The sequence below is a fragment of the Urocitellus parryii genome, chromosome 3, assembly GCF_045843805.1.
Source record: "Urocitellus parryii isolate mUroPar1 chromosome 3, mUroPar1.hap1, whole genome shotgun sequence".
In the NCBI taxonomy this organism is placed as follows: domain Eukaryota; kingdom Metazoa; phylum Chordata; class Mammalia; order Rodentia; family Sciuridae; genus Urocitellus; species Urocitellus parryii.
The window spans coordinates 137,991,344-138,236,120 of record NC_135533.1 but is presented as its reverse complement, the minus strand read 5'-3'; the positions used below and the strand labels follow the sequence as shown (position 1 = coordinate 138,236,120).

The window sequence follows — 244,777 nt, the reverse complement described above, 5'->3', positions numbered from 1 at the left end:
ATGAATCCATCAAAATTGCTTTGTCAAGTGCAAACAGAAATGTGCCTGATCAATATTTATTAAAACCTTCAAAATGGGAGAAGGAGTTGAGCAGACTTCTTAATGAACTGAATAATTATTCATATAAATGGGCTTTGACCAAAGGCAGTGCCAGACCAAAGAGACACAGTTTTAATTGTACTGAATTTAAAATGCAGATATTCCTCCAGCCCTGTTGTAGAAAACTTTTTTTACAAGTTTTGTTTTCATTTCTTTTTTTAAAATTTTTATTATTGGTTGTTCAAAACATTACAAAGCTCTTGTCATATCATATTTCATACATTTGATTCAAGTGGGTTATGAACTCCCATTTTTACCCCGTATACAGATTGCAGAATCACATTGGTTACACATCCACTGTTTTACATATTGCCATACTAGTGTCTGTTGTATTCTGCTATCTTTCCTATCCTCTACTATCCCCCCTCCCCTCCCCTCCCCTCCCATCTTCTCTCTCTACCCCATCTACTGTAATTCATTTCTCCCCCTTGTTTTTTCCCTTTCCCCTCACTTCCTCTTATATGTAATTTTGTATAACAATGAGGGTCTCCTTCCATTTCCATGCAATTTCCCTTCTCCCTCCCTTTCCCTCCCACCTCTCCTCCCTGTTTACTGTTAATCTTCTTCTCATGGTCTTCCTCCCTGCTCTGTTCTTAGTTGTTCTCTTTATATCAAAAAAGACATTTGGCATTTGTTTTTTAGGGATTGACTAGCTTCACTTAGCATAATCTGCTCTAATGCCATCCATTTCCCTGCAAATTCCACGATTTTGTCATTTTTTAGTGCAGAGTAATACTCCATTGTGTATAAATACCACATTTTTTTTATCCATTCATATATTGAAGGGCATCTAGGTTGGTTCCACAGTCTAGCTATTGTGAATTGTGCTGCTATGAACATTGATGTAGCAGTATCCCTGTAGTATGCTCTTTTAAGGTCTTTAGGGAATAGTCCGAGAAGAGGAATAGCTGGGTCAAATGGTGGTTCCATTCCCAGCTTTCCCAGGAATCTCCATACTGCTTTCCATATTGGCCGCACCAATTTGCAGTCCCACCAGCAATGTACAAGTGTACCCTTTTCCCCACATCCTTGCCAGCACTTGTTGTTGTTTGACTTCATAATGGCTGCCAATCTTACTGGAGTGAGATGGTATCTTAGGGTGGTTTTGATTTGCATTTCTCTGACTGCTAGAGATGGTGAGCATTTTTTCATGTACTTGTTGATTGATTGTATGTCCTCCTCTGAGAAGTCTCTGTTCAGGTCCTTGGCCCATTTGTTGCTTATTTTGTTTTGTTTCTGATTTTATTGGAATATAATTATTCACAAAGAAAGTATAAAAATCTTTAACACATATCATTACAATCTGCCCATTTAAAGTGTCCCCTAAGGAAAATAATAAATGTTTAGACCCTAAGCAACTTAACAAGGCCTTAAGCAAATTAGCAAGAAACTCTCTAGAAATAAAACATAAAAAGAGGGACTGTAGATGTGGCTCAGTGGTTAAGCGCCCCTGAGTTCAATCTCTGGTACCTAAAAAGGAAGAAAGATTTTTAGTATAGTCAGAGCTGTGCAACTATTACAACAATCCAATTCTAGAATTTTTTTTCATCCACAGAGGAAACTCCAAGGTCACTCTTTATTCTCCCTGTCTCTACACCCTTTATCTGCATCCCCAGACTCTAGCCAGCCATCCACTTTCTGTCTCCATGGAGTTTCCTATTTTAGACATTTTAGGTGAATTGAGTCATACAATATGTAGATTTTTGTGTCTGTCTTCTTTCACTTGTCATGATGTTTTCAGATTTCTTTTGCACAGGTGTCCCTAGGAACCCCTAAGGGGTTAGTTCCAGGATCCCACGCAAATACTGAAAGATGCTCAAATTCCTAATATAAAATGGCACAGTATTTGCATATAACATATGCACATCTATACTCTAAATAATATGTAGATGATTTAAAATGCCTAATGCAATGTAAGTTGCTGTATAAATAGTTATTGAACTACATTTTTAGGGAATTATGATAAGAACATGATAAAGACATGCATATGTCCTGTAGATACTGTGTGTATGTGCATGTATATTGCTGGGAATTAAAAACAGGGGTACTTTACTCCACTAAGCTATCATAGTCTTTTTTTTTTTTTTTTTTTTTTGGTGCTAGGGATTGAAACCAGAGCCTTGTGCATGTGAGGCAAGCACTTTACCTACTGAACAATTTCCATAGCCCTTCCCTGTATTTTATTTATTTAATTATTTCTCGATTTATTTATTTATTTATTTGGGAGACAGGGTCTTGCTAAATTGTCAAGAATTCCTTGAACTCCTGCCTCAGCCTTCTGAGTAGCTGGGCTTACGGGTATGTATCACCAAACATAGCTCAGACACCGATTTTTATTATTTTTTTTAATTGTAGTTGGTTGAATTCATGAATGTGAAACCCACAGATACAGGGGCTGACTGTACTTCATTTCTTTTTACAATTGAACAAGATTTTATTATGTAGTTACATTACATTTTTTAAACATTTTTTGCTGTTGTCAATGGACCTTTACTTATGTATTTTTTATGTGGTTCTGAGGATTGAACCCAGTACCTCACACATGCTAGGCAAGCACTCTACCACTGAGCCGCAACCCCAGCCCATGAGCCACAACCCCAGTCCCCAAATTCTTATGTTGAAGTCCTTCTATGATTGAATAGGCAGCCCAAAGTGCATACATTAGAAACTTAATCCCAGTGCAGCAGTGTTGAGAGATGGGATTTTCAAGAGGTGATTACATCGTGGGGACTCTACCCTCAGAAATGGATTAATGTCATTTGTCTTTCTTTGTCTCAAACACTTTCTGTCTCTCTCCCTTTTTGCCTGTGCCGAGGGATTACTAAACAAGAAGTTCCTCACCAAAGGCAAGACCCTCAACCTTGGACTCCCTGGCCTCCAGAAGACTAAGAAATAAATTTCTGGGGCTGGGGTTGTGTCCCAGTGGTAGAACACTTGTCTGGCATGTGTGAGGCACAGGGTTACATCCTCAGCACCACATAAAAATAAATAAAGATATTGTATCCATCTACAACTAACACATATATACATATACATATTAAAAAGAAAGAAAGAAATTTATTTTCTTTATGAATTACTCATTCTTGGCTGAGGGTATAGCTCAGTGGTAGTGGATTTGACTAGCATGCACAAAATCCTGGTTTGAGCACCAACATCAAAGATAAAAATAAATTAATCAGTCTTTGTATTACTACATTCTGTTACAGTAATACAAAATGGACCAAGACCAGTTCTCATCCCCAAGACCTCAGAATGTAACTAGATTCAGAGATAGAGTCTTTAAAAAAATTGTATTTGTAGATGGACAGCATGCCTTTATTTTATTTGCTTATTTTTGTATGTGGTGCTAAGGATTGAACCCAGTGTCTCACCATGCTAGGCAAGCGCTCTGCTTCTGAGCCACAACCACAGCCCAGATTTTTAAGAGTTATCTTTAAAGAGTTAATTAAATTGCTGGTGAGGTGGTACTTGCCTTGTAATCCCAACCACTTCAGAGGCTAAGACAGGAGGACTGTAAGTTCAAGGCCAGCCTCAGCAATTTATCAAGATCCTAAGCAATTTAGCAAGACCACATCTCAAAATAAAAAATAAGGGCTGAGATTGTGGGCTCAGTGGTAGAACACTCACCCAGCACATACAAAACTCTGGGTTCAATCTTCAGCACTACATAAAAATAAATAAAATAAAGGTATTGTGTCCAACAACAACTAAAAAATAATAATAATAAAATCACCATGCGCACATCTCACAAGTGAGCATTTGTTGAAAAACAAAATTAAAATAATAATAAATAAAAAAAGATCGGGGGATGTGGCTCAGTGGTTGAACACCCCTGGTTTCAATCCTCAATGTCAAAAAATAAAATTAAAAAATAGAGGTAGTTAATTAAATAAGGTCATGAGGATAGGTCTTAATTGAATATAACCGGTGTCCTTAATATAAACACACAGAGAGGGAAAGATGCTGGAAGACACATGGAGAAAGTTATTTTTTTTTTTACAAGCCACACAGAAAGACCTTAGGAGAAACCAACCATGCCAACATCTTGAGCTTGGACTTCCAGCCTCCAGTATGTGAGAAAATAAAATCTGTGGTACTTTTTTAAAATTTTTTGGTACCAGGTATTGAACCCAGGGGCACTCAGTTACTGAGCCACATCCCCAGCCTTTTATTTCTTATTTTGAGACAGGGTCTCGCTGAGTTACTGAGATTGGCTTTGAACTTGCAATCCTCCTGCCTCAGCCTCCCAAGTTGCTGGGATTACAGGCATGTGCCACTGCATCCAGCTAAACCCGTGGTACTTTGTTGGGACATTTCTAGCAACATAATACAGGGTTGCTTTCACCTTTTGGCTATTTTGAATAATTCTATTCTGAACAATTGTTTATAATTTTGTTTTCTTTTCAGAGACACAGACAAAGATTCATGTAGGAAAGCAGAGACACATGCAGGGAAGAACACAGGTATCTCAAGAAAGAAGCTTTGGAAGTAAAGCAAGGAGTATACAAGGAAAAATAAAGGCCTTCTCCAGAGGCAGGAACAGCCTGTGTATAAATAAGCTTTTGTGTGAACTCATGTTTTTATTTCTCTAGGAGAAGTTTCACCCACTGGTAAAAATTTTTAATGAGACTTTTAGTTATCTTTCTTTTTATTTGGGGTTGGGAGGTGATACTGGGGGTGGAACCGGGGCCCCGTGCTTGCTAGGCAAGTGTCCTACCCCTGAGCTACACTCCTGGTGCTAGCCTTTTCATTTCTTTCTGCAAGCTTTGGGGTTTCATTTTCTTCTCCCACATACCCCATGAGGATAACTCAGGTGCACATTCTAGGCAGCCAGATGTTTACCCAGAAGGGTTTACACAATTGACAAGCTGAGAAGGGGAAATAGGGCCTCTACAGGGAGTGAGGGGAGGTGGTGTTCAGGAGACATCCATGATGTCTGGGTGTCTGCACACACCACAGCCCTTATCTTCTGCAGGGCAGGCTGTAAACCCCCATTGTGTTTGAGTTTTTGTTTGTTCATTTAGCTTTTGCACATAGTCACAGATATATTCTTCTGTTACTTGTAAAGCCACTGCCAAAAGCTAATTTGAGTTTCCAGGTCCTGAAACATTCTGTGGGTATGTCCTCATGCCCCCAAATGAAATGTTCACATTATTTTTTTTTCAGGGCATGAGATTTTGCCAGCTACTGTGGGGAAGAGAAAGGCCGAGGAGTATGAGTGTGAGTGTGTGTGTGTGTGTGTGTGTGAGTGTGTGTGTGTGTGTGTGTGTGTGTGTGTGGTGTTTGAGCAGAAAGGAGGGATTCAGCTGACATCTGGGGACTCCTACATATGCACTAGGAGGATGGAGCTTGGACCAGAGTCCTCAGAGCATGCTGGGACACTTTGCCTGGTAACTAGGCCGAGTTCCCAGGAGGTGCTGCTCATTCAATCCCTGTCCTTGGCAGCTTCAGCCCTCAGCTGCTTGGGTAGAACTTTCCAGTGTCTATAGCAGGAGACTTCTTCTTTTTTTTAAAAAAGATATTTTTTAGTCATTGATAGACCTTTTATTTATTTGTCTGGGGTGCTGAGAATTGAACCCAGTGCCTCATGCATGCTATGTAAGCAGGCTACCACTGAGCCACAACCCCAGGCCCCCTCCTCACTGAAAGGAAAGTGACCACAACACTCGGAGTGACCAAAAGATCTTTATTGCAGCAGTGCAACAAAGAGAAAAGAAGGAAGGAAAGAGAGAGAGAGAGAAAGAGAGAGAGAGAGAGAGAGAAGAGAAGAGATGAACAGGGAGAGAGCAAGAGCAAGAGAGAGACAGAGAGTGCACACAAGAAAGATAAAGAGCAAGAGAGAGAAAGAGCAAGAGAAAGAGAGCAAGAGAGAGGGGGGCCTGGCAGGAGGGAGTTTTTATAGCCCAAATCTAATGGGGCCTCTGGGTCTGCAAGCTGCCTTGTTGGCCCAAGGGGGGTTGAGTGCTCAGCCTTGAGCGGGACTTGACACAAACAGGTGATAAAGGACCAGATAGAGGGGGGTTTGAGTGCATGGGCTATCTTGCAGACAACACAGTTCAGCCTGCTCTGCACCCAACACCCACCTCCCTTTTTCGTATTGAGGATTGAACCCAGGATCACTTTACTACTGAGCTACATTTCCAGTCCTTTTTAATTTTTATTTTGAGATGGGGTCTCACTAAGTATTGGTAAAGATGGCGCCCAGAGCGCTTCTCTTCCAGGAGCTCAGGTCCATGACGCAGTGAAGGGCTTGTGAACCATCACCTCCAATCCCTGTGAATGGCGCACACTTTGAATGGCGCACCTCCGATCCCTGAAGTGGCAAGAACTCTCGGCCAATAAAGAAGCAATGGCCGGGCTGGGGGGCTGGGATCGTGGCTCAGCGGTAGAGCGCCCGCCTAGCACAGGCGGGACCGGCTGGATCCTCAGCACCATATAAAAATAAAACCATTGTGTTGTGCCCATCTACACCTAAAAAATAAATATTAAAACCAAAAAAAGAGAGAAGTAACAGCCCACTCGCCCCTGCTCCTCCTCGTCCCGCATTGAGCCCATGAATATCAAACCCTGTTCGCGCTCTCCCTCTCTCTTCTCTCTCTCTAAACCCGGGCCGGGGATCCCCGTCGCTCAAGGAGGAACCCCGTTCCCAAACTCCGAGCCCAAAGGTTCCTGTGAGAGTCCACTCCTCTGATCGCCTGCCTGACATCCACCACGGGCCTGAGGATTGGTGAGTCCCCCTCCCAGGAGCGCCTGAACCCTAACTCACCAGAACGAGGGAATTGAGTGTCCGTCAATCCCTCCGGGTGATTTTTTGGGGGAAGGCACCCCATCCAGACCCATCAGGGTCGCAGTAGACCCCGAGCTCTGCTAGGACACCCCTGGGAATCGACTGCCTGGGACGTAGGCTTAATTCTCTCTTTCTGACTCCTGTCTCCCCTGGCTCTCGGCTCCGTGGACGGGTTAGCGCAGTTGCTGCAGTCCGTCTCACACAAGTTCTGCCTCCATTCCTCCCGGAAGGGAGAACAACAGTCTCCTTCTGACTTGAAAAACTCCTGACGTCAGGTTGCCCAGGGCCCTGGCCCTATTTGGGTCTCACAGATGGCACTCCCTTGGTGATGACTGGGCAATGCCCTCTGTCTATTTCCCTGCGGCGGTTGGCCATTTTGGGGATGCCCACTTGACCCTCCATCCGATCCGGAGCTTCAGGAAGCTCTTTCCGGCCGGGGTTTTCTCTCTCTCTACCTCTCTCTCTCTCTCTCTCTCTCTGACTCCTATCTTGCCCTTCCAGCATGGAAATCCCTCCCAGCCAATTCTCCCTTGCGGTGCCTCTTAGATAATTTTTTTTAAATTTTTTTTTTTTAAAGAGAGAGTGATAGAGGGAGAGAGAGAGAGAATTTTTTTAATATTTATTTTCTTTAGTTATCAGCAGACACAACATCTTTGTTTATATGTGGTGCTGAGGATTGAACCTGGGCCGCACGCATGCCAAGTGAGCGAGCTACCACTTGAGCCACATCCCCAGCCCCCTCTTAGATAATTTGAAAACTCTGGGCCTAGCCCATGATATTAAACTGAAAAGGCTCATAAAATTCTGTACCCAGGACTGGCCTACACACCCCTTGGACAACCAAAACGTTTGGCCCACATATGGGTCTCTGGATCCCAATTTACTCCGGGAGCTTTTTAATTGTGATTGTGAGCAATCAAAGAAGTAGAAGGAGATTCCCTATGTGGAGGCTTTTTCCTTGCTACGATCTCACCCAAATCTCTGCACCCAATGCAAGCCTCAACAGCTACTTCTTGCTCTCAAGCCTCCTTCCTACTCTTCTCCACTCTCTGCCTCCAAGCCTTCTGCCCCTTCTTCCTCTTCTCTGCTCTCCACCTCCACTTTCCACCTGGCTGATGAACCCCTCCATACTGCTCTCCCCCGCCCTCAGCCCTACTTTCCCCACTTTCACCCCCTCCCACTTCCCCATCTTCCATATCTGTGGCTTCTTCTTCGGACACTCCTCCTCCTCTTCCTCCCGACACTTCCCCACAACCTCCTCCCTCTTCCATTCCTTCCGCCCTGGTCCCTCCATCTCAGTTTAGTCCACCCACCCGCCACCTTTTCAGCCACCCGTTCACACGCTAATACAGCACCTAACCCACAAGTCGCCACATATCATCATCCGACTCAAATTTCACACATTGTGGCCCCCCTTCAAGAGGTTGCTGGGCCAAATGGGATTTTAAGGGTTTATGTTCCTTTTTCTATGCTTGACCTTTCTCAAGTAGAAAAAAAATTGGGATCTTACACTGTAAACTCTCTTATATTAAAGAGTTTCAATATTTAACTCAAGCCTACAGCCTCACCTTTCATGATCTCTATATGATTCTGTCCAATAATCTTCTCCCTGAGGAAAGGAGAAGGGTCTGGGACCAGGCTAGGGCCTTTGCAGACCAGGTTCATCAGACTGATGCCCACCATCCCCTAGGGGCCCAGGCGGTTCCAGACCAAGACCCCCATTGGGATTATAATGACCCCCAAGACCTGGGACGCAGGGACCACCTTATTACCTGTCTGATGGCTGGCCTAAAGGTGGCAGCGCAAAAGGCTATTAACTTTGATAAACTCCAGGAAGTCATCCAGGAGAAGAATGAAAACCCCTCTGCCTTCCTAGACCGGCTAACAAAGGCTCTCCTTCAGGACACTGATTTGGACCCTGAATCCCTGGATGGGAGGCTACTTCTTTTGACCTATTTTTTTTCTCAAAAAGCTACCCTGACATTCGGGCAAAGCTAAAAAAAACTAGAGAGGGGATCCTTGACTCCTCAGTCTGAGGTGTTGGCCACAGCCTTCAAAGTCTACCACAACAGAGATGAAAGAGCAAAACGCCAAAAATGCCAGATGTTGGCCCAGGTGTTACAGGGCTCCTCCCAACCTATGGAAAACGGGAGGCAACAACCCCCACAATGAGGACCCTCTGGGCCCTGCTTTAAGTGTGGTGATGAAGAACATTGGGCTAGGGCACCACCCAGATCATGCCCCGGATGCTGACATCCTGGCCACTGGGGATCAGACTGCCCCAATTCCCAGAGGGGAGCTGAGGCCAGTCACCCCACCAGTGACTTGCTGGGCCTAGCAGCCAAGGATTGATAGGGCCCTGGGTCTTCTATCCCAACCCATTCAATCACCAAGCAGGAACCCAGGGTGGTTATCCAAATGGATGGGCATCCCATAAACTTTTTGGTAGACACCGGGGCCACATCCTTGGTTCTGAGAGAGTTTTGGGGAACTACCTATCCCTCTGAATCTCCTATTGTCAGGGTAGGAGGTCAAACCATCATCCCGTGCAGAACTCCTCCTCTCACCTGCTCCTTATCTGAGTTCTCCTTTTCACACCATTTTTTGGTTATGCCTCAGTGTCCGGTCCTCTTGCTGGGAAGGGATATATTGTCGGAGACCAGCTCCAACAGGGGGTCTCAGGAGACGAACGGATGGTGAGGAGTCGGCGAAAGAGGGGGTGGAGAAACAACACAGACACCAAAGTGAAGGTGTTGATTCCAATCTTTACTTGTGAACTTGATCATATATACTTTTCATTTTGGCAGGCTCACAGTACTTTTTTTTTTTTCAAAGAAACTCTGTCTTTATTTTTTTTTCAAAGAGAGAGTGAGAGAGGAGAGAGAGAGAGAATTTTTAATATTTATTTTTTAGTTCTCGGCAGACACAACATCTTTGTTGGTATGTGGTGCTGAGGATCGAACCCGGGCCGCACGCATGCCAGGCGAGCACACTACGGCTTGAGCCACATCCCCAGCCCAAGGCTCACAGTGCTTTGTGGTTAAAAAACAGGAATCATTATTCAAAGAAACAAAATATTATGTAGCTACAATTAGAATAAAAGAATGTATCTTGGCTTATGCATAAGCAAGCATTTGTACTTTCAGTTCGCGTTTTGCTTTGAGCTGTTTCTGCTTAGTTAACTTTTAATAATAGTTAGAAATGTCCCAAACTATTGGCCTATACCTTGACTATTCTTTCTTGATTTACTGACTGGAACCGGTGCCATGGTTACGGCAAGTGGTTGACTTTTATTAATTTTAATCAAACAAGAGTAAGAGCACAAACCATTGTGCACAGGAACAAGAACAAGTTGCCCAGTACTAAGCACTAATCTGTCTTCTTAACATTAATTTTTCTTCTCTAGATTTTAATTTAATTTCTCAAAAACTTCCTTGACAGGAATACAGGGAGTTTTTCATTAGACATTAACAATTTACACTCCACAGCTGAATCATTGCATTTAGAGCAAACAGATCTATGCTTTAGAAGTAGTTGCATTAATTGGGAAAGTCATGTTTTTTCCTTCATACTTAATGGTCATATGAGAAATCGCAACTATACTTATTAAAGGAATACAAAAACAAACCAGCCCATTCCCAGAAAAATACTGCGCTCCTTCAGAGGATGGACGCCTTGCACCATCCACCTCAGTAGGGCCTTGCCATTGCCTGAGTCAGGGGAGGGGCGCAGCAATATATTATCCATCTTGAAGGCCTCCATACCTTACCCTTATTGTCCTCCCCTACTCATATCTTCATCATGGCTTTACTTCCCAACAAAGAAGAGACTTTACCCCTTTGTATCTGGTGTGGAGACCCCAACGACCACCAGAACACACATTTTCCCCTCCCCTGTAAAATAGTAGATCCAATTGTATGGGACACTGGAACCCCATCCTCTGCAAATTGTTCTCCCGTGGAAGTGCATCTTAAAGACCCTAACTACTTCCCAAACAAAGCCCAATACCCACTGCTGACGGCCAGTCTTAAGGGCCTAAAGCCAATCATTCAGAGCTTACTAAGAAAGGGGTTCCTCCGTCCCACACACTCTCCATTCAATTTTAGCAGTAAAAAAGCCTAAAAGAACATACCATTTGGTGCAGGACTTAAGGTTAATAAATTCTTCAACCAGGCCCATACATCCCCTGGTTCCAAACCCTTTATACTACCCTTTCCTCCATTCCTGCAAACTCCACCTGTTTTTCAGTTATTGATCTTAAAGATGCCTTCTTTTTGATTCCACTATCTGTCTCTTCCCAAGACATATTTGCCTTCACCTGGACTGATCCAGAATCTAGACATTCCCGACAGTTAACCTGGACTGTGCTGCCCCAGGGGTTTCGAGACAGCCCACATATTTTTGGACAATTCCTCTCTGGAGATCTCGAGGATGTTTTCCCTCTATGCTCCGACTCAACCCTCCTACAATATGTTCATGACCTCCTCCTCTGTAGTCCCTCATTAGAAACCTCAAAGTCTGACACAGCCACCCTCCTGAATTTCCTTGCTCACCAAGGATATAGGGTTTCTCTGCAAAAGGTGCAGCTCTCTCTCTCTGAGGTTGTTTACTGAGGTTCCACATTTCCCCAGGGAAGAAAACTATCACAACTGATAGAAAAGACCTTATTGAAAGCCTTCCAGTACCAAAAACTAAGGAGGAGATTTACTCATTCCTGGGTCTGGCAGGCTATTTTAGGGCATGAGTACCAAATTACTCATTACTGGCCAGACCATTATATGATCTAGCAAAGGGGAACAAGCATGAACCCCTATTACTTTCAGCTGCACCACACTTCAGAATCCTCCAGAAGGTCCTCTTACAAGCACCAGCTTTACACCTGCCAGATGTTAATAGGCCTTTTACTCTCTATGTCCATGAAAACAAAGGGCAAGGCTTAGGGGTGCTGGGACAAATGTATGAGCCCACCTTCGCTCTGGTGGCATACCTCTCAAAACAGTTAGATCCAACTGTTTGGGGATGGGCTCCTTGTCTCCATGCCTTAGTGGCCTCCTATGTTTTATTAAAAGAATCACAAAAGCTTACCTTTGGAGCTCAAATCACTGTCACCTCCCCTCATCACCTCAAGGACTTGCTAAGGTACAACGGACTGCAAACCCTCCCTCCCTGTCGAATTTTCTCTCTCTTGGTCTCTTTCCTCTATGACTCCTCCGTGTCCTTCCAAACCTGTGCCCCTCTCAACTCGGCAACTCTGGTACCCACTCAGACTCAAGGTCAAACACAATCCCCAATACATAAATGCAGGGAACTTCTAGAAAACTTATTCCCATGCCCAACTAATATCACTGAGGGACCTCTAGACCAACCTGATTACACCTGGTTCACTGATGGCAGCTCCTTTAGGCATGAGGGGATCAGAAAAGCTGGATATGCCATAGTGTCCCTATCACAAGTAATAGAAGCTAATCCCCTGCCTGCAAATACCACCAACCAACAGGCTGAGCTGGTAGCTGCAATGCGAGCCTGTAAATTGGCAGTGGGGAAAAATCTTACCCTTTATACTGATTCCAAATATGTTTTCCACATTCTCTTATCTCATGCAGCAATTTGGAAGGAGAGAGGTCTCCTGAACTCAAAGGGCATCTCTATAACCAGTTCCACATACATCACCCAGCTACTACAAGCCTTCCAGCTTCCTAAAAAACTTGGAGTTGTCCATTGCAGATCACACCAAAATGACTCCTCCCCTGTCACACAGGGGAATTCAAAAGCAGATCAGGCAGCCAGGTCAGCCGCCCTTTCAGACCCCACCGGATCTCTCATTGCCATGTGCTCTCCAACATTAACCAATAACGGAGAGCCACCAAAACAATGCCCTCTTTACTTACCTCCACTCCATTTTCCACTCCAGTCTGTAGACTCTCAAAGCCTCTCTCCACTCTTTCTTTACTCTGACGCCCCAGGATAAAGAAGTGATACATCAAATCACAGCCTCCTGCCAGATATGCAAAAGAGTGAATCCCAATTCATCTTTAAAACCCGGAACCTTCCCTTCTCATCAGGCTAGGGGCCAAATTCCCGGGGCAGATTGGCAAATCGACTTCACCAACATGCCCAGAGTAAAAAACTTCAAATACATACTAGTTTTAATAGACACATTCTCGGGTTGGGTAGAGGCTTTCCCCACCTCAAATAAGCAGGCTACCGCGGTGGCTAACATCCTCCTAACCTAAGTAATCCCTTGGTTTGGGATGCCTGCTTCAATCCAATCTGACAATGGGCCTGAGATTGTCTCTCAAGTAACTCAGAATGTGGCAAAGACATTGTCCATCCCATGGCACTTTCATTGTCCCTATCACCCCCAAGCCTCAGGTAAGGTTGAAAGACATCATAAGGAAGCTGTCTTTAGAGACTCGTTTAGATTGGGTTAAACTCCTCCCTCTTGCCCTACTATGCCTGAGGGCTTTACCAAAAAATCCATCCCTTGCCTCCCACCTTGAGATAATGTATGGTTGTCCTCTTCTTCACCCCCACCTCCCAGGAATCTCACCAGAGCCTTGGCCCCTCCCCGACCAATATGCTCTTCCCCTCCTCTTCCTTATACACTCCGAGCTATGGAAGCAACAAGACTTGTTGCCTCTGGATCCAGAGAACTCAGCTGCTTCCTTTTGTAAAGAACGGTGGAAAAGCTCTGTAAACTCAACAAGCCAAAACAACAGTTTACCTGTCTGAGATTTTATTAGCAGGACCATAGCAGCCAGTCGCAAAGAGAAGGGGGTCGAGAAAGAGAGAGAGAGAGAGAGAGAGAGAGAGAGAGAAGAAAGGAGAGGGGGAAGAGAGAGAGAGAAGAGAGGGGGAGCGTGAGGAAGAGAGGGGGAGAGTAAGAAAGGGAGAGAGTAAGAGAGAGGGGGAGAATAAGAGAGTAAGAGAGTGAGCACGAACAGGGTGTTGATACTTATGGGCTTAACACAGGATGAGGAGAAGCAAGGCGAGTGGGCTGTTACTTCTTTTTTTTTTTTTTTAAAGAGAGAGTGAGAGAGGAGAGAGAGAGAATTTTTAACATTTATTTTTTTTTTAGTTCTCGGCGGACACAACATCTTTGTTGGTATGTGGTGCTGAGGATCGAACCCGGGCCGCACGCATGCCAGGCGAGCGCGCTACCGCTTGAGCCACATCCCCAGCCCGGGCTGTTACTTCTTCATTGGCCAAGAGTTTGCACCACTCCAGGGATTGGAGGTGCACCATTCAAAGTTCACTCCATTCACAAGGATTGGAGGTGACGGTTCACGAGCCATTTGGTGCGTCATGGACCTGAGCTCCAGGAAGAGAAGCACTCCGGGCACCATCTTTACCAACACCTTTCCCCTCAAACCAAGAGAATGAGCCTACTTTTCTTCCCCAGGGGAAAGATCCCCCCCAGCCCCAAAATGGGAAGGGCCATTACAGGTAGTCCTGTGTACACCCAATGCTGCAAAACTCCAACAGGAAGGAACGAAACTAACCCCCTGGGTTCATATTTCTAGGTAAAAACTGGCCGCATGCCCTCCAGAGGACAATCCCACCACAGCTCCCAACCTTGCAGGACCCCCACAATCGTCCAGATTTACCTTTCCTCCTCAGGGATTTCCAGCTACTTGCCAACGAGCTAGACAACACTCACGTCCAGTCATCCCAAGAAACCTCCAACAAGTGCTGAAAGATAAAGATAACAAATGACAACTCCACCAAAGGGCCATCTCTACCCCACCATTCCAAAGAAATAAGCCCTTGGTTTTCAGCTTTATACGTTCTAACCTGCCTTCTCCTGGGCATAGGCCTTTCCCTAGCAGCCCTACAGACTGGACGACATGCCAGAAATTAATGCTGTTTCTTTTCATAGTTGCAGGGCATGTTCATGGACTTCTCCCCAGAGGAAATCCATGCCTTCAGTGCATGGATATGGGGCCTCCTGGCCCTCCTCCTCCAAACAACTAACCTCCCTCCCTCCCTCTGAACGATGCCCCTACTCAGCAGGAAGTAGCCAGATAGAGTACGACACCCCCAAACCAAAACAAAAAAGGGAGGAATATTGGTAAAGATGGCGCCTGGAGTGCTTCTCTTCCGGGAGCTCAGGTCCATGACGCACTGAATGGTGCGTGAACCATCACCTCCAATCCCTGTGAGTGGCGCGAACTTTAATGGCACACCTTCAATCCCTGAAGTGGTGGAACTCTTGGCCAATAAAGAAGTAACAGCCCACTCACCTTGCTCCTCCTCACCTCACGTTGAGCCCATAAATATCAACACCCTGTTCGAGTTCTCCCTCTCTCTCCCCCATCTCTCCTTTCTCCTCTCTCTCTCTCTCTCTCTCTCTCTCTCTCTCTCTCTCTCTCTCTCTCTCCTCTCCTTCCCCTCTCTCCCTTCTCTCTCTTCTCTCTCCCCCCCTCTCTCTCCCCCCTTCTCTTCTGCGACTGTCTGCTACAGTCTCACTAATAAAATCTTGAACAGGTAAACGGTTGTTTCGGCTTGTTGAATTTATGGAGCTTTTTCCGCCATTCCTACACTAAGTTGCTGAGAGTCTCCTAAATTGCTGAGGCTAGGCCTTGAATTTACAATCCCCCTGCCTCAGCCTCTTGAGTCTCTGTGCCACCACACCCAGTAAAAAGAGACTTCTTCTTTTTTTTGGAGGGGAGGTAACCAGGGATTAAACACGGGGCCAGTCAACTACTGAGCCATATCCCCAGCCCTATTTTGTATTTTATTTAGAGACAGGGTCTCACTGAGTTGCTTAGCATCTCGCTTTTGTTGAGGCTGGCTTTGAACTTGTGATCCTCCTGCTTTAGCCTCCCTGAGATTACAGGCATGTGCCACCACACCCAGCTGGGAGAGACTTCTTAACATCGCTTACACCTTAGTCTGATTTTCCAGGAAAACCCCTCAGTTTTCCTCTCCCTACACTACCTAAGAAAGTACTTCCCAATTTTTCAGGGAAAGACCCTTCATGATAAATTAGTCTTTCTCAGAGGGTGGTTTGGCAGGATTAGCAGCATGGGTGGAGGAAGGGTAAAAGCTGGTTAAAAATGCAGATTTTTTCACTCTTTCTGCAGAGGCCAGGTAAAGACTGAGGGCCTCACTAACTTACTGAGACTGTCCTTAAACTTGTGATCTTCCTGTCTCAGCCAGATAAGTCACTGGGATTGCATGCCCTTTTTATTTTTTTATTTTTAGACAGGATCTCACAAAAACTGTACTGCTTAGGGCCTTGCTTAATTGCTGAGGCTGGCCTCAAATTTTCCTTAGCTTCCTGAGTCACTAGGATTGTGTGCGTGCTCCATAGCTTTATTTACGCTTTATTCTAAAAAAAATAAAATAAACCTAACCACACAGTAGAACTACCACCCCATGCTTACTTTATCTCAAATAAAAGGACCATCTTCTTTACATTCAACAGCCAACATTCAGCTGACCAGGTTCTCTCTGAGAGGCTCAGAAAACAGACTCCAGCCAGTTCTGGATTCCTTTGTTAAGGCCCTCATCTTTGACTTGCTCTTCAGTGGAGCCTGTAAGACATTCCATGATTAGAAAGAAATGCATGTGGAAATTTAGTATGTGATAAAGACAGCATTGTGTACATTGTGGAAAAAAATTGGATTATTCAATAGGTAAGGTTTGTTGCAACTGGAAAAAAAAATTAAAACTTGAGTTCTATTTCATTATTCATGTGGAAATAAATTCCAAATGGATCAGAATTTACATATTTTAAATGAAGCTGTGAAATAGTCGGAGAATAAATACATTTTAAAATGATATTGGATTAGGGAAAGGCTAAAAAAAACCTAAACTTTTTCCAGGCACAATGGTGCATGCCTGTAATCCCAGCAACTCTACAAAGAGGATCCTCTGCAGGAGGATCCCAAATTTCAGGCCAAGCTGGGAAATTTAGTGAGACCCTTTCTCAAAATTTAAAAAATAAAAAGAATAACTGGGTGGGGTGGCCCATTCCTGTAATCCAAGAACTCAAGAGTCTGAAGTAGGGGGATTGCAAATTCAAGGTCAGCCTCAGCAATTTAGAGAGACATTCAGCAATTGAGTGAAACTCCACCTGAACCACACCCCCAGCCCTATTTAGTATTTTATTTAGAGATAGGGTCTCACTGAGTTGCTTAGTGCCTCACCATTGCTGAGGCTGGCTTTGAACTTGTGATCCTTCTATCTCAGCCTCTCAGTCACTGGGATTACAGGTGTGCGCCACTGCATCTGGTAAGACTAACTTTTAACATGCTGCTGGTGAGAGTGCCAATTGGTACAACTTTTGCAAAGTGCAGTTAAGAAATATTTATCCAAGTGATAGGTGGAAAAAAATTTACAAAGGCATGTGCATAGATTGAGAACATTTGTGAAAATTTTATTTGCTTTTGGCTGCCCTGGAGACTTGCCCTCCCCACCCCACCCCCCAGCCTTCCCCAGCAGCAGAATGCTGGCTGGTCCCATCCACGCTGCCAAGACCCAGAGGTTTAAGAGGTAGGATGAAGGTAGGGGCAGTGGGAATGGGAAGGGGAGCTTTTGACCATCTTTCAAATAAAATTGTCTAAATTTATCTATTTAGGGGTACTGGAGATGGAATCCAGGGGTGCTTTGCCACTGAGCTACATTTCCAGCCCTCTTTTAATTTTAATTTTGAGACAGAATCTCAGTCTCACTAAATCACCCAGGCTGATCTTCAACTAGCAGTCCTCTTGCCTCCATTTCCCAATTATCTGGGATTACAGATGACCAGCCTAATATTTTAAGAAGGCGAATTTTACGGTATATAAATTGTACCTCTATACTCTACTGTCATGTATATCTAAGAAGAAAAATTTAAAAAGTGACAAGAAAATAAAAAATTGTACTCCAATAAATTTGAGTGTAAAAATTATAAAAATGTGCCAGACAAAACCTGAATTTGCTGTTTTATTCAGCAATGATAATGCAACATCCTTTACCCCAAAACTGCCTGGATAATGTGCCACCTGGTGGACACAATTGGATATGCTGGGGAGAGCCACTGCTGAACAGAAGAGATGGAGCTAGAAAGAGGGTTTGGTTCCCATTCTCTCCTTTTCTGCTGGAGAATATTTACACCTTGAACTATTGGCCAAACCAAGACCATATGCAGTTTATCAATACTCTTGGTTCCAGGTTCTGTGTACCTTTAATCTGTGTCTATTTTGTACTTTGTGTTCTAGGTATTATGGGAGATCCCCTTTTTCCTTATTAATACACTTATTCCTCATACCAGTTCTGTGAGATAGGTCCATTTATTATTATAATTTTCCAAATAAAGAAGCTGAGGCACAAAGATGTCCAGTTACTTGTTTAGGATCACACAGTTGATAAATGTCAGACCCTGGATTCAGAGCCAAATCTGTTTGATTTCAGAGCCAGAGTTGCTATTTATTCTACTGCCAAAAGTGCAGGAAACCAACCAGAAAAACTGTGAAATATGTCCCAGTTCTGTTTATTCTGTAAGGATTAGGATTAGATAGTAGAACACATCCATCAAGACAGAAGAGGAAAACAAAGATAACAGAAAAGACACAAGAACCACCACGTCCAAATCACAAGGTCCACCTTTCTGGGTTCCTTGCTGGTCAGGCACAAGGCACCCACATATCTCACTGTCCTCTAGGAAGAGAGTTTCTCACAAGAATAAACCTGCTACCAAATGAAGGGTGTGTTCCCTTGTGTCTAAATTGAGCAAATGGAAGCTACCACTTAATTTTCCCTACTGTCATCCTAAGATTTTCAAGTTCTGGGGGCTGGGGATGTAGCTCAGTTGGCAGAGTGCTTGCCTCACATGCACAAGGCCCTGGGTTCAATCCCCAGCACCACCAAAAAAAAAAATATATATATATATATATTTTTTTTCCAAGTTCCGAATTGTATAGCAAGGATGGGCTTTGGCTTCCTTTGGTCATCTCATTTGTTACTTGAAATGACTTAGGCCTGCTAAAGAGTGTGGAAGCTGTCTCCCAGGGAGCAGGTAACAACTGGCCCACAGCTGGGACATTGCTTTACTCTTAGCCCTGAGGACAAGGGATAGGCATGGTGTTACTGGCAGCCTACGCAGGGGCACTGTCTTGATCCCAGCTGGCTGAATTCAGAGTGCACTCACATAAGAAATAGACAAAAGATGGAGAAAGGAAGTTATTGCAATTTGATCAAACTGGGGAGAAGCAATCTAATCCCCACCAGCCTCACCGTTGGCCAGCCTGTGTTGCAGGCCTAAGTGGACAATCTCCATTCCCATTTTCTTTGGCGCCTGTCAAGGTGGGGAGTCACAGCCTGGGGAAGCCTGAGGAAGCTCTTCCCAATTTCATATGGGAGGGCCCCAAATTCAGTCTGTTTCAATGGGGAGAGAGAAAGACCTATTCATCTTACTTGGATGCTTAACAGGCTCTCAGGATAAAAGGAAATCTATCCCACTGAAGCAGTGACCTGAGGTTCTAGAAGCTTCTGTGAGGAGGTCCACAGCACTCCCTGGCCTTGCTAAGCTTGAAGATGGATGCCAAGCCTGTCAGGGTTCCTTTAAGGCCATGACACAAAGGTAACTTAAGAACATAGTTTAGTAGGCACAGCCCCAGCCGGGAGCTTTCCCGGACCTCCCTTGACTGTGTTGTATTTTTCCATTCTGGGAAATTCTTGAAACTCAAGTGACTCACCCACCTCCTTTACCTGCACCAAAGGTGAACCCCAGATCTTTTCCCTCTTTCCCTCATCCAAGCCTAACTTCAGGCAGGTCATATCTGGTAATAACATCTCAGGGTGATCCTAGACTCAGACCACCTGAGGTTCCAGTCCTTCATTTTTTGGGGGGCAGGGTACCAAGGGTTGAACTCAGGGACACTCAGCCACTGAGCCCCATGCCCAGCCCTATTTTGTATTTTATTTAGAGACAGGGTCTCACTGAGTCGCTTAGTGCCTTGCTTTTGCTGAGGCTGGCTTTGAACTCGCGATCCTCCTGCCTTTGAACACATGAGCTTCCTGAGCTGCTGGGATTATAGTATGTGCCACCACACCTGGCCAGTCCTTCATTTTTGTTAGTTTTGGATGCATAGAGTTGCCCCTGGGGTAGGATTGTCAGATTTAGCAAACGGAAATACAGGACACCCAGTTAAATTTGAATTTCAGGTAAACAATAATATATGAATATATAAAATAATATATATAAATATTGTGTTGTATTTTGCCTGGCCACTTCATTCTGGGAGTTAAAGCCTTCCATTAACGCAGAGCAGGGGCTGGCAAAATTTTTCTGTAACTGACCAGATAGTAAATAATTTAGGCTGTAAACCATATAGTATCTGTTGCAACTTCTAAGCTCTATTGTTGTAGCAGGAATGTAAGCCATATCCTGGTGCTGTGGCACTTGCCTGTAATTCCAGTGACTCAGGTGGTGGAGGCAGGAAGATGATCACAAGCTAGAGGCCAGCCTCAGCAACTCAGTGAGGCACTAAGTAACTTAGGGAGATCCTGGCCAGGCACAGTGGTGCTTGCCTGAAATCCCAGTTACGGGGGTCTTTTCATTAAGATAACATAGAACGGATGGCACCATGTCCAGGGAAAAGGATCAATGGAAAGGGCATCATTAACATTCATTTGTTTAGACACGTGGGTTAAATCATGGGTAATGAAAAGCACCCCGTTAATGAAAGACCCCCGTTTCCCTGTCCAAGGAGAATCACACGGAACACTGGCTGCAAAAGCACGAGGTGGTTTATTGGGACACAGGGGCCTGCGGGTGTCCAGCAGAACCTCAGCCGGAGCCTTGGTGAACTGGCACACCGGGCTTGGGGATACAGAGATTTTTATAGGATTTGGGACAGGTTTTGCGCGCGCGGGAAGCAACAGGTTTCTTATTGGTTTGTTTAAATCTAGCATATAGGCCACCTAGGGGGTACAGGTCTGCATTCCAAAAACCACAGGTCTGCATTCTATTCTTTCTGTTCCTGCTTATCTGTTCCGGTTTATTCATTCATGCCTCAGGATGCGGGTGCTCTGTTCTTCAACCGGTTGTCCGGAAAGCATGCCTGGCGCCTGAACCTGTTTGTGGCCTGCCTGATATCTTGGTTTCATATCTTGGCCTTAGGTAACTGGGCTAACTGGGCTAGGGTCTTTCAGGTAATATTGTGTTCATTATCAGATATATAAGCACAGTATTCTGTCCCCAAGAATGCACGTACTCTGCCTTGCACAGTCATAAGCATATTGAATGCCATCCTATTTTGTGTAGTTTCTTATCTGTGTAGTTTCCTCCATTAACAAGGTTGTGGCATGTTTTGGCTAAGGAAGAGCTTAAGCCGTGCGGGGGTGGGGGGAGGGGGGCTAAACAGAGACCTGAGTTTCCACATCATCACTGCAGCTTGTGGGAAAAGCGGAGCTAATGGATGGAACCACAGGTGGCCTGGCACCTTCATGCTTTCCCAGTTACTAGGTATATGTGGCCGAAGAGGCAGAACTTGGGCTGGGATCTAAGGCCATCCCCAAGTACATCATCCTGTCCTTGACATATAAGGCAGGGAAGGCCGTCCCCAGGGTCCACACATCCACAGTGCACTCCACAGCAGCGGGGGAAACCCATGAGTGAGGTGGTGAGAGACTGAGGAGATCTGTGGCGTTGATGGTGTTCTCACCCAGAGGGTCAGACAGAAAGCCCACTTCCTTGTTATCATGACCATGCTGGTGACACAAAAGAAAGCCCTCTCAGGCACTTCCGAGGTATGTGATGTCTTTCTAATCAAAGCAAAAACCTTTTGTTTAGTGTAAGCCTATGAGGGCCATTTTGGTTAGTGACTATTTTCAGTCCAGCTTTGTGTCAGTAAGTCCCTTCCACCTCTTTTGCAGGTTGGGGAAGTTTTTGTGCTTCAGTCACAGGGTGTTCTGAGATGATCCAACAGTTGGTCTGGTTGGCATGATGTGCAACTTATGTTCCAGTCTAGAATAGGTTACTTGTCGCTGACCCTGTGGAGAATATGACAAATATTTAATAGGCACTAAAAATGGTGAAACAGCTCTGGGAGGCAGCATCCAGGCTTCTGTACCATCTTGTGTTGGTAAAGGAGCCTGCACAGTAGCTTCTCCTGGGTAAGTGTTCCATCCTAACATCTGTTTGTACTTCAAGGGTATAGAAGGAATAAGACACCTCTGGAATATATAATTATCGGGGCTGGGGATGTGGCTCAAGCGGTAGCGCGCCATGCCTGGCATGCGTGCGGCCCGGGTTCGATCCTCAGCACCACATACCAACAAAGATGTTGTGTCCGCCGAGAACTAAAAAATAAATATTAGAAATTCTCTCTCTCTCTCTCTCTCTCTCTCTCTCTCTCTCTCTCTCTCTCTTCCCTCTCTCACTCTCTCTTAAAAAAAAAAAGGAATATATAATTATCTTGGGCTAATGCAAACTGTTCCCTGTCATCACCTGTACCTATGAGGGCCATGTTCCCAACACAGAGGCTTTACTTGTCAGCTTAGGTATTCTCCCGCTCTGCAAGGAGTCAGTAGGGCAAAACACTGGGGGCTAACCTATACAGTTCATGGCTATCTAATACTTCTTTTTTCCTATATAATGTCTTGAGGACCCTACAACAGTAAGTTATTCCTTGTGCCCCACACTAGTTTAAGAAAATCAGTGGAGGTATTCTTTATCTGTGACCTCCACTGTGGCGGTCCTGGGTGAGATAACATAGAAATGGCTGCAGACTGCTGAGGTCTGGGTTTTTTATTTAGTGTCCTGAGAGCCTCAGGTAGGCAGGCAGCCCAACCCTGCAGAGAGCTGCCCTAAGTCCTGAGGCTTGGGCCAGCAGGGCATTTAATCCAGCTCCTGTTGGATTGTATGGCAGCTGCAAAATTCATGGGAAGTCCTGGTCTTGGACCCACTTTGATGAGTCATGGCCTGTGAAATGATTTCCTTGGTCACTCTCAATCACCTGTGATGAGCCATACATGGCACTCGGCTGATCAGTTCCTTAATAGTTGTCTTTTGGTGGAATCTTTTGCTGGGGAAGGCTTGCATCAAGCCATAACAGTGTCCACACAATGCATATTTGGCCCCTTCTGAAAATGGGAGAGGGCCAATGTAGTGTGTCTATCATTGCTGAAGAGGGATGCCACCTCTTTTTTTGGAGGGACAGTACCAGGGATTGAACTCAGGGCACTCGACTACTAAGCCACATCCTCAGCCCTATTTTATTTAGAGACCGGCTCTCTAAAAGAGTTGCTTAGTGCCACGCTTTTGCTGAGGCTGGCTTTGAACTCAAGATCCTCCTGCCTCAGCCTCCTGATCCGCTGGGATTATAGACACAGGCCACCAAGCCCAGCAGATGCCACCTCTTGATATGACCTTGGTGGCATCCGGTCACTGTAGGTAGCGCTGAGAGCAGGCAAAACAGTCTGGCATGCAACAGCAACATCAGCAATATTTATGGGCAGTCCCCAGCCTGTCACAGCTGCCCACAGTCTTTCATCCTGCATATTTTAACCTGTAATGTAGCCAAGTGGCAATTTCGTCTGTTGGGGCCTCCTCCAGTCAACTTATCTCCACCAATAATACCTCACCCAGTGCTCCTCTGGTGATGGGCTCCAGGGCAAGAAGAGCAGTATGAATGGCACACAGCATATCTTTCTAACATGCTATAACATTTTTTATGCCCCCTTCTATAAGGGGGCACTAAAACTGAGCCACATCTAGTGGGGGTCTTATGTCTCTTAATTCGCTGCCACAACCTCATCCAAAGCTGTCTGGAGTGACATGGATGGTAAGTTCAGCAGGTTTCAATGTGCCTAGCATCCCGAGGGCTCGTGTCTGTTGTACTGTTTATGTGGCCTGATGAAAAGCCTCCATATGCCAGACAGTCTATTCCCTTACTGTACCCCTTCTACCAAATGATAAAGGGGTTGTAATGAATGAGTCAAATGAGGGGGGAAAGCACTCCCACACCCAGTAGCTCCACAAATTATTGCATTTGCTTTAGTATGTTGGGAAGTGGAAACACCTGAAACCTCGACTCACAGCCTGAGGTGCAACCTTTGTCTTACCGGACCAATACCCAAGAATTTCACCCATGAGTGAGGCATGGTGGCACACGCTTGTAATCCCCGTAACTAGGGAGCCAGATGCAAAAGAATGGCAAGTTCAAGGCCAGTCCCAGCAACTTAATGAGGCCCTGTCTCAAAAAAAAAAAAAAAGAAAAATTAAAAGGTTGGGGATGAAGGTCAGTGGTACAGCATCCCTGAGTTCAAACCCTGGGACCAAAAAAAAAAAAAAAAACAATTCCATCCATAAGTCAGGGCCCCCACACTTTGTCAGGGTTCACAGTTCATCCTTTCCTTTGCAAGTGAGTCAAAAGCATGGGGGTAGCCTTGGTGAGCACTGAAAGAGAATCAGATATGATCATTATATAAACATTTTACCAGCAGAGGGGACCAGGTTTGCTACCATACCACAATACAAAGTGGGGTAATTGGAGATGTCCTTGAGGCAACACCAACAAACCTCCAGTGTTGGTCTTCCCATATGAAGGATAGGTCTTGACTCCAAGGCTATATCTATGATAAAGAAGACATTAGTAAGCCAGGTGCAGTGGTGCATTCCTGTAATCCCAGTGACTCAGGAGACTGATGCAGGAGGATCATGAATTCAAAGCCAGCCTCAGCAATTTATTTTTTTATTTTTATTTTTTTTATTTTTTTTTTTTAAATATTTATTTATTGTTTTTTAGTTTTCGGCAGACACAACATCTTTGTTTGTATGTGGTGTTGAGGATCGAACCCGGGTCGCACGCATGCCAGGTGAGCGCGCTACCGCTTGAGCCACATCCCCAGCCCAAGCCTCAGCAATTTAATGAGGCCCTAAGCAGCAATTTAGTGAGACCCTGTTTCAAAACATAAAAAGGGCTAGGGATGTGGCTCAGTGGTTAAGTAGCCCTGGTACCAAAAAAAAAAAAAAAAAAAAAAAGAAAGAAAGAAAGAAAGAAAATAAAAAGAAAGAAAGAAAAAAGAAAAGAAAAGAAGCCATATTCCCAGTTGAATACTTAGCTCTTCTAGAATAGTGGCTATGTTGAGAACTGCTCTGCATAGAGTGGCGAGATCACCTTATTTAATTCTCTGTAATCCACTCCCATGCATCAAGTTCCATTCTGCTTTCTAACCAGTCGCATGGGGGAGTTAAAAGAGCTGTGGATTGGGCAAATTATGTTCACTTTAGCCAATTCATGTATGGTCTCCATTATCTCTTGATGGCCACTGGGAAGCCCATATTGTTTGGTAGCAACAATCAGTAGGGTGTAGGCAAAACAATAGGGGTGTATTCAGCATGCCCCCATAATACTGGCTTTACAGCTGACACGTTTAATCCCTAACAATGCAAATGGAACTCCCTTGAGGTAATTTTTAGGTATTTACCCCACAAGATATCAATATTTACAATGTATTGGCAACAGTCATCCAAGCTGCATTCAACATTATGGCTTGGACTCTCACTGTTTTTCCCCAGATCCATTGATAACAGCTCACCTCCCTGAGAATTTGTCAGGATTACCCTATATCAATGGACACCCAGCTTTCTTGTCCACTAATGCTGTTAGCTCTGAATATCGTTTGAAGACCAATCATTGCCAATTCTATATATGGCCCCTGGTCTAGAGACAGGGCTCCATCAGTGAATCTTGACCTTCCACCTAGTCAGCTCACAACCAAAGTCTCAAAGACAACTCACGGTGAGCTGTGAGCTCTGTTTTTATTACATCTCTTAACAGGAGAAGCTTGTCTTTCTCTTTTTGGAGTAGGAGTCCATTTTACCTTTAGGACTCTCTCATTTTTCTTTTCCTTATTGAGAGGTGATGACTAAAATCTTTTGTCCTTTGGTAATCGTTTCCATAACTGTACCAGGTTGGCATTAGGTTGTTCACCTGTTTTCTTTTTACCCACTCCTGCTGCTATTAAGTTCACCCACACCTGTTTATGGGAGTATCAAAGTGGTCCTTCTGGGTTTGGCTGAGTTTTACAGACTCTTTTTTTTTTTTTTCCTGCAATCTGTCTCCCGCTAGGTCTGCTATCAGTTGCACTGCTTGCTGGAGGCACTGACCTACTAATGGGGATAATAGTGACAGGGCAGCATGTTATACATGGCATCCCTCATTCCATCAGTGAAAGTCATACTGTCCAGTCCTGGGAAAGGCTGCACATAAATAGTGTTTCATCCCCAGCTCCTGCAAATAGCTCTGTAGTTCTTCCACAGAGCCCCAGGGGCCTCTGGGTGTAGGAGTATCTCCTGAATATGGCCATATATTGCAGGTGACAAGAAGCAGTCATGTTAGTAATGGACCCACACTTTCAAAAGTGGCATTGACCTGAAGCCATTTTAGAGAATTCTAAATCATTCAATGTTATCCCATCTGCTCCAGTGTCCTACAAGTAGAGCAGCCATGAAGGCACACCTTCATTTTCTTTTTTTAAATATATAATATATATATTTAGTTGTAGGTGAACATAATACCTTTATTTTTTTTATGTGGTGCTGAGGATCAAACCCAGTGCCTAACACATGCTAGGCAAGTGCTCCACCATTGCGCCACAGCCATAGGCCAGGCACACTTTCATCTTCTGCCTGAACTTGGATCCCAATTCCACCAGCTCCATGGTGAGAATCTGGTCTAAGGATGATATGTAAGTATCTTTGGACTGACAAGCAAATCTGCATCTGCCCCTTAAGGTAGCTCCTGCCAGGTCTTTAATTTTTGGACCATTGCTTGTCTAGCTTCTATTATATCTTTACCCTTCATCTCACTTTCTGAGTCACTGGAACTAGTGAACTCCCTGAGTGGACCCCATATTTGCAGGTCCCAGTTTTCCCTAGTCACCATCTTCCTAATACAGTTTCTGGGCTTATGATGTCCCCTTAATTTAGAACAATAGCATGTCATGACCTGACCTGCAGATGCTTCCCTGCAAGTTTTTTTTTTTTTTTTTGATACCAGAGATTGAACCTAGGGGTGTTAATTGCTGAGCCACATTCACAGTGTCCCCCCACTTTTTTTTTTTAATTGAGAGAGGGTATTGCGAAGTTGCTTAGGGCCTCTCTAAGTTGCTGAGGCTAGGCCTTGAATTTGCCATCCTCCTGCCTCAGCCTCCCATGTTTCTGGATTACAGCTGTGCACCACCACAACCGGTGCTTCTCAGCAAGTTCTAAGTGCTATGATAGCACATTCTTGTCACCCTGTGCTAAATGGGTCTCTTTCTGGTTTTAATTCTTCCTGTACTCTATGGAGTTGAGCCTGAGTAGCTTCTTCCTGGTCCGTGGCCAACTCTAATGGACACAGCAGGGGCCATGCCACTTATATCACAACATAACTTTCTTTCCTTTCACTCTCCTATTAGTACTTTGGATGTTATTTCCTTTCACTGACATTTTCAGTGTGCCCCTGTACTCATGTGGTGGTCCCCATCGATGCCACTTCCAACCACATCAAGGCTTGTGGCCAGTTCAGGATTTCCCCCATAGACCCCATGTCCTTTCCTAGCTCTGGAATCAACTCAACATGTCCCCCTTTTTGAACTCTGCCAATTGTTTAGCCCCAAGGCAGTGAATCCCCCAGCTTACTATTTACTGATCCCAAAGAAAGACTCAACAGAGAAGGTTTGCACATTTTATTACTTACATACTCCTTGGTGATGGCAGGCCAGGATACAATGGAGGCTCTATGAGCACGGCTGGTGAAGGGGAATATACAGGATATGTTGCATGCCCATTGTGTAGGTGAATTTTTCAGCTGTTTTATGAGTGCAGGCTTTTATTTTATCATTATTTTTTTGGGTACCAGGGATTGAACCCAGGGATGCTTAACCACTAAGCCACATCTCAGGCCTTTTTATATTTTATTTAGAGTCAGGGTCTCACTAAGTTGCTTAGGGCCTCGCTAAATTGCTAAGGCTGGCTTTCAACTCATAATCCTCCTGCCTCAGACTCCCGAGCTGCTGGGATTACAGGCATGAGCACTGCACCCTGTGCATACTTTTATTTTACAACAAAGGTCACTCTGCTTTGATTCTCACCTAAAGTTTGGAGGTAAGGAAAGTGGACACTCCCCTCTCAATTTCCTTCATCATCACATTTTTTAATAGAGTCTTTCCTATCCCACTGCAAGCTTTCCTAGGCAGTGATTAGGATTATCAACAGACTAATAATATTTTGTTCAGCAGTGTGACCTCTAAAATTAATGATTTTTAAAATTTACTAAAAAGCTAATGAAGCACAACTCTAGAAAGCAGTATGGAGATTCCTCAGAAAACTTTGAATGGAAGCACCATTTGACCCAGTTATCCCACTCCTCCGAATACACCCAAAGGACTTGAAATCAGTATACTACAGTGACACTGCCAAATCAATGTTCATAATAGCTCAATTCACAATAGCTAAGCTATGGAGCCAACCTAGGTGCCCTTCAATAGATGAATGAATAAAGAAAATGTGGTTATATATACACAATGGAATATTACTCAGCCATAAAGAAGAATGAAATTATGGCATTTTAAATAGATGAAACTGGAGGCTATCATGCTAAGTGAAATAAGCCAATCCCAAAAAAACAAAGGTCAAATATTCTCTCTGATATGCAAATGCTAACTCACAATGGTGGAGAGGGGAAGTTCACCAGATTGGACAGAGGGGGAATGGGGAAGGGTGGGAGGATGGGAAAGGAAAAGACAGAAGAATGAATTGGTCATAACTTTCCTATGTTCATATATGAATATACAATAGTGTAACTCCATATCATGTACAACCACAAAAAAAGGAAGCTATACTCCATGTATGTGTGATATGTCAAAATACAGTCTACTGTCATGTATAACTAAAAAGAATAAATAAAATACTTGGGGAAAAAATAAAGCTACAGGGTTTTTTAGGTTTTTTCTTTGATTACAATTGCACACCAGCATGCTTAAGTAACTCAATATCCGTTGATTCCATTGATCTATGTTTTGTTCCCCCTCAGTATATGTGCATTTAAGGTTTTGTCTGTTTGTTTTTGGTTTGTGTTGTTCTGGGATAGAATCCAGGGTCTCATGATTGCTAAGCAAGAGCTCTATCTCTGAGCTCCAACCTCAGCCCCAATTATTTATTTATATTGGGGATTGAATCTAGGGGCACTGAGCTACATTCCTAGTCATTTTTAATTTTTGAGACAGGGTCTCAATAAATTGCTAAATTGTTGAGGCTGGTCTCAAATTTGTGATCCTCCTGCCTCAGCCTACCAAGTTGCTGGGATTACAGGTGTGCACCACTGTGCTGGACCAGCCCTAAAATTTTAATTGCAATTGAAAGCTAGCTTTTCTGTTGGATTCTGAAGACTTTTGAATTAGATCACTTAATTAGTATTTCTCAAAAAAATGATCTCTGGAGTAATTGAATTAGAATCTCTGGGGATATAACTCTAGGAAACTCATGTTTCTGATGTCACCTAAAGCTGGAATATCATTTTGGGGGGCAGTTAAAGGGCCAGAAAAGAGAAGACATAACATCAGTAGAATGAATTGATCCTGGCTCATTAAGGCTGATAACTGCTGGGTCTATGATAAAGCAGGGAGGGGGTGGACTGTCGCAGAAAGACATAGGTTTGATTCACAGTGAAGAGGACTGACGTGGTCGTAGCTCACGACTTCATGGAGCTTTGCACACCAACCAGGCTCCCTCTTCCACTTCCGGTTAACTCTTTGTTGGCTATCATTTTCTCAGCTGGGCTTTCCCTGTCCATGCACCAACAACCCTTGCTTCATTTTTTTCACAGCAGCACCTTATCATCCTCTAATATAGCATTTTACTTATTGTCTTCCCACTACAAATACAGTTCCATGAACACTGAAAGACCATGTCAAAAGATACTCAATAATCTATAAATTGTATAATAATAATTCTACCTTTATGAATATTAAATGAACTTAAAGAGCTTGCAACAGTGTCTAGGCAAATGCTAATTACTATTCATCTAGGATCCTTCCGGGGAGAGAGTTAGAGAGTTCTTGAAGAATTTTTGGTAGATTTTTACTGTTGATCAGTCGTCTTTCCCGCACTTTTCTCCTCTCCTCGTGGGTCGCTGTTGCCGAGGAATTCGCGGCTCCTCAACAATCAAATCCAAGTCTGATTCTTCAGAGGGTTAACAGGACAAACAGGAGCAGACCAGCCCTAACTTTGGGAGCTTTCTTCCCTTCCTCTCTTCACTCCCCAAAGCCAGCTCTTCTCGCCACATTATTCTACCAACGAAACAAAACAGGGAGGACAGCGCCTAGGAAAGAAGCGGGTATGTGTGTGTGTATGAGGGGGGGGGGGGTGTAAACGCTTCATTCTCCGCGCAGGCGCGTTCCGTCGCAGGACCTCGACTATCGCGATAGAGGAGCGAGATCGACGCGGGCCCTTTAACAGCCCCTTCCCGGCGGCCTGCCCCGCGCGTGCGCCCTGCGGTTCTGCGCTTGTCATCATGGCGACGCGGGGCCATGTGCAGGACCCTAACGACAGGCGTCTCCGGCCCATTTACGGTGAGTGCCTGGGGCCAGCCTGGGCGCCAAACCAGCAAGCCGAGGGCGCCCGAGGGTTGGGGGAAGACTCAGGAGGGGCGCGGAGGGACCGCGCGGGGCGGACGGGCGCGGGGGGCGGCCGCGCGGGCCACTAGGCCGCAGCCGCGGGCCTCGCGTAGTCGCCGGCCCAGCCTTCCTGAGCCTTACGATAGAAGCGGCGTGCTCCGGGTAGCGGCTGGTCAGCAGAGCCGGTCTGACAGGCAGGCCCGGTAGGAAGAATCCTGCGTAGAGAACAGAGTTGCTCTCCGGCTGCGTTATTACGGTCTCTCGGAGAGAGACCCGAAAGTCTCCTTGCAAGTGGAAACCGGCTCCAGCATGAGGGTGGTAGAGCCCCACCCCCCCCCACCGGGGATAATACCCCTCCAGTTTGTTTGTTTATTTAATTTAAGGGAATTGGACCTACGGGGTTGTTGGACTAGGTGGGTTTCAGTGCACGTGGACAAAAACTGAGGGCCAGGGAAGGGCAGGGACTGAGGCAAGGTCACCCAGATCCAGGCCCAGGCCCAATATCCCAGACTCCCAGTCCAGAGCTGTTTGGTAGAGAAACAGCTGCTCTGGGCACACGTGGGAGGCGGGGGAAGGGGGTCTTGGGGCCTAAAATAGCAGCGAAGAGACAGCAATGGTTGGTGTCAGAGGGGCCCGCCGGGCTGCTGGCGTGCTTTTCCTTTCTGTATCTGCCTGTGGTTTTCTCTGTATCTTGCCTTCCGCGTTTTATGTGATTCTGACTTCACAACGCTTACCTCAACCCGCAGGCTCTAAGGTAGACGTCGATGTCCTCTTACTACCCTGATATTGGAAAAATCAAAGAATTGAGAAACAGTATCTGAGATGTTCTCTCATTGGACAGTTGTTCCTTTTGCATTTCCTTTCCTCTTAGATGTTGTATGGTCCTGGTCTATCTCAGTTAATGGTGAGGAAGCTTCAAGGTCAGTGGTTTTTGCGAAAGTAGTCTTCCTGGTTATAGTGGGATTTTTAATCAAATAGAGGCTTCTCTGCATGGCTTAGGTCATTTAGGTTTTTGTTTTGTTTTTTTGGGGGGGCAGTTAACTATGTTTCTGGCACAATTGCTTCTGCTTTTATTGCATAATTTGTAAAATCACATCTCATCTGATTCTATCAACAACTACCCTGTGAGATGGGTAATTATTATAGCTAAAGTGTATACACCACTAATAATATCGATCATTGTCCTTGGTCTTTTATGTGGTATATCTCATTTAATCTCAGCACATTCTCTTTAAAAAAATTGTTTTTTAAAAAACAGATGAGAAAACTGAAGCTTTCTTGATGTTGTGTAATTTGATATAGTCTCTCAGCTAGTATTTCTTGGAGCTAGGATTTGAACGCCAGAAATTCCCTCATTCTGAATTGAAGACAGATTTGCCTAAGGTCACATAGGTGGGGAAAGGCTGGGATGCGTCTCTGATTTACATTTCCCCATTACAGCATATTCACACATGCTCTTACTCTTGTAGAATATATTTTAGAGGGCAGAGCTGATACATACAGGGTGGGGTCATGATTTGATTCATTACATCTTTGTGAAACAGCTGCCTGCCACTGTGTGTGTGTGTGTGTGTGTGTGTGTGTGTGTGTGTGTGTGTGTGTTCGGGGGAGCCATGGATTGAACCCATGGGACCTTTGCTATTGAGCCACATCTGCAGCCCTTTTGTTTTTAATTTTGAAACAGGGTCTTGTTAAGTTGCTTAGGGCCTTGCTTAGTTGCAGAGGCTGTCTTTGAAGTTGTGATCCTCTTGCTTCAGCCTCCTCAGCTGCTGGGAATACAGGCATGTGCCACTACCCCTGACCCCCCCTTTTTTTTTAAACTATAAAAACCTAATACTTGGTCTGGGGCTGTAGCTCAGTGGTAGACCTCTTGTCTAGCACATGTGAGGCACTGGATTCAATCCTCAGCACCACATAAAAGAGACTGAGGCAGGAGGATTCCAAAGTTTGTGTCCGTCTACAATTTAAAAAAAAACAATACTTTTCACAATAATTGGATTTTTAAAAATGTTCTTGAGGACAAAGAGAAGGACTTTGATCCCTTATTTATTTGGAATTAATAGCGTTTTTGAACTGTCCCATAAAACAAAACAGACAAAAAAAAAAAACAACCCACCAATTCATGTTGTTAAACACCAGGATATGCTAACCAGAAGTGACATGTCATATTCTCAAAACTGAAGTCAGAATTATATAGCTTTGTTATAGCTGAATGGAAAGAGGACTAGAAGAGACTTTCTTTAGGAACTCTAAGGTGATTGATACAAATTGGCAGGTATAGGAAAAGAGAGAGTACAGCCTATCTTTTTTTTTTAAATATATATTTTTAGTTGTCAATAGACCTTTATTTATTTATATTCAGTGCTGAAAATCAAACCCAGAGTCTCACACATGCTAGGCAAGCACCACAACCCCAGTCCCTGTCCTTGTCTACAGCATTTTTACTTTTTGAATTCCAGACTTTTGATTAAATACATTAATACTCCTAAACAACCGTTAATCCTTGAATTCACACATTGTAGAGTCTAGCCTTGAACTCATATCCTTCTCAGTCTCTGGAGTTGCTGGAATTGCAGGTGTGCCCCATCACATCAGGCAGGACATGTTTTTTTGTTTTTTTGTAATTTATAAAATTCATTGAAAATTTTCTAAAAAACAATCTACCTTACTAGCTGGTAGCCATCATCAGTCATTTTCAGTCATGGCTCTTTGAATTTCTTTTGTGGTTATTTTGTATCTTTGTTGCTGTCCCCTCAATACAGGATCAAACTCGGGGTCTCCAAAGCATGTGTTCTACCATTGTCAATTCATATCTTATAAATGTATGCATCTCTCATTATCCTGATAGATTACCCAGTAGGTTTTTTTTTTAAGAAAGAGATTTAATTTTTTTTTAAGTTTTCGGTGGACACAACATCTTTTTTAAAAATATTTATTTATTTATTTTAAGTTTTCGGCAGACACAATATCTTTGTTTGTATGTGGTGCAGAGGATTGAACCCGGATCCCACGCATGCCTGGCGAGCGCGCTACCGCTTGAGCCACATCCCAGCCCCCTGGACACAAAATCTTTATTTTATTTTTATGAGGTGCTGAGGATCGAACCCAGGGCTCCACGCATGCCAGGCGAGCACGCTACCACTTGGGCTACATCCCCAGCCCAGTTTTTTTCTTTTTAATAGTCTTGTTCATTTTTATATTTCTTCCTTTCTTCATTCACCATATTTACCAGGGACCTGGTATATGTTAGGCACAAGAAGTGTAGGGAATGAATACCAATTAGTACAGAAATGGTTTTTGCTTTTAAGGATAGTCTCAACAAAAATTTTTTTTTTTTTTTAATTTTTTTTTTTTTAAAGGAGAGAGAGAGAGAATTTTTAATATTTATTTTTTAGTTCTCGGCGGACACAACATCTTTGTTGGTATGTGGTGCTGAGGATCGAACCCGGGCCGCACGCATGCCAGGCGAGCGCGCTACCGCTGAGCCATATCTCCAGCCCTCAACAAAATTTTTTAAATGACAGTATACAAAACCACTGCATTTGTGCTAAAGGCTTTGACATTTGTGCTGTCATAGCTTGCCATGACAGCATACGCCATGGGCTTCTGGGCTATTGGGGGCAGGTCAAGGAAAAGTTCCTGCGGGGCTAGGGATATGGCTCAGTTGTTAGAGTGCTTGCCTCGCATGTACAAGGTCCTGGATTCAATCCCCAGCACCACCAAAAAAAAAAAAAAGAAGAAAAAGAATATGTCCCTGTGGAAGTCTTGTTTTACTTTGGATCTGAAAAAAGATCAAGGATTAGAAGAAATGGATGGGGCGGCCATGATGAAGACCCTGAGAAAGGGAATTTGATCCACTTGAGGACCAAAACAGAGGCTTATACAATTGGAATGTAGAGATGTATAAGAGGAAGTGACTTAGAGCAGCAAAGGTAGGCAGGAACTCAGCTTTGTAAGCTGTTTTAAGTATGTTGAAATGTGTACAATTTGTGTTTGTGGTAAAAACAAAGCTCCTATTCTCCAACATTTAGGATTATTTGTTTATTTTCGTGATGCTGAGGATTGAACCCAGGACCTCATGCATGCCAGGCAAGCACTCTACCAATTCACATCCCAGCCCAACATTTAGGATTTTTAAGTAAAAGATGTTGTAATTTAAAGATGGAGCTATCTTGTGTTTATATTTTGCTAAGTTGATGCATTTGCCTTAGTAGTCTCTGTAGCTTTTGTAGGATGCCAGAATAATGTAGATTATTTCAGGTGCTATGGTTCATGGCAGCCACCTGAACATGCAATTTGAAACCTTTCCAGCTGTGCATAGTGGTGCATGGCTATAATCCAGCTACTCTGGAGACTGAGGCAGGAGAATTCCAAAGTTTGAGACCAACCTGGGCAATTTATCAAGACTCTGCCAAAATAAGAGGACTGAAGATGTAGCTCAGTTCTGGCACGGGGTTGGGACTTTCCTTTTTAATTTGCAAGACCATTAATACCTTTCCTATTCTCAATATCTATAAGTGTTTAGAGAAATAAACCCAGGGCTTCTCCTGTAGGGCAAGTAGGCCTGCATGCTTCAGAGGAGCTTCTGTTAGGAAATGTTACCCCCATGAGTGCAGATTGTACAATCATTCAGCAAACTCTGATAATCTGTTGCCAATGATTTAATTTGAAGTTTCCCAAATTTCTATCATTCCTTTAGCTCAATCTGAAGATTTAAAAAAAATGTTTTTTCTTAGTTGTCAATGGACCTTTATTGTATTTATTTATATGTGGTGCTAAGAATTGAATCCAGTGCCTCACAGATGCTAGGCAAGCATTCTACCACTGTGCTATAACCCCAGCCCTCATTATGAAGATTTTTAGCTATATTATAGTAAAATTTTTAAAATATTTTTTTCTAGTTGTAAATGGACACAATACTTTATTTTACTTATTATTATTTTTTAATGTACTGAGGTTCGAACCCAGTGCTTTACACATGCTAGGCAAGTGTTCTACCATTGAGCCACAATCCCAGTCCCTTATATATTATTATTTTTTAAATGTTGTTTTAGTTGTAGGTGGACACAATACACAATACCTTTATTTATTTATTTTTTAATATGGTGCTGAGGATCAAACCCAGTCCCTCCCACATGCTAGGCAAGCATTCTACCACTGAGCCACAACCCCAGCCCCTATAGTATTTATTTGTGCTGTAATTAATATTTTTCTCCTAGTTGACTTTTAAACTTAAGTTTGGTTTATAATAATATATATCATTGAGGCTGGGGTTGTGGCTCAGTGGCAGAGCACTGTACCAAAAAAAAAAAATGTTGTTAAAGTCTTACCTATATTCTGACAGTGATCAACTTTCTTGCTATGAGTGAGAAAGGACCACCTAAAAATGTTTTATTTGGAGTAATACTTACCCATGCTTTGCAAAACATCCCTTTAACCAATGCCTTTTAATGTTTTTTCTGCCTGATTTGTAGATGGCTAATTTTGGCTGGCTCTTTGTATTAAGGGAACAAACAGCAACCTCATAGCCCCAACCATAATTATTCTTGATCAGATTTTTTAAAGATTTACTAAAAAGACAACTTAGGATGTCATTTTATTAATTAATTAATTAATTAATTTATTATTTTTTGCGGGGGTGGGTACTAGACACTGAACTCAGGGGCACTTGACCACTGAGCTACATCCCCAGCCCTATTTTGTATTTTATTTAGAGACAGGATCTCACTGAGTTTCTTAGCGCCTCGCTTTTGCTGAAGCTGACTTTGAACTCATAATTCTCCTGTCTCAGCCTCCCAGACATGTGCCAACATGCCCAGCTACTTAGGATGTCATTTTTATTGGCTTATTTTCTCCAATGGCTGTATAATTTTTTCTTTTTTTTGTTTTTACTGAATTAATATTTATTTTTAAGTTGCTTTGGTTTTTAAGAAAAACTGAAGGAAAAGCTCAAAATTTTATTTACTATAAGGAAATTTTAAACAGGCATATTGGTATTTTTATTTTTTAACTACAAAACATGTTATCTTCATCTCCACCTAAAATTCTGGGTACTATGAAAAAAATGGTTCTCAGGTGCTCTTAAAACAAACAAACAAACAAAAAACTTTGAACACTTAATATGTAATCATCCACTTGACTCAATGTAACAAAAGGACATATTAACAAGATTTTTAGCATCTAAAGTTAAAGGAATAGACCTTATATTTAATACATGATTCCTTGTAACTTGATATTTCCTGGATCTAAAAATAATTAATATTTATCCCACCATTTGAATGCCTTTGTTGACCTCTAAAGAGGTATTCTTCTTTCTTTTTTAAATTCAACTCTTTCTTTTTGGCCTTTATTTATTCATTCATTCATTCTAATCAGTTATATACGACAGCAGAAAGCTCTTTGATTCATCGTACACAAATGGAGCAGAATTTTTCACTTCTTTGGTTGTACTCAACATACATGTACCTAGGGTCATGATCACCATCCCATTCCACCATCTTTCCTATCCTTATACCCCTTGCTCCCCCACTTTGCCCAATCCAAAGTTCCTCACTAAGGGCTATGTAATTTGTGCTAGAGAGTCAGTAATGTAAACTGAAAATAAACTTTCCACAATAAAGTTAGCAACCAATTAGGGCTGGGTTGTAGCTCAGTGATGGAGAGCTTGCCTCTCTTGTGAGGCACTGGGTTCGATTCTCAGTACCCCATATAAATAAATGAATAAAATAAAGGCCCATTAACAACTAAAACATAATAATTTTTTTTCTCTTCTTCTCCTAAAAAAAGAAATTTGGGGCTGGGGTTGTAGCTCAGTGGTAGAGTACTCGCATAGCACATGCGAGGCCCTGGGTTCGATCCTCAGCACCATATAACAATAAATAAAAGGATTGTGTCCAACTACAACTAAAAAATAAAAAATTTAAAAAAAATAAAAAGAGGGTTAGCAACCATTAATAATCAGTCACTTAGCCATTGAGGAAAGGAAAGTTTGACATCAGACTGAATGCAGTGAAGTTTCTTAGTTAAAATTCTTTTGGGTGCAAGTAACAAAACTGACTGATAACCAGCTCAAGTTAGGGTAGTTCCTAAAAACTTGAGGGAATCAAGAGCAGGGAGGAAGTGTGCCCCTTGTCTTTCTTGATGGAAACTAGAAAGCTGCCATGATCTAAAGCTTATTTCTCAGTTGCTCATCTCTATTTTTCTAGGCCTTGTTCTTCAGACTTGTTTTACTGCTCACTCTGTTGGCTTTGTGGCCATACCAAGCTTTGGCCAGAGGAGGAAATGTTCATTCATTATCATCCCCCAACAAGCTTCTTCAGGACTGCCCTTCCCTCCAGAGTTTTTTATTTATTAGAGACAGGGTCTCACTGAGTGGGCTAACACCTAGCTCTTGCTGATCCTGGCTTTGAATTCTAGTTCCTCCTGCCTTGGCCTCCTGAGCCACTGGGATTACAGGCATTGCCTGGTCTCTCAGAGTTTTGATAAAGATAATTGATGTTTTTTATTCCTGTATAAATGCTCTGTGAACAAAAAGTCAAGAGGAAGTCAAGAGGTAGCACTTTCGTTTGTTCCCCATAAACTAATTTGTGTCCTCTAAAGCTTCTTCAAAACAGAAATTCTGGAGCTGCCACTAGTATTCTTAGACTAAGCTAGTATTCTTAGACTAAGCCTGGGCCAAAAGTTCATCCAGTTATATGGTCTAAACATAGTCATCTAGTTGTACCCTATTAACAAGGACAATGGAAACCACTCTCAGAAAATAGGGCTAGGCACAATACAGTTATATTGGTACTGTATGTCAGAACCTTGTCAACTACAGAGGGAATAGGAAAATGTCCTTAAAGTCCTGACTTCTGGACCGATTCATTTATGGGTAAGCTCTCAGAGTTGGGTCTTATCAAATATGTCTACACTTTGAGATGTCTAGTTAGTTTTTTTTTGGGGGGGGGTTGTTTTGTACTGGGGATTTAACTCAGGGGTGCTTTACTGCTGAACTACACCCCTAGCCCTTTTCAAAGTTTTTATTTTGAGACACGGTCTCACTACATTGCTTAGGGTCTCACTAAGTTGTTGAGGCTGGCCTTTTTTTAAAATATTTATTTTTCAGTTTTTGTTGGGCACAATATCTTTATTTTATTTTTATGTGGTGCTGAGGATCAAACCCAGTGCCCCGCGTATGCCAGGCGAGCGCGATACCGCTTGAGCCACATCCCCAGCCCAAGGCTAGCCTTGAATTTCTGATCCTCTTGCCTCAGCCTCCTGAATTGCTCAGATTACAGGCATGCACCACTGTGCCTATCTAAGATGTCTATCTTTTTTTTCTTTTTTGGTACCAAGGATTAAACTCAGGGGCTCTGATCACTGAGCCACATCCCCAGGTTTATTTTCTATTTTATATAGAGACAGGGTCTCACTGAGTTTTTTGCCTGGCTTTTGCTGAGACTGGCTTTGAACTCTCAATCCTTCTGCCTCAGCCTCCTGAGCCAATGGGATTACAGGCATGCACCACCAGGCCTGGTTTAAGATGTCTACTCAAGATATATTCTGTGAACCTGAATTTTGCAGGACTGAGTCAGAAGTAACTTAGAACTTACTCAGAATAAATCAGCATCAATTGACTAGGAAGAGAAGTTTTCATTTATTGGGTTGGTTTATCTGTCCTCTATTCTATAAGGATAAATAAAGGCCTGTCAGCTGAGCTAAGGATTTAAGAAAATTGGCTTTAGTTATTTCAGTATTCAGGTCAAAATTGTATGCTTTTCAATCAATTCCTATGATTCTTTAATCCCTCTGTCTAAATGTTAGATCTTTTTATTTATTTATTTATTTTTGGTACTGGGGATTGAACTCAGCTGTACTCCACCACTGAGCCATATCCCCAGCCCTATTTTGTATTTTTAAAAAATATTTTTATTAGTTGTTGATGAAATTTTTTATTTTATTCTTTATTTGTATGTGGTGCTAAGAATCGAACCCAGTGCCTTACATATGCTAGGCAAGCGCTCTACCACTGAGCCACAATCTCAGCCCTGTTTTATATTTTATTTAGAGGCAGGGTCTCACTCAGTTGCTTAGTGTCTCACAGTTGCTGAGGCTGGCTTTGAACTCTTGAGTCTCCTGTCTCAGCCTCCCAAACCATTGGGATTACAGGTTTGTGCCACCGCACCCCGGCCAAATGTTCTTTGATCTTCCTCTCTAGATTGAATTCCCTACAGAGTAAGGTTTCTCATCTTTTTACCTTGCTTTATTGGTGCTTATCAACATTAACTTCACTCAAGAAAGATTAGAGATGAATTTCATGTATTCAGTTGGAGTCTGTTGAAAGATTTACTGAGAGTTTATTGGAGGAAAATCTAAACCATATAATAAAATGAGGGGCTGGGTTGTGGCTCAGTGGTAGAGCACTTGCCTAGCATGCGTGAGGCACTGGGTTCCATCCCCAGCACCACATTAAAAAAAAACTAAAGTAAACTAAATAAACAAAATGATAGTCTGTTTCTGTTATTTGAAACTTTGCACCACCAGGACCATATATTTTGAGTTAATGAGCAGAGAGGAACCTGAATTGGACCGACGTTGCACTGCTTCCCATTTACCACACTTCTCATTTTTCTTCTCCATAAATGAATCTGAGCTTAGACTTTCTTTTTTAATTAATAGACTTTATTTTTAGAGCAGTTTTAGGTTATAGAAAATGAGCAGAAAGTGGAGTTTAACAGTTATATGTAGACGTGTGTGTACATATATAGAGAGAGAGAGAGAGAGCGCGAGCGAGCGAGCGAGCGAGCGCGCCCCTGCATCCAGTAGTAAAGAGGTGCTGCAGTCTGGCTAGGCACAAAATCAGGAGCCACTCAAGCAGGAACAAACTTTATTTTTTGAAACTGCCGCCAATGCCCCTTACGCCCCGGGAATCCCTGATCAATCGTTGCACTGCTGCGTTCTCCTGGATCCTAAGAGGAAGTTCCTCCTCTGGAAGTCCCTCCTACCGCACTTCCCCAACCAATGAGAACTCTCCAGGAGTCCCTTAGCAGGCCGAGGCGGACAGCAGGAGTCCAATATCCATATGAATGTAAATCTTAACATAATCATATCATCTCAATCACCTTTCAACCAAAAATGCCGTGCATGGTATTACTTGGCTGTGGCTCTTAGCCAAGAGGGGGAGGAACAGGGGAGATGTAGGTCAAAGGGGACAAACTTGTAGTTACTATTATGAATCCCTGGAGCTCTAACAAACAGCATGAGGATTGTAGTTAATAATATTGTACTATACAATGAAAATTAGCTGAGCAAATGTTAGGTTGCTCTAACCACCCACAAAAATAGTAACAATATGAGGTGACGGTTATATTAATTTGCTTAATTATAGTAAGCATTTTACTATGTACTGTCCATATTTGTATGTCAAGTATGTGTATATCATGTATACCTCAAATACATTCAATAAAAAATTGTTTTTGAATAGGTATAGGTACATATGTAGCTTTGGGAAACCTAGAAGTAAATTGTTCTTCAAAGTAAGTGCTAGCTTCTGTTTTAATCAGTTTTGAAAGTGTCATTTTCCCCTACGTCCTGTCCTGCTTTGTTCCTTATATTCTAGGCTTATGAAGAAAACCTTTAATTTTCTTCTTCACTGAGTAATTAGCTATGTAACAAAGTAAATACTTAATAAATATACATATTTAATTTTGTTTTAGTTGTAGTTAGACACAATACCTTTATTTTATCTACTTTTATATGGTGTTAAGGATCGAACCCAGTGCCTCACATGTGAGAGGGAAGGTTACATCCCATCCATGTAGTCTTGAATCTTCACTAAGGATTAATATAGCCTGGTTATATTGCTTTTGGAATATAGAGTTGTATATAGAAATGTAAAGTCATTTTCTGGGCCATCCTAGCCATTTAGAATTAAAATCATCTTTTTTTTCTTTTGTTTTTGGTGCAGGGCCTTATACATATTAAGTAGACTTTACTATGATGGAATGACACCCTTGGTCCCTCCATGAATCTTTTAAATTTTCTTTTAGGTTTGTGCATGCTAGACAAGTGCATGCTCCATCCCTACTGAGCTGTATCCCAATACTCACCATGATGGTTTTAATGGCAAATTAAGATAGTTTCTGAAACAAGTGAAAGCAGCCTGTGCATTTTCATATTTGTTGTTGAAGAAATATAACAATATATAATTTCTTTTTTTTTCACAGATTATCTTGATAATGGTAATAACAAAATGGCAATTCAGCAAGCAGATAAACTGTTGAAGAAGCATAAAGATCTTCATTGCGCTAAGGTAAGTCCCTTTGCCCTTAAGTTACTTAATTTGTGGATTAGGGTTGTAATTCTTTAAATGGAAAGGACATTTCATCTTTTTTGTTTTTGTTTTTGTGGTACCAGGGATTGAACCCAGGGCCTTGTTTATACTAGTCAGGTACTCTACCATTGAGCTAAGTTCCTCGCTGTTGCTGAGGCTGGCTTTGAACTCATGATCCTCCTGTCTCAGCTTCCTGAGCTACTGGGATTATAGGTGTGTGCCACAGTGCCCAGCTCTGTACTTTTAAAAACTGATTTTTTTTCTCCTTCCTGACAGGTTTTAAAAGCAATTGGTTTACAGAGAACTGGGAAGCAAGAGGAAGCCTTCACTTTGGCACAGGAGGTGGCAGCCCTTGAACCCACAGATGACAACTCACTACAGGCACTGACTATTCTTTACCGAGAAATGCATCGACGTGAGTTTCTTTTCATTGCTTTTTAAACCTGAATTTACAGGGTTTTTTTTTGTTTAATTATTTATTTGGTTTTTTTTTAGTTATACATGGTAGAAAATATTTTGACATACATACATGGAGCATAACTTCCTATTTTTGTGGTTGTACATGATGTGGAGTTACTTTGGACATGTATTCATATAAGAACATAGGAAAGGGTCTGGGGTTGTGACTCAGTGGTAGAGTGCTTGCCTAGCACATGTGAGGCTTTGATTGTCAGCCCCACAATAAAAAAAGGGCTGTGGCTGTAGTTCAGAGACACAGAGGTAGAATGCTCCTGAGTTCAATTCCCAGTGTACCAAAAGGAGAATGAATGAATGAATGAATAAAATAAAGGTATGGTATTCATCTGCAGCTAAAATAAACATTTTAAAAAAAGAACATAGGAAAGTTATGTCCAATTCATTCTACTGTCTTTCTTGTTTCCATCCTTCCTCCCATTCCCTCATTGTCCTTTGTCTAATCTGATGAAGTTTTATTTCTCTCCCCACCCCTGTCCCCGCTTATTGTGAGTTAACATTCACATATCAGAGAGAACATTCAGCCTCTGGTTTTTTGGGATTGGCCTATTTCACTTAGCATGTTCCATCCATTTATTGGTAAATGCTATAATTTCATTCTTTATGGCTGAGTAATATTCATTGTGTGTATACATACCATGAGTTCCTGGTTTTGGATAGTTCTTTTTTTTTTTTTTTCCCTCTCCTTTGTTATACTGGGAATCAGGAGGATTCTACCTCTGTGCCTCTGAACTACATCCACAGCCCTTTTTTATTTTGAGACTAGATCTCTCAAAATTGCTCAGCCTTCTGAATAGCTGGGATTAGAGGGTTGCCACCACCATACCTAGCAGTTTTCACGTGCTTCTGATCTAGTTCTGTTCTGTTTTGTTTTGTTTGATTTGTCACTCATGATTTGCATGGTTAATAGTAAGGAGATTAATATGTAAACCATGATTTGTGAAGACTTTTATTTTGGGGGGTACTAGGGATTGAACTCAACATCCACAGCCATATTTTATATTTCTATTTGGAGACAGGGTCTCACTGAGTTGCTTAGAAACTCACTGTTGGCTGAGACTGGTTTCAAACTCACCATCCTCTAGCCTCAGCCTCCCAAGCCTCTGGGGTTATAGTTGTGTGCCACTGTGCCCAGCGATTTGTAAAGACTTCACAGACAGGATAGTTTACTTTGTATTAAGTTCCTTGAATTGAAATGATTAAAATGAATTTGTAACCTTATGGTGTGCTTAAAGAAGCCCTTGTCCTTATTTTAACTTCAGTTTTTTTAAGTTTTATTTTTTGGAGATCTTGCTGGGTGTTTTAACTTTTTAATATGGAAAATTTCAAATAAACGAAAGTAGAATAGCATAATAATCCCATTGTAACCATTATTTATCTTTATCGATTATTAATACATGGCTAATTTTATTTTGTCCATACCTTACCCCATATTATTTCAGAGCATATCTTTCATTTCATTGGTAAAGAAGTTGGATTAAATAAAGTGTTGTTGTTGGTTGTTTTTTTTTTTGCGCTATTTGTTTTTTGGGTACTGGAGATTGAGCTCAGAGGCATTTGACCCCTGAGCCACCACTGAGCCACATCCCTAGCCCTATTTTGTATTTTATTTAGACATGGTCTTACTAAGTTGCTTAGCACATCGCTTTCTACTGAGACTGGTTTTGAACTCATAATCCTACTGCTTCAGCCTCCTGAGCCACTGGGATTATAGGCATGTGCCACCACACCTGGCCTTAAATAAAGTTTTTATTGTTGATTTTTAAAATAATTTTCTATGAAATCATACATTTTTTTTCATAACATACTATGAAAGAATATATTGCACGTAAAATACTAGTAAATTTGATACATAATGAATACTCATGAACTTACCCCCCAATTTAAGAAATAAAGAACTATTGATATTAGATAGGCTTTCTGTGATGTTACTCATTAATCTCAGTTCCCCCATGAGGTACTTGATACCTTGAACCGTTTTTATTCATTTCCCACCTTGCTTTCTCCCTCTCATTCCTTCGTCCCTTCTTTTCTTTATACAAAGCAAGTGCTCTACCACTGAGCTACATCCCTAGCCCTCTTACTTTTCTTTAAATAATCACCACATTTCTTTTCCTAACTAATAATATATTATTACTTGATTTTGAACTTTATGTAAATTGTTTATACAGTATACTCTATGATTTGCATTTTTCCTCTAATATCCAAGTGGTTGTGCTCAATTCATTTTCGTTGCCAGATTTTCACTGGGGGACTCTGGGCATGTAATTGTTATGCCGTATGACGAATGTCATCATTTTCTAACGATACTGGCAGTTTGTGATTCTTTCACAACCTTTTCAACACTTGGTTTATTTTGTTTTCTTTCTTTGTTTCTTCTAGGGATTGAACCTAGGGCCTTACGCATGCATACTACCCAAGCTAATATTTGGTATTCCTTTTTTAGTGGTACTGGAAATTGAACCCAGGGGTACTACTCTGTGGTGGAGTTACATCCCCAGCACTACCCCATCCCACCCCCCAATTTTAAAAATTGTTTTTAAGTTGTAGATGGAGATAATACTTTATTTTATGTGGTGCTGAGACTTGAACTCTTAACTTTTAAACCTACTGGACATAAAATGTTATTTTATGGTTTAGTTTTGTTTTTAGTTCTTACAAAAGATAAAACTTGATATAAAAGGTAAAATAAAACATTTTTATAAAAGGTAAAAGTTGAAGTATTATATCTGATTATTTAGATGTTATATTGATTCAGGTATATTGATTCTCCTCTAGTGTTTTTAAAAAATAATTTATTATAGGCACATTGGTACACAGTAATCCCAGTAACTTGCAAATTTGAGGCCAACTCAGGAACTTAGCAAGACTCTCTGCAACTTAGTTAGAGCCTGTCTCAAAATTTAAAATAAAAGGACTGGGAATGTAGCTCAGTGACAGAGCACCCCCAGCTCAATCCTCAGTACCTAAACCAAAAAAAAAAAAATCCATTTCACAAATGTTGGTGGTGGTTTCTCTGTGCCAGGTATTGTATCAGTATGAGTCAAAAATGAAGAAAACTCTTTTCTGCCTGGATATTCCTCAAAATTCATAATGGGAAATGGATCATTAGGATGTATACCGAATTGTGTATTAATAAATGCTGTAATAGAATTATTTATAAGATTCTAAGATGGCAGAGAGATACACTGATGCAGTTGGACTGGAGAAGCAGAGACGGTGTTCAGGGAAGGTCTTGCAGAGAAGATTACATCTGAATTGGGTGTTGGATTATGCTCACTAAGTATAAAAGAAGAAAGGAGAATCTATGTGGAGGCAAGAATATGAAGGCATGGAGTTACGATACATCACAGGGAGTCTAGTGGAATTATAGTTTGATGTATCTAGATGATAAACTCCTGGGAGAAAGGGAGGAGAGAGAGAGGCCAGGTCCTGGAGGGTCTGTAAATACTGTAAATGTGATGAGGCTTGATCTAATCCACGTTTCATCCTAACAACATGTAGCAAGGGAATAGTAATGACCAGGTAAGGCAAAGCAGATATCTCTTTCTTTAATGATAAGCGATATCTCTTTTCACCAAATAAGAGACAAATTAAAATGCTTTTAGGGTTTAATTTATTGGAGTATGACTAAATCTCATTTTTTTTTTTTTTAATCTTAGCGGAGTTGGTTACAAAACTTTATGAGGCAGCTGTGAAGAAAGTCCCCAACAGTGAGGAGTATCACTCTCATCTCTTCATGGCTTATGCCAGAGTGGGTGAATACAAGAAAATGCAACAGGTAACTTATTTCCCAAACCTACTGGGCTAAGGGATTTACTATTAAAGGTAAAAGTTTCTTTCATGTGATTTAACTGCTATGAGTGAGAGTGTGTGTGTGTGTGTAATTGAATTCATATATTTGTGTGTGGAGATCAACAGTTATTATTACAAGTTCTTTAAATGTTTTATTTGGGAAAGAATTGATTTTTCTTTTGTGGCTTGATGGTATGTTTTGTTTGGTTTTGGTAAGTCTGGGTCAAAGTGTCCCACTGGTTAGATTCCTGTTGAATTTTCAGAAAATGGACAGAAATCCCAGAGCAAAAAGTGAACAGTCTACAGAAACTTTTTAAAAGTTTATATCTGGTTTGTAAATTTAATTTGTTTCTGGCCTGTGGAAATGTTTTAAACCAATAGGGGAAAATGCCTCATTTTCTGGAACAGTGTTTTTTTTGTTATTTGTCTGCCTGCGATGATATATTTACCAATTATTGTATTTTAGGTGTTCTTTGTATATATTTGAAGGAACCTCATTTGGACATGTTTGAACTAGTGTGTGTGTTGGTAAAGCTGATGTCCCAGAAAAATGAAACCTGCTCATTAAGTTAGGAAGTCAAATTAGTGTTTTTGTTTTTTTTCCCAGTACTGGGAATTGAATTCAGGGGCTCTCTACCGTTGAACTACATCCCCAACCTTTTTTTTTTTGAGACTCTCATTAAGTTGCTGAGACTGACTTTGAACCTGATATCCTCCTGCCTCATCCTCCCAAGTATCTGGAACTACAAGGCTGAGTTTCTAGAGCCAGCTTAAGCTAGTGAATATATATATATATATTTTTTTTTAATATATATATATATATATATATATATATATATATATATTTTTTTTTTTTGGTACCAGGGATTGAACTGAGGGGCACTGAATTTTCAAGAAAAAAAAATTTTGGTAGTTGTAGATGGACAGAATGACTTTATTTTGTTTGTTTTTATATGGTGCTGAGGATCAAACCCAGTACCTCACGCACACTAGGCAAGCACTCTGCTGCTGAGCTACAACCCCAGCCCCAAGCTAGTAAATTTTTAATTTATTTATTTTTGGATAGTAGGGATTGAACTCAGGGGCACTTGACCACTGAGCCACATTACCAGTTCTATTTTGTGTTTTATTTAGAGACAGAGTCTCACTGAGTTGCTTAGCTTTTGCAGAGGCTGGCTTTGAACTTGGGATCCTGTCTCAGTCTCTTGAGCTGCTGGGATTACAGGCGTGCATCACTGTGCCTGACCCCAAGCTAGTATATTTTTAAGGATTGCTTTTTTATAGCTGATCTTTGCGGTTCATGCCTATAATCCCAGTGGCTCAGGAGTCTGAGCAGGAGAATTTCAAGTTCAAAGCCAGCCTCCTCAATTTAAATAAAGTATAAAAAAGGACTGTGGAGGCTACAGTTGTAGCTCAGTGGTAGAGCGTTTGCCTAGGATATGTGAGTCACTGGATTCTTTCCTCATCACCAAATGAAATAAATAAAATAAAGGTATAAAAAAATCACATTTAATAAAATGACTCATTTAGGGGCTGGGGTTGTGGCTCAGTGGTAGAGTGCTTGCCTAGCATGCATGGGGCACCGGCTTTGATCCTCAGCACCACATAAATGTAAAATAAAAGAGATTGTGTCCACCTAAAACTAAAAAAATTAATTTTTTTTAAATGACTCATTTTAAAAAGGGGTGTGGTACTGGGGATGTGTATCTGTGGTTAAGTGCCCCTGGGTAAAATCCTTGGCCCAACAAAAAAGAATTGCTTTTTTTGTGGATACGATGCCTTCTGAAAGCAAAGCTTTTTTATTTTATCTTATTATTTACGTGAAATATCAAACTATAATGATTGCTAAAACGGATAGGGTGAAAGATACCATGTTATTGTAAATACTTACTCCTTAAAATCAATATTTACATTCCTTTATGCAGGTTTCAAATTAGAAGAATTTCTTTTTTGTCCAAATGTAATTCCTTTAAAAAATTTATCATAATTTATTGACCTTTTCAAGAAAAGTATTCAGAGATTGTCATTTTATTTTAATGTAAAATAAAAAATTGGCAATACAAACATATCTATACATATAAATTCTTTTTTTTAATATTTAGTTTTTAGTTATAGGTGGACCCAGTATCTTTATTTTTATATGGTGCTGAGGATCGAACCCAGTGCCTCACACATGCCAGGCGAGTGCTCTACCTCTGAGCCACAACCCCAGTCTGCTACATATAAATTCTTAATGACATTTCTACTTCTAGGCAGGAAAAAAGTGTGTGTGTGTGTGTGTGTGTGTGTGTGTGTGTGTGTGTGTGTATGTGTATAATATAATTTTGGTAATTTTGAGATATAACCCAGGTTACCTCTGAGCCATACCCCCCCCCCCAGCCCTTTTTATTTTTTATTGAGACAGGCTCTCATTAAATTGTTTAGGGCCCTGTCAAGTTGCTGAGGCTGATCTTAAACTTGTGATCCTCTGAGCCTCCTGAGCTGTTGCAATTATAGGTGTGCACCACCATGCCCAGCTGGAAATATGTGTGTGTGTGTGTATGTAATATTTTTTTAGTTGTGGATGGACATAATACCTTTATTTTATTTGTTTTTATTTTTGTGTGGTGCTAGGGATCGAACCCAGTGCCTCACGCATGGTAGGCAAGCACTCACTGAGTCACAACCCTGGCCTTGGAAATATATTTTAAACAAAGTTTCTTAAGAGTATGTGCCAAAATGTTACCAGGGTATAAAGCTATAGTTGCTTTCATCTTGATTTATGTTAATTTTATGATCCAATAGAATACACATGTACTGGGTATATACACACATTCATGAAAAATGATGAGTTCATACAGTAATGATATTCATGTAAATTTTGATATAAGGAAAAGAAATCCATACTGCTTTAACATAGAGCTAGGTTTCATTTTTGTATAGCTTAGCTTGACATGTTGCCAGGAGTATATACATTCTTTGTTTTTGGAGATACTGCTTTAGTGTGGTTTAACAAGTTAAGTTGTTTAATATGGTTTAACCATATATTGCTTTTGCATTATTCCATTCTGATATATTGGAAGAATGAAGTAGTCTAATTTTCTTTCTTTTCTTTTATTTATTTATTTATTTTTTGTTCTGCTTGGATAAATCCTTGTTCATGCTAGGCAAGTGCTCTATACTGAGCCAGATCCCCAGCCTGGAATGTGTAATTTTCATACTACCTTTGTTGTTTAAAAGGTAGTTTAAAATTCTTTAACACCACCCCCCACACACACACACACGTTTATTTTGAATGTAACATGTCAGTCAAAGGTAATAGGTATTTTACAAATTTAATGTCATGTTTCATGAGAGTGAAGGCTTTTGTTTGTTTTGTTCAATGCTGAATCACCATTGCCTAGAGTAGCATCAGCATAATATCTGGAGGTTGGAGGAAAGGAAGCCAGGGAATCAGAAAATTTACTCCAAATCATATGCTTGACAGGTAATATTTAAAACCACCGTAAATGAAGAGTTGTCGTTCATACATTTGTATCTTAATTAGACTTTCCTTTTCCTGTAAATGATATTCCTGTTCTGAATCACCAACTTAGAGCCATGTTTTAAAAACTTGTCTATCATCAAAATTTTCTGTATCAGCAGATCTTCTGCAAGTCTGCAAAATGACAGGATATGGACCTGAAAGTTTTGTTTTATTTTATATTAAATTTTTATATTAATTTCTGATATTCTGCAGTCTTTTTTTTTTTTTTTTTTAGGAATGTCATTATAAAAATGTTTCCTTTTCCCAGATAAGTAAAATGGACTTTCTAACACTTTCCATTCTTTACCTTCAGAGTGTGTGTACCCTGTTAGGCACCTCAAATCATCCCAGGTGCTTTATCTTATCCTGTATATTCATTCTGTCTGCACATCATCTTGATTCTGCCTCTACAGTGCTTTTAGTTTTTTTTATTTGATTTACTTCATCCTGGTTTAGCGCCTCATCCGCTCTTCTTTCCTTTCTTCCTATTTTGTCTCTTTACTGTACTGCTGACATACTCTTCCTTGAGGAATATAGTTTTGTATTTATCATTTCCCTACTCCATGGAGGCTCCTTTTTGAAATCTTTACAACAAAGGTAACTCTACCTCTCAACCCTTTCCCCTTACTCTCAGATGTCCTTTGATTTTCTTCCTATTTTCCATCCATTTTGGGGCTCTAACCCAGGGCCTCCTGCATGCTAAGCAAGTACTCTAACCATCTTGACTTACTTTCTTTAATGTTTTTTTTTTTTTTTTCAGACTAATTTTTTCCCTACTCATATTTGACATACTCACCCATTTAACTATTCAAATATACTTGAATATTTATCCTTACCCCCAATCTAGGAAAGACATTCTGTTTGACTTTCATGGTCCGTGTGGAGGAGTGCTACTTGAGAGAGGCTTTTTTTTTTTTTTTTTTTTTTTTTTAAACAGGTTTTAAAAATAGCTTCTTTGGGCTGGGGATGTGGCTCAAGTGGTAGCGCGCTCGCCTGGCATGCGTGCAGCCCGGGTTCGATCCTCAGCACCACATACCAACAAAGATGTTGTGTCCGCCGTGAACTTAAAAATAAATATCAAAAATTCTCTCTCTCTCTCTCTCTCTCTCTCTCTCCTCTCTCACTCTCTCTAAAAAAAAAAAAAATAGCTTCTTTTATTTTTTTAAAAAGTAATATGTGCATTAAAGGAAAAATAGAAACACAAGCAAAGAACAAAGTTATCCACTCATAAGCAGCTTAGTTGGATGCATCCCCACAGGTTATATGTATACATAGACAACATTCCATTTTGTGTGAATGAGATTGTAGTGTGTATCATGCTTTCCCACACATCATATTTACCAATTGAAATCCCAAACCTACATGAGTATTTTTTGATAACCAAGAATACACCACAACAGCTGGGCCCTATAGTTCACTCCTGTAATCCCAGCAGCTGGGGAGGCTGAGGCAGGAGGATTGGGGAGGTTCAAAGCCAGCCTCAGCAACAGCAAGGCACTAAGCAACTCATTGAGATCCTGTTGATAAATAAAATACAAAATAGGGCTGGGCATGTGATTCATAGTTCAGTTTCCCCTGAGTTCAATTTCCTGTACTCCCTGAAAAAGAATACACTACACCAACTCAATCTGTTAAAAAAAGTTGTATTCCTTTCTTGGGGACAACACATTTTTCCTTAAAGAAGAGGAAAGGAAATAAACCTTATATTTTCTGGAAACACCTAGCATAATGTTTTTGGTTTTTTGTTTATTTTAATTTTTTTGTAGTGGAGATTGAACCCAGGGGCTTTACCACTAATATACATTCCAAGTCTTTTTGTTGAAATTTTTATTTTGGGTCAGGATCTTGCTAAATTGCTCAGCCTGGCTTTGAACTTGTAATTCACCTGCCTCAGCCTTCCAAGTTGCTGGAATTACAGGCAAGTACCACCTTGCCCCGCTCCTAGCATAGCGTTTAGTATATGATAATTTTATAAATTTTATTTATTTTGGGGCACTGGGGATTGAACCCAGGGTGTATTGTGTGCCAACAAGCACTCTACTACTGATTTATATCTCTAGCCCTGTTTATTTTATTTTGAGACACTAAGTTGCCCAAGGCTATCTTTCAACTATCAATCTTCCTACTTCAGCTTCCCAAGTAGCTGGGATTATAGGCGTGTGACATTTATCTATCTACCTACCTATTTATTATCTTTATCTTATTTATTTATTTTTATGTGGTGCTGAGGATCGAACCCAGGGCCTCCCATGTGCTAGGTGAGCACTCTATTGCTGAGCCACAATCCCAGTCCCATGACATTTATTTTTATCACTAACTAAATTTTAGTTATTTGTATACTTTCTTCTTTTCCTAGGTTTTTTTTTTTTTTTTTTTTTTAAATGGCAGTGCTGGGAATTGAACCCAGGGCTTTGTGCATGCTAAACCTTTGGGACAGAGACTCAAATCGAGACTCAAATCTTTGTATCTTTGGCAGGGATAGTTTCTTCTGCCTTATGGGGCTCCATGTAATTTTGGAAGTAGACTGATGATTGGTGAAAGTTTAAAAGATATAAAGTAGCAACTATGATAATTAGCTGATGGAGTTCTTAGCTTCAATTACTACTTGGCTAATTATGGACAGATTTTTCAGTTATTTGAATAGATGTATTTCACTCTTTTGTGCTGTCCTTGCTATGAAGTATTAGCATATTATACATTTCAGTGTGAAAGGATTAGCTCTTAAATAGTGGTATATTGAAAGAATTTGAGTATTTTCCTAATAATTGTTTTTTAAAGTTATATCATAGTGATTTTTTTTCTGATTTTTAAGTTCAAATATACTATCTGGTGTTTATTGCTTATTTGTTTTACTATAACTGGCTAATGTGGTGTCTTCAGTAAAGACTGCTTATTGATATACCTTTATAATTCAAATTTTGTGTTTGCTTGGTTGTTACTAGAACTACACTGAATTGCATTTGGTGAAATATCACTCATGATGTAAAAATTCACCTTTGTGATTACCTCTGTTGCTGTAGCCACCAGGTTACTAGGCACTTAAACCAACTGGGATTTTAATTATGTTGCAGTTCCTTTGGGAAACTTCTTGCCACATATGTAGGTTATTAATTGGTCTCCATATGATGTTTTCTGAATTAAGTATTTATGACTCTCTGTCTTTCAGGCTGGCATGGCTCTGTATAAGATTGTTCCCAAAAACCCTTACTACTTTTGGTCTGTGATGAGCTTAATTATGCAAGTGAGTATGGCATTCAGAATGGAATTGAGGTTTGTCTTTAAAATCATCATATTAATGTGTCTTCTGAATTTCTTGGGTAATGAATTGCAGTGTGTGTATCAAACAAGGACTTTACGTCTTGTCAGTTGACTTTTTTTTTTTTTAACCCCAGTAGTGGGGATTGAACCCAGGGGTGTTCTATCACAGATCTACATCACCAGTACTTTCAGTTTACTTTTTATTTAAAGACAGGGCCTTATTAAGTTCTCAAGGCTGGACTAATTGCAATCTTCCTACCTCAGCCTCACAGGTAGCTGGGTTTACAGACATGTGCCATTGTGCTGGCCTATCAGTTGACTTTTTAAGTTGGGGATATTTGGTATTCTTCATGAGTTGGTATATTAGTTTATTTGTATGCAGCATGGTGTATTTCCTGAGGCTTTGATCCATTGCTGGGTTGTTTGATCAAGTTAACTGGAAGTGTTTGGTATTTTAATCTGATGTTTATTTTAAAGACAATACTGTATGTTAGTGAGCAGGGCAGTGAATTGGGTGGTCTTGCTTAAGCATTTCTCCTTTCTGAGCCTCAGTTTGCTCTTTTGCAGAATGGAGACAGTTATCTCCCAGAACTGCTGTAAGGATCAAAGTGAGATTTTTATGTAGGAAAGGGTAGGGAGGAAGGAGGTAAAATGTGGTGATTAAGAACAGATATTCTGGGGTCAGACATGTCTGCCTTCAGATACATGTGGCTTTTACCACATGAGCTTTTAGGGGAATGTCTTAACCTTAGTTTCTTTATAATATTTACCTTGAAAAGTTGTTTGCAAGGGGTGAGTTCTGAGCAGAATCTCCAACAATGTTAAAATTACTAATGTGTTAATTTTAATTATCAATTTAAGTTAACTAATTAATAATAAAGTGCAGGAATAAGAGGAATTGGCATTTCTCTTCTCGATATCTTAACATCTTTTTTTAATATTTATTTTTTAGTTCTATTAAAATCTGTTTTATTTTTTATGTGGTGCTGAGGATTGAACCCAGTGCCTCATATATGTTAGGCGAGTGCTCTACCTCTGAGCCACAATGTTAACATCTTTAAAAAAAAAAAAATATGTGAGGGGGCTTAAGGAAAAAAAAAAAAGATATCCATAAAGCTTTCTTTTTCAAACACCTGACGATATCCTTGATCTTTACATATTTCTAGAGAAATGTATGAAAAACCTATTTAAAAGTTATGTCATATCATGGAAGTTCTGTATTTCAAGAATGTATGGGGTAGTGATTCTTTTTTTTTTTTTTGGTAGCTTTGGGAATTGAACCCAGTGGGGGTTCTACCTCTGAGTTACATCCTCTGCCCTTTTTATTTTTTATTTTGAGACACGTTCTCACTGAATTGCCTAGGCTGGTCTCAAACTTGGAATCCTCCTGCCTCAGCTGATTGAGTAGCTGGAATTACAGGAGGGGTACACCACACCACACCTGGTAGGATGATGAATGTTTAGTAAAGAAATCTCTTGTAAAGCCAACTACTCTATAATGTATAACTTTGGCAGATTTAGATTAGGTCTAATGTATGACACAGTGGATTGATAAGTGTGTGCCAGAATCACAGTAATGGTCTTCATGATAATATTAAATAGTTCAAGCAGAGAATTAGAATTCAATATGTATCTTCCCTCTTCTAGTCTATATCAGCACAGGATGAAAACCTCTCAAAAACGATGTTTCTGCCCCTTGCTGAGAGAATGGTAGAAAAAATGGTGAAAGAGGACAAGATAGAAGCTGAGGCTGAAGTGAGTGTTTTAAGCCCAACTTTTGTACCACTATTTTGAATTGCAAAATTATGTACTGTTGTTTTGTTCCATCTGTATAGCTGGGTTTCCAGTCTTGTCATTTCTGTATACGTGAAGCTTTGGAAGCTCTCTGCTTAGGTTTAATGAACACTGAGCTGTCTCTAGCAAATATTGCAAGCTGAGATGTGTATGGATGGGGAAGACACTGTTGTCTGATTATTACTGTCTTTCACAACACACTACTAAATCAGTCAGGGTCACTCCAGGAGAACTGGGCTAACACAAATTAATGACACAGACAGAAAAATACCTTTTTCTTTGGGTTCTGTGATTGCCCCTCTGACTCAGCTCCCACAAAGGAGGCAAGGCAGGAAAGAAAGAGGGGGCATACCCAGGTTTTATTGGGGGAGGCTGTTCAAAAGAACATTCCATTCATATTAGGCAGAGGGGTAATGATACAAGGGGCAGCCCGCTTGCACTAGGTAATGCCCACTCCCAAAGCTGTGCTCTTCTGCTGAGTGGAAATGGGGATCTACTTCCCTCCCTGTCAGGGAAACCAGTCTCCATATTTTCATCACTCAAAGCTAAGGAATGCTCAGCTCCTGTGTGGCAGTTTCCAACAGCTTCATCTCATTAGAAGATAGTATCATTTTCTATTATTTTAAAAACTTTCGTATGACTATCTTTTATTGAAAAGTTTCAATGATTACACTTGTTTATTTCTTCTACAAGGTTGAGCTTTATTACATGATCCTGGAACGACTGGGAAAGTATCAGGAAGCCTTGGATGTCATTAGAGGGAAATTAGGAGGTAACTATTAAAGTTTTCCCTTTTTTTTTAATTTTTATTTTTAATTGTAGACGGACACAATACATTTATTATTATGTGGTGCTGAGGATTGAACCCAGTGCCTCACATGTGAGAGGCAAGTGCTCCACCACTGAGCTATAATCCCAGGCCCTTGTTTTCTTAGAGTATTTTTTCCTGGTAAGACAGGAAAATTGTTAATTGAATCCTCTATATGAAGAAAGTCCTTCCTCATACAGAAACAAAGATATGAAGATATAAAAAAAATCATGTATGATTGTCACCTTGTTAGATTTTGTACTAGGGATTAAATCCATGGGCACTTAACCACTGAGCTACATTCCCAGCTCTTTTTATTTTTTATTTTGAAACAAATTCTCACTGAGCGCTTAGGGCCTACCTTGGTAAGCTCTGAGATTGGTCTCCAATTTGTGATCCTCCTGCCTCAACCTCTCAATATATTGGGATTTCAGTCATGTGCCACCATGCCCAGCTAAACAACTGTCTTTTTTAGTTGTAGATGAACCCAATACCTTTATGTTATTTATTTTTATGTGGTTCTTAGGATTGAACCCAGTGCCTTATGCATGCAAAGCAAGCACTCACACTGAGCTACAATCCTAGCCCTAAATTATTTTTTGTGGGGGGGTTACCAGGGATTTAATTTAGGGGCACTTGACCACTGAGCTCAGCCCTATTTTGTATTTTATTTAGAAACAGGGTGTCACTGAGTTGTTTAGTGCCTCGCTTTTGCTGAGGCTGGCTTAGAACTCCTAATCCTCCTGCCTCAGCCTCCTGAGGTGCTTGGATATCAGGTGTGTGCACCTAAAGTACTTTTTTTGTTGGTGTGTGTGTGGTGCTGGGGATTGAACCCAGAGTCTTCTGCATGCGAGGCAAGCACTCTGCCGGCTGAACTATATCCCTGGCCCCTGAACTACTTATTTTAAAAATTTATTTATTTATTTATTTATTAATTACATTTGAATCAGATGGGATATAATTATATCCCATCTGAACTACTTTTTAATTGAAAATAATTTTTGGATTCAGAAAATTCAAGGAGTGTGGAAGGTATCCTAGATCTAAACACCTACCCCAGAGTCTCTTTCATTTACTAGTTCTTTATATCCTTCAAAAGGTACATGTTCCCCTCCATTTTATTTTTTGGTACTGGAGCTTATACCCGGAGCCCCTTTACCACTAAGTATCCCCAGCCCTTTTAATTTTTTTATTTTGAGTTAGGGTCTCATCAAGTAGCTTAGAGCTTTGCTTAGTTGCAGAGGCTGGCTTGAAACTTGCTATCCTCCTGCCTCAGCCTCCTGAGTTGCTGGAATTACATGTGTGGGGTTTTTTTTGGGTTTTGTTTTTGTTTTTTAATTAACATTTTTTCAATGGTTCATTCACAGTCAGTGAGAATAACTAACTGTATATGAGTAGCCCCATATCGTTCATTAGGTGCATTCATAAAACGACTTTGTTTAATACAGGCATATGTATCCTTTAGTAGATTATATACAGTATTGAAACTGTAATGCTATTAAATTGTATAGAATATAGAAATTATTATTTAAATTTTTTAATATTTATTTTTTAGTTGTAGTTGGACACAATACCTTTATTTTATTTATTTATTTTTATGTGGTGCTGAGGATCAAACGCAGGGCCTTGCACCTGCTAGGCAGTTGCTCTACCACTAATCACAACCCCAGCCCTATTGTTATTTTATTTTATTTTTTAATATTTATTTTTTAGTTTTCGGCGGATACAACATCTTTGTTTGTATGTGGTGCTGAGGATCGAACCCGGGCCGCACACATGCCAGGCGAGCAAGCTACCGCTTGAGCCACATCCCCAGCCCCATTTTTTCTTTTTTTCCCAGAGTGGAAAGTAGAGGCTTTATTAAAGGACAGCAGAAAAGACTTCTCCCGGAGGAAGAAGGGGACCCAAGAGATGGAATCCCCCCATTGTTATTTTTATTGTAACTTATTCTCTAACTTTAGCATTCTTACAGATGAGTAAAATTCTACCATTCTGTTTTTATTTAGCTAGATTATAAATCTATGGATAATTAAAATTTAGATTCTGTACAGGAAATTAATAATGTAATTATTATTATCCTAATTTGCTAAGTTATCCTCAAAGGACAAGGCAAATCTTATCTCGTCAGTACTCTAGTCCTATTTTTTTTTTTCCTCTTCCTAATTGTTGGGAAAAACTCAATCACTTCTCATTTTTGTCTTTTTCCATTTCACTTTGCTTATCCTATCAGCCCAACCCTCCTTAATGTTTTAAGACTATACAGATTGAATAAATTTACCAGTCTTTAGATACTATTGGGTTTTTTTTTGTTTGTTTTGAGTAACGGGGATTGAACTCAGGGGCCCTCAACCACTGAGCCACATCCCAGCCCTATTTTGTATTTTATTTAGAGTCAGGATCTCACTAAGTTGCTTAGCGCCTCGTTATTGCTGAGCCTGGCTTTGAACTCACTCTCCTCCAGTCTCAGCCTTCTGAGCTGCTGGGATTATAGGCATGCGCAACCATGCCCATTACTATTGAGTTTTATAAGCCTGTCCCACATACTCAATCCTCAGCCCAATATATTGTGGATCCTTGTGTTTTACTGAGAAAGTTATAAAAATTTAGGGTCAGAAATATACTTTTTCCTGCATATGCTATCGTGCATGCTTATAAGGCTGGGTCAGGAAGATTTTGAAGTTGAAGCCATCTTGGGTAACAGAGACTCTGTCTGAAAATAACAATAACAAAAATTCCGTAATGTATTTTTTTCTCTTTAGCAAAATAACTATTATAAATTAGTAATTTATAGCTAATAGTGGTAATATTTTCTTAGAGTGTGAATGAAAAAATGTGACATTTTTCTTGTGATTTGACTTTATTCTGGTTGTAAGTAGAAATGAAAGCAGTTCACCAACTTTTGTAACTTTTAATTGCAGAGAAGCTGACAAGTGAGATTCAGAGTCGGGAAAATAAATGCATGGCTATGTATAAGAAGCTGAGCAGGTGGCCAGAGTGTAATGCCCTTTCCAGGCGCCTCTTACTAAAAAAGTGAGTAGATGCTGCTTTTTGTGCTATGAGACTGCAGTGAGGCTTTAAGACCTCACTGTAGACACATTTTATTTGTGTATTTTGAGATTGCTGGGCATAGAATATTCTTGTAGTTATGTTCTGGATGTGTTTTCAATGAGCCTTCATCTTTTAGTAAAGAGAGATAATGGTACTTTTACCACCGTGATGCTAAATATTAGTTGAGTCTTGAGAATGAATGTTGAAAATTATTATTTGTCAAATTCAATAAAGCTTAAAATAAGGCTTCCTTCCTACCTATGCCACCTCCAGTTTGATAGTGCTATGTGGGGAGTTTTCTGTTAGGAATATTAGTTTTCTAGACCTGGTCATTTTATTGAAGTACAGAGTAGTCTGTTTCAAGTTTTTTTTTGAAAGTGACACTGGAATGCTGCCCTTTTAGGGCTGCAGAGGGAGGGGTGGATTATTCTTGGCACATACGAAACTAAAACTTAGGAAATTAAGTTAACATCATGGTTCCTAAGGCAGATTTGTCACAACTTGGGTTTAATCCTGTGTGCATCATTCAATCTGATTTTAGCTCAGATGACTGGCAGTTCTATCTGACTTATTTCGATTCTGTCTTTCGACTGATTGAAGAGGCCTGGACTCCTCCTGCTGAAGGTGAACAGTAAGTCATCTTTTTTTCCTGAATTATAGTGACTTTTTTTTTTTGGTACTGGGGATTGAACCCAGGGGCACCTAACCACTGAGCTACATCCAGATCCCTGACTCTTTCCCTTTTTTTTTTAAAATATTTTTATTAAAGAGAGAGTGAGAGAGGAGAGAGAGATATACAGAGAGAATTTTTAATATTTATTTTTTAGTTCTCGGCGGACACAACATCTTTGTTGGTATGTGGTGCTGAGGATCGAACCCGGGCCGCACACATGCCAGGCCCAATAGTGTCACTTTTTAATATGTGGTAGCTTAAGAATTTCATTGTCAGCCATTTTAACTCTCCTTTTCTGTCTTATAATATATTCCTTTGAAAGTAAGAATCATCCCCCCCCCCCCCCGCTTTTTTTTTTTTGTGTATGTGTGTGTGCAGGGTATTGAATTCAGGGGCACTTGACCACTCAGCCACATCCCCAGCCCTATTTTATATTTTAATTAGAGACAGAGTCTCACTGAGTTGCTTGGCACCTTGGTAATTTGCTAAGGCTGGCTTTGAACTCAGGATCATCCTCCTGCCTCAGCTTCCCAAGGTTACTGGGAATTAGATTTACTGGGATTACAATAAAAATTACTAACCATTTTTATTGTTTTATAATTATCAAGGTGTTGTTTCTTGTTTGAAAATTTTTTCTTAATAATTTAATTTGACTTTTAACTTGGGGAAGGATAGTAGAGACAATAACATCTTTTTTCATGTGTTTATATCTAGCTCTTTAGAAGGAGAAGTACATTATTCTGCGGAAGAGGCTGTGAAGTTTATAGAAGATCGGATAACAGAAGAATCTAAAAGTTCTCGCCATCTCCGCGGACCACATCTAGCTAAATTGGAGCTGATCAGGCGCTTACGAAGACAAGGTTGTAATGATGAATATAAACTAGGTAAGAAAATATGATATTTGGGAAACCTGGAGAAGATACAGGGATACCCTTAGTACTAGAGTGCAATATTCATTGTCTGAGGCCTATATTGAGAGAGTCATGTTGAGGAAGGAAACATCTTTATTATCTGAAAATATTTACTAATGAATGGATCACTTACAAAATTATTTCTCTGTTATTCATTCAATTTGACCTAATGTTTTCATTTTTTCCTGTTCCATCAGAGCTGTTGCTAACACAGTAAAGTTAAATCAGTTCCAATATAAATTGCCATGTTTGTAAGAGTTTTAGGATTTCGTGAAGTAGATGAAAAGTTGTCTTAAATCTATTCCAAGCACTCACAAAACTAATGACAAAGGACTACTGGACAGAATTAGAGGAGTTAGCAGCTAAAGAGAAATTTTAAATTTCTCCTTTTTTTTTTTTTTAAGTTTAAATTTATAAAGGGAGCAAAGATTGATACCAATAGTAAAGCATTAAGAGAAGCCTTTAGGAAATTTGATGAAGCCCTTAAATGTTTTATAAATTAGTTTCTTAGCATCTCATTGAATCAGAAATGTAAGATGTTATATTGTGCTAGTTCATGATTTTGTTGCCCCCCTGCCAAAAGCAGCTACTTCTCATACTGAAAATTACCTTACAGTTTCAATAATACCTGATTTTTGCTAATTTTTAATTTAATTTAATTTTTTTTTTTTTTTGGTGGAGCTGGGGATTGAACTCAGGGCCATTGTATGCTAGGCAAGCACTCTACCAACTGAGCTATATTCCCAGCCTAACTTTTGCTAAATTTAAGATAATGAACTCTCCATTGTTCAGCTTCATTTTATATATGTGTGTGTGTGTGTGTGTGTGTGTGTGTGTGTATGTGTGTATTGTAGATGGACACCGTAAATGAATTAATTTATTTGTTTACATATGGTGCTAAGGATCAAGCCCTGTGCCTCACACATGAAGGGCAAACTCTCTACTGCCAAACTACAACCCCAGCCCTCAGCTTTGTTTTTTTTTTTTTTTAGTTATACACAATATCTTTATTTATTTTTATGTGGTGCTGAGGTTTGAACCCAGGACCCCACACGTGCAAGGCAAGCACTCTGCCACTGAGCCACAATCGAAGTCCCCCTCAGCTTCGTTTTTAAGGAGAAAGCTCTGATGAAACTATTTTTCCCCATTTATTGATATCAAAGCTTTGTCCTTGTTAAAAGTTAATTAAAGGCTAGGGTTATGGCTCAGAAGTAGAGCACTCGCCTAGCATGTGTGAGGCACTGGGTTCGATCCTCAGCACCACATGAAAGTAAAATAAAGATACTGTGTCCACCTATAATTAAAAAATAAATATTTTTAAAAAACACAACAAAAAAGTTAAGAGGTTTTTTTGGGGAGCCCAGTTGTTCTGATATAATGAGCACCCCCAGTATTTGAAATCTGTTCTAGAACATCTCTGTCCTTTTTAATTATTCGATGTCCTTGGCAGAACTTTCTAAAATTAACTGTGCACTTTTCTAGCATTCCTGTTGTAGCTTATTCATAGCCAGTTTTCAATTCCATGCTGATTTCTCTTTCTTCCTCTTTTTTCCTTTTTCTTTTTTTGCAGTGGGGATTAAACCCAGTACCTTCCACATGTTAGGCAAATGCCTTGCATGAGCTTCCTCCTCAGCCTTGGCTTCTCTCTTTGGGTTTACTTCAGTAACTTCAGTCTGTCCTACTTCCAGATCTGCAAATGAAAGTGCCCATATTTTCTTTGCAAAGCTGAATTTAAAAGTGTCTGAATCTGCCTTGATACCTGCTTTATCTACCCTGGGGTCTTATCAGCCCCCATCTTGAAAATGTGAATTTGTCTAGTAGGCATAAATTTTTTTTGCCAGACCAGTGAATGATTCTTAGTTTCTTTTGAGTCACAGAGTTCTTTGAAAATCTGGTTAAAGCATGGGTATTTCTTTCTTTTTTTGTTTTTTTTTACAGAGAGAGAGAGAGAGAGAATTTTTTAATATTTATTTTTTAATTCTTGGCAGACACAACATCTTTGTTTGTATGTGGTGCTGAGGATCGAACCCGGGCCGCACACATGCCAGGCGAGAGCACTACCGCTTGAGCCACATCCCCAGCCCAGCATGGGTATTTCTTAACAAAGAATAGGAAAAGGAATTTAGACATACAATCTTACAGAAACCTTTTATTAAAAATCCTTGTTTCAGTTTTGGCGTTGTGGCTCAGTGGTAGAGCACTTGCCTAGCATCAGTGAGGCACTAGATTTGATTCTCAGCACCACATAAAAATAAATAAATAAAGCTCCATTGACAACTAAAAAATATATTTTTTAAAAAAATTCTTGTTTCTTAAATCTTATGTCAGTTTGGGAACATTTTATTTTTCTGTTTTTATTTTATTTTGCTTTTAATTGGAAGGAAATTAAAATGAACTGGTAGTTCTCTTAAATTCAGGTTTAAATTTTCTAACTGTGGAGAGAAGCTTTGTTTTTAATGTTTGCATATAATCTTATGTTTTTGTTTGGGTTTTAATGTAAATCTTTTTGCTATGTAAATTTTAACTGAATAAGATATTTTCATATTTCCTAGGTACAATAATAGGGAAGCTAAAAACTCAAATGTAAGAGTGAACTTTAAACCGATATGCATCCAGCCCTCTCTTATTTTTATTCCTTGTCATTCAAGCATTAACCAACACTCTAATTGAAATATTTCCAAATTAGACCTCTCACTTAAATTAGGAATTGCTTCAGTTAGAAATAATATAATAATGTCCCCCCTCCCTGCCCTTAGGTGACCCAGAAGAATTAATGTTCCAGTATTTTAAAAAGTTTGGGGATAAACCGTGTTGTTTTACAGACCTGAAGGTGTTTGTTGACCTCTTGCCTGCTACACAGGGTACAAAAGTAAGTATGTGTCAGAATTCAGTTAAGTGCCTCTATTTATTAAAAGTAGATAACTATTTGGGTTTCCTTCCTGTAATGTGTGGGACTGATGAATATGAGAACTATAACTGCCCTGGCAAGGTAAGTACTCCAGGTGCTATCACATTGAAAGCTCAATTTTTCTCTCTCTCTCTTTTTTTTTTTTTTTTACCTGGTACTGGGGATTGAACCCAGGAGTACTTTACCACTGAGCTACATCTGCATACCTTTTTATTTTATTTTGGGACCTAGTCTTGCTACATTGCCCAGGCTGGTCTTGAATTTGCCTCCTGCTTCAGCCTTTGGAGTAGCTGGCCTGAAGACTTGATTTCTTGTCAAACTAAGCCCTTGTGGGAATAAAGCTGGGGCAAATGACTGGATTCTTCTTTTTAAAAATATAATTTTATTTTGAGATAATTGTAAATTTACATGGATTTGAGGAAATAACAGAAAGATCCCATATAGCTTCATTCATTTTGCCCCAGTGGCAACATATTGCATAACTATAGTGTAATATAATTAGGAAATTGACTTTGATATAATCTATTGAGCTTTCTTAGATTTTTACCAGTTTTATAGGCATTTATTTGTGTGTATATATTTGCGTAATAGGAGTGATTTATCAAGTGCCAAGCCCGGCTTCGCTTGTGATCCTCCTGCCTCTGTTTACTGAGTCACTTGGATTATGTTCAGACCTATACTGCCTCTTTTAATCCATAGCCACCTACCTGTACCTTTTCTTTCCCTCTCTATCTCTAGACAACTACTAATAAATTTTTTGTCTATAATTTTGTCATTTTAAGAATGGTGTATAAATGGAATCATGCTATGTGTAATCCTTTGAGTGGCTTTTTTCCCTTAGCATTATTCTGTGGAGAATCATCCTCATTATTACGTGATTCAGTGGTTCATAGCTTTTTGTTGCTGAATAGTATTGCATGGTATGAATGCACCACAACTTCCTTAACTAATGAGCTGTTGAAAGTATTTTTAGATGCTACCTATAATAAATAATACTGCTATGAACATTTGTGTACAGGCTTTTTGTGTGAACACAAATCTTTGTTTCTATTGGAAAAATTACCCAGACATGCAGTTGCTGGATTTTAGGGTAGCTGCCTGTTTAGTTTTTCCTGAAATGGTTGAACTGGTTTTTCCTTCCTTCCTTCCCTCCTTTATTCCTTTCTTCCTCCCTCCCTCCCTCCCTCCCTCCCTCCCTCCCTCCCTCCCTCCTTCCTTCCTTCCTGCCTCCCTCCCTCCTTCCCTCCCTTCCTTCGCTGGAGATTGAACCCAGAGACTTGTGCATGTGACAACTGAGCTACATCCCCAGCCATAAACTGTTTTTCATTTTAAATTCTCACTAACAAGTGAATGATTTAGTTTCTCTGCATTCTTACCAGCATTTTGTGTTGTCACTGATTTAGTCATTGTGGTAGGTGTAAAAGGGCTGGAATATATTGCTCAGTGGTAGAGTGCTTACCTAGTATGTCCGGGTTTACCTCTAGCACCTCCAAGAAAAAGGGGGAAAAGAAAACAATAGGTGTATAATGATTGTTCCTGTATTTATTTACCATCTGACTCTCTTCAGTGAAATGTGTCTTTTGCCCATTTTCTAATTTATTTGATATTTTGTTTTCACTCATGAGTTTTAAGAGTTCTTTTTACTTTCAAGTTCTTCATTGTAGATGAAATATTTTTTTCCATACTGTAGGTTATCAGTTTATTCTCTTAACAAAGTCCTTTCCAACACAAAAATTTTTAATTTTTATGAAATGCAGTGGGCTCTTCTTTTAATGTCTTATCTCTGACATGTTAAAAAGTGCCATAGTTAATCACTGATTATTTTAAACCTTGATTTATTCTGCTGAAGCAGTCTGAAACTGAAGTGTCAGGGACTTTTTTTTTTATAACTTTATTTTAGAATGATTTTAGTTTTATAGAAATGCTGCAAAAATAGTACAGAGTAATTGAATACTCAGCTTCCTCTAAAGCTGGTGAATATTTTAATAAGTTAATACTTTAAATAATTATATTTGCCACAATTTAGAAACTGATGTTGTTATATTACTATTAAGTAGCCTCTAGATTCACTAAGGAAGGCATTATTCCAATAATGCTCTTTTTCTGTTCCAGCATTTGATGTAGGACACTACATTATATTTAGTTGTCATGCCTTGAGGGTGAAATCAGGGCTTATGCATGTATTGAGTTTTTGATGTGAATGAACCAAGGTAAATCAGTTCTATATATGGTGGAGGGCCTGTGTGTTTTGTACTCATACACAGCAATGTGTTTTGGGACAAATTGCCCACTCATTAATGGGAACTTTATATCTTGTTCCACATTAAAGAATTTTAGTGCTTAGCCTGAAGTATCCTGGGCAGTTGGAGTACTCTACCCACTGAAGAATTATGTACCTGAGGTGGAACAGAGTACCATGCAAAGAAATAATAGTATATATAAAGACAGCCAGTGACTTCTGTCTATTTTGCTTAAAAACAATTCAGCGAATGTTGTATCAAAGGTTAGAAGTCTTCCTGTCATAGGGCCATCACCATCTGTTCTCCCAGAAAATCTTCCATTGTCTCTATGGGGAATGAATGATATACATCTGGAGCATAGGTCTAGAGATGACGAGAGTATTTTTTTGTGACCCTATCTTGAGTCCTTCAGGGCTCTGTAGGTGAAACATCTTAGGCAGATGGAGTAGTGTATTCCCTAACTGGCAAGGAGTCCCAGTAGTCTCTCCATGGGGCTCTTACATGGCGGTCACCATTTATGTTTGTTTAGTAGAGCAGTTCTTGGGATACTGTGCTTAAAGGGCTCACACCAAGCGCAGGAATTTCTGGATGAATTATAATACATCCAGAGTAGAGGGTTCTGGGTTGTAGGAGGATTTGAAAGCCCCTGAGAAAGAAAAATGATTGCCTGGAAAAGAAGTTTGATCTGGTGATGACAGAGTAGTAATCTATTCACAGACTTTCCAGTTATCTCGTAGAAGAGAGAAGAAAACGGAATTCAGAGTTTGGCTCAGTGAGAAGATGATATTTTTAGTAGTCAGAATTCTTTAAAAGTACAGTATGTGAGTTTTGTGTTTCTGGAAGGATTTAAGCAGAATCTAGTTAACCATGTAGAATGGATTCATTGAGTGCTTTGTTCAAAAAATCTTAGAGCATCTCATGTGATCCCCATATGGTAAGATTTATCTACTCACAGGAATCCTGCTATAATACTAGCAGTGATAAGGATGGTCATTGTTCTGAGTCTAAGGATTTAAGCTGTTTCAATCTTATTTTGTAGTCTTATTCTGTATGAATTTTAATTTTGCTGTCACAGCTTTTTAACTTTTTAGCAGGATGATTTCAGTAGCTAAAAATTCTGACACTCAGCAAGCATGTTTGTTGGAGAATTTCAAACTACCCAATAGTATTCAAGCTGAGAACTGCTGTTGGAATGGATTGTGAACCAGGTCTTTCAAGTATGACTAGCCAGTAAGAATGAACCATCAAATCTAGTAATTCTGAAGTGGCTTATGCAGGAAGATATTTTAATATTTTGTTTTCTTTGCCTTGATGTTTTAGAATCAAACAGAATTACTCTAGTTTTTAAAGAGTTTTTTGCATAGCAAAATATTTATACACTAGGGCCTGGGGCTGTAGCTCAGTGGTAGAGCACCTGCCTCGCATGTGTGAGGCACTGGGTTCGATCTTCAGCACCACATAAAAATAAATAAAGATATTGTCTTCAAGTACAACTAAAAGTATATTTTTAAAAAATTTATAGACTAAAATGTGCATATTTATTTCATAATAAAATCTGAAAGACTCACTAAGGAAGGCATTAAGAAATAAACATACAGTAGCATGCGCCTGTAATCCCAGCTGTTCTGGAGGCTGAGACAGGAGAATTGCGAGTTCAAAGCCAGCCTCAGCAGTGGCGAGGCGCTCAGCAGCTCAATGACACACTGTCTCTAAGTAAAATATAAAATACAAAATAAGGCTGGGGATGTGGCTCAGCGGTCAAGTGCCCCTGTGTTCAATCTCTAATACCAAAAAAAGAACATAACTAAGGCTTGGGTTTTAGCTCAGTGTTAGAGTGCTTGCCTCACATGTGTAACACTGGGTTCAATTCTTAGCACCTCACAGAAATAAATGAGTAAAATAAGATCCATCAACAACTATATACATATATATTTATATATATAAAAATAAAAGCATGGATCATTTTTTTTAAAAGAATAATTACAACCAGTATATAAAATGACTTGCAAGCGGGCTGAGGATATACCTCTAATGCACAAGGCCCTGGGTTCAATTCCCAGCACCACCAAAAAAAAAAGACTTGCAAGAATTGTAGAGCTGGCAATAGTAACTATATAGCCATGTAATCAAACCAGTAATGCTAAGTGGGCACAGTGGCACTCAACCTGTAATCACAACAATCCAGAGGCTGAGGCAGGAGGATTCCAAGTTTGAGGCCAGCCTCAGCAACTTAGTGAGACCCTCTCAAAATAAAAAATAAAAAGGGCTGGGGATGTAGCTCAGTGATAGAGTGCTCCTGGGTTCAATTCCCAGAAACCTCTCCCCTCTCCAATATAAGGCAGGAGTCAGGGTTAAATGGAACCTCTTGTTATGGACCATGCTAAGAGGAGATTTACCCTATTATGGTATAACCATACTGATTGGAGTTAATGGCCTAAAAAAATATTAACCCTAAGAGAAAGAAATTGTATAAGAAAGGAGGTAATCCTTCATACATCCCACAGGAAAATATCAATTAAAAATAAACATTTACTGGCTGGGGTTGTGGCTCAGCGGTAGAGCACTCGCCTAGCATGGGCAGGACCCGGGTTCAATCCTCAGCACCACATAAAAATAAAGGCATTGTGTTGGGTCCATCTATACCTAAAAAATATATTAAAGAAAATAAACAAATCTCTACATGTTTATAATTTAGATACGGAAGTAAGCAACAGAGTTAAGAGGATGAAAGGTGGGCTGGGGATGTGGCTCAAGCGGTAGCGCTCTCACCTGGCATGCGTACCGCCCGGGTTCAATCCTCAGCACCACATACAAAGATGTTGTGTCTGCCGAAAACTAAAAATAAATATTAAAAAAATTCTCTCTCTCTCTCTCTCTCTCTTTAAAAAAAAAAAAAAAGGATGAAAGGTGTGTGCCACCACCTCTGCCTCTTAGATATACTTTCCCTGGCTTTTTTGCTACCATCTGTTAGGGGATTTATACTTCTGACTGAAGTATTCTGGGATTAGTTTAGTTTAGACGTAGGGGAGGGGATGAGGCTTTCATCATTGAATAAGCAAATTTTCACATTATCCCCTATTTTTAGCTCTGCCAGTTCTGCCCAAGTCTACAGTGTCTCTGGTTTAGCTTCTGTTCATCCTCAGGAAGTGGGTCTGTGAGCTTGGGGAGGGGACATTCTGTTTTTATCCCATGATAATACCTTAGTCTTTAGAGACACCTGGTACCCTTAATTCTTGAGTCTTGAAGGTTCTGTGGTTGAAAATTTCTTGAGTTTTCTGAGGTTCTGGAAATGGAATAAATGTACTGCTTTTTGGTGTTCTTCCCTCTGCTGAGAATTTCACCCTGCTTGGCCCTATAAATCAATTATTGCTTACCGCCTGCTTTCCTGCTTTTTGTCTTTTGAAATCTTGTTTTAATTTACTGTCATCTCTTCACATTTTTTATGTTTTTTAAATTTTTTTTATTTGTTCTTTTTAGATATACATGACAGAATATATTTTGACATATTATACATACATGGAGTATAACTTTCCATTCTTGTGGTTGCCTGTGATGTAGTTACATTTTTTTTTAAATCTTTGTGAGCTTAATCATTTTTTATTCCTTATTGTCATCTTAGTAGGATTTTAAAAGTGAGTGACAATAAGCATGTTTTTAATAAAAATATAACTGGAACTGGTGTGATTTTTGTTTTTTTAATTCTTACCAAATTTAAAGAATTATAGTTTAAGGCAGGATGCTATTGTTCGGAGAAATTGAGTGAATGCTACATGGGATTTGTTACTTCTAAACACTAAATGTTAATCTATAATTATCTAAAATTTAAAAACTTAAAAGAATGGTAACCATCCCTTTACAACCTTTCCTTTCATAATTTATTTGTAGCCAGCTGACAAAGTGCACATGTATAATACTAGCTACTTGGGAGACGGAGGAAGGATTGCCTGGGCAACTTTGCAAGACTTTGTCCCCAAACCAATCAAAGAAAAAAGGCTGGGTTGTAGCTTAATGATAGTGTGCTTATCTAGCATGTGCAAGCCCCTAGGTTTAATCCTTGTTAGCAAAAAAAAAAAAAAGTAAATCAATATAATTGTGGATTTTAGTTTTTATTTTTATGTGGAGTTGAGGATCAAACCCACGCCCCGGGCATGCCTTGCTTGAGCCACATCCCCAACCCCTAATTAAATCTTTTTAATGATATGATATATCTTGTTAATTTCTATAGTTTATAAAACATTGTTATAATCTTTTTAATATTTACTGTTTGTGGTACATGGTATTGATAATATACTTTTGTCCATCAGTGAATGATTGTGTCAGTTCTATGATTATTGTGTCCTATCACAAATCTTTTTTTTATTTTTTGGTAGATGGAAATATTATACTAAGGAATTTAAAGTTTTTTTATTGATGCCTTTTTATAGACCACATCAATTTCTGTACTACAGCCTACTGAGGTTTAGTTGAGTTTTGAGACTTGTGTCCTCTTTTCCCCCACCTCACAGTTTATTAATCAGTTACTCGGAGTTGTTCCTTTGTCAACACCAACAGAGGATAAGCTGGCACTGCCTTCTGACATCCGAGCTTTGCAACAACATTTGTGTGTGGTGCAGCTGACGAGGTTACTTGGCTTGTACCACACCATGGATAAAAATCAGAAATTGAGTGTGGTCAGGGAATTGATGCTAAGATACCAACATGGACTGGAATTCGGTAAGCAACCTTTCAGAATGTGCAGTAGTCCCCTGGTTTGCTAAGGCTTAGAAATCAGTTTTTAAAGCACCTGTTGTACCCTGTTTTAATTAGTTTTCTAAGGAGAATATTTTTTCAAGAAGGAAGACCAAGTGATAAGTGACGAAGACTTTGTTAAGCTTGGAGTTTTAAATAATTATAGGTGACTTACTGTTGTCCATATTCTCCTAATGAGCTAACTCTCTTACGTTAGGACTTATATGAATTACATAGTTACGATAATTGTCTGTTTTCTGCCTGTATGCCTTAATATTTTTAATACATATACTATGTCATTAAATCAAAGTTATATTATAAATTATAAGATAATTAAAGTAGGTGATTTTTTTAGAGTGGCCTGGACTCTGCTAGATGTGTATGATATAAATTGACTAGGAGATATTATTTCTCTAACTATATTAAAGATATTAGGCCAAGTAAGGAATATAATAGTACTTTTTTTGTACACAGCCCTTGGTTTATGCTTTTCACCGAAAACCTCTTTCCCAATCTTTTTTGTGGGTTCATCATAGATAGCTTCTCTATGCTGAAACCCTTCCTTCTGTCCCAACTGAGTGTGGTCTCACTTTCTTTTGATCCCTTTGTTTTATGGCTTGTATTTTTAATTAATTAATTAATTAATTTTGGGGGGGTACTTATCCTATTCTTATTTTCATTTCTTTTTTCCCTTCTCTCCTGTCACTTTTCTGCTATAAAAAATTCCTTTGGGGCAGAAATAGTTGAACAGATGTTTGAAAAGATGTGATTATTTTCTTTTCTTGTAGGGAAATCCTGTTTGAAAACAGAATTGCAGTTTTCAGACTATTACTGTCTCCTTGCTGTTCATGTGCTTATTGATATATGGAGAGAAACAGGTGAGTCATAGTGATTTCAGTTCAACTTTATGTTTAATTAATTAGAAGTACTGTATTCTTTCCTTAATATAATTATATAATCCATGAATTTGATTTATGCTTTTAGTTCTCCCTTTCCCTTCTCCAGGATGCTTCTAGAAGAACTCAAGTTTCCAATTTATCCTATTCCCTGTAGTCAGGATAATCTTGAATAGTGAATATCTATCCATTCTGTTTCTAAATGTTTCTGAATAATGAATAATAACTGTAAAAAATCTATAGGGCTGAGGTTGTCTCAGTGGAAGAGCACTTGTCTAGCATATGTGACTGGATTAAATTCTCAGCACCACATACAATAAAGTTACATCAACAACTAAAAAATGTTTAAAAAATTACTAGAAAGCTATAATAGTTAAAATATAATGAAACTGATTTAAAAACAATTTTTATATACAGGAAAATGTTGTGGGGTTTTTTTTTGGAATCAGTTTTGATTGGCCTTTTTGAAGAATTCAAAAAATAGAATTCATGGTAAAGGCAACATTATAAATCACTGAGGGGGGGTGGGACTGTGGCTCAGTGGTAGCGCACTTGCCTGGCATTTGTGAGACACTGGGTTTGATTCTCAGCACCGCATATAAATAAATCAAAGGTCTATCAACAACTAAAAATAAAAATAAGAATAAGTAAATATATATATATGTCACTGAGGAAGAGAAGGATTATTTTGAAGATGGTATTAGGATTGCCTTTTCTTCAGGTCGCACCCCCTGAAATTTACTCTTATTAGTCATTTTTTGGGGGGGGACATCTTTGGGTGTATATTGCATATTGTTAATGACACTAAAGTACAGAAAATAGAAAGGGCTAGGGAAGACGGTGGTGAGCAAGATGCCCCAGCCCTCATGGATCATTCCACAGGTCATTCAATTTTGCTACCATCCCCATTCCTAAAATCTTTAGAGGCAACCTGAAATGGTGAGGGTAAAAGTCAGCCAAATTCTTAGATACTCAAAATCCTGAATCTATTTGTAAAAATCTTTTTTTTTTGTTTTAATTAAAGAGAGAGAATTTCAATATTTATTTTTCAGTTTTCGTCGGGCACAACATCTTTGTTTGTATGTGGTGCTGAGGATCGAACCTGGGCCACATGCATGCCAGGCGAGCGTGCTACCGCTTCAGCCACATCCCCAGCCCCTGTAAAAATCTTTTACTGCTATCCCTGAACATCATGTTGAAGTAACTTCTTTGCCTCCTTCATCTAACTTATGCTCAAATGATGCTTCAAAAAGCCTGTCTTGATTTTTTTTTAAATATATATTTTTTAGTTGTAGTTGGACACAATACCTCTATTTTATTTATTTTTATGTGGTGCTGAGGATTGAACCCAGGGCCGCGCATGCCCTAGGCGAGCCCTCTACCGCAACCCAGCCCACCTGTCTTGATTTTTACGTCTAATATCATTGCAGATTTTATGTCTCTTCTAATATTCTGTAAGACATTATATGTACCTATATCATAATACTTGCTATACCCTGTTGTACCATGGATGAGGGGGGGATTCCTTGTCATAAGAAGACCCATTCATCGTGAAATTGCTTGGGGCTACAAAAGTCATCTTGGTGGTTTGGTTTGTTATGTTATTTGGTGCTGGAGATTGAACTCCAAAGTCACCTTAATATAAAAACCACTAATGAAGTGACATCTTAGTTATTTGGTTTATATACAAATAACCTTCCCCACTTATCCCTTCCATCCATTGCTGCTCATAGTGACTGTGGCTTTGCTAATCACTTGTATTTTGAGCAAGGTATCTGGGCATATAATAATAATAGCAGCAGCAAACTTTTGTTGATAGATACTTGAAAGTACTTTCCATGAATCAAATTTATTTATTTGTTTGGTTTTGTTGTTGTTGTTGTTGTTGTTGTTGTTTTTAAGGTGGACACAATAGCTTTATTTTATTTTTATGTGGTGCTGAGAATCAAACCCAGTGCCTCACGCATGCTATTTGAGCACGATACCACTTGACCTACATCCCCAGCCCCCATGAATCAAATTTAAACCTATAATAATATAGTTATTGTCACAATTTTGTAGACGAGGGAAATGCAAAAAAGAGAGAAAGAAGATAGTAAATTGATCAAATTTCTACAGTGCAGTGCTGGGCGTGGTGGTGCATGTCTATAATTCCTGTGGTTCATGAGGCTGAGACAGGATGATTGTGAGTTCAAAGCCAGCCTCAGCAAAAAGCAAGGCGCTAAGCAACACATTGAAACCCTGTCTCTAAATAAAAAATACGAAATAGGATTGGGGATGTGGCTCAGTGGTTGAGTGCCCCTGAGTTCCATCCCCAGTACCCACCCCGAAAAAAAATCCTGCAGTGCAAATACATTGTGAACTGTGTTAGTCAGCCTATTGTTGCTGTGATCATAATACCCAACAAGAGCAACTTAAGAGCCAGGTGTGGTGGTGCATGCCTGTAATCCCAGCAGCTTGGTAGGCTGATATGCAGAAGGATCGGGAGTTCAAAACTAGCCTCAGCATCTTAGCAAGGTTCTAAGCAACTTAGGAAGACCTTGTCTCAAAATAAAAAGTTATAGGGATGTGGTTCAGTAGTTAAGCACCCCTGGGTTCAATCACTGGCACTCCCCACCAAAAAAGAAAAAGAAAAATAAGAACAACTTAAGGAAAAGTTTATTTTGGCTCACAGTTCCAGAGGTTCAGTTCATGGTGGGCCAACTCCATTGTTTTGGGTCCAAGGGAGGCAAAACATCCTAAGGAAGGAAATTACTCTCATAGCATCTAGGAAGCATTGTGGGAGGGGCCACAGAGAACATGAATCCTTCCAGGGTATGCCTCCAGTGATGCACCTTCTCCAGCTATGCACCATAATCAGGTTACAGCTATCACAAACCAATCACCTCACCTCTGAATATTTCTGCATTCACACAGGAGCTTATTAAAACCACAACAGAAACTGCAAAATGAAATTGCAGATCTTGTAAGGATGCAGAATTTTTTTAACTCAATGAGAGGGATATTGAAGTGCTCTAATCAGGCATAATCATTATTCTTATTTTATTTACTTTTTTTTTTTTTTTTTTTTTTGCAGCCTTGGGGATTGAACCCAGGGCCTTGTGCATATCAGGCAAGCATGCTACCACTGAGCTATGCCTGAACCCCACAGATCTAGTAGAAATTAGAAGTTGTTGAATAATTAGTGAGGGTTTTGAAAGAGATTGATTTGAATGTGAAAGAATTAATAAGAATGCTTTATATTTTTGAAAAATATTTTTTTTTCTTCAGCATAGTAGTTAAGGCAGGGGATCAAAAGTTTGAGGCTAGCCTTGGATAAAAGTTATTATAGTTCAGAAGAAATACATTAAAATAAAAATGGTTGTCAAGATCATTGTACTATCATGTGTAGCTAATAAAAAAATAGTTTGGGTAGATTATAGGTAGTTTTCATAGTGTGGGTTGGATTATTATTGATATTTTTCTAAAGGCTCAATATTTTATTTCTTTGGGGGAAACAAAAGCATATAGAATAACCTTAAAAATATTTTTTAATGCATGGAGGTTTTAGTTGTTTTTACCGAGTATAAAAGTAGCTTGAACTGGGTGCAGTGGCACACACTTGTAATCCCAGCTGCTCGGGAGGCTAAAGCAGGAGGATTGTGAGTCCAAAACCAGTCTCAGCAACTTAGTGAGGCACTAAGCAACTCAGTGATACCCTGTCTCTAAGTAAAATACAAAATAGGCCTGGGGATGTGGCTCAGTGGTCGAGTGCCCCTGAGTTCAATATCTGATAATATCCCCCTCCCCCAAAAAAAGTAGCTTGTAAAATTTTGGAAAACAATTTAAAATTTCACTTCTCCAGAACCCAATATATATGAAATATATACTTTTATATATTTTCTTACTTTTTTCTGTTCATATTTTATAGGTTTGAGGTCACTGCTTCACAGTAACTTACATTTTTTTCTGTTCATATGTTTACTGAACATTATTGTACAAGCACATTATAATTAAAAACTTTGTGGCACATGGTTCTATGATGTTTCCATGTGTGGATGTTATTGTAATAATGAATATTTTTGCATACAGTTGTGTCTGTATTTCTTAGTACCTCTTTAAATAGATTCTAAAGACAAATTACTTATTTTTGTTTTATTGCCCACTTTGGTAAATTAAATTTTTTTAATTTGTTCTAATTAGTTATACATGACAATAGAATGCATTTTGAAACATCATACATAGATGGAGTATAACTTCTCATTCTTCTGCTTGTAAATGATGAAGAGTTACAGCGCTCTGTAATCATGTGCACATAGGGTAATAATATCCGATTCATTCTACTGTCATTTCTACCCCATACCCATTCCCTTTCCCTTCATTCCCCTCTGTCTAATCCAAAGTACCTTTGTTCCCCTCCCCCCCATTGTGAATTAGATTCTGAATATCAGAAAAAACATTTGGACTTTGGTTCTTTGGGATTGGCTTATTTTGTTTAGCATGATATTCTCCGGTTCGTCCATTTACTGGCAAATGCCATAATTTTATTCTTTAAGGCTGACTAATATACCGTTGTATATATACCACAGTTTCTTTATCCATTCACATTACTTAATCTAAGACTATAGATACTTTTGAAATTTGGTAGGCTAAAAAAAATGTGGCATTTTAGTTTGATTTCCCCCATGGTACTGGGTATTGAACCTGTTGGTGCTCTATCATCGAGCTACTTTTATTTGTTGATTTTTTTTATGTGGTGCCGAGGCTTGAACCCAGTGCCTCACACTTGATAGGCAAGTGCTCTACAACTAAGCCACAACCCCAACCTCTCAACCCTTTTTATTTCTATATTAAGACATGTTCTTGGCAAGTTGCTAAAGCTGGCCTCAAATTTAAATTCTTCCTGGCTCAGCCTCCCAAGTAATTGGGATTGCAGGCATGTGCCACTATACGCAGCTGATTATTAATGAGAAGTTTTTTCAAGCTTCATATAGGACAACCTTTTAAGAGAGTTACATATGAGTAAAATTGTGTCTGTGAAGAATCTCTCTCTGGATTCTTGTAGAGCAAATCCTGCAATGGGAAGGCAGGTGGACTCCTGTTCTTCAAAGTCCATCTCTTCCCAGAATCTGAAATTCTGTGTGATTCCATAACTTCCATCCACAAGAACTGGCCACTTAAACTCTGTACCATTTTTCCAGAGAGAGTGTTTAAGAACTGGCATAACTATTGAGGGACAATTTAGGGAATTCCCTATTTTGCTTATAAGTATGTATGTAAAATTTATTCTCTGCCTTCACTTATAGAATAATTAGAGGAGGTGACGATGTCAGTAGGTTTGTTTCTTTTTGAGAAGTCTTATTACTGTCAAGATCAGTGGACAATGCTCTTTTTTGATTTTAGGTGATGAGACTGCTGTGTGGCAGGCCCTGACTTTGCTGGAAGAAGGGTTAACCCATAGCCCTTCCAATGCTCAATTCAAATTGCTGCTTGTTCGAATCTACTGTATGCTGGGTGCATTTGAACCGGTGGTGGATCTTTACTCCAGTCTCGATGCAAAGCATATCCAGCACGACACCATTGGGTTGGTAGTATATACTCTGAATAATGAGTAGCCAGCTATAATAGGGTGAGGCATGGGACTCTCATTTCTAGTCTTTTGTAGTACATTCGTTTGTGATGTTAAGTAAACATCTGTTATGACCCATTGCAAACATAATGAGTTTATATATGGCTTAGTAATTTTTAAAATTGGCAGTTTTGAAATGACAAGAAGAAAGTTTTCCCCAGAGACGGCAACCAGCTATGTGCTTTTCCTTTAAAAAAAAAAAATTAATTTATTTTTTTAATTTGTATTTACTGTTCTTTCTCTTTTTTGGGGGGTGGGAGTGGGGGTGAGGTACTGGGGATTGAACTCGAGGGCAGTCAACCACTGAGCCACATCCCCGGCCCTATTTTGTATTTTATTTAGAGATAAGGTCTCAGTGAGTTGCTTAAGGCCTAGCTAAGTTGCTGAGGCTGGCTTTGAACTCACGATCCTCCTGTCTCATCCTCCCTCGCCCAGCTATCTTTTTATTTTCTTGATTTCCGTAGTTCTAGGGATTGAGCCTGGAACTTCAAACGTACTAAGCACATGTTTTATCACTGAGCCATACTTCCATCTAACCAGCTGTATATTTTGAACCTTTATTCTTAGCACACATTGTTTTGAAGTCTTTTCTTCATGTGTACTTTATTTGTTGATCTGAGACATCCTTTTGAATTTGTGTTTTGGCTATTCTTGTGATTACTTAAGGGCATTTTTTAATCTCCCCTGGTGCTGTTTTAGGAAGACTGCATTATGTGCGTTATGTGTATTATTACACCTTTTATGTTTCATTGCCAGAGTCTAAAGAAAGCATGACAAAGAACTTTTATCATCCTAAAAAACTGAATGAACTTTATTCTTTATTGATTAGGCTATTTTAAGTGGCAGGATTTTTAATTTTTCCTTATCCTTAACTATTTCTTTGGCATAGTAATTTGAGATATAGCATCTGATACTAGATGTGGGTAAGTATAACGTGTATTTTTTTCTTTTCTTCCAACCTAGTTATCTTTTGACTCGATACGCCGAATCTCTAGGTCAGTATGCTGCTGCATCCCAATCCTGTAATTTCGCACTCAGGTTTTTCCACTCCAACCAGAAAGATGTAAGTGAAAAGCCTTTTCTTTTTTTCTTTATGGTCTTGACTACAGACTGTACACGATTGAGTCACAAGTGCCCATGTTAAGGAGCACAATGCTCTACTGGCAAATGCTCTTATACTGTAGCTTACTGTTCAAGGCTCTTAGCTTGAGGTAGAGCTGTTTATGTTTATTGGAATGTGGGTGTGTTTAATAGGATCCTAGGAAAGTTGGCATTTAACACTGGGTTTTAATAGACTAAGAAGTGTTATACCTCTTAGAACTGTCTTTGGATATCTAAGAACTTTCCAAGGAAGTAAGAAATAGCCCATAAGAATTTATAGCCTGCAGTGCCATGTAAGAGTCTATGATGGGGTTAGGGATATAGCTCAGTTGGTATAGAGTACTTGCTTTGCATGCACAAGGCCCTGGGTTCAATCCCCAGCACCACAAAAACAAAACAAAACAAAACAAAAAAACCAACACTCTGCCACCTTTCTTTCTTTCTTTCTTTCTTTCTTTCTTTAACATTTATTTTTAGATGTTGATAAACCTTTATTTTATGCATTTATATGTGGTGCTGAGAAACAAACCCAGTGCCCCACACATGCTAGGCAAGTGCTGTACCACTGAGCCACAACCCTAGCTCTGCCACCTTTATTTCTGAATAAATAAATAAATTTTATTTTTATTTATTGACCAGTTGAAGAACATTTCAAGAAACTTAGGTCAATTGTATGTGTTTTTTCAGTAGCCATAAATGTGCCATAACTAAAGGATGGGATTTGCACCATATTTTTCACTGCAAACGGATTGGGGCTCCACTTGTTGAAGCAGCATTTTATGTGGAAAAACCATATGGTCACTACTCAGTTGATCAATCTTGCAAAACTACCTAAGAGAAATATGGAAAGAGAAAGTTGTTCTTAGAGTGGTCACTACTTACTTGGTTCTCACATGATTTGCAGACTCATTGCCTGGAACGTAGCTGGGCAGATACCTGCCCAGAGCTTTATTGTCATGGTCTATCAGCAACTAAGGAACCTGACAAGGAAATTATAACCTGGGTTTCTTCTTGGCAAACACTCTTAAGGATTTAAAACAAACAAATCTGTTTGGTAAATGTTAATGTATTTTCCATATAATTCTTCAAGGATATATTAAATAGGAAGCAGGACAGAATCGTGTCTGAACAATTGGAATATAGGTTTGTTGTTCTTAGCGTCTGGTAATATGTTCTGACAAGGTTATGGCATGGCCTAGAGGGCTGTAATAGCAAAGGACAGTTCTGAGAATGTGGATGGAGGGTTCTCTGCTTAGCTGTTGAACTGTACACCATATTAATTGGCTTTTTTAGCCTGTCTTCTCTGTCCTGTGATTGACATTGCTATTCAGACCTTATTTTGTGACATAGCTTCTGATCAGGAAGAGAGGGAAATGGCTTTCAGCAACTGAACACATTACTTAGAGTATGCTGGCCAGGCTTAGAGGTTGAAAGAGCATCTCTAGGGCCCTAGGCTTTTAAGTCGTCAAGTGTGAGTTTTCACTGTGTATTCACATATATCTGCTTGCTCTTCTCTGTTTTTAAGGGATTTCATTAACTCAAAATCAACTGAAATTATTTCCTCAAATTGATCATTATTGTAGCTGTAATTTATTTACCAGGAGAAGGATAAAGACACCTGATTTACTAAAGAATCCTTTTCAAAATTTTCTCAACTAGCTTTAAGGTAGTGGGAAGAAATAAGGGAATCCTTAAAGCCCAATATCTGGTTTTTCTGTTGTTTTAATCAACTATGCATTCTTGAAGAATCATTATTCATAAAGATTTGGACAATAAAGAAAGGCACACTATTTTATACTGATAGAAATTAGGCTTTAGTTTTTTCTAACCATTGTGTTTGAAGAATTGCTTCTGGGGAAAAAAACAACCCCAAAATAAAAATGTACAGTATTGTAATAAAAGGAAATAATGTTCCCAGGAACAGTTTGAGGGGTGTCTTCTCAGTGTTTTTAGTGTCTTTTTTGATGCTTGATTTTTTTTTTTTGATGGTTGTGTGTAGGAGTGTAATTGATCTGGGATTGGGACACTTTGTCTGTCAGTTTGTAATGGAGCTAATGTATCATATTCAAGTAGCAATCTTAAGGCATCCTGGAGAAAAAAGGGAAGCTCAGTACACAAGAAAAATGTGCCTCTATCTTGATGCCCCATCACCAAACAACAGAACAGTAGCGTGGAAGGTCTCCTAAAAGAATCTAAGGCTGCCTGTGATTGTAGTGTCACACTGCGTGCGTTAAACCTGCTCATTGAATTAGAAATGTTTCACTTCAGAGCCAAAGATCCATGCTCAACAGCTTTTATTCTTGATAGTTTTGGGGATTCCCAAATGCCTTTTTTGGGGGGTGACTGATGTTTTACTTCCCAACTGCTTCTTTGAAAGAACACTTATTCCTTGAATGGGAAATCCCGGGTTCTCAGGAAGGTTTTGTGCTGTGGGACTGAAAGTTGAATTTGGAAGGTCTGCACAAGGATTTTCTTTTTAGATACGTCGTTGGCTACTGTCATCTTACTTTGGAATAGATTCTTTTTACAATATGAAAATCAGTGCTAGATTTTCCTATCTCCTAACATTCTTTAAATGTTTGTACTACTTTAAAAATCTTACTTTAAAATGTCTATCTTAGGTAATGATGATTATAAGTTTCAGGTCTAATGTCCTAATTTGCTAGTTTTTACAGTGACCAGGGTTCATTTCAGGCATCCATATGGGATCTAAATATACCCATTTGCACATAAGCTAGTAGAAATAGGTACAGATGATATACACCATTCAAAAGTCTTGAAGTGCCTGTGGCCTCCAGTTTTCCCTGTTGTCTCTCAGAGGTTATTGGTTGTGCCCTGGCCCAGATCTAGCCTTGCACTGGTGCTTCACTGTGATGTTTAAGGAGGACTGTAACGGTGTCCACCTTCTTGGTTTCTTGAAGACTATTTCTTTCTCACTGCTTTTTTGAAAGTTTTTTTTCTTAAAGTGCTATTCCATGGACTACTCAGTAAGTTCTCTGCCTTAATTATAGCATATTTTAGAACTGGAATTTATAAAGTTGTTTGGAATTACCGAAGTCATATATCTATCCTGATAACTTACTAAATTATATGTTTCCATTTTTTTAAGCTGTAAGTTCCTATCGCAAGGGCTGATAGTAAACCTTGATGTGTTTTCTCAGCCAAAGTGCCATAGGATAGACATATGTGATTAGTGTCCTGGCCTCTTCTTGATGGGGCATATCACTGTCCTTAATCAAGCTAGAAGGTACACTCAAACTTTTTTGGATAGTCCTTCTTTAAACCTGCAGGATCACAAGTAATCTTTTTAATTTTCTTGTGTCCGTCCGTCTTTAATTTCTCCAGATACTGCAGGCAAACAGCTCGCCGAGGTGTCCCATGGGGGTTTAAAAGCCGCATCGAATGCAGTTGAATTAGCGCCCGTGGCGCAATCCCGCGGCCTGAAATGAACCCTGCGAGGCTGTGTATCAGAGGGTATGTTGTTGACTATTGGCCTATTTTCCTACTGGGCAAATTTCTCAGTCATAATAGAGATGGGGGCAGAGCTGACTAACTGAGACTGTGTAAAAGACTGACTTTTCTAGGAAGAATCTTTATTTGGTCACACATCAGCTTTGAGCTTAATGCTTTCCTTGACCCTAAGGTTTGATCTTCTGTTCTTCATTCCTGTTGGCATAGGCCTACACTTCTGAAATGTTCTTGCCTGAGATTTTCTTCTATTATGCCAGGATTTCCGTTTAGAATTCTTTATCTTGCCTCTGTTTTGAAAAAATTTCATCTATATATATATGCCTTAATCTACAGTTAAAACACGTACTAAATGTTTCCTTCACTTGTCTATGGAAGTTTCTAGAAGAGGTCTTAGGTAGTTCAGATGGACAAACTTGTTCTTGAAGTTGTTCTGTCCTCAGAATTGATTATAACATTAACTTTTATGAGTCTTTGGTGTCTTTTTTCTATTCTGGTGTAATACATATATGTCCTATGTGTGTGGTACATTGTGCAGAAAGAAACAAAACCAAGGAGTAACCTTTTTGTAAAAGAGTGACTTTTATTTTGGGTACATGGAGGTGGTTCCATTATTCTGGCATCTTCGGAACCTTTATATAAAACAGCTAGTCTTGGAAGCAGAAAAACATGGAGTAATATCCCTTCCAGAATGGCACTAAGCAAATTTTTGATTGATGTGGCCTCACAAAACCTCCAGTCCTATTGCATTGAGAGATATAACTGACAAGAGAAGGTCTGTGGGATGGTAGTGGCAGTTGGGTGTTGTGAATAGTAATATTAGTAAAGAACACATTTGACTCTGGTACAGAAAGGAAGAAAAGTAACATTATAAAGAACTGATATTCTGTACTTGATAATAGAAATTTTTAAAGATTGGATTCAAAGCTTTTCTTAATTTTAGCTTGAATATTTTGTTTTGGCTGGCACGGTTTGCTTACAGTGTCTGTCCTGTGAAATATTTATACCAAGATGATGTCTTTCCTTCCCAGACCTCAGAATATATTATTCAAGCTTACAAATATGGTGCATTTGAGAAGATCCCAGAGTTTATCGCTTTTAGGAACAGGCTGAATAATTCTCTTCATTTTGCACAAGTCCGTACAGAACGGATGCTATTGGACCTTCTACTTGAAGCAAATATGTAAGTATTACACAAAAGGGGGGGGGGGAAACACCTCAAATGAAGGGATTAAATCAGATTCTAAAAGCCATTAATGCACTCATGGTGTCATTACCAGGCTTAGGATAAGGAAAACACAGGGGGAATGAAAGAAAAGGGGTGGGAACAGAGAAAACAGAACTTTGGCCTGACATAAAGAATGGTAGAGCCGCAGTGGCACACAACTGTAACCCAGAAGCTTGGGAGGGTGAGGTAGAAGGATCGTGAGTTCAAAGCCAGCCTCAGCAACTTAGCAAGGCCCTGTCTCTAAATAAAATACGAAATAGGACTGAGGATGTGGCATAGTGGTTGAGTGCACCTGAGTTCAATCCCTGGCACCACCCCCACCCCCATCCCCCCACAAATAAAAAAGAATTATAGAGAATTGCCAGCACCATCTCAGATCCTCTGCAGGAGTCATTTTATACATGCTCATTCTCTTGATCCATATTATGCTTACAAGTTTCCCTTTGCACTACAAATGGGATTTCAGGAGTTAGTGCTGATTCATTACTTTGTTTGACCTTCTCTTGTCATGGAGTAATTCGGCATGATTTTTACTTGGTTGTATATCACCTTATATGAACCCTTATTTCTTAGAATAATTTTTTTCTTTTGTCTTCCTTTCTTTCTTGTAAAACAATGTTGAAAATGTTTTCATGACTATTTTCCTATTGAAATAAATTCTATATATCGCAGATCAACCAGCCTAGCAGAAAGTATAAAGTCAATGAATCTTAGGCCAGAAGAAGATGACATTCCATGGGAAGATTTGCGAGATAACAGAGATTTAAATGTTTTCTTCAGCTGGGATCCAAAAGACAGGTAACTAAAATTTAACTCCAAGCCATTTCTCTCTCTTTCTTTTTTGGTACCAGGGATTGAACTCAGGGGCACTTGACCACTGAGCCACACCCAGCCCTTTTTTATATTTTATTTAGAAACAGGGTCTCACTGAGTTGTTGAGCTACCTCAATTTTTTGCTGAGGCTGCATTTGAACTTATGATCTTTCTGACTCATCCTCCCAAGCTGATGGAATTACAGGAGTGAACCACCACTCCTGGCCAAGCCATTTATTTCTAAAGGATTAGGATGAATCCAGTTGGGTATGGTGGTGCTGGCCTGTAGCCTATAGTTATTTAGGAGGCTGAGGCAGAAGGATCGAAAGTTTAAGGTCATACTGGGCAATTTCGAGAGACCATATCTCAAAATAAAAAGGGCTGGGCATGCATCTCAGTAGTAGCGTCTTTGCCTAATATGTGTGAGGCCCTGGGTTCAATCCCTAGCACTGGATGGGTGGGAAGAATTAGATTTAATTGTTAGAAAAATTTCTTTTACAGAAATATAAAATAATATGTTTGTTGTTGGGATAAGAAAATAGAGTTAAGCCAGAAGAAGAAAATACGTCTCACCCCTTTGCTACTTCATAGCATATATGAGAATGAATTTTAAATGGATTAAAGATTATATGCCAGAACTCATTAGAAATTCTAGAAGATAGAAAATATTTTTAAGTGGGTAGGAAAAACCTTTCTTAACATATAAACAGTGGAAATGTAAACATAAAGGATTTAACTTATGTAAGTAAAAATGGCAAGCTTGTTACATTCTAAAAATTTATGGTAAATAAATTGGTAAATTTGTGTATGATGTACACTCACGTTATATATATTTATACATATACCTTTTTTTTAGTACTGAGGATGAAACCTAGAGTCTTACATGTGCTAGGCAAGTGCTGTACCACTGAGCTATGTCCTTAGGCCCTGATTTTTTCATTTATGTTAATACTCACCCCCTGCCATCCTTCTTCTTCAGTGATTGAAGAAGTAATTCTTCAGTGATTGATTGGAAGTAATTGAACTCCGGGGTATTCTACCACTGATGCATATCCACATCCTTCTTAAATTTAAAAAAAAAAAAATGACAGTTTTGCTAAATTGGTCTTGAACTTTCAATTCTTTACCTCAAGACTCCTGAGTCATTCATTAGGTTTATAGTGGTGCACCATACCTGGCTGAGGACTCTTAATAGAGCAATAGAGAAGATAACAAAGAAACAGTGTGGGTAGAGGGTGTAACAAGAAGTTCAAAGAAATGCATTTTCAGTGATTAAGATTTTATTTCTAACAAAAAGGATCGGTGGTTATGTGGAATGATGCTTGTTATTATGTATTTATGTTGTGGCACAATTTTATACAGCCTTCATGTAGGGAATTCTGGTGATACATAACAAGATTTGAAATGCCACATATGGTCTACTAAGCAGATCTGCTTCTGGGGAAGTTGAACTTTAAGGAAGTAGACAACTTGCAAGTGTGTATATATTAGATAGTTTTGCAAATACTATGACTCATAGGTTGCCAAAATCACATTGGGTGATTTGCTAGAATGATTATGGGGCTTAGGTTTATTATAGCAAAAGAATAAATGATGGGAACACCAAGGAAAGAGGAGTAGGCAGAGTATGGAGACTTCCATACACAGATTTCCACTGTGTGTTCTCTCTTTTTTAAAAATTTTTTTTAGTTATTGACAGACCTTAATTATATTTATATGTGGTCCTGAGAATCAAACCCAGCGCCTCACACATGCCAGGCAAGTGCAATACTGCTGAGCCACAGCCCCAACCACCACTGCGTTCTCTTTTATGAAGGAACACAATGAGTGCACTCTTTCTTCAGCAGGGAAAAATGCTGTAACATGTGCTGTGTTTCTATGCCTACCATTTTTATCCTCTGGTTCATGGACAAACTCTTTGTCCAGCATGTACCAAAATCCTAGATTCTCAGAGGAAACAAATTGTTCACTGTAAACTATATGGTTTCTACAGTCTGGATATAGTAAGCCATTCTTATTTTTTTTGCTTTTTATTTTTTTATAATGTTGTATTTTTCATACCTTTATTTTATTTGTTTATTTTTATGTGGTGCTAAGGATGAAACCTAGTGCCTCACACATGCTAGGCAAGTTCTCTGCCCTGGCCCACATAAATATTATTTTAAGTGCAAACATAGATAGATATTTCGATATTGTTGGGAATTAAATGCAGGGCCTTCCATGTGCTAACCACACACTCAAGATATATGTATAAATATATATAACGTGTATGTACATCACACACAAACAAATTTACCAATTTACCATAAATTTTTAGAATGTAACAAGCTTGCCATTTTTACTTACATTTCAATGCATTCTACCATTGAAATTCACTTTTGCAATACAGATATATAAAAATGTACTTCAGTTACATTTTTATACAACTGTATTGCAAAAGTCTGAATGGATATATACCAAACTTGTTAATACTCTGGGTATTTGGTTATCAGGGCACTTTTCCTTCCCAATTTTTACTTTTCTGTCATTTGAATTGGCGGGCAGGGGTGGGGCGGGCAACTGGGGATTGAACCCAGTGGTGCTTAACTGCTGAGCCACATCCCCAGCCCGTTTTATTTTTTATTTTGAGACAGGGTCTCCCTGAGTTGCTTAGGGCCTTGCTACACTGCTGAGGCTGGCCTCAAACTTGGGATCCTCTTGCCTCAGCTACCAGAGCTGTTGGGATTACAGGTGTATGCCATCACCTCCAGCTGTCAAACTTTTTGTATCATGTAGTACTTTAATTATCAGAGAAAAAGAGTCCTGAGGAAATTAAGTTAGGAAAGTTACCATGCCCATTTTATTGATAATGAAATGGGGATTCAGAAGATTTTTGGCTTTAAGATCATCCAAATACTAAGTGAAATTTGGAACCATTCAGCAGTATCTTGACTGGTAAAAGTGAATGTTGAAAGCTTTGAAGGCAACAGGTTGAATAAAATGGATGGTCTGAGGATGTTTTTGTTTAAGGGATGTTTCTGAAGAACATAAGAAACTTTCCTTGGAGGAGGAGACCATGTGGCTAAGAATCCGTTCCTTAACATTGAGGCTGATCAGTGGCCTTCCAAGTCTTAACCACCCTGTGGAGCCAAAGAACTCTGAGAAGACTGCAGAGAATGGTGTATCCTCTCCCATTGATATTCTTCGTTTGCTCCTTCAACAGCTAGAGGTGGCCGTGGAGACAGGAAAGCGATTTATTGAAAAGGAAATTCAGGTATCATATATTTAATTTGTCATTAAAGCTTCAATGATTATGATTGTCATTCAATTAGGACTTTGGGGTTGACCAAATAGTAAAGAATAGAATTTTTTCTCCCCCAATTTATGGCATCTGGAGTAAAAAGAGGAATATTATAGATGGAGAAGAAATTGCAGAGGCTTTCCCAATACCCAGGCTGGATAATGAAGAAAAGCATAATAATTTTTTGGGTGTGTGATGATAAATTTCTAATAGCTATCAACAAATTCATATGCCACTTCTATTTTTACTATAATGGTCAGAAAATACTTTGCTGATTAATGGTTTTTCATTAAATCACTGAAATGTTTGTTTGTTTATTTATTTATTTATTTATTAGTTTTAGGTGGACACAATTGTGGTGCTGAGAATTGAACCTCATGCAGACACAATTGTGGTGCTGAGAATTGAACCTCACGCATGCTAGGCAAGCTCACTACCAGTTAAGCCATATCCCCAGCCCTTGTTTTTTTTTTTTTTTTTTTTTTAATTGTGGTGCTGGGGATTGAACCCAGGGCCTTGTGCATGTGAGGCAAGTACTGTACCAACTGAGTTATATCCCTAGCCCCAAAATAAGTTTTATCCAGTAGTTAACAAAGTTTTATTTTCTTCTTTTGAATGAATTAAAGGATATTATTTTCCCTCTTTCTAGTATCCTTTCCTTGGTCCTGTACCTACCAGAATGGGTGGATTCTTTAACTCTGGCTGTTCTCAATGCCAGATAAGTTCTTTTTATCTTGTTAATGATATTTATGAGCTGGATACCAATGGTTTAGGTAAGTAAGTATTTTCTTGCATGTGAATTTCCTGGGTTTTTGTCATTGAAAACTTAGTAAATGCAATGAAACATCTATAACCTCAGATACTTAGCAATATGGAGTAGATGAAAGCTGGAAGCTGCTCTGGCAATGTCTGGTTTAGTGTTCAAGAGGGCACAATCACAGATTTCAAAGTAATGTTTTAGAATCCTGATTTTTTTTCCCCCATATTTAAAGGGACTTGTTACGTCCAACGATTATTGAATTTTAGATTTTTTGTTTTGTTTTTTTTGGATACTGGGGATTGAACCCAGAGGTGCTTAACTACTGAAACACACATCCCCAGCACCAAAAGTATTTTATTTTGATACAGGGTCTCGCTGAGTTGCTTGGGTTCTCACTATGCTGCTGAGGCTAGCTTTGAACTCAACAGTCTTCCTGCCTCAGCCTCCTGAGCCACTGGGATTACAGGCATGCACTACGGTACCTAGCTTTAGATTGAATTGGATTTAAAAATTAAGTTCCAAATTTTGTGGATAAACTCCCAAGCTTTCAACCCAATGAGAATCACAAATATTTCTCTTTTTCAAAATCATAAAGTTTATAGATCCTATCATTTACGAGAATTTTTAAGTACTCGGGCAGGTTTCAAGTCCTCAAAGAGAATTTCAGGTAGTACCTATGGTGGAAAGGTGATTAAATGCTCCCCTGTCCTTTTAAATTTGTCTATTTTAATTATGTACATATGACAGCAGAATGCATTTTGATTCTTTGTACACAATTGCAGCACAACTTTTTATTTCTCTGATTGTACAGGATGTAGCATCGCATCATATGTGCAGTCATACATGTACCTAGAGTAATAATATCCATGATATTCCACCATCTTTTCTGCCCCTATACTTCTCTGCTATCCTCTTCTCCCCGCTCCTTGCCCAATCAAAGTTACTTCATTTTTCCCATAGGCTCCCGCTTCTCTTCTTTTTTTTTTCTTTAATATTTATTTATTTATTTATTTATTTATTTATTTATTTATTTATTTATTGGGGGTGGGTGCTGGGGTTTGAACCCAGGGCTTTGTATGTGCAAGGCAAGCATTCTACCAACTGAGCTATATCACCAGCCTTAGATTTGTAAGTTCTTAAGAGGGAAAAAATAATTCTTACTGTGTGTTGTTTACAGGTATTGACTATGCTTTTTATGTTAATAAGAAAATGAAAGTTTTTAATTTTTATCTTTCAATTTCAGAAGATACAGTGGAGATACAGGAGCGGATAGAGAATAGTCTTAAGTCTTTACTAGAACAGTTAAAGGGTGAGTTTTTTTGTTTTGTTTTTTTGTTTGTTTGTTTTTTGCGATGCTGGGGACTGAATCTAGGACCTTGTGCATTTTGAGTGAGGAAGCAAAAATCATGTCCCTAGTCTGGAGGGTGAGTATTCTTACTGTAGATTTTTGTATATGGTTGTTTGGCAGTAGCTCAATTTATATATATATAAACTTGAAGTAGGATTTGAAAATAATGGTGCATATTTTTAGAATTTTTATAAACCAGTTCTTTAGTATTAAAAGTTAATTTTTTATTACAAAAGTATTAGATACCTATTATAAACTGGTACACAAGTGAGTAAGGTCTTTTTTCCTTTGCCAGACTATTGTCCAGACTTTTTAATGCTTTGGAGTCAATATTTATAGATGCCACCTACAGACATTCATATGTATGTAAAAATACATAGTAGTAATTTCTTTTAAGATATGAAAAGGTATATATAACATAGCTTCTTTCCTTTGCACACCTGCGATTCCCACCCCCCTTCCCTTTTTGGGGGGGAGGGGTTAATACTGGGGATTGAACCCAGGGACGCAGGGGTACTTCACACTCAGCCATATCCATGTCTTTTTATTTTGAGTCAGGGTCTCAATAATTTGGCTGAGGCTGCCTTTGAACTTAAGCTTCTCCTGCCTTAGCTTCCTGAGTGGCTGGGATTAAAGGATGCACCACCATACACAGATAATGTAGGCTTTTTTGATTTTATTTTTTAAATTTTCCTGGATACCTATGTAATTCTATCTATCTATCTGTTCATATGTATATATGTTCACTTTTAAAAAAAATTTTTTTTTAAAGAGAGAGAATTTTTTAATATTTATTTTAGTTTTCGGCAGACACAACATCTTTGTTTGTATGTGGTGCTGAGGATCGAACCCGGGCCGCATGCATGCCAGGCGAGCGCTTGAGCCACATCCCCAGCCCTATATGTTCACTTTTAATAATACATAATATTCTGAAATGTCAGTATAACAAATTTACTTGTGAACTCCTCTGTTTGACATATACTTGCATTATTTCTTACATTTATAATAATGTAGAAATTCATATCTTGGGACACAGTGTTTGAGTAATTATTTGGTTATTTCCTTGGGATAAAATTTCCTTGAAATGGAATTGTTGTTAAAAGGGTATGTATGTGGGCTGGGGGTGTGGCTCAGTGATAGAGCGCTCTCCTAGCATGTTCGAGGCACTGGGTTCCATCCTCAGCACCACATAAATAAGTAAAATAAAGGTATCCAACTTAAAAAGATAAAGGTATATATGCATTCTAAATCTGTAAGGGTCGGTCTTCTCAGGGACCTAAATGGTCTTTTACTTTATTGCTCATATGAAAGATGTCTGAAAATTAAAAGATGAGCAAGAGTATAAGAATAAAACATAGCCTCTGTTATGAAGATGCATTTCTGTAGTATACTTTCTTGGTCTTTCATTCCACGATACAAGTTCTTCTAAATCATTCACTCAATTTTAATTTTATTGGGACCATGCGTGACCTATTTTTGAGATATCATAGACGCTACAATTAATTAATTAATTTATGGTGGGGGTTGAATGCAGGGTTTCTGTACATGCTAGGTAAGCACTGTACATGCTGAGTTATCTCTATCCCTTTTTAAAAAAAATGTATTTTGAGACAATTTCAATAAATTGCCTAGGCTGTCCTTGAACTTGTGCTCCTTCCTGATTCAGTCTACCACGTAACTTGAGTTTACAGGTTTATCACACTATACCTGGCGAGAATGTATTATTTTGAAGTCTGTACAGCCATAGTAAATATGACTTTTAGTGGCTTAAAATAGTTATTCTCTAGTTTTTGGTTCACTGTGGTTAAAAAAGTTTCTGAACTAAGCTTTTATATATTTTCTATTAGATTATATAGATTGTGTTCCTGAAAATAGCATTGAAACAAAAGGCGAATAAAACCATAAAAATATCTTTTTGTCTTCAGATGTCTTCAGTAGATGTAAAGGTGACCTCTTAGAAGTTAAAGATGGTAACTTGAAAACACATCCTACCCGTTTAGAAAATCTTGTCTTCTTTGTTGAGGTAAGTTTTTGTTCTCTTCAACAATGAACAGGTAACAGGCACCATATTCCTGCAAATAATTAATTAATTAAATATAATTTTGAGGGGTGGAGACTGGGAAGTGAACCCAATGGTGCTTTATTTATTGAGGTATATCGCCAGCTACCCATTCCCCCAGTTTTGAGACAAGGTGTCCCTAATTTGCCTAGATAAGTCTCATACTTTAAATTTTCTGCCTCAGCTTCCTGAGTCTCTGGGATTACAGGCGCACACCACTGCACCCATCCTATACCTACAATTTAACCTCCGTAATCCTGCTTTGTTTGTTTGTTTTGGTACCCCAGATTAAACTCAGGGGCACTTAACTACTGAACTACATCCCTGCAGCCTTATTTTGAATTTTATTTAGAGACAGGGTGGTCTCACTTTGCGTTGTGCCTTGCTTTTTGCTGAGGCTGGCTTTGAACTCATGATCCTCTTGCCTCAGTTTCACAAGCTGCTGGGATTACAGGCATGTGCCACTTCCTGTAATCATGCTTTTGTTTTGTAATCCTTGTTAATTGAAAAGCCCTTTAAATCATTTTCTAAACCATCTCCTTCCAAGAATTCTACAATGATTTCATTCATAATGCTGAGGTAAAATTTATTGGAAGTTATTTTAGTGATTTCTCAGGTTACCCGGAATCATTTCAAATCTAGCTATTTTTCTCCTTTCCATTTTCTGACTCACCTTTTGTTTTTGTTTTGTTTTGGTTTGGTTTGGGTTTTTCTTTTTCTTTTTATTCCCATTGTTGTTGTTGTTTATTGGGTATTGAACCCAGGGGCGCTTAACTACTGAGCCCCACATCCCTAGCTCTTTTTTATATTTTATTTAGAGATAGGGTCTCACTGAGTTGCTTAGGGCCTTACTAAGTTGCTGAGGCTGGCTTTGAACTCTTGATCTTCCTGCCTCAGCCTCCGAAGCCACTGGGATTACAGGTGTGTGCCACCACACCCGGCCTGACTCACTCTTTTTATTTTTATTTTTTAATATTTTTTTTAGTTGTAGATGGACACCGTATCTTTATTTATTTTAATGTGCTGATGATCGAACCCAGTTACTCACATATATGAGGCAAGTACTCTACCACTGAACCACAAGCCCAGCCCATTATTTATTTATTTTTATGTGGTGCTGAGGATTGAACCCAGTGCCTCACATGTGCTAGGCAAGTGCTCTACCCCTGAGTCCTAATCCCATACCCTGACTCACTCTTTGTTCTGGAGTTTGAGTTAGTTCTTTCAGCTTCTTACATTTTTTTGTTATTGTTTACTAATTACTGAGATATTCTGCATTTTGAAGGAGTCCCGGGTTTGATATAACCAAACTCTCTGGTTAGCTAGAGGAAAAAAGGAGGATTGCATTCACTCATAATCCATTATCTTTCCTTTAATTCTGTCACAAAGTTGTTTACTTCTCCTTCCCTACTAGTCTAATTCCCCAAAAGCAATATACTCTTGTCTGGCGACTAGCATATTAGAAGTGCCAAAGAAATAAAGCAGTAACTGGATATGCACGTATATGCACACACTGCAATATAGGAGGAGATTGGTAAATAGCTAATTTAATACAATCCAGGATCTGTGCTGATCAACTTGAGGGATCTTCTCTACCACCAAACTACATTTTCAGCCCTCTTTATTTTGAGACAGGGTTTTGCTGTGTTGCTTAGGGCCTTGCTAAATTTCTGAGGCTGCCTTGGAATTTGCTGTCCACCTGTCTCAGCCTCCCAAGGGGCTGGGATTCTAGGTTTGTGCTATCATGCCCATCTCCATATATCTTCAGTCAAAATTTGCAAGTGAAATGGTATCTTACCTGTCTGGCAAAGCATGTGGAGAGAGCCATATTGTAAAGAATCTTTAGATTCAGTGCCTAGGAATTTGGACTAAGCAACAAAGATGTTAATAGATCCCTAATTATACAGAGATGTGAAAGAAACAGAATGGAGTGGAGGATGTGGAGTTAGCTGGGAGAGCCAAAAGAAATAATAAAAAGGTAGGTAGGGTATTGTAGTATTCTGAGCAGAAGAAAAAGTGACTGTAGAAATGAAAGACTGGTGCTGCATAAAAGCCTGGATTCTATCCCCAGTTTCTCCCCAGACTGCCTTGTGCCCCCAAAGGAAGAACAAATAAAGATGTGAGAGTGAAAATAAATTCAGGGGAGAAATCGAAAGGAATTGCATAGGAATGTAGCTCAGAGGTATAGCACTTACCTAACATGTATGAGCCCCTCGTTGCATCCCCAGTAACCCTCCCCCACAAAAAAAAAGGATTTGCACAGAACTTCCAGTTAGAATTTCTTTTTCAATTCATTGCTTTTAACTTCCTGATGGAATTGTAATCTTGATTGATTATTTTGCACATTTTCCACTTTCAGACTATTTCTGTTATCCTTTGGGTGTCCAGTTACTGCGAGAGTGTCTTGCGACCATACAAATTAAGTTTACAGAAGAAGAAAAAGAAGAAAAAAGAAACCAGTATCATCATGGTAATAACAGAAAAACACAAATAACAATCTAGCTACAGATTGTTTTTTCTTTTAAAAAGTTTTCTTGCATGTTTTAAGAGTCATTAGGATCTTAAAAGTTTTCATTTTCTCTTTTTTTTTTTTTTTTTTCCTTCTTTTTTAAAAGAATCTTACTAGCTGGTCACTTGCTCAGGCTGATCTTGAATTTATGGATTTAAGCAATCTTCCTGTGTCAGCTTCCCAAATTGCTGGGATTATAGACACATGTCACTGTGTATGTCTTAGACTATTTCTTGAATGAAAAGCATGAGCCACCGGGCTCTCATGTTTATATAACATATATGTGTTTGTGTGTGTGTGTGTTTATATGTTTATATGTGTTTAAAAATTGAAGTTTTCTGATATTTCTTTTGTTGCTATTATGGATTGAATCCAGGGACATTTTGCCACTGAGTAACATCCCTAGCTCTCTTTATTTTTAATTTTGAGACAGGGTTTCACTGAGTTGCTTAGGGCCTTGCTAAGTTACTGAGGCTGGCCTTGAACTTGCAATCATCGTGTCTCCACCTCTTGAGTTGCTACTACTACAGGTGTGTATCACCACACCTTGCTAGATAATATATGATCTGTTCTTCGTTCAAGTTTCCTCTTGTAGAAGTATTTTTCTTAGTGTCTATACTTCCCCACTTCCCTAATACCCGACTAGAAATTAAAGTTAGGGATGCTTTATCACTAATCTAAATCCTCCACCCTTTTTATTTTTGAGACAGGGCCTCCGATAAGTTCTCAGGCTATCCTTGAACTTGCTATCCTACTGCTATCCCACTGCTCCTGGCCTATTGATAAGTTTTGCTCTGTTGGTTTCTTAATAATGTTATTAATCCTCATTATAAATGAAGCAATTTTAAAAATTTTTTTTTAGTTTTCAATGGATCTTTATTTATATGCAGTGCTGAGAATCGAACACTGTGCCTTACACATGCTAGGCAAGTACTCTACCACTGAGCCACGACCCCAACCCAATGAAGCAATTTTTCTTAAATTGTCATTTTTTTAAGCATTTTTTTTAAACCTTTATTTTATGTATTTATTTTCGTGTGGTGCTGAGGATCAAACCCAGTGCCTTGCACATGCTAGGTGAGCGATCTACCCCTGAGCCATGACCCCTGCCCTCATCTGTTTTTTGTTGTTTTTTTTTTTTTAAAGAGAGAATTTTTTTTAATATTTATTTTTTCAGTTTTCAGTGGACACAACATCTTTATTTATATGTGGTGCTAAGGATGGAACCCAGCACCCCGTGCATGCCAGGCATCCGAGTTACCACTTACCCAGCCCCCTCATCTGTTTTTTTTTTTATTATTATTTATTTATTTTTAAATATTTATTTCTTAGATTTAGGTGGACACAATATCTTCATTTTACATTTATGTGGTGCTGAGGATCGAACCCAGTGCCTTGTGCATGCCAGGCGAGTGCTCTACCACTGAGCCACAACTTTAGCCCCCTCATCTGTTTTTTTTTGTTTTTTTTTTTTTAATTTTTTTTTTCTTTTAAAGAGAGAGAGAGAGAGATTTTTAATATTTATTTTTTAGTTCTCGGCAGACACAACATCTTTGTTGGTATGTGGTGCTGGGGATCGAACCCGGGCCACACGCATGCCAGGCGAGCGCGCTACCGCTTGAGCCACATCCCCAGCCCAGCCCCTCATCTGTTTTTTAATGAATGATTTTTTTTTTCCTTTTTCTCTGGGGTATTGGGATTGAACTCAGGGACTTTTAACCACTGAGCCACATCCCCAGCCTTATATTGTATTTTATTTAGAGACAAGGTCTCACTGAGTTGTTTAGTGCCTTACCATTGCTGAGGCTGGCTTTGAACCTGCGATCCTCCTGTCTCCGTCTCCTGAGTTGCTGGGATTACAAGCATTCTGCACGCACCCAGCCTTTTCTGTTGTTTTGTTTTTAATTAAAGTAGTAATTTTTAAAGAATATCTTGAATGTTTTCTAGTTTGGCATCATGTTTAGAAAGGCTTTTCAAAATTTGTTAGCCAAATTATGTTTTGGTATATTCTTGGAGGTTTCTTTTTTACTTTTTGAGATTTATTGACTGTCATTTAATTTCCCTCATGTCTTTCAGTTTATCTTGGGCCTTTTTTCTTTTCTTTCATTCTGCTCATTTTTCACCCCTATGGTATGGGGGATGAGACTCAGGACTTTGTGCATAGTAAGCAGGGGCTCTACCTTGTAGTTGCACCCCCAGCACTTTGTCAATTTACTTATAAAGAGTTGTTCATGAATACAGTTTACTTACAACCCCCCCGCCTGGCTTCAATATAACTTCAAAATGTATCTAATATCTGTTAGGACACTGTTCCCCTTCTCTGTTCTTTTTTCTAAATTTTCTTGTTTCTTGCTATCTTTTACTTTTTCTATTCAAACTTAGATTATTATGTTTCTGTTCTCCATTAACATTATTGGAAATCTTAAAGAAATGAAGAGAGGTGGTAGAGTTTCCTGGCTGGCTGTATGTTGAATGATGAAGTAATATATTTTTTAGTGGATTCTCTTCTCTCTAATTCTCCAGAATATAATAAAACCTCACTTTAACAAATGCTTATATATCTCCATTCCTGTTATGGTATAGCATGCAATCAGCATACCTACATGTTGTAAGCATTGGGAATGCGTTTGATAGTATTTCATCTTTTAAAAAATGTTTCAAATCCTGTTCCTAGCCACCTGTCTTCACCAGTTTCCAAGACTATGTTTCTGGACTTCAGACTTTAATTTCTAATGCTGTGGATCATATTAAGGGACTTGAAACACATCTAATTGCACTTAAGCTTGAAGAACTTATTTTAGAGGACACTTCTTTCTCTCCGGTAAGAGATTATAGACACTCAGCAATGTTTTTTTTTTTTTTAATATATATATTTTCAAATGTTATCTTTATCAAAAGTACAAATCAATTTTCAGTCCATCATTTTCTTCTTATAAGACTAGCTGGGTGTGGCGGTATATGCTTGTAATTACAGCTACTGCAGAGGCTGAAGCAGAAGTATCTCAAGCTCAGGCTATCCTGGGCAACCTAGTGAGACCCCGTACCAAAACAAAAATACTGGGGATATAGTTTAGAGATACAACACTTGTAGGCTTGATATCCTGTATCCCAAAACAAAACCAACCAACAACCACCAAACCCAAAACAAAACCCAGAAAGCATTAAAAAAAAAGACTTGTGAATGAAAGTGCTTTGGCAGAAGTCTTCTGTTATTGTGTTGGTTGTGGGATTCCCCACCCCTTTTATATTTTGGGGGTTATGCTTTCACCATTAAAACTAATGCTAGCATTATGAATTGTTTCCTATTTTGAGTACCAGATGGAATTAGATATACTCTTAAGATTCAAGAACAATCTCCATAAAATTTACATGCTGTTGAGTAGGCTGCCTTCCTTGCCACCCTAATAATTATCACCTGAAGAAAGAGATGCTAGACATCAGAAATAATTATGTTACTTGATCATTAGGCTAGAATAAGCTATCCAGAAACGGAATGAATGGAACCAAGTATGAATCATTGTTCACAACCATTAGATGTCTCCTGATATTATTTTAGGACCGTTTCTTAAAATTCTCCTAGTTGTTAGCAAAATGCTTGTAATGTTTTGCCTTTAAAATATGGGTCTCCTCTCTCCTCCCCTTGTGCGGGGGATTAAACCCAGGGCCTCACACACAATAGGCAATTGGTCTACCACCGAAATGCATGCACCTTCAGCCTCTAAAATAGGGATTTATTTAATAAAATATATGGATTCTTTCTGGTCAATGTTAATTCACTCACCTGGAGTCAGCTTAGGATTTTGGTAGGAACCAGAATAGCAGTGATAAAGCAATCTGTTTCTAGTCAGCTGCTCTAACAATGAAATTCTGATCTTAGATTATGTTTTCATCTAGTAGGTGTCTGACTTAAATCTTTGCTGATGAGGGAACTCATCCAATAATCTGAGGATGACTGTCGGCCTAGTTTCAGACACCCACCCAGACCTTCCTAGGGGAGAGAATGAATGGAATCTTGCTTGGTATACCAACCTTAAAAGAGTATAAGCTTCTCTTTTGTAAAGTTTAAACATGTTAGAGCTTTGAACGTTGTGCTTACTGTGGGAAGGAGCCCAGAGCTTTTGACATACCAAAGACTGATTAGAGAAAGCAGTCTTGTTCACAATGAAATGAATGAGTGAGACAATCTTATTGGAGTGGGTACTTTTATGAAGAGTGATTAATTTTCACCAGGCACATGGAAATGGAGGAAAGCCATCCCAGGCAAAGGCACAGAGGTGGAAAATGAAATATATTTGGCACTGTGAGTCAGTTGGCAGGGGCATAGAATATGGCATGTGGGAAGGACTGTTAATTGCATGGTGACAGACATAGTAGCCCTGCTGATTTATGACCACTGAGTTGTTATCTGCCTTCTTAAATGAGGACTCAATTTCAGTATTCTAGAAGTTGTCCTTAGCTTTGCAGTATAACCTTGGAAAAGTTAATTACTCTTTCTGGGCATCAATTTCTTCATCTGTAAATGAAGATGATGATAACACCTATTTCATAGGATTATGGTGAGGATTAAACAGAGCAGTAATTAGCCTTTATTAATGTCATGATATATACAGTACAGTAAGCAATATCAACTATCAAATTGTTTCCACATAGTGCTGAGTAGTCTTTTGTGTTAAAAACAACAACAGTGGTTGGGACTAGAGCTCAGTAGTGGAGTGCTTGATTAGCACATGTGAGGCACTGGGTTGGATCATCAGCACCACATAAAAATAAATGAATAAAGGTATTTAAAACAAAAGAAAAATTGGATAACCCTCTTCAATTCAGTTTCCATTAGGTTCACTTCTTTTTCATTTGCTTACTTTTTTTCTAAAGTTGAAATCCAGCATTATAAGGTCTCTGGACTAGACCTGTAAGTCATATATCAACATCTTTTTTGTGTATATTTATAGTCATTGAGAGAAAACATGGTATTACTGTATTTTGTACTTTTTAAAAAGTGCGGGTTGGCACACACCTATAATCCCAGCAGCTTGGAAGGCTGAGACAGTAGGATCATGAGTTCAAAGCCAGCCTCAGCAACAGCGAGGCGCTAAGCAACTCAGTGAGTCCCTGTCTCTAAATAAAATACAAAATAGGGCTGTGGATGTGGCTCAGTGTTTGAGTGCCCCTGAATTCAATCCCCAGTAAAACAGTAAAAGAAAGTAAAGTATTCACTGTGTTCTGCAGCTTGACTGCAGAATCTGTTCAGATCTGTTCAGGACAAGGTGCAATCACAGCAACTCAGTCTCAGCAACTTGGATGCTGAGGCAGGAGGATTGCAAGTTTACGGCTTGGCAATTTAGCAACACCCTGTGTCAGTCTCAAAATATAGAGTGTTAAGGATGAAGCTCAATTGTAAAAGCCTCCCTGGGTTCCATCCCCAATACCATATACACACAGAATTTCCTTGGGAAAACTTATATAGACAAATCTTGTTCATTTTAGCTGTATATTATTCAAAATAAAGATGCACCACCGTCATTGGTCATTTTAGCTTGTTTCTTGTGTGTTGGGAGGGTTCTGGGGTTTGAAATCAAGGACACATTACCACTGAGCTAAACACATCACCTGCCCCTATATTTTCTGATTTGGAGGATTGAATCCAGAGATACTCTACCTACTATTGAGTTACATCCCCAGCCCTTTTTTATTCTGAGACAGGATCTGGCTAAGTTGCCCAAGCTGGCTTCAAACTTGAGATCTTCCTGCTTCAGCCTCCCAAGTAGCTGGGATATAGCTACATCATTGCACCCAGCAGAATGTTTCTTTATACAGCCACTCCTCAGTATCCGTGTGGGATTTTTTCCCCCCAGAACACATGCATGAATGCACACATACACTGAGGATACTCAAATTTCATGGGGGATTAAGGCCCTTATAGAATATTGTGCAGTATTTGCATCGAACCTAACACATCTTCCTGAATGTTTTAAATTATCTCCAGATTATTTACATACTTAATATAATATACATGCTATGTAAACAGTTGTTATACTGTTTTGATATTAGTGACAAGAAAAACGCCTTAGCATGTTCTATATATACAGACTGAATTTTTTTTCTCTGAATAGTTTGGATATGCAGTTGGTTGAATAAGTGGGTGCAGAACCCATGAATATGTAGGACCGAATTTATTTGCTTTTAAATATATATACTAAATGAAAATCAAATCTTTTATGGGTACTGAGGATTGAACCCAGTGCCTCATGTGTGCTAGGCAAGTAGTCTAACACTGAGCCACAACTCCAGCCCCTAGATAAGATCTTAAATCGCAGTATTCATGGGTCAGAAAATGTTACCTGCTTTCTTCTGTAGTCCTGGGCTTTGCAACTCTGCCAACTTTATTTAAACATACCCAGTCCTCAGCCATCTTCATTTCTGTTTGTGAATACTCCTTCCCTTTTTTTTTTTTTTTTTTTTTTGGTGGTCTCTACCACAGTAAATATGTGGCTGCAATTATTTAACTCGTACATTTCAGAAGGCCTAAGAAAGCTCTGTCTTTTATCATTTGGTGTCTTGTACTTACAGACTCTGTCAGTGTAGAGGGAGGCTTGTTAGTATTGTAACTGGAAAAGATAAGAGTTGGTAAAGCTGAGACCCTTCAGTAGTGGCTATGATGATGTCTATTTTGAGGTAAAACAAAAAAATCAGACATCTCTAATTTTACACTTTGTGTAGCTAATAACAAAATAGTAATAATTTTATGTGCAAACTACTTAGTAATCATTTACCACCTTTTTTTTTTAAAGATAACTGCATTTTTTTTTTAGGATGGTTGTTCACCTGGAGGTCTTATCCCCAAGAACATAGCTTCAGAGGTTGCTCTTGAAGAAAAGATAAAAATTGCTCTTGAAAATGTTATACAATTTTTACACTTTCTTTGATAACTGTTTTTGGTGTTTGAATTTTTAAAAATATGTATTTTATTTTAGTTGTAAATGAACCTTTATGTATTTATTCTTATGTAGTGCTGAGACTCAAACCCAGGGCCTCACACATGCTAGCCAAGTGCTCTACCACTGAGCCATAACCCCAGTCCCCACCTTTTTTCTTGATGAAAAGCTACCTGTAAGATATTTGCTTTCCTACTTTATATAACTTGTAACAAAGGTGCTGGATAGAATGCTTTTCTGAAGCAACAGGGTCTTAGTGAAAAACCACATTGAAAAATACCTGTGATTAGCTTTTAGCCTTTGCATTTTAATACTGAAAATGACTCACTCCGTTCTGATGGAGCTTGCATTGAGGTAATGGTAGTTTTAACTTTTATCTGAGTAACTCTAATCTAGGAGAATCATTTTTGAGCAAAACCACTTAGTTTTCTCTTTCTTTGTAGGAAGAAAGAAAATTTTCAAAGACTGTGCAAGGGAAAGTGCAGAGCAGTTACCTACACTCACTTCTGGAAATGGGGGATCTGCTGAAAAAAAGACTTGAGACAACAAAGAAGCTAAAAATTTAAGGAAGTGTGGACCACAGGCACTGATGACTCTACAGCAGAAAATGACGATACTATCTTCCCAGGCAAAAGCAACATCTGGTTGATCATCATTTTAATCCAGAACTTCCTCATAAAATGCATGAAGGACTTTGATTGTGAATTAATTTTTTTAGGTATTAAATACATACAGCTGACTAAATTATTGTATATAAACCAGAAGTAGGACCCTCATCTGGGTTTGACCACTTTTTATAAATGTTCATATGCATATGGCAGCAACAAGAGAACCCCTTACTTTTCTTCCCTCCCATCACCAGAAACATCTGGGAGGGGAAAGGGTTTCTATTCAAAAGCAGCAATAGAAATTAAGCATAAAGCATTGACCTCAAAGCAGCTGGATGGCCCTCCCATTATAGCAGTGGGAGTTTAGTTTGTTCTTGAGCCATAGGAAGCAGAAAAGAGAAGTAGAGGGGGATATGACCAGGAGCAGGCCCTTTTCCACTGCAGCAGGTGCCATTTGAGGCTTCCTCAAACCCAAGGCAGGTCCACAGCAGACCTCAGGCGAGATTTAGCATACTATCACTTGCCCTGAAGGGCACTACTCAGATGACCACAGGTGCTGATTTTTTTTTTTTTGGCCTAATAATTCTGATAGCCGAGATAGCCCCATCCACGTTCCTGTGAAAGTTAAATCTCAGATAGGGAGACAAGGAAGACCTTATTAATTTGTAGGTGTTTAGAGAGGAAAGTAGTACAGACCATTTAACAAGCCTGCTAAGGACTAGCTTGCTGTCTTTCATCCATTTGGGAAGTTTGGGAATCACTGTTTTCAAGAGAGGTGTACATAATTTATGCAGGCAATACTGATACTTATTTCATCGGTTTTGTGAGTTATATACTGCAGTCGATTCATGAATCATATGTGTATATATATGCTTGAAAATTAATTACTATTTTAGTGTTTTCAAGTGGGGGGGGTTGGTGAAGAAGGAATATATATTATGGATTTAAACTAGGTTTTAAGTTTTAGGCTGGCAAAAGAAGTGTTACCCAGTGGGTTTAATGTTCAGTCTACTTTCTTGAAACTTAAGAATTGTACCAGGATTGTATTTACCTTGTTCACCTGGAGGTCTTGTCCCCAAGACTGTAGCTTCAGAGGTTGGTCTTGAAGAAAAGATAAAAATTGCTCTTGAAAATGTTATATAATTTTTACACTTTCTTTGTTTTTTTTGGTGTTTGAATTCCTGCTTCTGTTTTTCTGTTTTAAAGTTAGTAATTTTGTATAGGCAAAGAAATGAATTTGATGAGGAAATTCCAACATCTGATGGAGGATTGGTCTTAAAGACTTTTCAAGGTCCTTTCCTGTGCACTGCTCCAGTGAAATGTGATACTTTTTTAAAAGCAACCAAAAGCGCTGGGAAAATCTATGTATGCAAAGTTTGCATTTTGTCCCTCCTTGACTTTCTTATTGACAATTTGATATGGTAATTAATAACTGTTTAAAAATTTTATTACCTGTTCAAAATAAGACTTGTTGGAAAACCTAGTCCACCAAGTAATTTCAAAACATCATATTTTATATAAATTTAGTAGCCACAACTGTCAAACACCCCATCCTAAAGGGAATAACTGTCCTCCTGAACAAGATGAACTGAACAACCCGATTGATTCTGAATATCCTTTAATGACAACGTGTCATTAGTTCATATAACTATGACCTATTTTAGATGGAACTGTGTGTATTTGGGAAGGTGTGTGTATGGCTATGTTCTTGGAATGATGTTTTCTTTGCATATCCAAAAAAGTACTGTACAAAGAAATAGAAATGCTCTTTGATACAAGTCTATTGATCAGTCTATCATATGTATGCTTAATGGGCTGGCCTTGGTCAAGGACTGCAATGACTCTAATGGTCTGCCTAACTGGTCTCCTGCCTTGGAGTATCTGGGACCTCTACTGGTTTTACTGACAAATAATGTTACCTTGAAGTTATGCTTCCTTTGTTATTTGCTGATTTTCCTACTAAATGTAGCATTTCAATTAGATTCAACTCTAACATTTTGAGATTACTGTAAAAAGAATGAAATTATGCAGAAATGGCCAATATCTTTTATCAATCTGTTCCTTTGGAAACTGTCGTGCACTATAAATTGTGTACAGTTTAATATATATATGAAATACACACACACATACATATATATATTTACATGAGTAAAAAGCACCCTCTCCCAGCAATTGTATGTCATTGATATTTGAAGAGATTTCCCAAATAACCCGCTGCTGCTGCTGTTTTGGTTTATATGGTTTTTTTGTTTAGTTTTTCTGTGGTAAATTGATATTAAAAAAAAGGAAAGGAGAAAAAAAAAACGACTACTGTTTACAGACTAAAAAATTATTGCCTTTTATACTACTGAGATCCTGAGTTAAAGACTCTCAAATGTAAACATTTGGTTTAAGTCATTTACTTGATGGATAAAAGGTAGAGAAATTTTTAGTGTTCTCTACATAATAGAAAACAAATGCCTAGTTGTGTTGCCCATCAATTTTGTATATTTTCATAATTTTAATTGTTCAAAATTGCATTATATTTTGCAATCACTATGTTCAATCTGGATTTGTCTTTCATTTTAACTTTTAATATAAAAGGGGGTTTCAGTGTATCTATAGGCTTGTTATTGAAACTCTTCCTGCTTATTTGATGTGATTTATTAATATGGGAAGTCCATATTCTTCCTTATTGAGAATTAAGTGAAACATAGCAAATCTAAACTCGATGGGTTAATTTATATAAAATTTTCATTTTAAGTTGGCATTTCTGCCTGGTTCATTTTTGTTCAGCTTCTTAGAAGCTACAACCTTCTAAATGGTATAACTCATCTCAATTTTGTATTAAAGAGCTATATACCCAGCAAAATTTTATTATTTGAAAATTATTTTTTTTTCCTAAGGCCACCATTTCTTTTGGCTTAAAAGCAGTACCTTCCATACTTGATTACTGAATACTTACTGACAATGCATCAAGATTCATAACTTTCAGGCTCTGCTTATTTAAGGGAAAATGAAACTCTCTATCCTACTTATTAGTTGTTGGTGTGGGGAAAGGCCATAAATAGTTGTGTAGCAAAGTCCTGTTTAATATAAATCAGGGTATGTGATAGTGTTGAGTCACTTCGGATTGGGTCATGAGAGGATCTCTGTAACATTGGACGTGAATGGTGAATGTTTGTCAGTCATAGAAAAAGGAACACAGTTGGAAAGGCCCCAAGGAAGGGAACTGCTTAGCATGTTCCAGCAACTTAGTGAAAGGAGTGGAAAGGGGTCAGCATTTGGATAGAGTGCTAGACCAGATAAGTCAGGACCTAAAGCCAGGGGAAGGACTGAAACTTAGAATAAATGTAATGGAAGGTTACTGGAGAATTTCAGGCAGGTTGATGACCCAAGGGTACTTGAATCCAGACACTGAAATTCAAATTTTATTTGGGCAGATTGACTAGCTATTTTTCCTGAGTTTCCTTTCTGTTCTGTGACAAAAAAATCATTTTATGTATCTCTGAAGGGTCAGTTTGGGCCTGTTTTTTCAGTTATAACTTAACTCCCTACCAGCGTTCTCTTTTCCTTTAACTAAAAGCAGGTATGTGCCTGTACCTAACTAACTGCCATCCTTTGCTTTTCCTAAAAGTTTGGCTTGGATTTATATTTTTTTTATTATTCCCCTTGTTTTTGGATGCTATAGCCTTAATGCAGGTACAAATTTCAGTTAAGATTGCAGGGTAAGCTACCATGAGTCGAAAGTTCATACAAATTGTGGAATTCTTACTGCAGTTTGCTTGAGGGACAGAGCTTTTCTGCAACCTACAGTGTCCACATTATAGCCCAGGAAACATGGGGCCCCAGTAAATAAGCTAAAAGCTATTCTCCATACCATCTCATTCTTATTCTTGATGGCCACAAATTCCCAGTTTCTTAGTTCTGTATGAATAATCTCTCCTAATGTGATCACACCAGTACTTTTTGTGGCATCAATTACCAAGAACTATTTTACAATTAAAATCATTTTTGGCACCATTTAGGAAATTTACAAGTTTCTATAAAACAAAATTCTTCAAGTTAGATATAGTGTCTGCTTCAGATTGATTCAGTTTGATTCTAGGAAGCCACTCCGTGTAGCCTTCAGTCATAATATTAATTTATTAGATGCTAAGTACAAAAGCCCTCTGATATATGATTATCTAGTTCACTCTGGCTTTATAAATAGCTAGCCTGAACCCACCCAATGGCATACCAACAATCAAGATTAGGCCACATTCGGGGCCTGAGGATGCTTTTGGGTTTTATAGTCTTCCTTGTCTGTCATTTGTGTACTTACTCTAAAAGTTGGTATTTACTGAGTAACTGACAAAGTGACTGAGCATGAAAACAATTTTTAAAACTTTCAAACAGGACTATCATTTTGTTTTCTAAACTAAAAACTCTGTCAATAAAATTAAGAATTTGCTATACATCTCACAGAGCATCACTGTTCAATGTTGATTAAATGGTGCTACTGTTGAGTTGTAAGGACTAAGAACATGGGTGACACATTTCATTATCCAGTTAATTCATAATAGCCTGGACATCAGTGAAAAATAAAGCTTTTACCTTAAGCTGGGATCAGTTTTATCACGATAATCTGTTTCCCTGGTAGAGTGGAGTCCATACCAGCTTAGATTCAAAAAAGAATTGAGAAGCAGAAGCAAGCAAGTTATAGACCAGAATATAATGTGAAAAAACAAACTGAATGGCTTCAGGTCCACTTAATCAAAACACTGAACTTTAATTGGGCCAGAATTACACTTGTCAAGGACCTGGGCGGTACCCTCCTTTATAGCACCAGTTCCTTCTGAGGGGGCACTTCATTAGCCAAGTAAACGTTCCAGCTATCCCCAGGCTGGCTCTAGAGACTTCCCAAGCATGGGCACATCAGCATCCATGTCCAGGCATAGTCAGGGCTCAGATTTCCAACACCCTCTTTACAAGGGTTTCATGGCCAGAGGGTAACTCTCCCCTTCCCACCCCCAGCAAACCCTGGAAACCCTAATGCCTTTTCACAGCTCCTCCTTCTCAAACTCCTTCTTCTGGAAGGCAGTCAGGATGTTTAAGCTCTTCTGGAGCTCCTCCTTCTTCCCATCACTCATCTTGTTCTTCTCAATCAGCTTGGTGATCCGGGTCATCTCTGATGCTGGGAAGTCCTCACCTTGATCTAAGACCTTCCCCATGACCTTCAGATACTGCTCGGCCCACTTCTTTTCAGTCTCCTTCACACTCAAGAGGTTGTCCTGCCCCTGCTTCAAGAGGGCCTTACGGGCCTCTACACTAGAGGCCCTGATGAATTCCCCTGCCAGGGCGTCATACACAGGCAGGCAGCCAGGCATACCCAGGTAGACTCCTTGTCCCTTTAGCCAGCGCTGGATGGCTCCAACCTTAACTACCCCACTATATGGGACCGGGTTCTCAAAGTCCCCGTCTCGGAAGAGGAAGAAGACTGGGTAGTTCTCTTTGTCCAGCTTGTATTTCTCACCCAGTTCCATGTTTAGCTTGTCACCATAATCTGTGAACAGAAACCAGAGATGAATAAGACAACAACTCAGTGCAGGATATCACTATAGGGCCTGAGTGGAGAAGAAGAATCATCTTGGCTATGTAATGGTTCAAAGTGATGTTTATCTATATTGACCTTGGTTTGAATTCTTCCTCTGCCATTTCCTAGCCACGTGGCTGCTGTCAAATCATTTAATTGCTCTGAACTGTCTTCATTTGAAAATTCTTTGTGTCTACTACGTGATGCTGTTTGAGGTGCTAAGAACCTAATTGTGATTCACGGTATCAAGTTCTCAGACCTCAAGGGGCTTTAATTTTTTCTGGGGGTGGGAATGGGTTGTTACTGGGATTTGAGCCCAGGTGTGCTTAACCACTGAGCTACACTCCTATTTTACTCTGAGACAGGGTCTTGCTAAGTTGTTTAGGGCCTTGCTTGTTGATGCTGGCCTCAAACTTGCCATTTTCCTGCCTCAGCCTCCTATATTGCTGGGATTATAGGTGTGTGTCACCACACCTGGCAAGAAGTTTATATTCTAACGGCAAGAAGGACGATAGTATACAAGTGAACATAAATGATTAGTTCCATTGATGAAAATAAACAGTGTGATATGACAGAGTGGGTAAGAAAGCCCACTTCAGGTTGTCGGTGAGGATTACCCTGTGGAGATGACATAAGCTGAGGGGCCTAAGTGGCATGGAGCCAGCCACATAAATATCTGGGAAGAGTGCTTCAGGAAGAAAGTACCTCAAGTTCAAGAACTATGCACAAGACAAAAGCTCTGTGCAAGGACTGAGCTGAGAATATTTAAGGCCAAGGACTTGGGTGTAGCCAAGTGGGTAGCACACTTGTCTAGTATGTGCAAGATCCTGAGTTCCATGCCCAGCCCCAGTACTGTTAAGAAAAAAAAATTATCAAGGTCAGGTTGGCTGGAGTTGAGCGAGAAAGAGGTGTGTGTGTGGTAGGTGATGAAAGCAGTCCCTGCTACATGAGGGCTGCTGGGAGGTTCAATGAGGCACTATGTGTATGAGATCCAATCAGAGTTCAGTGCTTACTCTGCAGTAGCTGCCAGCAGTATCTGCAACATTCTTCCTAAAAAGTAGTAGTAGTCCCAAGGGCTGATTGTGACAACTGATTTTTGACCCTTGGCAAGAAGAAATGGCTGAGAGCAACTATTTCTGGGTTAACAGCCTGGAGTGCCAATCCTAGTTAACAGCTCTATTTACTTGAGTGAGGTTCCCTGAGCATCAACTTAACTTGAAAAATTGGGGGTAATAGTACCACAAGTCACAAGGGTAAAATACATGTAAAACCTTTAGCACAGTGGTCTGAAAAGCATGATGAATGCAAGTCATTGTCGATGCTATTATTCAAAAAACCCCAAGGGAACTGATTTGAAGTTGATTCAAAACTGACCGACTCCTCAGGACAGGTGAGCCAGCTATCTCTACTGACATCAAATTCCCAGTTCACTGGGGAATGGAGGCATCCTAGCTCAGAGTATGCTGCACTTAGATGTACTTAAGCCAAATACTTAGGTACTTAGGTGGAATTCTGGCTCAGCCACTCCATACCCCATCGCCTAGAAAGTCATGTAAGCTCTGAGCTTTGGTTTTTTAAGTATAATATGGAGACAGTACCTCTTGCTTTTCAAGCAGGACTCAAGTGGAGCTTAAAACTTTAATGTCTGTGTAGATTTTTACAGGCCGCAAACCAATAAACACTGGCGACGTATTATTATTATGTTGACACTGTGGTTAAGAGTTACCCTTGGATTAGTGGTGGCACCAGTAGTGTATCTGAGCTAAAGCCAAAACCCAACAGCTTTGGTAAAAAGATTAAATGAAGGCAGAAAAGATCTGACCATGCTGTTCCCTAGAAGGCATGGAACCCCTGACCACCGCCTGCAAGGAAAGCTCAAAGTTCTCAAAGTGGAATGTCAGATGGGTGAAGGGTAAGGGAAGAGGGGGTCCCTTCTCTTCAGGCAACTTCAAGCCTGACATGAGGTTCCCAGGTTCCAGAAATCATCTTAGACCAAGCCTGCTATGAGTACCAGATTCCTCAAGAATAAAACCCATTTATCCTTTGTGTGTAGTTTAGGTAAAAGGGCACCAAGTATTCCCCCTCCAAATAGGGCAATAATAGCTAACTTCCTCCCCCTCAGCCCTTCCCAGTTGTCTTGGACTTGTACATACCTGAGATCCCCACCTCTGCCACCAAGAGATCATCGCTGGAAGCCGAGTTTTCAGCCAGACGCTTGAACTCATCCTGCTTCTCACCGTAGGGGTACTGGGTGTCAAACTTCACCAAGACAAACTTGCTTTTGGGAATGACCTGAGGGCGCATAGAGCTGAGCGAGTGGGGTGTTCCAGGGACATTTGGGGTGAATTCCCCTTCCCAAGGGGCCCCTGTTTTAAAAATAGTGGAAACAAGCCCACAAAGGATACCAATACCAGCTCTTAACAATGTAATGTTTGTTTATTGCCCCCAACATTCACTAAACATGCCTGCTATGTACTGGGCATCTCATTAGGTATGTGTTCACATTAATAAGAGAAACATGACTCAATCTAGAATAAAGCTAAGCCCTCCCTCCTCCAGTGTTCCTTTCAGTAGGCCAAAGAGACCCTTAGCATGCAATTCATCATCATATCCTATCATGCCCATCATCTGAGGAAGCCTTTCTTAACACTGAACCAGAAATCTGACCCCCCCCCCCAAAAAAAAAATCTAAAAAGGAGTTGACACCACAAAGGATGCTTTGGCTAGATCTCTGGTTCTTAAACTGTGAAGAACAAGATTTTAATTTTAAAAGCAAATAAAACTCATCATTTTAAAGTGTACAATCCAGTGGGACTTAGTGTACTAATAATAATATGTAACCACCATGACTACCTAGTTCCAGAACATTTTCATCACCCGCAAAGGAAACCCTGTATCCATTAAGATGTCCCTCCCCATCTTCTTCCTTACCCCAGCTGTCTCCCTGGATTTGTCTAATTTGATGGAATAATAAAATTCATAGTCTCTTATGTCTGACTTACTTGCCTCAGCATAATGTTCTTATGGTTTTCCATGTGGTAGCATGTGATCAGTGCTTTATTCATATTTCTGGCCAAATAAACTATTCTTTGAAGGATGTTTGGGTTGTTTCTACCTTTTGGATATTACTGTGAATGGTCTGAAGATGTGTATATGTTTTTGTTTGAACACTTATTATTAAATTCTTTTGGATTCACCTAGAAGTGGAACTGTAGGGGTCATATAGTTAAGCCAAGGGCTTCCTTTTGATGGTTTCTTCCAATGTACCAATAAATAAGCTGACTTTGGTCAGTAATGTTGCCTTCCCCTCCTCTCACACCCCTTTGCTTTTCTGATTCAGTGATCTCTATTCTCAAGATTTTCATCACAGGAAATCACTGTTCATAATTCTATCAAGTTCACAAAATTCCAGATGCATCAGAGAACTCAAATGTTTTTGCTTGTCTGTGTCCCTTACTGTGTACTGATGTCCACTTGACTTTAGGTTTTTAAGAATATTTAACAGTGCCTAGGGACATAAAGGAGGAGAAACCATCAGAACAGGTCATCTTTAAGTGGCCACTGACGCCATAAAGTCTGAGCTCTGAGGGCCTAAAGACAAGGAAGATTTAAAATATAAATCAGATCACATCCCTCCGGTCCAAGTGGCCTTGTTTCAGTTCAACACACTACACTTGCCCCCTCTTGCAGCCTTTGTATTTGCTGTTTCCTGGCTGGAACCCTTTCCCTGGCTCAGCTTGTCTCTTTACATTGAAGGTTCAATTCAAAAGGTCCCTTCATTAATAATGAAGAGGACTCCTCAACCATCTAAGATTGCTTCATTCCTACGATACTCTGATGCATTTCTTCATACATTGACTATTCTCTAAAATTGTTCTTTGCTTGTTTTCTGTTCTCTCCGGTAGACTGTATATTAATGAAAATAAGGAACTTGCCTGACCCTAAGATCCCACATACCTGCATGTAGCAAATGCTTTTAAAACATGTTAAATGAACAGAACTTTAATAGCAGATGCTACATGTTCAAGGCCGGGGTAGGGGGGTGGGGGGTGGAGGGGTTAAAAGCATGACATACAATCCCTATCTTCAAGGAACTTACACTTGTATTATGTAATACGTTAATAATTATACAGTGGTTTAATATTGAAACAGAATTCAGGACTTTTACTTTCACCATTCTTGGCTACTTGGTAAGATGGAATGGTTTTGAATGGCAAATATTTGCATAAAGAATTGTTTGTTATTTTATGCAGTCTGTATATGTTAATTACTTTAGAACTCTGGGGATCAGTTCTACTGTACCCATAGTCAGACAACTTGCTTCTTCAAATTAGAGATAAATTCTTTATTCATTCGTGTTCATTGAATTAAAAATTGCTAAGGGCCCATCACGAACTACGCACTATTCTAAGTGAACGCTACAAAGAACAAAACGGAGTGGGTCTTTTATCAAATGAAGTTAGCATTCTAGTGATGGCGAAGAGAAAGGAATAAAAATGTTAGAAATCACTAAAAAGCATAGCATGTTGAACAAGGTTGCTGGAAAAAAAACACTAAGAAATTCCCATTGTATCCAGCGGTGATGGAAGAGGGTGAGAGTTGGAAAGAGACTGGAGAAAACATTTATTCATGCAATCAATTATTTATTAAGCACCTTCTATGTAATATATAACCTGCTATGCTGTGCAGATAATTGGAAACAAAGAATATGATGTGAGAGACAGATGGTAAAACTGACAAGGAATAAAATCAGCAATGAGTGCACTTCAGAAAAACAATAACGGGAATATGACTGGTACTTAAGCCTGGGGGTGGGAGAAATCAAGGAAGGGTTCTGAGGAGGTAACATTTAAGCCTAAACAATAAGGAGCATGTCTTTCAAAGATTGGGCAAAAACTACTCCAGTCACAAGGAAACCTCAAATACATGAAAGCAGTGATGAGCTAGGAATATTCAAGGGATAGAAGGCAGGCCTGTAAGGTTGGAGCACAGAGGACCAGGGAAAATTGTTAGGAAATAGGAAAGGGAAGCAAGAACAGATCTCCTAGTGTGGTGTCTCAAGGTGGAAGCATGGAGGACAGGAGGAAGTGTACCCAAGAACAGCCTAGACCAGGGTGGTAATGATAAAGGTGGCACAGCACTCAATAAGGAGACACTATTAACCTTATGGTACAAAGCTGCTCTGAGTCACACTAGATCTGTGATGTAACCCAACTTCCATGTAGTGGGGAGAGGTAGGTGCATCACTTTGCCAGTAAAGGACCAAAGAGCATAGGTGCTGTGGGGTGCCCACAACCAACCAACCAGCCATACCAATGCTTTTAAATTCTTGGAACTTTGCCTTCAATGAGCTACAAGTGTGAAGTCCACTCTAGGTCCTCTCAACCCTTTTGAAAACAGAAGGGGCTGAGGCTTAGCTCAATGGTGGAGCCCCTGGTTGCTTGGCACCTGTTGGGCACTGGGTTTGATCCTTAGCACCAAAAAAAAATAAATAAACAAAAACATGCTGTCCATCCATAACTACAAAAGAAGAAGGGAAAAAAAAAAAAAACAGACAAGTTCAACCACTTGATACAGACACATTTAGAGTTCCATTTCTTGGTTTCACTTCCCTGCCAAGGGTACAAAACAAGAAAATAAGACGACTGCCTCTCTCTCAACATTTAGCTTGCCATAGAAGTTAAAAGACAGGTACAGGAGAAGGAGAGTGGGACTGTGGTGTTGCACTAAGCCTTCAATGTTTCCATGGTCCATTTACCTAGGTCAGGATCCACATTTTGTAAAGGGTGGCAGGGAGGGGTAGTGGCAAATTCTTCCATGCTTTGACCCGATTTTATTCATTTTTCTTCCGGAGATATTTCCTATAGTTTGGCTAAACTGTAGCGTATTCGTTTTTATTTATTTATGTTTTCGTTGTAGATGAACACAATGCCTTCATTTATTTTTATGTGGTGCTGAAGATCCAACTTAGTACCTCAAACGTACTAGGCAAGCGTTCTCCCACTGAGCTACAATTCCAGCGTGTAGCTTAGTCTTAACGTCAGCACTTTTCTGGGAGAGGCGTAATATCTGAACATACTTTGCATATTGCCAAGCCAACAATTCATACTCAGGAGGGGCACAGATACGCATACTAAAGTACCGAGTTCTTCCTACCACCCCCACCCCCAGTTGGAAACCAGGTAGCACCAACTTCGCCCCGCCCTCATCTCCTACTTAGGACTCGAGGGTTGGATCTCGCCTGGCACAGTCCTCTCTCCCTAAAGGAGCATCTCGTTCCCTCGGCTGCATCTTTGCAGCTCTTTTGCAAACGCAGAAACAAATATAAATGATGCAAAGGCAAGGGTGAGCCGGGACCCCGGGGCGTGTGTGCCGGTGGTCATGGTATGCCCGTCCAAGACTCCACCAGGCCATAGCATGGTAGGAAGACCTCGGATCGTTGCTACAAGACCGCTTTCCGCCAGCCTTCGGTGCTCAACGTTCCCCACCGGCTCGCGCTCCCTTGGGCACTCTGGCTGCACCTGTGCGCAAAATCCCCCGACCCCGTTACCTTGTAGAAAGTGATTGTATCCAGGGGAAGGGCGCCTTTAGTGTGCAGGCCGCTGGTGCTGTGCGGAGTGGAGAGGAGCAGGAGGCTCAGGAGAAAGGGAAGAAGCGGGGAGAGAGAAGCTGCACAGGGTATGGCGGCAGCCATAACGCCGGATTGTGAGCGTCAGAGGTTGAAGAGCTGGGTGGGGAAAACTACAGAAGCCACGTGACTTGGAAGGCCGGCCCGAGCGCGCGCAAGAGGACACTCGGGGCGGGTCACGCCGGCCTACGGCGAGAGGAAGGGGTCGTCCGAGGGGCGGAGTCTAGTGAGGATACGTGTTGTAGGGGAGGGAAAGCAAAAAAAAAAAAAAAAAAAAGGGGGGACCGCCGCGCACGCGCACTCGGCGAAGCTTGCGCCGGCCCCTGGAAAGTGAAGTCACGTGAGAGAAGGTGCGGGAAAATTGGGACCGCCGCGCACGCGCACTCTGCGAGGCCCACCGCGGAACGACTCTTCGCGTAGGCAGAGGCGCGAAGCGCGTGCGTGACGAAGTTTCCGCAATTTCTTTGCGGTCGTAACTTCCCTTCGAAGACAAGGCCAGCCATTATATCTTGCTATTTTAGGTCCGTCAGGAAGTCGGTTAGGACCCGCTACCGTCCCCTGTTGGCGAGCCAGGCGGTCAGACAGCCGTTTGTTTATCTGGGCCTACGCGCTGCTGGCCACCGTCAGCGCTAGTCCACCCAGGCCGGGTTGAGCCGGGTTGAGCCGGGCTGGCAGGCGCTGGAGTCCTGTCAAACAGGCTTTACTGTTTGACAAATATCTCTCCATCTATGTCCTGGGCTCCAGGTTGAAAAATTTTGCAGTCCACCTAGTTTCTCACTGCAGTTATGCCCGGTTCTGGTTTTGCCCATGGAATTCAGCGCAGAGATGAAGAGACAGGGTTGTGTGCTGAGGAATCATAATATAACCAGTACCTGGTCCTTGGCACGAAGTAAGACTATCATAATTGAGAAAGCACAGTGAGACAGTGTAGCGAGGTCTCATCATTTTATGTTATCTGGGCATCCATGTTGAACGTGAATGTCGTTTTCTGGTCCCAGAAGCGGAGGTCAGTCACTTGTGACACTTTCCATTTCTACACCTCCTCTCAGTTCTCAGTGTGGTCGATGCAAACATCTCTGTCTTCTGCTGTCTGCCTCCCAAGGGGACAACTGGAGGTAGCCCACTTGTCAGGCCTTGCTCACCTTCACACCCAGTATGCCCTGTGCAGATATGGCATAGTGACCATTTTTTGGTCACGTGTAACCTGAAACTGATGTCTTCTTGCTTTAAACTCACCATTTAAAACTCTCCACAGGAAACCTGTTTGGATACCTTGGCCCCGCAAATGGTATTAATCCACAGACGGCACCCTCTCTCCCTGCATATTTCCTGACCATGGTGTATGTGGTCTCCAGGCCTGTGGTGTATTCCCCAGAACGTGTGAGTATTAAAATCTTATTTTTCTTAATCTTTGTGTCTTAAAGATCCTGATTTATAGGAATACTGTCCATCTTAAAGATCCTAATTTACAATCCTGCTTAGAACTGTGGGAATGTTGTAGGCAGGAAATGACTTCTATGCTGGATCTTAAAAGACATGGGGGAATTCATGGGACAAAGAAAAACAGAATATTTCTAGAAAAGGGAAAAAAGCATGCCCAGGACATGTCGGGGAACTAGATGAATCTGTATAAAGATGAACTGGAGCAGATTGTAAAGCGGTTTGGAACCACCAGAAGCTAAGACCTGGAGAGTATTGTCGGATTTGTTTTTAAAAACATCACTCAGGAACAAGGAAAAGGATTGAAATAAGAGTACTGGGGCTGGGATTGTAGGTCAGTGGTAGAGTGCTTGCCTTGATGTGAGACCCTGGGTTTGATCCCCAGCACCACATAAAAATAAACAAATAAAAATAAAGAGTAGCCTCTCAGTGTCACAAGTTGCTGTATGCCTGCGGAGGACCGAGCTAGCTCGAAATAAACACCTCTTTGCTGCTTAAAAATAAATAAATAAATAAAGATTTAAAAAGAAAGAAAGTGTTGTAGGTAGGGAGGCCAGTTAAGATTCTGTTGCAGTAGTCTAGCAGGGAGAAAATAAGGTCTAACAATAAGGCCTAACAGTAGGTTTGGGGTTGGTGATGTAGCTCAGAAGTAGAGTGAATGCTCATTATACTCCAGGACCTGGGTTCGATCCCCAGCACCAAAAAGAAGGGGAAAAAAAAGTAGGGTTGAAGAAGTAAGGATGGAATTAAGAAATGCTCATAGGATAGAATTCACAAGGCTATGATGAACAAATTTAGGATAAAAGAATAAATGATATGATGCATTATAAGGAGCTTAGCAACATAATTAACAATTGTATTTATCCAGTAAATATGTGTGTATAAAATAGTCATCAGAGATAACAAAGTAATCTTATACAACAAGTTTGATTGATATAAAGTTTTGATAGAAAAAATCCATTATATATGTATATGTGTTTAGGAGAAGTTCAGCAAAATCTACTTTGAGTTTGCCTACTGAAGTAGTAAATAGAGTGAGCTACCAAGACAAATGATAGAAATTACAAGAGGAGAAACCTGCTATGAACTTAAGTTGTTTAAAGTGAATAGTGGGGCTGGGAATGTGGCTCAGGTAGTAGCGCGCTCGTCTGGCATGCGTGCGGCCCGGGTTCGATCCTCAGCACCACATACCAACAGAGATGTTGTGTCCGCCGAGAACTAAAAAATAAATATTAAAAAAAATTCTCTCTCTCTCTCTCTCTCTCTCTCTCTCTCTCTCACTCTCTCTTTAAAAAAAAAAGTGAATAGTGATTATTAGGGACTGGGAAAGGTGTTAGGGAGGGAGGTAAAGGAGGAAGAAGGGTGCTTAGATATGATCATTAAATGCTGTTTGCATGTATGGAAGTATCATGGTGAATCCCATTAAAATGTACAATTAATACATGTTAATAAAATAGGAAGGCTTCATGTAGTAGTGTCATGGAGTTGGAAAACTGAAGCAGTGTGAAGACTCCTCCTGTAAAGCACCAGTTCTTGCGATCAAGTTAGAAATATTTGAGACATGTCACTCAGAGTAACAGGCCTGAGTTTATTGTGAAGGGATAGGAAAAGAGAAAGGGGACACTCTCAAGGGAGATAGTGGATCCTATCAGAGAGGAGAGGGACCATGTGCCTCTCCTGCACAGAGAAGTTTCCAGTGAGTCCCACTCAGGTCTACCTCTTGATTTTGACTGACATCAGATTTTCCAATACCCACTGCCATGACAACTCTAGATTACCTTGGCCCAAGTTGACGAATTATAATTGTATTCGGGTTTTTTTTTTTTTTTTTTTTTTGTGTGTGTGTGTGTGTGTGTGTGGTACGAGGGATTGAACCCAGGGGTCTTAACTACTGAGCCATATTCCCAACCCTTTTTATATTTTGATTTTCTCCAGTTACTATGCTCCTGTAAGAATTATTTCAACATTTAACAAATATTTACTCAATATCTTTCATGTGTTATATCCTCTTGTGGGTAAGGATTACACTGGTGAGCAAAATAGGATATCCTCCCTGCCCTCTTGGAGCTTACTGTTTAACAGAGGACACCAACATTAAAATAATCATACAAACAGATGTATCATTATAAATTACAATAATTTATAATAAAGGAAAGGGAAGGGTATGTGAAAGAATGTGATAGGAAGATTAATTTGGATTGGAGTTCATGGAAAATACTACAAAAGAATATGTCTAAGTTGAGCTGAGAAACAATAAATTAGATTCAACCCTTAAGGATTTGTACTCAGGTGAAGAGACAAGTCATTAAATAATTATGTAAATAAATGTAAAATTGAAAAAAAAGTTCTAAAATTTTATTTTTTGGAGAATTTAATTTTTTTGCTAAATTTTATTTTCTTTTAGTACTAGGGATTTTCACTTGCTAGGTACTTTCCCACTGAGTTATACCTCTAGCCGTTTATTGTATATTATTTTATTTTGAGACAAAGTCTCACTGAGTTGCCCAAGCAGGCCTCAAATTTGTGATCCTCCTGCCTTAAGCCTCTCAAATAACTTCGGTAACAGGTGTGTGCAAACCACATCCAGCTTTAAATTTGGATTTTTATGAATCAATTTAGGAAGGAGAACAGCCTATAGAAAGATTCTAGGATAGGAAACTTGAAATATTTAAAGAACTAATATTCTGTACTATCCAGCCAATTTTTCTATAGATTTTAAAGTGCAGTAAAAATAAAGTATGTAAACCAGGTATAGTGGTGTCATAGACATTTTATAAGAGATACCAAAAAGAAAAATTCTCTGAGATTGATTGTCATCAATAACTGCAGACTAATTTGTCACAACTAGTCTCTGAACAATTAGAGGTTTGTTCTTGACTGAGACAAGAGTCTTTTGTCCAAAATCATTTTCTTATCACTTGGTTGTTGAGACTGTCATTAGTCTCCTCACCCTTATTAGATAGATATATGACTGGAGACCTTAAAACACTCCCTAAGACCTTTTGCTGGAAATTTCTAGTCCAGAAGTCAGTATGTTTATTTATCTAATAATTTAAGCAAAGTTATTAACACTTTCCACTTAACAATGTCTAGTCTTCCATTCCATACTATACTTTTTTTTTTTCTTTTTTTGGTACCAGGAATTAAACCCAAGGGCACTCAACCATGGAGCCACATCCCCAGCCCATTTTATTTTCTTATTTTGACATAAGGTCTCACCAAGTTGCTGAGGGCCTCACTAAATTTCTGGAGCTGGCTTTAAACTCAGATCCTCCTGCTTCAGCCTCTTGAGCCACTGTGATTACAGGTGTTTGCCACTGCACCCTATACTATAATCTTAACCTAATATGCATAAATATTTGAATTACTCCAGCCATACAAAAGATCTAATTTATGTTATTAATAAATATTTGGGGGCTGGGGTTATAGCTTAGTTGGTAGAGTGTTTGCCTAGCATGTGTGAAGCGCTGGGTTCAATCCTCAGTACCACATAAAAACAAATAAATAAAGGTATTGTGTCTGTCTACAACTAAAAAAAATTAATAAAAAAAGAAATATTTGGGGCCCAGGGGTGTATCTCAGTGGTAGAGTATGTACTTAGCATTTACAAGGCCCTGGATTTGAATCCCAGAACCATTCCCCAACTCCCAAAAAAAATAATGGAAAAAGAAAGAAAATTTACATCTGTAGAATATACACATAGATGGTTAAAGATAAATGGCTACATCAGTGTTTTTCCTGTGTCCTCTACCTCAATCTTTGCTTGTTAGAATTTTATTGGACCTTCCATGTTCAAATGCCATTCTGTGTATATTATTGCTATATGCAAATCATTTGAGTTTTAGGTCTTCAAGCCATTTTTCCTAGTGTATCATAAGCTCCTAGAAGGCTAGGTCTTTCTCTTGTTTATCTTTGTATGTTCTGTGACATTGCTTTGTAGGACATTAATATTTTAAACATCAATGAAGTACATTCAATGAATAGAGTAATAATACAATTATATTTCTGGTGGAAATTTGGGGTTTAGTATATTTAAGATGTTAGTATCAAATATGACAAACATTAATAACCTCCTATCTTCCTAACTTTACACAGGTATTACTAAAACTTTATGCAATTTCTCTTTCTCACAAAGACTTGTCTATAAGTGGGCAAGTTTTAAGCAGACCTCCCTTCTACTCTTTCTTTCTTTTTTTTTCCTATTTAATTTCCTTCTTACAGCTCTATTTATCTTTTCACCCTGATTCATTCTGCTTCTTTTAATAAAATAAATAATAACTCCTACCACTTACCCCTTCTACAGTTCTTTATGCTTCTTAAAACTATGTTTCCTTGTCACCTGCTCTTTCTATTTTTGGCCTTTCAGGCTGACTTTTCTCCACTTGTTGTCACCTTGCTGGCTGCCCTCAAGGTACAGTGCATGACTAGGTAAGGAGGAGCCCGGCTGGGACAGGGGTGTGGCTTTTGTTCATTTCTTTGGGAATTGCAACCTGACTGAGAAGGATCACTGCATAAGAGTAGCTGGGACTAAAGTTCTTATGGCCTTGTTACTGGAGGTTAGCACCCTGGAGGACAAGTGGGATTTGGTAAGGTCAGAAGTTGCCCCTCTTGTCTTTTTTGACCCCTCCCTTTTCTTTCTGCTCTGTATTTTTCACTCACAGTGTCTCCATTTTCTTTGTTTCTCTGTCATTTATTATTCTTTCTTTTAGTGAACTTTATTTTTTTTCTTTATTAAAGGTCTGTCCTTTCTCTTTTGAAATGTAACTTTTTCTACCTCCTCTCTATTTTATTCTTTTTTTTCTTTAATTTTTTTTTTTTTTTTTTTTTTTTAGTTGTAGGTTGTCACGAGGGGGCAAATTACAACTTATGCAGTCTAGGGGAGAAATAAAGAATGTCCATGTGCTTCTGCCCCTTTCAATGCTTTATTCACTCAAATTACTCAATACAGCTTCACTCTATAGGTTCTTAATCAAGAAAACGACAATCCCTTAATGCTAGGCACTGCAATAGACATAATCAATTTACAGCAAACAATTCTAGATTAATTCTAAGCACTGCAAACACACTTAATCAAACACACTTGATAGGCTAATGACAGACATTCCCTCTGTGTGCTAAGTTCTAAAGTCTTAAGCCTTAGGCTTTATGACCAGCAGATGCACACTCAGACTGTGGTCACCAGGTCCGGAACCAAGGCAGGCTTTTCCTGTTGTGGAGTGGTTGATCAGTTGAGGGAGAGGTTCATAGGGAGAAGTTGTGGCTCTCACCAAGGTCCAGAGAGGTGGTAGAGTTTGAGAGCGGTGAGGATCACACAGAGGCTCAGGAAATGGTGACAAGTGATGGGATGTCAGGTCCTCATCAGGCTCTCGAGCTTGAATGCATCCTTGTTTCAGCTGGCTGAATTGCTGTTTATTTGTTGTATTATTTATACTAAATTTGGGGGGTTTTGACCCCCCTTTCAGTCCTTATCAGCTACCACCAGATTTCTCAGTGACATCATTTACCCTGGGGTCAGAAACATCTGATTCCACCCTGATCTTCTTGCCTTTCCCTCTTATCAGACAAGCACAGGCTGCCAGGGGCTTCAATCTGTTTATCAGGGTGAAGGGAAGTAACTTGTTTGAGGCCATATTGGAGGGTTCTTTGGGTGGCCTGGTGAAACTTCAGGTTTCAAACTAGAGTTTTTAAAATGGAGTTGCTTAGGCTCAGGCCTAAGGCCATCCTAACAGAGGTGAACACAATACCTTTATTTTGTTTATTTATATATGGTGCTGAGCATGGAATCAAGGGCCTCACGTGTATTAGGCAAGCACTCTACCGCTGAGCCACAACCCTAGCCCTCATTCTTCTTTTATTAGTTTTCTCATTCAGTTTTTTTATATTTATTTTTTTAGTTATAAGTGGACACAAAATCTTTGTTTTATTTTTATGTGGTGCTGAGGATTGAACCCAGTGCCTCATACATGCTAGGCGAGTGCTCTACCTCTGAGCCACAATCCCAGCCCTCAATTTTTCATTGCCTTTTTTTTTTTTTTTTTGAACCAGGGGTTGAACTCAGGGGCATATGACCGCTGAGCTGTATCCCTGGCCCTTTTTTATATTTCATTTAGAGAAAGGGTCTCACTGAGTTGCTTAGAGCCTCACCATTGCTGAGGCTGGCTTTGAACTTGGGATCCTCCTGCTTCAGCCTCCTGAGCCACTGGGGTTACAGGCAAGCACCACCATGCCCAGCTCATTTAGTCATTTTCTACTTACTTATGTATTTTTTCTGCGTAAATAAGGAAAAATGGAACAATTCTTTCTTCCTAGAGCCTTTTCAGTCTTTTTAAAAATTCTTTCTTCATTGTATATATTTTTTTTTAAAGAGAGAGTGAGAGAGAGAGGGGGACAGAGAGAGAGAATTTTTAACATTTATTTATTTTTTCTTAGTTCTCGGCGGACACAACATCTTCGTTTGTATGTGGTGCTGAGGATCGAACCCGGGCCGCACGCACACTAGGCGAGCGCGCTACCGCTTGAGCCACATCCCCAGCCCCTCTTCATTGTATATTGACACAACATCTTTATTTGTTTATTTTTATAACTTTATTTTATTTATTTTTTCATGTGGTGTTGAGAATCGAACCCAGTCAATGCCTCAAGAATGCTGGGTGAGCGCTCTACCACTTAGCCCCAGCTCCAGCCCTCTTTAGTCTTTTTTATTCATTTTCAGACTTGTATGTTTTGATTAGGCTTTGAAGAAGAATTTGTGTTGAGGAGGTGGCTAATAAACAGTGAAATTGGAGTTAGGTTGAATATTAAATGTAAAAGGCTTAATTTTTTTCTTTTCTACTTAGGTTTTTTCTGCAATACAATGGATACAATTTATTATGGCAACTGTGAGGTATGTTTATTTAATCTCACATAGTAGGACTATATAAACTAGTGTAAGCAAAACTGGAGCATTCTGCAGTTTCTGCATTTTCTCCCTGGGGATTTGCTCTTTAGTTAGTGAAAAATTATATTCTTTATTTACTCCATTGATATTTTCTGACTAATAAAATGTAACATCAATAACAATAACAACAGAAAAGCAGATAGAGGGATAACATCTGAAATCAGTGGACAACCTGGTCAATAGGAGTGATTGCAAAACCAATAAATAGCAAAGTGCTCACTTTGTCAGCACACATATTAAAAATTGGAATGAGGGGCTGGGGTTGTGGCTCAGTGGTAGTGTACTTGCCTTGCACACATGTGGCACTGGGTTTGATCATCAATACCACACAAAATAAATGAATTAGTAAAACAAAGGTAATGTGTTCATGTTCAATTAAAAAAAAATTGGAATGATAGAAAAGATTGGCACAGCCCCTAAACAAGGATGACATGTAAATTTGAGAAACATTCCATACTTTTAAAACACAAGTGCAGTTTAATTTTCATCAATTTTATCAGAAAAAAAATCAATAGCAAAAGTGAAGGACCAGTTTTAATGATCATCTCCTGGGTCTCTCAGTATTATAGGTTCAAGTTCACTTATTTCCTATGCTGTATTCAAGAATACGCCGAAATCTCCAGAGGTGAGTAGTCACTCTTTGAATTTGTGACTTAGCCTTTAAAATAAATGACAAAGAAGTAGTCTCAGAATTATGGAATAAATCTACAAATTATTTATAAATTCCTCACTATGATAAATTGAAATGCTTTAGGCCTGTCAATAGAGCTCCCTTATCTTCCAGGCAATTGTCTTTGCTATCATTTTCTTTTTCTTTTTAATTTTTTTTTTAGTTGTTGATGGACCTTTATTTTATTCATTTTATTTATATGTGGTGTTGAGAATTGAACCCAGTGCCCCACACATGCTAGGCAAGCATTCCACCACTGAGCCACAATCCCAGTCCTTTGCTATCATTTTCAATTTTTAGAGATGAACTTTTTTCCCCCTATAGTTCTGGGGATTAAACCTAGGGCTTCATGCATGCTAGGCATGTGGCTATTTCCCCAGCCCTTTTTGTTTTGAGACCATGTCTTGCTAAGTTGCCCAGAGGGTACTTGAATTTATGATCTTTCTGCCTTAGCCTCCTGAGGTGCTGGGATTACAGGCATATGATACTATATCCAGATTAAGATGAATTATTAAATTCATTTCTTTGGTGTACATTAATTATTAAGATAAGGAAACAGTGTTGTCTGAAGCCTGTATTTGCTCTAAGGATAACAGAAGTGAGTTTCTGATTTCAGTACTTGGGAAAATTGCTAGTGAGGCTAGGAGATAGTTCAAGGACTTTGCTATATGAAAGATATTTGTTTTTCTGCTCTGTCCTTCTAGGCAATTATAATTTAATGTTAAGCAAAAATACATTATTCGGGACATTCAGTTGGTAGAGTGCTTGCTTCTCATGCACAAGGCCCTGGGTTCAATCCCCAGCACCACACACACACACACACACACACAAATACATCATTCATACAGAAAAGGCCAAGTTAAAAACTTTCTGGCTTGTAGAGTACTAGGGAGAGTGATATATTTGCTATCTCAGTAAAAATTTTAAGAGAAATGACCAGGTATGGTGGTGCATGCCTGTAATCCCAGCAGCTGGGGAAACTGAGGCAGGAGGATTGCAGGGCTGAGGCTAGCTTCAGCAATTTAGTGATACTATGTCTCAAAATAAAAATAAAGAAGGGTGGGGGTATAGCTCAGTGGTACAGTATTCCTATCACTCTTTGGTACTATACTCTCCAGTCCTAAAAAAAAAAAAAATTTATTTGAACCCAGGGGAGCTCATCACTCAGCTACATCCACAGGTTTTCCTCTAGTTAATAGTTCTTTATATCCTTCAAAAAAATATATGTTCCCCTCCACCTTCCTTTTTTTTTTTAACTTTTTGATACTAAAGATTGAACCCAGGGTCCCTTTACTACTAAGGTACATCTCCATACTTTTTTTTTTTTTTTTTTTTTTTTTTTTTTGAGACAGAGTCTTGCTGAGATGCTTAGGGCCTCACTTAGTTGCAGAGGCTGGCCTCAGAGGTGTAATCCTCCTGCCTCAGCCTCCCCAGTTGCTGGGATTGTAGATGTGTGCCACTACCCCTGTCTTTTTATGGTATCTTTTGAAAGCCTTTCCCTCTCCTCTAATTTGAAATGACTAAATTTTGGCGGGGAATTCTTTTTAGTTATACATGGCAGGAGAATCCATTTTGACAGAATTATAAAAGCATGGACTATATCTTGTTTTAATTCAGTTCCTGCTACCTCCCCTTTCTCTCCCTTTTCCAACTCCCTCTTCCCTTCTCTCTGCTAATTTTTCTGTCATTTACCCATAGTTTTTTTTTTCAATTAATGTATTGTGAATGTACAGAATTGTGAGATTCACTGTGGTATATTCATGTATGTACATATGTCAGATTCATTCTACTGTCTTTCCTTTTCCCATCCTTCCCCCCTTCCCTTCATTCCCCTTTGTCTACTCTACTGAACTTCTATTCATTTTTAAACACCCCCCCCATTTATTATACATTAGCTTCCACATATCAGAAAAAGCATTTGACCATTGGCTTTTTGGGACTGGTTTGTTTCACTTAGCAGGATAGTTTCCAGATCCATCCATTTACTGGCAAATGTCATACTTTCATTCTTCTTTGTGGTTGAGTAGTACTGCAATGTGTGTGTGTGTGTGTGTGTGTGTGTGTGTGTATGTATATATCACATTTTCTTTATTCATTAATCTTTTGAAGGGTACCTAGATTGGCTCTGTAGCTTAGGTATTGTGAATTGTGCTGCTAGAAACATGTATGTGGCTGTGCAATTATAGAATACTGATTTTAAATCCCTTGGATGTAAACTGAGGAGTGGGATAACTGGGTCAAATGGTAGTTTCATTCCTTGTTTTTTGAGGAATCTCCATACTGCTTTCCAGAGTGGTTGCACCAATTTACAGTCCCACCAACAATGTATGAATGTACTTTTTTCCCTACATCCTTGTCAACACTTATTGTTATTTGTATTCTTGATAATTGCCATTCTGACTGGAGTGAGATGAAATCTCAGTGTAGTTTTAATTTGCATTTCTCTAATTGCTAGAGTGAACATTTTTTCATATATTTGTTGACCATTCACATTTCTTCTTTTGAGAAGGGTTTAGTTCCTTTGCCTATTTATTGATTTTTTTTTTTTTTTGGTGTTAAGTTCTTTGAGTTCTTTGTATATCCTAGATATTAAAGCCCTGAGGAGCAGGTGGCAAAGATTTTCTCCCATTCTGTAGGCTCTCTCCTCATGTTCTTTTTTTGTGGGGTATCGGGGATCCTGGGTATTGAACTCAGGGGCACTTAACCACTGAGCAACACCCTCAGCCCATTTTTTGTATTTTATTTAGACACAGGGTCTTACTGAGTTGCTTAGGGCCTCAGTAAGTTGCTGAGGTTGGCTTTGAACTTGTGATACTTCTGCTTCAGCCTCCTGAGCTGCTGGGATCACAGGAATTGGCCATCACACCCAGCTGTCCTCGTGTTCTTGATTGTTCCTTTTGCTGTGAAGAAGCTTTTTAATTTGATTCCATCCCATTTATTGATCTTTTCTTTTATTTCTTACACTATAGGAATCTTGTTAAGGAAATCAGTACCTGAGCTGATATGTTGGGGTGTTGGGCCTACATTTTCTTCTAGCAGGTGCAGGGTTTTTGGTCTAATTCCTAGCATTTTTATCCACTTGGAGTGGAGTTTTGTGCAGGGTAAGATATAAGGGTTTAATTGTATTTTGCATATTTCCAGTTTTTCCATCACCATTTGTTAAAAAGGGTGTTTTCTCCAGTGTATGTTTTTTGGCACCTTTGACAAGTATGAGATACCTGTATTTATGTGGGTTTGTCTCTGTCTTTTGTTCTATTCCATTTGTCTTCATGCCTGTTTTGGTGCCAGTACCATGCTGTTTTTGTTACTATAGCTCTGTAGTATAATTTGAGGTCCAGGATTGTGACGCCTCCTGCTTCACTTTTCTTGCTAAGAATTTCTTTGGCTCTTCTGGGTCTCTTATTTTTACAAATGAATTTCATGACTGATTTTTCTGTTTCTATGAAAAATGTCATTGGAATTTTGATGGGAATTGCATTAAATGTGTATAGCACTTTTGATAGTATAGCCATTTTGACAATATTAATTCTGCCTAACCAAGAACATTGCGGGGGGGGGGTGTCTTTCTATCTTCTAAGATCTTTAATTTCTTTATCTAGTGTTCTATAGTTTTCATTATAGAGATTCTTCATCTTTTTTGTTAAATTGGTTTTCACGTATTTCATTTTCTTTTTTGAGACTATTATGAATGGGATAGTTTTTCTGATTTCTTTTTCAGCAGATTCATCATTGGAGTATAAGAACATGGTTCATTTATGGGCGTTGATTTTGCATCCTGCCACTTTGCTGAATTCATTTATGAGTTCTAGAAGTCTTTTGGTGGAGTTTTTTGGGTCTTCTAAATATAGAATGGCAAACAGATAATTCAAATTCTTCTTTTTCTATTTGTATCCCTTTAATTTCCTTCTCTTGCCTAATTGTTCTGGCTAGAATTTCAAGGACTGTGTTGCATAGGAGTGGTGAAAGTAGCCATCTGTCTTGTTCCTGTTTTTACAGGAAATGCTTTCAGTTTTTCTCCATTCAGAATAACATTGGCCTTGGGTTTGTTGTATATAGCCTTTACAATATTATTCCTTCTATTCCTATGTTTTCTAGTGTTTTAAACATGAATGGGTGCTATACTTTGTCAAATGCTTTTTGTGCATTTATTGAGATAATCATTTGATTCTTGTTTTTAAGTCTGTTTATGTAGTGAATTACATTTTTTGATTTCCATATGTTGAACCAACCTTGTATCCCTGGGATTAAATCCACTTGATCATGGTGTACTATCTTTGTAATGTGTTTTTTTTGTTTGTTTGTTTGGTTTTTTTATCGAGAGAGAGAGAATTTTAATATCTATTTTTTAGTTTTCGGCAGACATAACATCTTTGTTTGTATGTGGTGCTGAGGATTGAACCCGGGCCGCACACATGCCAGGCGAGCCCCAGCCCCAGCCCATGTAATGTGTTTTTATATGTGGTTTGGCAGTTTGTGGTTTTTTTGTTTTTATTTTGAATACTTTTATTTATTTATTTATTTATTTATTTGCTTGCTTGCTTATTTATTTATTTATTTATTTATTTATTTATTTATTTATTTAATGGTGCTGAGGATTAAACCCAGTGCCTCACACATGCTAGGCAAGTGCTTTACCACTGAGCCACAACCCCAGCCCTTGCCAGTATTTTATTAAGAATTTTTGCATTGCCAGGCGTTGGGCACACACCTGTAATCTCAGCAACTTGAGAGGCTGAGGCAGGAGGATCACAAGTTCAAGGCCAGCCTCAGCAATTTAGTCCTAAGCAACTTAGTGACACCCTGTCTCAAAATAAAAAACAAAAAAAGATGGGATGTAGCGCAGTGGTAAAGAACCCCTGGGTTAATTCCCAGTACCAAAAAGAAAAACAAAAAGAGAAGGAAAAAAAGGATTTTTGCATCTGTGTTCATCAAGGAGGTTTTCTTTCTTTGATGTGTCTTTGTTTGATTTTGGTAGCAAGGTGATACTGGCTTCATAGAATGAGTTTGAAGGAGTTCCTTCTTTTCTATTTCATGGAAATTTTGAGGAGGGTTGGTATTAGTTCTTCCTTAACGCTCTGGTAGAACTTGGCTGAGAATCCAACCAGTCCTGAGCTTTTCTTTGTTGGAAGGCTTCAATTCATTACTTCAGTTTCATTACTTGAAACTAATCTGTTAAAGTGTTCTGTATTCTCCTTGTTCAATTTGGGTAGGTCATGAATCTCTAGGAATTTGTCCATGTCTTCAAGACTTTCTAGCTTATTTGAGTAAAAATTTTCAAAACAGTTTCTGATAATCCTCTGGATTTTAGTAGTGTCAATGATGATATTTCCTTTTTCATCTTGGATTTTAATAATTTGAGTTTTTTTCCTTTTTTTTGTTAGCTTGTATAAGGGGTTGTCAATTTTGTTTATTCTGGTTAGCTTGTATAAGGGATTGTCCATTTTGTTTATTCTTAAAAAAAACAACTTTCTGTTTCATTGATCTTTTGATTTTTTTTTTAACCTCAATTTCATTGATTTTGGCTCTGATTTTAATTCTTTTCCTATCTTCTACTGATTTTGGTGTTGATATGTTTCTCATTTTCTAGGGCCTTGAGATGTAATTTTAGATTATTTATTTGATGTCTTTGTATTCTTTTAATGTATGAGTTCAATGCTATGAACTATTCTCCTAGAACTGTTTTCATACTATCCAGAGATTTTGATATATTGTATTACTATTCTCATTTGTTTATTTCTCTCATGATTCTTCTGCTATCCATTTATCATTCATAAGTATATTAGTCTCCAGGTGTCAGTTTCTATTTTTTTAATATTTACTTTTTAGTTGTAGTTGGACACCATATCTTTGTTTTATTTATTTATTTTTATGTGGTGCTGAGGATTGAACCCAGGGCCCACATGCTAGGCAACTGCTCTACCTCTGAGCCACAGCCCCGGCCCCTAGTAGTTTCTATTTTTTATCTTGTTAATTTCTAATTTCATTCCATTATGATCTGATAGAATGCATGATATTATCTTAAGTGTATTAGTCTCCAGGTGTTAGAGTAGTTTCTATTTTTTTAATATTTACTTTTTAGTTGTAGTTGGACACCATATGTTTGTTTTATTTATTTATTTTTATGTGGTGCTGAGGATTGAACCCAGGGCCCACATGCTAGGTAAGTGCTCTACCTCTGAGCCACAACCCTGGCCCCTAGTAGTTTCTATTTTTTATCTTGTTAATTTCTAATTTCATTCCATTATAATCTGATAGAATGCATGATATGATCTTTGTTCTTTTGTATTTGCTAAGATTTGCTGTGTGGTCTAAAATATGGTTTATTTTAGAAAATGTTCTATGTGTTCCTGAGAAGAAAGTGAATTCAGTCATTAGTGTATGAAATATTCTGTAGATATCTGTTAAGTCCGAATTGCTAGCTGCATTTTTTAGTTTTTTTTAGCATCTTTATTAAATTTTTTTTTTTTTTTGGTGATCAATTCAGTGATGAAAGAAGCATGTTAAAGTCACCCAGTATTATGTGTTGTGGTCTATTTGATTTTTTTTTTTTTTTTTTTTTTTTGGTACCAGAGATTGAACTTGAGGGCACTGAGCCATATCCCCAGCCCTTTTTTATATTTTATTTAGAGACAGGGTCTCACTAAGTTGATTAGTGTCTTGCTAAGTTGCTGAGGCTGGCTTTGAACTCATGATCCTCCCCCCTCAGCCTCTCAAGCCACTGGGATTACAGGAATGTGTCACTATGCCTGGCTTCTGTCCTTATTCTGTATGTTGGGCATTCTCATAATAATATGTCTTGGAGTGGATCTATTGTGATTTTGTATATTTTGAGTCCTACATGCTTCCTATATTTGAATTTCAGTTTCATTCTTAAAGTTTAGGAAATTTTCAGGTATTTCATTGAAAAGATTGTGCATTCTTTTATTTGTATTTCAGAGCCTTCATCTCTTCTGATGAGTCTTAAATTTGGTCTTTTAATGTTATCTCATATTTCTTGAATATTATGTTCATGGTCTCTTAACATCTTTTCTCTGTGGTCAATTTTATTTTCAAGATTGTATACTTTGTCTTGGAGGCCTGAAAATCTGTCTTCAAACAAATCTAGTCTGTTAGTGATTATTTCCATTGAATTTTTTTAATATTTATTTTTTAGTTGTAGTTGGACACAATATTTTCATTTTATTTATTTGTATGTGGTTCTGAGGATAGAACCCATGGCCTCGGATGCACTAGGCAAACACTATACTGCTGAGCCACAATCCCAGCCCATACATTGAATTTTTAATTTGGTTTATTGATTCTTTCATTTCAAGGATTTCTGTTTGATTCTTTTTCAGAATCTCTATATCTTTATTGAAGTAATCTTTCACTTTCTGTATTTTCTCTGTGATCACTCCTTACATTGTCTTTTACCTCATAGAACTGTTTAATTACGAACTTTCTAAATTCCTTCTCTGAAATTTCCTCCACTGTAGTGTCAGTGAATTCTGTTGAAACATTTTGGGTTGTTTGGGATGGTTTATTCTCTTGTTTTATCTTACTGTTTATATGTCTATCTATCTATCAGTATGATTTTGACTTCTTTTAAGTGAAGGACTACTTTGTGAGCCTCTTTTTCTTAAGAGCTCTGTGTCATGTGAAAATCCACATAATGAAATTTTTTTTTAAAATATTTGCAAAACATGTGTTTATTAATGGACTTACATCCAGAGTATATGTAAAAAATAATAAACAAACTGTCAATGCTCAGCAATAAGGAAATCACAACCCAATTTGTAAAATTGGCAAAAGCTGCTGAGATCTATTTAGACCTTTCACTAAAGACGACATGTGAAAGGCAAAAAGCATACACAAAGCTGCTCTACATCATTTGTCATTAAGGAAATATAGATTAAAACCAAAATGAAACACTATTGCAGACCTACACATAATGAAATTTTAATTCAACATGTGACCTCTGCTGATCCTAATATCAGCCTGAGCCCTATTTACTGTAGTCACTTCTGAGCCAGACTTCATTCTTCATTCTTCATTATAGGAACAAAAACTTGTTGCAGTTGATCTCTGCTATTTCTCGTATTCATTTAACCTATAATAAAGTTCTGGAACAGGTCAAAAAATTAATTGTTAAATTTAGTAAACTTATTATACCTTTAAGTGAAGGCTCAAAAGAAGGAGGAATAAGATTGGGCAAATAGAATCGGAAAAAGGAGAGGAAGAAGCTATTAAAGGGTAATTTACACCAAGATAGAAAGGAGAGAGAGAGAGGGATGGGTATTAATTGAGGTTGTAGAGAAGCAGGTATAAACTAGAGCTGGGAAAACAAAGATAGGAAGATTGATTCCAATTAATGCTTTAAACCACTAGATTAAATACATTCAAATGGGTTGTAGGTACAATATTGGCTATTGGGTTAACAGTTATTCAAATTAAGGAATTATTTATATGATCAAAGTTGACTTTAGAGTTGTTTATAGTATACAATATCTAGGTGAAGAAAATTCTTGTTGAATTTGGATTTCATTGGTGTTTGGACATTTAAAAGATGTCCATCAATTTTTGGCTGTGGTTCTCTCCTGAGTTGCAGGGGGATGGGGACCAATTTCCTACTTGTTATGAATGTCCTTCCATCAGTTTCTGGTTTGTCAGCTCAAGGGCCTTTAGCTGACTGCTTGCTTGAATGGCACAGTGTTTCTACTGTGTTTGTATTTCAGGATGTAGGCTCTGGCTTGTCACTGTGGTTGCTATATGTCACTGTGCACCCATTACCCTCTATTGGATGGTTTTCATGGTAGTGAAGGTCTTGGTTCCTGTATGTGGGTACAGGAACTCTGGCTGTGGATCTTCCGCCCATGATCTGTGGTGCAGAAGTATTCCCCCAGCCAATGCTGCTCTCTGAAATACCATAACTTAGAGTCTTCAGTGGTTCACCTGGACTCTAGTTTCCACTGCCCAGGTTGTGAATGTTGTGTGTTGATTCCCTCTGCTTGCTTAGTACAATGCAAAGATTCTTAAATATTCAAATAATTCCTGGTCACTTGCCAGTTATGATCACAGTTCAGGCAGTGTGCCTGTTAAAGCTGATATCAGCCTCTTTCTGTTGGGTCTCTGTGCCACTGTATATTCAGACAACTATCCTTCTGGTAGGCCCTGTGATCCTGACCCTGCAATCCAGATCCTGGGGACTATCCCTGGACTTCCTATGGTGCCTTCCCCCAGTGTCAGTGGTTGGAAGCCTGGTGAATCTGCCTTCCTTTGTTAGGGGCCAAAGCTTTGTTGCCTCTGTCTGAGTTGAGCAAGCAACAGGAAGCTCTGCAGAGCTTTTTGCCCTTGCCTGGGTCACAGAGACTGAGCAGGGCTAGATGCACACTTCCGTGAGCCAGGTCCCCTCCAGCCTGCTGTGTTCCCCTTGTTTGCATTGGAGGATTGGGGAGGGCAATTTCAGCAATTTAGAGCTAGTTGTGGTTCTTCTAGAAGTTCTTGTTGGCCAGGTATTTAAGAGGTCCTACTGCAGGGGACTTCCCTCTGGTTTAGTTTGCAGCTGTCAGGCATGGGAAAATAGTGTGCTAATTTAAGAGAGTGACTAGTTGGCTAATGGCTCCACAGGATGGCTGCAGACCCCCAGCTTTCTTTTCACAATTTGGTTTTAAGCTGTTTGTGCTGTTTTTTTTTGTATGTAGGGAGGTGGGTGGGGGGTGGGTGGAGCGAGAATACCAGGGCCTAAATTCAGGGGCATTCATTCCACAGTGAACTACATCCCCAGCCCTATTTTGTATTTTATTTAGAGACAGGGTCTCGCTGAGTTGCTTAGTGCCTCAGTTTTGCTGAGGGTGGATTTGAACTTGGGATACTACTGCCTTAGCCTCCTGAGCTCCTGGGATCATAGGCGTGCATGTTTGTGCTGTTTTAAGGAGCCTTCTGATACAGTTGTGCTTTTAGTTTTGTCTGTCTTTTCAACCATTTTTAAATGAGCAAGCTTAAGAGAGTGTTTCTTCCCCTCTCTTCTCTCTCTGATGCCCCTATCCTGCTTCTCATCCACCATTTTAGGGTTGGGAGGTGGTTAGGGCACTGTTTGTTTTCTGCTCTGGTACCCTATCTTCCAGTCTCTCCAGGTCTCCAATATCGAGTCTTAGAGCATTTATTTTGTCACCCACCTCTCAATTCTGCCTTTCTTCCACTGCCTCCTTTCTGTGTTTTGAGGAGATCAGGACTGTTGCCTAACTTGCTTCTGCCATCTTCCTCTGGGATTCACCTGAATTTTATTTATTTATAATTTAATTTTATATATATATATATATGTGTGTGTGTGTGTGTGTGTGTGTATTAGGTGGACACAATACCTTTATTCTATTTTTTAAATTTTTTTTTTAGTTGTAGATGGATAATACCTTTATTTCGTTTATTTATTTTTATGTGGTGCTGAGGATCCAACCCAGTGCCTCACACACGTGCGAGGCAAGCATTCTACCATAGAAACACTGTGCCGTCCAAGCAGTCAGCTGCAGGCCCTTGAGCTGACAGACCAGGCCCTCCCCCTGAATTTTTAAATTCTCTTTTAGAGCCTTTTGTGTTTTGTTTAGGAAAATTTCACTAATCAGAGGTTGAAGGCATTCTCCTATATTATTTAAAAAATAGCTTCATCCTTTTTTTTTTTTTTTTTTTTTTTGCCTTTCACATATAGGTCTTGTACTATCTGAAACTGATTTTTTGAGTATAGTAGGAGGTATAAAGTAGGGGTCCAAGCAGGGCATGGTGGCACATCCTGCCAGCTGGGGAGGGTGAGGCAGGAGGATCGCCAGTTCAAAGCCAGCCTCAGCAAAAGCGAGGCGCTAAGCAACTCAGTGAGATCCTGTCTTTAAATAAAATACAAAATAGGGCTGGGGATGTGGCTCAGTGCTTGAGTGCTCCTGAGTTCAATCCCTGGTACCAAAAAAAAAAGGGGGGGGTCCAATTTCATTTACTTCCCTTGTAGATACCTAATTGTTCTAGCATCATGTTTTTAAAAGACTACTCTTTTCTCCACTGATTGAAAAAGCCACTTTTGGGGGGCTGGGGTTGTGGCTCAGCAGTAGAGCACTCACCTAGCATGTACGAGGCCATGGGGTTCGATCCTCAGCACCACATAAAGATAAATAAAAAAAGAAATTGTCTTCAACTACAACTAAAAAATAGATATTTTTAAAAATAAAAAATCCACTTTTATAATATATGTAAGATTCATATGTATATATACTTGGGTTTGTTTTGAGCTGACATTTCTCTTCTTATTTGTCAATTTTTCTATTCCTATGCTAATACACAGTATCTGCACTCTAGTTATATATGAAATCTTAAGTTGTGATGGGAGTAAGTTTTACTTCTCCTTTTTCTTTGAGAGTTTCTTGGTTATCTTGATATTTCATATTTCTGCATCAGATTTAAGTTGGCTTGTTAAGTTCCACAGCAAAATCAGTTTAGATTTAATTGTGATTGCATTTAATCCATAGATCAATTTAGGGAGAACTCACATTTTTTTAAATGACTGATGCCCTGTCATTTTTTAAAAAATATTTTTATTAGTTGTTGATAGATCTTTATTTTATTTATTCATATATGGTGCCAAGAATCAAACCCAGTGCCTCCCACATGCCAGGCAAGTGCTCTACTGCTGAGCCATAGCCCCAGCACCAGAACTGACATTTTTATAATATTGCATCTTATAACTCATGAGCATGATGAGTTATAAGATGCAAAAACTTCACTTTAGTTTTTTCTTTAGTCTCTCAATAAATATTTTATATTTTTTCCCATAGATGAATCAAAATTACTTTAAAATAAATGGGAATGGGTAGGCTAAAAGGAAAAGGATACAAAAAAGTAAGGGGACAAACTTCATCAACATGGTCAGAAATTGAAAGGGAACATATTTTCATTTTCTTTAAAGTCCTCAACTGCACACCTAAACACTTAGCCTATGATCTCATTTTCTAATTTTAGAAGTTGTTGGCTATACATCTAGAGCTCTTCAGTTGTTCATTTGTGGTGTATCTCACCACAGAATTTGTTTATCTTCCATTCTTTACTTAATCCTGTATATCTGAGAAAGGAGTGTCCCTAGGAGTAAGATCAGTGCTAATCCATCCATGAGTACTTCAAGTCCAGTATGGTTGAGATATTGTGATTAAAAATGCACTCCTATTTAGAGTCTTCCTTGACATTCATTCCCTTTGATCAACCAATGACTGATGCCCTGGCAAATTAACATCCAATTTTCCACTTGAAGCATAAAATGTAAAAATAATTAATTGTTCTCATAATTACATTACTTGAAATGAGAATTTTGTGACTTTTGACAGATAAGGCCACTTTTTTGTCTGAGCTTCTCTGACCTGCTCCTGGGAATTTGCTGGCTTACTGAGGCACTTCTCTATGGAACTTTAATAGCCAATAAGGACATTATCTGCTATAACTTGCAAGCACTTGGGCAGGTAAGCATTACTAGACTGACCGCACCTTGACAGTAAGGCACACTCAGGGTAGGAAGCAAAGGAAGCAAGAGTGATCCATCATGGGAATGGAGACCAATTTGTTTATTGTTACACTTTGAAACAATACCTTTTATCTTTTTTGTCTAAAAAGAACTATTTATTTATCATAGAAATTTTGGACAATTCCGAGAAGCATAAGGGTAGATTAGGTAATTAAAAAATAAGCCAGCTATAATCACGCTTTAATATTTTAAATATATATCCTTATGATTATTTTCTGAATATATATATATATATATACTTGTTTAAATATTTTTATTAATTGTTGATGGACCTTTATTTTATTTACTTATTTATATGCAACCCAGTGCTTCACATATGCTAGGCAAGCACTCTACCACTGAGCCACAACCCCAGGCCTCAACGTATATTTTTAAATATATAAAATAAGCTAGGCATGGTGGCACATGCCTGGAATCCCAATGACTTAGGAAGCTAAGGCAGGAGGATTGCAAGTTTATATATGATGCCAAGAATCAAACCTAGGCAAGTGCTCTACTGATGAGCCATAGCCCCAGCCCCAGAACTGACATTTTTATAATATTGCATCTTATAACCCATGAGCATGATATATCTCTTCACTTTAGTAAACGTTGCTAGGATTATAGGCCTAAGCTGTTATGGAATATTTTTCTACAACATCTTTTGAAATGACTGCATGGTTTTGTATTATGGGAATATAATACACATCAGGTTTCAAAAATACTACAGATAGTCATATAATGGGTCATATATGTAACTTTCAAGATTTTTTTTTTTAAGTGCTGGAGATCAAACCCAGGCCTCATGCATGCTAGGCCAGCACTGTGCTGTTGAGCTTTTCCGCCAGCCCCTTCTATGGATTTTATCGATGCAGTAACCTGCATAGTACCCTTAGTATATGACCCTTATAATTTCTGAGACTCACAGTGTGAAAAAAGTAGAGGTTAAAAATGCAGTGTATACCCATTGCTGGGTATTTCTTCTAGAATTTATTATTAGAGGAGATTTCTTTCAATTTAGTAGGAGGCTGAGCATCCCTAATTTAGAAATCTGAAATGCACCAAAATCTGAAACTGTGGAAAATTCCACACCTCACCTCATGTGATAGTTTGCAATAAAAATGCAGATACATTCAAACATGTAAAACTTTTGTATAAAATTACCTTTGAGCTTGTATAAGAGGTGTATATGAAACAAACAAATTTCATGTTTAGACTTGTGTGTGTCCATAACATATCTTCTTATATATGTGGAAATATTCTAAAATCTGAAAAATTTCAGAATCCTAAACATCCCCAGGTATTTCAGATAAAGGACACTGAACCTATAATATGTAATTGATGGTATGAAGTTTATGCATTGATATTACCTGTATTTTATGAGTTTAAAATGCCTTAGAGACATACTTTGCTCAATTCTGCTAATAATTTCATGAGTTAAGACTAAAGCCATATTATTTTTTCATAAAAAGAAATAATATTGTAATTTTAAAAAATTATTTAAAAATCCTGTATTAGAATCCTGGACCATTAATAATAACACTATCTTTTTTGATGTAGATTTGACTAAACTTACCTTTTTTTTTTTTTACAACTGTATTAAGCTACATGTACAATAAATTATATGTATTTTTTTTAAAGAGAGAGTGTGTGTGTGTGTGAGAGAGAGAGAGAGAGAGGGAGAGAGAGATAATTTTTTAATGTTTATTTTTTAGTTTTCGGCAGATACAACATCTTTGTATGTGGTGCTGAGGATCGAACCCGGGCTGCGTGCATGCCAGGCTAGCGTGCTACTGCTCGAGCCACATCCCCAGCCCCAAATTATATGTATTTAAGGTGTACAATTTGATCAGTTTTGATATATGCATAACATCATGAAATCATCACTACATTTCAAGATAGCAAACATTCCTATTTTCAGCACCCCTCAAAATTATTTACAATGTGTTTTCCTTGACCTCATGGAGTAGTAACTGCTTTTAAAAATACTTAATTTAAAAAAATTATTTTCAATATCAGGTCACTTCTAGTCTGTTGATTGTCTTTCCCCATGATAATGGGTCACATTTTCCTGTTCATTGTATATCAAGTAATTTAGGATTGCATCTTAGACACTGTGAGTACTGTGTGACATATACTCTGGGTCCTTTTATAACTTTCTGGAGATTGCTGGTGTTTTTGTTTTGTAGGCATTCAATCTGATTAGGTCAAGAATATAAATTCACATCACCATATGTGGAAGTGTTTTAACTGTATCTCATTCTGTAAGCCTTGACTTTGCTGATTTGGTATTGTCATACACATGCATGATAGAGGGGTTAGTTTGAAACTTGTGTGGGATTCACACACAAAACTAAGGCATGCTCTTTTCTGACTCTCTCACTTGTGGGATTCCTTCCATACATTCCTGCCTAAAAGGAACTCTTTCTGCCATATACTGTGGCACACATCTGTAATACTAGTGACTTGGAGGCTGAGACAGGAGGATCACAGATTTGAACCCAGCCTCAGCAACTTACTGAACCCCTAAGAAACTTGGCAAGATCCTATCTAAAAATAAAACATTTAAAAAAAAAAAAAGGCTGGGGAGGGCTGGGGTTGTAGCTCTGGAGTTGTAGAGCACTTGCCTCTCAAGCATGAGGCACTGGTTTAATCATCCGCACCACATAAAGATAAATAAATAAAGATATTGTGTGCATCTACAACTGAAAAAAAAAAAGGATGGGGTATGGCTCAGTGGTAAAGCACTCCTGGGTTAAATCCCTAGTACCAAAAAAAAAAAAAAAAAAGACTCATGTCCTAAGGGAGTATTTATTAGAATTTTAGGTGTCTTGACTAGGGTTTACACTGGAGGCAGTCTGATGGGGTGGAGGGGTGTGTAAAAATTTGGGAGATTCACTTCTATGTATTTCACTTAAGTTTGACTTCCACAAACCACCTGTTTTTCTTTACTTTTTAGAAACTCAAGTACGTTTTTTATATTTCTCTTAGATTTCTTATTTGTAATCAGAGGGATTAAACACAATAGCTTATTTTGTTCATTTGGTTTGTATTTATTTGTTTGTTTGTTTGTTTATTTATTTATTTATTTTGGTACCAAGGATTGAACCCAGGTTCGTTCAACCACCAAGCTACATCCACAGCCCTTTTTTGAATTTTATTTAGAGACATATTCTTACTGAGTTGCTTAGGACCTCACTAAGTTGCTACTGGCTTTGAACTTGCGATCCTCCTGTCTCAACCTTCTGAGCTGCTGGGATTACAGGCGTGTGCCACCATGACCAGCTTGGCATTTAAAATTTTTTTTAAAATTGGGATAAAATATGGGCTGGGATTGTGGCTCAGCGGTAGAGTGCTCGCCTCATATGCACATGGCCCTGGGTTCGATCCTCAGCACCACGTAAAAATAAATAAGTGAAATAAAGGTATTGCGTCCAACTATAACTAAAAAATAAATTATAAAAAATTGGGATAAAATATATAAAACATAACATTTGTGATGTTAACCTTTGTGCATGAGTATATATGTGTTGTTAGTTACTAGGAATTGAACCCAGGGCCTTGTACATGCTAAGCTAGCACTTTACCACTGAGCTGCATCCCTAGCCCCACCTCACTCCTTTTTAAAAAAATTTTGAAACACTATCTCACTAAATGTTCAGAGTGGCCTTAAACTTACGATTTTCCTGGTTCAGCCTTCTGAGTAGCTGGGATTACAGATGAAGGCCTCTATGTGTATCTAATCTTAATCATTTAAAGTGATTTTAAATATCCATGTTGTGCAGCCTGACTAGTATTGTCTCCAGAACTTTACTGCATTCAGTTTCTTTTTTCTCAAAGTAGACCAAGATGGAGCAACCAGTACCATTCAGGGAGAGAAGGCGGGAGTTCCCCAAAGCAAAAGGGGCAGCTGCTGGGACAGCCCTCAGTCTCTCCCTTTATTCACAAGAATAGCTCCTCCGATTAGACTCAAGGCAAACCTAGCCTTCTTCTAAGTCTCCAGCAGTTGGCTCAACAATTTTACCAGCCACCTTGCATCCTGAACTTGGAAGTGGAATTGCTTGGAGAACCAGGTCTGACCAAGAAAGCTGGAGTAGGGACTGTTCTCAGATCCCATTCTTCGGTGCCAGTTTGTTACTGAAAACTCAGTCCTTGTCCTCAGTGTCAACCAATGATGAGGACACAGTTTTGAGAAAAAGGGAAAAATGAAGTTTTTTTGCTTTGCTAGCCAAGGAGAAACACAGGGGACTTCTGTCCCAGAGGCTGTGATTCTCTCTTATTAGGATTTTAAAAAATATATATATATATATGTATATGTATATGTATATATGTATTTCAGTTGTAGGTGGATACAATACCTTTATTTTATTTATTTGTACATGGTGCTAAGGATCGAACCCAGGGCCTCACATATGCTAGGCAAACATTCTACCGCTGAGCCACAACCCCAGCCCATTTTTTAAAATAGGATTGTCATGGCTGTGTCCTCCCCAGTCCATTTTGCTAAGATCAGATATTAATAAGATTTTTTTTTTAGTTTGTTGTTCTGTTTGTCTAGTGAGTGATGATTGTAGGAAGGATCTCAGATTAGGGATTGTTCCTGAGGTAGCCATTTGAGAGATATTATAATAGAGGATATCTGGGAGGGTAGCCACAATAGCATAATTACCTCATAATTACCTTGTGGCCAGAGTATACCTGGTCACCACATGAAAAGCCAAATCTTATTCCTCTAAGATGTACTACAGTTGTGGGTCCTTGAATCCAAGCCTTGATGTATACAGTTTATATACATAGGTCCCCAGGGTCTGTAGGTGGATGCCAGGAACTATTTTGTTTGTCCTGGGGTCTCATGCCTGAGAAGTATTCATCTACACACAGAGGAGACTATAACTTTTGGCTAGTGTCATATATTTTGGCAAAGTATATTTCTAAACCTGAGTTGGATAAGATTGTTTTCAGGAATTCTGGAGGTATGGTTTGTATTGGTAATATTGAGAAAGAAATCAGTATGTTGTTCTATACCTATGAATTGTTTATTAGTGTCTGAGCTGTTAATAGGAGTGAGAAAGTTTCATTAGTATACAATTTTGTATCATTGAGAACCTTAACCTCCCCCCATGTTAGGGTAACATTGTGATAATAGACATCAAACTCATTGTTTTTATTGGATTTAAGAGGTTCCCATTGTGGTTTTCAGTCTGGACTATTAAAGACTGAGGTGTAGTTATTTAAGTTAAATTTTTCTTTTTTGAATTTTTTAATATTTTTTTGTTTTCGGTGGACACAACATCTTTGTTGGTATGTGGTGCTGAGGATCGAACCCGGGCCGCACGCATGCCAGGCGAGTGCACTACCTCTTGAGCCACATCCCCAGCCCAAATTTTTCTTATTTTTTAAAAATTTAAATTTTTAAAAATTTTAAATTTATGTTTACATATAATTTTAAATTACATTAACATACAGATAGAACGTTACGTTTACATCTAATACATGCTGTTATATACATGACAGGTATGTTTTTAACATAGAGGCATGAGAACTATGCTCTAAAATATTTCATATAAAAGAGACATTTTTTAAAAATATTGAATACAGTTGGGAAGAGGTCAAGATATTAACATGGCATATATTTTAGGTTAAATATAATTCTAGATGCATTGAATATTGTTTGTTTTACAGAATATAATGTCTATATTTTATGTATCTCTGTTCATATTTATATGTTCATACTGGAGAATTAAACTGAAATTATCCTCATAAACTAATTTGTTTTTTCTGTCTCATTCTACTGTCCTTCCCATCCCCATAGCCCTACTCCTCCCCTCATTCCCTCTGCACAATCCAAAGTTCCTTCATTCTTTCCTACTCCCCCCACCACACATACACTGTGGATCAGAGAAAACATTTGGCCTTTGGTTTTGGGGGGATTGGCATATTTCACTTAGCATGATGTTCCCTGGTTCTATCCATTCACCTGCAAATGCCATAATTTCATTCAACCACTGAACCACATCCCCAGCCCTATTTTGTATTTTATTTAAGATAGGATCTCACTGAGTTGCTTAGGGCCTCACTAAGTTGCTGAGGCTGTCTTTGAACTCATAATCATACTGCCTCAGCCTCCCAAACCACTGGGATTACAGGCATGCGCCACCATCCCTGGCTCATTTTTCTTTAAGGCTGAGTAATTTTCCGTGTGTATATGTACCACATTTTCTTTATCCATTCATCTGTTGGAGGGCACTCACTTGACAGGAGCTACCATCAAACTTCAGACAACCCCACCTATTGGCAGAGAAGGGAAGCTGAGAAAATTTTCAAAAGCCAATGGAAACTATCCTTCAATTTTCCACCAAGACTTTCTCTCTCTCTCTCTCTCTCTCTCTCTCTCTCTCTCTCTCTCTCTCTCTCTTTCTCTCTTTTCCTCTCTCTCACATCTTTGAATTCAAATGTTTTTCATGCATCAATTTATTGAGGAATGGGATGTCTGAATAGTATATTACAGTTTTGTTGTATACCTTATATTTTTACTTTTTAAAAAATCTATACATATTTTTCTCTTACCTGTCTCCCTGGATTCTCTTTCTCATTTCTCATACTAATAGCCAACCTCTATTAATTCCTCCTTTGATCTTACTATAAATTTTTATCTCTACTCTCCTTTTCCCTCATAAACATCGCATCTTACACTACTTCTTCCTTTATTGTCCATCATTAGAAATGGTAAACCCTTTAGCAAACTTACTGTTTATATTGTAGACAATAACAGAACACATAATTTCTGTTTATTATACCTTAATAGGATCTATTTGATTTAAAGGTGTATATTGTTTGCATTGGGTGCTGTTAATATTGGTCTCCCCCTTAAATTGTTGTGCAGTTACCACTTCTGTCTAGTTCTAAAACAATTTCATCATTCAGAAAGGAAATACTGCAAGGCTTGGTAGTGTGCATCTATAATCCCAACTACTCAGAAGACTAAGTCAAGAAGATTGTAAATTCAAGACCAGCCTGGACAATTTATTGAAATCCTGTTTCAGAAGAAAAATTTATAAGAGTTAAGGATGTAGCCAAGTAGTAAAGTGCCCCTAGGTACAATTCCTAGTAGAGAGAGAGAGAGACAGACACACTGACTGACTCAGAGAGAGAGACTCTGACTGACTTATCAATTTGCAGTTGCTCCTTACTCCCATCTCCCCCCAACTCTGGCAACTATAAATTTACCTTTTGTCCCTGTGGATTTACCTCTTCTGAAAATTTAATATATAAGTGGAATAATATTGACTTGGAATAGGCATGACTTTTTGTGTCTGGATTCTTTGATTTAGGATAATGCTTTAAAAGTTTATCTTCATTTTAACATGTACATTTCCATCATATATGTATACCAGTTTATTTACTTATTCATCCGATCCATCCATTGATTGATATTTAATCTGTTTCTACCTTTTTATCATTGTGCACATTGCTGCTATGAACATGTGTTCATAGCAAAAAATCTTATTTTGGGCACTGGGTATTTAATCCAGGGGTGCTTTACCACTGAGATATATCTCTAGCCCTTTTTATTTTTGAGAGCGAGTCTTGCTAAATTACTAGTTACTTTACTATGTAGCTGAGGCTGACCTCAAATTTGTGATCTTCCTGCCTCATCTTCCTGAGTTACTGGGATTACTGGCGTGTGCCACCATGCCCAAAGTTTTTTTTTTTTTCAGTTCCTTTCCATCATTTCAAACTGGAATGACTGCATCATTTGGTGATTCTATGTTAAGCTATTTGAGGAAGGACCAACAGCAGTTCAGCTAATATTTTACATTCCCACCAGCAATGTACTAAGATCCCTCCTTCTCCACATCCTCTCCGGTGCTCATTGTATCTCCTTGTGTGTATGTTTATTTCATTTCCTTTTTGTTTGTTTGTTTTGGGTATGGAGGATTGAGGATTGAACCCAGGGACACTTTATATCTCTAGCACTATTTATTTGTTTGTTTATTATTCAATTTGATTTGTATTTCCTAATGATTAGGAGTGTTGAACATCTTTCCCTGTGTTTGTTGGCCATTTGAATACCTTGTTTGGCTTGTTTATTCAAGTTCTTGATCCATTTTTTAATTGTTTTTTTTGTTGAGTTTTATGATATTTTTAAATATATTCTGAATACTAGACTGTTATCAAGATATAAGATTTTTAAATTGTACTTTTTCCCATGCAGTAGGATCTTTTCACTTTCTTGATAATATTCTTTGATGCATAAAATTTGAAAAATTATTGTTTTTAGTTTTAGTTCACACAACATAAAATTAACCATTTTAAAATGAGCAGTTCAGTGGCTTTAGTACTTCACAGTGTAGAGAAAATATTGTCTAGATAGTTAGAGGATAGAAGCATACTCTGGTTTTTTTAGGGTACAAGGGATACTGGGGATTGGACCCATGGGCTAGTAACTACTGAGCCACATCCCCAATCCTTTCCGTTTTTATTTTGAGACAGGATCTTGCTAAATTGCTTAGATCTTTACTAAGCAATTGAACTTGGAATCCTCTTGCCTCAGCTTCCCATGTTTCTGGGATTACAGGCATGTGTCACTGCACATGGCTTTGAGTATGATATTTAGAGATGAGGCCTTTAAGAAATGGTTTGGCTTTATAAGTAAAGGAAGAGTGATGCAGATGCAAACATGTGTGTTCCCTGTCTCTTCCTGTGTTGCTCCTAGCCATCCCAGAATTCTGCCACCAAGAGGATCATTGCCAAATGTGATCCCTAGACCCTTTACCTCCAGAACTATGAGCCAGAATAAATCTCTTTTCTTCAAAAGTAGCCCACCTTAGAAATGTTGTTATAGTAATGAAAAATGGGCTTTTATAGCTACAACTATTAAAAATGGAAATCCTTATTGCTTTTTCAATTAAAAATGTAATGGAGATGGGCACAGTGGTGCACACCTGTTATCCCAGCAGCTTGGGAGGCTGAGACAGGAGAATCCTGAGTTCAAAGCCAACCTCAGCAAAGGCAAGGTGCTACACAACTCAGTGAGACCCTGTCTCTAAATAAAATACAAAATAGGGCTGGGGATGTGACTCATTGGCAGAGTGTTTGCCTATCATGCACAAGACCCCTAGTTTCAGTATTTAATACTGAAAAAAAAAAAAAGGAAAGTGGAACAGTTAGATGAGGAGAGAGGTAGATAATCCTATGGTTCTTCTGAACAATCAAAAGGATAAAATAAAGAAGTTGGGCATGTTTTAAGTAGGCCTGGGTAGAATTCCTGGGTGTGATTGATTTACATGATATGGATACTAGATGGCATGTTACTAATAAGCCTGCAGGTAGGATTCTCATATTGGAAAAGAATGAAATAAATTTAAGGAAGAGAGGGACAGTTGTGATGCATTGTTTTAATTTTTAACCTAGATATTCTACATTTCCTCATTTCTCTACACTGTCAATTACATCTGGTATTTGTGCACAGAACTAAGGATGAGACACAACCAGAGTGGACAGAACACATCTCCACTGGTAAGTTTATTCAGAGTCAGAGCTTATATTTAAGAATACTATGCTAAAATAAACTCACATTTCTCTGATAAACAGTATTACACTAAGCACTAGCTAATTGAATTCGTGGAGATTAATAAATGTAAAACTTGTTTCCACACAATTGTCCATTTTATTGACATTACTTCTTCTCCATTTCCTTATACATATACACAAAAAGTTTTATTATGAGAAATGTTATTTACAGTACTGCCTTTCCTGCCTTGTTTGATTAAGTATGGGAAATCCTTGTCTTCATGCCATCCATCATTGTTACCAGAGTAAAGAAAATGGTCTTGGAAGACTGGGTGTAACTCAGTGGTAGAGCTCTTGCCTAGAATATGAAAGGCCTTGGGTTCTACCCCCAGCACTGCTTAAGAAAAGCGGGGGGGAAGGTCCTGGAGAAGAGTCAAGGAAGTGCTGTCTATTAACATGAGATTTGGGATTACAGGCATTAGAGAGGGTAAGTGTTCTGCAGTGCTGTATTTCTTCAGTATGTGTGGGTGATTATATTGACTTGTTGAAGTGCTGAGAAATTAAATGTGTGGTAGTCTGAACACAAGATGAATCCAGAACACAGTCGTCTTTCCTTCTTTAATTCACAGAGTTTGGGGCACTCTCCAGCATTACAGTGATGAGAAGAGAATGCTAAGTCAGTGCATCTGGATTCTCTTAGTGTGTGTGCATATTTTACATATCGCATAATTCATTGATTTTAAATATACAATTAAGTGATGTTTTAAATCAATTTCAGAATATTTTCTTTATCCCAATTAAATCTTTCATGCCCTTAACCATGAATCCCTTTGTCACTCTCTGCTCTAGGTAATCACTAATCTACTTTCTGTTTTCTCTAGACGTGCCTTTTCTGGACCTTTCATATAAATTCGATAATACCGTATGTGGTCTCTTGTGTTTCTGTGGTTTCTTTCACTTAACATAGTGCATGTATAAATAATTCATTCCTTTTTATTGCTTAATGATATTTCCTTGTATTGTAAAAATTGAGTTTTTTATTTCTGATTCTTTCAATATCACTAAGCGATCCTGCAGATGACATTTTTATGATGTTATCATTTCTTCTTGGGGCAGGGGTACTAGGGATTTAAACCGGGGCAATTTGCCACTGAGCCACATCCTCAGCACCCCGTCCCTCTTTATTTTGAGATAGTGTCTCACTAAGTGGCTTAGGGCCCTGCCAAGTTGCTGAGGCTGGCCTTGAACTTGCGATCCTCCTGTCTCAGTTTCCTGTGCCCATACGATTACAGACATATGTCACTTCGTGTGGCTCAATTTTTATTTCTTTTAAAGTCTTATGTATTTTAATCTTACTATATGTATCTTACTAAATATTTTAATCTTATATCTGTGGTATTTGTTCTGCTACTTTTTTTTTGAAGGGAAATTTTCATTAAGAACATGATAGAAAGCTGGGGTGGTAGAGTGCTTGCCTTGCATGTGTGAAGCATTGGGTTCAATTGTCAGCACCACATAAAAATAAATAAAGGTCCATGAACAACTAAAAAACAATTTTTTTTAAAAAAAAGAGCATGATAGAGTAAAAGTATCTGGAAAGCCTTCTAACATCTTTTCCCAGGGCCTACAATCACTTCTAGAACAAATGAAAGTGGTATCCTGTTAGGTACATGATGAAATTCAATAAATATTTTTTTAAAGAATAAATGGGAAAGACCCCTGTCTATATATGCATATACATATTTGTTTGCATATAGAATCTTAGGAAAGGGTATTTGAGGTAAATTAGGAGATTTATCTTTTAGGTCGTGTTATAGCTGCTTACCTCCTATATGACCTTAAGCTAATCATCTGCTTTTATTGAGCCTCAATTTTTCATCATAAAATGAAGCAGTGCTAAGGTTCTATGAAATCTTCATCTGACTTCAAGAAATTTATTTTTAAGAAGAAACTCTTTTTTTAATTAACTACATTTTTCCAAATAGATAAATAATTCAATTTCCAAAGAATTATTTTGCATCATGAGAAAGATATTACCTTGTTCTAGCACTCAGGAACATTTTGGTGAGGTGACGTTCTGGTAACCTGTAGCAGTGACTTTCCAATTTTTCTTGACCACAGCAGTTTCAGCAGTTCAGTCCATGGTCCTCCTACTCCATAGCTCTAGGCCCCAAAGTGAGGTAGAATATCATGTCTGAAGGGCATGGCAGAGGGAAGCAGCTCAGGACATGGCAAATTGGAAGCAGAAAGAGAGCTGACTCACTTCTTAAGAAGAGATATTTATCTTTCTTTTTTTCTAGCCTTGTTCAAGATACTCACTGTTGAAGGACAGGGTAGAGAATGTTTTTAAAACCCCTCCCTCTCTTCCTCTCTTTCTTCCTCCCTCATTCTCCCTCTCTCCATTCTCGTTGCTATAAATCGAAAGGATACGAGGAAATCATTGAAAAATTAACATAAAGAGGTCCCTTAAATAGCATCCTGAACAAGATACTACAGTAAATAAAAGAGCTGTTCAATAAAACTTTTTGTAATAATCAAAATATTTTATTCACTGTCCAGTTCAGTCATTACTAGCCGTTTGTGGCCACTGAGCACTTGAAATGTGACTAGTGAGAGTGAGGAACTGAATTTTAAATTTTATATAATCTTCATTTTATTTTAACTAGCTACATGCATCTAGTTGCTGCTATACAGCCCAGGACAATATTCTGGGACCTTTTTCTTATGTTTACCTCTGGACATTTAACACTTATAATTACTCTTCTGTATCTTTAATTTATATGGTTTCCTTGCTCCTTACAAGTTAGTAAGGACCCATGGCTATTTATCCTTTTACATATCTGTCTGCATAATTCTAGAATTCTAGAACTAAAAGGTACTACTCATTTTCTTCTCTTTAGGTAGGTGAATGCATACAAAGTTCAACAGCCTTACAGGATTAATATTTTTTTAAATTGTTGATTGACCTTTATTTACTTACTTATATGTGGTGCTGAGAATCAAACCCAGTGCCTCACACATGCTAGGGAAGTGTTCTATCACTGAGCCACAGCCACAGCCCCAAGGATTAATATTTTACATTTTTATTTTCATTCATTAATTTACTAATTCACTCAAAAGCCAAGGGACTGATTGGAATTTGTGAGCAGTTATTTAGTCACAAAGTAATTTCCTGAAGAAGATGCTCTGAGACCAGAAGCCAACATGGGGGAATATTTCTGAGAGGAAGAAATTAATTTTTGAAGGAAAAATTGGAGAGATGTAAGATTAGCTCTCATATAGGATGTTCTGCTTTCTATGCACACAGAGGCACATACTACTCTTTATAACTCAAGCAATGTCATTAGTTTCAAGGAATCAAACTCTAGTCTAAAGTACTAACCCCAGTGCTTATTATTCTGCCATTATAGCTGTATACTAAGAACTGCCAAGATCTTTTTTTTAACCTTTTAATTCTTTTTTAAAATACCCTAGCAAGATTTCTGCCATTAACTACTAGCAGTAAGCTTTTTATCAGATATTCATTACCAAGTAAGAGTAATAATTAAAGAGCATGTAGCCACCTGACAGAGTAAAAAGAGGAGAAGGGAAGCTAGTAGAAGAAGTCACTACAAACTAATTTTACATATTTCCCTCAAGTCAACAATAACTGTCCTACTTAAAATCGTTGCTATTCCTGATCCAAACTTCTCAAGGACGATCAGTGACCATTCTCTAATTATGATTAATTGCTCACTTAATGCTTATTTATTGTTAATGACTATTCCACAATAGGATATGTTTATACCTTAAAATAGAAAGAAAAAGGCTTTCTATTTTGTTACCTATTTAAGGTGTTGTGTTCAAAATCTTTCATCCTGAAGTCCTATTAGGTAGAAATGATTCCTCTTTTAGATGGATTCATCTTTTAGATGTTTTACAGTATCTGAGTTTTTGTTTGTTTTGTAGCGCTGGCCTTGTGTATGCTAAGCATAGACACTACCACTGTGTTACATGCCCAGCACAAGTAGAGTTTTTAAGTGTTCTGTCTTTTAGAATCTAAGTCTCATATCCAAAGAGCTTAACGATTCTGCACTATTATATTAACACTTGCTGCTGGTCATCTTATACATAGAGCTTCATTGAACCCATAATGCTCTGAAAACACCCACACATTTCTGAGTCTAAAATAGAAAAAGATGGAACTATTATTAAATGATGGAGGGTTACTATGTGATCTCATATTTGCCTTTCTTCCTAAGAAAATTTGTCAAATCGTAAGCTACTTCCTGCAGCCCTTCTTTTGACTTTTTAAATTTTATTTATTTATTTTTTTGGTACTAGGGATTGAACCCACGGGCTTACAACCACTGAGCCACATCCACAGCCCATTGTTTATTTTGAGACAGGGTCTCGCTAAGTTGCTAAAGCTGGCTTTGAACTTGTGATCCTCCTGTCTCAGCCTTTCAAGGCACTGGGACTATAGGTGTGCACCACTGTGCCCAGCTTGTTGTTATATTTTTTTAAAATATAATAATACAGATGAAATTCTATCATTTACAATGCTAAGGAATTATCTGTTTCATGAATTCTATAGCAAATGTTGCTTGACAGAGTAAATTGGCTCTTAGAATCCTTTTTATTCTATTGAGTGGTATATGATGATCTGGTATTTATTGTAATGTGATTTGCAATGTCATAAGACAATTTTACATGTGTTCTTTTCACAGGTGACAGATTCTACTTGCCGAGTTGGTCAAATCACCTTCATTTTTTCAAGGTAAGATTTTTTTTCGTCTTATTAAGGAATATATTATCATTATTCAAGTGCCCAAGTACGAAGAAATAGTTGGTGTCCTGTATTTCCATTGTCACTCCTAAGTCATCACAGACTCTTACTGAGGTAGGAAGCAATAAATATGTGATCATTGGTTCTGTTTTCCCACATAGACTGGAAAATCGGTTTTCTATTACAGAGTTGGGTTTTAGCCCCAATTCTACCATCAATTCAATGTGATCTTGTACAAATTTCTTTGAGTTTTGGATCTCCACATTCCTTTTCTTATAAGTTGTTAAAGAAGGTCTTCAAGATCTTATCCACTTTAAAAACATTGGTGAGACTATTAGAATTATAAAGTCCAGAAAGGGTCTGGATCTCACCTAAAGTGGCAGTCACATCAGGGTTAATTTTAGCCTTTGTAACATTTGCTCCTAAATCTTTATCTCTTACAGGGAGTCTGCTATATTTGGCTGGATAAATAGCTGCCTATTTAATGGTATACTTTGGGAAAGCACTCAGGAAGGGGCTAATGAGAATGAAGTTATTCCTGGCCACCATGAAAAGTGAAACAGGCTGCACACAAAGCTCCTTGGTAGATTTTCCTTTCATTTTTGACCCACTTAGAATTTTATCTGACCATATAATACCAGAGATTCTCTGGATACTCTGTTAGGGTTCATTAACCTAAGTATGAAATCCTTTTCCTGCTGTACTTTCCCAGGAACTGAAAAGTAAGGATACTTAAGGTATTCAAGGTATTTTCTTGAAAAATTAAGTGTGTATATATTTGTGGATATCAGTGGGGTGGTACATTTGGGGGTGGGAGGATATTCTGAAAAAGGGGAAAGACATGAAACTGCTGGATATTGGGAAGATAACTTTTTTCCTCCCAGCCTGATACCTCTACTATTGATGACACCTGTGTTCTGTCTGGGCAACACCAGTGAATGTTTCCACAACTTCAGTCAGAACAACAGGTAAGAAGTGACCAAATCTATCATTTTCATTGTGGATTACATGTGTTCTTTTTTATAATAAACCTAGAGAAAAGACTTTTTACATATCTTCTGTCCAATGTGGAAAAGGGCTATTGGAAAAGGACTGTGAAACAAGGTATAGTCAAGACTAAAAATACACAAGTAAAAGTATAACACAAAGTGAATACAAGATAATGTATCTGTGGGAAGGAATAAAATCTTATGGATAAGAGCACAATGATAAGGGGGCTGGGGTTGTGGCTCAACAGTAGAGCGCTTACCTAGCACTTGGGAGGCCCTGGGTTGATCCTCAGCACCACATAAAAAATAAATAAATAAATAAAAAGGTATGTGTCCAACTACAATTAAAAAATAATTTTTTTAAAAAAAAGCACAATGGGGGCTGGGAATGTGGCTCAGGTGGTAGCGCGCTCGCCTGGCATGCGTGCGGTCCGGGGTTCGATCCTCAGCACCACATACCAACAAAGATGTTGTGTCCACCGAGAACTAAAAAATAAATATTAAAAATTCTCTCTCTCTCTCTCCTCTCTCTCTCTTTAAAATAAATAAATAAATTTAAAAAAAAAAAAAGCACAATGATAAGTGCAGTTACATATTCATTAACTTTTGTTGCACTGAGTGAATATCTCATGTCTGACATCTATAGTAGTACTACTGTCCATTGGTTTTTTTTCCTAGGTGTATCCTGATGTTCTCACCACCATCAGTCATGGCTGAACTCCTGCCTTCTGCCAATACATCTGTCTGTAACATACTTTATTTTTATAGCATCACCATTTTCTTGGCTAGCTTTTTGCTCAGCCTTCTAATTATTATGGTATGGTACTACTCTCCCTACCTTTGTGAAAAGGGGAGACTAGAGGGGACAGGCCATTATTCCTAGAGCCTGGGGAAGATAGGCCAGAGAGTTACTTCCTATGGTCCTAGTACCAAGAAAATGTTCAAGAGATCTTATAACAATGTAATTATACCACCTCAGTTTTTGGGGTGTCCTAAAATCAGATGATGAGTGTGGAAAAAGAGCTTGTTTGGGAGCAGAGGCAAGAGGATTATGAGTTCTAGGCCAGCCTCAACAATTTAGTGAGACCCAGACTCAAAACAAAAAGTAAAAGAATTCACTTCATGAAAATTATGTTTACTCTAGAACTAATATATGTTTTGTTGATCCCCATGGAGGAGCGACCAGAAAACTCATGATTCACGTATATCCTTTATACCAGAATGACATTCTAGAACATAGGACATTGCTTTAATATAATTTTCCAAATAATGAAAGAGTGTTCTTATTTTTTTTAGCCACCATAAGTTCACACTTATATGTCTAACTGGGGTTTAAATGCTAAGTGGTTTATGTAATTATCAGGTACTTATTTGAATGATGTAGAATTAAAATGATCAGCCAAGTGATAGTAAGTTGTGTATGCATAACTGCTTGGTACAGAAGCAGTATCACCTGTGAGGCAGATATAATTATGGGGAATTTCCTTTGACCTTTAAAAATTAGTTATGGAGATAGCTCAGCCCAGATCAGTAAATTTGTAAAGGTCAATTAGTTTATATTAAAATGGATTAGATGGCTTACATTTGGAATGGATTGACAATAAAGATGGCCCCCCGCCCCAAAGGCTTGGAATTCTGAAAATTCTTTATTGCTGGTTAGAGTAGCTCAGGCTTCAATGGACATTCAGAATTAGCATTCTAGATTATTTTTAAATGAACAGATAATTAGACATAAATATTCTCATTTAAGTTCAGGCCTCCTTTTGATTCTTCTGTTTGTAGGGAAAGAAGACTCTGGTTGCATTTGATTAAGAAATTGAGTTATTAGAGAATTGATTTGGGTTGTTAAGGCAAAGAATCAAGTTTGGGAAGGTTTTTTGTTTGTTTATTCTTGTTTTCGGTACTGGAATTGAACTCAGGGGCATTCAACCACTGAGCCACATCCCCAGCCCTATTTTGTATTTTATTTAGAGACAGTCTCACTGAGTTGCCTAGCACCTCACTTTGCTGGCTTTAAACTTGTGGTCCTCCTGTCTCAGCCTCCCAAGCTACTGAGATTTTAGACATTTGCCATAGCATCTGGCTTAGGGCTTGCTTTAAACTTATTGAGTATATTATGATTTATCTTGGTGGGAAGATTGAGTAATTTTCCAGATAATTTTCTCTCAGAAAAAGCCTGGTCTCAGCAGGTAAAACCTGTTGCAAGATACTTAGAGAAGGATCCTTCTAAAATGATAGGAACTTTTACTAAGCTTTAGGGCAAACTGCTCACTGCTACACTCATGTTTAGGTCTTATTCATCCAAGCCCAAAACCTGTATAAGAAGTTTGTGAAATCACCTGGCTTTCTGGGGAACAAACAGCGAATAGTGATTCACATTGTGGAACAGCGAGTGTGCTTCTACCCAGCCGTCTTCTTATGCTGCTGTGGCCCAGGTGGGTATCTTAACAGGAAGAGATGGAGAGTGAAGAGGGTAACAATATTGGATTCAACAATATATTGGGATCAAGCAGAGTGATCTCACCAAGGCAGATGACTGACTATAGATTCCTGTCCAGCTTATAAGATTTATGTTGGCTTTACCCATATTTCCAGTTTTCCCTGACCCCCCCCCAACTTTTTTCCTTTTTATATATTAGAAATTAAGGTAATTAGGCATGAGGTGCAAGCTGATGTGAGAGGGCAAATTACCTAATATGACAGGATTCATCTATTAACATTTGCTTTAAGTTGATAGTGAGGATCACATTGGATAATGTTTATGAAAGGCCTTGGTAAATTCTGATACTCTAAGCAGTATAATTTATTATCTTTTTCTGGACACAATGGCAGACACTTGTAATTCCAGCTCTTTGAGAGGCTGAGGCAAGAGAATCCAAGTTCAAGGTCATTTTGGCAATTTAGCAAGACCTTGTCTCAAAATAAAAGATAAAAAGACTGGGCATGGTGGCATATACCTCTAATCCCAGGGGTTTGGGAGAATGAGGCAGGAGGATCATGAGTTCCAGGCCAGCCTCAATAACTTAGCAAGGCCCTCAGTAGTGAAATCCTGTCTCAAAACAAAAAATAAAAAAGGACTGGGTACCCCTGGTACTAGTGAAATGAAATGAAATGAAATAATAGCTAGGGCATAGCTCAGTGGTAAAATGCTCTTGAATTCAATCTCCAGTACAGAAAAAATTATTATCTTCCTGTAGTACCTCTCCACTATTATCACACAAATCATCTGTAAAGTTTAATTAATAAAGACTAGAAGTCAGAGGCCTTTGGTTTCATAACTGGTTAAAAGTATTGATCTTCAATAAGCCCATATCTTCCATTCTAATAATGCTCAGACATGTATACTGAGGAACTCTGTGCTTCAGGCAGTGAGGTCTAATGACAGAATTTATGTGTTCTGTATTCATAGCTGTCGTGCTGATAATCACAAAGCTGACTAAGCCCCAGGACACCGAGCTACACATGGCCCTGTATGTTCTCCAGGTAACACCTTCAAAATCCAGAATTTCTCTTCCTACACCCTCTTATTCTACTCTCTTACACTGACATTACTCAGTAAGCACAATTTCCCTCTGTGAAGGAAAAGAGAACATGTATTATTTATGCTCATTTATGAAGAATGTGAAAATTTCCACAGAGGAGGGTAGATGCTTTGGTAAAAGTGCTGGTATGCACTCCACAGCATATGTATCTCTGGTCAATTTCATTTTATTGATGTGTTTTTAAGAAGTGAGTAGACAAAAAAAATAGTGGTCTACTAGGGCACATTCTTAACACTGGTAGTCATGATTCTCTCTAATCCAAATTGAATTGAATGAGATTAATTAACCTTTCTTATGAAAGTGGTGGGTAGAGAGGTAATAGAATGGTTATCCTCATTTATCAGATTGAAGAAAGACTTTTTTTGAACTATCTAATTATGCTGATAAGGCAGTTTTCTCCAAAAAATGGATCAGTAAGGAGGGGCATTGAAGCCACTTCATTGTCCTTATGTATATACTAAGAAATATGACCAACTTTTAGTCAATTATGTTAAGATGTAAAGAATTAGTTCAGAAAGAGCTAGAAAAATAGAAAAAATAGATACCAGATCTTGATGTTTGAGATAGAGGAAATGTAACCATGCTTCGTAAACAAGGGTTGTGGGGCTTTTTCCTGGATCTCTACAAACCTGAAGAACAGATTCCATCACCCCTGTCTCTCCTTTAGGCTCTAACAGCAGCATCCCAGGGTCTGCTCCACTTTGGAGTATATGGATGGACACAGCACAAATTCCACCAACTAAAGCAAGAGGCTCAATGTGATGTGGATACCCAGACACCATTATTATGCTCACAGAAGAGAGTCTATAACAGGGGCCTGGATCCATTAGGGTCTACTGTTACTTTTGCTACGAGCTCCTCCACCATTCTTTGAAATTACAATTACTAGGATACTCAGGAACTGGAATTATTTTACATTAATGGATTGTGAAGAATGTCAGGTAACCATATCCTACACCAGCTTCCTTAACAAGACCCCCTAAAACTCAAGAAATAAAATAAAAAATAAGTGGGATGGCTTCAAATAAAGCTTCTGCACAGCAAAGGAAACAGGAGCATGAAGAGAGAGCCTACTAAATAGGAGAATCTTTGCTAGCTACTCTTCTGACTGGAGATTAATATCCAGAATATATATAGAACTCAAGAAACTTTTTTTTTAAAAGAAAGAGAGAGAGAGAGAGAGAGAGAGAGAGAATATATATTTTTCTTTATTTTTTAGTTTTTGGCGGACACAACATCTTTGTTTGTATGTGGTGCTGAGGATCGAACCCGGGCCGCACGCATGCCAGGCGAGCGTGCTACCACTTGAGCCACATCTCCAGCCCTCAAGAAACTTAATACCAAAAAAAAAACAAATGACCCAATCAGTTAATGGGCAAATGAGCTAAACAGACATTTCTCAAAATTTTTGGCAAATAGCCAACAAAATACATGTAAAAATGTTCAACATCCTTAGCAATCTGGGAAATACAAATCAGAACTACCCTGAGATTTTTATCTCATTCCAATTAGAATAGCAGTCATCAAAAATACAAAGAATAATAAATGCTGGTGAGGATGTGAAGGAAAAGGTACACTTATGCATTGTTGATGGGACTGAAAATTAGTACAACCATTTTGGAAAGCAATATGGAGATTCCTGAAAATACTAGGAAAGGACCCATAAGATAACCCAGCTATCCCACTCCTTGGTATTTATCCAAAAGACCTAAAAGTAGCATACTATAGCGATACATGCATATGAATATTTATAGCAGCACAATTCATAATAGCCAATTTATGGAACCAGCTCAGGTGTCCCTTAATAGATGATTGGATAATGAAAATGTGATATATATACACAATGGAGTTTTATTTAGCCATAAAGAATAATGAAATTATGTCATTTGCTGGCAAACGGGTAGAATTAAAGAACATCATGCTGAGTGAAACAAGCCAGTTTCCGAAAGTCAAGGGTTGAGTGTTTCTCTTATAAATGGAAGTTAGAGAAAAATAAGGTATTAAAAGTTGGTAGGGGTGTTGGGAAACAGTCTCATAAAAATAGAAGGGAGAACAATACAGTAGAGGAAGGGCTATGAGGGGAAGGAAGAATGGGAAAGGGGAAGAACAGCAGAATGAAATTAACAAAACTGCCATGTATCATGTATATATGAACATATAATAACGAATTCCACTTTTATGCATAACTGTAATGCACCAATTAAAAAATAAATCAATTATAAAAGAATTAACAGGGTTTTTTTTTTTTTTTTTGGTCATACTGAGAGTCAGAGGGGACATGTGCAGCTGAACCACTGTTCAAACTGTCCCACTAACCCTAGAAGGGACAATAGCCATACATAGAGGCAGTTCTTAAAATTATCATGACACTTGTTTAGTTTGTGGTCATAGTGGAATAGAGTGGTGTCTAAATAGGTTTGATTATACAAATCTTCTGTGGCTCTCATAGAATGCTACCCTTCACTTTCCCTCTCGTCAGCCCTTTCTGTGGCTTCAAAAACATCTATATGCCAACACCTTATTTCTTGCATGGGCTACATGGGTGCTTGATGTTTTTCAATGTGCAGAGCCTTAGGTCTTTTTGCACAGACCTTAACCATTATTTTAGAGTCACTGCCATGGTTTCTAAACGTATTTCCTAGGTAATGATAACTTTTCCAGGCAACTCTTATACTCTTTCTAAAGATTTTATGTCACTGATTCTCCAGGTTTCTGTACTGGCCCTGCTAAAATAACCTTATTTTTTGCAATGGGTACTGTCTTGCTTGTGTGTATCTGTCTGGCATCACATGGAGGTGCCATTATAGTATTCTGGGAGGTCACTCATCCACAGGGAAGTCTTTTTCTCACAATATAGCTTTCCAAAGGAGCTTTGGAGGTCAGGTTTATTAAACAAGCAGTCATCATTGTGCTCATACAACATCTGATCAAAATCTATATTTATAGTAATAAATTCATTGTTTAGTTCAGAGGTTCTGGTCCTGGAACTTGTAAGCCACACCGTTATGCTTTATTTCCAAGCTATGGCTAAGCTCATGACCAGGAGAGCTGAAAAATTGATTATTTCTTCATGAGAGGAAGGTTCAATGCTTGTTGCATTCTTAGCAGTATAGATACCATTGAGAAATGCATGGCCCAGCTACTTCTAAGTTTTTGATCAATAGTCATATGAACAACATGTTTCACATTTCCCAAAAGATATATTGAAATGTTTTTGGCATATTCAGGCACATTTGGCACTAGGTTTCTCTCTGTCCATATCTTTAACACAGAAATGCATTTTATACACTTGGCTCCTTCATCTAAAACTTGACCAAGGTGTATACATCTATTGCCACATATTGCTTATTCACATTATTTCACATTAAGAACTTCTTATTGTCAATCACGGTACACAGTTCTGTATACTTGAGAAGTGAGCATACATAGATGGACATGGGGACTGGATTCTATTCTGCTCTGAAATTGTGAAGTGGTTAGAAGCCCCTCTTATTCATCTCCACTGACTGCATAGGATTCACCCTATTTTATAGGTAGGCCATAAACCATATGTAAACCACATACCTCAAATTTTTTTTTTATCTATCTATCCTTTATCCATGAGAAAGTGCTGTTAATTAGAAGAAAATCTCTGTAACTCTCTAATACCCATCATAGTTGCAGTCATTTTGTATAAAAGGCATTTCCAAGCTCAGGTTCCCATTTTGATGTGAATGTATAACAGGGAGGTTATTGACAGTTTTTTCTTTTGCTTAGAGTTAATGATCTTCCATTTTTCTCATCTGAACAGGGCCTAGGCCACGTTTTCTACTTTTTCTTCTAGTCTTGTGACATCTTCTGATTCCTGGGGATAGGTATTTGATAATAAAGAGATTCCACTTATATCCCTTGAAAAAGAATCACTATTAACAGCAAGATAACATGCTGCAACTTAACCTAGGGAGGGCCCATTCTCAAATATCCCATAGGAGAATTCCTAGATAAAAGAAATCATTCCAAATCCTACCTGTGATTTCATAGAATGTGTTAGGAGGGAGGCAAAGTTACTGTTAATGTCATTTTCATGGCCCAAGTGAAATAGCCAATGATCCTGGACCTCTCTACCTTTTTCCTTTCCTGGGCTCAACCTTTGTCAGTAACAGAGTTATTTGGTCAAAGCTCCCAGCTTGCTGCCAGCTAGGATAGCTGTTCCCCACCCGTGAGTGTTACATGACAACATCTGCCTTCTACAATTCTTGCCCCCCCCCGTATGTTCTTACTTTGCATCATCCTTCAAAACTTTAATACTTACCTGAGCTTTTGCTGTCTTCATAGAGAAATATACCAAGGAGAGGAAGCTTTCAAAGGTCCAGCTATATCCTAGGATAGGGTTCCAAGAAAAGAAGAAAGTGGTAACTTTTTCCTTACAGTCCCACTCCTCCATGGAACAGATTTCTCCCACATTCCCTGTTATTCTTTGGAGCCACTGAAACTAAAGGTTATAAAGCAGTTTTGTGGATCTATGGGTCACAGGCATCTTCTGCCCAATGCTACTTACACCATTTCCTACTCTACCACACAGCTCATTTCAGATCCTCAAGCCTTTTTCACCTCCAGAAAGATTGTGGGCATGGTCTTTGACATATTGCTTTGTTCTAAAAATCTCTTCTGTGGGGCTGGGGTCATAGCTCAGTAGCTAGGGCTTGCCTTTCACGTGTGAGGCACTGAGTTTGATCCTCAGCACTGCATAAAAATAAATAAAATAAAGGTATTGTGTCCATCCTCAAGACTCCTCTGGAAGGACATCTTCCTCATTTAAATTGATGGATTTTTTGGGGGGCGGGGGAGGTACCAGGGATTGAATTTAGAAGCACTCAACCACTGAGCCACATCCCCAGCCATTTTATTTTTTATTTCAAGAGAGGGTCTAAGTTGCTTAGGGCCTTGATATGTTGCTATAGCTAGCTTTGAACTCTATGATCCTCCTGCCTCATCCTCCTGAGTCACTGAGATTACAGGCGAGCACCACCAACCCTGACTTAAATTAATGGATTTTGATTCTTACCCTAAAGTTCCCTCTGTTTCTGAGCTAAAGGCACTCCTCTGTCCTATTTGATGAATAGTACATGCTCTTTAGTGTATGGAGGAGTAGTGATTCAGAATATGAAAGACCAGGGATCAGCTTCCAAAAAGAATAGCAAGTTGTAGACCATCAGTAGGGCTTTCCTGTAAAATATATATATATTTTAGAGAGAGAGAATTTTCAATATTTATTTTTTAGTTTTCGCCAGACACAACATCTTTGTTTGTATGTGGTGCTGAGGATCAAACCCGGGCCGCACGCATGCCAGGCGAGTGCGCTACCTCTTGAGCCACATCCCCAGCCCCCTTTCCTGTAATATATGAGTAGCAAAACAAGAAAAAAAATTAGTTCTATAAATCTAAGGAGCCCAGTCAAACACCCATATCTATAGCCCTAGTGTCTTTTCCCTGAGGCCAAGATAAATCTGTAACATAGCACAGTATCTTATACTTTACATATCTCATAGAGGCATTGTTATTGGCTCTTCCAGTAGAAACACAATGTTGTGGATCGTGGTGGTACATTTCTTCTATAAGTAATTTTTTAGGGTTTATTATGGAGAGCGCTTTTTCTGCATCTGTTCAGATGGTCTTTATCCTTCATGTGGTCATGTGTGTCATACGGTTTTTATCCTTCATTCTGTTAATGTGGTGTCATTATGAGTAGTATTTTGTGTATGTTGAGCTTCCTTGCACCCCTGAGATACATCCCAATTGATCATAGTGTATAATAGTTTTAGGTACAGTTAGTTGGATTATATTTACTACTATCTTGTTGAGAATTTTAGTGTCTGTGTGCATCAGGGATTTTTGGTCTCTAGCTTTATTTTTTGTTGTGCCTTATTTGGTTTTGGTATCAGTGATGCTGACATTATAGAATAACGAAGTTATTTCTCTTTTAGTACTTTGTAATAGTTTGAAAAGAATTCGTTTTAGTTTTTCTTTAAAAGTTTGGTAAAATTCAGCAATAAAGCCATCTGATCCTGGGCTTTCTTTTTTTAATATTTTTTAAAATATATTTTTAGTTGTTGAGGGACCTTTATTTTATTTATTTATTCATATGTGGTGCTGAGAATCGAATCCAGAGCCTCACACGTGCTAGGCAAGCGCTCCACCACTGAGCCAGAACCTCACCCCCTGGGTTTTCTTTCTGAGAGAATTTTTATTACTGATTCAGTCTTCTTTCTTGCTATTTGTTCAGGTTTCTAAGTCATTATGGTTCAGTTTTAGTAAGTTATATGTGTTCAGAAATTTTTGCTTTTTTTTTTAGGTTTTCCAATTTGGGGACATATGGTTCTTTGTAATAATCCCTAATAATCTTTTCTTTCTGTGGTATTAGTTTTAATATCTCCTTTTTCATCTCTGATTTCATTTGTTTGTGTCTTCCCTCTTTTTGTCATGGTTAGTCTAGGTAAATATTTGTTCATTTTGTTTTCTTTTCAAAGAAGCAATCTCATTGTTTCATTGATCTTTTGTATTTTTTTTAGCCCCTTCTTTCATTTATTTCTACTCTAAACCTTCTTATTTCTTTTTACCAGTTTTTTGAGTTTAATTTGTTTTTGCTTTTCTGGTTCCTTGAGTTGCATAGTTGTTTATTTGAAACCTTTCTACTTCCTTGATTTAGGGACTTATTTCTCTAAACTTCCCTCTTAGGACTGCTTTCCTGTATTTCATTGGTTTTAGCATGTTGTGTTTTCAGGTTTGTTTGCTGCAGTAATTTTTTGGTGGGGGGGTACCAGGGATTGAACTCTGGGGTACTTGGCCACTGAGCCACATCCACAGCCCTATTTTATATTTTAGAGACAGGGTCTCACTGAGTTGCTTAGCACCTCCACTTTTGCTGAGGCTGACTTTGAACACATGATCCTCCTGTTTCAGCCTCCTGAGCCCCCGGGCATGCGCCACCACACCCGACTTCAGTAACTTTTTTTTTTTTTTTTTCCTGGTACAGGGAATTAAACCCAGGGACACTATCACTGAGCTACATCCCTAGTTCTTTTTAATTTTTACATTGAGACAGGATCTCTCTGAGTGTCTGAGGATCTTCCTAAATGCCAAGCCTGGCCTTGAACTTGCAATCCTCCTGCCTCAATCTCCCAAATTGGTGAGATTACAGGCATGTGCCACTGTGTCCAGTTTGTTTCAAGAAATTTTTAAACTTCCCTTCTGATTTCTTCATTGACCCATTGGTTTTTCAAGAGTATTTTAAAACTTCTGAAGTTCTTCTTGTTTATTTCTAGTTCTACTCCACTGTGTTCGAAGAATATACATACTATGATTTCAGTTTTTTAAGTTTGTTGAGATTTGTTTTATGGACTAACATATTGTCTCTCCTGGAGAATGTTCCATTTGCTGATGAGAAGAATGTGTATTCTGTAGCTATTGGATGAAATATTATGTAAATGTTTGTTAGGTCCACTGTATATAGTATAGTTTAACCTTAATGTTTTTTGGTGATTTTTCTTGTTTGGATGATCTGTCTATTGATGAAAGTGGGATGTTGAAGTCCCCAACTATTATTATGTTAGAATCAATCTCTCATTTTAATCTAATTATGTTTACTTGATATAATTTGGTGTTTTAGCATTGGTTGCATATATGTATTTACAATTGTTATTTTCTTTTGTTGAATTTGATCCCTCTGTCATTATTTCTTGACTTTTTCTTTTACAGCTTTGAATTAAAATCTATTTTATTTGATAGAAGTATAGCTACTGCTGCTCACTTTTGGTTTCATATGTATAATATATCTTTTTTCATCTCTTCACTCTTAAGTCCATAGTCTTTACTTGTGAAGTAAGTTTCTTATTGTGTCCTTTTTTTTTTTTTTTAACCATTCAGCCAGTCCAGGGATTGGAGCATTTAAAATCATTTACATTCAAAGTTATGATCCAAGTATGGTGGCACATGCCTGAATTTTTAGCACTCAGTTAAGGCTAGAGGATCACTTAAGCTCAGGAGTTCAATACCAGCCGAAAGACATACTTTTGTTATTCTGTTATTTTTTTCTCTTGCATATCCTTTCTTTCTCTTGTTCACCCTTGTGACTTGGTGGCTTTTTATATTGATAGGGTTTGATACCCTTTCTATTTTGTGCATTAGCACTACTGTTAAGTTTTGTATTTCTGCAAGTTCTCATGATGATAGTTATCATCTTTTCACTTCTAATTCAGGTCTCCCTTAAGCAATTGTTATCGGGTCATTCTGATGGTGAGTTCTCCTTCTTTACCAACAGCTTTGATGGATATAATATTCTTGGTTCACATTTTTTTTCTTTCTAAACTTTGAATTTGTCTTCCTATTCCCTCCTGGCCTATAAGGTTTCTACTGAGAAGTCTGCTGTTAGTTTAATGAGGATTTCCTTATAAGTGACTTAATGTTTTTTTCTTGCGGTTTTTGGAATGTCTTATACTTTGGTGGTAGGGTCTTGTGCTTTTAACAGTTTTACTGTAATGTTGGGGAGAGGATCTTTTTTGTTAAAACTATTATAGGTCCTTTGAGCTTCCCAGACTTGATATCTGTTTCCCAAGCTTCAGAAAGTTTTCAGCAAATATTTCATTGAATATGTTTTCTATGCATTTTCTCTTCTCCTAGAATCCTGATAGTGCAAATGTTTGTTCACTTAATGGTATCCCATAAGTCTCAGTTATTTTTTTCATTTCTCTCTCTCTCTCTCTCTCTCTCCACCCCCCTCTCCCCCCCCACATTCTCTTTCCCTTCCTCTTTCTCTCCCTCTCTCCTCCTCTCCCTCTCTCATTCTTTTTCTTTATATTTCTCTTTCTTTGTCGCCTCTCCTCCCATCCCCTCCCCACCTGACTGGGTTATTCCAAAAACTCTCTCTTTGTGTTCAGAAATTCTTTCTTCTTCCTGATCTGTTCTACTTTGGGGGCTCTTGACTGTATTTTATGTTTCATTTATTGAGTTTCTCAGCTCCAAGTTTTCTGTTTGGTTCTTTCTTATGATCTTTTTCTTTTTTTCAAATTTATTTTTTAGTTTTAGGTGGACACAACATACTTATTTTTTTATTTTTACGTGGTGCTGAGAATCAAACCCAGTGCCTCACGCATGCCAGGCAAGCACGCTACTACTTGAGCCACATCCCCAGCCCATGATCTCTCTTTTCTGCTGAATTTCTCATTCATGTCATAACTTCCTAATTTCGTTAAGCTGCCTGCCTGTTTACTCTTGTATCTATGAAGTTTTCTCAAAATCATTCTTTTTGAATTCATTGTCAAATTTGCCTGTTTCCTTTTCTTTGAGGTCTGTTGCTAGAGAGTTATTGTGTGCTTTGGGGGTGTCATGTTACTTTCTTTGTTAATGCTGTGTCCTACATGGGTATTTGCACATCCGGTAGGTCATTTGCCTCTGCCAACTTTACAGGATGGCTTTCATAGTTAATAAATAAAAACTTTTTCCTGGAAATCTGTTTGCTGTCTTTCTGCTGGTAGTCTATAATGCATTGGCTTTTGTTCCTACTGGGTGCTTTAATGTAGTATCCATGTAGCCTATTTAAGTATAATCAACATTCTTGATGTATGTAGGTGTTTCAGTGGCCTAGGCTAACAGGGGTTGGAGGATTGCATTGCCAACTGGGATGCAGCTCCCTTAAGCAAGACAAATTCACTTGTACTTCTGGGCATTTTGCAACAGGCTATAGGTGGGGGGTGCCTATCAGTTTCTGCAGGTTGTTTGAGGGTGGAGCCACCTTGGTGTGATATAGTGTTCCTGGTAGTGAGATGGGGTGCCTATTAGTGTCTGAGGGCTTCATGGGAATTAAGCCACACCAGTGTGCCCAGATGAATGTTGACAACTCATTTTTCTACAAATTATCCCTTCAAAGCATCTAAGGTTGCATTTATAAGAATTTATCATCCAAATATCACTTTTCAGTGTCTGAGGGCTGCACAGATGTCTTTATGGGACCTCTGGTGGCCTTTCTGCTTAAGGAGGTCTGCCTAACTTCTTCCCCAGGGTCCAGGATAGAGTGTGGGGATGAGCATCTGTTTTTCAAGGTCTCACTGTACTAAGCTTGTTAGATTAGGCTACTCAGCTGCTTTTTGGGATGGGAAAGGCTGCCCACTTGCTTCTTAGGGGTCCTCACTGGGCCAAGCCACTCAGAAAAGTCTGCTCAGCTGCTTCCTGGGGTCATAGGATCCTCCGTGGTCTGAGTCACACAGTGCAGGCCATCTGACTTCCTTCTGGGGTCTGAGGATACAAGAGTGGGGCCACCTGGCTGGTTTTGGGATAGTGGAAGTGTGTGAAGGGCCACCTGCCTTTTTCTTTAGGCCAGGAGTGGGTGGACAGGACCACCTGGCTGTGTCCAGTGCAGCAGGAGGGTGGGTAGTGCCACCTAACTGTTTTCTTGGGGCCTTTGCAGATGAGCCACTGAGGGTTGGCTGCCCTGGTGCTTCCTGGGGCTGTAAAAGGGCAGTTTTCAGTATCTCCTGGCTGGTAGGGATAGCTGCTTAGCTACTTCACAAGACCCAGGGAATGGTGGGTCTCAAGATGACCTCCATGCTAGGTAGAGGATGGAATAATATGGACGGTGCTCTTTCTCCAGGGCAATGCAGTGGTATGGTAACAGGGAAGCTCCACAAACTGTGGTCAGGGCCTATAAGGGACACAGGAGTCTCCATTAGTAAATGCCTCAGGTGTCTGTAATGTGAGTGGTAACTGCCAGGGACTGGCACACTGAACAAAGTCCCTCTTGTTTCAGGATGGATCTTGAGAGACCCTACAGTAGTGTTGTGTGCTTAGGTCCTTTTTTTTTTTTTAACTCATTATTTTGTTTTAGAGAGGGGGGGGGGGAGGGAAAATTTTTAATATTCTTTTTTTTTTTTTTTTCAGTTCTCGGTGGACACAACATCTTTGTTTGTATGTGGTGCTGAGGATCGAACCCAGGCTACATGCATGCCGGGCGAGCACACTACCCCTTGAGCCACATCCCCAGCCCCTTAGGTCCTTTCTTTATAAGGCCATAGCGTATCATGCTCTACAGTATCTCTGCAACATTCCCACTGCACTCCAGTGCTCTGTCTCAAACCCTATAGTGAAATCACTGTTGTTTTCTTATTTTTTCCTCCTCCTTCTTCTTCTTATCTATTTTGAGACAGGGTTATATGTATTGCCCAGGCTAACCTTGAACTCCTAGGCTTGAGTGATCCTCCAGCCTTAGCCTCCTGAGTAGCTGGGACTGCATGCATGCACCACCACACCCAGCTTCTTTATTTTGGTCCTTTGTTATGGGAGGAAGCACACCAGGCTTCTGGGATCATTCCAAGGCTTCCCCATACTCCTATAGCAGGCTGAAAACATGTAATATACTGGTCACCACTCCTCTTAAAAGTTAGACAGCCAATCCAGGATTTCCCCTGCAGAAACTTTCTTTCTCTTGCTCATTTTGGTCCTCTGGCTGGCTTATCAGTTGTTCTGAAAATACCTAGTCCCAGCATATGAGAACCAGCCCTAATGTGCTGAACCAGCCCTAATGTGCTTCTTTATGAGACTAATAAAGAAGCAAATGGATCCAGTATTGCACATATTGCAATTTATCGGAGACTTACTGATAGAAGTTTGGTCCTAGGCAGCAGCAAGACCAGTCAGTTCCACAATTTGGGCCAGAGGAAGGAGGTTTATGTAGTAGTCAAGTACCTAGTTTATCTCAAGCTAATATCAGAGCTAGCAGGTACATTTCTGGTACTCATGTCACCAGAGTCCAGCTGTAAAGCACCACATCCCACTCTAATGGCTTGTTCATTTATAGTATGCTGGGAAAGTATATAGGGAAAACCAACTTGGGTTACTCAGCAGTAACCCCATCTTGGGGTTGCAGTTCACAATGGCTGCGTTAAGGACAGTGGGAATTCTGAGGTACTCCACAGACATGGTAAAGACCACATCCCAAGACCTAATGGTAAAATATTAATTAATAAAACAATGAAGATATTTCTACTTAAAATCCCTTTACTTAATTCTTTATCCTCATCAGTTTGAATTCTACTCCAGTAGGTTCTCGTTTTTATTATTACTGATTTTTAAAAAAATGACAGCAGAATGCATTGCAATTCTTATTACACATATATACCACAATTTTTCATATCTCTGTTTGTACATAAAGTATGTTGACACCCAATTCTTGACTTCATACATGTACTTTGGATATGATGTCTATCACATTCCACCATCCTTGCTAATCCCCTGCCTCCTCCCCTTCCCTCCCTCTCCTCTTCCCTATCCAGAAGTCATCTATTCCTCCCATGCTCCCCCTCCCTACCCCACTATGAATCAGCCTCCTTATATCAGAGAAAACATTCGACATTTGTTTTTTGGGGATTGGCTAACTTCACTTAGCATTATCTTCTCCAACGCCATCCATTTACTCTTTTATTGCTGAGTAAAATTCCTTTGTGTATATATACCACGTTTATTTTATCTATTCATCCTCCAGTAGGATCTCTATTGTATAAGACTTTATCCTGAAAGTTTCATTCAAAAAGCTTATAGGCTCCAGATTTCTCTGGCTTACATTCTCCCAGGAATGAAAGTATCACTGGACATGGTAGAACATATCTGTAATTCCAGCTACTCAAGAAGCTGAGGGAGAAGGATTGCAGGTTCAAGGCCAGTCTGAGCAACTAATGAAACTCTGTTTCAAAAAACACATTTGCAAAACCTGAAATTTGGTGATTAAAAAAGAATATAGAGCATCCCTGGGTTCAATACCTAGTACCAATTAAAAAAAAGAAGAAGAAAAGAAAGTGTCAAAAACCTTCCCAATTTCAGGTGTTTATTTTCAAATTGGCTTGCTATATTTTTCAGCATCTATTGGATATTTAGGAGTTCTGTTCTAAGATCCAACAGACATGCCATTACTTACCTCTGCTTTCTTAATTAAGAATGCTTAATATCACTCAGGTCTTGGGTTACTCAGCAGCCATCTTGGGGTTACACCCATATTTCTGAGTTTGTAGGAGGTTTATCAGTGGTTTTTTTTTTTTTTTTTTTTTTTGAAGCAGCTATTTGCAGGGTTTGATTTTACCATACTAGTTTGGTTTTATGGGTGTGATTTGAGGAGATTATAAAGATTATTCTGAGACTGGCCCCTTCTCCAAAATCTCCCTTCCTTTTTCATATTTAAGTATGTCTCCAGGTCATTAAAAATTAACTACATCTATGGCGAATCAGTTTGTTTCCATGAAACATGATGTGAAGTCTTAATCAAATTTTAATTGAAGGGCTGGGGATGTGGCTCAAGTGGTAGCGCACTCGCCTGGCATGCGTGCAGCCCGGGTTTGATCCTCAGCACCACATACAAACAAAGATGTTGTGTCTGCCAAAAACTAAAAAATAAATATTAAAAAATTCTCTCTCTTTAAAAAAATTTTAATTGAAGATTGTAGAAAATTTCCCACTGTATTGTTAGAAAAATTTAACCCATCATAGACATTGGTGAATTGGTAAGACAAGAAGTCCTTTTAAAGAAATGAAGTACCTTTCTCTCTACATCTGGATGATGCTTTATTTGGATTACATTAAAATATAGTCATCATTTATAACCCTTAGGATCCCAATAAATCACTTCCTTTGAAGAGCTTATATATAATGTGGATCCCTCTCCAAGGTATAATGAGCTTTAACAAAAGCATAGTATTACTTACATTGTACAAACATAAAACAATTCTGTATATTTTCTACCTAGAAGAAGGTCTGAAACTAAACTGATAATAATTGTTCCCTATATGGAGGTGGGGGAAGGTTTGAGGTTAGGAATAGTTATAAAATGGGACCGTACCCTAATAGTTCACCTTTTTTTACTTTTATAAATCACTTTATAATACATAATTTGCATACTATAAAATTCACCCATTCATTTGTACTATTCAGTGTTTTTTTGAATATTTATAGACTGTGTAATAATTACCATAATATAATTTTAGAGCATTCATGTCACTCCAGAAAGAAATGTGCCAATTAGCAGTCAGTCACATATTGCCATGAACTTCTTTTCTTTTTGGGGGGTGGGGGGGTACCAGGGGATTGAACTCAGGGGCACTCAACCACTGAACCATATCCCCAACCCTGTTTTGTATTTTATTTAGAGGCAGTGTCTCACTGAGTTGCTTATTGCCTTGCCATTGCTGAGGCTGGCTTTGAACTCGCGATCCTTCTGCCTTAGCTTCCTGAGCCACTGTGATGCCACTCCTGGTGCCATCAATTTCTTACACCCTTATTCTAGGCAATCACTAATCTTTTTTTTTTTCTTATAGATTTGCTGTTCTGAACATTCAGTATAGGTGGAATCATACTATGTGTGCCTTTTCCCACATAGCATAATGCTTTCAAAGTTCATTTATATTGTAGCATATATCAGTACCTCATTCATTTTTATTTCTGAATAATGGTCTGTTGTATGAATATGCTAGTTTTGTTATTGATATCAGGGATTGAACACAGTGGTGATTTACCACTGAGCTACATCACCAGTCCTTCTAATTTTTTTTTTTGGGGGGGCGGGAAGGGTGTCACTAAGGTGCCAAGGATCTCACTAAATTGCTGAGGCTGGCTTTGATCCTCCTACCTCAGCCTTCCAAATTGCTAAGATTATAGGCATGCACCATTATGTCCAGCTTATACCACTTTTTTTTTCCTCAGTACTTAAAATTGAACCCAGGGGTACTTTATTGCTGAGCTACATCTTCTGTCCACCCACTTTTGATTTCATTTTGAGACAAGGTCTTGCTAAGTTTTCCTGGCTGGCCTTGAACTTTCGATCCTCCTGCCTTAGCCTTCCAAGTCATTGGGATTACAGGTATGCACCACCAGGCTCAGCCACAGTCCATTTTTTTAAGGTTGACTTTGGTTACATCTTTTATTTGGTACGCATATTTTGAACATCTATGCCTTAGCACTAAGTGAAATGCCAACCTTCTATTCCATGCTGTCAGGCTCTAGTAGAGGAAAAGATACTTTAATCCATAAATGATGAACCCAGCCTAATTCCATTTTAAGATTGAGAGCCAAAAATATCATGAAAAGTTAATTTCTGTTTTACTATAAATTACTGTGATTTGGAATTCCTGTCCAAATTCCTGCCTTGAACTCACCCATGCCTACCTCTCCCTGACCAGATAGCAACCCTTTCTAAACCTAGTGGCGCCTCATAAATCCTGGCTCCCCCTGACCAGATAACAACCCTCTCTGAAACTTCAGCAGTGCCTCATAAATTCCGGTGTTGGGATCTGAATTTACTCCCTACCTTGAAATATCATACCATGTAGATCATTAACCTACTATCTGCCTTTGTATTATGCTTGTCAAAATCCTGTTAGCTGTAAGTTCTCAACATACCCCGCCTTTACAACTTTTTGTGCTATAAAACCTTGTTCCTGGAGAGCTGGGGTGCTGATCTCTAGCTGCTGTCTCTTAATGTACACAAATATAAGCTTGCTTTAATTTGATTGAAAATTGAAGTTGGTGGTCTTTTCTTTGCGTCGGGGTTCAACATAATGACCATACAGTGTGGTGGGTTTTTTTGTTTTTGATACACACACACGTACACATACACATACACACACACACACACACACACACACAGAAAGAGAGAGAGTTGTAGTTATTTTTATGTGGTACAGGGATCAAACCCAGTGCCTCACGCAGGCTCAGCAAGCGCTCTACCACTGAGCCACAACCCCAGCCCTTTCTTGCTGTTTTTTAAGAGGAGGAAAAGTTTGATTTGGTTTTACAGTAAGTCCACGGTTGGCCAACTCCATTGCTCTGGCCTGAGGCGAGGCAGAACATCATGAAGCAAGAAGGCTGCTCATCTTAGAGCAGTCAATAAGCAAAGAGAAAAAGAGAGAGCCTAAGAGCAAGCAAGAAACCTATGGTAGATTCTTCATAGAAGTCAAGATTCACTTGTAAGGCTTTTGTTTCAGTAGTCACTGAGAAAGAAGCTATATTCTAGGCTATTAAGGACTTACCAAATGTCTCTCCCTCATTTTTCACTGAGGGGAAGGGCTCGTGGGGCAATAGAAAATCATAAGTTCATTCATACCTGGGAAGTCATCCAGATTTCACCACTTATTATCTAATTTGAGAGCAAACTCTTTGATCTCTGTTTCTTCATGGATAAGATGGAAGTTTCATTGGAAAGTTAAAAGGTTTTGTTTTGGTGTTTGCAGTGCTGGGGATTAGACCCGGGGATATATGTACGCCAGGCAAGCACTCTAGAACTGAGCCACATCCCTAGTCCTGAGAGGGTTAAATTAAGACAATGAATGTAAAATGGTTAACACAGTGTCTGGCAAAAAATGAGTAATGTAAATATTTTGCTTTGCATTTTCTTCCCAGAGAAATAACTGCTACTTCCAGAACTCTGGTACCTTACAGGAAAGGTTCCTTCTGATGGTCAATCAATAAGCTATTAATTTAAATGTTTTTAAAAGAAAAATAGAAGAGAAAAATTTCAGTTTTATACACATACTCAGCACTATGGGCATCTTTTATACTGTTACAAAATTAGTATAAACACAATACTTAGCTTTAGGTGATGTTCTTTGGCCATGATATGTCTAGGGGTGTGAAATTCATCACTAGGCAATTAGAACAAAGGAGCATTATGAAAACTTCTCTGGAAGAAAAAATGTTTGTGGTAAGAAGGGAGTATGTATGTAGGAAGCATCTAGAAATAGTGGGATATAGTAATAAACTAAACGTATATACCTCATATCACACAACTATCAGAATTGGAAAGATGGTTAACTTCAATGCTCACTTCTTAACCCAGGGACCACTAGAATCTTCTTTCTTATCAGATACAGTCCCTCCCACAGAGCCACAGAACAAAGTGGATTCAATAACTGCTCTTCATGTTAGACATGAAGACGTGTCTAACAAATACAATATTTATTTTGGGGTTTAAAAACTACTTGCTTGATGAATGTACAAATTAGGCAGATTAGAACAGTTCAAGCACACGTGACCAAATGTCCTTGTATAATAGATAGTTATTGCTTGAAATGAAAATCTCAGTGATAGAAATAAATTCAGGAACATACTGTACCATATGTCAAACAACTTACATGAAAGAGAGCATGTTGTGAAAAACAGTTTCTGGCAACTGAAAAAACCTGACCCAAAGAGACAAGGACATTGATGTCCAAAGGTACATGTGGTAAGTTCAAACAGAATGTGTAAAAGCAAGAAGTACTAAAATATTTAATATATTGAGTAAACATTTATTAAAAGGAATAATAAAAATGGAAGAATCTGTACTCCCACATTAGTGTAGTTTTAGACTGTAGAGTTGCAGTCAGAGCCACTGAAGCTATCAGTTCTCGCTTAACTTTTGCTTTACTGAGCCTCTCATTCCCATTCAGTTCTTGAGGAGTTTGTATATTTAGGGTCATCTTCCTACTACTCTGGTGGCGGTTCTGGTGGTGGTTCTTCCCCTCCTTCTGGTGGGGCCTCTCCTTCTGGGGCTGGCTCTGCTGGGGCCTCTCCTTCTGGTGGGGCCTCTCCTTCTGGTGGGGCCTCTCCTTCTGGTGGGGGCCCTTCTGCAGGAGGTGCTTCTGCAGCTGGTGCAGGTTCTGCTCCAGGTGGTGGGGGTGCAGGTTTTGCTTTTGAGCTTTTAGACATTAAGAAGCAGCAAACCAATATAACCACTAGAATTATTAAAATTAATATAATAAAGGCTACTAGTGTGACGTCTAGACCTCCTTCATCCTTTCGGCTACCGGTTTGATTCTGACCACCACCACCACCACCACCACCACCACCACCACCTTCACCACCACCACCACCACCACCATCACCTTCACCTGGTGGATTCTCCCCTTCTGATTCACCAACAGGGCCACTGTCCACACTTCCCCCATTTCCCCCTTCCTTTACGCAGTCAGGGGGTTCAAAGCCAAAATCACAATGACAGTTCCCTAAATCATTGCAGACTCCTTTTGAATTACAATTTTCATCTGGCTTACATTCAAATGTGGACTCAGTGGCATCTGTACAAACAGTTCCTTGGCAGTCTTTGTTTTCAGCACAGTAAGTGTTATTTCTCACATCCCCATCATCAACAGTATCGGTCCCCTTGTAGGCATTCATGCTCCAGCACCAGTCGTCTCCATTAGGCACCTGGATCAATGTATAGTCTTGTTTAATTTCTGGTAAAGCACTAACACCAGTACAGATAATTTTGCCACAATACATATTTTCTTCTGAACACTTAACATAGTTGTTATCCTCATCAGTAGGACGGCCACAGTTTCCAAACCGGTCCCCTCTGCTATTTATTGATTTGTAACAGTCGGCTGGGGCTGACACTGAGTCAGACCCAAAAATATCTGAGCACTGAACACTAGGGTCCATGCATACACCACTAAGGCAAAGGTATGTTTGGCGACATACTGTACCATCTTGCTTATACCTGTCTCCAGGGCACAGTGCAGAACTACCATTACAGTATTCTGGGAGGTCACATGCTCCTACTACAGAACGGCAAGTGCGTCCAGCAGTTTGGAATTTACATCCACTACAACAGGCTTCATTACTACACTCAGCCCCCTCCTTCAGTTTGCATTCCTCCGTACAGCACTCGTTCGTTTCACATTGGTCACCACAGTCACACTGCTCCGCCTCTTCAATCACACCATTACCACAACTAGCAGCCTCCCTCTTGCGGCTTCTGTGCCGTGGCTTGTTAAAGAGGCAGGCCCCTTTGTGTTCATGAAGGAAATGGTAGAAGTCGTCAGAGCTACAGTTGCTGAAGCCACTTTCTCTGGTGATGTTCTCATGCATGAGGCAAAAGTGCTTATCTTTACAAATGCAGGCCGCATGGTCGTGCTGAATACCCAGGTTGTGCCCGAGCTCGTGGACCATGAGCGCTGCAAACAGGAGGATGTCTTCGTGATGGAAGGATTCAACAGCCGCCGCAAAACTACCTGAACAGGCACCATTGAGAAATGCCTGGCCCATGTTCTCTCCAGGATGATGCCCAACGATCATGTGGGCAACATCGTGCCTCACACGGTGCGAGAGCTTCTCTTGTCTCCAGCTGTTGAAATTCCTGAGTGTAACTTGCAGGTCCACGGGGACCTCTATGAGGTCCCCCTCGGTCCAGATCTCCATTCCAGCCAGCACCACCTCTGTGTTTATTCCCCTGGTGAAGACATTGGCCAGAGCAATGATGTCCACTACTCTCTGGACTGTCTCATTGATGTTACTGCCCCACATCTGGAACCGCTGGTTGTTGACAACGACAAACATCTCCACGTACTTGGTGCGTGACCACAAGTAGGACAGTGCCTGTAGTGGAAGAGGATTCCTGCTCCCTTGTTGCTGGCTGGTGGACACTGGTCTGTCTTGGGAAGTGACACCACAGGAGACTCGAGCTTGATGTGCCATGGTGTATAACACATGCTCAAACTGTTTGGAAGAGAGCATGGGCTTGATGCCGTAGGATGTGTCCTCCTTAATCAGGATGCCCCTGAGGCCCAAACAGGTGTTGACAGAAACAAAAGACCCTGGCGCTCCTTCTATGTAGCCCTCATAGTGGCAGTCCTGTGAGATGGAAGGCGTTTCTTGCCCCAGGACGCCATTATGGTAACTGTAGACGGGGAAGTTACTTACAGAATAGTCTCTTTTCACTTTGAGGCGAATCACTTGCTTTTGGCCCTGCATAAACAGCATGTACGATGCCTTTCCCACTGGGTCTTCATGCCCCTCCACTGTCAGACTCTTGGGGATGACTATTTCATAAGAAGAGTAATATATGGATTCCATGTCACAGCATATGCTTGGGAGAAAAATTATCCCTAGCAGTAACATGGTCACCAACCTGACACACAAAAGTCCTGGCACTGGCCCTAGCCTCAGACGCTTCATCTGGGGAGCCCAAATCTGAAGCACTCTTCTAGCCTCATGCAAAACCACGTGGGATTTCCGTGGAGACGATAGGGAAGAGTCAAAGTCTCTCATCAAGGCCAACACTGACATGGCCCCAGTGAGTCAGTTGATGCCCTGGAGCCACTGTTCATCAACAGTGGCCCTCTCTGACACACAGACCCTCAGACGCAGGTCTGAGCATCAGATCTATGTGGGCTGCCTACACAGTGGTGACTTCCCACCTCTGAAAGGTTAGCTTTCTGGCTGGGTCTTGGCTGGTCCTTCTGATCTCTCTGATACCTTCAGACACGTTCCATTCCTGTTGATGTCCTCTTTCAGAGTGGGCTTCAGTGCTCCGTCACTAAAGTCCTTTTGACATGATGGAGGGATGTATCGTGAAGAACTGCAAACTCTACAGTGCAGGACTACCTTGAGAGAGGAAACAAAATCTCCATGCCTTCCTCCACTGGGCCACACAGAACACCCTTCCCCCACCCCTCCTGTTGTCAGTTGCTCAGCTAACTCCAAACATTCCAGAGCAGGGGGTTTGGAGATTTCTTTCTAGTGGGCACACCCATTTCCTCTCTTCTAAAACCTCTGCTCTGTAGCAAATGAACATCTGACCCCAGAGTAAACTTTCCCGCTTGGTGAAGCATTATATATCTCAGAGACCAGTCTCAGATCGGGCTAGTGCAGTGGCTTCCCTGTACCTGCTGTAGAGCCCAGTGGGCTGGTGACCCATGGGGAAGGGACAATAGTACTTTTTGTTTCTTGTGGCCATGGGAATTGAACATGGGGTCTTGCTTATGTGAGGCAAGCACTCACCACTGGCTGTGCTCCAGCCTAGTAGCACTGTTTCTGAACATCATCTCAATTCAGTTTCTCAAGTTGACTTCATAACACTGTCCACAAGTGTGTATGGGAGATGCCAGCTGTTAACTCCAGTTAACAGGAGTGGCCCCCTGTTAACGTGATTAGCACTCCACACTGGTTGGTATCTCCAGGATCATACCCTCTTAGTGTATCCCTGACATGTTGGTATCTTCAGATTATGTCTATTGAAGGCTTTGTATACTGGAAGTCTTTTCTGTTTTCAGTGGCTACTTCTTCTTGCTCATCCTGACCACACTCTCTCCTTCCCCCAGAGTTAGAAGATTGCTCGTCCAAGAGTGGATGAACAGGAATTATTTTTTTGGATGAATAAGTGACTCCTAGATGTGGGTGCTATAGAGCCTCATCTGTTGCATGTCAATTAATTGTACTTGCTTTGTGTCTGCCTGGATGGGTAGAAAAGGCCTTCAGAAAAGCTCACATGCCACATACAGCTGGTTAATGCACAGGTATGGTGTCCAGATTTCCCTCCTAGTACAGTTTATTGGTCATTTCCCTCATCTAATTTATTTTTTTTTATATTTTGTTTAGTTGTAGATGGGCACAAAGGCTTTATTTTGTTTATTTTTATTTGTTGCTATGGATCAAACCCGGTGCCTCAGAAGTAAGCACTCTACCTCTAAGCCACAACCCCAGCCCTTATCCAATTTCTCATTGCCTCATGTTTCACTGAAACTCCTAGAAGAAGTTAAAAGCACTTCCATGTGTAGCCTCTAGAGGGATCCACTTGTACCTAAATTTTCGCCTTGTTATAGTGGTCCCTTTCTAAAGGTGGTCCTTTCACTTGCATGCGGGGGTCTCCTTTTATTTCTGTTTCTCCTGGGCTTTATTTAATACTAGTTCCTCCTCTCTTTTATATCTTATACATTTTTCCATTGGCTTAACATCCTGAGGTGCTGTAATATCTTTCCTTAGTAAAAACTATTCCTTTCACAATCCAGTAGTGATCCAGATCTTGTCTTTGTTTGATAATGAATCCCTGAAAAGGTCACATACTTGCTGTGTCCATTCTTCATCACCCAATGCATCTTTTTAACATTTTTTTAAAATATTTTTTTAGATGTTGATGGATCTTTATTTTATTCATTTTATTTATATGCAGTGCTGAGGTTCGAACCCAGTGCTGAGTATTGAACCCAGTGCCTCACACGTGAAAGGCAAGCACTCTACCACTGAGCCACAACTCCAGCCCTTAACATTCTTTTTAAAAAATATTTTTAGTTGTTGATTGACCTTTTGTAATTTGTATGTGGTGCTGAGAATCGAACCCAGTGCGGCACACATGCCAGGCAAGTGCGTTACCACTGAGCCACAACCCCAGCTCCCCTTAACATTGTTTTTTTTAAATTTTTTTTTAGTTATTAATAGACTTTATTTATTTTCATGTGGTGCTGAGAATCGAACCCAGTGCCTCATACATGCAAGGCAAACACTCTACCACTGAGCCATAACCCCAACCCTTAACATTCTTATTATTCAACATTTTCTAAAAATTTTATATTGCAACGTAATATTTGTACATCTTTGTAGTTACATTGTGGTAATTCAATACATGTGTACAATGTATAATCATGATAATAACCATTTCCATCTTTTCACACATTAATTGTTTCTATGTTTTGGTTTTGAAATATGTCATAGATTATTTTAAACCAGTTACCTTTCTGTGCTCTAGAAAAAAAGTGAGCCAGTTCTTTCTCTCAGTGTTCTAATGCCTGTTATTTAACTTCTTCCCTCCCTTCTTTTCTTTATCCTTCCCAGTGTAGTGCCTACTATTCCATCCCATTCTGCTCTTCCATGAGTTTCACTTATTATTTCTACAAATGCATGAGAACATGTAGCACTTGTCTTTTTTCTGGCTTATGGTACTTAGCATAGTGACCTCTAGTTCCATCCATTTGGCTGAAAATGACAGGATTTCATTTTTATGGCTGAATAATATTCCATTGTGTATATATACACCACATTTTCTGTATTCATTCTTGCTGTTTTGAATAGCGGTGCAATGAACATGGGAGTGCATGTATCTTTCTGGTATCTTCTCTGGATGTTTACCTGGTTGCAGAATTGTTGCATCATATAGTAGTTCTTTTCTTAGTTTTTAGAGGACTCTCCATGTTGTTTTCCATAATGGCTGTACTAATTTGCATTTCCACCAGCAGTCTATAAATGTTCCCCTTTTTCCACATCTTTGCCAGTGTTTGTTATGTCTTAGGTGATAGCCCTTTTAATGGATGTGAAGTGATATGTCATTTTGACTTGCATTTCCCTGATGATTAGTGAGGTTGCACATTGCTTCATATACTCCTTGGCTTTTTGTGTGTCTTTTTTTGTTTTGTTTTGTTTTCTTTTCAGCTTTTTTTTTCAGTACTGGGTATTGAACCCAGGAGCATTCTGCCACCAAGGCACATTCCGTACCCTTTTTGTTTTTATTTATTTATTTATTTGGCAGTATCAAACCCAGGGTTTCATGTATGCTAGGCCAGTGCTATACCACTGAGCCACATCCCCAGACCCCTTTTTATTTTGAGACAACCTTATTAAGTTTGCTAAATTGCTGAGGTTGGCCCTGAACTTGTGATCCTTCCACCTCAGCCTCCCCAGTTGCTAGGATCACAGGTGTGCGCCACAGAGCCTAACTGTGTTTTCTTTTGAGAAAAAGTGTTGTAGTTCCTTAGCCCATTTTTAAATTGGATTTTGTTGTTGCTGGGGTTTGTTTGGTGTTCAGCTTTTTTAGTTCCTTATGGATTCTGGATATTAAGTCCTTATCAGATGAATAGTTTGCACATATTTTCTCCCATTCCATAGGCTGTTTCTTATCTCTGTTGATTCCTTACCTGTTCAGAAGCTTTACAAATTCCTTTTGTCCATTTTTCCTTTTGTTGTCTGTCCCATTGTCATCCAATCCAAAAGTTCATGTGTACACTGGTGGCTTGAAGTGTTTCCCCTATGTTTTCTTGTAGTGATTTCAAAGTTTCAGGATTTACATTTCAATGTTTAATCCATTTTGAGTTCATTTTTTGTGTTTGGTTAGAGGAAAGGATCTGTTGTGATTCTCCTGCATATGTATACTCAATTTCTTTCAGCACCACTTATTGAAGAAACCTTTTTTCTCTACTGTGTGTTCTTGGCACCTTTGTCAAAATCACTTGGCACAATGAACATGGATTAATTTTGGAGTTCTTCATTTTGGTCCATTGTGTCTGTTTTTTTAGGATATTACCACACTGTTTGGTTACTATAAATTTGTAGGAGATTTGGGAGTAAGATATTGTGTTGTCTGCATGTTGGTTGGTTTTTGTTCAAGATTACTTAGGCCATCCTAGGTTTTTTATGGTTCCACATGAATTTAGGATTTCTTTTTCTAATTTTTGTGACAAAGGTCTCTGATATTCTCATGGAAATTGCATTGAATCTGTTGATTGCTTTCAGTAGTGTGGTTATTTTAACATTTTTTCAACATAGACTGTTCATTTTTTGTGCATCTTATATAATTTCTTTCATCAATGTTTTAAATTTTTGTTGTAGAGATCTTTCATTTCTTTGTTCAAATTTATTCCAAATTAATTTTGTTTTTAGTTATTGTGAAGGGTTCCTTTCTTAATTTTTATTTAAGCAAGCTCATTATTAGTGTATAAAAATGCTACTGTTTCTTCTATGTTGATTTTGTATCCTAAAACTTTACTGAATTTATCCATCAATTCTAACAGCTTTTTGATGGAACATTTAGGTTTTGCTTTGTGTAAAAATATGCCGCCTGCAAACATGGATAATATTATTTTTTCCTTTCCAATTTAGATATCCTTTTTTTCTTTCTCTCTCTTGCCTAATTGCTCTTGCTAAGACTTCTAGTTCTATATAAAAAGACGATTGAAGTGGACATCCTTCTCTTGTTCCTGATCTTAGAGGAAATGTTTTCAGCTTTCCCTCATTCAGTATAATATTGAGTATGAGTATTTCTTTTTAATATATATAGCTTTTAGTATTTTGAGGTATGTTTCTTTATTACCTAATTGGTGAGTTTTTAATCATGAAGGGATGTTGAATCTAGGCATGTGCCCTACCACTGAGCTACACCACAAGCTCCAAGATATTGAATCTTATTGATGCTCTTCTGCACCTATGAAGATGATACAGTTTGTGTCCTTCATTCTCTTGATGTGTCACATCACGTTTTTTGATTTGTGTAGGTTGATCCATCCTTGCCTCTCTGGGATGAATCCCACTTGATCATGATATGTGATCTTTTTGATTGCTATTGAATTCTTTGGTTAGTATTTCACTGAGGATTTTGCCTCCATATTCATCATGGATATGGGTCTGTAGTTTTCTTTGTTATCTCTGTTTGTGGTTTTAGAGTCAGGGTAATATTGGCCTCATTAAAAAAATTTGGCAGAATTCCTTCCAGTTCAGTTTTTCAGAATAGTTGAAGAAGAACTGGAAACCACCCTCCTCCTTCTCCTTTTTCTCCTCCTCTTCTTCTTCTGTGTGTGTTGTGTGCACAAACATGGAGCATCAAACACTTAGGGCCTTGCCCTAGACCTTTCTTTAAATGTTCTGTATAATTCACTAGTAAAGCTGTCGGGTTCTGAACTTTTTTTAGATGGGAGATTTATTCATTCCTTCAATCTCATTTCTCATTATTGGAGTGTTTAGATTTTGTCTTTCTTCTTGATTTAGTTTTGGTAAGTTGTATGTGTTCAGGGACTCACCTGATTCTTCTAGGTTTTCCACTTTTTTAGTATATAATTGTTCATAGTAGTTTCTTGTGGTCCTTTGTATTTCTGTGATATTAGTTGTAAGGTCTGTTTTTTCATCTCTGAATTTATTTAACTTCTCTTTTTGTTCTTGTTTAGTCTTGCTAAAGATTTGCCAATCTTTATCCTTTCGAAGAACCGATTTCTTTCTTTCATTGATCTTTTGTAAATTTTTTTTGAGATTTTGCAGGAAGCCACCCAAGTGAGGGTCTTCTCTCGATATGGCAGCCAGGGAAATGTTAGGTTTAATCTTGGGAACTATTCCTAGCTCTCCCACTCGATAGATTGCCCAAAGCACATGACCTTTATCTCCACTGTACTAGGAAGATCCCTTTTAGTGGCTCTGGAGATTGGTGTAACCCATTGGGAACTGGACAACCCACCTTCAACCTTTTTTGGTGAAGAACATTCTATGGAAGGCCTTTGATGTTCCCTGATATAAATAAAGCAAGCACAGGCTCCATTTTGCTTTTTAGTATAGAAGCTTGATCCATATAATCAGCTTGTCCATGCTGCTCCTGCTTTTTTAAATTATTTTCTGTATCCTGTGGTTTTTTCCTCATTCTGTTTTTCTTAGCTTTTATTTTGCAACCAGCCCGTTCCACTGAGAGGAACCCATTCCCATCACCCGAGTGGGAGGCAGGCGAGAAGATTTGATTTTATTTATTTCTGCTTTGGCTATTTATTTACTCCTACTGATTTTGAGTTTGGTTTGTTTATACTTTTCTAGGTCATTGATTTCATTCTTTTCTTTTTTTCCTGCAGTGTGAGGACTCAGGTCCCCACGCATGCTAGGCAAACAACCACTCTACCACTGAGCTATATCCCCAGTCCTTGAGTAAATTCTTAGGTTGTTAATTTTAAATTTATTTTTAATGTATAAATTTATTGTTATAAAATTCCCTCTCAGAACTGCTTTTCTATGTCCCACAGATTTTGATATGTTCTGTGGTCATTTCCTTTTGTTTCTAGAATTTTTTAATTTCTCTGTTAATTTCTTCAATTACCCATTGGGCATTTAGAATCATTATTCCGTTTCCATTAGTTTGTGTTTTCCATTCTTCTTGCTGATTACTACGTATGTTCTGTTGTGATCTGAGAATGTAAATATGATTTAAACTTTTTAAAATTTATGAGTTAATTTGTGACCTAACATCTTATCTGTCCTGGAGAATGTTCCATGTGCTGAAGAGAAGAAAGTGTGTTTGCTGATATTGGGTGAAATGTTCTATATATATCTGTTATTCAGTTGGCTCTGTAATATGGTCCAATGTGGAAGCTTCTTTGTTGATTTCCTGACTGGATGAGCTGTACATTGAAAAAAGTGGAGTATTGGAGCCTTTCTCTTTTTTTTAGATCTAATATTGTTTGCTTTATGGATTTGAGCAGTCCTATGTTGGGTGCATATATATATTTACAATTATCCTGTCTTTTATCACTACAAGCTGACCTTATTTGTGTCTTTTTATAGTTTTTTTATTTAAGTTCAGCATATCCTTGTGAGTATAGCTATTCCTGCTCACTTTTAGTTTCCATTTATGTGGAACCTTTCATTTTCAGTCTGTGTGTACCTTCCTCCTCCCCATTTAATATGCAAGGTATTGAACTCAGGGTCTTTCAAATGCTAGGCAAGCATTCTACCACAGAGCTGTGCTACAGCCCTCTTTAAATTTTGAGACATCGTCTTGCTAAATTGCCCAAGCTGGTTTAAAATTTTTGACCCTCCTGCCTCAGCCTCCTGAGTAGCTGCACCACCATGCGAGGCTAGTCTGTGTATCTTTACCAGTGAACTAAGTTTCTTGTAGGCAATATATAGTTGGGACTTGTTTTTTTATTCATTTGGTTAGTCTTTGTCTCTTGATTGATGAATGTAATTCATTTATATTCAAAGTCATTATTGATAGGTATTAATTGTCTCCTGTCATTTTTATTATTATTTTCTGCCCTTTTTTCTATTTTTTGGTTCCCTTCCATTTCTCATATTGTTTATTTTTATGATTTGGTAGTTTTGATTTGATTCTCTTCAGTTTTTATTTGTGTATCAATTCTTCCAATGAGTTTTGTACATTAGTGTATTTTCATGATGTTGGTTATCATCCTTTTGTGGCTAGTGTAGGACTTCTATTAACTCTTTCCTGAGGGGCTGGTCTGCTTATCTGAGCAAGATTTTCTTTCTTCCTTCTTTTTTTTGTATGAAGGATAATTTTGCTAGAGGGGGGTACCAGGGATTGAAGTCAGGGGCACTCAACCACTGAGCCACATCCCCAGCATTTAAAAAAAATATTTTATTTAGAGACAGGGTCTCTCTAAGTTGCTTAGCACCTCACTTTTCCTGAGACTGGCTTTGAACTTGTGGTCCTCCTGTGTCAGCCTCCTGAGCTGCTGAGATTATAGGTATGTGCCACGCACCAGGCTAGGTAAGATATTCTTGGTTGGCATTTTTTTTTTCTTTCAGGACTTGGAACATATCAACCCATTTTTTTTCTGGCCTATAAATTTCTGCTGAGAAATCTGCTTGAAGTCTAATGTACATTCCCTTATATTTGACTTGATTCTTTTGCTCTTTTTAGAATTCTTTGTCTTGTGCTTTTTACATTTTGACTATAACATACATTGGCAAAGTTCTATTTTAGTTTAATCTAGTTGAGGTGCTTTGATCTTTTTATAACCATTTTTTAAATTTTAGTTGTGGATGTGCCAAATGCCAAGTGCCAATGTCTCGGCTGGCACTGAATCACGAGCCACCACACAGCTTTGTAGGTTCAAACAGCAAATCTTTATTCCAGATCTCACACCAGCTTCCACACGCGTTCAGGGGCAATGCCCAATATCTCCGATCCCAAATCCTACTCCACGAGGCTTTTTCCAAATCCCATTTTAATCTCACGAGAATTCAACGGGAATAAGCAGCAGGAACACCCTAATCCCAGCAGCAATAATCTTCAACCTCAACTTCCCTAAAACCCATATTCTTAAACCGGGAAACGCCTTAAACCAGGAACACCCTAAACCCAAGGACCGGGATACTTCCTCAAACCTGCAGGATACTTCCTCAAACCTGGACCCACCCTCGATCACCTTGAGCAGGGTCATCTTACTAAAGCATACATGCAATGTCCCATCGAATGTCCTAAGCAGCATGGGATACGCTGGCAAGGAGATTTTAATGCGTCATACCTACTTGGTAATGGCCCTCAGCATGGATGAACCTTTATTTTTATTTATTTATTTTTATGTAGTCCTGAGAATTGAACCTAGTACCTCACACATGCTAGGCAATCACTCTACCACTGAGCCAGGGTCTTGCAACCCCAGCAATCCCATTAATTTTTTTTATTTTTATGTGGTGCTGAGTATTTAACCCAGTGCCTCACATGTACTACGCAAGTGCTCTACCACTGAGCTACAATCCATGCCCTTTTTAAAAATATGTTTATTTTGGTTGTTGATGAACCTTTATTTTATTTATTCATTTATATGTGGTGCTGAGAATCAAACCCAGTGCCTCTCATATGCCAGGTGAGCGCTCCATCACTGAGCCACAGTCCCAGCCCCACTTTGCGCTTCTTGTATCTGGATGTGTACATCTCTTTGAAGATTTGGGATGGAGGTTTTTAGCTATTTTTTTATGAAATATGTTTTCATTGCTTTTCCCTGTTTTTTGTTTGTTTTGTGAGAGTGTTTGTATGTGTGTGTGTGTGTGTGTATGTATGTGTGTATGTGTTACTTCCTGTAATTCCCATAATGAAAATATTTGTTTCCTTACAATGTTCCATACTCTCCTAGGAACTCCTAATTCTTTGTTTTGCTTCTTTTCTCTCTCTCTCTCTCTCTCTCTCTCTCTCTCTGTCTCTCTCTCTGTCTCTCTCTCCCTCCCTCTCTCCCTCTCTCCCTCCCTCCCTCCCTCCCTCTCTCTCCCCCTCTCCCCTCTCCCTCTCCCCCTCTCTCTCTCTCCTTCTCTTTCTCTTCTGTTTTTTTTTTTATGATTTCTGCCTCTTTGGTGAATTTCTCACTTATACCCTAACTTTTTATTCTGATTTCTCCGTATTATCTCTCTGTTTTCCTTTTCCATTTCACCAAGGTTTTTTGTTGTTGTTGTTGTTGTTGCTGTTGTGGTTTTGTTTGGTTTGGTTTGGTTCCAGGGATTAAACTTGGGGGCACTCGACCACTGAGCCACATCCCTAGCCCTATTTTGTATTTTATTTAGAGACAGAGTGTCACTGAGTTGCTTAGTGTCTCACCGTTGCTGAGGCTGGCTTTGAACAAACAATCCTCCTGTCTCAGCTTCCTGAACCACTGGGATTACAGGCGTGGGCCACCATGCCTGGCTCACTGAGATTCTTTCTTTAAGATCATTATTTTGAATTAGTTCTTGGCATTTCATAGATTATTCAAATTGGGATCTCCTTCCACAGAATCATTGTTTTCCTTTGAATGTATTATGTTTTCTTCCATGCTTCTTGTGTCCCTGTGTTGATGTCTGTGCATCTAGTGTAACAGTTGCCTCTTGCAGTTTGATAGACTAGGTTTTGTAGGAAAGAACTCTTTCCTATAATACAGGACCTGGGGTATTGGGTAGATGCTTTGGCTTTGGGTGTAGGTGAGCTCAAAAGTGTAGCTTCTTCAGCTTTGATTGATGTTGGTACTGCCTGTGAGTGCTGCTCTATAGTGGTTAGTGAAGATAGTTGCATAACTTTGCAGCGGACTTAGAATTCCAAAGGTAGGTATCCTCAGATTCCACAGAGCTACACACTGATGGCCCTGAGGCTTGTAGTGGCAGGTGCCACAGATCAGTGGTACAGCATTGACCCCAGATCACTCAAGTACAGGTGACCCTAAGGGTTGTGGCATTGGCAGCCCTGGTCCCCAAACCACAGAATGTGAAGGAGTCCTTCCCCAGGATGCTGAGGATAAATGTAAGAGATGCTTAGGCCTGTGGTACCAAGGGCCACAGTTCTGGAGCCACAGGATTGGATGGGATCTTATCCAGGGCTTGTGGGATGGACACAGATGATTCAGGGACTGTAGTACTGGTGACCATGGACTTAAGGTTGTGGGACACAAAGGGGACCTTTCCCAGGTGCCATTGAATGATTCTGGATGTTGCTGGTGCCTGTGGTGTTGGTAGCTGCATTCCAGGAGTTGTGGAACCCAGATGGTACCTTCTGTAGGTCCCAAAGGACAAATGTAAGTGATAGTAGGGCTTTTGACACCTGTGTCTATGGCCTTGAGTCCATAGGCTAGGACCTAGGAAGAGACCCTCCTAGGTCCCCCAGGGCACATGCTGTGTGATCTTAATTTTTATCAAGTATTTAACCCTTTATATTTACAGATTCCCTCCTTATACAGTGATGATTGTGGTCTTGTCTTTTTTGATAACTGCTTTTTCACATTTCCTTGTGGTTTTACCTTCTAAACATACAGCTTGTAATGTGATTTCATCGTATCTGTCTTTAGATTTCACATGAATACATAAAATTATAACTTTATTCATTGGTCGTGGGGCACTATAGCACATAGACTACTCCCCTAGGTCCTGAGGGCTCAGTGCATCTGATACTGGGCCTTGTGGCTTTGGTGTCTGTACCTCTGGAGCTCTAGAACATGGATAGGGATGTCTCTACATTACTACTGAGTTCCAGTAGGGCCCAGGCTTGTGGAATTGGTACCCACAGTCCTGGAGCTACATGGCACAGGAACCCAGGGATGAGCTTGACTGATGCTGGAGCTTTTCCATGTGCAGCTACAGTCCCAAGGCAGTAGGCTGGGAAGGAACCCTTTTTTATTTCTGGCCAGGTAAATACAAGTGATGCCATGGTTTGTTTGGGGTGCTAATACCTGTCTTTGGCACATGAAAACATGATTGGGACCTTCCCCAGATACCAAGGGACAGTCAAAGTTGATGCTAGGCTTTTGGCACCAGCAGCCACAGTCCTAGGGTATGGATTGTTTCCTACTGGGTGACTACCAGGTGGTACCAGGGACTGGGACCCCTAGTAGATGCCTTCTGGGAGCTGCAGACAAAGCTGATACCTTTCCCAGGTCTTGATGCACAGAGGCATACCTTCCTAGTTCCTGTTGGGCAACAAGCAGGACTCATGTGACTATGGCAGCCACTGACCCTGAAGTGCCAACATGATGGGGACAGGTGGTAGTGGTTTCTTCTGCTCTAACATTTTTTAAATTGTGAAATGTAGCACATTCATTGCAATGTGCCATTTAGATGTATATTTTGGGGAGCTATTGAAATGGAAAAGTTGTGTGATCTTAATTTTCAAGTATTTAACCCTTTATATTTACAGATTCCCTCCTTATATAGTGATGATTGTGGTCTTGTCTTTTATGGTAACTGCTTTTTCACATTTCTTTGTAGTTTTATCTTCTAAATATACAGCTTGTAATGTGATTCCATTCTATCTGTCTTTAGATTTCACATGAATACATAAAATTATAACTTCATTCATGGCTTCTTTTATTCACACTTCATTTAGGTTTCCACCATGTTATTGCATGAAGTCATAGTTCTTTTATTTCCATTGTTCTATGCTGCTATCTCTCTACAAATCTCTCACGATTCACTAATGATTTTGTCATCTTCATCCTTCTACTTTAGGAAACACTATGAACAATGTTGCTGTGAACATTATGCCAGTAATGTCCATAGCAGATGTGCATGACTTCTCAGGTATGTACCTGGAAGTAGAATGCTAGGTCATGGGATAGGTAAAATGTAAATTTAACTAGAATATAATACACTGTATTTCAGTTATGTGCCAGTCTAGTCCTATAGCACTATGGGGATTTCTACCATTATACATTTGGTGTTTGAGTCTTACATTTTGCCATGTTTATGATGTGTGATGATATACTTTGAATATCTGTCAACACCTTTACAAATGTAGATCTCTATATCTATGCTACTAATGGGTGATTACTATTGAGAATGCTATCTCATCTCTGGCCATCCAACTAAAGTTTCATATTGCAGGTTACCAGTGTCTGAGTCTCCATTATCAAATTACACAAGCATTCCTTAATCTTGTCTCTGTGGACTGACATATCAACAACATTTAAAAGTCCATCTGTGATCTCACATTTAGAAGAACTCCTCTGCCTCCTGAGTTATTGGGGGACCAAAGTGAAAGGTCAGAACAGTGAATAACTTCTGCAGTTGTCTGAGTGGGAACTGAGGGTGACTCACATTGCACTGAAGGGTTGGGATGCTGCTGAGAAGCCACATTCTGTGTGCTGAAGATCCTGCCATGAGGACTTCCAGGTATATTAGATTGATAGTGTAAGACTCTTCTACAAACACTGTCTTCTCTTGATTTTCAGGGCAGAGCTCTCCCTTGGTGGTATTCCTACCACATCAAACACTCCTTCTCTGACCTCTCCTCTGAATCTTCCTCATCTTGGCAACATAAACATATGGAATGTCCCAGGGCCTAAGTTTTTTTTTTAATAGCTTTTTTGAGGTAAAATTAAAGTATAGTTAAATGCACATATTTGAAGCATTCAGTTTGATCAGTTTGACATGTTTTGACACGTGTAATCAGTACAATCAATATAAAAACCATTTTCATTACTTTGTAAACATATAAAAGTGGTGTTTTTATAACTTAATTTATTTATTTATTTATATTTATGTGGTGCTGAGGATTGAACTCAGTGCCTCTCATGTGCAAGACAAGCACTTTGCCACTGAGCTACAATCCAGCCCTGCATTTTGATTACTTTTTTAAAATTTGAAATTATGCAGACTGTATTTCTTGCATATTTTATTACATTAGAAATCAATCACCTTAAGATATATAAAGCCCCACCTCCACATGTCAACTACTTCAAAATTAAATGGCACACTTATAAATATCTCACAGGTCAAGGAAGAAACTACAAGAAAAGTAAATAAAAAGTGCTTTGAACTATGTAATAATAAAAGCTTAAAATATCAGAATCTCTGGGATGAAAAAGTACTCAGATGAACATTTATAACTTGAAGTACTTGTATCAAGAAAGAAGCTAGATTAACAATCAAATTATTTTCAAATTAGGTAGTTTGAAGGAGAAAATAAGAGTAGGAGCAGAAATATATGAAATAGAGAAGAAATAATACAGTTAAAAGTTGATAAAATCAAGTCTAATCAAGAAAAGAAGCAAGAATACCAAAATTAATGTAATGGAAAGGAGCTATCAAAATAACCCTACAGATGCTAAAATATATTAAGGTAATATTACAATTGTATGCCAACATATGTGATAGCTTACGTAACATTGTATTATAGAAGGATCTGTGTGCTTCTGAGAAGAAAGTGTATTCAGTCATTGATGGATGAAATATTCTGTAAATGTCTCTAAAGTCTAAATTATCAATTGCATTTTCTTAGTGCAATAGCTTCTTTATTTAGTTTTTGTTTAGAGGATCTATCCAGTGTTGACAGAGGCATGTTAAAGTTACTTAGTATTATTGCATGGTGGTCTATTTGTTTCTTGAAATTGAGAAGGATTTATTTGATGTATAGAGATGCTCCATTATTTGGGGCATAAATACTTACGATTGTTATGTCTTGTTGATGTATAGTTCCCTGAAGCAGTATGAAATTTCCTTCTGTCACTTCTGATTAACTTTGGCTTGAAGTCCATTTTTACTTTTATTTCTCATTTCTTCATGAAATGTTTTATTGAGAATGTTTTGTAGTGTAGGTTTTCTAGTTGTGAATTATTTTAACTTTTGTTTATGGTGGAAGGTTTTTATTCATCACCATCAATTCTGAAGCTTAATTGTGCTGGATATAGTATTCATGGCTGGCATTCATTTTCTTTCAGAGCTTGGTATATATTTTTCCAAGAAATTTTAGCTCTGAGGGTTGGGGTTGAGAAATCAGCTGAGATCCAGATTGGTCTGGATCCAGATTGATATTACTTGCTGTTTTTCTCTGGCACCCTTTAAAATTCTATTCTTATTCTGTATGTTAGGCATTTTCATAAGAATGTGCCTTAGTGTGGGTCTGTTGTAATTTTATATATTTGGGCTCCTGTAAGTCTCTCTTTTTTTTTCCAGTTACCAATTTCTTTTATTTTTTTTTATTGTTGGTTGTTCAAAACATTACATAGTTCTTGATATATCATATTGCACACTTTGATTCAAGTGGGTTATGAACTCCCATTTTTACCCCATATACAGATTGCAGAATCACATCAGTTACACTTCCATTGATTTACATATTGACATACTCATGTCTGTTGTATTCTGCTGCCTTTCCTATCCTCTACTATCCCCCCTCCCCTCCCCTCCCCTCCCCTCTTCTCTCTCTACCCCCTCTACTATCCCCCCTCCCCTCCCCTCCCCTCCCCTCCCCTCTTCTCTCTCTACCCCCTCTACTGTAATTCATTCCTCCCCCTTGTATTATTTTTCCCTTTCCCCTCCTTTCCTCTTATATGTAATTTTGTATAACCCTGAGGGTCTCCTTCCATTTCCATGCAATTTCCCTTCTCTCTCCCTTTCCCTCCCACCTTTCATCCTTGTTTAATGTTGGTCTTCTTCTCGTGCTCTTCTTCCCTAGTCTGTTCTTAGTTACTCTCCTTATATCAAAGAAGACATTTGGCATTTGTTTTTTAGGGCTTGGCTAGCTTCACTTAGCATAATCTGCTCTAATGCCATCCATTTCCCTCCAAATTCTATGATTTTGTCGTTTTTTAATGCAGAGCAATACTCCATTGTGTATAAATGCCACATTTTTTTTTATCCATTCGTCTATTGAAGGGCATCTAGGTTGGTTCCACAGTCTTGCTATTGTGAATTGAGCTGCTATGAACATCAATGTAGCAGTGTCCCTGTAGCATGCTCTTTTTAGGTCTTTAGGGAATAGACCGAGAAGGGGAATAGCTGGGTCAAATGGTGGTTCCATTCCCAGCTTTCCAAGGAATCTCCATACTGCTTTCCAAATTGGCTGCACCAATTTGCAGTCCCACCAACAATGTACAAGTGTACCCTTTTCCCCACATTCTCGCCAGCTGCAGTTGGGGTGACGTGATACCACCCCGGCGGGTCCCTTGGCCTGTTCTGGGCGCAGGCAGCAGCTCCACTCTGCCCCTCTGGCCCCCACAGCACCCAGCAGGACCCGGACCGAGAAGCAGTTTCCGAGGGATCCCCAGCCCTGGGCCAAAGCAGCTCCGGGAGCCTGAACCCAGCCACTCCAAGCTCGGTGCACGCTCTGCTAGGAGCAGGCTCCAAGAAGCAGTCTCCGCGGGTTCCCCCGCTGGACCTGTTCTGCTGGTGGGTCTCAGGTCCGCCTACCCTGCAGGCGCGTGGGGCAGCTCTGCCTCCTGTAAGTCTCTTGTATTTGATTTTCCATTTTATTCTGTAGGTTTGGGATATTTTCTGACATTATTTTGATGAAAAGATTGTGCAGTCCTTTGGTTTCTATCACTAAGCCTTCATCTATCCCAATAAATCTTAATTTGGTCTTTCCATGTTATCCCATATTTCTTGGAAATTCTATTCGTAGTCTCTTAATATCTTTTCTCCAGAATCAACTTTTTTCAAGATTATATATTTTGTTTCTATTGCCTGAAACTCTGTATTCCAAGTGATCTTGGTGATGCTTTCCATTGAATTCTTTAATTTGGCTTATTGATTCCTACATTTTGAGGATTTCTGCTTGATTTTTTTTCTCAGACGCTCTCTTTGTTGAAGTGATCTTTTTTTTTTAAAAAAAAAATACCATTAACAATTCACCTTTTTAAGTTGTTGATGAATCTTTTTATTTATTTATATGCGATGCTAAGAATTGAACCCAGTGCCTCACACGTGCTAGACACTCTACCACTGAGCTACAACTCCAGCCCTTGGAGTGATCTTTCACTTCCTGTATTTTCTTTCTGATTTCACTCTTTACCTCGTTCTTTACTTCACAGATCAGTTTGACTATGTACATTCTAAATTTCTTCTCTGATATTTCTTCCACAATGGTGTCGTTAGAGTCTGTTATTGAAGTATCTTGGTTTGTCCTTTGGGGCAATTTGTTCCCCTGCTTTTTCATGTTACTTATATGTCTACACTTCTAGCAGTATGAATCTGAGGTAGTAGAGTTTCTACCCTGTGGACCTGTTGTGTCCCTGAAGGTTTCCAGTACCTCACTGTTTAGGGGGTAGACAAATAATAACAACCAATGTAAACAATATACAGCATTAAACCAAATGATTCCTACTATGACATCTACAATGTTAATTATCACAGTAAACAGAAATGATGTGATCAGTTATTGCCTACAATAAAAACGGCAAGTTTGCAAAAGGGTTTACAATTTCAAATGGTGGACAGGAAGAGAACTGAAGTGATATAGGATGTGATGATTATAAGGGAGGAGGAGGAGAAAAGATAGAAATAAAAAATTAAAGGGAGGGTGAAAGAGAGAACAAAGACTGTTAGTGGAAGAAAAGAAAGAGAAACAAGGGAAACGTGGGTAAGAAAACATACATATATAAATAAAAATTTAAAAAGGAATAGAAAACAAAACTAAAATATACTAATCAAACACCCTACTCAAAAAACTGATCCATGGCTTCAGAAATGCTTGAAAAAAATAACTGGCTTTAAAAATGGTAGAAACGAGAAAAAAATATGAGTATGTATAAATGTCCATGTACCATTAAGGTCACAATTAAACAGAGTAAAGGAAAAGGGGAAAAATATCTCAATGAAAATTAGAAGTTTCTTTCCGTTGGAGTTCAAGATTCTCAGCAGTTTTAGGTGAGGTCATCTGAAGTGTGATACCCCACCCTCCGGATTGCTGGGGTGAAAGAGGAAATCCTATAGGTGGAATTCCTGGAGGTAGGGTTAGGCTTAGGTGGGCTCCAGGTGGGACAGAAGAGGCTGGACACCTGAGGAACTTTCAGGAAGTTTATTAGCTGTAGTGTCCAAAGAGGCTGTCCCTAAAATTTCTCTGGGCCTCAAGTCCGGAAATTTGTTGAAGGTTTATATGACAAGTGTTTTTTTGTCACATTTTTTTAAGTTATCGATTTTACAAGTTTTATCACAAAAGCAAAAACATCATCAAGTTTGCAGCCAAACTTAGCTTTTGTAAGACAGCAATTTAGTCCTCGCAAAAAATCGGAAATCCTATCCAACATTGAGTTTTTTACACAAATTTGTGCTGATGTTCTGTTATAAAGCTTTCTGACAAGAAGAGGAACTTACATGTCACAAAAATGGTGGGTCTGCTTAATTATGGTAAGGGTCTTCTGGGTGGAGGGTGTCTTGTCTGCTTCATAGGGTCTTCATTGAATGACAGTTGATCTGGAGATTTAAAATCATTGTACCTCTAGGGTCCAGTAATTGCTGGTCCATACTGGAAGACTGGCTCCCAGGTATCTCCCCTGGGTTCTACTCATGTGATAGAGGAGCCAATTGTTCGTCCCCTAAGTCACCCGCAGAGACCCTATGCTTCCTGGTTTTGGGTTCGGTCTCCAAATAGTCTCTCCCACCTCTGCCCTTCCGAAGGCATGGCCAGATGCATCTCTCCCAGCTGATCCTGCAAGCAGCCAGTTAGGAGAGGGAGAAGTAGAGCCAGGTGGGTTTCCACAACCAGTTGTCCCCTGTGTAAACCTCTCTCCAAGTTTGATTTTCTTCTGGTCACTCAAGCACACTCTATGGCATGTGGTGTTTTTTCACTGGGTCTATATTTTAGGCCAAACTTGGGTTTGCCAGAAATTGGCTCCCTCAGCTGCCAGCCCCCATGCCACAGCTGAAAATCGTTCCTCCTTTTATCCTCCACAGACTGCCATACTGCTTTTTTCCCCACACAAGGATATTGTGCAGTGCCTTTCAATTAAGTCAGGCAGTGGCCTGATCTCTAAACACTCTGTACCCAGACAGGCCTCAGGTCTCCTAAAAATGTGGGTTCCTTTAATTCCCTTGTCCCTCCACTTGACTTGCAGAGGGACTGCTCTGGCTAGTGCTTCTGGTCTGGCCACTGTAGTGGCTCTGCCACTGGGGATTTCTTCCTTATTTTATCATATACAACTTCCCAAGTCCCCGATCTGGTTTTTTTTTTTGTTGTTGTTGTTGTTTGTTTGTTTGTTTTTAAGAGAGAGAGTGAGAGAGAAATTTTTAAAAACATTTATTTTTCAGTCTTTCGGCAGACACAACATCTTTGTTTGTATGTGGTGCTGAGGATCGAACCTGGGCTGCACACATGCCACACACATACTGCTTGAGCCACATCCTCGCCGCCCCCCATCTGTTTTAAATGTCCAATTTTAAATTCCAATAAAGCCAACAAAGCACTCTCCCCCACCTTGCTAAGAAGCTGTTTTATCTGCTTTTTTGGTTTCACTCCATGAAGAGTCCAGGAAAGCAATCTCCTCAATCTTCTGCCATCTTGAAACTTTCCAGTTCTCAGATCCCTTCTCTAGCTATACTTGCTCCCTTGGGCAGTGTCAGCCATCCCCATGCCTTGAAATGTTGGGTATACTCAGCTCTCAGATACTCATCCTGGCTGATGGTTCTCCTGATTTCCAGGGAACCCAGTCATCTCACTGCCTAGGAGACATGCCCACTTGGTATTAGGCAGGCATCTCATTCTAAACATGTTTAGTACCTATGCTTTCCACACGCATCCCCATCTTAATAATGCCACCTACATTCTTTCAGTTGTTTGGGGCAAAGCCACCAGTGTCAGCCTTCTCTGATGCCGTTCTCTCATTCTCTACATCTGCTCCATCAGCAAATCTCTAAAGCTCCACCTCACAGGCTCCTGGGATTCCAGGCTCTTCTCAACACCACCACTTCAGCCTCCTCCTACAAGCTCCCGCTGCCACCTGCTTGGCAAATCATGAGAGCTGTTTAGGGTTCTCTGCTTCTACAGTTAATTGCCCACTTTAAAGACATTCTAATCCATAATGCCTACACAATGTAGTGAGTTCTTGATAGAAGTCAATATCCACTGGTAAGGTGGTTTTCAGGAGTCCCATAAGCTGGGTAATTAAGGATGTATTAAATGTCTTCCCCTCACTTTTTGATGAATAAAAGGCTCACAGTTCTGCAGAGATTGTAGTTTGGGTCTTATCTGGGGGAGGGGCATGCAGGTTCTACCACTTACTAGCTTGTTCCACATCAAGCTCTTATGTTTTTCCTTATGTACAAGATGGTGTTTTCACAGGGCAGTTAGGAAGATTAAGAAGTAAATGCAGTGTTTAACAGAGTGCTTGGCGAAGAAACAGTAATATTATAATATTATACTTGCTCTGTGCTTATTTTTCAGAGAAATAATCACATCAAAGCTGTCTTATATTTATCTGTATACAAAATATCGAATTTAAAAGAAAGACTAAGAAATCAAATGAAAAATTAAATACTTGAAATGTGAACTCAACACTGAAGGGGCTTCCTGAGTAAGTTGCCTTCCCTTCCCCAAACACTTGGCCTGGCTGAGTTAGACCTCCATGGGTCAGGCCTTGCCATTCCAGGGAGCCCCAGTACAAAGGACCCCAAATTATAAGCTACCTGGAGTCTAGAGTGCTGCTTCATCTGGAAAAAAAAAAAAGTCTTTTATTCATTTAAAATCACCTCAATTGTTTCATGAACAGAATCTGACAGGGCCAATTCGAATTTTCTAATCACAAATATAATATTCCTTACATAACAGTGGTTATGACTGTGATAAATAACCCAGAGATAGCAATGTAGGTTCAGATATTACATTGTCAACCAATTCAGATGGAAGATGGCATACCCTGAAGAACCATTTCATTTGTCTCAAAATCAGCCCTATTGGTAAAAGACACTGATGGCAATGATCCATGAAAAGAGCTTAAATAAAACCGCTTCAGGTAATGTGTAAAAAGAAAAAAAAATAGATTATCTCATGTGATTTCATATATGAAAATATAATAAATTTACTAAAATGAATATTGAAAGTGGAGAAATCCCTTCTCCCACATTAGTATAATACAGTCCCGTCAGAGCCAGTTGGTGCAGGTAATTCTCACTTCACTTTCCCCACTCCATGCCTGGGGTGATTTAACATATTTGGCTTCATCCTCCAGTAAATTTCTGCCTTTTCTCTTTTTTTTTTTTCTGCCTTTTCTTTTTCATATCCTTCACCTGCTTCCTCTTTTGGTGCAGGCCTTTCTGGGGCTACTGGTGGTAGGGCCTACTCTGGTGGTACCTCCTCTGGTGCAGGTGGTGGGGCCTCCTCCGGGGCAGGTGGTGGGGCCTCCTCCGGGGCAGGTGGAGGAGGGGCCCCTTTGGGAGGTGGGGCCCCTTTGGGCGCTGGGGCCCCTTTGGGTGCTGGGGCCGCCTTTGCTGGGGCTATAGATGACTCTGAATCACGTGACAGCATTGACCGTATTTCAGACCAGAGGTAAGCAAGTAGCATTAGAGTACACAATAATGTGACGAGACCTACAGGGATAGCGATCATCAACATTTTAAGGCGTGCTTCATCATCCTCAGTATTCCGGGTTTCTTTATAATTATCTTTGCGTTGTTTTAGGGACTTTGGCTTACCAGGAGGGCCACTGTCTATACTACCCCCAGTCCCTGGACGCCGACAGTCAGGAGGTGCAAAGCCATCTTCACAATGACAGTGCCTGAAATTGTTACACACTCCTTTTCCATAACATCGTTTCTCTGGTTCACAGTCATAATGGAGCACAGCTTGATCAATACAGGAGTGAGCACTGCAAACTTTGTTTGGAGCACAGTAAGTGCCATGGTGCACATCACCATCATCAAGGATGTCAGTAAGGTTATAGGCATCCATGGCCCAGCACCAGTCATTACCATGAGCAACCTGGATCAGCGTATGTTTGGGTCGGATTCTTGGCATGGTTGCAACACCTGTACATATAATTTTTCCACAAAATATATTTTCATCTGTACACCTAACGTATGCTGAGGTCGTTGAAGTACGATGGCCACAGTTTGCAAACCGACTTGGGTGCCTGTTCATTGAAATATAACATTCTTCTGGGGCAGATCGTGCAGGGTGACCATATATACTCAGGCACTGATTATCAGGGTTTCTACACTGCCCCCTGGTACAATAGTAAATTCTGTCACACAATGAGCCATCTTGTTTGTAGCTGTCCACAGGACATTTTTCAGATTGACCATCACAATATTCAGGGAGGTCACACTCATCTCGAGAAGGACGACATAATGTGCCCTTCCCTTTGAGAAGACATCTATGGCAGCAGAGTCCATTACTACACTGAGCCCCCTCCTTCAGTTTACAAAGTGTGTCACAGCATGGGTGAGTGTCACATTTGTCACCACAGTCACACTGCTCCGCCTCTTCAACCACACCATTACCACAACTAGCAGCCTCCCTCTTGCGGCTTCTGTGCCGTGGCTTGTTAAAGAGGCAGGCCCCTTTGTGTTCATGAAGGAAATGGTAGAAGTCGTCAGAGCTACAGTTGCTGAAGCCACTTTCTCTGGTGATGTTCTCATGCATGAGGCAAAAGTGCTTATCTTTACAAATGCAGGCCGCATGGTCGTGCTGAATACCCAGGTTGTGCCCGAGCTCGTGGACCATGAGCGCTGCAAACAGGAGGATGTCTTCGTGATGGAAGGATTCAACAGCCGCCGCAAAACTACCTGAACAGGCACCATTGAGAAATGCCTGGCCCATGTTCTCTCCAGGATGATGCCCAACGATCATGTGGGCAACATCGTGCCTCACACGGTGCGAGAGCTTCTCTTGTCTCCAGCTGTTGAAATTCCTGAGTGTAACTTGCAGGTCCACGGGGACCTCTATGAGGTCCCCCTCGGTCCAGATCTCCATTCCAGCCAGCACCACCTCTGTGTTTATTCCCCTGGTGAAGACATTGGCCAGAGCAATGATGTCCACTACTCTCTGGACTGTCTCATTGATGTTACTGCCCCACATCTGGAACCGCTGGTTGTTGACAACGACAAACATCTCCACGTACTTGGTGCGTGACCACAAGTAGGACAGTGCCTGTAGTGGAAGAGGATTCCTGCTCCCTTGTTGCTGGCTGGTGGACACTGGTCTGTCTTGGGAAGTGACACCACAGGAGACTCGAGCTTGATGTGCCATGGTGTATAACACATGCTCAAACTGTTTGGAAGAGAGCATGGGCTTGATGCCGTAGGATGTGTCCTCCTTAATCAGGATGCCCCTGAGGCCCAAACAGGTGTTGACAGAAACAAAAGACCCTGGCGCTCCTTCTATGTAGCCCTCATAGTGGCAGTCCTGTGAGATGGAAGGCGTTTCTTGCCCCAGGACGCCATTATGGTAACTGTAGACGGGGAAGTTACTTACAGAATAGTCTCTTTTCACTTTGAGGCGAATCACTTGCTTTTGGCCCTGCATAAACAGCATGTACGATGCCTTTCCCACTGGGTCTTCATGCCCCTCCACTGTCAGACTCTTGGGGATGACTATTTCATAGAAAGAATAAGAAACTGATCCCAGGTAACAGTACATGCTTGGCAAAAAAATGACCAACAGCATCAAGATCCCTAACCTGATACATGAATGTCCTGGCACTGGACCCAGCCTCAAGTTCCACTTCTGGGGAATCCAAATCAGAAAATTTATCTTCGCTTCTGTGAAGGCCACTTGATTTTTCTGTAGAGATGATAATATGGAGGCAGAGTTTCTCAGTGATGCTGCCACTGACATGACCCAAATGATGATACAGGGTCTGTGTCTCTCTGTGGCAGCTCTCCCTGACATGACTCTCAGAGACTTACATATCATCCCGACATCTGTGCTGGCTTCCTTTTGGGTGGTTTCCATCCAACTCTGAATCTTATTGCCTTCAGGGTGTATCTCTTTATTCTTGCTTCCCTCCTGGTCTTGGATGGTTTCCATAGCACAGGAAATCCTTTCAACAGAAACAGCTGTCATGTTCCTTGACTAAGTTTCTTTAACATTCGCGGAGAGATGAGCCATGCAGGCCTGTAAGATTCGGCCAGTACTATAAATCAGGCCAATTACCTTCCTTCTCCTGAGACCACATTAGTACTGATATCCGTTAATCTGTTCATTCTTTGAAACCCAACATTCTGGCAGGAGACCGGGGGAGGGGACGGAGATTTCCTAGGGATCTCTGAGCAGGACAGAGTTCTCTCCTGCCTACTATGTCTTTTCCTCGTTTCTGAATTATTGAGGGTACTCTTTCTCAATTCAATCCTTTGCCTGTGACTCATTTTTCCTTTAATTCAAGAAAAAAAGTCCAAGTTTTCCCTCACTATCCTTTGTTCATAATAAATGAGTTTAGACATTTTATATTTGCTTATAAATAATTGTTCTCTACCCAGAGTTTCCTAAGGCATTTCACCATTGAAGTATCTAAGGGACCAGTATCAAAGTTCAATTACTGGACTGGGTGTGTGGCTCATTGATAGTGCTTGCCTGGCCTGGACCAGGGCCTGCGTTGAATCCCTAGAGCTACAAAAAAAAGTAAATAAATAAAGTTTAGGGTCTGAGGCTGTAGCTCAGTGGTAGAGCACTTGCCTAGCATGTGTGAGGTACTAGGTTCAATTCTCAGCACCACATAGAAATAAAAACAATAAAAGTACATCAACAACTAAAAAATATATATGTCCATTTTTAAAAATTCAGTTTTTCTCTACCGATCCAATATAAAAATGTGTGGCAAAATAAAACTGTTTAATCATGTATCTAGTTACCCTGATCAAGAAAATAAAATAGGTGGGTACAGTGGCACATGCCTATAATCCCAGTGGCTCGGGAGGCTGAGGCAGGAAGATTACAAGTTCATAGCCAGCATCAGTAATTTAGTGAGGCCCTAGGTAACTCAGCAAGACCCTGTCTCTAAATAAATTATAAAAAAGGGCTGGGGATATGGCTCAGTGGTTGAATGCCCCTGGGTTCAACCCTGGTACCAAAAGAAATAAGTAAAATAGGTTAAGATTTCTAAAAAGTTCTTCACTTTATAACTTAAATTGAACTGTTTAGTGTCTGTGAAAGTCCTTGGGTTGTTTTTTTGTTTGTTTAAAGATTTTTTTAGTTGTTGATGGACCTTTATTTATCTGTGGTGCCAGAATCGAACCCAGTGCCTCACACATGCTAGGCAAGTGCTCTACCACTAAGCCACGACCCCAGCCCTTGGATTTGGTTTTGATGTGAATTTTTTTCGTTGGTGAGTTTAGCAGTAAAAATTTAAAAGGAAAGAGAAGCTCTGTTTACTTATTTTTGGCCCAGTCATTCATCCTCTGTGCATTCTAAGATTAACTAAAATAAGATGTTTTTTATCTTGCATAAAAATAATTTTATATTAAGTCAAATATTTATAGCATGAAACCTGTAAAATACAAGGTGTGACTATGGGTAACACTTGGCAATGAGGAAATGCTCTACTTCAGAATAGAATCATAATGGTACCAAAAGATATCAGATATCACCAGAGAGTATATGAACTCATTATCTATCTCCAATTAATAATACTTAATTTCACTGGGCATGGTGGCACACGCCTGAAGTCCCCATGGCTCAGGAGACTGAGACATGAAGCCTGCAAGTTCAAAGTCGGCTTCAGCAAAAAGCAAAGTGCTAAACAACTCAGTGAGACCCTGTCTCTAAATAAAATACAAAAATAGGCCTGGGGATGTGACTCAGTGGTCAAGTGCCCCTGAGTAGACAATCCCTGGTACCCAAAAACAAAAAAACAGAAAACTTAATTTCTAACAGTTGATAAAATATTTCATTAGCATATAGCAAGAAAATTCATACTGTCACATCATAAATTCATTAGAAAATTTATAGCAAAAAAAGTGAAATGATTTCTTCTTATAGTTTATGTAAGAGCAAGTCCACTTCAAATTATAGAGTTTGGAAATAATACTTAAGATTTTAGGGTACTTCTCTTGTGTTATAACCAAAATAAGTAGGGATAATTTCTTACCTATTTTGTCATTTGATGGAATAAAAGAATCAAGAGTCAATCATGGAAGAACAATGTACCTTTTAAATTTAAAAAATATATAACTAAAATGAAATATCCAGTTTTCCCAGCTCTCAGTAAATACACATGTACACACAAACTGATAGACAAGATCTGATTTAAATCTTTCAACTTCTTTCAACTTTCTTTGACCAACAATACCTGCTATTCTTTCAACTTATTTTTCTCACCCAGATACAATATAAGCTCTTTTAATAAGAATTCCATTTTTCAAAAAGATAAATTTCTCACAGGCATTCTCCTATGATCATACAATACATTAGCCAGAAAAACATAAGGATGTTGTTCTACCTCAAGTCTAAAGGTAATTGAGTAATGGTCTTAATCAGCAGAGGGTCAGCAAGTCATGTGGGGGAAACTCTAGATTGTAAACTGCTGCTTTACAAGAACTGTTCCTACAATGTTAAGTGTCCACAGGTGGGTGTTAGTCTGTGAAATACAAGGAAGATATATGATTTCACTTTCAGTTATGTGTGGATTTTGTATCACCAGGAAACCCGATTTGTATGTTAAAACACAATTTACTACTGGCTTAGGAATATACAAACAAAACACTTTGAAGACCAAACAGTATTGAGTCTCTGGGGAGCCTACTGCTTTTTCAAGGGGCTCCGATCAGGGTAGGGCCCTCTTTTGTGTTACAACAGCTGGAGCACCCGCCAGGGTTTTATAGTCTTCCAGCATGGTGCTCATCTGGGACATGTCTGGAGTCAGGCTGCTCTCATGAATTCAATATGAAGTGACTAAAACACAAGAAACTGAAGCTTAGACTAAAAAGAAGTATCATTTTGGATGCCATTTTACATCAAGATGTAAAGTTGACTACACTCTAAGGAAAAAGAAAAAAATCAGCCTGAGCCTTTAGAAGATACCCAAATAATAAAATTTGAGAAGTTAATGCTAGAAGGCTCTTTTAAAGAAAGAGCAACAAAGGTATTACTGTCTTCCTCTCCCCATGGAATACTGAACTCCTGCCTGCCCTCAGGTAGGAACACTAGAGGGGTTCAGATATCTCAGAAACAAGTGCATTTTCCCTCACTTCAAGAAATGATTGCATTTCGCTGAAAAACTAAATAAGCCCTTAATTCAACTCTCAGCTAAATTTTCTGGTAGTAAATAAAAATTTTGGTTTTCTCTGCTGCTTAACTGATCGATTTTGCTATCTTGAAAAGTACCCAGTTCTTTTTGCAAGGTTTTACTTAACCTTAAAAAATACATTGAATTACATATTCTTTAAGATAAAATTCAATCAGTGTAATAAAGAAATTCTTAAAAGATACTTTGGTGGGCTAGGGTTGTGGCTCACTGGTAGAGCAGGCGCCTAGCAGATGCGAGGCCCTGGGTTCCATCCTCAGCACCACATAAAAATAAAATAAAGGTATTGTGTCCAACTATAACTAAAAAATAAATATTAAAAAGAAAAGATACTTTGGTGTTTTTATCATACATTCCCCAAATCAGTTGCACTCTTAAGTGACACAATGACCAGATGTCATCCTGAAGGCATACTCAGCAAAATATAAGAGTCAGAAAATAAGTGAGCAGGCTGGGGTTGTGGCTCAGTGGTACAGTGCTTGCCTAGCAGCACATGTGAGGCACTGGGTTCAATTCTCAGCACCCTATAAAAAAATAAAGATATCTATCTACAACTGAAAATATTAAAAAAAAACAAGTGAGCTTTGTGGGATTGATTTTGATGATTACAGAGAATAGCTGACAGGATAAAACAGAACAGCTAAGGGCCAGGGTTGTGGCTCAGCGGTAGAGTGCTCGCCTCGGACATGTGAGACCCTGGGTTTGGTCCTCAGCACCACATAAAAATAAATAAGTGAAATAAAGGTATTGTGTCCAACTACAACTAAAAAGTAAACATTAAAAAAAAACCTGAATAGTTGAGACTACTCATCCTCTTACCCTGTCCTGTGAGCTAGAATTTGTCTACAAGCTTTTCTATTTATTGACACAGAAACCCACCAAAAAATGTTAAAAAAAAAAAAAAGGTTTGTGTCCATGTGCACAAAAGAAAACTAGGTGCACATCTATTTTTATTTTTCATTAAACAACTGCTATCTGAGCCAGAATTATGCTTCCTGAAAATGAAGAAAATAAATACAGCCCACAGGATGCCATCAAGAAATCCAGGCAGGGGCTGGGGATGTGGCTCAAGCGGTAGCGCGCTCGTCTGGCATGCGTGCGACCCGGGTTCGATCCTCAGCACCACATACCAACAAAGATGTTGTGTCCGCCGACAACTAAAAAATAAATAAAAAAATTTCTCTCTCTCTCTCTCTCTCTCTCTCTCTCTCTCCTCTCTCACTCTCTCTTAAAAAAAAAAAAAAAGAAAAAGAAATCCAGGCAGAAACATTAGAGAAAAATGGGCAGCTTTCAGAGGAAAAAGTGGATCATTTTAAAAGCTAATGTTAAAAGTCCAGTTTATATTATATACAATTTTCTCAGGAAAATCATCCCAAAATTGGGGCCAGAATAGGGAAAAGAATTAAGAAGTGATGGAGTAAGTGGAGGATGCGGGGGCAGGGAGGACCAAATGGGATCTCAGGGAAGGGTAAAGGAAAGCTCTGGTTACACATGTAAAGAATAAACCCCAAAGTGAATTCCATTAGATTTAAGAAACACACCAATACCCTTTAAACAAATATGACAAGAGGAACGGTGCCACTTTTCTCTGGGGAATTAGGAGCAAGAGAAATGAGAGCACAGTAGTTCCTTCCTTTTCCATGGCAGAGGCACCTAAGTGTGCGTTCTGTGACCTCCACCAGGCAGTCTGCAGTGATTGATTGTGATGGCACAGAAAAGTCAGTATAGTTGGTCCTTTATCTAACCCTGGCATGTGGTTTCTTTTACTTTATTAGAAAGAAGATAATCTTGCTTGACTGACAGATACAATTCCACCTATCATCTTATAAATATAAGACCATATGTCCTAAAATAATAGTATGCCTCTAGAAACTGAGCTTTTCTAAAACAATTACTATTAGTAAATCCCATACATAAATCTATATAGCAATGTTAAGCAATGTGGAAATGAAATGATGATTTATTGATTTACATAAAAATTACTTTATACATTAAAGAATAATTTTTCAAATTGCTAAAAAAAAAAAAAGTTTGAAGCTGTCATTATTGGGATTCATGGGAAGTGGTTTGCTCTTCTATCACTTGCTTCACAATTTCTGCCAGTTTTAGTCGATCTACTTTATCTCTGAATCCACGACCTGAAATCCAAGAAAGAATAAGGTCAGTTCTCACTCTGAGAGGAACCCAATAAGGTGGACCTTACGGTGCCAAGTTCACCCTGCCAATGGAGGAACTACCCCAAAGTAATGAAATGTAGTTCAAATCTCCCATTTTCAGGTGTTCACTAAGCAGTTCTATTAAATGGCAATAAAAATGCAGAGTTCACTATAACACAAAACCAAACCACAATGAGAGATCTCTATAACATATGTATGTCTGACAATAGACTAACATCCAGAAATTTATGAAGAATTCCAACACATATATAAAAAGCTACAACTTGGTAGAAAAGTGGACAAAGGACTTGAATAGGCATACTTCAAAAAATAAGAAATATAAATGGCCAATAAGCATTTAAAAAGTGCATAATTTCATCTGTCATCAGGGTAATGCCAAGTAAAACCACATTGCAATGCCATTATATACTAACCAGAATGTCTAACATAAAAGAGATAAAAGCAAGAGTTGGTATGAATATAGAATAACTAGTACTAGGGCTGGGGATATATATCTCTGTTGGTTGAGTGCTCGCCTTGCCCGCACTAGGATGTGGGTTCTGTCCCCAGTACCACACACACAAAAAAAAGAATAACTAGAACTGAACACCACAGTGGGAGGTCATAAATTCAAATAACCAATTCAGAAAACTGGTGGCATGCCTACCAAAAAAAACCAAACAGATGAATATCTTCATGAACTAGCAACTCCAATCCTAAACATTTAAGAGAAATCAGTTCGCAATGCCCCCTTCCTTAATTACCAAAACCTAGTAATCATCCAAATATCCATTAACAGCAGAATGGACAAATACAGGATAAACATGTAATGAGTAACGAGATCATCTGTTGCTATACACAATGGGCATGGGACCCATAATATTGATTAAAAGAAGTCCACTTGCAAAAGAACAAGACTTGCCTGCGATTCTGATTTACATAAAACTAGGCAAAATTTTTCTGAGGTGCTAGAAATCAGGACTGTGACTACCCTAGAGAGGGAGTGACTGGAAGACAGCACATGTTCCACTACGACCTAGCTGCTGGCTGGAGGAGTGTTTACTTTGTGACAATTCAATGGAAGTACGCACTTCACATGTGATTACTTCTCTATACTGATGATGTAGTTCAAATAAAAATAAAAATCCTAGGGAAGCTCAGCTCTTCCCGGTATGGGAATGGCCAGGCCAGCACTTTAGATTTCCTATGGCAAGTTCAAGAAACAAGCCAGCAATGAAGTGAAAGAATTTGCTCCCTTCCCTGAGAATTCTGGAACTTATCCATAGTCTGCTAAACCCAAATGACAATATAAAAATTAGTTCAAAAAATGCTTATTAAGGAAGAACATTAAAAAAAAAAATGAATGACCCTCTCTACCTAGTTTGCCTGGGGAAAAAAAGATCAACCAGCAGCAGATCTGGCAAACTCCTACTCTTCAGTGAAATGGCTCTTCTCTAAACTAAGCAGGGTAAACTTGCTGGTCCTCTGTCCTCTTTTCCTCTTTCACTGAGTGCTGCTCCTTTGTGATCTGGTGATGTGGGAGGAATTCTGAGAACCAATTTTTTTGTTTGTTTGTTTTTTGGGTGGTTTCCCCCCAGCCCCGCTCTTTTCCCCAGTGGTATATAATAGGGAATCAAAGGACCAGTTATGCCTGAGTACTTAACTGTACAGCTGACACCCCTCCCTCAAAATTACACTGAGTCTCCAACTTCACTTCACAGAAAATAGATCCAGCTCAGGCCCAAATCACCCAACATGTTCTAAACATAATCATTTCTATATATTCCCAAGCAAAGGAGTGGCTGTGGTCCCTACCATTCCAGCTAAAGCTCTGCAGAGTGTCCCTCAGGAGTTTGCATTCCCGATTATACTTCCAGGCCTCCTGCATTACTTCGTTCAGCTTCTCATCTTCATTCTCTCCTGTAGGTAAGGATGAAGAGGAAGTTGCATTTTTTCCTGCACCATCATGGAATTTTAGTGTCAGAGGTGGGATGACATAATATCCAACTGGTTGAGAAATGATGACTACATGTGCAAAACCACCAGAGAAAGAAAGACTTTACTGCTAGTTCCAACATCAAATGTCAACCACTTCTGGTCACTGAACTCTTCTACTTTAACATCCTCACACAAATGCTCTGATAGCTTTAGAGTTCTTAGTATTGAGGATGAGAAATAGACTGTGACAAACCCTGTCACTAGGCAAATAAACCTGGTCAACCTAAGGGAAAACAAGACTGGGTGGGCTGCCTTCTTTCTCTTAGGTCCATTCCTTGCTTTGGAAGGCTATCTGAGGCACATGTCACAAGTTCTCTTAAAAGCCATGAAATCAAGGAAAATAGGTCACCTCAACATTTTCTGGCCTAATAGGTAAAGAACTCATCAACTGAGAATACCCTTCATATCACACCACCTTGAGGGAAAGAAGAACATACAGAAAGCAAGCTCTTACATGCAGGGGGTCATGTGCAAGTCACTCTGTCTGTGACCCGAGTAGCAGCAGGGACTACTTCTAAATGAGGGTGGTGGTCTCTGTATTCACAACCTACACCTAATCCTGATCCTATCTATATTTTCATTCTCCATTATCTTTACTCTGGGCCCTTGTTATCAAACTAAGATAACACAAAATTCTATACCTGATGCTGACAATTAAGCCTAAATAAAAATCTCACAGAAAATGAGAAGAAGGGTAGAACTTACCACATTTCTGAATTTCCACTGTTCACTCTTTTCAGTGGGCACAGACTATATAATGTGCTCACTTTCTTGTCATACAAAGATGAAACAGATAATCTCAAATTACACACCCTTTTGACATGCATATACACACAGTGTCCATGTACATGCACACACACATACATAGAGCATTAGTAAATGGTGTGACCTTTACCAGCCTGGGGGAGAATACACTGGGCAATCACGTCTCGAAGCTTTTCCAGGGCAACATTTGAATCCTCAGCTCCATTCTCATGGCCATGGATATAAAGGCCGTCCTTGGGCTTGGTGCTTTAAAAGTTTCGGGGAGAGGTGAAAACAAGGTGAAACCTCAGAACCCGGCTCTGCACAGACATTAAACACAAGCTAACAGATTTTTCAGATCAATATAGAGTGTGTCCAATTTCTGATATACTTTAAAAAACATCCTCTTTACCTCTAAGAAACAGAGAAAGGGCAGACCCCTGGCTGATCTCTCAGCACTTAGCCACACCAGCCAGGAAGAATAATCAAATGAAATAAGCTCAGTTACCCAAGTAACTTCCGCTTCCTTAGAATGGGGTTGTTCACCGAGTGCAGGGGTTTGAGGCTGACTTTCAGATCCTGGATTCTCATGTTGGCCAACTGTTCTGCATGAGCCTGCTGGATCCCTGCAACCACCGCCTGCATGTAAACACTGTTATCAGTTTTTCACAGTCATTGCTGGGCACCTGAAAAGCCAATCTAAGAAAGCAGGAAGGAGAAGCTCAGTATGTCGAAGGCAACTGTACTCTTAGGCTGATGCTATCTGAATTTGGACAAGGCAGGACTCTTCCTCTATCTAGATCAATAGGGCCCAGGGAACAGCAGGCTGAACAAAGGACACACAACAGCTAGTCATTCTTTCCTGGCAGTGGAAACAGAGATAAAAGTAAGGAATACAAAGACTCATCATGTTCGTAGTTATAGATATGAGCAAATGTGAAGGGAAGTAATGACAACCTCAGAAGAAAGGCTGGCCAGCTGCTGCCCCAAAGGCTCACACACTGGCCTGTATTCACTGTGCCCATGGTGTAGTCACCTCCCTCAGTCCTGCTGGCTCAGAACTTCGAGTATGGCCAAGCGTAAGGGCAGACCCTCACCATCTAAGGCCACATCCCAATGGATAAGCCCATCAGTTGGTTTATAATGAGAAATAACAGCTACAGGGTATGGTGTGTTCTTTTTTAATTCCCCAGTTCTGGGAATGTTAGGGAAACACTCCACCACTGAAGTATGTGACCAGCCATTTCTAATTTTATTTTGAGACAGGGTTTTGCTAAGTTGCCCAGCTGGCCTTGAACTTGTGATCTTCCTGCCTTAGTGTCCCAAGTAGCTACAATTACAGGTGTGTGACATCACTCCCAGCTGTATTATCTGAATTCTAAGGAAAAAAAAAAATTAGACAACTTTAAAAAGTAGCTCCTTGGTGAGCAGGCAGTAAGATCGTGAACATTTCAAGCTTATTTAAGGGCATCGTGTACTCATGACTGCCTCCTACCTCATCATCTACCTCCTCATCAGAAATGGACCAACCAAAGTGATGGAATTAGCTCCAGGTATCTATGAGCTTAGGCTCCTATATAGGGAGGAGATGGATGCTATTCAACATCCATAGCTCTAAAGCTGACCAACTTCCATCGTGATCACACATCCGCTTTAGGAATGAGAATACTCTGTCACACTGCAATGTCATCTTCTAGGTCTGGCAACTTCTTTCTCATTAAGAAAATTCTGAATATCCAGATTTGGCTTCTTGTGTGTAGTGACCTGTAAGTAACTCCAGAAGACAATCTTCTCTCCTCATTTCCAAAATCTTGATGAACACTGTACTGTAACTATAACTATAACAGAATTTAAGCAATTCTTTTGGACTTTGAACAAACCAAACCATTCCTACACAAGTGGCCTTATTTAAGCCTGGAAGATAACCACCCATAAATCAGAAATGCCACAAAACTCTCTTCCTCTTTCAGCTCTCCATTTTCTTCCATGCTCCAGATAAGCTCAGCATTTTTTAGTTCCATTTACTTATTCTTTTTCAAACTTCAACTCCATCCCTTTGAAGCTGATAATTCTTAAGACTGTGTCATTGCTTTGGCCAGCCTCTCGGCCACATTCTTGTCCCACACTATACATCTTATTCATTTGAATGTCCCTCTGTCACCGAAAATAATATCTAAAGTCTAAGAGACTCCACCTCACCAAAATCAGCCTCCTTCATCATTTCCTTCTGTCAACAGCATGACCTCCCAAGCTAGCTGCTGTCTCTTTTATCTACTCAGTCAGCAAAAACTAGAAAATTTTCTTCACAGATATTGAGCCACTCCTTCAGTTTCTTCATCACTGCAGAAATGAAAGTTTAGCATGTCTGCAAATTGGACTATCTGTAGATATATTCCCAGTAGCAAAGCTCTTTTCAAAAACCCACCCAGGGCTGGGGTTGTGGCTCAGCAGTAGAGCTCTCACCTAGCATGTGTGAGGCCCTGGGTTCGATCCTCAGCACCACATAAAATAAAGATATTGTGTCTATCTACAACTAAAAAATAAATATTAAAACAAAACAAACAAACAAAAAACCACCAGGGCCAGGCCTGTAATCCCAGTGTCTCAAGAGGCTAAGGCAGGAGGATTATGAGTTCAAAGCCAGCCTCGGCAACTTGGCAAGGCACTAATTAACTTAGCAAGACCCCATCTCTAAATATAATGCTAAGTGAAGTTAGCCAATCCCAAAAAAACAAATGCTGAATGTTTTCTCTGATATAAGGAGGCTGATTCATAGTGGGGTTGGGACTGGGAGCATGGGAAAACTAGACAAAGGGGAGGGAGAGGAAGGGAAGGGGCAGGGAGGTAAAAAAAGATGTTGGATTGATTGGGGCTGGGGTGGTGGCTCAGTGGTAGTGTGCTCACCTAGCATGCATGAGGCACTGGGTTCCATTCTCAGCACCACATAAAAATAAAGACAATAAAGTCCATTAACAATTAAAAAAAATTAAAAAAAAAAAAAGGATGTTGGATTGAGATGGACATCATTACCCTAAGTACATGTATAAAGATACAAATGGTGTGAATATACTTTGTATACAACCAGAAATATGAAAAATTGTGCTCTGTGTGTAATATGAATTATAATGCATTTTGCTGTCATATATAATAAATTAGAATTTAAAAAGTTAAAAAAAGACCCTGTCTTTAAATAAAAATATTTTTACAAAGGGCTAAGGATGTGGCTCAGAGGTAAAGCACCCCTAGGTTCACTCTCTAGTACCCTTCCCACCGACCTCCCCCAAAATCCACAAAGCCTCTCAGTTTCAACCTGACAAGAACTAAAGCCTTGGTTCTGTCTTCGTGCAGAACCCAGCCCTGTGACAGCATCTCACCAACGTCTCACTGCTGAGGCCAGGCCATTTTTCCCAATGGCACACTTTAGTCTCTAACTTTTTGTTCATCTTGTTCACTACATGTGACACAATGTCTACTCAAGCTCCAAGGACATCTCATGCCTGCAGCTGGGAAACAGCTCAGAAAGTGCCATACAGTAGGTAGTAATAAATATGAGGATTTACGCATTCTCCTGGGGCAAACTGCACCCCCTTTAGAGATGTTCTCTTTTTTCTGAATTCCCACAGCACCCACAGAAGATGGAAAAGGCAGAGTTCTCATATATCGAATGTGCCATATTCCATGAGCCCAGGCCTTACCTTCCAACCAGTCTTTTCTAAATCCCTTGGGAAAAGGTATCTTATGGGGCTGGGGTTGTGGCTCAGTGGTAGAGCACTTGCCTAGCACGTGTGAGGCACTGGGTTTGATTCTCAGCACCACATTAAAAAATAAAAAATAAAGATATCATGTCCATGTATAACTAAAAATATTTTTTAAAAAAGAAAAGGTATCTTATAGTGCTGTGTACCCCCAAAACCACAGCCAGATATGGAGGACGTTCCTTTGAACATTCCCGTAGTGTACATTTACCAGGCCTGCCTTGGACTGGTGTTTTACAGAAAGAAATACTTTATTTCACATCCTGATTTTCAGGAAACGAGACATGTTCTTCTGGAAACACGCTAGCCATTGTTTTGTTTTTATCTCCTCACTGGGTTAAGCCCAAGCTTTCCTTCTCAACACAGCCTCCTCAGCCAACAAAATAAGCATCATTCAAAAACTTATGCATCAGGGCTGGGGCTGTGGCTCAGTGCTAGAGTGCTCACCTAGCAGATGAGAGGCCCTGGGTTCGATCCTTAGCACCACATAAAAACAAATAAACAAAATAAAGGTATTGTGTGCAACTACAACGAAAAAATAAATATTTAAAAAACAAAACAAAACACCTTATCCATCATCAGTTGAGCAGAAGGTAGCACGTTATCCAGGGCCTCGGTGGAGTTGAGCCAGGGGTGGTCCAATACTCCCTCAATGGTGAGTCTTTCCTCTGGTTTGACCTTCAAGAGCCTGTGGAGAAAACACCAATAGGGCTGCCATTACACATGGCCCCAAAGGAAGTATAGGAAGTTTCTAGGTCTGAGGTCTGTCTCGAAAAAGATCTGGCTTCTTCTGATTTTGTACCCATTCCTGCAGGCCTATGCCTTCTATCTGAAGGAAAGGAGGGGGATTCTAGGCCCCAAACACCAGGAACTGTTCCGTGAGTTGTCTTTTCTGTACTAAAAAAAAAAAATTGAGAAAAAAAATGGTATAAAAAGTTTAATCCACTGATACTCTGGACTGTGTCCTAGAAGTCAGTGGCTTCCTGAGACCTTGAATCCCCATACTGAAGTTTCCAGGACAATGGGTTTCTAACTTAGAAAAGAAACCTAGGGCTGGGGGATGTGGCTCAAGCGGTAGCGCGCTCGCCTGGCATGCATGTGGCCAGGGTTCGATCCTCAGCACCACATACCAACAAAGATGTTGTGTCCGCCGAGAACTAAAAAAAAAATAAATATTAAAAATTCTCTCTCTCTCTCTCTCTCCTCTCTCACTCTCTCTTAAAAAAAAAAAAAGAAACCTAAAGTATTCTTTTAGCTGCTAATAGCTACAAAATTAGTTGAGGAGTCATATAGTTCTGAAAAAGCAGGTTGCTACCCATGATAAAACTCTTAAATGCCATCACGTGACACACATGGGACACTCAAAAGCTAAAAACTGCCAGGCACGGGGCTGAGGTTGTGGCTTAGTGGTAGAGTGCTTGCCTAGCATGTGTGAGGCACTGGATTATATTCTCAGCACCACATATAAATAAATAAATAAAGGTCCATCAACAACTAAAAAAAAAAAATGGCACAATGGCATACCTATAATCCCAGTGGCTCAGATGGCTGAGGCAAGAGGACCGTGAGTTCAAAGCCAGCATTAGCAACTTAGGCCCTGTCTCTACTATAAAAAAACCTGGGGATATGGCTCAATGGTTAAACACCTCTGAGTTTAATTCCTGGTAACCCCCCTGTCCCCCCTCAAAAAAGCTAAAAATCGAGCCTCTGAAAAGGTGATAGCACCATGTGCTCACTTCTTCTACCTCCTTCCCACTACGCTGTCACAACTCCTAGCTCACCTCAGCACGCTCCCTGGGCTCTCTGTAGCACGGCCTCTTTCCAACTACATATCCTCCTAAATGTCCGTCTGGACAAACAAGCCTAATTGCCCTTTCATATTCTCTGCAACCTTCTTCTGGAGCATTCTCAACAGCTTCAAATTTCTAAAAAAAGCATTATTTAGAAAAGAATTCCAAGGCCAGAAGAAAGATAATCAGTGCTGTTCTAGGGATCAGAACTATAGTCTATAGAAAAGTGGCAAAGAACCAGAGAGGACACTGAGATTTTGGTTTAAAAGTTGAGTCTCCATAGTGTGGCATGTTAAGAAGACAGATGGAGACTCAAACATTGCCCCTACCCTCCTAAAAATTTTACTTGCATATTTTAGAAGATAGTACCTCTTTATAACACAGAGATTCCCTAACCAACAGGGCAAGCTCACTTTTTTCCTCCCCTATACTGGGGATTGAACCCAGAGGTGCATCACCACTGCTATACTTCCATCCCTTTTTATTTTTCATTATTCTTGAGACAAGTCTTGCTAAACTGCCAAGGCTGGCCTTGAACTTGCAATCCTCCTGCCCCAGCCTCCCAAGTAGCTAGGATAACAGGTATGTGCCACCATACTTGGCACAAGTTTATTTTTTAAAAGGTGTAATTTCCACAGAGGAATGGCTGCACCATCAGGAGACAGTACCCCTTTAATACTTCCCTTCATCCTATCACAGAGGAAGAAACTGAGACCAATAGAGGAGAAACTGCTCAATAGAGACTGAGTGCAGGGGGAACAACAGAACAGTGTTCAACGCCACAGGCAGCCACTCTTTCAGCAAACATACTTCAAATTTAGGTCTGTTTCCTTTAATTCTCCTGCTACCACAGGTCTCTGAGTGTCAGCTCTCTGCCATCCACTCATTACCCTTAATTCTTACCAAATCTTCCCAGCTTAATATATGTCAGAATAACCAACTGCAGTGGGAAGGCTGGAGGACAGACCTTCCAACCCACCCCATGCTGGCATCCAAGGAATGGAAAGCCAGACATGTCATCGCCTTCTGAGCACTCCAGTTCAACTATTGGCATCGAGTCGGTCCCTGAGACTGGCCTACATGCAGGAAGAAGGACACACCAGAAGTTCTGCCATTTAGGGCCTCAAGTCAGTGACCAGAGAGACTGACAATAGAGGGACCTGGGTTCACAGTCCTGGATGCAACAGGAGGGAGCAAAGCGCCAGTCTCATGGAGGTGAGGGTGCCAGGAGCTCTCCCCCAAGGGCCAGGGGTAAGACGTCTATGGTGTCACAACAGAAGGAGCCTACCAGGGAGACAAATGACTTTTCTCTACCTAGCATGTCCTTGGGCACCACCATCTCTAAGGCCTCCTTAGCCTCCTTCCCAGCAGCCCAGGGGCTTACTTTCTCACAACGTCTTTGGCCATCTCTGAGATCTGGCTCCACTCTTCTTCTGGGAACTCAAAACTGCCTGTCATGATCTTTCTCCGCATGTCCTTTGGGATAGTCCGGCTGTGGTGTTTGGAGTAAAAAGGAGGGTATCCACACAGCATCACGTAGATAATCACCCCCAAGGACCATAAGTCACAGCTCTGAAAGCAAGAAAGAAAATGGTCACTCATAGCAGAGACAGACCCCAAAATAAGGCCTCCAGGACAAGAACAGGAATAACCCTGACATACACAGACTGATACCTCCAAGAATCATTTAACAGAGACTGAAACAGTTTTAGGACATATTAGGAGAATTAACCTTTCTCTTCATACAAGGCCAGTCTGGAGTCAAATAGTCACTTTTATTCTCTCTGCTAAGGCCCAAGGTCCTATTTGATCCTTGAGTATACATAGGATACTATGCCCCCAGCCAGAGAAGTAATAGATATAAACCAGCTAGCTATGAATCAAGTACTGTGTCACCCTGGGCAGGGTTGAGGGTACCCAAACAAACAAAAAAACCAGCTAAGATATATGTAGGCTGACCCCAGAACACAGCACAAACCATTTCAAAAAAGCTAAAACAATTCCACACAGATCAAGGAAGGGCACTAGAAGAAAGAACAGGAGGTCTAAAAGTATTCCTTTGGCCACAAAAGACTCAGCCCATTTCTAAGACCTTATACAATTCTGGGGAAAGGTATTAAGAAACAAAGAAAACTGCTACCAACTATCATGTCTCTAGGTATTAAGGTAACCACATGGCCTACAATCACTGCATTATTATTAATACCAAAAGGATTCAATTCTAGTTAAATGAAATTTTACCTGCCTGGAAAAATGTATCTGCAGAGGCTTCTTGAATTGTGACAGAAGAGGTATCTGCCTGAGCAGGGTGACCCTGGGACCCTACCTCTGGAGACAGCGCTCCTTCTCATACCACAGCCATGTGCTGCTCAGAGAGAAGCCTGGAAGATAAGGTTAGCTCAGACACCCTCACCCGAATGGCACCACACTAGTGGGTATTTGTGGATGTCACGATGCCAGCTGTAGATTATTATTTAACTACACAGGTGAAATGAAATCTTTAAAATGACCAAGTTCAAATCCCTCATTTACAGATGAGGTAAGTGATACTATAGATTTAAGAATGAAACTAGGATTGTGGTTGTGACTCAGTGGTAGAGCACTTGCCTAACATATATAAGGCACTGGGTTTGATCCTCAGCACCATATAAAAATAAATAAAATAAAGGTATTTTGTCTACCTATAACTAAAAATAAAATTTAAAAATATTTTTTAAAAAGAAGGAAACTAAATGACCTAACTAGAGTCATGACACTCAAGAGTGGTGGAACCAGAGCAGGTCTCCAGTCTTCTTGCCAACCTCAGTTCCTTTTCTGTCATTTATGTCTAATCTCAAGTTCCCAAGTAGCATCATTTTTTTTTTCCTGACCTACTTAGCAACTTCAAGACACATTTCCAGAGGCCCTAAAGCTCTTGTTCCTTAGAATAGAGATGTTCGGTATATGGGCTATAGATGAGGAACTGTGATAATACCAAGTAACATGCAGGACACTTGTTGTGTATACAGGACACTGTTCTAATTGGGTATTTCTTATGAGGTAAGAAAGAATGTTTACCATAAATGATCAGAATGCTCTCTAGCATTGGTACCTCAGAAATGATTTCCAATCTCAAAAAAAGCAAGGAACCTCGTCCTTTCAATGTGGTCAGTGGGCTACACAGCTAGCCAAATAAATAACCTGACAGGTGACTACAGCCCTTGGTTCCTGCTGCAAAAGCTAAATGAGGGAGTAGGAATGATAGTAAAATGAATCAGACATTATACCGTAAGTGCATATATGATTACATGACCTGTGTAATTCTACTTCATGTACAGCCAGATGAATGAGAAGTTATACTCCCTTTATGTTTGATGTGTCAAAATGCATCCTACTGTGATATATAACTAATTAGAAAAAATTTTAAAAATCTTTTAAAAAAGGCATTGACTAAATAAAAGGACCACTGAATAAATATACATTTTAGATCCCTGTTACAACAACAAAAACCTAAATGAGTAAGAATTTGATTTCATATTCTTCAGCCAAAAACTTAAATTCCAAATAGTTCTCTGCATTTCTGGCTGCTTCCTGTCTTTTGGGCTGAAATGTGAGAGAGTATGAACGAGACTGGCTACATTCCCAGAGGAGAGGGAGGGGCTGCATCCACAGGGTGAAGATAAATATCTCCTCCTACCTTGTTATAAGTGTAGGGTGTTGGCGAGGTAGGTATGATGCCGGACTTCTCCTTCTGATGCCTTCTCTGCGCCTCCAAAACCTGTCAAGTCAGACCAAAAGGAAAAATTTACTGAAAATCACACCACTAATGTCCTGCAACTTGAGACAGACTACTGAAAGGCTGAAGAGGGACTGCCAAACAACAATTGCAAAATAACTTAACATTAACAACATTTTTACAAATCATTTTTCTTCTTACAACCAGTAATTTATCATTCAGATCAAGGACATAAGATCAAATCCCTAATCTTAAGAGACTGAATCTTCTTTTCTGTCAAGGAAACTGAGATCACTTGACTTTTTTCTGGGATGTCCTCCATGCCTATGGGAAAGCACACCCACTGGACAGAAAGTCAAGGCATTTGTCACCATCAGGGACTATAACAGTCACACTTGTTTGTGTGTTAATGTTCCAAAGAGATACCCCTGCCATCTGCAGGGCTATCATCCTGCCAAGCTCTCCACTGTTCCATGTAACAGGACCATAGGGTGAGAGGGACAAGCCTGGAAAGTCCTACATTGTTCTTTGAGATAGGAGGCTGAAGCTCTGTGCTAGTGTACTTTATCCCCACATCCAGACCCACTGGAACTATCTCAGTCCCTGTGCCCACTTAACTGCTGCTAATGGTAGATACTGGCAAGTACTACATCTTGGCCAAGGGCTACACTACCACCTTGGGCAACTCTGACAAGGTCACTATCAATGCCCTCTCCAAGACCTACAGCTCTCTCACTAACAAGAATTCATTGACCATTTTGTAAAGACTTACACTAGAATCTCTATGCAGAGAACTGACCCAGTCTCTAGCTATAGCCAATACATACAAAATAAGGTGAATGAATCAAACCTGAAAAAAGTTATTTATAACCACATAAAAGCCATTAAACATTAATAATAAATCAATCAAAAGATGGAAAAAGGGCTGGGGATGTGGCTCAAGCAGTAACGCGCTTGCCTGGCATGCGAGGGGTACTGGGTTTGATCCTCAGCACCACATAAAATAAAGATGTTGTGTCCACCGAAAACTGAAAAATAAATATTTTTAAAAAAATTCTCTCTCTCTCTCTTTAAAAAAAAAAAAAAAAAAAGATGGGAAAAGCCAGGCATGATGGCATACACCTGTAATCCCAGCAATTCGGGAGGCTGAGGCTCTTGGATCAAGTCCAAGGCCAGCCTGAGCAACTTAGCAAGAACCTGCCTGAAAATAAAATCAAAAGGGCTGGGAATGCAATTCTAGCCTAGGAGCTCTTGCCCAGCATGTGTAAGGCCCTGGGTTCAATACCCATTACAAAAAACAAAAACAAAAAATACTATATTGAAAACTACACAAATATTTCTTTTTTTCTTTCTTTCTGTTTTTTTGGTACCAGGGATTGAGCTTAGGGGTACTCAACCACTCGAGCCACATCCTTCAGCCTTTTATTGTATTTCATTTAGAGACAGGATCTCACTGAGTTGCTTAGCTTCTTGCCGTTGCTAAGGCTGGCTAGGAACTCACAATCCTCCTGCCTCAGCCTCCCAAGACACTGGGATTTCAGGCATGCGCCAATGCACCTAGCTTACACCAATATTTCTGAGAGAAATTATGAGACAAAAACAAATGAAGTGATACAATCTACTCAAGGGTGAAAGGTTTAATATTAAGGGGGTCAGTGTTCCCAGATTGAACTTAAAACAACCCTAGTCAAAATCCCAGCAGACTTTTTAAACAGAAATTAACAGTGAATTCTTAAGTTCATATGGAAATGCAAAAAATCAGAACAGCCAAAACAACTCTGAAAAAGAAGTACACTAAGACTACCTGATTTCAAGAATTATTATAAATCTACAGTAATCAAAACACTGCAATAGTGGAGTAAAGACAGATAAAGAAATCAATGGGGGGCTGGAACTGTAGCTCGGAGGCAGAGCACTTGCCTAGCATGTGTGAGCACTGGGTTTGATCATCAGCAACCCATTAAAAAAAATAATAAAAAAATAAATAAAGTCATTCTGTCCATTTACAACTACAAAAAATAAAAAAATAAAAGAGATCAATGGGGATTTGAGAGATAAATCTATACATAAACTGTGGGAAGCCATTCTCACACATGACTGGGCAACTCCCGGTTTGGGTCTGAGGCGCTCTGGCTAACTGTGTCGGAGCTTTCCCGGCCCTCTCCTGATGAGAGAGCCTGTCCGTGTGGGGGTGTGACTGACCACTGACCCCAGGGGCCAATCACTGACCCTGACCTTGGAGTGCGGTCCCCTCAACCTTCATTGGATGGAATTCTCCCCTGAATTTCTTGTTCCCCAATAAAAGGCTACTCCCTGGTGTGCTCTCTCTCTCTCTCTCTCCTGCTAGCCCTGAGTAATCCTTGCTGCCCTACCAGGTGGTTCAAGGTGAGAACCAGAGAGGGGAGCCGTCTCCGACCTGGTCATAGAAAAAGGTAACTGAGTCTGTGTGTTTTATTTCTATCTCGCTAGCTAACTTTTATGCCAAGAACCTCTTTAATGAAACCACTGCGCTGGTCGCATGGTGAAATAAATGTTGAAATTATTTGGGGAGGGGGCAGTACGGGGGGGAGGGTCTTTACACTAAGCTATATCTCCAGCCCTTTTAAATTTTATTTAAAAAATATATTTATTTTTAGACATTGTCTCACTAAACTGCTGAGGCTGGTCTCAAACTTTCAATCCCCCTGCCTCAGCCTCCTGAGTCACTAGGATTATAGATAAGAGTGTGGTGGCATAATGGGATTGTTCAACCAAATTTTGACAAAGATTCAAAAACAATACAGTAGAGGAAAGATAACCTTTGAAAAAAGTGAAGGTTAAAAAGTGAACTTGAGGGGATGGGATTGTGGCTCAGTTGTAGAGCGCTTGCCTAGCAAGTGTGGGGTGCTGGGTTCAATCTTTAGCACCACATAAAAATAAAATAAAGGTAATGTGTCCAACTACAACTAAAGCAAAATATTTTTTAAAAAAAAGATTTAAAAAAGTGAACTTGGGTTCACACCTTATAATGTATAATGTATACAAAAATTAACTCAAATGGATCACAGACCTAAATATAAAACCTAAAACTATATAAAATTTCTAGAAGAACACACAGTATAAAATTTTTGTGATCTTGAATTAAACAATGTTTTTACATAGGAAACCAAAAACATAGGACATTAAAAAAAATTCAGATAAATTGGTCTTCATCAAATTAAATCTGCTCTTCAAAAGACTGCTAAAAAATGAAAAAATAGCCAGGCACAGTGGCACATGCCTGTGATCCCAGCAGCTCAGAAGCCTGAGGCAGAAGGATCACGAGTTCAAAGCCAGCCTCAACAACGGCGAGGCACTAAGCAAATCCATGAGACCCTGTCTCTAAATAAAATACAAAACAGGGCTGGGGATGTGGCTCAGTAGTTAAGTGCCCCCAAGTTCAATCCCCGATACCCACCGCACCTCCCCCCAAAAAAGATGAGCCACAGACTGGAAGAAAGTCTTTGTAAAGTACATACCTAAGAAAGGATTTATATTCAAGATATATAAAAAACTAAAATTAAAAATAAGAAAACAAAAATTTCAATTTAAAAAATGAGAAAAAATTGAACACATACTTCAGTGAAGAAAATATAAAGAAGCATATGAAAAGATGTTCAACATCCTTAGTTATTAGAGAAATGTAAATTAAAACCACACGAAATACTACTACACATCCACTGAAGTGGCTAAAATTAAAAAGAATCACCATCACAAATGCTGGTGAGAATATAGAAGATCTAAAACTTTCATACACTGCTGGTAGAAATGTAAAATGATACAGTCACTTTGCAAAACAATTTAGTTTCTTTTTTGTACGGTACTGGAAACTGAACCCAAGGACTTGAGCATGCAAAGTAAGTGCTCTACGACTACATCCCCAAACCTTTTTAAATTTTTATTTTGAGGCAGTTGCCCAGGTTGGCCTCCAACTTGCAATACTGCTTCAGCCTCCTGAGCAGCTGGGATTACAGATGTGTGTCATAGTGCCTGGCCAACTTGGTAGTTTCTAAACAAGTTAAACATACACCTACCACACGATTGCCATTCCACTTCTAGGAGTTTGCCCAAAAGAAAAAGAAATAAAACTATACAAATGTTTATAAGAGCTTTTTTGTAACAGCAAGAAAATGGAAAAAAAAATATCAATAGACGAATGGATAAACCAATCATGGTTATATAACAGAATCCTTTTCAAGAATAAAAAGGAATAAATTAGTGATACATGCAACAACATGAATAAATCATAGTCAAAGCAGCCCCCCAAAATCCAAGTGGGTGGTTAATGCCTATAATCCCAGTTAGTCAGGAGGCTGAGGCAAGAGCAAGTTTGAGGCCAGCCTGGGCAACTTAGCAAGATTCTGTTTCAAAATTTAAAAGTATAAAGGGCTGAGGCTGTAGCTCAGTGGTGGAGCACCTGCCTAGCAAGTGTGAGGCCCTAGGCCCAATACCCAGTACTGAAAAATTATTAAAAAGTACTTACTTAGGGGTAGAAAATCATGGCTCCCAAAACCTGCAAATGAATGTTCCTAGTGGCTTTATTCATAACAGTCAAAAACAGGAAACAATCCAAAATGGCCATCAATCTGTGCACAGAAAAACAAACGTAGTCTGGCCCTATCATGGACTTACAATAAAAGGGAACTAACTATTGATAAATACAGCAACATGAACCAACCTTCAAAACATGCTGAGCACAAGAGGTCAAATGTGAAAAGTCCTTGATTCCATTTTTCTGAAATTTGACAACAGGCTTAACTAACCAATGATAGAGAGCAGAACAGTGTTTCCCTGAGGCCAGGGTTAGTTTTGCAGGGGACTCAGTGCAAAGGGACACAAAGCTATATGTGAAGCAACAGAAAAGTTCTACATGGAAATCTTCATTGTGGTAGTGGTCGTGTGGAATACGTATTTGTCAAAATTCATCAAATTATACCTAAATACGAGTACAGTAGTCTCCTTTATCTGTGTTTTCACTTTCTACAATTTCAACTGAGGTTAGCTGAGGTTAACCACAGTCCAAAAAATTAAATGGAAAATTCCAGAAATAATTCATGAATTTTAAATTGTGCACAGTTCTGAATAGTGTGATGAAATCTTACACTGTCTTGGGCCATCTTGCTCAATCCACCCTAGGATTGAGTCACTCCTTTGTCCAGCATATCCACACTATATATCCACTATCCATCTGCTTGTTAGAGAAACTTAGTAGCTAGCTTGGTTACCAGACCAACTGTTATCTCAGTACTACAGTGCCTGTGTTCAAGCATAATAACATAATAACAGCCCAGCCACAAACTGAAAGAGTACTGATGCTGGCAATTCAGAGATGTCAAAGAGAAGCCATGAAGTGCTTCCTTTAAGTGAAAAGGCTAATGTTTATCAAAGGTGTGTGTGTATAGGAAAAAATAGAGTACATATAGGGATTGGGTCTTATCTTTGATTTTAGGAGGTTCTGGAATATATTCCCCAGAGATACACGACCACAGCATTTTACTGTTTATAAATCATACCTCTAAATCAACCTCAGTAAAAGTTGATTTTAAAAGGATGAAGTATCTAAACCAAATGAAGCAATCTGTAGGTTTCTGAAGCTGACGTCTGTAGCACAAGCTTACTTTTGCTATAGAACAAAAGAGACATAAATCTATGGCAGTTTAGTAACACATCATTGGGAAGAAAGAGCACATGCTTACCTGAGGTGCTACATAATAAGGGGTGAACTGAGGTGTCATCAAGTCACCTTGATCAATTTTAGCAAATCCGAAGTCACACAGCTTCACTGGAGCATCCTGAAATTAACAAAAAAAGGGGGGTGGGGGGTTGGTGTCACTACTCCAGAGTTCTCAGTATATATTAAAGGAAAATTCAGGGCTCAGGCGATAGCTCAATTGGAGAGTGCTTGTCTGGCGCGTGTGAGGTACTGGCTTTGACCTGAGCACCACATTAAAATAAATAAATAGGGCTGGGACTGTGACTCAGTGGTAGTGTACTTGCCTGGCATGTGTGAGGCACTGGGTTCGATTCTCAGCACCATATATAAATAAATAAAATAAAGGTCTATCAACAACTAATAAGGAAAGAAAGAAAGAAAGAAAGAAAGAAAGAAAGAAAGCAAGCAAGCAAGCAAAGGCATTGTGAACATCTACAACTTAAAAAAAGAAAAATATATAAATAACCCGGAAAGTTCAGGTTCAAGACATGTTACCCTGAGCCCTTACAGGTTTCTGGATGAAATCTGAGACTTAAGCCTGTGGATAATATGTACCCGGCTCTGGAGACAAGGATTCATATTCAGGGATTGTTCTTAGTAATAAGAGGAATTTATTCCTACTCACCTAGATAGCCTTGTTTTATAACTTGGAAATGCAGCTCTAAAATCAAGGGCTTAGCCTGCTGCCCCCTTGCTCTGTAGGCCCACCAACTCTCACCAGTCCAGGACACTGCTTCACTCTGAACATCAGTCCTAAGCTCTATGACAGCCAGAGCAAGTTAGGTGGTAGGACATAGTGCAGGGGGCAAGGGGCAGGACTGAAGGGAAACACACACCTTATCAGAGCTAACAACAAATGAAACTGTTGCAAGTTTCAAGGTGATGTATAACAGCATACAAACGCCTGCCCCTTCCCAAAAGCCCTCTAAATCATATTAAAAATCCTAAGTCCCACAAACACATATTGGTATCATCCAAAATTACTAATGCCAGGGGTTGGTACAATTCCTCTGAGCCTCCCTTCTCTAATGGGATGAATGGAAGAAATAAGCTATCAGAAGCACTTTGTCCTAAAGCCTCTTCACCATGGATTAGGAGCACCCCAAACACAGACATAGCCACTCCTGAGTTATGTTAAGAGTAGAAGCACTAAAATGCAGAAATGCAAGATTTCTTACCAGAGAGTTATCCTTGAAAAGGAGATTTTCAGGCTTGAGGTCTCTGTGCGCAATATTTAACAAGTGACAGTGCTGTAGAGCCAGAGCTATCTGAAAAAGGACACAGTGGAGCAGCCACCTCTTAGAAAAGAACAACATTTAATGTCCCTAGTATAGAGAAAGAGGTGTTTAAAAACAATCCTTCATTAAAGTCAATTAAAAATGTGGTCAGTTTCCATTTCAAAGCAGAAATTAATAAAGGCTTGAGGTACCAAGAAACAGAAATGAATTAAGCTTAGTTTAATTGCAAACTATATTTTGCTAGACCAAAAGAAAAATATGCCAGTAAAACAACATTTTGCCAGAATAAACTGATGGTTACATCCTGTAAGAAATGAAAAAATGAAATGTTCCCATTTTTATTCATCTGAGATGTAATAGGCACTGCAGAGGAAATGCTGAGCTGGGCAATCTTTAGCAGGCACAGGTTCCCCCACCAGGGCAGTGGCAGGACCCGGCTTAGGAAAGTGGCACTCTCTAAGAAGCTGAATGGAAGGCTTTGCCTTCAAACCAGCTGGCTGTTTTTTTCCAACTGATCTTCCAATTTGCTCATCTTACTTGTTGAAAATGTTGCCTGTTTGTATAAATTTGAGGGGCTTTTGTTTTACAGAAGACTTTCAGAGATCATTCTTTAGTCCTAATATTTAAAAAATAAAAGTTGTAATTTTAAGAAACAAATACAAAGAATAATTCTATTGTTCTTCAGTTCTAGGTGGAATTTTCAGCAATCCAAATATCAGTTCCTCCCTAATCAATCAGAAAGAAAGTGTCCAAAAATGCCTGCAAAATGCCCCCAGAAAATTTGGAAGTGCTTTTCATTAAAGCCTAATTAGGCTGTGCTTCCTGCTTTTCTTTGCCCTGCTTGCCTAGTCTGAAGGTAGACCTTGAGCTTTTAGCTTTTCACCTCTAGAAGAGATTAGTACCAATTAGAGTCCTACTATTGTTTGTAACATAATTCATTTCTATAGCAATAAAATGTGATGTCAGGACAAAGAAAATAACTAGGAATGACCCAGAATTACAAAGGTCTTTTTAAAAAAATTATTTATTTATGTATCTTTAGTTTTAGATGAACACATTATTTTGTTTTTATGTGGTGCTGAGAATCGAACCCATGCCTCATGCATGCTAGGCGAGCACTGAGCCACAACCCTAGCCCCAAAGATCTTAGAAAAATCTGCAGAAATGTGAGGAAGCTGACTCATGTGCAGAAAGCGTCTTCTGTACCATTATCTTACAACAGATTTTATACCATACAATCTTCAGGTGGTATCAACAACATTTGAACTCAAAAGTCTAATAATAGTGTTTGGAAGCTAGATATCCAAAGATATTAAAAGACAAAAAGGAGGTAAATTATCTTCCTTTCAGAGTTTACTTAAATCATACAAAAGGCCTCAGGAAAACATTGACAACAATTAAGAATACAGTCCTCCCCCCATAGAGTAAAAGGAGTCATATTTCTCCTGTTAAGATATTCTTTCTGATTACATAACAAAGCAGGCAATGTGAAGTCAAATAGAGCTTTTCTTTAAGCTTTCTTTTATTTCCCCTAATGAATTGTGCTTGTTAACCAACTTTGTTGGCAGTTTGATTGGTACCCGGGGTTAACTTGCCTGCTTTGTTACTTGGCTGGCTTGCTTCTCTGTAAAGTGCCGGTGCTGGCTGATTCTGTGAAATAGCTCTCCCCCTTCCATCATCTCCATTACAATTAAGAGTCGAGCCCTGTTTGAAAGCATTTGATTTTGTTAAGTTAAAAAAAAAAAAAAAAAAAACCAAAAAATAAAAGTGTATAACCACTTCCTAAGTCCAAGGTAATACAACTACTAAATAAGAGCAAAAATTCTTATGTTTAAAGGAAAAAAAAAAAAAAAAAACAGAACCAAAAAACAAAAAACAAACAAACAAAAAATCCCATGAATTTTGGTTACCATCCTTTTATATAAATGCTTCCAGCTTCCAGCCAAATGCTTTCACCAACAGAGCACAGTTGTGAAAAATAATCATTTGATTTTCCATTTGTTTTTAAAATTCCATCTTCATTCTCCATCTGTAAAATTCCTACCCTCCTTTTCAAGCCCTGGCCTTCACTTCACACAGCCTCCAAAACAGCTCCCCTCCTATATAAAGTTCAGAATGTTTCACTGATGCCTCTCCTAGGTACCTTTCACATTGCTGTGATGATGGATTTACATCTAGGTCTCCCCAAAGAATTTCCAAGAAGAGACTCAGAATGCCATCGAATATGTTAGCCAAACACTTGGCAACTAAAAGAATCATTTTTACTTCTCCTTCAAGGAAAAGTTCTACTAAGCAACAGGGCTTTTTGCTATATCAGTGTCTAAGACTTCACCTAGAATAACATTTAGGGCCCTTTCACTGATTAGAAATAGAATCTATAGAAATTCCACATTAAGTGCTTTCTTTAAAAAAGAAAGTAACTGAAATAATCAGGGATATTTTGAGAGTGGACAGTAGTTGCAACAAGACTGCCTCTGAGATGCTAATTGTTGAGGCTGAGTGATAACCACTTGGGGAACCATTATAATTCTGTCTGCTCCTGCAAATGTTTAATATTTTCCCAAAATTCAAAGGGAGTAGAGGAGAAAAGGACAGAGGGAGGGGAAAGAATGTATAAAAGAAAGGAAGACTCTGCTACACCTTGGCCTACAAATGGATATGTGATGATGATCCTATGTAGTCTTACCTGGGACAGGACTCATGAGGAAACTGTACACTGTTAGCAAACACTTCAATAATCTGAACTATATTTGGGTGTATGGCACACATCATGTGCAGGCGTACCTTAAAGAGAACAGAGGAAATGTTTCTGTACAAAGTGGTGCCAACATTTGCTCTCCAAACTTCCCACCAAAAACTGACCATACTGGGTGCAAGGGATAAGCCTATTTTAGTAAAAAGGCTTTTCACTGGGAATGATGTTGTTTTCACAGATTATCTCCTTAATGCTCTTTCCATAAATAAAATCTCACTAACAGACTTACTTTCTACAATCCTATTAGCAAATGAAAAAAAAAATTGGGCAAATAACTCATTCCAGAAAACACTCCATCTCTCTAAGCACACAAGTAAATCCCTCACTGCACGCATTAATAGCATAGTATCACTGCATCCAGATAATTTTAAATCAATGTATATTTAAAAAAACTAGGAACATCCTCAAGTCCTCCTGCAGCATCACTTTTATATACAACATTCACCTTGTCCTTCCTCAGCCTATTTTATCTCCATCCTTCAAGTGCAATTTTCAATAAGCAAAAACTGAAGTAAACCAAATATGTTAGGGTGATTAGAAAAAAAAAAAAGACTCTACTAACAGTTTCCATGTGGACAGATCTAGAATAACTTTATAATGATAACAGGAATAGGACATAAAATGCTTCCTGTATCTCTGTATTCTCTCCAGGAAGCTGCCTTAATTGTAAAAGAACAATTCTTAGGCACTTCAAGGCAAGTCAAGGCAATACAGGACCATACCTCATTTCTAGCTTTTGGACGATCAAGAAGGATTTTCAGTGCAAACCGTTCTTGGGTAGATTTCTTTACACAGACTCTAGATTTGGAGAGAGAGAAAAAAAAAAAACAATCAGTGATCATCTATGTTACAGTGAAAATTAATTCCAGAGGCATCTCACTCTTCTTCCCAGATGCCCAAGTCACAGCTCCTGAATGCATGACATCAACTTGCCACAATGAGCCAATGAAGAAATAGTGGCCTCTCCAGGGTACAAATGACTCTCATAGTGGCTCCACAATCTCCTCATCCCAAATGATTCTGAATTACGCAGTATGTGACTTGGACACTTGACTACATTTTTAGATGCATGAGAGAAAGACCTAACCTCAAGGAGTTGGGGATTTAGCTCAGTGGCAGAATGCTCACCTAGCATGCCCAAGGACCTGGGTTCAATTATTGACCCTGAAAAAAGAAAAAAACCTCAAATAGAAGCTAGGAATGAGGTCAGTGATAGAGCATGTGCTTGGCATGCCTGAATCTCAGCACCAAAAAACAAACAAACAAACAAACAAAAATCCTCTACTTGTTAACTTAAGGTCATTTCTCAAATCTGGCATATCTGATACTTCTAATTCAGAACATATTTCAAATGGTCCTGCTCAGAACAAAGTTGCCACAATTCTCACATGGATCTCTTACCTAACTGGACCACTGATTCCAGCTCCCAGCTTCTGAGTCCAATTGATATTGTATTCTTCCAAAATGGAGGTCTCCTATTAAAATTAAAAAGAGAGGGCAGAGAATGATTCCCCAATTAAAAAGCTGAATAACTAAGCAGAGGTGGGACAACAGAACTAAGATTCAACATCTCATCTTCTAAGAGAAAATATAGGTTATAATTACACATTTTACTTTAAATGGTTCATAGTCATAACTTTCCAGTAAGGCACAGATTTTGGAATAAACAAATCACCCAGATCTCTAAAAGTTTTATTCAAGTAGACAATCATTGCTTTTTTGAATTGGGAGGAAAGGTTCTTTCAAAATGGGGCTATAGGTAAGTGGTAGAGTGTTTGTGTAGCATATCCAAGAACCTAGATTTAGTCCCCAGCACTACAAAAGAAAAATGAAGCAATTACTCAAGTGTATTTTCTATGATTTCAGAAAGACTGTCAGGTATTATTATATTATAGAGACCTATATCCTTAAATAGTTGTTCAAGTCGCAGAACTGAAAATAAGTTGTTGGACCAATTCCCCACAATACTCACCATTGTGCATTCTACCTGACAGCCAGGAAAGCTCAACTTGGAGACTCTGACCGAGTTTTGACACTTGATTTCATAGCAGTAAAACAAGCACTGCCAGACCTCTTTATATTCCTGATTTTGAATCCTATTTTTCTTACACCTCCTATCTGCCCCAGGTCTAATTCATGCATCTTTGTTGATGGTGCCACAAACACTAGTCAATGCAAAAATTTCATTAAGTCAACACATTCACACCTCTCAACTAAACTGTGTGTAGTTGGTACATTTTCTCACATTTTTAGTAACAAAGACAGGAAAGTATGGATCAGTTAAAACACTTTATTGGCCAAGCTCAGTGGCACAAGTCTGTAATCTCAGTGACTCAGGAGGCTGAGATAGGAGGATGTTAAGTTTGAGGCCGGCCTCAGCAACTTAGCAAGACCCTGTCTCAAAATTAAAAAAAAAAAAAAAAAAAAAAAGGTTGGGGATATATATCAGTTGGTAGAGTGTCTCATGTTCAATCCTCAGAACCAAAATAACACAATAAAATAAAACCCACCTTACTAAAGGAAATTAAGGACTAATTCTTTTTTTAATATTTATTTTTTAGTTGTAGTTGGGACACAATACCTTCATTTTATTTGTTTTTTTATCTGCTGCTGAGGATCAAACCCAGGGTCCCACACGCGCTAGGCGAGCGCTCTACCACTGAGCCACAACCCCAGCCCAAGGACTAATTCTTTAAAGACATCAACGACAAACATATTGGCTCAGTTTTACTAAGAAATACTTTCATTACCTTAAATTAACATGAATATAAACACCTGAAATAACTTTGGAGAGTGCTCCTAGGCCAAGGGTGAGCAAATTAAGACTCTTGGGAAAATTCAGCCACTGCCTGATTTCACAGCCACATCTACTTCAGTATAGTCTGTAGCTGTTTTCACACTGCAACTACTGAGCTAAAGACTGTGATAAAGGGCTGTGGCCATGGCTCAGTGGTAGAGTGCTCACCTAGCATGGTTGAGGCACTGAGTTGGATCCTCAGCACATAAGTGTAAAGATATTGTGTCCACTTAAAAAAGTAAAAAATAAATATTAAAAAAAAAGAACTGTGATAAAGAGACTCTATGGCCATGAGGCCTAAAACACTTCCCAGGCGACCCTTTACATAAAAAGCTTGCTTTTCCAGACCATGTTCTAGAACTTGGTTCTCAACAGTAATTGCCCATCACAATCACCTGAGGGTTTTTTTTTTTGTTGTTGATGTTATTTTGTTTTGTTTTTAAACTATCCAAAGCCAAGGTCCTTCACAAGAGATTCTAATACAACAGGCTTGGGATGGAGGCTGGGCATTGATATCCTACTCCCACTTTTGTCTCTATCTGATGTGGACCTTAGGCATTCTCTGAAGTTCAACAGGTAGGAAAAAAAGGAAATTCTTGTGCTCACAGCATGAAGAGGTAGGCAATTCCTTGCCACAAAGAATATATTTAAAATTAAGACAAAGCTGTCAAAAACAATGACTTCTGGACAACATAAACCAAACAAACTGAGTAGGACATATTCTTAAAACTCCTCTAGGGGTCCACGTAATAACCCCCTTCCAGCCTGGTTTCTAGAATCCCCTACCCTTTGATTCTCACTGCCTAAAGCAGTGATGATGCTAGTTTCTCAGCATGGAGCTGGCTATGAAAATTAGTGGTTTTGCGGCCCTAGGGGGTAGACTCAGTTTGGAGCAGGAAGAAAATTCATGGCGCTACCAACTAAAAGTGGTGAATGTTGGTGGGAATGGATAGTTTTGCTAGCCCAAGACAAAGATCCTTGTTAGGTATGCAGAACATCCAGAGATTAAATGAGAAAACACTCACATAGAGCTATAGAAAGTCCAAGACAAGCTCTCCGGAAACCTTGACTGACTGGGAAACTACACATGGACTAGTTGAGACTTGAGGAGGCCAGGGAAAAATTGAAAGCCCAAGGAGAACTCAGAACTGGTTGTAATAATCTGTTTTGGTTTTTTTCCCCCTGATACTGGAGACTGAACCCAGGGTCTCACCCATGCTAGGGAGTTACTCTACCTCTTCATTTTGAGACAGTCACACAAAGTTGCCCAGGCTGGTTCAAACTTGCTACACTCCTGCCTCAGCCTCCTAAGAACCTGGGGTTACAGGAATGTATCACCATTCCTGGCATCAGTTATAATCTTGGAGCATTTCTCTAAGACAACACACAAGTTGATCAAGAGACTAAAAACGTTAGAAGCTCAAAGTATTTCAAGACCACTGTCAAAATCACAGGCTGACAACCAAGGTAAACACCCATAAATAGAACCCACCAAAAGTCTGGCTAACAAAACAAATGAAATTAAAATTTAAAAATTTGAGGGCTGGAGTTGTGGCTCAGCGGCAGAGAGCTTGCCTAGCATGTGCGGGTCCCCGGGTTCGCTCCTCAGTACCACATAAAAAATAAGTAAATAAAATAAAGGTATTGTGTCCAACTACAACTAAAAAGTACATATTAAAAAAAAATTTGAGCAGAGGGCTGGAGATGTAGCTCAGTGGCAGAGCACTTGCCTAGCATGTGTAAGGCACTGGGTTCAATCCTAAGCACCACATAAAAATTAACAAATAAAATAAAGGCATGCTGTCCATCTATAACTACAAAAATAAACTTTAAAAAAATAGAAATAAAAACTAAGCAGAGACATCAGCATACCACAGGGAAGATACATTTCAGTTTAATCTAGGCATTACTAAATATAACAAGCTACATATAAATATGCAAAAAATATATAAATATGCAAAAAAAAATTCTGAAAACTAAAAACCACTGCTAAGTGAAACTGAAGAAGTTTTAAAGAAATACAGAGCTATAGCCAGGCATGATGCCACATGCCTGTAACTCCAGCAGCTCGGGAAGCTGAGGCAGGAGGATCTCAAGTTTAAAGCCAGCCTCAGCAAAAGCAAGGCACTATGCAATTCAGTGAGATCCTGTCTCTAAATAAAAACACAAAATAGGGCTGGGGATGTGGCTCAGTGGTTGAATACCCCTGAGTTCAACCCCTGATACTTACCCTCCACCTCAGAAAAAGAAAAAGAAATAGAGAGCTATACCATGTTCATGGATAGATGGCAGTTGTCCCCAAACATCAAAATCCCAGGAGACATTTCTGTAGAAATTGACAAGTTGATTCAAAACTTTTTTGGAATTAGAAAGAACTCAAATAGCCAACACAATTTTGAAAAAAACAACAAGCTGGTTTTCTTTTTTTTTTTTTTTTTTAAAGAGAGAGTGAGAGGAGAGAGAGAGAGAGAGAGAGAGAGAGAGAGAGAGAGAATTTTTAATATTTATTTTTTAGTTCTCGGCGGACACAACATCTTTGTTGGTATGTGGTGCTGGGGATCGAACCCGGGCCGCACGCATGCCAGGCGAGCGCGCTACCGCTGAGCCACATCTCCAGCCCAGGCTGGTTTTCATATTACTTAATTTGAAAGCTTACTACATTTCAGTAATCAAATCAGTATAGTACTGGCAGAAGTAGATCATATTGGTCAACATTATAGATCTGAGAATGCATAATACATACGTATGACCAACTGATTGTCAGCGAAGATGGCAAAGTAATTCAATGGGCAAAAGAGAGTCTTTAGAAGAACTGCTCCTGATTCCTCAGGAATGGAACCACCATTTGACCCAACTATCCACTCCTTGGTCTATACCTAAAGGACTTAAAATCAGTATACTATAGTGCAAGGCCCTATAGTGACATAGCCACACCAATGTTTATAGCAGCTAAGTTCACAATAGCTAATCTGTGGAACCAACTTAGATGCCTATCAATAGAAGAACAGATAAAGAAACTGTGGCATATATACACAATGGAATATTACTCAGCATTAAAAGAGAACAAAATTATGGCATCTGCAGGTAAATGGATGGAGTTGGAGAATATTATGCTAAGCAAAGTAAGCCAATCCCCAAAAACTAAAGGCTGAATGTTTTCTGATTAGTGAATGCTGATCTATGATGCTGGGGCATGGGGAGAATGGAAGAACTGTGGACTGGGCAAAGGGGAGGGTAGGGAGGGGTTATGAGGGTAGGAAAGATGGTGGAATCAGATGGACATCATTACCATGTATGATGGCACAAATGGTACATCTCTACACCGAGTACAACCAGAGAATTGAAATGTTGCACTCCATTTGTGTACAATGAATTGAAGTGCATGCTGCTGTGAAATACAACTAAGTAGAACAAATAAAAATAAATTTTAAAAAGATGAAGAACAACAACTGCTCCTGGAACAACTGGATATCCATGTGAGGGGGCTAGGGCTAGGGTTGTGACTCAGTGCTAGAGCGCTTGCCTAGCATGCGTGAGGCACTGGGTTTGATCCTCAGCACCACATAAAAATAAACAAATAAATAAAGGTATTGTGTCCATCTACAACTAAGAAAATAAAAAAATAAAAAAGTGAGGGGCCAGCTGGGCATAGTGACGCACACCTGTAATCCCAGCAGCCTGTGAGGCTGAGGCAAGAGGATTGCAAGTTCAAAGCCAGCATCATTAAAAGCAAGGTGCTAAGCAACTCAGTGAGACCCTGCCTAAATAAAATACAAAATAGGGCTAGAGATGTGGCTCAGTGGCCTAGTGCCCCTGAATTCAATCCTCAGTACACACACGCACACACACACACACACACACACACAAAAATGAGGCTGCCAGGCATATTGCTCAATGGCAGAGTGCTAGTCTGGTGTGCATGAGGCCCTGGGTTTGATCTCTAGCATGAAAAGGAAAGGAATGGGCAGAGAAAGGGGAAGAAAGGAGGAAGGAGCAGAGAAAAGGGGAAGAAAGGACATATAGGAGAAAAATCTAGTAACCCTGGATTAGGCAAGGATTTCTTGAGTAAGAAATCTTACATATCTGGATAAAACAATCCATAAGAGAAAAAATTCTGCTAAATTGGACTCATCAAAATTAATTTGCTCTTGAAATATAACATTAAAAATGACAAGAGAGAGTTTGACAATGTAGTTTAGTGGCAAAGTGCTTAATTATCATGCACAAAGTCCTGGGTTCAGTCCCCAGCACCTCAAACAAGTACATCAAAAAAGTGAAAAGATATATGTAGACTGGTAGAAAATATCTGCCAATCATATATCTGAAAAATTACTTTTATTCAGTTTATAAGAAACTTCAAAATCTCAATAAGACAAACATCCCAAGTTAAAAATGGGCAAAAAGATCTGAATACAGTTCACAAGAAAAAAACTCAAAAATGACAAAGTGGTATATAAAAAGATATTCAACCAGGTGGGAGTCGTGGCTCAGTGGTAGAGTGCTTGCCCGGCATGTGTAAGGCCCTGGGTTCGATCCTTAGCACCACATATAAATAAATAAAAAGATCCACCGACAACAACAAAAAAATTTTTAAAAGATAGTCAACCATATTAGAGTATACTCTACTATATGCTCCGAGTATACTCAAAGTATATAAAGAACTCTTACAACTGAATAAGACAACCTGGTTTTAAAATGCACACGAGATTTGAATAGACTTTTCACCAGAAGAGATACACAAATGGCAAATGAGCACACGAAAAGATACCCAACATTATCAGTCATTTCAGAAATCTAAGCTGAAACCAAAATGAGAAACTACCACATACTCACCAAAACAGTTAAAATAGAAAATTTATAAGGCTAATATTTGTTACAATGATCAAGGAACCAGAACACTCAAACAGTCCTGGTGTAAACGTATAATAATGACACAACCATTCTGGAAAACAGTTTGACAATTTCTTTAAAAATTAAACGTAAAGGATGGGGTTGTGGCTCAGTGGCAGAGTGTTACCTCGCATGTGTGAGGCACTGAGTTCAGTCCTAAGCACCACATAAAAATAAACAAACAAACAAATAAAAGTACTGTCTCCATCTACAACTAAAAAAAATATTTTTAAAAAATTAGGGCTGGGGATGTGGCTCTAGTGGTAGCATGCTCGCCTAGCATGCGTGAGGCACTGGGTTTGATTCTCAGCACCACATAAAAATAAAATAAAGATATTGTGTCCACCTAAAACTAAAAAATAAATATTAAAAAAAATTAAACATAAACTACCATGCTAGCCAGGAATTCTATACCAAGGTGACAAACCAAAAGAAATTAAAACACACGATCACATAAAAATGTGTACAGTTTTATCATTTCATTACTAACAGCTAAAAACTGAAGCACTCTAAATGTCCATGAACTGGGAATGGATAAAAAAGACTAATAGGGCTGGGGTTGTAGCTCAGTGGTAGAGCACTTGCCTTGTATACATGAGGAACTGGGTTCGATCCCCAGCACCACATAAAAATAAATAAAATAAAGATACTGTGTCCATCTACAACTAAGAAAAACAATTTTAAAAAGGACTAGTAAAAAGGCTGCTACTCAACAAGAGGAAGGAATGAAATACTAAAATATGTGCTAACAGAGACAAACCTCAAAAGTGTTCAGCTAAGAAGCCAAACATATAAGGATTACATATTGTAAAGTTTTATTAATTTAGAATTTCTAAAGACAGCAAACTACAGTAATATGAATTTTATTTATTTTTGGGGGGGGGGCACTCGGTCACTGAGACACATCCCCAGTCCTATTTTGTATTTTATTTAGAGACAGGGTCTCTCTGAGTTGCTTAGGGCCTCACTAAGTTGCTGAGGCTGGCTTTGAATTCACCATTCTCCTGTCTCAGCCTACAAAGCACACTAGTGATTGTCTGGGATGAGAAAGAGGAGCAAGGACTGACTACCAACAGGCAGAAGGAACTTCCTATAAGTGAGGTGGAAATGTTCTAAACTGAATTCTGATATGGCTCAAGAACTCTCTAAATTTTTTAAGAAGGAATGAATACACTGTCATTGGAATTTTACAATATGCAAATTATATAGCTTTTCAAAATATTTTTTAAACCAAGGAAATGAATTTTCACTAAGTTCATCACATATTAGCAATTCCTATATACAACAGTAGGTAATATGTAAGAATCTGTAATCCAAAGATTCTCATTCTGAGGTATACCTAAATGTCTTAGAAGAGTGAAGTCATACATCTATGGGAATAATAACAGAGGTGGGATAACAGAGCCCTCAGATGTAAGAACTTGGTATTGGTCTAAGATTTTAAGAGTAATAGGATAGGGGCTGGGGATGTGGCTCAAGTGGTAGCGCGCTCGCCTGGCATGCGTGCGGCCCGGGTTAGATCCTCAGCACCACATTCAGACAAAGATGTTGTGTCCGCCAAATACTAAAAAATAAATATTAAAAAATTCTCTCTCTCCCTCTTTCTCACTCTCTCTCAATAAGAAAAAAAAAAGAGTAATAGGATAATGGGTCTGGGATTATGGGTCAGGAGTAGAGTGCTTCCTAGCATGTGTGAGGCACTGGGTTCAATTCTCAGCACCACATAAAAATAAACAAATGAGGGCTGGGGATGTGGCTCAAGCGGTAACGCGCTTGCCTGGCATGTGCGAGGCTCTGGGTTCAATCCTCAACACCACAAAGTAAATTCAAAACATGGAAACAGACCCAAAGGCTCTGATTTGATGTTCTGTTAGCTTGCTTCCCAAGGAGTACATCTTAGTCACCACTGGTTGTCAAACAAAATTGTGTTGGTTTGACAAGTCCAGATTAATAGGAAGACTGATAAATGGGGCAATAGTCAACAAGAAAACTACAACTACACTTCAATTTCTATAAGCTAATATTCATCGAGTTCTCCCTCTTAATTATTTCTATAAGCTCATTTAGGTATATCTGCCCATTTAATCCTCTAAATATTTCTGTGAGCTGGGGAGTGCTTTTATCTCCTTTCTATAGACAAGAAACTCAGGGACAGAGAAGTGAAGTGACTGGCATAAGGATATATAGCTAATAAGTGGCAAGACTGGGATTTTAACTCCTGATTCTAACCTGAGAAACTATTAACAACCATTAACATTGCCACCCCAATTATATAACTGTCCGCTAAAACTATGACCCTTTTCTGCTCAAAACTCTCCCAAAGCTCCCCTCCTAATGGCCTGCAAGGCCCTAAATGCTCTGCTTCCCATTACTTTTCCTCTAAAATCACCTACAATGACCCACTGAATCCCAGTACCTTGCTCTTCCTACATCACACTGGCTGCTTCTACTTCAGGACCTTTGTACTTGCTATTCCTACCGCTTGTAATAGTCTTCCTTGAGACAATGGTGGCTTGCTCTCTCATTTCCTTCAGAGTATGAACAAGTACTACCTTCTCAGAAACACCTTTCCTGACCAGTCAAAATAGTACTACTCACCCTTCCTATATTTCTTAATTATAAATACCTGGCAATGTTTATTACCTAAATACACCATCTAAAACATAAGCTCCAGGAGAGCAGGGACAGCTAAGAATCTGGCTCATACTACTTGTGCCTGCACCTGACACAAAAGCAAATACTTGTTGAATGTAAAAATCCACCATATATGTTGTGGTGCACAACCAAAATATATAACTTCAGGCAGCAAATCATAACTATAAAATCTGAACCAAAAGAAAAAAAAAAATGAGTCTGCAGGCTTTTTTTTCTTTGGGGGTACCAGAGATTGAACTCCGGGACACTTGGCCATTGAGCCACATCCCCAGGCCCTTTTTGTTTTTTTTTTTTAATGTTTATTTTTTAATTTTAGGTGGACACAATATCTTTATTTTTATGTGGTGCTGAGGATCCAACCCAGTGCCTCACGCATGCCAGGCGAGCATGCTACACTTGAGCCACATCCTGAGCCCTGGTTTTTTATTTAGAGATGGAGTCTCACTGAGTTGCTTAATGCCTTGCTTTTGCTGAGGCTGGCCTTAAACTTGAGATCCTTCTGCCTCAGCCTCCAGAGCCACTGGGATTACAGGCATGCGCCACAGCGCCATCTCAGAGCAGTCTTTTCGTACACATTTATTATTTAAAATTTGATCTTCCTTAATGTATGCGTTTCTAATTGATACCTCCTTTAAAAGATTAAGTTTCTTTGGAATGATAGATGAATTCTATAAAAACATCTCAAGACTGGGGTTGTGGCTCAGTGGTAAAGTGCTTGCCTCACATGTGTGAGGCACTGGGTTTGATTCTCAGCACCACATATAAATAAATAAGATAAAAGTCCATCAACAACAGTTGATGGAGCTGGACACAGAGGCAAACGCCTGTAAACCTAGCAGCTCAGGCAGGAGGATGGTGAATTCAAAACCAGCCTCAGCAACATAACAAAGCCAGAAGCAACTTAGCAGACCTTGTCTCTTAAATAAAATATAAAAAAGGGCTGGGTATATGGCTCATTGGTTAAGTGTCCCTGGGTTCAATCTTCAGTACCAAAAAAAAAAGAGTTGTTGGTAACAGTAACTGTATAAAGTATCTTGAAGAGGGAAAAAAAAAATCCCAAATCTAGGAAGAGATGCTTTTCCCTCAAGGGAAATAAAATTCCTCAATACACTGGGCTGGCTTAACATTGTAAAATAAGTAATACATCAAACATTAAGCTTCAGTGTTCAGTTTACATAACTAATTTCCTGCTACAGTTGACAAGACAGATGACCGGCCTTTAGTGTGGAAAGTCTGCCTGTTAAAAGTGAAGGAATAAAAATTAAAAAGTAGGTTCAGAAAACTTTATCATTTTATTTGGGTCATTTTAGAACACTCTTACAGTTTGTGCTTTTCTCTTGGATAAAAGAGCACTATGACCTAAGACACACTGATAGCTCTTCCTAAACAATTTCAGGGCTCCCTAGGGAAGAAAAAATAAGGGGAGGAGAAAGCACAGAAAAGAACAAACTATTCCCCCACAGGGCAGGTTCTGTAGTAAGGCAAACCACTTTCTTCTGAAACTGCAGATTTCCAAGAGGCCGACTTCTGTCAACAGCATCGGGAAGGGTGGGTAAAAGGCAGCTCTCCAGATGTTGTTGCAGCAGACCACTTGGAAGCAAATGCTGGAGCCATCTGGGAGGGATGGAAATGCAGGCCCTCCGCGCCACTCAACTTCATTCTAGCCGAGTGCAATCTCATTAACCAGGGAAACTGGAAGGAGTCGGGCATCCCGCCCTACACGAGTGCGCGCGCACACACACACACACACACACACACACACACACACACACACACACTTTGCCCCAGGGCTGTCAAACGTGCTCCAAGAAAACCTCTCACTCCGAACTCTCTCCACCTTCTGAGGCTGGAGTCGAGAAAGCCACAGTGAAGAAGCGAGGGAGGAGGTGGCAGCCCCCGTTTACCTTGATGGCTTTCTCCATGTCGTTCTCTTCCGACATGGTTCGCAGGGCCCCCGCAGCCAAGAGCGGTGGAGGCTGCGCAGCTGCCGGGTCCCCTAGCAGCGGAGGGAGCAAAGGGCTGGGAGCTCGCGACCCTGGGCCTCGGGGAGTCGGGCAGCAGCCGCTAGTGGGGACCGGCGGGGATGAGGGGCCCGGCGCCGGTTCGGCTTCGGCGGGCGGCTCTAGGCCGGCGGCGGCAGCGGCGGAGGCGGCGGCCCCTGGAGACAAGCCTTTGTGCTGGGCCCCGCGCGGTCGCCTCCCGGCCTCATCCCCGGCCGGGGAAGCGGGCTCCCGGGGCAGGGTGAGGCGAGGAAGGCCTCGGCTCGAGGCGCTGTGCAAGGGCTTCGCGGGGCCGCGGCTTAGGCCCGGGCTCGCCGGGTCCTGAACAGGAGCCTGCGCCTCCGCCTCCGCCGCCGGCACCGACCCGAAGCCGAGGCCGCCGCCGCCGCCACTGCTCCCGCCGCCGCCTCAGCGCCACACATCGCCGGGACACCCGCGCCGGGCAGCCCCGCCGGCTGCCCGCCTGCGCTGTGCCCAGCAGGTGCTCCGGGTCGCCCCTCCGGCCGCCGGGCTCCGTGACCCCAGGACTCCACGCGCCCCTCGCAGCCGTCCGCTGGGGTTTCCGAGCCACCCCCGACCCGCGCGGGTGACATGCAGGCACTCGCCTGGCCTCCTCAAGACGCGCCGCTCACAAGACAGGTCCCGGGGCCTTCCGCTGCGCCGGCGCCGAGCTAATGACGCAGGAGGCGGCCCGACCCGACTGGGCCTGTGGAGGCTGCGGCTGAAAGGCAGTGTCTGCGAAAGTGTCGGGGCTATCCTTCCATCTCTTACTTCTAGAAACAACCTGTGCAAAGAGTGGCAGCTCATGACAAGGAAGGAACTGAGGCCTGGATGGGTCTCAGTTGATGCAAAGGAAGGAATTGTGCGTCCTATATAAGGGCAGAAATTGCTCCATTTACGGAGCGTTAAGCTTCCTTCAATCTCTTTTCCCCCATTGCCTCCTTTTATCTTTTTGTGTTGTGAGGTAAGTCTGTTCTTATACCCCATTTACAGATATGGTATCTGAGACCCAGGGCCGACTTTTCTTGCGCACGCCAGAGAAGTGGTCGAGACAGAATTGGAACCTAGGTTTGTGGTCTTTATACCAGGAACCTGTCGAACGATCTTACAGGAGCTTTAGCTCATTACCTGTTGATTGTTCTTTATTTGCTCACTTTATTTACTGAGCACCACTGCGCAGGGCTTCCCAGGCCCTAGAGAAAGGAGAACATGGCATGGCACCTGCGCATGGACCTTTCTGGAGAAGTAAGCAGACAATAAACGGAATAATACAGTGTGGTGTTAAGAAGAAAATGAAAAGGATGCCGAGGTAAGAACAAGTGGTTGCAGGGACTACTACTTATTATATGATCAGGCCAGGTCTCTCAGGAGGTAACATTGAAACCGATACCTCTGAGGAAAGGAAAAAGAGTTTGCCTTTGGAAATCCGTGAAAGAGATTTGGGGGGCAAAAGGAACAGCAAATGCAAAAGTCTTTAAGTGGAAATAAGTTAAAGGTGTTTAAAGAGCAGCAAGTATGCTGATCACTGCTTGACCAGCATAGAAGCCAAGAGTGATACCAGTTTTTTGCAAAAAGACTTTTTTGTGTATGGTCAACCGACAGGAGGCCAGGAGCTATAAGCTCCTATATCTTCCCAGTATTTTGGTAGCTGGAATTTATAGGAAGGGACAGGGGGCAAGCTATTTACTGATTGGATGAGGAGAGGGGGGAATTTGGGGGTTCTTTTGCTCAAGCTAAGTAGTCAATATACTTCTTCATAGGTGGCATGTTTGTTTTCAGGGGTAGTTGCCACATTCCAGGTGGGGGTTTTGACCAGATATGCTGCCTGGCTTCTTCTGTTTGTGTCCATTTTTTTGGAGGGGAGAAGAGGGTACCAGGGATTGAACCCAGGGGTGCTTAACCACTGAGCCAGATCCCCAGCCCTTTTAAATTTTTTTTTTTTTTAATTTTGAAACAGGGTATTGCTAAGTTGCTGAGGCTGGCTTTGAACTTGCAATCATCCTGCCTCAGGCTCCTGTGTCACTGGGGTTACAGGAGTGCCCCCCTGTATCTGTTTTTTGTTTGTTTGTTTTTTATACTGGGGATTGAACTCAAAGGTACTCGGCCATGAGCCACATCCCCAGCCCTATTTTGTATTTTATATTTTATTTAGAGACAGGGTCGCTTTTGCTGAGGTTTGTTTTTAACCTCACCATCCTCCTGCCTTGGCCTCAGGATTATGGACATGTTCCACCATACCCAGCTTGTGTCCATTCTTGAAAAGCCAGTTTCAATGAGTTCTTGAGTGAATTCTGGAGGGTTTTCCTGAAAGACAGGCACTAGGTTATTTAAGGAATTCATTCCCAGATGTGTTCAGGCCTTAACTGGTTTTACAAGAACAACATTGTAGCTGGAGTAGAGCCAGTAAAAGGAGAGTGATGAAGGATGATGGTAAAGAGGTGGGCAGGGGCTGCTTTGCATTAGGATTTTATTTTGGATTTTATTCTAAATCACTGGAAAGTTTTAAACTAGAGATTAATGTGATCAGACTTATGTTTTAAAATATCTCTGAGCCATATAGAGAATAGAATTTGGGCAGTTAAGTTGGAAGCATAAAGAGCTATAGGCTGTTGGAATAATCCAAATGAGAGGTCTTTATGATGTTTGAAGAAGGTGGTGGCAGTTAAGTTGGAGAGAGAAGGTAGATTTAAGATATGTTTTGGAGATAGTATTGACAGGACTTCCAGAAAAATTAGATGGGGAAGGTGAGGAAAAGAAATGAGTTAAGGGTAATTTCCATGTGCTTGGCTTAATGATGGATGGATGGATGGATCATGAAACTTCCTGAAAGACTTGATGGGGGTGAGGGTGAGCAATCCAGAGTTCTTTACTATCTACGTTAATTTGAAGTTCTTGTGAGTTATACCAAAGGATAAATCAAGTAAGTAATTGAATATTGTGTGGAGAAGAGTTGTCCATCTAAATTATTGTTCTCTTTGTTGGCCATCCACCTACACTGTATTCCTCAGCCCTCATGATAAGTGTAAACCTTTGCCTGTGTGCTTCCAATGAAAAGTGAATAGAAGAGGTGTGCACATGTTCCAGGCCTGGCCCATAACAACCTTCAACAGGTGCTCCTCTAGCCTCTTTCTCTGCCAGCTGGAAGCAAATGACCACCAGATTCTGGAAAAGACAAAACTCCTCAAGACTGAAGATTCCTGAATGGAGAACCTATCTCGACAACCTGCATGTCCACTCAGAACTGTTATTTTCAAAGGAAAAAAAAAACTAATAATAATAATCTTCTGTGGTGTTGAGGTTTTTATTTAATTCGACTCTTTTTGTTATAGCAGCTTTGCCTATCCTGCCTAATGTGAATAAGAACAGTGAACTTTAGGAGAAAATTTCTAAGTGACTTCAATTGACATTATTCATAACAGGAAATAGAAGGTGGCCTTGATTCACTCGATCATTCCAGAAGGAATTTTCAGATTCCTGCCTGTGCCAGGCACTGTGCTACATAATCAATACATAAGGTGAATAATAAACCCTCAAGCAGAGCTTAATCTAGCTGCTCAACTTACTGATTTATTTGCACCTGCTTTTCCTCTACTAGAAACTCCACATTTCTCTGCCAAAACACACAGCCCAATTTCTACTCTTTCTTCAGCCTCATTCTGAATACTGATTTTTTTCCAGATATACCTAGCCTTTACCTTTCTTTCCTAGTATAAATCAGATGTTTCTATTTTAATCTCATAACTTATTTCCTTGTGCTTATCACAATTTTTATTGATATATTTGTTTTTTAATGTTTAGTGACCTTCTCCCCCACTAGATTGTGAATAATATCAACAGGGAAAGAATCTTATCTGTCTTATTTGTCATATCTCCAACACCCAGCCCATTGCAGGTACTTAATATTTGTTCAGTGAATGGAGAAGGCAGAGCCCAAAGGAAGGAGAGGTTTTCTTTCACTGAAGTTCATTCACTTTTTGCTTGTTAGGTAACTGGTAGGCAGCCAAATACCTTCCCATGATATTCATTTCCTGGTGTAATTTCCTCACCATGCATGTGGACTAGTTCTAGTGGCTTGCTTTTAGTGCTTAGGTATCATGCCCAAGATTAGTTTACAGGAAGACTATGGCTTCTATCTTTTGTCTTAGGTATTCTTTCTTTCTTTCTTATTTGCTCTGAGGGAAGCCAGCTCACCTATGCACTACAGTTTTGTTTTGTACTGGAGATTGGACCCTGGAGTACTCTATCACTGAGCTACACCAATAGCCCTTTTTTTAATTATTTTATGACAGGCTCTTGCTAAGTTGCTAAGGCTGGCTTCAAACTTGTGATCCTCTTGTGTCAGCCTCCTGGGTCTCTGAGATTACAGGTATGCACCATCTCACCCAGTCTGCGAGCTGCATTAGTAGTTTCCTAAGGCTGCTATGACAAATTATCACAAAGTGGTGCCTTAAAACAGCACTGTTTTAGAAGCTAGAAGTCTAAAATTGAGGTGTTGACAGAGCCATGCTCCCTTTAAGGAAGACTTCTTCCCTCTGGTGACTCCAGGCAATCTTTGGCATTCTCTGGCTTGTTGCTGCAATCTCTGTCTCTATCTCTACTTGGTACTCTTTGTTTTTCTCTCTGTGTCTCTTTTTATAAGGATACCAGTCATTGGATTTAAGGCCCACCTTAATTAAGTATGATGTCAAATTAATCACAGCTGGAAATACCCAGTTTACAAATAGAATCATATTCTGAGCTTCTGGGTAGATATGGATTTAGGACAATATTTTCAGTCTACCAGTGTTGCCCTGTGGAAGGGCCCACCAGCTGCCAGAGAACCAGTGGCCTGCCCACTAGCCAGGTGAGTGAGCTTAGAAAGGACCCTTCCTCAGTTGAGCCTTTGGGGACTGTGGCCAAATGGGAGACCCTGAGCCAGAAGATCTAGCTAAGCCCTGCCCAGTTTCCCCCTCACCCACAGAAACAGATTAAAAATGGTCATTTCAGTGTTGGAGATATAGCTAAGTGGCAAGTGCTTGCTGGCACGTGCAAGGCCCAAGGTTCAATCCTCAGCAACAACAAAGTTGTTTTACAGTTTAAATTTGGGGGTAACATGCCATGCAATATATAATTTGGTACCTAGAAATGGTAATATCATAACAACCCCCTGAAATATGGTAGTTTTGGAACCAGGTGGTAGACAGAGACTGGACAGATTTTTGAGGACTATATTAGAGAAAACCTGAATTGTCTTGGACAAATCTGGTAAAAAATAAGGATACTGCCAGTAAGTAAGATGTTATTGCAAACTGGAGGAAAGATCACTGTGTGGTTTCTTCTGCTTATAATAAAATGTGAAAAGATAATCTGTGAGGATCGTTTCACAACAAAGAACTGGGACTTAATAGTTTTTGATCTTCAGCAAAGATCAAAATCAGCATTGCACATAAAATGGGTCTCTCTTTCTTAGCTCAGGTTGCTGAAACAAAATACAATAGACTGGGTGGCTAACACAACAGACATTTATTATAGGTCTGGAGACTGGGAAGTTCAAGAACAAGGTCCCAGTAGATTTGGTTCCTGGTGAAGACCCACTTCCTGGCTTGCAGATAGATAGCTACCTTCTCACTGTGTCCTCACAGAGACCTCTGCATTCTCTTTCTTTCTTACAAGGGCTCTAATCCCATCAATGGACCCACCCTCATGACTTCATATAAATCCAATTACCTATCAAGAGGTCCCACCCCTAAATATCCTCACATTGGAGATGCATTTGGTGAAGGTTGGGGAGAGACATTCATGTTACCATCTTGTCTGAAGCTAAAGTAGAAGATGCCACTGTATGATATTTTGTTAAGACATCAAAAAGATCAAAAGAGTTGCCTCAGAAAACTAGTCATGAAAAGTACCACTGAAGTATTCATGGTATGTTTCATAGATTTTAAATAATAAGGCCTCTTAATGACACTGTCCCTTAAATCTCAGCAGGACTTCAAGTTAGAGAAGAACTTATTACAGGGAGGTTTGTGGATATGCCTTTTGTTTTTTTATTTTTATTTATTTATTTTTTTGAAAGAGAGAGAGAATTTTTTAATATTTATTTTTTAGTTTTTGGCGGACACAACATCTTTCTTTGTATGTGGTGCTGAGGATCGAACCCAGGCCGCACGCATGCCAGGCGAGTGCGCTACCGCTTGAGCCACATCCCCAGCCCCAGTGCCTTTTGTATAATGCAATAAATCCCAAGAAGATTGCTGGGAATTCAGAATGTATTTGAAAATTAGGTTTGGACTCTTGACTGAGGGGTCAACAGTGCAGATAAGTAGAAATTATAATTCTACTGGCAGGAAGCAAGCTAAGAACTAAACTGCAAATATGGTTCCCCACCCCACCCATACTTCCTATACTGGGGACTGAACCAGGGGCATTCTACCACGCGGCCTGCGCAGTGGTTTCATTAATGAGGTTCTAGGCATAAAGTTAGTTAGAAGAGATCGAAATAAAAACACAAGACTCAGTTACCTTATTTCTATTGCTAGGTCCGAGACGGCTCCCCTGTCTGGTTCGCTCCTCTAGCCGCCCAGCAGGGCAGCAAGGATTACTCAGGGCTAGAAGGAGAGAGAGAGCCTTTTATTGGGGAACCAGCCTTTTATTGGGGAACAAGAGATTCAGGGGAGAATTCCATCCAATGAAGGTTGAGGGGGGGGCTGCACTCCAAGGTCAGGGTCAGTGATTGGGTCCCCTGGGTCAGTGGTCAGGCACACCCCCACACGGATGGGCTCTCTCATCAGGAAAGGGTCGGGAAAACTTCTTTTGCCAAAGTGCCTCAGACCCTTAACCGATCACGTGTGAGAATGGCTTCCCACAGGGCATGCTACCACTGAGCTACACCCTCATCCCTTTTTCTTTTTTTTTTTATATATATTTTTTAGTTGTCAATAGACCTTTATTTTATTAATTTACATGAGGCTGAGAATTGAACCCACTGCCTCACACATGCTAGGCAAGCAAGCGCTCTACCACTGAGCCACAACCCCAGCCCCTCACGCTTTTTCTTTTTTGTCTTGAGACAGGTTCTTGCTGTGTTGCTCACTCTGGCCTCTGATTTGCTATCCTCTTGTCACAGCCTCTCAAGCAGCTAGGATCATAGGCATGTGCCACTGCACTAGGCCAAATGTGCTTTTTTTTTTAATGAAAAAAGTATCACTCAGAGAGTGGAGCCAGGAACTATTTTTCTTAGATCTTGAGAACTAATCATGGGACTTCCAACATTTGCCCAATGGGATTCCAGAATTACTATGGACCAGCGACTCCTTTGTACCTCTTTTTGAATAAGAATATCTGTAGCTGTTGCCTGTATCAGAAACAGAACCAGCTGGCTATTGGTATAGCCTATAGATAGATCAATAGATGAGAACAGATTTATTATGGGGATTGGCTTGTGCAATTATTAAGGTAAGAATTCCTAAGACAATGCCGTCTGCACACTGGAGAACCAGAAAAGATGCTAGTCAAAGTCCCAGAGTCTGAAGGCCTGAGAACCAGGAGTCCCAGTATCCAAGGGCAGGAGAAGTTGGATGTCCCAGGTCAAGAAAGGAGCAAATTCACCCTTCTTCCACTTTTTTGTTCTGTCAGGGCCTTCAGTGGACTGGATGTTGCCTACCTTCATTGGTGAGGGTAATTTTTACTCAGAAATTATTCAGAAAACACTTTCACAGATACACCCAGAAATAATGTTTTACTAGCTGATCTTTTCTTCCCTAGTCAAGCTGATACAAGATTAACCATCATATCACCCCAGGCCTGTTGTATGTTGAATGTGTAGGGGACAAATAATTTGTAATCTTATTTTCACAAGACAAATCTTATTTGTCCTGGTGAGAATGTATTTAAGGAACTGTACTCAATGAGGTTCCATCTAGACTTGAGTTGGTGTTGAAATTCTGGACTTCTAGCTGGTACTATGATTGGATGAAGCTTTTGAGGACCTTCAGAGGGTGAGAGTGTGCTTTGTGAAGAGGACACAGATCACTCGCTCCAAAGGAACAGAGTGTAGGTGGCCTCTTTCTTCCTGCTTTTCATACTCTCCACCCCTTGAGCATGAACGGGAGCCAGTGAGTCACTGGTAAGACAGCAGTGTGGTGGAATATCATTTCCAAAGTTAATCACTTCTAAATATTGTGGCTTCCCTTTAGGGCTCATTCTCTTGCTTAACTTCTCTCAGTGAAGGCAGCTGCCATGTGGTGAGCTGCCTCACAAAGGAGCCCAGGTTTGGTAAAAAGCTGATGTCTTTGGTCAACGGCCTGTGAGGACCTGCCATCTGCCAAATAGCTATGTTAATGAGCTTGGGAGTGGATATTACCCTAGTAGGAGGAGTGGGAAACCCTGACCAACACCTTGATTATAGTTTCCTCAGAAGTCTTGAGCACCGAGCAAGGCAGCAATGACCCACAGAAATTGAGATAATAAATATGGACATCTTGGAGCTGCTGTTCATGGTCATTTGTTATATAGCAATAGATAGCTAATATAGATGGTTTAAAAATAAATAAATAAAGGAAAAGAGGCCTGCAGGAGAGAGGTCACAGAGGCCTGAACTAAATGGCTGCTGCAGATGAGGAGTAAACAGATCAGAAGTCTGTTTGTAGGTGGAATCAGCAGGGGCTGGTGATGGCTTACTTGTGAAAGAATTGGGGAGGCTATTCTGCATTATCCCAGGGCATAAGCAACTTGGCAGCAGTGGTGCATTTACTAAGGCTGAGCACACTAGAAAGAAGAAGGGTTAAAGGATTGTCAGTAGGGGCACGGTATCTTAAATGCAGCAGCAGATGGACAGAT

The 244,777-nt window shown here is 39.5% G+C and overlaps 6 protein-coding genes and 2 non-coding genes across 13 annotated transcripts; 4 read left to right on the top strand and 4 right to left on the bottom strand.

Annotated features, from left to right (window-relative positions):
• Positions 1-18,668: 18,668 nt before the first annotated feature.
• On the top strand, positions 18,669-18,741 carry Trnav-cac (transfer RNA valine (anticodon CAC)). Its single transcript has one exon. It is a non-coding gene; the product is annotated as a tRNA-Val (tRNA).
• Positions 18,742-30,355: 11,614 nt separating this feature from the next.
• On the top strand, positions 30,356-102,269 carry Naa25 (N-alpha-acetyltransferase 25, NatB auxiliary subunit). Of its 2 annotated transcripts, XM_026386113.2 has the most exons (25): positions 30,356-30,433; positions 31,225-31,398; positions 41,686-41,771; positions 42,069-42,207; positions 45,929-46,047; positions 52,733-52,807; positions 54,472-54,579; positions 55,312-55,390; positions 58,345-58,456; positions 59,016-59,105; positions 59,862-60,031; positions 62,815-62,927; positions 69,712-69,919; positions 70,723-70,812; positions 76,213-76,393; positions 77,402-77,501; positions 82,039-82,190; positions 82,908-83,033; positions 86,058-86,301; positions 86,978-87,101; positions 88,332-88,397; positions 90,362-90,459; positions 92,855-92,965; positions 95,679-95,825; positions 100,380-102,269. In XM_026386113.2, the coding sequence occupies exons 2-25, from the start codon at positions 31,350-31,352 to the stop codon at positions 100,500-100,502; spliced, it is 2,910 nt and encodes a 969-aa protein (XP_026241898.1). In that variant the 5' UTR covers positions 30,356-30,433; positions 31,225-31,349; the 3' UTR covers positions 100,503-102,269. The 2 variants fall into 2 exon arrangements, with proteins under 2 accessions (XP_026241898.1, XP_026241897.1); XM_026386112.2 differs by lacking the exon at positions 31,225-31,398 and having other exon boundaries at positions 30,359-30,433.
• Positions 102,270-103,433: 1,164 nt separating this feature from the next.
• Erp29 (endoplasmic reticulum protein 29) lies at positions 103,434-112,963 on the bottom strand. Its single transcript, XM_026386114.2, has 3 exons — positions 112,649-112,963; positions 108,252-108,390; positions 103,434-106,068 (listed from the first exon to the last, which is right to left on the bottom strand). Exons 1-3 carry the CDS (start codon positions 112,790-112,792, stop codon positions 105,566-105,568), a joined length of 786 nt encoding a protein of 261 aa, XP_026241899.2. The 5' UTR covers positions 112,793-112,963; the 3' UTR covers positions 103,434-105,565.
• A 140-nt stretch (positions 112,964-113,103) lies between these two features.
• Tmem116 (transmembrane protein 116) lies at positions 113,104-154,449 on the top strand. 3 transcript variants are annotated; one of them, XM_077796113.1, is made up of 13 exons: positions 113,104-113,247; positions 113,982-114,106; positions 118,533-118,594; positions 121,003-121,049; positions 121,665-121,728; positions 134,109-134,240; positions 143,696-143,800; positions 148,504-148,553; positions 149,447-149,530; positions 150,230-150,368; positions 151,842-151,986; positions 152,961-153,034; positions 153,761-154,449. In XM_077796113.1, the coding sequence occupies exons 4-13, from the start codon at positions 121,036-121,038 to the stop codon at positions 153,965-153,967; spliced, it is 1,014 nt and encodes a 337-aa protein (XP_077652239.1). In that variant the 5' UTR covers positions 113,104-113,247; positions 113,982-114,106; positions 118,533-118,594; positions 121,003-121,035; the 3' UTR covers positions 153,968-154,449. The 3 variants fall into 3 exon arrangements, with proteins under 3 accessions (XP_077652239.1, XP_026241803.2, XP_026241801.2); XM_026386018.2 differs by lacking the exon at positions 118,533-118,594 and having other exon boundaries at positions 113,110-113,163; XM_026386016.2 differs by lacking the exons at positions 113,104-113,247; positions 118,533-118,594 and adding an exon at positions 113,432-113,732.
• On the top strand, positions 121,463-121,564 carry LOC113180946 (U6 spliceosomal RNA). The gene has a single exon (XR_003300551.1). It is a non-coding gene; the product is annotated as a U6 spliceosomal RNA (small nuclear RNA).
• A 16,116-nt stretch (positions 154,450-170,565) lies between the features above and the next one.
• Positions 170,566-173,145, bottom strand: LOC113180839 (disintegrin and metalloproteinase domain-containing protein 1b-like). The gene has a single exon (XM_026385982.2). The coding sequence runs from the start codon at positions 173,143-173,145 to the stop codon at positions 170,566-170,568; it is 2,580 nt and encodes an 859-aa protein (XP_026241767.2).
• A 20,689-nt stretch (positions 173,146-193,834) lies between these two features.
• LOC113180838 (disintegrin and metalloproteinase domain-containing protein 1a-like) lies at positions 193,835-196,333 on the bottom strand. The gene has a single exon (XM_026385981.2). It carries the CDS (start codon positions 196,331-196,333, stop codon positions 193,835-193,837), a length of 2,499 nt encoding a protein of 832 aa, XP_026241766.2.
• Positions 196,334-201,678: 5,345 nt separating this feature from the next.
• On the bottom strand, positions 201,679-236,546 carry Mapkapk5 (MAPK activated protein kinase 5). 3 transcript variants are annotated; one of them, XM_026386014.2, is made up of 14 exons: positions 235,865-236,546; positions 225,020-225,093; positions 224,341-224,416; positions 223,550-223,647; positions 222,459-222,567; positions 220,804-220,893; positions 219,609-219,704; positions 213,856-213,936; positions 211,564-211,751; positions 208,957-209,077; positions 205,143-205,273; positions 204,786-204,901; positions 203,708-203,812; positions 201,679-201,874 (listed from the first exon to the last, which is right to left on the bottom strand). In XM_026386014.2, exons 1-14 carry the CDS (start codon positions 235,898-235,900, stop codon positions 201,780-201,782), a joined length of 1,416 nt encoding a protein of 471 aa, XP_026241799.1. In that variant the 5' UTR covers positions 235,901-236,546; the 3' UTR covers positions 201,679-201,779. The 3 variants fall into 3 exon arrangements, with proteins under 3 accessions (XP_026241799.1, XP_026241800.1, XP_077652238.1); XM_026386015.2 differs by lacking the exons at positions 222,459-222,567; positions 223,550-223,647 and having other exon boundaries at positions 204,780-204,901; XM_077796112.1 differs by lacking the exons at positions 222,459-222,567; positions 223,550-223,647.
• Between the last annotated feature and the right edge of the window lie 8,231 nt (positions 236,547-244,777).

Excerpts from the sequence above, each read along its gene's own strand:
- Naa25 (XM_026386112.2), top strand. The coding sequence starts at position 30,376 with ATGGCGACGCGGGGCCATGTGCAGGACCCTAACGACAGGCGTCTCCGG. Across the intron at positions 42,208-45,928 it reads TTACCGAGAAATGCATCGAC|CGGAGTTGGTTACAAAACTT; the intron begins GTGAGTTTCTTT and ends TTTTAATCTTAG. Across the intron at positions 77,502-82,038 it reads TCCACTCCAACCAGAAAGAT|ACCTCAGAATATATTATTCA; the intron begins GTAAGTGAAAAG and ends TTTCCTTCCCAG.
- Erp29 (XM_026386114.2), bottom strand. The coding sequence starts at position 112,792 with ATGGCTGCCGCCATACCCTGTGCAGCTTCTCTCTCCCCGCTTCTTCCC. Across the intron at positions 108,391-112,648 it reads ATACAATCACTTTCTACAAG|GTCATTCCCAAAAGCAAGTT; the intron begins GTAACGGGGTCG and ends ATGCGCCCTCAG. Across the intron at positions 106,069-108,251 it reads GGCAGAGGTGGGGATCTCAG|ATTATGGTGACAAGCTAAAC; the intron begins GTATGTACAAGT and ends TTCTGTTCACAG.
- Tmem116 (XM_026386016.2), top strand. The coding sequence starts at position 113,705 with ATGTCGTTTTCTGGTCCCAGAAGCGGAG. Across the intron at positions 113,733-113,981 it reads TTCTGGTCCCAGAAGCGGAG|GAAACCTGTTTGGATACCTT; the intron begins GTCAGTCACTTG and ends AACTCTCCACAG. Across the intron at positions 114,107-121,002 it reads TGGTGTATTCCCCAGAACGT|GTTTTTTCTGCAATACAATG; the intron begins GTGAGTATTAAA and ends TTTTCTACTTAG.
- LOC113180839 (XM_026385982.2), bottom strand. The coding sequence starts at position 173,145 with ATGTCAGTGTTGGCCTTGATGAGAGACTTTGACTCTTCCCTATCGTCT.
- LOC113180838 (XM_026385981.2), bottom strand. The coding sequence starts at position 196,333 with ATGTCAGTGGCAGCATCACTGAGAAACTCTGCCTCCATATTATCATCT.
- Mapkapk5 (XM_026386014.2), bottom strand. The coding sequence starts at position 235,900 with ATGTCGGAAGAGAACGACATGGAGAAAGCCATCAAG. Across the intron at positions 222,568-223,549 it reads CCTCATGAGTCCTGTCCCAG|GGCTCGACTCTTAATTGTAA; the intron begins GTAAGACTACAT and ends GCTTTCAAACAG. Across the intron at positions 201,875-203,707 it reads GCAGAGCTTTAGCTGGAATG|GTCGTGGATTCAGAGATAAA; the intron begins GTAGGGACCACA and ends CTTGGATTTCAG.